At 43.4% G+C, this 281,711-nt stretch overlaps 16 protein-coding genes and 2 long non-coding RNA genes across 28 annotated transcripts; 16 read left to right on the forward strand and 2 right to left on the reverse strand.

The window, feature by feature from the left end:
- The first annotated feature begins 1,276 nt into the window (after positions 1 to 1,276).
- On the forward strand, positions 1,277 to 7,655 carry LOC128401062 (vomeronasal type-2 receptor 26-like). The gene is made up of 5 exons (XM_053363944.1): positions 1,277 to 1,588; positions 2,504 to 3,358; positions 4,356 to 4,583; positions 6,006 to 6,132; positions 6,757 to 7,655. The coding sequence occupies exons 1-5, from the start codon at positions 1,277 to 1,279 to the stop codon at positions 7,653 to 7,655; spliced, it is 2,421 nt and encodes an 806-aa protein (XP_053219919.1).
- Positions 7,656 to 11,049: 3,394 nt separating this feature from the next.
- LOC128401032 (vomeronasal type-2 receptor 26-like) lies at positions 11,050 to 17,868 on the forward strand. Its single transcript, XM_053363875.1, has 5 exons — positions 11,050 to 11,361; positions 12,721 to 13,575; positions 14,576 to 14,803; positions 16,225 to 16,351; positions 16,970 to 17,868. Exons 1-5 carry the CDS (start codon positions 11,050 to 11,052, stop codon positions 17,866 to 17,868), a joined length of 2,421 nt encoding a protein of 806 aa, XP_053219850.1.
- A 3,861-nt stretch (positions 17,869 to 21,729) lies between these two features.
- LOC128400277 (vomeronasal type-2 receptor 26-like) lies at positions 21,730 to 29,731 on the forward strand. Its single transcript, XM_053362436.1, has 5 exons — positions 21,730 to 22,041; positions 22,953 to 23,807; positions 25,681 to 25,908; positions 26,642 to 26,768; positions 28,728 to 29,731. The coding sequence occupies exons 1-5, from the start codon at positions 21,730 to 21,732 to the stop codon at positions 29,627 to 29,629; spliced, it is 2,424 nt and encodes an 807-aa protein (XP_053218411.1). The 3' UTR covers positions 29,630 to 29,731.
- A 3,339-nt stretch (positions 29,732 to 33,070) lies between these two features.
- On the forward strand, positions 33,071 to 41,359 carry LOC128400260 (vomeronasal type-2 receptor 26-like). The gene is made up of 4 exons (XM_053362419.1): positions 33,071 to 34,111; positions 39,220 to 39,447; positions 40,044 to 40,170; positions 40,457 to 41,359. The coding sequence occupies exons 1-4, from the start codon at positions 33,317 to 33,319 to the stop codon at positions 41,350 to 41,352; spliced, it is 2,046 nt and encodes a 681-aa protein (XP_053218394.1). The 5' UTR covers positions 33,071 to 33,316; the 3' UTR covers positions 41,353 to 41,359.
- A 7,828-nt stretch (positions 41,360 to 49,187) lies between these two features.
- LOC128399667 (vomeronasal type-2 receptor 26-like) lies at positions 49,188 to 58,471 on the forward strand (the record flags this gene model as incomplete). Its single annotated transcript, XM_053361328.1, has 5 exons — positions 49,188 to 49,472; positions 50,250 to 51,113; positions 52,546 to 52,773; positions 55,165 to 55,291; positions 57,432 to 58,471. Coding segments are annotated over 5 exons (2,406 nt in total), but the record flags the coding sequence as incomplete, so codon positions are not given.
- A 6,777-nt stretch (positions 58,472 to 65,248) lies between these two features.
- On the forward strand, positions 65,249 to 72,982 carry LOC128400300 (vomeronasal type-2 receptor 26-like). The gene is made up of 6 exons (XM_053362453.1): positions 65,249 to 65,382; positions 67,475 to 67,757; positions 68,567 to 69,424; positions 70,144 to 70,371; positions 70,754 to 70,880; positions 72,084 to 72,982. Exons 1-6 carry the CDS (start codon positions 65,249 to 65,251, stop codon positions 72,980 to 72,982), a joined length of 2,529 nt encoding a protein of 842 aa, XP_053218428.1.
- Positions 72,983 to 80,475: 7,493 nt separating this feature from the next.
- Positions 80,476 to 88,654, forward strand: LOC128399668 (vomeronasal type-2 receptor 26-like). Its single transcript, XM_053361330.1, has 6 exons — positions 80,476 to 80,582; positions 82,061 to 82,343; positions 82,595 to 83,458; positions 84,596 to 84,823; positions 87,122 to 87,248; positions 87,749 to 88,654. Exons 1-6 carry the CDS (start codon positions 80,491 to 80,493, stop codon positions 88,645 to 88,647), a joined length of 2,493 nt encoding a protein of 830 aa, XP_053217305.1. The 5' UTR covers positions 80,476 to 80,490; the 3' UTR covers positions 88,648 to 88,654.
- A 4,282-nt stretch (positions 88,655 to 92,936) lies between these two features.
- On the forward strand, positions 92,937 to 103,593 carry LOC128399659 (vomeronasal type-2 receptor 26-like). Its single transcript, XM_053361315.1, has 5 exons — positions 92,937 to 94,006; positions 94,886 to 95,168; positions 98,191 to 98,418; positions 99,702 to 99,828; positions 102,531 to 103,593. The coding sequence occupies exons 1-5, from the start codon at positions 93,792 to 93,794 to the stop codon at positions 103,427 to 103,429; spliced, it is 1,752 nt and encodes a 583-aa protein (XP_053217290.1). The 5' UTR covers positions 92,937 to 93,791; the 3' UTR covers positions 103,430 to 103,593.
- Positions 103,594 to 110,775: 7,182 nt separating this feature from the next.
- On the forward strand, positions 110,776 to 185,815 carry LOC128399653 (vomeronasal type-2 receptor 26-like). Of its 3 annotated transcripts, none has more exons than XM_053361298.1 (10): positions 110,776 to 110,907; positions 114,332 to 114,458; positions 119,383 to 119,665; positions 120,239 to 121,099; positions 155,862 to 156,089; positions 158,037 to 158,116; positions 163,898 to 164,180; positions 166,917 to 167,144; positions 171,221 to 171,347; positions 184,823 to 185,815. In XM_053361298.1, the coding sequence occupies exons 2-10, from the start codon at positions 114,427 to 114,429 to the stop codon at positions 185,719 to 185,721; spliced, it is 3,021 nt and encodes a 1,006-aa protein (XP_053217273.1). In that variant the 5' UTR covers positions 110,776 to 110,907; positions 114,332 to 114,426; the 3' UTR covers positions 185,722 to 185,815. The 3 variants fall into 3 exon arrangements, with proteins under 3 accessions (XP_053217273.1, XP_053217272.1, XP_053217274.1); XM_053361297.1 differs by lacking the exon at positions 184,823 to 185,815 and adding an exon at positions 172,277 to 173,246; XM_053361299.1 differs by lacking the exons at positions 163,898 to 164,180; positions 166,917 to 167,144; positions 171,221 to 171,347; positions 184,823 to 185,815 and adding an exon at positions 158,901 to 159,910 and having other exon boundaries at positions 157,990 to 158,116.
- On the forward strand, positions 120,344 to 136,928 carry LOC128399655 (vomeronasal type-2 receptor 26-like). The gene is made up of 7 exons (XM_053361302.1): positions 120,344 to 120,443; positions 123,388 to 123,514; positions 130,015 to 130,297; positions 131,068 to 131,916; positions 133,800 to 134,027; positions 135,130 to 135,256; positions 136,021 to 136,928. The coding sequence occupies exons 2-7, from the start codon at positions 123,483 to 123,485 to the stop codon at positions 136,920 to 136,922; spliced, it is 2,421 nt and encodes an 806-aa protein (XP_053217277.1). The 5' UTR covers positions 120,344 to 120,443; positions 123,388 to 123,482; the 3' UTR covers positions 136,923 to 136,928.
- Positions 143,136 to 147,136, reverse strand: LOC128399670 (uncharacterized). Its single transcript, XR_008327249.1, has 3 exons — positions 146,392 to 147,136; positions 145,202 to 145,347; positions 143,136 to 143,277 (listed from the first exon to the last, which is right to left on the reverse strand). It is a non-coding gene; the product is annotated as an uncharacterized LOC128399670 (long non-coding RNA).
- On the reverse strand, positions 161,084 to 162,558 carry LOC128399669 (uncharacterized). The gene is made up of 2 exons (XR_008327248.1): positions 162,407 to 162,558; positions 161,084 to 161,530 (listed from the first exon to the last, which is right to left on the reverse strand). It is a non-coding gene; the product is annotated as an uncharacterized LOC128399669 (long non-coding RNA).
- Positions 180,197 to 184,056, forward strand: LOC128399660 (vomeronasal type-2 receptor 26-like). Its single transcript, XM_053361316.1, has 3 exons — positions 180,197 to 181,159; positions 182,149 to 182,376; positions 183,787 to 184,056. Exons 1-3 carry the CDS (start codon positions 180,374 to 180,376, stop codon positions 183,955 to 183,957), a joined length of 1,185 nt encoding a protein of 394 aa, XP_053217291.1. The 5' UTR covers positions 180,197 to 180,373; the 3' UTR covers positions 183,958 to 184,056.
- Positions 185,816 to 186,101: 286 nt separating the features above from the next.
- Positions 186,102 to 219,011, forward strand: LOC128400301 (uncharacterized). Its single transcript, XM_053362454.1, has 7 exons — positions 186,102 to 186,191; positions 188,664 to 188,821; positions 189,987 to 190,269; positions 202,360 to 202,587; positions 210,241 to 210,320; positions 217,199 to 217,481; positions 218,832 to 219,011. The coding sequence occupies exons 1-7, from the start codon at positions 186,102 to 186,104 to the stop codon at positions 218,901 to 218,903; spliced, it is 1,194 nt and encodes a 397-aa protein (XP_053218429.1). The 3' UTR covers positions 218,904 to 219,011.
- A 1,409-nt stretch (positions 219,012 to 220,420) lies between these two features.
- On the forward strand, positions 220,421 to 224,718 carry LOC128399663 (vomeronasal type-2 receptor 26-like). Its single transcript, XM_053361320.1, has 4 exons — positions 220,421 to 220,510; positions 220,926 to 221,084; positions 222,814 to 222,940; positions 223,723 to 224,718. Exons 3-4 carry the CDS (start codon positions 222,814 to 222,816, stop codon positions 224,619 to 224,621), a joined length of 1,026 nt encoding a protein of 341 aa, XP_053217295.1. The 5' UTR covers positions 220,421 to 220,510; positions 220,926 to 221,084; the 3' UTR covers positions 224,622 to 224,718.
- Positions 224,719 to 233,622: 8,904 nt separating this feature from the next.
- LOC128399666 (vomeronasal type-2 receptor 26-like) lies at positions 233,623 to 235,630 on the forward strand. Its single transcript, XM_053361327.1, has 2 exons — positions 233,623 to 233,915; positions 235,528 to 235,630. Exons 1-2 carry the CDS (start codon positions 233,763 to 233,765, stop codon positions 235,597 to 235,599), a joined length of 225 nt encoding a protein of 74 aa, XP_053217302.1. The 5' UTR covers positions 233,623 to 233,762; the 3' UTR covers positions 235,600 to 235,630.
- Positions 235,631 to 238,223: 2,593 nt separating this feature from the next.
- LOC128399654 (vomeronasal type-2 receptor 26-like) lies at positions 238,224 to 250,284 on the forward strand. Of its 2 annotated transcripts, none has more exons than XM_053361301.1 (6): positions 238,224 to 238,632; positions 244,864 to 245,146; positions 246,540 to 247,403; positions 248,448 to 248,675; positions 248,944 to 249,070; positions 249,221 to 250,284. In XM_053361301.1, exons 1-6 carry the CDS (start codon positions 238,601 to 238,603, stop codon positions 250,114 to 250,116), a joined length of 2,430 nt encoding a protein of 809 aa, XP_053217276.1. In that variant the 5' UTR covers positions 238,224 to 238,600; the 3' UTR covers positions 250,117 to 250,284. The 2 variants fall into 2 exon arrangements, with proteins under 2 accessions (XP_053217276.1, XP_053217275.1); XM_053361300.1 differs by lacking the exon at positions 238,224 to 238,632 and adding an exon at positions 242,769 to 243,163.
- A 3,614-nt stretch (positions 250,285 to 253,898) lies between these two features.
- LOC128399657 (vomeronasal type-2 receptor 26-like) lies at positions 253,899 to 275,768 on the forward strand. Of its 8 annotated transcripts, none has more exons than XM_053361303.1 (6): positions 256,197 to 256,302; positions 257,941 to 258,020; positions 263,731 to 264,013; positions 267,002 to 267,865; positions 270,749 to 270,875; positions 271,346 to 275,768. In XM_053361303.1, exons 2-6 carry the CDS (start codon positions 257,989 to 257,991, stop codon positions 272,242 to 272,244), a joined length of 2,205 nt encoding a protein of 734 aa, XP_053217278.1. In that variant the 5' UTR covers positions 256,197 to 256,302; positions 257,941 to 257,988; the 3' UTR covers positions 272,245 to 275,768. The 8 variants fall into 8 exon arrangements, with proteins under 8 accessions (XP_053217281.1, XP_053217280.1, XP_053217283.1 ...); XM_053361311.1 differs by lacking the exon at positions 256,197 to 256,302 and adding an exon at positions 269,329 to 269,556 and having other exon boundaries at positions 257,834 to 258,020; XM_053361306.1 differs by lacking the exons at positions 263,731 to 264,013; positions 267,002 to 267,865; positions 270,749 to 270,875 and adding exons at positions 253,899 to 253,984; positions 254,192 to 255,498 and having other exon boundaries at positions 256,075 to 256,302; positions 257,894 to 258,020.
- Positions 275,769 to 281,711: the final 5,943 nt, after the last annotated feature.

Below are 281,711 nucleotides of genomic sequence, written 5' to 3' on the forward strand. Positions count from 1 at the left end.
TGCCCTTGCTTCTCACATCCTGTCCTCTGTTGACCATGAAACCTTCAAACAATGGCCATCCATCCATCAGATTCTTAATCCATTGTAAGTATTTCAAATTTTCAGTTTCCATGTCATATTAATTCCTAAGTCACCATGTGGGCTCATAAATACATCCTATTTATTTTCTCTATGGGGATTTATTACTTATAGGGATGGATGCAAAATATCCCCCCCCCCCCCGTATATAGGATCAGCCTTAGACTTAACCCTCCCCACCACCTGAATTTTCTAGTCAAGCTTATAGGAACAAGGTGGATTATCTAGGATCCAGCTTTGAAGCAAAGAAAGAGCAGTCTGCCAGTGAGATAGGAGATTGTATTCTGGGTGGTGTGTTTCTCTCTCACCCCCAAGATCCCCCACCTCATTTTCCAGAGCAGTGCTTAACGTAGTGGAGGAGCCGTGCCCACGACCAGTCACATGGGTGTCATAGTCTAGGGAGCCCAGCATTCTGATGTCAACAGGAAATGGGTGAATGGCCAGTAGGAACCATTGGTCTACTTAGCTCAGACCTGTCTACACAGAGTAGCAGTGGTTCTCCAGGATTTCAGAAAGGGGTCTGCCCCAGCCCCACCTGTATGCTAAGCAGATGCTCTACCATTGGGTTTTACAGAATCTTCAAAGAAAAAGTACACAGAGCAATTGTCAAAACGTTACAGGCAACAGAAGGTTGCCTGGTACCGGGGGCAATAGCTTCATTGATGCATGGGAAACTGAGGTGGGGTTCCAGAAACCTGCAAAAGGGCAACAAACTACAAGAAGAACGCAGCTGGAGAGAATGACTCCTAGTTTCAGTTGTCTCTAAACAAGGGCACAGAGTATGGAAAAAAGCAAGATGTATTGGAGCTTTTAATACAGGATAGCTAATATGACCTAGAAGGCGAGAAGGCATTGCCTCAGGGTTCAAGATTTCTTTAACAGATTGGAGGATTGGGTTAACAAATGAATTTGAATAGGGACAAATGTAAGGTACTGCACTTAGGCAGGAAGCACCAACTTCACAAATATAAGTTGAAGGACACCTGGCTTACTAGGATCTCGCCATCTTAGTGGAATTCAAGCTTCACTTGAGTGAACAGTGTGATGCAGTTTTCGGTGTCTGTGTTCAAACCAAATTCTTTATTGGTTTAATTAAATCTGCCTGTAAGCTGCCTTGTTGCTCCCTAGCACAGAAAGGCAGGGAACCTAAGTTTCCTTAAACAGATTCACAAAAAATGGTACACAACAAAACGCTTTGATGTCCAACTCTCATTGCAGTGTTGTACCAAAATACTATCAGCAAATTCTGGCCTTGGTGTTTGCAGTCAAGGAAATCAACAAGAATTCCAATCTATTACCTAATGTCACATTAGGATTCCACATCTTTGATAGTTACTTCAGTGAAAGGATGACCTACTGGGCCACTTTGGAGCTGCTCTCTACACACTATAGATTTGTACCCAACTACCAGTGTGACAAACAGAAATATCTGATGGCCGTCATTGGGGGACTTGACTTTGAGGTTTCCCTCCACATGGCAGCCATCTTAGGTGTCTACAAGATTCCCCAGGTAAGAGTCAAACATGGTGATTTCCCCTCATTCTTCTTTCCTCTGTCCTGTTGAGAAAAGTTTTCCATTCCATAATAGCCCTCTTGACAATTTCAGATTGTATTCAATAAAAGCTTTCATCCGTCTTCATCCATCTCCCAACGTGTGCATGTTCTTCAGAGGGTATGAATGGAGCAGTTTGCGTATACAGTTGTACACACCTATTCTATGTATGCGAACAGCTTGGTCTGCCGGCCTCAGGTAGACTCCAACCAGGATGAATTACGGAGGCTGCTCATCAGTCGCTTGCCCATTACCTTAATTAATTTGACCTGGACAATTTGGGGCTGTCAGGGGTGCCGTCAATAGCTCACTGGTTATCTACCTAGTGAAATCAGAGAGAGCTTTTCAATGGATTCATTTTAATTCACAGGAAGACACGAAAGTATGCTCTCACCCTTGAGCTAATGTTGCTCAGAGTATCACTCCAACCCCTGACAATTTCTGCCTAGAAACCAGACGCCTCCTGCTGCCTATGGTGGCTGCTCAGGACAATTCTCTTTTGGGTTCTGCAGAGCATGTCTGATCCTTGTGGAAGGAGGGGGCTCTGACAAACTCTCTTGAGAGAGAATGTCACTTTGCTACTGTATTGTTTCTAATGCATCTGACTGCTACCTTGCTCCTGTTTTTCATCACCTATTGTTTCCCAGGTCATTTTTCCTTCTCGGGTGTGACCCATCTCAAACCACCATATCATACTCTCCCCCCTTCCTTCTCTCTGGAATGTTATTGGGGTACCACTCCTTCTCATCTGCCCATTCCCTGACAGGCTTACTAAGACAGTGCGTCCAAAGCACAATGGTTTCGTCATTGCTATCCACACATAACCAATGTTTCTACTGCATTAATGGGAATTAAGTATCCGTTTCCTTCTAGCTCACTTATGGCTCCTTTGCGCCAGAGGATGCTGCTCAAAGCCAATCCACTCCCTTCTACCGGATGGTGCCCAATGAAGCCCATCAGTACACAGGGATTGTTGAATTACTTCTGCAGTTTGGATGGACGTGGGTTGGGTTGCTCGCTGCGGATAGTGAGAGTGGAGAGAAATTTATGGAAATCCTGCAAACTCTGCTTTTCCAGAGAGGCATTTGCTTGGCCTTTTCAGAGAGAATTTCAAAAGGCACATATTTTGAAGAGTATTATGACAGGATCTCCCAGTGGCTCCAAGCCTATCTTGCTATTGCGGAAAGCAAAGCCAATGCTGTCATTGTCTATGGAGAAGCCAAGTCCATGGGTTTTTTGCAACTATGGCTAGCGGCAGGGGGTGCAGAAAACGTGACATCTATGGAGAAGGTATGGATTATGACTGCTCAACTGGATTTCTCAGCAGTGGCCTTTCAAATGAGCCAGAGTATGCAACCATTTCATGGCTCCATCTGCTTCACAGTACACTCAAATGAGGTGCAAGGATTCAAGACCCTTCTTGACTCCCTCAATCCTTTCATGGCAGGTGAAGATGGTTTTCTTCAGCAGTTCTGGCTCCAGACATTCTATTGTTTCTTTTCAAAATCCAGTACTGAGTTCAGTGAACCCTGCACTGGACTGGAGAAGCTGGACAGCCTTCCCTCGTCTGGCTTTGAGATGAGCATGACTGGCCACAGCTACAGCATCTACAATGCTGTCTATGTTGTGGCACATGCCCTACATGATGCCATGTACAGATCCAGGGCAAAAGACAGAGGAATTGTGAGAAGATGGAGACTGCAGCGTCAGAAATTGCAGCCTTGGCAGGTAATGGCTCTTTTTTTGGGGTATATCTTTTAATAATTATTTCATTTTATATTGTTGATAAAGCAAAGATAATGCAATTTTAACAACAGACAAAAATTGAAAGAAGAATACCCAAACTGAAAAATAGGCAGGTAGGATGTGTAGTTGCATGTGAGTTAAATAAAGACTTTAAAGTCCAAATTAAGTCCAATTGTATCAGGTCACCAAGCATAGTTCCAGATTTGCCAGGTTTGGGGCGAGGGGGTTGTTTTGAAAACGTTGGTTCTGCTGTATATGCCAAATCATATGAAACGTGTCTAGTCATCAAAATCTCAAATTATTTGTGATTATCTTTGTTATAGCTATATTCCAGAGTGAGTGGTACAAAGTGTCCAGCATCAGATTTTTGGGCTGTGTTCTATTGAGTTGCAATTACTATGAATGCTGCCACTTTAATCTTGCCAAATTTTTTGGCAACATATTTACAATGGTATCATCAGAAATACACAGTGACATTCATTTTGGACAACAAACCATCTTTTTATAGTAATATTTATCATTTCTGATCATTTCTGAGAAAACCGGATACAACCCACTCACCTGAGCTTCAGCTCTTCAAAACAGCTAGGTGTGATATTGTCAATGGCAATTTGTATCTCAACTAGAGTCTTAACAGGAACATCTTTTTTGCTCCCTTAGTCTTACCCTCTCCCCATTTTCCTGTTCTTTCATTTATACCCTTTCTGCATTGAACTTCATGGATGTTTGCATGGTGATTTTGCAAGTCCTGTTTAAGTTTTGAAATACATATACAGTGTGGCTTAGTCCTATACGGAGGAATCTACAGAGGAAAGAGAGATCAAAATTTACTGTTATTATTGCTATTGTTATTATTTTGTGATTATATGAAATCTTGTCTACTGCCTTGGAAGAGGCAATGGCACATTAAAAGGTGATGCTGAACATAAGATACGTTTGAGTTTTAAACAATTGTTCTTTTCCTGCCATCTCGATGCAGCTCCACCCATTTCTTAGGAGTGTCTCATTTAACAACAGTGCGGGAGAAGAAGTGTCTTTTAGTGAGAAGAGGGAATCAGAAGCTGGGTTCAATATTACCAACTTGGTCACTTTCCCAAATAACTCCTTCATCAGAATGAAGGTTGGATGGATGAATTTGGATGCTCCCCCAGGAAAAGAGTTTTCCATCAATGAAGAAAAAATGGTGTGGCACAGGAGTTTTGACCAGGTGGGGCATGATTTCAGGAAATTGCAACTCCAGTGTGTCCTAAATGTGATACTTGCATCTTGGAAGCCTACCTGAGACATGGATCCTGTATTTTTTCTCACTTGTTGTTTATGAAAACCTCTATGAATGTTTTCAGGCTCTGATGCCTTGAAGCAGGCCAGGACATAGTTCATTATTATACACTTGTTTGTTTATTGCATTTTTATTCCACCTTTCCTTTGCTTACTTCCCATCTTATCCTAACAACCAACAGCCCTGTAAGGTAGTGTAGACTGAGAGCAGCAGTGACTGGCCCAAGGTCACCCAATGAGTTTCATTTGAACCCTGGTCTTCCACTCCCCTGTCTAGCACATTCTTTAAAGATTTCTAGGCCAGCAGAGTGTGACCTAAGCCTAACCTCCAACCAACTTCTTTGGGGAGAAAGAAAAGGCAGCTGAGCCTGGAGACAGACGAGGCAGACTTCTGCAGAGAATGCCTGGTTTGGAGGCTAGTAATTCTCAAGATATAGTAGCAGAAGTCTGGCAGAGTCCAGCACTATCCTTGTTTTTGAGGCTGCTTAAGTTGTGGAATGTGCGTGGCACTGTGGTCTAAACCACAGAGCCTAGGGCTGGCTGATCAGAAGGTTGGCGGTTCGAATCCCAGTGACAGGGTGAGCTCCCGTTGCTCGGTCTCTGCTCCTGCCAACCTAGCAGTTCAAAAGAATGTCAAAGTGCAAGTAGAAAAATAGGTACCACTCCAGTGGGAAGGTAAACAGCGTTTCCATGCGCTGCTCTGGTTTGCCAGAAGCGGCTTAGTCATGCTGGCCACATGACCCAGAAGTTGTACGCCGGCTCCCTCTGCCAATAAAGCGAGATGAGCGCCGCTACCCCAGAGTCATCCGTGACTGGACCTAACGGTCAGGGGTCCCTTTACCTTAACCTGTGTTACAATTGTCTCTTGGCCCAGTGTATTTAGTCTGGGGTTTTCAGTCCCCAACATCTGTGTTTTTTCAGGTGGAAAAACTGAAGGAACCTGACAGTGTATGTGGTAGCTGCTTATTTAAATCACTTAGAATGTCAAAACACCTTTTCAACTCTACTTTAAATCCTTTTGAGTTTTATAAGAAATGTATTTTTCCAAATAATAATATTACTGTACAGTTGGACTCCCTGCCTCCCTCCCTCCTTTTTATTTTTATTTTTTAAAAAACACATCGAAATGGCCATTACTTCACTTTCAGAGCCACAAAAACATCTTCTGTCTCATTCGATGCCATTAATGGCTGTTGACAGCTCATTGCTTTCAAAATTCTCTTAATATTCAGCAGGCCATTTCTCCCATCCACTTGATCCCTTGCAGCCCAGAAAATGGAGTTCAGCTTCTCCAAATGTCCATTATTCCCCCTGTGCTAAACATTTCCTAATGGTTAATTAAAATTCACAGGTGCCACCCCTCTCTCAATGCAACAAAAATTGCCCTTCTGGTACTAGGAGAAAAAAGAAGGAAGGGGAGAAATTCTGCTGCTATGACTGTGCTCCGTGTTCAGAAGGCAAGATTTCATACCAGAAAGGTAGGAGACATTAGGTAGCTTTCAGATATGTGCCATATTAGATTTCCTGCGAGGGATCTGTGGCAGTGTGAAAGGTGTCACAGTTGCTGCTAATGATGGAGTTCTGATTTCCATAGAGATTGAAGTTCACAGACTTGGAGCTCTTCATTGCAACTAGCTGATGGCCCAGCAACGAGGCCCAGCATTTTCAAAGAGGTGCTTTGCAAGCCCGAATGATCAGATGATGGTTGGGGTTTACAAAGCACACTGTTACCTGCCCTACACCTAACATTAGAGATGACATCAGATACAGGGCCGGTAGGTGTAACTTGCTAAAATGGCCCCATGGGCCAGAGGTTTTCTATCACTGGATTACCTGGGTGGTGATGGAGATGAGTTGCACCGGTGCACCTGCAGAGGACAGGCCTCCTGCTGTCCAGACCCACCACCTTACTGTCCAGGCAAGCGACTGTGAGATCATTGTCTGTGGGAGGGGCGTCCAAAGCCCTTTCTCCCCTTGCTAGTCACTCCTGTGTCTGAAAAGGATCGTCTCTTGCACATCCAACTGATAAGTCCCATACTGCCAGGAGGATGTATACCTACTCAGAAGTTGCACCCTTAAAGGGAATCCTTTCTTTTTTTCAGACATGGATGACTGTGTCGGATGCTCAGAAGATCACTATCCAAACAGGAACCAAACACAATGCATTCCAAAGTCCATCAGCTTCTTGACTTTGGAAGAACCGCTTGGGATGAGCTTAGCTTTTGGCTCCGTATTCTGCTCTTTGCTCACCATATTGTCCCTCGCCATCTTTATGAAGCATCAGGACACACCGATTGTCAGGGCCAATAATCGGGACCTCACCTACGTTCTCCTCCTGTCTCTCCTTCTCTGTTTTCTCTGCCCCCTCATCTTCCTCAGCCGACCAGACAGAGTGACCTGCCTTGTCCGACAAATGGCTTTTGGTGTGGTTTTCACAGTGACTGTTTCTTGTGTGTTGGCCAAAACCATTACCGTTGTTCTGGCATTCATGGCCACCAAACCAGGATCCAGAATGAGGAAATGGGTGGGGAAAAGACTGGCAAGCGCCATTGTGTTGACTTGTACGATTATCCAAGCTGGTATTTGCACTGTGTGGCTGGGAACCTCTCCCCCGTTCCCCCATTTTGACAAGCACTCTGTGACGGGAGAAATTATTCTGGAATGTAACGAAGGGTCAGCTGCCATGTTTTACTGTGTCCTGGGCTACATGGGCCTCCTGGCCATTGTCAGTTTTGTTGTAGCATTTTTAGCCAGGAAACTGCCTGACAGCTTTAATGAGGCCAAATTCATCACCTTCAGCATGTTGTTGTTTTGTAGTGTTTGGATCTCCTTTGTTCCGGTCTACCTGAGCTCCAAGGGAAAACACATGGTGGCTGTGGAGATCTTCTCCATCTTGGCCTCTAGTGCTGGGATACTGGGTTCCATCTTTTTCCCCAAATGCTACATTATCATATTGAAGCCTGATCTGAATGACAAACAGCAGTTAATAAAGAAGAAATAGCAAAGTACCCTGTTGTCACTATTTTCTGTTACCCTAGAATATGGGTAATGATTTTGCTGCGGTCTCCTTGATATAATTTCATTTTATTTGTTTGTTGAACTTCTTATGTGCATAAAAAAAAGAATCAGATGGTTCTCCCCCACCCCGAGATGTGGTCCCCACCTTTGGGAGCCCAAAGGCACAATTGGAAAACTAAGGAACTCTTGTGGACACAAAAAAATACCAATTTCATAGAAAAAGTGTGGTGGTACCCAGAAACTCCACCTCCACCCTTTCTTGTAACATGAATCCATTAGTTTGGGTCCTACTCTCTGTAGCAGGAGAAAAGCTTGCTGCATCTTCCATGTGACAGCCCTTGAGGTGTTAGAAGATGGGTATCATATCTCCTCTAAGTCTCCTTTTTCCAGGCTAAACATACCAGGCTCCCTCAACCGTTGCTCATAAGGCTTGGTTTCCCACCCATCGTGTTCCTGGCTGCCCTCCTCTGCACATGTACAGGACACATTTTACCTCATGAAAATAATATGGGGGACTTTGCCAAAAGCCTGACTGAACTCAAAATAGACTATGACCACAGTATTCCCCTGATCCACCACATTTGTAATGCCATAAAAAAGAAAATAAATGAGATTGGTCTGGTATGACAACAACAGGCCTGTGGTCTGAAGTCTAGTGCTGCATCCTTTGAATCCGAGAGTCGTGGCCGAGCTCACAATCCCTTTTGTGTATCAAACTCAGCTCTTGAATGCACTTGCCTCTTCACAAAGCAGCATGTGAGAAAAGAGGGTTTAGGTGAAATCACAAGGGTAGTCATTGCCCTGGGCACAGTTTTTTTCCAGGGCACGTTTTGCTCCTCACACCACCCATGCCAGCCCAGTTCTGCTTTGCAAGTCCGATCCCACATCCCAGCCCCTCAAAGCAGCGTGGGGTTTGTAGGGCGTCAGGAGGATGCAATGGGCATGTGCCCTTCCTACCGCGTCCTCCTCATGTCACCCACCCAGCCTGTCATGCATGCTTTAGTTGTTACCCCTGCATTCCAGGGGGTTGAGTTTGATGACTTTTGAGGGCTCCTTCCAATTCTACAATTTTTTGTGTATTTAGGGCCCAACGGACCATATGTCCATCATCACAGCCATGGCTTGAAGTCACTCAGTGTCTGCTCACAATTGTTCCTTTCCACTCTAATTCTACCAGTGGCTAGAATTCCTCTTGGCCCCATGGGCTTACCTGCCCCATGCCCGGCCTCACATAACATCAGCTGATGGACATGTAAATGTGGTTTGGTCCATGAGCCCAATGGAGAGGCTTGGTTGGCCTAAGTGTTGCAGGTCAGAGGTCCTTGTTGATTCCCTGCAAGGTGCCTTCTCTACCTGCGTTGACTCCCTTGAGTGATTGACAACTTTTAGGGTTCTGGATTGTGTAAGAAAGTACAGCAAGTAGAGAAAGCTGCAGAGGCTCTCTTCTGAGAACACAGTAGGTGATCAAACTGGCAGCAGGGATGCAATAGAGGGGAAGGGATAACAGGCTTGTTTCTGCTCCCCCCTCAGTACAATGCCTTGAAAACACTTGAAGGAGGCTGCGGAGGGATTATTCTGTGTGGATCATTGTCTCTGCTACTTCCAATGGACCAGCTGAGGCAAAGGGATCATTATTCTCTCCCCTGTTATTATCAATTACATGGTAATAATCTGCTTCTGATTAGACCTCCATAGACTTCCAGGAATCCAGTCTACAAAGAATTAAAACCCTCTCTGCCATCCCCAGCAAGTGCTAAGGTGCTGCCGACTCGTTTAGTGAGCTTTCCTCTGGAGTTGGATCCTAGGTCTTGGGAATTTAGCTGGTGCATTCGGAGAGTGCCATTTAAGGCAAGCTGCTGTACTGAGGCTGTTTCTAATGCCAATGCTGATTAGCTGTAAACAGGGAAATATCTGTCCAGGAAACTGTATTGTTCCTAGCATGGCAGTGTTGATGCTGTTAATTTTCTCGCTGCCTCAAATGGTGAATCTGTCAAATGTCAATCGGAGCATCAGTCACCTCCATATCCCACACAAGTACTATCAGCCAGGTGACCTTATCATTGGTGCACTTACTTCTCACATCCTGTCCTCTGTTGACTATGAAAACTTCATACAATGGCCATCCATCCATCAGATTCTTAATCCATTGTAAGTATTTCAATTTTTCAATTCCCATGTGATATTAACACCTAAGTTAGCATGTGACCTCAGAAATACTTCCTATTTATTTTCGCTATGGAGATTTATTACTTATAGGGAGGGGTGCAAAATATCCCCTCCTCTTACACAACATAGGATCAGTCTTAGACTTAACCCTCCCCTCCACCTGAATTTTAACATCTAAAATGATCAAGACAGACAATCAATTTTTCCTCAAGCCTGTAGGAACGAGGTGGATTATCTAGGATCCAGCTTTGAAGCAAAGAAAGAGCAGTCTTCCAGTGAGATATGACATGATGTTCTGGGTGGTGTATTTCTCTTCCACCCCAAAGCTCCCCCACCCCATTTTCCAGAGCAGTGCTTAAGAGAGAGGAGGAGCCATGGCCACAACCAGTAATATGGTTGTCATACTCTAGCGAGCCCAGCATTCTGATGTCAACAGGAAATGGGTGAATGGCCAGTAGGAACCATTGGTCTACTTAGCTCAGGCCTGTCTACACAGAGTAGCAGTAGCGCTCCAGGATTTCAGACAGGGGTCTGCCCCAGCCCCACCTAAGCAGATGCTCTACCATTGGGTTTTACAGAATCTTTAAAGAAAAAGTACACAGAGTAATTGTCAAAACATTACAGGGAGTAAAAGGTTGCCTGGTACCGGGGGCAGTAGCTTCATTGATGCATGGGAAACTGAGGTGGGGCTCCGGAAACCTGCAAAGGGCAACAAACTACAAGAAGGAAGCAGCTGGAGGGAATGACTCCTAGTTTCAGTTGTCTCTACAAAAAGGCACAGGGTATGGGAAACAAGCAAGATGAATTGGAGCTTTTAATACAGAATGGCAAATAAGACCTATGACCTAGAAGGCGAGTAGGCATTGCCTCAGGGTTCAAGATTTCTTTAACAGATTGGAGGATTGGGTTAACAAATGAATTTGAATAGGGACAAATGTAAGGTACTGCACTTAGGCAGGAAGTACCAAATTCACAAATATAAGTTGAAGGACACCTGGCTTCCTAGGATCTTGCCATCTTAGTGGAACTCAAGCTTCACTTGAGTGAACAGTGCGGTGCAGTTTTTGCTGTATGTGTATTTAAAACAAATTCTTTATTGGTTTAATTAAATCTGCCTGTAAGCTGCCTTGTTGCTCCCTAGCACAGAAAGGCAGGGAACCTAAGTCTCTTTAAACAGATTGACCAAAAATGGTACACAGCAATACGCTTTGATGTCCAACTCTCATTGCAGTGTTGTACCAAAATACTATCAGCAAATTCTGGCCTTGGTGTTTGCAGTCAAGGAAATCAACAAGAATTCCAATATATTACCTAATGTCACATTAGGATTCTACATCTTTGATAGTTACTTCAGTGAAAGGATGACCTACTGGGCCACTTTGGAGCTGCTCTCTACACACTACAGATTCGTACCCAACTACCAGTGTGACAAACAGAAATATCTGATGGCCGTCATTGGGGGACTTGACTTTGAGGTTTCCCTCCACATGGCAGCCATCTTAGGTGTCTACAAGATTCCCCAGGTAAGAGTCAAACATGGCGACTTCCCCTCATTCTTCTTTCCTCTGTCCTGTTGAGAAAAGTTTTGCATTCCATCATAGCCCTCTTGACAATTTCAAATTGTATTCAATAAAAGCTTTCATCCGTCTTCATCCATTTCCCAACGTGTGTATATTCTTCAGAAGGTAGGAATGGAACATTTTGCAGATACAGTTGTACACACCTACTCTATGTATGTGAACAGCTTGGTCTGCTGGCCTCAGGTAGACTGTAACCAGGATGAATTATGGAGGCTCATCAGTCGCTTGTACATTACCTTAATTGATTTGACCTAGATAATTTGGGGCTGTCAGGGGTGCCGTCAACAGGTCACCGGCTATCTACCTAGTGAAATCAGAGGAGCAGAGAGAGCTTTTCTTTTTTTAAAAAATAAATTTTTATTAAGTTTTCCTTTTGCCAATTCGTCACAACAATGTTTACATATTTTCGATTTTCGTACTTCCACCAGCTCCTCCGACAATCATCCATATACACTGTTTATACACATTTTCTATATTAAATATTGCCAATTGGTATTATCCTTTGCTTTCTGTTTCTTTTGACAATACATCTTTAACTATCACAAAGCCTCTTTAAATCCCACTAGCGTTATCTGTTCATCACATATGCTTTCCAGATAATCCATAAACTTCCCCCAGTCCTCGATGAACTTGTGGTCCCGTTGGTATCTGATTTTCCCGGTCATTTTATCCAGTTCTGCGTAATCCAAAAGTTTCATTCTCCACTCTTCAAGAGTCGGTAGTGCAGAGAGAGCTTTTCAATGGTTTCATTTTAATCCACAGGAAGACAGAAAGACATGAAAGTATGCTCTCACCCTTGAGCTAATATTGCTCACATTTCCACTCCACCATGCACCGACAATTTCTTCCTAGAAATCAGACGCCTCCTGCTGCCTATTGTGGCTGCTCAGGACAATTCTCTTTTGGGTTCTGCAGAGCGTGTCTTGACCTTGTGGAAGGAGGGGGCTCTGACAAACTCTCTTGAGAGAGAATGTCACTTGGCTGCTGTACTGTTTCTAAGAAATCTGACTCCTGTCTTTGTTCATTGCTACCTTGCTCTGGTTCTTCATCACTTATTATTTCCCAGGTCCTTTTTCCTTCTCGGGTGTGACCTGTCTCAAACCACCACACCATACTCTTCCCCCTTCCTTCTTTCTGGAAGGTTCTTAGGGTGCTGCTCTCCTCCACTCCTCCTCATCTGCCCATTCCCTGACGGGCTTACTAAGACAGTGGGTCTAAAGCACAATGGTTTTGTCATTGCTATCCACACATAACCAATGTTTCTACTGCATTAATGGGAATTAAGTATCCGTTTCCTTCTAGCTCACTTATGGCTCCTTTGCCCCAGAGGATGCAGGTCAAAGCCAATCCACTCCCTTCTACCGGATGGTGCCCAATGAAGCCCATCAGTACACTGGGATTGTTGAGTTACTTCTGCAGTTTGGATGGACGTGGGTTGGGTTGCTCGCGGTGGATAGTGAGAGTGGAGAGAAATTTATGGAAATCCTGCAAACTCGGCTTTTTCAGAGAGGTATTTGCTTGGCCTTTTCAGAGAGAACTCCAAAAGGCTCATATTTTGAAGAGTATTATCATATGATTCCCCAGTGGCTCCAAGCCTATCTTGCTATTGCGGAAAGCAAAGCCAATGCTGTTGTTGTCTATGGAGAAGCCAAGTCCTTCTGTTTTTTGCAACTATGGCTAGCAGCAGGGGGTGCAGAAAATGTGACATCTATGGAGAAGGTATGGATTATGAGTGCTGAATTGGATTTCTCAGCAGTGGCCTTTCAAATGAGCCAGAGTATGCAACCATTTCATGGCTCCATCTGCTTCACAGTGCACTCAAATGAGGTGCAAGGATTCAAGACCCTTCTTCGCTCCCTCAATCCTTTCATGGCAGGTGAAGATGGTTTTCTTCAGCAGTTCTGGCTTCAGACATTCTATTGTTTCTTTTCAAAATCCAGTACTGAGTTCAGTGAACCCTGCACTGGACTGGAGAAGCTGGACAGCCTCCCCTCGTCTGGCTTTGAGATGAGCATGACTGGCCACAGCTACAGCATCTACAATGCTGTCTATGTTGTGGCACATGCCCTACATGATGCCATGTACAGATCCAGGGCAAAAGACAGAGGAATTGTGAGAAGATGGAGACCGCAGCTTCAGAAATTGCAGCCTTGGCAGGTAATGGCTCTTTTGTTGTTGTTGTATATCTTTTTATTATTATTTCATTTTAGATTGTTGAGAAAGCAAAGATAATTCAATTTTAACAACAGACAAAAATTGAAAGAAGAATACCCAAACTGAAAAATAGGCAGGTAGGGTGTGTAGTTGCACGTGAGTTAAATAAAGACTTTAAAGTCCAAATTAAGTCCAATTGTATCAGGTCACCAAGCATAGTTCCAGATTTGCCAGGTTTGGGGCGAGGGGGTTGTTTTGAAAATGTTGGTTCTGCTGTATATGCCAAATCATATGAAACGTGTCTAGTCATCAAAATCTCAAATTATTTGTGATTATCTTTGTTATAGCTATATTCCAGAGTGAGTGGTACAAAGTGTCCAGCATCAGATTTTTGGGCTGTGTTCTATTGAGTTGCAATTACTATGAATGCTGCCACTTTAATCTTGCCAATTTTTTTGGCAACATATTTACAATGGTATCATCAGAAATACACAGTGACATTCATTTTGGACAACAAACCATCTTTTTATAGTAATATGTATCATTTCTGATCATTTCTGAGAAAACCGGATACAACCCACTCACCTGAGCTTCAGCTCTTCAAAACAGCTAGGTGTGATATTGTCAATGGCAATTTGTATCTCAACTAGAGTCTTAACAGGAACATCTTTTTTGCTCCCTCAGTCTTACCCTCTCCCCATTTTCCTGTTCTTTCATTTATACCCTTTCTGCATTGAACTTCATGGATGTTTGCATGATGATTTTGCAAGTCCTGTTTAAGTTTTGAAATACATATACAGTGTGCCTTAGTCCTATACGGAGGAATCTACAGAGGAAAGAGAGATCAAAATTTACTGTTATTATTGCTATTGTTATTATTTTGTGATTATATGAAATCTTGTCTACTGCCTTGGAAGAGGCAATGGCACATTAAAAGGTGATGCTGAACATAAGATACGTTTGAGTTTTAAACAATTGTTCTTTTCCTGCCATCTCGATGCAGCTCCACCCATTTCTTAGGAGTGTCTCATTTAACAACAGTGCAGGAGAAGAAGTGTCTTTTAGTGAGAACAGGGAATTTGAAGCTGGATTTGATATTACCAACTTGGTCACTTTCCCAAATAACTCTTTCATCAAAACCAAGGTTGGATGGATGAATTTGGATGCTCCCCCAGGAAAAGAGTTTTCCATCAATGAAGACAAAATGGTGTGGCACAGGAGTTTTGACCAGGTGGGGCATGATTTCAGCAAATTGCAACTCCAGTGTGTCCTAAATGTGATGCTTGCATCTTGGAAGCCTACCCGAGACATAGATCCTGTATTTTTCCCCTTTTATTGTTTATGAAAACCTCTATGAATGTTTTGAGGCTCTGATGCCTTGAAGCAGGCCACGACATAGTTCAATATTATACACTTGTTTGTTTATTGCATTTTTATTCCACCTTTCCTTTGCTTACTTCCCATCTTATCCTAACAACCAACAACCCTGTAAGGTAGTGTAGACTGAGAGCAGCAGTGACTGGCCCAAGGTCACCCAATGAGTTTCATTTGAACCCTGGTCTTCCACTTCCCTGTCTAGCACATTCTTTAAAGATTTCTAGGCCAGCAGAGTGTGACCTAAGCCTAACCTCCAACCAACTTCTTTGGGGAGAAAGAAAAGGGAGCTGAGCCTGGAGACGGACGAGGCAGACTTCTGCAGAGAATGCTTGTTTGGAGGCTAGTAATTCTCAAGATATAGTAGCAGAAGTCTGGCAGAGTCCAGCACTATCCTTGTTTTTGAGGCTGCTTAAGTTGTGGAATGTGGGTGGCGCTGTGGGTTAAACCACAGAGCCTAGGGCTGGCCGATCAGAAGGTTGGCGGTTCGAATCCCAGTGACAGGGTGAGCTCCCGTTGCTCGGTCTCTGCTCCTGCCAACCTAGCAGTTCAAAAGAATGTCAAAGTGCAAGTAGAAAAATAGGTACCACTCCAGTGGGAAGGTAAACAGCGTTTCCATGCGCTGCTCTGGTTTGCCAGAAGCGGCTTAGTCATGCTGGCCACATGACCCAGAAGTTGTACGCCGGCTCCCTCTGCCAATAAAGCGAGATGAGCGCCGCTACCCCAGAGTCATCCGTGACTGGACCTAACGGTCAGGGGTCCCTTTACCTTAACTTGTGTTACAATTGTCTCTTGGCCCAGTGTATTTAGTCTGGGGTTTTCAGTCCCCAACATCTGTGTTTTTTCAGGTGGAAAAACTGAAGGAACCTGACAGTGTATGTGGTAGCTGCTTATTTAAATCACTTAGAATGTCAAAACACCTTTTCAACTCTACTTTAAATCCTTTTGAGTTTTATACGAAATGTATTTTTCCAAATAATAATATTACTGTACAGTTGGACTCCCTGCCTCCCTCCCTCCTTTTGCTTTTTATTTTTTAAAAAACACATCGAAATGGCCATTACTTCACTTTCAGAGCCACAAAAACATCTTCTGTCTCATTCGATGCCATTAATGGCTGTTGACAGCTCATTGCTTTCAAAATTCTCTTAATATTCAGCAGGCCATTTCTCCCATCCACTTGATCCCTTGCAGCCCAGAAAATGGAGTTCAGCTTCTCCAAATGTCCATTATTTCCCCTGTGCTAAACATTTCCTAATGGTTAATTAAAATTCACAGGTGCCACCCCTCTCTCAATGCAACAAAAATTGCCCTTCTGGTACTAGGAGAAAAAAGAAGGAAGGGGAGAAATTCTGCTGCTATGACTGTGCTCCGTGTTCAGAAGGCAAGATTTCATACCAGAAAGGTAGGAGACATTAGGTAGCTTTCAGATATGTGCCATATTAGAATTCCTGTGAAGGGTCTGTGGCAGAGTGAAAGGTGTCACAGCTGCTGCTATTGATGTAGTTCTGACTTCCATGGACATTGAAGTTCACGGAGCTCTTCATTGCAACCAGCTGATGGCCCAGCAACGAGGCCCAGCATTTTCAAAGAGGTGCTTTGCAAGCCCGAATGATCAGATGATGGTTGGGGTTTACAAAGCAGACTGTTACCTGCCCTACACCTAACATCAGAGATGACATCAGATACAGGGCCGGTAGGTGTAACTTGCTAAAATGGCCCCATGGGCCAGAGGTTTTCTATCACTGGATTACCAGGGTGGTGATGGAGATGAGTTGCACCGGTGCACCTGCAGAGGACAGGCCTCCTGCTGTCCAGACCCACCACCTTAATGTCCAGGCAAGCGACTGTGAGATCATTGTCTGTGGGAGGGGCGTCCAAAGCCCTTTCTCCCCTTGCTAGTCACTCCTGTGTCTGAAAAGGATCGTCTCTTGCACATCCAACTGGTAAGTCCCATACTGCCAGGAGGATGTATACCTACTCAGAAGTTGCACCCTTAAAGGGAATCCTTTCTTCTTTTCAGACATGAATGACTGTGTCGGATGCTCAGAAGATCACTATCCAAACAGGAACCAAACACAATGCATTCCAAAGTTCATCAGCTTCTTGACTTTGGAAGAACCGCTTGGGATGAGCTTAGCTTTTGGCTCCGTATTCTGCTCTTTGCTCACCATATTGTCCCTCGCCATCTTTATGAAGCATCAGGACACACCGATTGTCAGGGCCAATAATCGGGACCTCACCTACGTTCTCCTCCTGTCTCTCCTTCTCTGTTTTCTCTGCCCCCTCATCTTCCTCAGCCGACCAGACAGAGTGACCTGCCTTGTCCGACAAATGGCTTTTGGTGTGGTTTTCACAGTGACTGTTTCTTGTGTGTTGGCCAAAACCATCACCGTTGTTCTGGCATTCATGGCCACCAAACCAGGATCCAGAATGAGGAAATGGGTGGGGAAAAGACTGGCAAGCGCCATTGTGTTGACTTGTACTATTATCCAAGCTGGTATTTGCACTGTGTGGCTGGGAACCTCTCCCCCGTTCCCCCATTTTGACAAGCACTCTGTGAAGGGAGAAATTATTCTGGAATGTAATGAAGGGTCAGCTGCCATGTTTTACTGTGTTCTGGGCTACATGGGCCTCCTGGCCACTGTCAGTTTTGTTGTAGCATTTTTAGCCAGGAAACTGCCTGACAGCTTTAATGAGGCCAAATTCATCACCTTCAGTATGTTGTTGTTTTGTAGTGTTTGGATCTCCTTTGTTCCGGTCTACCTGAGCTCCAAGGGAAAACACATGGTGGCTGTGGAGATCTTCTCCATCTTGGTCTCCAGTGCTGGTTTACTGGGTTCCATCTTTTTCCCCAAATGCTACATTATCATATTGAGGCCTGACCTGAATGACAAACAGCAATTAAAAAAGAAGAAATAGCAAAATAGCTCGTTGTCACTATTTTCTGTTACCCCAGAATATGGGTAAAGATTTTGCTCCTGGCTCCTTGATATAATGTTTGTTGAACTTCTTATGTGCATAAAAAAAAATCAGATGGTTCTCCCCCACCCTGAGATGTGGTCCCCATATTTGGGGGCCCAAAGGCACAATTGGAAAACTAAGGAACTCTTGTGCACACACACACACACACACACACACACACACACACAATAAAAACACACACCAATTTCACAGAAGATAGTGTGGTGATGCCCAGAAATTCCACCTCCATCCTTTCTTGCAACTTGAATCCATTGGTTTGGGTCCTACTCTCTGTAGCAAGAGAAAAGCTTGCTGCATCTTCCATCTGACAGCCCTTGAGGTATCTAGGTATCATATCTCCTCTCAGTCTCCTTTTTCCAGGCTAAACATACCCAGCTCCCTCAACCGTTGCTCATAAGGCTTGGTTTCCCACCTATCATCTTCCTTGCTGCCCTCCTCTGCACATGTGCAGGACACATTTTACCTCATGAAAATATCATTGGGGACTTTGCCAAAAGCCTGACTGAACTCAAAATAGACTATGACCACAGCATTCTCCTGATCCACCACATTTGTAATGCCATAAAAAAGAAAATAAATGAGATTGGTCTGGTATGACAACAACAGGCCCAGTACAGAACCCTTTGGCACATCTGTGGCATCAGGAGATAATATCCCTATGCTATGAGGAGAAAATGAAAAGGAGGTAAATACCCCTTTTTCCAGAGAGAGTGAGAGATGCCACATATACCTATTCTGAGCTTAGAATTGTACATGCTGCTCTCTGTGTGTATGAAGAAGTACTTGAAGAAGAGCCAGGACAGAAATTCCCTACCTCAAGTTTTGTTTTAAATTTTGCCTCCCTTACAGGCCTGTGGTCTGAAGTCTAGGGCTGCGTCCTTGTAATCCGAGAGTCATGGCCGAGCTCACAATACCCTTTGTGTCTCAAACTCTGCTCTTGAATGCACTTTCCTCTTCACAAAGCAGCATGTGAGAAAAGAGGGTTTAGGTGAAATCACAAGGGCAGTCTTTGCCCTGGGCACAGCTTTTTCCAGGGCATGTTTTGCTCCTCACACCACCCATGCCAGCCTGGTTCTGCTTAGCAAGTCCGATCCCACATCCCAGCCCCTCAAAGCAGCGTGGGGCTGGCAGGGCGTCAGGAGGGTGGAATGGGCATGTGCCCTTCCTGCTGCATCCTCCTCATGTCACCCACCCAGCCTGTCACGGATGCTTTAGTTGTGACCCCTGCATTCAAGGGGGTCGAGCTTGATGACCTTTGGGGGCTCCTTTCAATTCTACATTTTTTTTGTTTATTTAGGTGAATATATAGGCCCCCCCATGGGACGCGGGTGGCGCTGTGGGTAAAACCTCAGCGCCTAGGACTTGCCGATTGCATGATGACCTTTGGGGGCTCCTTTCAATTCTACATTTTTTTTTGTTTATTTAGGTGAATATATAGGGGCCCTAAAAAGGCCTGCAGACAGGGCCCAACGTACCCTTTGTCCATCATCACAGCCATGCGTTGAAGTCACTCAGAGTCTGCTCACAATTGTTCCTTTCCAGTCAAACTCTACCAGTGGCTAGAATTCATCTTGGCCCCATAGCTTTACCTGCCCCATGCCTGTCCTCATGTAACACCAGCTGATGGACATGTGAATGTGGTTCGGACCATGAGCCCAATGGAGAGGCTTGGTTGGCCTAACTGCTGCAGGTCAGAGGTCCTTGTTGATTCCCAACAAAGAGCTTTCTCTACCTGTGTAGACTCTCTTGAGTGATTGACAACTTTTAGGCTTCTGGATTGTGTAAGAAAATAATGTAAGGAGAAAAAGCTGCAGATGCTCTTTTCCGAGAACACAGTAGGTGATGAAACTCGCGGCAGGGGTGCAATAGAGGGGAAGAGGCAACAGGCTTATTCCTGCTCCCCCTCATTACAATGCCTTGAAAACACTTGAAGGAGGCTGCTGAGGGATTGTTCTGTGTGGATCATTGTCTCTGCTACTTCCAATGGACCAGCTGAGGCAAAGGGATCATTATTCCCTCCCCTGTTATTATCAATTACATGGTAATAATCTGCTTCTGATTAGACCTCCATAGACTTCCAGGAATCTAGTCTACAAAGAATTAAAACCCTCTCTGCCATCCCCAGCAAATGCTAAGGTGCTGCCGACTCGTTTAGTGAGCTTTCCTCTGGAGTTGGATCCTAGGTCTTGGGAATTTAGCTGGTGCATCAAGAGAGTGCCATTTAAGGCAAGTGCTTTACTGAGGCTGTTTCTAATGCCAATGCTGATTAGCTGTAAACAGGGAAATCTCTGTCTAGGAAAGTGTATTGTTCCTAGTATGGCAGTCTTAATTGTGTTAATCTTCTCGCTGCCTCAAATGGTGAATATGTCAAATGTCAATCGGAGCATCAGTCACCTCCATATCCCACACAAGTACTATCAGCCAGGTGACCTTATCATTGGTGCACTTACTTCTCACATCCTGTCCTCTGTTGACTATGAAAACTTCATACAATGGCCATCCATCCATCAGATTCTTAATCCATTGTAAGTATTTCAATTCCCATGTGATATTAATACCGAAGTTAGCATGTGGGCTATGAAATACTTCCTATTTATTTTTGCTATGGGGATTTATTACTTATAGGGAGGGGTGCAAAATATCTCCTCCTCTTACACAACATAGGATCAGTCTTAGACTTAACCCTACCCATCACCTGAATTTGAAGAACAGGAGTTTGGATTTGATAGCCTGCTTTACCACTAGCCTAAGGAGTCTCAAAGCGGCTCACAATCTCCTTTCCCTTCCTCCCCCATAACAAACACTCTGTGAGGTGAGTGAGGCTGAGAGACTTCAGAGAAGTGTGACTAGCCTAAAGTCACCCAGCAGCTGCATGTAGAGGAACGGAGAATCGAACCTGGTTCACCAGATTACGAGTCCACCGCTCTTAACACCACACTGGCTTAATGGAGAGGAGGAGCCATGGCCACGACCAGTCACATGGGTGTCATAATCAAGAGAGCCCAGCATTCTGATGTCAACAGGAAATGGGTGAATGGCCAGTAGGAACCATTGGTCTACCTAGCTCAGGCCTGTCTGCACAGAGTAGCAGTTGCTCTCTAGGATTTCAGAAAGGGGTCTGCCCCAGCCCCACCTGTATGCTAAGCAGATGCTCTACCATTGGGTTTTACAGAATCTTCAAAGAAAAAGTACACAGAGTAATTGTCAAAACATTATAGGCAACAGAAGGTTGCCTGGTACCAGGGGCAATAGCTTCATTGATGCATGGGAAAACGGGGGTGGTGCTCCAGAAACCTGCAACAGGGCAACAAACTACAAGAAGGAAGCAGCTGGAGGGAATGACTCCTAGTTTCATTTGTCTCTACAAAAAGGCACAGGGTATGGGAAACAAGCAAGATGAATTGGAGATTTTAATACAGGATGACAAATATGACCTAGAAGGCGAGTAGGGATTGCCTTGGAGTTCAAGATTTCTTTAAGAGATTTGAGAACTGGGTTAACAAAATGAATTTCAATAGGGACAAATGTAAGGTTCTGCACTTAGGAAGGAAGCAGAAACTTCACAAATATAAGCTGAAGGATACCTGGCTTACTAGGATCTAGCCATCTTAGTGGAACTCAAGCTTCACTTGAGTGAACAGCGTGATACAGTTTTTGGTGTGTGTGTTTAAACCAAATTCGTTATTGCTTTAATTAAATCTGTCTGTAAGCTGCCTTGTTGCTCCCTAGCACAGAAAACAGGGAACCTAAGTTTCCTTAAACAGATTGACAAAAAATGGTACACAGCAAAACACTTTGATGTCCAACTCTCATTGCAGTGTTGTACCAAAATATTATCAGCAAATTCTGGCCTTGGTGTTTGCAGTCAAGGAAATCAACAAGAATTCCAATCTATTACCTAATGTCACATTAGGATTCCACATCTTTGATAGTTACTTCAGTGAAAGGATGACCTACTGGGCCACTTTGGAGCTGCTCTCTACACACTACAGATTCGTACCCAACTACCAGTGTGACAAACAGAAAAACCTGAGGGCAGTCATTGGGGGTCTTGATTTTGAGATTTCCCTCCACATGGCAGCCATCTTAGGTGTCTACAAGATTCCCCAGGTAAGGGTCAAACATGGTGACTTCCCCTCATTCTTCTTTCCTCCGTCCTGTTGAGAAAAGTTTTGCATTCCATTATAGCCCCCTTGACAATTTCAGATTGTATTCAATAAAAGCTTTCATCCGCCTTCATCCATTTCCCAACCTTTGCATGTTCTTCAGAGGGTATGAATGCAGCATTTTGCGTATACAGTTGTACACACCTAGTCTATGTATTCGAACAGCTTGGTCTGCTGACCTCAGGTAGACTCCAACCAGGATGAATTGCGGAGCCTTCTCATCAGTCGCTTGCCCATTACCTTAATTAATTTGACCTGGAGAGTTTGGGGCTGTCACTGCTGCCGTCAACAGCTCACTGGTTATCTACCTAGTTAAATCAGAGACACACAGAGAGTTTTTATATTCGTTTACTTTAATTCACAGGAAGTACACTCTTGAGCTGCCACCAAACCAGCCATTGCTTCCTAGAAATCAGACGTCTCCTGCTGCCTATGGTGGCTGCTAAGAATAATTCTCTTTTGGGTTCTGCAGAGCGTGTCTTGACCTTGTGGAAGGAGGGGGCTCTGACAAACTCTCTTGAGAGAGAATGTCATTTGGCTGCTGTACTGTTTCTAAGAAATCTCACTCTTGTCTTTGTTCATTGCTACCTTGCTCTGGATCTTCAACACTTATTATTTCCCAGGTCCTTTTTCCTTCTTGGGTGTGACCCGTCTCAAACCACCACACCATACTCTCCCCCCTTCCTTCTCTCTGGAAGTTTCTTGGGGTGCTGCTCTCCACCACTCCTCCTCATCTGCCCATTCCCTGACGGGCTTACTAAGACAATGGGTCCAAAGCACAATGGTTTCATCATTGCTATCCACACATAATGTTTCTACTGCATTAATGGGAAATAAGTGTCTGTTTCCTTTTAGCTCACTTATGGCTCCTTTGCCCCAGAGGATGCTGGTCAAAGCCAATCCACTCCCTTCTACCGGATGGTGCCCAATGAAGCCCATCAGTACACAGGGATTGTTGAGTTACTTCTGCACTTTGGATGGACGTGGGTTGGGTTGTTCGCATTGGATAGTGAGAGTGGCGAGAAGTTTAAGGAAATCCTGCAAGCTCTGTTTTTCCAGAGAGGCATTTGCTTGGCCTTTTCAGAGAGAACTCCAAAAGGCTCATATTTTGAAGAGTATTATGACATGATTCCCCAGTGGCTCCATGCCTATCATGATATTGCAGAAAGCAAAGCCAATGCTGTCGTTGTCTATGGAGAAGCCAAGTCCTTCTGTTTTTTGCAACTATGGCTAGCAGCAGGGGGTGCAGAAAATGTGACATCTATGGAGAAGGTATGGATTATGAGTGCTCACCTGGATTTCTCAGCAGTGGCCTTTCAAATGAGCCAAGCTATGCAACCATTTCATGGTTCCATATGCTTCACAGTGCACTCAAATGAGGTGCAAGGATTCAAGACCCTTCTTCACTCCCTCAATCCTTTCATGGCAGGTGAAGATGGTTTTCTTCAGCAGTTCTGGCTGCAGACATTCTATTGTTTCTTTTCAAAATCCAGTACTGAGTTCAGTGAACCCTGCACTGGACTGGAGAAGCTGGACAGCCTCCCTTCGTCTGGCTTTGAGATGAGCATGACTGGCCACAGCTACAGCATCTACAATGCTGTCTATGTTGTGGCACATGCTCTACATGATGCCATGTACAGATCCAGCGAAAAAGACAGAGGAATTGTGAGAAGATGGAGACCGCAGCTTCAGAAATTGCAGCCTTGGCAGGTAATGGTTCTTTTGTTGTTGTTGTTATATCTTTTAATTATTATTTCATTTTATATTGTTGATAAAGCAAAGACAAACTGCCAGGGAACTGCCATCGGCTCAGGGGCGAGAGGGGAAAAGGCGAATGGATTACAGAGAGCCCCCAAGATTGTGGGAAGCAGCACTTCCTCAGCGGAGTAAAGTAGCCACGCCTCTAGTGGAGAGGAGATGCAGGGCTCGGAGGAGGCGAGGCAGTGCCAGGACACTTTGCCTGAGCAAAGCGGGGAGGAGAGAGGCCCCCCATTACCCACGCCTTCCTTGCGCAGTAGGCTTCCGCACAGAGAGGGGAGGCGCAGACTGGGCGTCAAGAAACTACTCTGCTGGGGAAGGTTTAAGGACCACCCACTCTCAGATTCTGCCAGTGAATGAGCAAGACACGGAATAGAGGCGCTCTTCTTTCCAAAGGTTTTTATCACCGATAAGAAAGCTTTAAAACAAACTATTGCAGCATATTGCCTGATTGCTCTCGAGCAACCAACCTATACCTCTAACAACATTTTTTAAATAATATTTTTTATTAATTTTTAGCATACAGATTTTTTTAAGACATACCACACAAATTATTATACATATGTCCTTGTTTGGACTTCCTTCAGCATCTCTGATAGTCTTCCGTCTTGATTATTTCTCCTGCAATTCTTAACTTAATATTGCCTTTACCTTTTCTAACAAATCATTTCTCACTTTCCATTTTTACAATATTTCTTAAATTACTCCTCACAGAACTTCTTGTAGTCCTACAAACGTAATCTGATCATCACAAATACTTTTCAAATACTCAGTAAATTTAGTCCAGTCTTCGGTAAACCTCTGGTCCCGCTGGTCTCGGATCCTTCCCGTTAGTGCTTAGTGCGTCAATTTCATCCTCCATTCTTCTAATGTTGGTAGTTCTTCTTGCTTCCATTTTTGGGCCAATAATATTCTTGCTGCTGTTACTAACAACAACATTTTTAACAACAGACAAAAATTGAAAGAGGAATAACCAAACTGTAAAATAGGTAGGTAGGATGTGTAGTTGCACGTTGAAGCTGCTGAAGAAAGCATATAGTGTTTTGCTAGAATGGGAAACAAAAGATGAGGAGGTCAAATCGGTCATGATCAAATGGGCACAAGATAGAGGACATAATATACAATTTGAGGACTGGGAAAAAATTGTGGAAAGTAAATTTGAAATTTACAGATTGTTCTCTTTTGAAAGAAAATTATATGAAAATAATGTATAGATGGTATATTACACCAGTACAGATAGCCAAAATGTATAAAACCAGGTCAAACATATGTTGGAAATGTAAAGAAAAAGAAGGGGCTTTTTATCATATGTGGTGGGAATGTAGAGAAGTTTTTAAAAAATGGGAAATGATATACAATGAATTGAAGAAAAATGTTTAAAATGACATTTGTAAAAAAAACCCAGAAGCATTTCTGTTAGGGATTGTAGGACAAGACCTGCCAAGAAAAACAAAGAATTTATTTATGTATGCTACAACAGTGGCAAGAGTCTTGATAGCACGAGGATGGAAGAATGAGGAAATCCCAATAAAAGAACAGTGGCAATAAAAATTGATGAGCTACACAGTGTTGGCTAAATTGACATACAAATTGCGGGACAAGGACAACTGTAACTTTAAGGAAGAATGGGAACTTTTTACAAATTATCTAAAAAGGCAACAAAACGAACTGGACCCCTTGGCAGGTTTTGAATAAACATACACAAATTTATTGGTTGATAACATGATAGATCTTGGAAGAGGCAATGGCACTTTAAAAGGCGATGCTGAACATAAGATAAGTTTGAGTTTTAAACAATTGTCCTTTTTCTGCCTTCTCGATGCAGCTCCACCCATTTCTTAGGAGTGTCTCATTTAACAACAGTGCGGGAGAAGAAGTGTCTTTTAGTGAGAACAGGGAATTTGAAGCTGGATTCGATATCACCAACTTGGTCACTTTCCCAAATAACTCTTTCATCAGAATGAAGGTTGGATGGATGAATTTGGATGCTCCCCCAGGAAAAGAGTTTTCCATCAATGAAGACAACATGGTGTGGCACAGGAGTTTTCAACAGGTGGGGCATGATTTCAGGAAATCACAACCTAGAAGTGTCCTAAATTAATGTCATTGTGGCATAGTTGGGGTTTGGATCCTGTATACTTTTGCAGGCTTGCACAAATGTAGTGAAGCTATCAACTATATAGGGACGTTATCTTTTGTTCCAGTACTAAAGAGAATTATTTAAAGTTTTGGAGATGAGCTGAGTGGTATCTAAGTCTAACCTGCAGAAAACCTCTTTAGAAAGCAGACAAGGGGAGCTGGGCCTGCCGATAGACAGGCTGACTTCAGGAGAAAACACTTGGCTGGTTAGGGATAATAATGTTAAAACATGAATGGATCAGAAATCGTACAGCTTCTTCCTTAAATTACACTTAGTCATCTAAAACTGTTCCTTTTAACTGCAGGTTAAAACTCTGGTAAGTTTGCAAAAATGTATTTTTCCAAGCAATTTGGTCATTAAAGTTACTATTCATATCTAATCTCTCCCTTTCAAAAAATCTTCTTCTTGAAATGGCCATAACTTCAACTGGGATATAAGGACATATTTAGTTACATTAGTAACAGATGCCATTATGGGTCTTAGTCTGCAGTAAAATGCATTTGCATTCAAAATATTCTTAGTATTCAGTGTGCCATTTCTCCAATTCACTTCATTGCTCGTAGCCCAGAAAATGGAATTCAGCTTTTCCAAAAGCCAATCATTTTCTGTGCACTTAACTGCTTTCATACTTAATTCAAATTGGCAGGTGCCGCCCCCCTCCCTTTGCAACAAAAAATGCCCTCCTGGTTCCAGCAGAAAGAAGAAGGAGGGGGAGAAATTCTGCTGCTATGACTGTGCCCAATGTCCTGAAGGCAAGATTTCATTTCAGAATGGTATGAGGCACTATATACATGTCGTACTTTTGCTCTCAGCTGTGCAGTTCCTCACCACAATCAGCCAGTGATCAGGTTTGCAAAGGGACACAGCACTTGGAAACAGACCCAACCATCAACTAATCACCAGGGCTTGCAAAGTGCAATTTTACCTGCCCTACTCCTAACATCCTAGGTGTGATTTGTCCTAAAAAGCATGATGGGCAAGAGGTTCCCTAGCACTAGATTGCCTGGACAGCGATGGGGGCGGGGGACTGGAGATTTGTTCTGCCAATGCACCTGTAGAGCACAGCGAAGGGAGCTCTAGGGCACTGCCTTCCCATGCAGCTCACTCCTGAGAAACAACTCTAGTACAGCCAGGTTGTGTATATATTATAAAAATAGAATAAATTGTGATGATATGCACTGTCCAAACTCCTTATGTTCAAAACAGTTTGACTTTCATAATCATATAACTGAGAAGAACATATCTACAATCTCATACTTATTTCACTTGTCAAAACAAAATTTTTTTTTCCTTCCAGTAGCACCTTAAAGACCAACTAAGTTAGTTCTTGGTATGAGCTTTCGTGTGCATGCACACTTCTTCAGATACACTGAAACAGAAGTTGCCAGATCCTTCTATATAGTGAGAAGGTGGGGAGGGGTATTACTCAGAAGGGTGGTGGGAATGGGTGATTGGCAGCTGTGATGAGCCTGTTGACGACTCTTAACGACTGCAATAGGTCTTACAGGAAAAAGCAATGGGTGAGAAGGTGAAAAATGGCTTTGTCATGTATAATGAGATAAGAATCCAATGTCTTTGTTCAGACCAGGTCTCTCCATGGTTTTAAGTTTGGTAATGAGTTGCAACTCAGCAGCTTCTCTTTCCAGCCTATTTCTGAAATTCCTTTGTAGTAAAACAAACTATTTCACTTGGTTCTATTTCACTTGGTTCCTTATAGTGAGTAAAAGTTTCTCCGTATTAACATCTTGGGATCCTCTTTTCAGCAGTCATTCTCTCTCTCTCTCTCTCTCTCTCTCTCTCTCTCTCTCACACACACACACGTGAAAAAACGACAGTTACTCGAATAGCAGTCACAACAGAATGGAATGCCTCTCTCATGTGATTCACAGTCAGCCAATCAAACGAGAGAGCTACTGCTAAAGGAAAACATACAAACAACAATTCAACATAAGCAAACATTCCCATTTCAGGAAATTAAACCATTACCCTTAATAGATGAGTCCCTTACTGCTTGTAGTATGAGTAGCTCTCATATGAGTAGCCCTCACCTGGATATCCCCCTCAGACAGACATGTCTCAGGAGGCCCTGACCCAGCTCACTGGATCCCTCCCTGGCATTTTCAGCTAGCAACTCCTCAGACCTCTCCCACCTTTCATCCTGATCCAACCACCCCTTCAGGACATGTTCCCAGTGCTCATGAAAGTAAGAAGCAGCAATACTCTGCTGTCAGGATGGGGCTGCAGAGCACCAACCTCCCACACTAACCACTCCTGTGTCTGGTTAGGGACACCTCTCATACATCCAAGTTGAGGTACTGCACAAGTAAAGGTAAAGGGACCCCTGACCATTAGGCCCAGTTGCGGCCGACTCTGGGGTTGCGGCGCTCATCTCACTTTATTGGCCGAGGGAGCCGGCGTACAGTTTCCGGGTCATGTGGCCAGCATGACTAAGCCACTTCTGGCGAACCAGAGCAGTGCACGGAAATGCCATTTACCTTCCTGCTGGAGCGGTACATATTTATCTACTTGCACTTTGACGTGCTTTCGAACTGCTAGGTTGGCAGGAGCAGGGACTGAGCAACAGGAGCTCACCCGTTGCGGGGATTCACACCGCCGACCTTCTGATCGGCAAGTCCTAGGCTCTGTGGTTTAACCCACAGCCCACGTCCCACTGTACAAGCAGCTGCCCTCAAATACACTTGACTGACATTCAATTCTTTGTTTTCCCCCAGACATGAATGACTGTGTCGGATGCTCAGAAGGTCACTATCCAAACAAAAAGCAAACACAGTGTATTCCAAAGACAATAAGCTTCTTGACGTTTGAAGAACCTTTGGGGATGAGCTTAGCTTTCCTCTCTGCCTTTTTCTCACTGCTCACAATATTGGTCCTAGTCATTTTCATTACACATCAGAACACACCACTCGTCAGGGCCAACAACCGGAATCTGACTTACATGCTCCTCACCTCTCTTCTGCTCTGCTTTCTTTGCCCCTTCATCTTCATCAGCCCCCCGAGCACAGTGACTTGCCTTCTTCGACAAGTGACTTTTGGTATCATTTTCACAGCGACTGTTTCTTGTGTGTTGGCCAAAACCATCACTGTGGTTCTAGCCTTTGGGGCCACCAAACCAGGATCCAGAATGAGGAAATGGGTGGGGAAAAGACTGGCAAGCACCACTGTACTTTCTTGTTCTCTTATCCAAATTGGTATTTGTGCTGTGTGGTTAGGAACATCTCCACCTTTCCCCAATTCTGACTCGCACTCTGTGATGGACAAAATAATACTAGACTGTAATGAAGGGTCGGTTGTCATGTTTTACTGTGTCCTGGGCTACATGGGATTCCTTGCCTTTGTCAGTTTTGTTGTAGCATTTTTAGCCCGGAAACTGCCTGACAGCTTTAATGAGGCCAAATTTATCACCTTCAGCATGTTGTTGTTTTGTAGTGTTTGGATCTCCTTTGTTCCGGTCTACCTGAGCACCAAGGGGAAATACATGGTGGCTGTGGAGATCTTCTCCATCTTGGCCTCCAGTGCTGGCTTATTAGGTTTCATCTTTTCTCCCAAATGCTACATCATTGTGTTGCGGCCTGATCTAAATGACAAACAGCAGTTAATAAGGAGGAAACAGTAGTATACCCCACTGCCAGTCTTTTCTTTCAGACTACTCTATAGTTAATATTCATATGCTCTCCATCATACAGTTATTTTGTATTAATTGCTTTGTACCATTTTTGTTGTCCTCTTTGAGATATTAGACCATTAAAGCCTAGGAATTATTCATGTACTGAAACTACAAATTGGCACTGCTACAGGTGCCACATAGTACCCATACATTTCATAGTAGATCCGCCCCTGTATAAACCTTCCTACTTTCAAACCAAACCTGCCTTCCCCTAGTTTGTTTTGGTGTAATAGTCAGTAAGCTAAAAAGGGAGGTTCATGCAGGAAGGTTTAGAGGACAGATGATGCATATTCTATGGTCACATGAAGCATCCCTTCTTTGAAAAAAGACAGGCTCACTGTTCTTTTCTTATTCTTTGTAGTTTACTTTGTGTGCCCTTTGTGTGTCGTCTCAGGAATTGACAGAGATGGCTTTTCATGAAACATCACAAAACATGTTTTTCTCCATTCTTCCGACCTTCCCAGCAATAACAGCACCTAGTTATTATCTCATTGGTAATTATCACACTTGTCATCACTGAATCTCCTTTGGATAAGGTCCTCATAGATTTTGAGAGAATACTAGTCAAAGTCTAGTAATAAAAAATCCCTTTCTGCCATTTCAAACAATGGGGAGGGCAGAGGAAGAGGCGGGATTTTCATTTTTCACTTGGAGAGTTGTAAGACAGTCTTTTAATCTGTGGATTGGACATGGCATTTGTGTGAGGGCAAAAGATTGTAGTGAGGTTGGTTCTGAAGCTAACAGGCATGTTCTCGATGGAAGTAAAGGTGTGTGACTAGACGGAACATTTTCCTCAGTATGCTGCTGATTATTGTGTCCATCCTCTCCTTTCTGCCACATGTGATGTGCAAACCTAACAAACGTTGCACCACCAATCATTCGCTCAGGATTCCACATGAATTCTATCAGCCTGGTGACTTTATAATTGGTGGACTTGCTTCTCATATCTTTGGCTCTTTTGCTAAAGAAGACTTCAGAGAAATCCTTATCACCCAACAAGTCCGTACTTTCTTGTAAGTAGTAATCAAGTACACATCAATGAATCATTTGATTCTGATTCCCCAATGCTAACCATAAATTTCGGTAGGATTCCACCCCCCCCCTTCAGAGGTATGAATAAGAGTTAGGTGCTAAACTGAGGAGTTAGCTTAGAGGAAGGGAAATGGTGATCTGAAACTGCTAGTAAGATGAGATAGCTTGGACTGCTGATCAGTTCTGTTCCCCCATTTCCCTTTCCTCTTCACAATTCTCTTCCAGGCAGTGCTTCATTAGAGGAGCAAAGGTTTAGTCTTACTTGGAAATCTGAGCTTCCGATGTGGAAGCCCTTCTTGAAATGAGGGGCTTCTGAATTCACTGAAGAGCCAAAGAAGTAAGAGAAACAGAGTCCCCAAACAGGTGCAAACACCAGAGTCACTTTCAGATGACTTGTTTATTTAGCATTCATCCATATTAGACAGTGTTGGCTTTTTAATGAGCACTTATTCTGATTTGTTTGTGTGGAGCTTAAATGATGTGTGAAGCTTGCATTGTCCCACACTTCGCACTGAATTTCCTCATAGGTGTTAGAATCACAACCCAAAACATTGGCAACCTGGAAGCACCCTCGGATAACTAATCAACATCCAAAAGTTGAAAACTTCCAGTACCCATCACCAGGCAGGAGGGGGGATATAGGGGATGGGGGAGGTGACAGGATACTCCCCAAAGTGCAAGTGGTAAAATAGCTCTCTGGCTTCACTTTGAGTTCTTGAGAGAGGCTTGCTTTGACCCCACAGTGTGTTATGGTGAGGGATGGGGAGAGAAATAGAAATTCCACCTGTTTCCATGCTCTGCACAGCTACATCCTGATTTCAGAGGTAAGGGTGCATGTTGGAGATAAAGTGAGGTGCCCTTCTCTGGTCTGAACATTAAACCAATCCTGAGAAGAGTTTTGGGTGAGGAATCTTACAAATGTAAACAAATTATGCATAGCTCTGATGAGGTAAAGAGTGGCAGCCAATTCAGTAGAAACTCTTGTAAGAGCAACCACACTACAGAATAGGAATAGGTTACCAAGGGGTAGGATGTTCTCTTCCAAGCCAGGCTATCACAAACTCACATAGCACCCCAGGTTGAAAATATGTCAAGTTGAAAATGTTTCACGGGTCTAGAAATGTTGATTACTATCCTACCTTTCTCTCCTCATTTTCAAACGGATCTGAACCAACAAAAGAGTTCTCTGCTAAGATGATACAAAGCTCTTAAGGAGTAAGGGGGGGGGGCATCCTAAGCAGCAGATAGTATTGGAGCAGCAGCAACATGATAGCCTAGGAGCAATTTTCCAATGGCTTGCATATTTCTCAGTTATACATCATAAAATTATCCGTTGCAGTATTATGCCTAAGAACTATCAGCATATTCTGGCTTTGGTGTTTGCGGTCAAGGAGATCAATGAGAACCCCACGATCTTGCCTAATATCACCTTGGGATTCCACATCTATGACAGTTACACCAATAATAGGATGACCTACCGGGCCATTCTGGACCTTATTTCCATGCATCCCAGATATGTACCCAACTACAGGTGCGGAATTGAAAAAAATCTGATGACTGTCATTGGGGGACTTGACTTTGGAACATCCCTCTATATAGCAACCATATTGGGTGTCTACAAGATTCCCCAGGTAAAATACTGATTTGGGCACTTCACAGCTCACTTATTATTATCTTTCCTAACCAGTGTTCACCATAGCTCAGCGCAGGCACCTCTCAGTTGGGCATCATTGCCATTCTATGAGAACAAGAGAGAAGTTCATGGTGGGCTCCAGCAGCTCTTTCTCTAGAAAAATAGCCCTGGGTTTTGAAAATGTAATTTAATGGTAAGTCACTTTAGGAGGATTTCTATATTTAAAGGATTTAGATATAAAAAATAGAAACAGCTTAATCGCCCCCCCCCAAAAAGTTCGCCTTGTATCAGAAAGAAAACGTTATTGGTGCCTGGTGAGCAACAAATGGGTTGCTGTGACCAAAAGGTTGTCTCTGATGTCACCTTTTACACTTTCCATGAGGAGGAAAGAGAGAATAGCCTCCGCCAGGGCCGTCCCTTCCATTGTATCAAGTGAACAACCATATCAGGCTGTTCTGATAGGGGTCACATATAAGTGGTGGTTGAGACAATACACATGACTCTAGTTCTGTAGGCTGCAGTTCAGCCATGGAAACGTCAGATGTTTCCAAACAAACCTCTCTCTATCCAGGCAAACAAGAGGCAGTATTACTGTTCAGAGACACATACTAGTCAAGTATATGAACTGTGTGACACAGGATGAGTGAGACATGTGTCCTGGAGACATCCTCTGTAGAGTATCCCGAGGGTAGCATAAGGCCCTGGGTGTGAGGTTACTCATCCTTCTACAATCCAGTGTCTATGACTCTTTCTTGGATGTTGGAGCTATGTATGCAACACAGCCTCTCCTGGTTCCTATCTCGGGAAATGCAGTTTTCTCTCCCAGTCTTTTTGACAGAACAGACACCACATGTGAGTTCCTTCTACTACACCCATGGACCAATTTATAATTCTTCATTTCCTTTCAGCTCAGTTATGGCTCCTTTGCTCCACAGAACACGGATCAAAGCCGACACACTCCCTTCTACCGGATGGTGCCCAGCGATGACCATCAGTACACTGGGATTGTTGAGTTACTTGTCCACTTTTCATGGACGTGGGTAGGATTACTTGCTGGCAATAATGAGAGTGGAGAGAAGTGTATGCAGACGCTGCAACCTCTGCTTTCCAGGAAACATATTTGCTCGGCCTTCTTAGAGAGAACTTCCCAAGCTAGTTATGAGTATAATAACATTCATTTACTGTATCTCCAAGTGAATCAAGTGATTGTGAAGAGCAAAGCCAGTGCTGTTATTTTCTGCGGGAATTCTGTATCCATACTTGCCTTACAACCAATGTTAGCACAATGGGAAAGGGAAAATGTGGCTGGGACACCGATGAGGAAAGTGTGGATTCTGACTGCTCAGCTTGATTTCATAGGAATCACTTATCCAACAAGATGGGATATGCAAGTCTTCCAAGGTTCCATCTCTTTTACAGTTCATTCCAATGAGGTGCAAAGATTCAGAGCCTTTCTTCAGCTCCTAAACCCCTTTGAGGAAAATGGAGATGACTTTCTCAAGCAGTTCTGGACCCTGGTTTTTCGCTGTTTATTTCCAAACTCCAACATGGAGGAGAAGCCCAGTGGAAGCTGCACTGGAGAGGAGAAGCTGGAGGAGCTCCCTTCATCTGATTTTGAGATGAGCATGACTGGCCACAGCTACAGTGTCTATAATGCTGTCTATGCCATGGCACATGCTTTACATAACACATTGTTGCACAGGTCCAAGCAAAGGGCAGCGATGGAAGGAGAGATGCAGGAGCTTCGGAAGCTGCAAGCTTGGCAGGTACTGGTTACCATTTGACATGGGCAGGATCATGATGTCCAGGGGTATGTGCAACAGTGCCCTGAAAATTAGTATAGATAACCATACAGCATTTCTCTCATTCAACTTCAATCTCGTCTATTATTATTTCCTTCCTTCTGTGCAATTAACACTCAAGTGTGTCTCCTGTTCATTTTCCCTATAGAGAATTTGAGAAATAAATTTGATGGTTTTTCCAAGAGGCAATATATTGGAAGTGACTGTAAGTCAGGCTTCCTCAACCTCGGCCCTCCAGACGTTTTTGGCCTACAACTCCCATGATCCCTAGCTAGCAGGACCAGTGGTTAGGGATCACAATTCACACAGAATTTTTGTTTAAGGTGTTTGGCATAATTTTGGCCACAACTTTATTAAAATACATAAATGTGGGTGGTTGCTTAGGCATTGGTTACGACTATCTGTCCCCGCCCAGGGGCAGAACTGACTTCCAGTTTCCAGTGAAAGCCAGTAAGGGTAAACAAAGAGAACAACAACTACCAGACTTTTAGAAGACATCTGAAGGCAGCCCTGTTTAGGGAAGCTTTTAATGTTTGATGTATCACAGTATTTTAATACTCTTTTGGAAGCCGCCCAGAGTGGCTGGGGAAACCCAGCCAGATGGGCGGGGTATAAATAATAAATTATTATTATTATTATTATTATTATTATTATTATTAACAACAATATTGGGGAGAAAATGGAGCTGGGCACCATACCCTCACCTCTCCCCGCATGCTCACAGGGCTGAATATATGCAATAATTTCAGAACTGTCTGGCAGAGAGACAGGTAGCCACTGTGCGCTTTTACAAGAAGTCTGGTTACCACCCACACCCCACACTGTAGGAGCAGATTCAAAGGGCCATGTGGGGTCCCAACAATTACTGGAAATGACAGAAACGTCAGCACCTGTGTCAATCAAGCCTTCTATAATTTTTCCATTGATTTTATACTTACGAAGAAGTTTTTGTCGTCCAATTCTCTGTGTCACAGCCAGTAGCTGTGGGGGAATAGAAGAAGAGAGCTCGTGCAAATTATTATCAATAGCTGATACGACATTAGGTGGAGAAAGAAGCATTACCAATTGTGCCAAAGACTCACCCTTAGTTAACTGCATTGGCATAAAGCTCCAGAATTGTATCATAATTGTACCTACATAATCACGATGTAAAACACCTGGAATAACCTGGATTCCTTGTTTTGCCGCAGAAAATTTAGGCAAAATTAAACCTGTGACTGTAGAAGGGAGTGGACCTGCCATTTGGCTAGGCATGATCACAATTTCACCAGGCAAGGCAGTGTCTTTGGTTTCTTGATTGATCAAATCAATAGCAAATTCAAAAGGCACAATTTTAGAAACTTTTGCAACAGCAGAAACTAAGGGTGGGGAACTCTCTAATTTTCCGGGCCTGAGAGTTGGGCCCCTAAAGAGTTTCCCTGAGACCTACATTGATTTGCCCAATGATACCCTTTTCCACACTTTGGACATTTTTTTGAAGGTCTGGTAGTAGTATTTGCAGTAGTATTTTTATTTGCACCTCCGCCAGGGGCCCTGCACTGCTTAGCAAAATGGCCAGGGCGCTTGCAATTGAAGCAATTACCTGTAGGCCTGTTATTAGTTTGGATTGCAGTGGCAAGTAAAGACATAGCATGAGATTGACTCCCTATTTCTGTACATGATTGTATCATATCTGCAAGACTATATTTTGAACGACTTATGACAGATTGTAACACTTTCCTAGAATCAGTATTAGCATTCTCAAAGGCTAATTTTTTCATCAACTCATTCTGAGCTGTTTCATTATCTATCTGTCTAGAGATTGATTCTTTTAATCTATCAATAAATTGATGGTAAGGCTCTGAGTGTTGCTGCTTAACATTTACAAAGGAGTTCAGAGGCTGCCCTGAGACAGGGACTTTCCGAATGGCGCGCTGGACACAGGTCGCAGTGCGGCTAAAATGCGAAGCTGACAATAATGCTTGTGCAGCCAAGCTATCGAATGGGGCAGATCCAAAAAGTTGACTAGCTGTATGCATTGGATCAGCCAGAGCTATCGCACCATGTTTAAATTCACTTTCAAAGACCACATATTGTGCAGGGGATAGAATCATATGCATAAGATCTTTCCAATCATTAGGACACATTACATAAGAAGTTGATATACTTTCCAACATTCCCATAACATACGAAGATTTCAGACCTGAATCAGAGATAGCCTTCCTGAATTCCTTCATTATGGAATATGGAAGTTTGTCATAAAATACCTGTTGTTGTGCAGTCCCTGGAATAGGCTGATAACTAAAGGGGAAAAGTGACGGCATTTCCCCAGACCAGGCAGACTGCTCCTCTAGAGACAAAAGACCTTCCTGTTTAGCTTGAGTAATCCCAGCACGGACAACCCCATAAACATTTGTAACATTGGAATGCACCGGGGGGAGAGAAGGAAAAACGACAGACTGAGACGCAGCTTCTGCAGATCTCACAGGCATAGGCAGAGGAGGGGCAGGCAGAGAAGGGGGAGAGAGGGGGATTGTAGTAATCTGACACGGAGCTGCTTCGAGATGAGAGGGGAAGGAGGGGGGTGAAGTCAAAGGAGGCAAGATTTGTGGGTACGGTGGAGGATTAGGTGCTGAAGCAAGGGGTGTAGAAAGTAAGGAAGACGACAATCCTAATTTACCAATAGCATTTGCACATTTTTGCCAAGTGAGCAGGCAATTGATCGGAGCCCTTGGCTCAGAAAAAAGCGTTTTTCCAATTTTTTGCCAGGTCTCTATGTCCAGAGACCCTTTGTCTACATAAAATGGGCATTGGAACGTTATTTCCATTAACATTTGTTCAATTTCTTTTAAGGAAATTTGAACACCATCCCCCTTTTGCTTGACTAATTTAAATAATTCATTTGCGTGAGCTTTTTGACCTTTAGTCAGATTCCCTCCCATACCTACGAAATAGCGCGCTGAGACTTTTTTCCAGTCGGGTAAGTATGAGGTTTCCTAGCTCTGCAAGGGACCTGGTACCTTACTTCGTCGAAATCACGTCGGGGTCACCAGATGTTGAATCGCGTTCGAATCAAGGCAAACAAGCGGATGGTGTTTTTGAGATCCTCATCTGAGCTCCAAGGCTGCTTTTTGAGAGAGCCTTGAAACCCATGTGTGTCTCTCTTTTATTGAATCTTACAAAAGCATGGCCACTCATATGTTAGTGGCTGATTGGTTAAAATACAAACAAAGAGGCTAGTTCCTTATTGGTTAACATAGGTATAAGGAGGGGTTACCCAAAATCCATTAATCTCCAATTCTTCAAAGGGTCTTTTGCTAATGGACCTTAGACAAGTATCTAAGCTTTTAATCCACCTAGATTTATGATTGATTATATTATGTCTAAATCAATTACTAATGTTATGATCAGAATATAAAAACAACTAATTAATTATACACTGAAGGAAAACAGATCATTGTAAACTTAATGTGACCTGAGTGAAAAAAGAGTGGAATGCAAAGAATGGAATTTGTGTGTGTCTGGCACATCTTTACACAGCGTGTATATGAGAGAGAGAAGCAGAGGAAGATTTTAAGGTTCAAAAGCTTAAGAAAGTAGCTAAGGAAAGTTTCCCAGAATGCCACAGAAAAGAACCAGTGTTTTACTATACTGGCACATAAAGAGAACATCTCTACACCTAACCACAACTTACAAGTTGTGACGATTTGCTATGCAGTTGGCAAAAACCAAATGGCACCAGCTAATCAGCCAAATGGACAAAATTCCTACCAGGCCCCTGCCCCAAAAGCAGACAACCCCATGACAGGAATAGCAAGGTCAAACGCAAGAGCCGTAAGTAAGGGAGGGTGGGCGGGTGATCTGGTGCATGCAGCGAAAGAGAACGCTCAATGCTGCGTGCCCTGTATATAAAACCTTTGGTCCATCCCACAACTTGGCAACTTCAAAATTTCCCCAGTAACCCAAACAGCCCATTCACTGCCAATGGCCATCTGAATGATCTCACCCAGCAACAGAGGGCTGGCCTGTCAGACCCCACGGCAACACGTGCTCTCCATGAAGGAGAACATGCTTTGCCAATCTTTGATCGTTTATATGGGAATTAAACACTAGTTCCTATTTACAGAGTTATGTGGAAGAGAACATGGGCTGTTTGACCCTTTAAGTAGTTCCCTTTCCCCTCCTATAAAAACTATGCAATGGACTCTCTTTTATATTTTAAATAGAGAATAACTTTTACTCAGTGTACTTGCACGGGTTAGATTAAATATACCAGACAGACAGGTGTTCCTTATGTTACCAATACATCTTACATAGATTTGAATCTAAGACAAAAACTGCTACAGACTGACTAACTCTGAGACAGGAAGCAGCATAACAGAACATAACTGCTGCTCTGTTAAGACTGTTCATAACTGCCATAATTGTACCAACTGAAATAAGTGCCTCCAGCACAGGACATCACAGAGTCCTCTAGCCCTTGTGAGCATTAAGCCTTTCCTTAGCATTTTGGATGCTTTCATCTCACAGTTTAGGGGCTGGGGGAGTGAGGTCCTCCACTGCTCTTTCCCTTTTACAAGCTCTCATCCCCTTACGCTGCTATTGGGGGCCTTTAAGACACTTATTGGTAAGCTGGAAAAGTCCTACCAAGCCAGCAATTCCGGTGGCTTCTCCAATTGCTTTGTGGTTCTTCCGACCAGGGAGAGGGGAGGAAGGAGAAAGTTTTAGCCACCAGTGTTTCTCGTAGTGAAGTGGGCAACAATGAATTCAGTGCCTTTGATGATGAATTTGTTGTGCAAGACGGGCCAGAGTGGAATGGCAAGATGTTATTGAGACTTTTTGGGGCTACTGCATCTGTAATCAAAAGCTTCCACCCTGTGGCTTCAGCCCTTGTCATTGTTTCTTGTTCAGCAGGGAACTATGTGCTTTAGCTTATTTAAAAGGTATATAAACCACCCTTCAAAAGATTTAAAGCTCTAGTCTGAGCTTTCAAATCCCTGCCATTTACAGGCAGACTCTGCCCCAAAGTGAGTTCAGTAAGGGGTGACATTCGGGCTTTAATTCAGTGCTCCTTTGTTTCTCTTTCAATGCAGCTTCATCCCTTTCTTAGGAGTGTCTCATTTAACAACAGTGCTGGAGAAAAAGTATCTTTTGGTGAAAACAGGGAATTAGAAACTGGATTTGATATTACGAACTTGGTCACTTTCCCAAATAACTCCTATGTGAGAGTCAAGGTTGGGGGGATAGATCTGGAGGCTCCCCCAGGAAAGCAATTTTCCATTCATGAGGACAAAATGGTGTGGCATAAAAGTTTTCTCCAGGTGAGGAATGACAGCAATGTCCATGAGATGTGGGTAAACAAAATATTATTGCATTGCAGATCATGAGTCTAGTGTGTTCCTAGCAAAGTGTGGTACATATCTTGAAGCACATGTGGAACATGGACTCCTTATTTTGCTTTTGTTTTCTTTTAATAGAAGGTTAGGACCTGTTACCTGTTTGTGTTCAGCATTGTTTTGATCAAATCATAATGAGAAATTTGCATGTTTTCTAGGTCTTCATACTACACCCCTGATTGCTCCTTGTCTTTGGCAGGAAGATATGAAGAAAGCTTTTAAAAGGAGTCAGCTGAAGCCTCTTTTCAGTTGGGAAACGTGATAATAACACAATGTTCCAAATCACAGAGAGGTTAAGCACTTCCCCACCCCCTCAATTGTGAATAGTGGTATTTTTCACCCTGAATTGGTTCTAAGGAGATCATTTGCACCTCCTAGTCAAGGCTAAAATCCCAGTGAGCATACAGTACTGAGAATGCTTGGCATGTCATGCGTTCCTAATTGTAGCTGAGATAATGGGAGGCAAAGATCCTATACATCTACATGTGCTAAACTGTTCCCATGCTTATTCCAATGGACAGGTTCCACCCTGTTCTGTGTGTAGCCCAAGTTGCCCTCCTGGATACAGAAAGAAAAAGAAGGAGGGGGAGAAATTCTGCTGCTATGATTGTGCTCCATGTCCCCAAGGAAGGATTGCTTCCCAGAAGGGTAAGAGACACAACTCTCCCCCCTTCCCCCCCTCACACACTACAGTGGCCAGGCCATCCCGATCCAAATACGCCCACAGTTGACATACCAGATGAAGATGGTAAGAGGCACCAGTAGCTACACATGCTAGTTGGCTTGGGGTTCAAACACATTGCATTGTATCTGGTTTGTTGGGAAATACCTAAGATATTTCCGATTTCATCCTAAGAGGTCCGTATTGGAGGAATTTGTATTTGCTCTTTAAGACATGATGAGTCTGCATCTAATCTTTTCTTTTTTACCTCAGACATGAATGACTGTATTGGCTGCTCAGAAGATCACTATCCAAACAAGGACCAAACACAATGCATTCCAAAGACAATCAGCTTCCTGACTTTTGGAGAACCACTTGGGATGTGCATAGCATTTCTCTCTCTCCTTTTCTTTCTGCTCACACTTTTGGTCCTAGTCATCTTTGCTAAGCATCAAGACACACCACTCGTCAGGGCCAACAATCGAGATCTGACCTACACTCTCCTCACGTCTCTCCTCCTTTGCTTTCTCTGCCCCTTCATCTTCCTCAGCCAACCAGAACGAGTGAGCTGCCTGCTCCGACAAATGACTTTTGGTGTCGTTTTCACTGTGACTGTTTCTTGTGTGTTGGCTAAAACCGTCACTGTTGTTTTGGCCTTTGTGGCCACCAAACCAGGATCCAGAATGAGGAAATGGGTGGGGAAAAGACTGGCAAGCGCCATTGTGTTGACTTGTACGATTATCCAAGCTGGTATATGCACTGTGTGGCTGGGAACCTCTCCCCCATTCCCCCATTTTGACAAGCATTATGTGACGGGAGAAATCATTCTGGAATGTAATGAAGGGTCAGTTGCCATGTTTTACTGTGTCCTGGGCTACATGGGCTTCCTGGCCATTGTCAGCTTTGCTGTAGCATTTTTAGCCAGGAAACTGCCTGACAGCTTTAATGAAGCCAAATTTATCACCTTCAGCATGCTGTTATTTTGTAGTGTTTGGATCTCCTTTGTTCCGGTCTACCTGAGCTCCAAGGGGAAACACATGGTGGCTGTGGAGATCTTCTCCATCTTGGCCTCCAGTGCTGGCTTAATGGGTTCCATCTTTGCTCCCAAATGCTACATTATTATGCTGAGGCCTGACCTGAACATCAGAGAGCAATTAATGAGAAACTGAATTGGAGATATTTTTTTTTTGGGGGGGGGCATTTAAAACCAACCAACCAAGCAACCCAGCAACAAACCAACCAACAAACCAACCCGTTTTCTTCCCTTTCTTGATGGTTCCCCAGGTTTGATGTGTCGTGGTTGGTGTTATGTACTGAAGTTCTCACCCTGGGCCAGCAGGGGGATACTGTAGATAGTTTTCACTCAGGTCCACATATGCAAATAAGGGATTGGAAGTGACGTTCAGTGATTGGATAGTTACAGAAAATGGTTAATGTTGCATTCTAGTGGAGCTCTATATAAGCAGGCTGGCTGAACCTTTCATTTCAGTTCTGCTCTGGCCTGTGAATAAACAAGAGCTCTTTGAAGAATCGCTGTGTCATCTGATACGCTCACCCACAACTTAACAGTTGATACTTCACAAATGGTACCGGAACATTGTTGTCCTTTCACAAACCATATCAGGCTACAGTTTTACAATTAATTGGCAATAATATCCATGGAAGTTACTGCAGTTCACTACATGTATATGGGATTGCAGATTTAATAAAATATTCTAGTATACATTTACTCACGACATATTTGTGCTACCCAACATTTAGCAAGAGGAGATTTATTTCGAAGTGACGTTCACAAATGTTTGTTCTATTTCCAAATCCTTTTCCTCAGCCTTGAGGCCAGGTCACTATGACAGCATAAAGACATAGTATGAGCTACATGAAAATGCTATCAACACATACATACCCCTTTTATTTTATTTAACCTATTTTACCATATTTTATTCTTATAATATATCTAGTCATATGGTGTACGCGTGATAAGAAATCAAAGGAACTGAGATCAACATTTTGGTTTGATCCGCCATGTGTTCAGAATATTTGTAATCACCATGGAATTTCCTTTTCCAAATACACAGAAGTATTTGTTAAATCACAACAATATATGCTGCATTCATGTTCCAAGTCTGCACTGATGCATGGGCATAGCCAGGATTTTTGTTGCGGGGGGGCTGGACTTTTGTTAGGAGGGCAGAACCAACATGATTGGTCAGTTCGTTAAGTATTTCTGTTGTTTTCCTTGATCTCTTGGCTACACCCATGCACTGATGCTGCACAATGTTCTCTCTCTCTCTCTCTCTCTCTCTCTCTCTCTCTCTCTCCTTTCTGATTTTACTTCTGTAAATTCCCCATTTTCTTATAATTTTAATTTTTAAATAAAAGTTATATAAAAAAATTAAAACGTGTGAACATGAACGGACAGCAGTTGAATACTCTCTCTCTCTCTCTCTCTCTCTCTCTCTCTCTCTCTGTCACACACACACACACACACATTCCAAAGTTTTTTTTCTGTTACTGTCAGTGCTCTATCCTGTTTTGAGCCTTGTAAATGGTGACTATTCCTCCTCCTGTGGTGCAGCATGATTCCAGAACCAACATCTTAGCAATCACACCTTTTTGGGAGACACATCTAAACTTCTATGTAGATGAATGTTAACAATCAATAGGGATGGGGAGAAATTCTATTCACGATCTATCATATTGGCATTGCCCAAAACAATATGGGGACTGAAACAGAGCGATCCTTCAAAATTCACCCTTATCTAAATCTGCAATTCCATTCCCCGACCACGCCATGTTTACAAAAATGTGTAGATTAGGGGGAAACATGCATAAAAATGACTGCAAGTGAAAATAACATATTAAAGCCATAATATTATGAGAAATTGCTTGAAAAACTGTGTATATTAGTCGAAACTGCATACAAAAATGTGTTTATTTTGGGAATTAGACTCTAGTTTCCATTTGCAGAGTTTATGCAAGACGTGCCTGAGTCATTTGACCCTTTAATTACCGTACTTTTCCGTGTATAAGATGAGGGTTTTTTTTTACTCAAAAGTAAGGTTAAAAATCGGGGGACTTCTTATACATGGACTGTGATGGGATGGTGAGCTGCTTGTGCGTAAAATCCTAGTCCCTCAGAGTTTGGCTAAGTCCACAAACCTCTGTCTCTGACGGAGCTCCTTAAGCATGGCTCCATCAGTCGCTCGTTGAATCGGACAGTGGGCGTTTACGGAACTTCTTCCAGCATAAAAGCTCCTTAACGGAAACGCGTCTTCTGGACTCTAGGCGTGACAGTTTCCGGTGAGGAGTGGGTGTCCCTACAGGAGGTCTTGAAACCTCCCCACTGTTTTCGCTCGAAGTGTCTCTGAGCCCTCCCTCCGACTCACTTTCCCTTGGAACTCCACTTCTCCCCCTGCTGGTCCCCTCCTCAGCTGAATGATCTCTCTCACCCTCCGTGAGCCCTTTCACCTCCTGCGTCTCAGATGGCAGTTCCCTGACATGGACAGTGCATATGCACGACGGGTGATTGGTTGCAACTGTGAGCAGGAGCTTGTCAGTTGCGATTGGGTGGGTGATTGGTGGCTGGTGCAAGGGCTGCTTAGGATTGGCTGTTGGTCCGGTGGTTGGGTGGGTGATTGGCGGTTGTTTGAAGGGCTGCTGAGGATTGCCTGCTGCTGCGGCAATTGTGTGTGAGATTGGCTGCCGCTGGCGGGCAGACGCTTGTTTTATTCTGCATTGTGCGTGATTGGCAGCATGGGGTGAGTGATCTTCAAGGCATTCCCCTCCAAAAAACAGCTCAACAACTCTGGCCCCCCATTTTCTTAATTTGGGGTCCCCAAAAGTAGGGGGTGTCTTATACACAGGGGCATCTTATACATGGAAAAATACAGTGGTTCTCTTTTCCCAAGACACCCTATATTAAAGTTTAAAGAACAAATAACTTTTACTTAGTGTGCTTGCAGTTGCAGGTTAAATATACAATGCAGGTTGGTGGTACTTAAATTGCTAATGCATCTTACATAGATTTGTATCCAAGACTGACTAACATTTACAGATTGATTAATATTCTGAGGCAGAAAGCAGCACAACGGTCCATACCTGCTGCTCTAACTGTTAAGGCTGTTCACTAACTTCCATAAGTGTTCCAACTGAAAATAACTGCTACAGAGTTTATGACATCACAGAGTTCTACAGCTTTTGCAGTCAACCCTTTAAATATGCATTCTGGGTGCTAACATCCCACATTTACCAGAAGTTGACACTAAAATGATGGGGGGTAGGGAATCATGATTTTTTAAAAAATAAAAATGGTTAAAAGGTAAAGGGACCCCTGACCATTAGGTCCAGTCGTGGCCGACTCTGGGGTTGCGGCGCTCAGTCTCGCTCTATTGGCCGAGGGAGCCGGCGTACAGCTTCCGGGTCATGTGGCTGGCATGACTAAGCGGCTTCTAAGCGAACCAGAGCAGCGCATGGAAACGCTGTTTACCTTCCCGCCGGAGCGGTAACTATTTATCTACTTGCACTTTGACGTGCTTTCGAACTGCTAGGTTGGCAGGAGCAGGGACCGAGCAACGGGAGCTCACCCCGTTGTGAGGATTCGAACTGTCAACCTTCTGATCGGCAAGTCCTAGGCTCTGTGGTTTAACCCACAGTGCCACCCGCTTCCCATAAAACAAAAATGTGGAGAATTTAAGATGTGAAATATGAAATTGTGAAAACTGAATTTAAGATGTGAAATATGAGAAAGCAAGTGAACTGAAATTGACAGATCCTTTCATCTCTGGTAGTCTTTCAGATTATTTATTTATTTATTTGATTTATATCATAACTTTGAACAAGCATTTCTGCTTTAAAAGCAGACTGACTCACTGATCTTTCCTTACTCCTTGTAGTTTACTCTGCGCGTACTTTTGTGGCCCCGTGAAGTGACCAAAATGGCTTTGGGTGAAACATCACAAACAAGTTTTCCTCCATTCTTGTTGGCAATAAAGTCACCCAGTTATTATCTCATCTATAATTATTACACTGTCGTGACTGTGGATAAGATCCCTATAGATCTCTAGAGAATACCAGCCAAAGTCTAAAAATGGGTATAAAAAAATCCCTTCCTGCCATTTCAATCAAGGGAGAGGGCAGAGGTAAACGCTGGATTTCCACTTTTCTCTGGAAGATTTGAACTCTGTTGAAGAGTTCTGAAGCTAATGATCATGTTGTCAATGATCTGACATAAGTGAGATTAAGGGAGTCTGACTAGAATTTTTTTTTTGCCTCAGTATGCTGGTGTTTATTGTGTCCATTCTCTTCCTTTTGCCTCATATGGTGTGCAAACACACCACTAGTTGTACTCTCAATTATCTGCTCAGGATCCCACATGAATACTACCAGCCTGGGGACCTCATCGTTGGTGCTCTTGCGTCTCACATCTTTGTTGCTCTGAACAAAGAAGACTTCCGTGGAATCTTAACTACCCATCAACTCCCTAATCTCTTGTAAGGACTCCGTACATCAAGTAGCCATAGGATTCTGACTCATTTCCCAATCCCATCCTTGGTCACTCAGAAGCAAGGATTTCAGCAGGAGATTACTTTCAGGCAGAGGTGGGAAAGACATCTGCAAAACTAAGGTGTAAGCGTGGAGTCATGGAGATGGAGAACAAACAGGCAAAAGTGTTCAGACAAAAGGCAAATAAGGGGGCCAGGAGAAAGCTGTTTAAAAGTATTCCTCGTGTGGAAAAAGTTGATCTGTCTCTGATTATACTAGAACTTGGGTCCTCCTATGTAGAATAATGGTAGATTCAGGAAGGACAAAAGAATGTTGTTCACACAGTATATAGTAAAACAATGGAATTTGTTCCCATAAAATGGGCAAAAAAATTGGATGGCTTTAAAAGAGGATTAGATTAAAAGAGGACACGGGTGGCACTGTGGTCTAAACCACTGAGCCTCTTGGGCTTGCCGATCAGAAGGTCAGCAGTTTAAATCCCCACGACAGGGTGAGCTCCTGTTGCTCTGCCCCAGCTACTGCCAACCTAGCAGTTCAAAAGCATGCCAGTGCGAGTAGATAAATAGGTACTGCTGCGGCTGGAAGGTAAACGGCATTTCCGTGCGCTCTGGCTTCCGTCATGGTGTCCTGTTGCACCAGAAGCGGTTTAGTCCTGCTGGCCACATGAGCCAGAAAGCTGTCTGCGGACAAATGGTGGCTCCCTCGGCCTGAAAAGTGAGATGAGCGCCGCAACCCCATAGTTGCCTTTGACTGGACTTAACTGTCCAGGGGTCCTTTATCTTTTACCATAGACATATTTGTGGAGGATATAGCTAGCAACGTAAGAATATCCTGCTGGATCAGGCCTATGGCTCATGTAGTCCAGCATCCTGTTCTCACAGAAAAGCTATTAATGGCTACTATCCTCTATGGCTTTGTTTTGCCTCTGCTTTTCAAGGCAGTATGCCTATGCCTCTGAATACCAGTTGCTGAGAACTGCAATTGGGGAGAACACTGTTGCCCCTCAGGTCTTGCAAGCAGGCTTCCTAGAGGCATCTGGTTTGCTGTTGGCAGGACAGGATGCTGAAGTCGATGGTTTTTGACTTGATTCAACAGGACTCTTCTCATCTCCCAGTTGTCTGGAAGCCCTAACCATCTCCACAGGGTTTCAGGGGGGGATCGGAAAGAGAAGAGAAAATCAACCAGTCTGTGCTCTTCTTTCAGCACTTCTACAGTGGTGTCCCCTTAATTTATTTTCCCCCACCCCTAAATATTTTAATAAAGTTTTCACAATAATAAAATATTAATAAACTTTTATTTATATCCCGCCCTCCCCAGCCGAAGCTGGGCTCAGAGTGGCCAACAACAGTAAAATAATGCAGGATATAAAATATAGTAAAATGCTATCTTGAACAAACAGAAATCAAAAGACAAAAAGGAAAGGCAAGAGAAAAGAAAAGAAAAACAAAAGATAGAGAAAGAGTAAGAAGAAGAAGAAGAAGAAGAAGAAGAAGAAGAAGAAGAAGAAGAGAGGAAGCAGAGAGATAAAGAACATTAAGAATAACACCAATACTAATCACAATAAAACACAAAATTCCCCAGCTCTCACCTGAAGAATCTTCCCCCTTCCTCAGCCCTATACCCTGAGGACAACTCACTGACCTTTCTTGATTTAAGAGTGAGTGAATGGGATAAAACATTGTAGATGAGGTGTAGGGCCCTTCTCTGTTTTGAATATTGAACTGCACCTCAGAATTGTTCAAGGTGAGGAGTCTTAAAAGCTCACCTCTCCATTGAGGTGGTAAACTAACAGCCTGAGGATAGGAGAAGCTGGCACAGCCAGCCTGATAATGATGCCGGCTTGAGAAGGTTGAGGACGACTCACTTAAGGTAGCCTACCCATTTGTCTTCATTTCAATACTGCTTTGAACCAATGAAAAAAGCTGCCTCTGTTGAGAAAGGTTTTGCATATGTCGGTTTGTGTTTTCTGTTTTGGGACTTAACTATCAGTTAGGAGAAATGATGAGGGAGGTGTAAGGCAAAGACCAGAGAAAGCTGAGGTGAATGTGGACAGCCAAGGCCTGAATATTAAACTGCTTAACCCCGGCGCGTTGACAATATTTTGTGTTGAAGATCAGAACGAGTGAGCCGGAGGCTATGGTCAGCTAAGTTGCTGTCCAGTGCTTACCAGGAGAAGGGTTAACTGGAGCAGTTTGTGGGTGAATTTGGCAGGGATGGAGGTTTAGAGAATTTGGTCTAAGATAGAAGACTTTTAGAGGCTAACATCAATAAGAGCATCACTTGAGTCTTTAGAAAGGGTCTCCAAGAGCCAGTGTGGTGTAGTGGTTAAGAGCGGTAGTCTCATAATCTGGGAAACCGGGTTCGCGTCTCCGCTCCTCCACATGCAGCTGCTGGGTGACCTTGGGCTCGTCACACTTCTTTGAAGTCTCTCAGCCTCACTCGCCTCACAGAGTGTTTGTTGTGGGGGAGGAAGGGAAAGGAGAATGTTAGCCGCTTTGAGACTCCTTAAAGAGAGTGAAAGGCGGGATATCAAATCCAAACTCTTCTTCTTCTTCTTCTTCCAACCACATGTACGACCCTAATGTAAATATCACTATAACCCTATTAGGGACTGGGGTGGGATTTGAATCAGTTCACATTTAAGGTAAACCTACTTAATCTGCATTTTCTGAAATAATATGAGAACAAAAACACAGCCATCTTTTGAAGCGAGCATTTCTCTAAATGCAGGTTTATACATGTATAAAAACCAGAGATTTTAAAAAATGCATATACTGTACTGGAATAAAGTCTCCAAAAGAAATGCATAATTAGTGAAGTAAAATACCAAATTGCATTATATTATGGGAAACCACTTTACAAAAATGGGTACATTAGGTAAATTGCATACAAACATGGATATTAGGAGACGTTCATGTTGGTGAATTTTCGTGACATTTTTTTTAAAAAAAATGCCAACTGATGTGGAAATGTGGAGAACTCAACTTTAGATTGGAAAAATAGAGAAACAGAGAGAAGCCCAAACTGAGAGATGTGGCCATTGGTATACCTGAAGTACAAAATAACATTTTAATAAATAATATTAGTTAATAATTGGTTCTATCTCCACTGTTGGTATCAATGCCATGCCCAGGTTTGCGATGCCAAACTCCTGGGAGGCTTGGAAGAATTCTTAGGGAAATGGGAGGCAGCGGAAAGGGGTCACATTTAAGACTTCTTGTGGCTCAGAGTTCCATAGACTTTGAAATATGAAGATTAAAGAAGCACAAATATCCATACTTGTGCTTCTACACAATGGGACTGAAGGAGCTGTTTCCCTATGGTGGTGGCAGCGAAGGGAATATTTCCCTACAGTTTCCTAGGTTATCAATATAATTTTGATGGGTAAAGGGTGTCATCCTATTCAGCAGATATTCTTGGAAGAGCAGCAGAATAGTGCGGAAATACTCTTATGAAGCATAGTGTATCCCTGATGAGGGATACACCATAACATTCTCATTGCAGTGTTGTGTCAAAGAACTACCAACACCTTTTGGCCTTGGTGTTTGCTGTCAAGGAGATAAATGAGAATCCCAAGATTTTGCCTAATATCACATTGGGATTCCACATCTATGACAGTTACTTCAATCGGAGGATGACTTACCAGGCCACTCTGGGCCTTCCTTCCACACACATACCCAACTACAAGTGTGGCATCCAGAAAAATCTGATGGCAGTGATTGGAGGGCTTGACTTTGATACCTCCGTCGACATGGCAACCATCTTGGACATCTACAAGATTCCCCAGGTAAGATACTGACTTGGGAGTGTTTCACCATTATTATATTTTCTTCCTCAAAAGGTTTTGTACAGATGGGAGAAATATGTGACTGGTGTGAAAGGATAATCCCAGAACATGGTCCTATCTGGTTTGTTTATTCCTGAGGTTGCCTTGGTTTTGACCTGGGGTGTGTGTGCTGTGGGTGGGTCCGCAATGCATTGCAAATTTGGGAGAAGTGTGAATTTCAAAGGATAGCTGTGTATCAGTTTACACTTTGTTTGGGAAATGTAACCTAGTTACATTTTCATGTGAACGGAATAAAATAATAATAATTCCCAACCTTATGTTGAGAATTTCCATTCCACCTTAAGGAGCAGACGTGTGGAACTGTTGCATGTCACATGTCTGTTTACATTCCAGCACAGCTTGCTGGGAACTTCCGTTGTGTGTATTGCTTTTGCTTTTCTCTGAGAAGATGAAGAGAGAGACGACATGTTTCTTTGTCCTGATTTATGATTATTAAATCTGTAGTTATAGTATGCTTTCACAAGCCTCACGCCTATTCTGTGTGCGTAGTTCAATCTGCTGATAGTGTGCCCTGGCTTTGAAGCCCGGGTCGCTGATTTACGTTGGAGCAGAGGGCCGATGGGTCTTTGCAGTGGGACAGCTGGAAGGAGACAGCCCAGCTGGGGCTAGCCAGCTGGCCCTCTGCATGTCGACACCTTGTTGCTGCCACTGCAACTCCAGATGCACATACCAGTTTCTTTTACTAGTTAAGGAACATGCCCCTTCCTTTCCTTTTAGCTCACTTATGGCTCCTTTGCTCCAGAGGATCCTGGTCAAAGCCAATCCACTTCCTTCTACTGGATGGTGCCAAATGAAGCCCACCAGTGCACTGGGATTATTGAGTTACTTCTCCACTTTGGTTGGACATGGGTTGGGTTGCTTGCTGGAGATAATGAGAGTGGAGAAAGATTTGTGCAGACCCTGCAACATCTGTTTTCCCAGAAAGGCATTTGCTTGGCCTTCTCAGAGAGAACTCAGAAAACTAGACATTTTGACGATTATTTTAACATGCACCACCACTGGATCCGACTCTATCAAGTGATTATGGAAAGTAAAGCCAAGGTCGTCATTGTCTATGGAGAAACAAAGTCCATGCTTGACTTTCGAACCATGGTAGCACTAGGTGAAATGGAAGATGTGAAAAAGACACCGGAAGGTAAAGTGTGGATTCTGACAGCACAGCTGGATTTCACAGCATTGAACTTCCAACTAATGTGGGACATGGAAGTCTTCCACGGTTCTCTCTCCTTTGCTGTTCATTCAAATGAGGTACAAGGATTCAAAAGCTTTCTTCAGCTCCAGAATCCTTTTGAGGCAAATGGAAATGGCTTTCTCAGGGAGTTCTGGGAAGAGGTATTTTTCTGTTTATTTCCAGGTTTTAATACAAGGGAGAAGGCCAGTGAAGCCTGCACTGGAGAGGAGAAGCTGGAAGATCTCCCTTCATCTGGTTTTGAGATGAGCATGACTGGCCACAGCTACAGTCTCTATAATGCTGTCTATGCCATAGCACATGCTCTACATGCCATGTTCTTGTCTAGGACCAAATACAGGGGAGTGATGGAAGGAGGGGTGCAGGAGCTTCAGAAGCTGCAGTCTTGGCAGGTAATGCCTTTGATGAGATACAATTTGTTTGACATGAGCAGGAAAATTACACCCAGCAGTGTGTAAAACATGCTCTGGAAATCACTGTTGATTATGATCCAGCACTTTTGTCAGTCAACTCCTTTCTGATTCCCTTCATTATTCAGTGCAACAAATGCTCATTTTAGCTCTTTGTTGTTAGCTCTTGTTGTTGTTGTCTTAATAAATTGCACTACAAAAAAAAATTAGACGCCACACACAAACACACACATACAGGAATGCAGCCGACATGAACACGAAGATTGCGTAGGGAAACAATGAGTGAACAAAGGATAGCAATTGCAGAATAAATGGTTAGTTTGGAAGCAGATTTGGAATCTATGAAGATTAGCGTCACTTGTGCAAGTTCTCTGTTGTTCACTTGTGTTTCTTTGGTGCTGAGAGAGGTTGGGATTGGCCCAGGGTGTGGTTGTTTGTTTGTGATTGGCTGTGGTCATCTTTGTTTTCATGTGTGAATGGGGTGTGTGTGTGTTTTGGAGCAGGTTAGCCATATTGATTTGTGTGCCGTTGGTGGATTTTTGTCATTGTCTTGTTGGGCTGTGTATGTGATAAAAGGAGCCATACGTCTTCTTCTATTTGTCCCCATGTCAGTTTCAGTTTATTGGTTAATTTTTCTAGTAAGGCTGTTTCCCATACTATTTGGTACCATTTGTCCATGCTTACTCCTGAAAGGTCTTTCCAATGTCTGGTTATGATGTTTCTGGCTGCTGAGAGCAGGTGGATTATGAGTTCTTTGTGTCAGTCAGTCAGTTTTATTGCACATAGCCAAAGGCTGCCGCAATGTACACAGAATCATTCAACAATTAAAAGAAAATACGCTGGATTAATACAAAAAACTTAAAACATTTATATTATCAAGACATTACCTACTCTAAACAGAGCTATAAAAGTACCTTAATATACAGGTTAAGACATTAAACAATAAAATTTATAGGCTAAAATCATCACATGACCACTAATATATTAAAAAAATAATGTTAATTAATACAATGTGCAATTATATTTGGAGTTTGGTGATAAAGATAGAATATAGCCTGATGTAGATAGGGTCAAATAAATTCATCTCCTTTACAGTTGGTGGTTATCTTGGCTATATAATTTGAGTTCTTTGTGGTGTAAATGGGCATTATTATCTTGGAAGATGTTTAGTAAGGCCAGTTCTGGGGTGATTTCCAATACTTGCTTAGTTATTTTACATATTTCTCATATGGCTGTTTATTTAATCTTATTTAAAAGATGTAGTAAGCAGTTGCTGGATGGCCACCTGTCATGGATGTTTTGGTTGAGATTCTTGCTTTGCAGGGGGTTGGACTAGATGACCCTCGGGTCCTTTCCAACTCTATGATTCTAATAGTAATTTGACAGAATTCTTTCTGCTTCTCTTTCAGTGCAGCTTCACCCCTTCCTAAAGAGGGTCTCATTTAACAACAGTGCTGGAGAAACAGTTTCTTTTGGCGAGAACAGGGAAGTTGAAGCTGGATTTGATATTACCAGCATGATTACTTTTCCAAATAACTCCTTCGTGAGACTCAAGGTTGGAAGGGTGGATCTGGAGGCTGCCCCAGGTCAGGAATTTTCCATTGATGGCGACAAAATAGTGTGGCACAGAAACTTTCCCCAGGTACAGCATAATTTCCACACCCACAATATACCGGAAAGCACTATATTATAGTATACTCAGATCATCAGCCCAGTGTGTCCAAAACAAAGTGTGGTACATCTTTGAAGCATGTGTAGAACATGGGTAGGCAAACTAAGGCCTGGGGGTCGGATCCGGCCCAATTGCCTTCTAAATCTGGCCCTCGGACCATCCGGGAATCAGCGTGTTTTTACATGACTAGAATGTGTCTTTTTATTTAAAATGCATCTCTGGGTTATTTGTGGGAACTGCCTGGTGTTTTTACATGAGTAGAATGTGTGCTTTTACAGTGGTACCTCAGCTTACATACGCTTCAGGTTACAGAAGCTTCAGGTTACAGACTTCGCTAACCCAGAAATAGTACCTCGGGATAAGAACTTTGCTTCAGGATGAGAACAGAAATCGTGCGGCAGCAGCAGGAGGCACCATTAGCTAAAGTGGTACCTCAGGTTAAGAACAGTTTCAGGTTAAGAACGGACCTCCAGAACGAATTAAGTTCTTAACCCAAGGTACCACTGTATTTAAAATGCATCCCCCCCCCAATATAGTCCGGCCCCCCACAAGGTCTGAGGGACAGTGGACTGGCCCCCTGCTGAAAAAGTTTGCTGACCCCTGTTGTAGAACTTGGAACCTATAGTTCACATTTTTGTTTTATGAGGACTCGGGGGCCTCTCACCCAGAAAGAGCAGAGCTGGAACAGGCACACTCAGCATGTATGAGGACATTGGGGGCAAGGCTAGTGAATACAAGCCCTTGACCCCCAATCTCCAATTTCAGCCCTCATGCTTAGAGCTCATTCATATTTGACTTTTCCCATGTCTAAAAAGCACGGGCCCAAGACATTTTCTGCATGTGCCATGCTTCCTAGGAATGGGTCTGAGAGGTTTTCCATTAGCTCTGCTGTTTTCCCCAGCAAAACACACTGAATTGGAGCAAGCATCAATCGGTGGAAAACTCAATTTATGCTTGCTCCAATTCAGCAATAGAGCAGGTTTTGGTGCTGATCTTTAAAGCCCTAAACGGCCTCAGCCCAGTATACCTGAAGGAGCGTCTCCACCCCCATCGTTCTGCCTGAGCACAGAGGTCCAGCTACAAGGGCCTTCTAGCGGTTCCCTCACTGCGAGAAGTGAGGTTACAGGGAACCAGGCAGAGGGCCTTCTCGGTAGTGGCGCCCGCTCTGTGGAATGCCCTCCCATCAGATGTCAAGGAAATAAACAACTGTCTGACTTTTAGAAGACATCTGAAAGCAGCCCTATTTAGGGAAGTTTTTAATGTTTAATCTTTTATCATGTTTTTAATATTCTGTTGGGAGCCACCCAGAGTGCCTGGGGAAGCCCAGCCAGATGGGTGGGGTATCAATCAATCAATCAATCCAGGGGAAAGCAGCAGGAGAAGAGGAATTGTGGGCAAGCCCTGACTCTCTGAAAGATCTCAAAAGTGTTGGGTGGTTTTGGAGGGTAGGATAGGATATTATTTATTAATTATCCTTCCTCTTACTCACCTGTGTGAGTTTAATTTCCAGTTAGAAGAGTTTGAAATTTACTATACCTTTGAAGCATAAAATGTGATAACTTCTGGGACAAAGGTTACTTAACCTTGCTAGCAATTATTCAGCAGACTGGTTCTTCCCTTTGTTATCCCTTGGAACAAAATAAGCACAGAAGTCTGAAATGGAAGAATAAAATTATTATTTGCCTACATAAAGCTTCAGACTTGATGGAGCAGTAATCAGCAATGAAAAACAAGGCAGCCAGAATCTGGAGAGCACAGAACTAGCAACCTTTCTCATCGGCTACGTGGCATAGAAAGAGACTGAGCTCTGAGCAGGAATTAGTAAGGATTATTTTCCTATCATAACTTTTCCCACCAGGGAAAGCCAGGAATATGACCCTACTGAGTGCCCTTTTCATGCATTTACAGGAAGACTCCACGTGTCTTAACACTGCTTATCTGGCAATGCATGGTATTTTATTTTGGCTGTGTCACTGCTTTGCACAAAAAGATGGACATTGTAAGAATGCTAAAAAAAAGGTGACTAGGAATGAGTCATTTGATCCTGAGTTTTGAATGAGTACAGTGGTACCTCAGGTTACAGACACTTCAGGTTACAGACTCTGCTAATCCAGAAATAGTACCTCAGGTCAAGAACTTTGCTTCAGGATGAGAACAGAAATTGCGCGGTAGCGGGAGGCCCCATTAGCTAAAGTGGTACCTCAGGTTAAGAACAGTTTCAGGTTAAGAATGGACCTTCAGAACGAATTAAGTTCTTAACCTGAGGTACCTCTGTAGTTTCATGTCTTCTGAATTCTGCCTGAAAAGAAACTGAAGTGAATGGCTGTGCGAAATTGTTTCTGTGTTTCCTCCAATGGGCAGGTTCCACCTTTATCTGTATGTAACCCCAGTTGTCCTCCAGGATCCCACAAGAAAAAGAAGGAAGGGGGAAAATTCTGCTGCTATGACTGTGCTCCATGTCCCCAAGACAAGATATCACCCCAGAAGGGTAAGTGACACAAGATATATACTTTGCAAATATTTGTCATATTAAATGGAGTGGAAGAAGTCAAAAGTACTTGTTATTTATTTATTTATCATTTGTACTTGTTATTTATTTATCATTAAATATATTTATTATTTAAATAAAGGCTATAATTTTTTCCAGTGTTAAATTCAATTTTACACATTTCTATAACAACTTGTGAATATATTTTAAAAAATATTCTCATGAATATTTGTCAGCATTTGTCAGTATAGCTCCCCCTCCCACTAAACCAATTTTTGTATTCAGTTTTAAGAACATAAGATGAGTCTGTTGAGTAAGGCCAATGGCCCATTTAGTCCAGCATGCTTCTGATAATATTTTATTCCTTGCTAATTACGCTGTTTTAAAATTGCATTTTATGTTTGACTTCTTTTAGTAATGTTTCCTTTAAGACAGTATTTTTGTTAACTTTGCTGAGTTAAATGTGCATTCTGTAGCTGACCTCCTTTGTAATATTTTATTTAGACATTTTCGTTTCCTGTTAATTATATTGCTTTGAATATATACTTTATATTGAACTTCTGTAATGTTTTCTTCTGGATTGTTTTACCTGATGTTTTCAAGGAGATTGCAAGCCACTTACATTCCCCCCCTTAAAATATAAAGTGGTATAGAAATTTGATGATGATGATGATGATGATGATGATAACATGCTGTCCACAAAGTGGCCAACTAGATGCCTGTGGCAACCCCATAAGTTGGCCATGAGCACAACATCGCTCTGCCAAGCTGTGATTTCCAGCAAATGGTATTTAGAGGCATGCCTCTGACAGTGGAATTAGTGGCTAGTAGCCTTGTCCATGAGTTTGTCTAATATACTTTTAAAGCTGTTCAAGTTGCTGGCCATCTTTGCTTCCTGTAGCAACAAGTTCCACTAAGCACTCCATGAGTAAGTACTTTATTTTATCCTTGAATCATCCAACCTTTGCTTCTTCCAACAATAGCTTTTGGATGTCCACAAATTTCTCCATGGCATGCATGGTTTTCCAAACTTTTACCATGTAACCCTTTTCTAGCCTTTTCTCTAAAAAGTCTCAAACGTTGCAAACATTTGACTAACATACACATTTTTGCTTTTTTAAAAAAAAAAGATATTTATTGGAATTTTCAAAAAAAACAAAGAAAAAAAACACAATTAAACACACATACAATTTACATTTCTTACTTTCAATAACAAATTTCCTTGACTTCCCCACACCTCCCCTTCTTGTATTCCAATTCCAATTTTTAGCTCAGCAAGTTCTTGTCCCCAAACTTTACCTTATTTTCTCTAATTCATTTTAATTAACCAATTTTAACTTATAAACCTCAATCTTTATACATCAATACTTATTTTTAAAAATCTTTTTCTAGGTTCACCCCATCAACTTAATTAACCACATTTTTGCAAGCAGCGTTCCCTTATATAATGCATTTTGTATATCATTTTAATTAACATTTGCCTGTGTATTGTGTGTATTTCCAATAATATATGTACCTTTGTATACATTGTTTTGTTGATCACAACAAAGTGTGAATTCTGAAGGGTAACTGGTTTGGTTCAAGTGTTCATATATGGTTCAAGTGTTTTGTTCATCACAAAAAGTATGAATTCTGAAGGGTAACTGGTTTGGTTCAAGTGTTCATATAACAAGCACAAATTAGGTCAAACAAAACCAAATCCCCTCTCCCCCTGCTCTACGGAAACACAGCCCCGAGATGCATACCAATAAAGGTACATGGTCCTTGAAGTAAAAATAATAATAATGCATCAATGGGTTGACTTGGTCTAAGACAATGTCCTTTGTTCCTGATGTGGACAATCAATACTAGGAAGATTGAAGATGTATTTGTTGCTGCCACCCCTGTCCATGTGATGTAAGCCTACAAGGTATGGGTCTTGCCCACCTACACCACACAACGTGATTTATGGGAAGTTAGCAAGCCAGCATAATGATTTTCTAATACCCCAACAAACGTTGCTGAGGTGGGGTTCACATGCATCACATTGTATCTGGTCTACCTGGGATACTTCCAATTTAATCCTAAGCGTTCCATAATGGCAGCATTAGAAGTTGCTCTCCAATGAATAACAAATCTGAATGTTTTATTTTCTCTGCAGACATGAATGACTGTGTCAAGTGCCCAGATGATTGTTATCCAAACAAGGACCAATCACAATGCATTCCAAAGAAAATAAGCTTCTTGTCTCTTAAAGAGCCTCTGGGGATGAGCTTGGCAGTTTTTGTTCTTTTCTTGTCTCTGCTAACAATATTGGTCACAGCTATTTTTATTAAGCACCAGGACACACCCATTGTCAGAGCAAACAATCGGGACCTCACCTACAGTCTCCTCACTTTCCTCCTGCTCTGCTTCCTCTGCCCATTGATTTTCCTCAGCCCTCCAGAAAGAGTGAGCTGCCTGCTCCGACAAATGGCTTTTGGTCTTGTTTTTACAGTGGTCATTTCTTGTGTGCTGGCCAAGACCATTACGGTAGTCCTTGCCTTTGTGGCCACCAAACCAGGATCCAGAATGAAGAAATGGGTGGGGAAAAGGCTGGCAAGCTCCATTGTGTTTTCTTGTTCCCTTATTCAGGTTGGTATTTGCAGTATGTGGTTAGGAGCTTCTCCACCATTCCCAGATACTGACATGCACTCTGTGATGGGAGAAACAATACTAGAATGTAACGAAGGGTCAGTTGTCATGTTTTACTGTGTCCTGGGCTACATGAGCTTTCTGGCCATTGTCAGCTTTGTTGTGGCCTTTTTTGCCAGGAAACTGCCTGACAGCTTTAATGAGGCCAAATTCATCACCTTCAGCATGTTGCTCTTTTGTAGTGTTTGGATCTCCTTTGTTCCGGTCTACCTGAGCACCAAGGGGAAATACATGGTGGCTGTGGAGATCTTCTCCATCTTGGCCTCCGGTGCTGGTTTACTGGGTTCCATCTTTGGCCCCAAATGCTACATTATTTTGTTGAGGCCCAATTTGAACAACAAAAAGCAGTTAATAAAGAGGAAACTGTAATATATTCTAGTGTGTCTGTCTTTTCTTTCATACCTTACTATAGTTAATATAGTATTTATTTCTCTGCTGTCTGTTATCATTTAGTTATTTTGTATTATTTGGTGGTAATTGTTTTGTGTCCTTTGTGTTGTTGTTGTTGTTTTTTGTTGTTGTTGTCCTCTCTTGAGGTGTAAGGCTGTCAAAGGCTAGGAATTATCCTATAAATTAAACTCTGCTAGTACATTAACTTTATATAGATTCCTTAAATCTCCCATATATTCCCAGAACAAAATTTTGATGTGGTCTTAAGATTAAACTATAATGATCCAAATATTTTGTTGTGTTCAAACTCAATCTTCTTTGGAAATGCGTATTTTGGTAAAGGGCCCTTTTCAACTGTTTTGGGGTTTTTTTTGGGGGGGGGGGAGGCAGTCTCCTCACTTCCCTCCTGCTCTGTTTCCTCTGCCCATTGATCTTCCTCAGCCCACCAGAAAGAGTGAGCTGCCTTGTCCGACAAATGGCTTTTGGCCTTGTTTTCACAGTGACCGTTTCTTGTGTTCTGGCCAAAACGATCACGGTGGTTCTGGCCTTTGTGGCCACCAAACCAGGATCTAGAATGAGGAAGTGGGTGGGGAAAAGACAGGCAAGCACCATTGTGATTTCTTGTTCTCTTATTCAAGCTGGCATTTGCACTGTGTGGTTAGGAACCTCTCCCCCACTCCCTGATTCCGACATGCACTCAATGATGAGGGAAATCATTCTAGGCTGCAACGAAGGGTCATAGAATCATAGAATCATAGAGTTGGAAGAGACCACAAGGGCCATCGAGTCCAACCCCCTGCCAAGCAGGAAACACCATCAGAGCACTCCTGACATATGGTTGTCATGTTTTGCTGTGTCCTGGGCTACATGGGCTTTTTGGCCATTGTTGTGGCATTTTTTTGCCAGGAAATTGCCTGAGTGCTTCAATGAGGCCAAATTCATCACCTTCAGCATGTTGTTGTTTTGTAGTGTTTGGGTCTCCTTTGTTCCGGTCTACCTGAGCACTAAGGGAAAATACATGGTGGCTGTGGAGATCTTCTCCATCTTGGCCTCTAGTGCTGGCTTACTGGGCTCCATCTTTGCTCCCAAATGCTACATTATTATGCTGAGACCTGACCAGAATATCAGAGAGCAATTAATTATAAAGTGAATGAAAGAAAGCAATATTTTTTAAAAAATAAATAAAGCTGTCTTCCAATCATCCCTTTCTAAGTAATTTTCTAGGTTTATTATGTCATAAACAGTATAGAAACATTCATGTCCAATCTTACACCTCCTATAGTTACAGAGCAGGAAGTGCTATAAAAAGAATGCTGCTGACATATCAGCAAGAATGGTATGTCAGCACAAGTATGAGGCCTATTGATTTCTCTCATGTAAAAAGAAGCAACTGTGATGGAAGTGAGACTGGATCTCTCTGCACACAGAAGTCTCGACACTCCAACAGTTTTATAATCTTTAGTTTATTAGGATTTATAGAAACCTTCCGAGAGCCCTCATAAATCAGTCCTCCCTGGAACTCTCAGTTGGCGCTACTGATCGCCGCTTCCTGCAAAAACACAGAAATCGAGGTGCTTTTATGACCCTCTTATGACGTTCCATTAATCTCCCGAAACGACTTGCGTGCGGAGACTTCTGGGCCCTCTCCGCCTCCAAGCCTGAACTTAACCCTTGCAGTTGTTCTGACTCTGCCTGTTCTGCTCCCTCCTCCTGCATTCTTTCCCAGACAAGGTCCCCCTCCCCCTCCGTGGGCTGGGAATGCAAACCTCTCCTGTTGTCTTCCTTTCCTCCTTCCTCTACAGAGTCTTCTTCTTCACTCTCAGCCTCCAGCCTTTCCTTCAGCTCAACATCACTGGTGGGGCTCATGGCAGGGACCTCAGAGTACTTTGAGGGCTCTCTGACAGCAGGGAACAAAAGGAAATCTAATGAATGAGATCATGAAGCTTGAAAGGAAGTGTAAACGCTTTCTCACAATAATAATGCACAATAAAAGTAATGAGAATTATGAGAAAAATTGAGACTATACTGATCAATGAACTTCAGCAAACAGGACACCTCACCCCTAAATCAGAAGGGATAATAGAATAAAATTTAAGGTATATATTTTTCTTTTTTAATTGTGGTTCGAGGACCCGACCCCCGCGATGCGAAATAAACAGACAAGGACACGTGATTTAGGTTAATGGGCAAGAAAAAGGCCACAACTTTATTGATTACAGCAGTGAAAAGGTATTGGCTTAGGCATTGGAGGTCACAAACAAGGTGGGTGTATTCACCAGTAGGTGGAGCCTGTTGATGCTCATCCAACTATAGGCTCACCCCTGATGTCACCGAGGGTCATGCCATGGCCTCCCGCCAAGCAGGCATCAGACAGAATACACGGCCGCCAGATTCCTTTAACGGAATACCCAAAAATTGAAGGCATAGGCGATGGCCACACCTAGCCCTTCGACACACCACAACACATTAATCCAATGCCTAACCGCCGCTCGCAATGGGACGACGAGGAAGAAGGCCGAGGAGGGGCTGGCCCTGCAATATAAAGGCTGGTTAACACGCCCCCCTGGAGGCACCTGGTTGGGTGCCCTCCGAGGGGGCGTGAGCGCCAGCCAGGTGAGCAAGGTAGCTCGGGCTCCCGCCCACAACCATTCCCTTCCTTCCAGGGAGGAGAGTGTTACGAAAAAGGAGCAATGCAGAAGCAAGCACCAGGTGGCTGGAATGGTAAACAGGATGTGGGTGTTTTTGGATTGTACCGTGGGAACCGGGGACAGTCTATTCACTGCTCTGAGAGCCGGATGTTACCTCAGAGCAGCACATGACCCTGTACTGGAAGTACATGGGTGGAGTTTATTCTCTCTCTGCATCTGGGAATCAAAGTGTACAGACATGTTTCTCTGTACTGCTGAAAGACAGAAATAAAGACATGTAGATATATTTCTGTCTGTCTCTTTCCCCCTCCCCTGGGAATGGAGGTGGGGGAGGGGTGGTGTGTTCTCCTTCACGTTGAGGAGAATCGCCGATTGGAGACCTCCTTTGATCTTGCCGGGAGTCGCAGACGGGAGGTCATAAGGAATCAAGCCGGGCACCTGGAGGGTGGCCAAATTCCTCTGGACTAAGAGCTAAGCTGGAGGCTCTTTTGGCTTGATCCCGACAACTGGTAGCAGACCGATGGATATCTGATCTATGAGAATCTGCATGAGAGGTGAGAGGTCGATGAATCGTTGCCATCCTCTGCACCTAAGGAGATAAAGAAAAGCGTCTGCCTGCAGCCAGAAAGCTGAAACAGACAGCTGGACACCGAGAGGAGTGTGTTTCAAGGCAACGGAGAAGGTATGCTGCATTTTGGGGTAGAGAAAAGTGAACGCAGAAAGGTTTATTTTCTGGTTCACAAGAAAGAGCTGCGTTTGAGAAAAACAGCTCTGAAAGAGCAAGCTTGCATACCAGGAATTCCTGTGGTTTAGATAAGGAGTTCCGTCCTGAGCAGGTTGCTAGGCAACGTCTGCCAGTTACTGAGTGGCCTAAAAAGAGCCTGGGAAATCGAAAGTGTATCTGCGCAGCTGTGCAAGGGTTTTGAAAACAAAACAGCCCAAGGGTTTGCCTGCCAGGAAAGCAGTAAACAAGCCGAGAGACTTTTGGAGTTTACTGGCTTGAGAAAGTGAAAGCTGGCTTGAGATTGAGTGTAAAGCTGACCCTTGGATTCAGCATGGATGCCAAGAAGGGGGGAGTGCCCCTGAATGCCGTGGTTCTAGATGAACACAGCCGGCATGCTGCACTGGAAGAAAAGGACAGGGGGAGGGAGGAACGGAGTTCTAATTCCCCCACCGATGAGGCTACTGGAAAGGATGCTGTAGCTTTGAACGTTGTCCAGTGGTACAATTGTGGACAGGCTGGGCATCTTCAGCGGAGCTGTAAGAAGCCACGTCAGCCAAAAGGAGCGAAGGGCCGCTCAGCAAAGCCTGAGGCGTCAGGCAAAGGTCATACCAAGCCTATGGTGGAACCTGCAAAGGCTTTGATGGCGAAAGGAACCACGCCAGATGTTGGGAACGCGTTTATAATTGACACGGGCTGCACGGTTCATATGTCCCCACACAGAGAACTCTTTTCAACGTTTAAGAAGCAAAGCTTCACTGTTACACAGGCCAATGGTCAGGAGCTAGAAGCGGCCGGCGTGGGGACTGTCTATCTTAAGAGTCTGAATTTGACAATAAACAATGTTTACTTGGTTCCTGAGTTGAAGTTCAATCTGCTGAGTGTTTCGCAGATTGCAAAGAGAGGACTGAAACTGTCCTACGATGCTGAGAGCTGCGAGATCTACAAAGATGGAGAGTTATATCTTTCTGCCAAACAGAAGGATGGACTATATTTGTTGACTTTTGCACAAAGTGATTACATGGAATGTAATTCATCTGTGTCTAACCTAGTTTCTCTTGCAGGTGTGAGCAAGAAGAAGACCGGGGTCAACAGGGCATTTCAGCGGGTGTATGCTGATGTGATTGGTCCTCTAGAACCATCTAGAGGCAATGCAAGATATTATCTTGTGTGTGTGGATCATTTCTCTAACTATGTCTGGGTTTATGTGTTGAGAAAGCCACAGGAAGCCTTGGAGAGGTTTCAGGAGTTTTGTGACAAAGTTAAGAGTATGCATGATGCTAACATTGATTGTCTATTCACAGACGAGAAGCAGATTTTTCTTTTACAGGATTTCCAGCGGTTCCTGCAAAAGAAGGGAATAAGACACAAGACTGCTGTTTCAGCAGAAGCGTGGAACAGGGGTGTCTGTGTACGGGTGAACAGAGAATTGCAAAAGGGGATGGAAGCGCAATTGCTTAGTTCACATCTGCCACATGAGTACTGGGCCGAGTCTCTAATGTCGTTCTGTTATACGAAAGTGAGAAAGGTTTCAAAAGACTTGGGAAGTTCTCCTTTTGAGAAACTGTTCCACAGAAAACCTTCTGTTGCCCATTTCAAGGTTTTTGGGTCTCATGTGAGAACAGAAGCTCCAGGTGGAGTAAAGAATGCCAGAGGCATTTTTGTGGGGTATGAAAAGGGTCTCTACAGAGTAATTTTGTCTGAATCTGGTCAGGTGATTCTCACAAAATTTCTAGAGAGTGCTCCTGAACAGGAGAGAGTGATAGTACACACATTTCCCACTGAGGATGATTCAGATGATGATGATTTCACTGATTTCAGCTGTAATGAAAGTGATGACACTGATAGCTCGGAGAGCTCAGTTGTCACAGTCATTGAGAGGAAGTCTCACACAATGGATAGGCCTTCACAACTGAAGGATGAACCACTGTTTACCATTGGAACTAGTTCTCCAAAGAGTCCTGAGACTGGACCAGTGAGCAGAGAGGATCAGCACCTCATACGTAGGTCTGAGAGAGTTACAAAGGGTCAACCACCCAAGAGGTACTCAAAAGAGTTTGTTAACTTAGCTGTTGCATGTGTTGCTGTTGTAAACAACCGAGGACAGGTTGGAGCTGTGTCTAAGTCAGAGACAAAGACACAACAGAGAGTTGCTAGCCAAGGTAATGCAGATGCACTCATTCCTTGGAAACCAGACAACCAGAGAGGTACACTGGGGAAACCAGTGGCGGGGAGTTCCAAGGGTGGAACTGAAACAACAGGGGAGTGTTATGTGTATAACAACTGTTTGTTTTCTTCTCTGGATCATGCTTTGCTTGCTGCAACACGCATTGATTCTTTTGGGGGAGGATGTTACGAAAAAGGAGCAATGCAGAAGCAAGCACCAGGTGGCTGGAATGGTAAACAGGATGTGGGTGTTTTTGGATTGTACCGTGGGAACCGGGGACAGTCTATTCACTGCTCTGAGAGCCGGATGTTACCTCAGAGCAGCACATGACCCTGTACTGGAAGTACATGGGTGGAGTTTATTCTCTCTCTGCATCTGGGAATCAAAGTGTACAGACATGTTTCTCTGTACTGCTGAAAGACAGAAATAAAGACATGTAGATATATTTCTGTCTGTCTCTTTCCCCCTCCCCTGGGAATGGAGGTGGGGGAGGGGTGGTGTGTTCTCCTTCACGTTGAGGAGAATCGCCGATTGGAGACCTCCTTTGATCTTGCCGGGAGTCGCAGACGGGAGGTCATAAGGAATCAAGCCGGGCACCTGGAGGGTGGCCAAATTCCTCTGGACTAAGAGCTAAGCTGGAGGCTCTTTTGGCTTGATCCCGACAGAGAGTCCTTGCTAAACCAGTGAGTACAATAATCAACACACACACACAAGGAAATTATGTAATGTGGTAAACCATGACAATATTGTCTGTTGCTTACTATAAAGAAATAGAATGCTGTATCTTATGATAGAGACTTAATGAGCAATTCCATAGCAAAGTCTTCTGGGATGAGCAGGGTTAGTATCCAGTGGCTCCACCTCTGATCTATCCAGTACAGGCTGCTTTTGATGAAATGTCACAAACATGCTTTACTCCATTCTGTTGTTGTTCCTCACACAAAAGGACCTAGTTATTACCTCATATGTAATTATCACACTTGTCATGACTGAATCTTGGATAAGGTCCCCATAGATTTTCAGAGAACACAAGCAAAAGTCTTTAACTGGGTAGAAAAACCCTCCCTGCCATTCCAAGCAAAGGGTGAGGGAAGAGTAAAAAACTAGATTTCTGCTTTTCTCTGGAAGAGTTGTAAGACAGGATTTTAATCTGTTTGTTGGTAGATAAGTGCTGTTTACGCCAAGGCAGAATATTGCAGTGAGGCTGGTTCTGAAGCAAATGGCCATTTTCCAGATGGAAATAAGGGTGTCAGAAAAGAGAAAACATTTGCCTCAGTATGCTGATGATTATTCTGCCCATTCTCTTCCTTTTGCCACATACAGTGTGCAAACATACGACTAGTTGCACCATCAGTTATATGCTTAGGATTCCACATGAATACTACTGGCCTGGTGACCTCATCATTGGTGGACTTACCTCTCACCTCTTTGTTGCTTTGGATAAAGAAGACTTCGATGAAATGCTAGCCACACATCAACTGCTTAATCTCCTGTAAGAACTTCAAATATCAAATCACCAGATGGTACAGAATCATTCCCCAACTCTAAGTATATTTACTCAGAAGCAAGTTCCACTGATTTAAGTGGGATTTACTTCCAGGCAGAGGTGTGTGTGTGGGAAAACATTTGCAGTAGTTGAGGGAGGAGCTGTCACTGGATGTTTTGTTGCTGTAGGAAAAACTGAAGTGTCCCTCAACCCCGACACCTTCCTGATTGAAGATCAATGCCCATTGCCCGCAAGCGCCAGAGAAAATGATAACAATGGTGGTGATGATGATAAAGTTAAAAAATATGGGGAGGGAGAGCAAAAAAAGTAGAATAAGGAAAATAAATTACATCCCCCTTCTGTGCAAAGCTACATGAAGCTTTATGTTAGGGTTGGCTGAGAGGAGGAAAGTGACAGAGATCTGTGAGTGGAGAGTGGGGAGAGGCATCAAGAGAAGAGTGAGAAGGGCTCATTCACACTTAATTTTGCCCTGAATTTTCTAAAGCTCCATGTCTGGAAAGAACAGCCAAAATAGTGAAGGGGTTGAAGGCACTCTACTATAAGGAAAGGTCGCAACATTTACGACTTTTTAGTGTAGACAAATGGCAAGTAAAAGGAGATGTGATAGAAGCGTATAAAATGATACCCACTGTGTAGAAAGTGGATAGAGGGATAGAGAGCCAGTGTGGTGTAGTGGTTAAGAGCGGTAGACTCGTAATCTGGGGAACCAGGTTCGTGTCTCCGCTCCTCCACGTGCAGCTGCTGGGTGACCTTGGGCCAGTCACACTTCTCTGAAGTCTCAGCCCCACTCACCTCACAGAGTGTTTGTTGTGGGGGAGGAAGGGAAAGGAGAATGTTAGCCACTTTGAGATTCCTTCGGGTAGTGATAATGCGGGATATCAAATCCAAACTCCACTTCTTCTGACTAGATTTTTTTTTTTTTGCCATTCCGTGAAGCTGAATGGTGAAATATTCAGGACATACAAAAGAAAGTGCTTCTTCACATAATGCACAGTTAAATTATGGGATGTGTTGATACCAGTTGTGGTGGTGGTGTCCAACTGGCGTGGCCCTAAAAGAGGATTAGGCAAAGCCATGCAGAATAGGACTATCAGTGGCTGCTAGTTATGATTACTGCATACTAGATCCATTGTTGGAGACTATGTGCATCTCTCTACAAGTTGTTAGAAATATGTGGGTAGAGTGCTGCTGCACTCAGGTCCACCTTTTGGGCTTCCCATAATTATCTGGTTGGTCACTTAGAGGACAGAATGCTGGACTAAATAGGCCAGCAGGATTCTTCTTGCTTTCACGTTCTCTGGAAGCCCTGACCTGCTCCACAGTGTGCTGGGGTGATAGGTAGGGGTGGAGAAGGAAACAGAAATCCTCCTGTCTCTGTGCTCTTCTTTAAGCCCTGCTACCATTTTCCCATCCTGATTCAAAAGGGTGTAAAGAAAAGAATGCATTAGCGATGAGATACGAAGCCCTTCTTTGCTCTGCATATTGAATTGCACCTCAAAAGTGTTTGAAATGAAGATTCTTAAAAGCCCACTTCTCTTCTGAGGTGGAGTTCTTTTTTAAATACCCCAGGTATTTAAGTCAGGCTTAGAACAAAGTCCTGGTTAAAAATATGTCACAAGTCTGAAAATGATGAGTTTTTAGACAGTGTCATCAAGCACATTAAAGACCCCAATGAAAATATCAGTATTGCCTTATAAGGGGTGGGAGAGAAATTATATTCAGCTCACATTTAAACATGAACCTGCCAAAATTTGCGTGCTCCAAAACAATGCAAGAACCAAAATACAGCCACCTTTCGGAATTCACACTTATCTAAATTTTGCAATGCAGTTCTCAAGCCAAGTAATGCATATAAAAATGCATATGCTGGGGTAAAGTGTCCACAAAATGCATATATTAGTGAAACAAAACCACAATATTTTTGTATAAATATGTAAATATGTGTATATTAGGCAAATTTGCATAAAATGTGTGTATTAGGAGAAAATTGCACTAAAATGCTGAAGAATTTTCATGAGGCCTGAAAAAAAATCTGTAGCATATCTCCCAAGGATATAGCATAACATTCTCCTTGCAGTGTGGTGCCAAAGAACTATCAGCATATTCTGGCCTTGGCCTTTGCTGTCAAGGAGATCAATGAGAACCAAAAGATCTTGCCTAACATCACATTGGGATTCCACATCTATGACAGTTACTTCAATCAAAGGATGACCTACTCGGCCGCTCTGAAATTTCCCTCAACAATTGTACCCAACTACAAGTGTAACACCCAGAAACATCTGATGGCAGTTATTGGGGGACTTGACTTTGATACCTCCATCTACTTGGCAGACATCTTGGGCGTCTACAAGATCCCACAGGTAAAATACGGCCTTGAGGATTTCACATTCATTCACCATGATCTTTTCTATCCAGAGGTTCTGCACAACAGGTTTGTGCAATAAAGAATTAGTTATGACTTACAAAGGAGGGCAGTTTGTTCAGTGTCTGGATTCCAAACCATTCAGGGCTTTAAAAGTCAATATCAGGACTCTGAACTGAATCTGGAATTTGGACCATATGTCAAAAGTGTGCCAGCTGTCTCTGTACCAAGTTAGGAGTCCCCTAACCGAACTGAAAACCAGCCTCGAGCAATTTAATACAACTCAGGGAGTACTGCATGGATTGGCGGAACATTTCTGCAACCTATCATTAATTGTGGTATACCCAGGCCACTTTCCCTCAGCTATGCGGTTCTCTGGCAGCACCCTCAGATGTACCTCAGTTCCCCTGTGCCACCTGCCCCATCTCTCTAAAGTGTGCAGCTCAGAACTGGGTTTCAGCAATACTCATTGGCTGGTTAGGCCTGCCCCCTGGGAAATCCCTGGACCCAGGCCTGCCTGCCATTGGGCCAATCTTCAGGTAGGCCTGCAATTCTCCACAGGCAGCCTCCAGGTTATTGATATGGGGCCATGGCCAGGCTGCAATGTATGTAAGTGGACTTGCCTAGCCACCTTGCAAATAAATTAGAATGAATGATAAATAAATAGCTGACGTCATCTAGCCGCCCCACAAACTTTGTGAAAACAAATCATGGTGAATATTTAATAACTGTCTTTGCCACGACACCCGCTAGAGATGCACATACCAATTCCTTGTACTATATTTATGTCCCTTTATTTCCTTCTAGCTCACTTATGGCTCCTTTGCTCTACAGTATGCTGAACAAACCCAGTCCACTCCCTTTTACTGGATGGTGCCAAACGAAGCCCATCAGTACACTGGGATTGTTGAGTTACTTTTGCACTTTGGTTGGATGTGGGTTGGGTTGCTCAGTGGAGAGAATGACAGTGGAGAGAGATTTGTTCAGACCCTGAAACCTCTGCTGTCCCAGAAAGGCATTTGCTTGGCCTTCTCAGAGAAAACCCTGAAAACCACATGTTTGGCTGAGTATTATGCCATGTATTCCCAGTGGATCCAAATCTATCATGTTGTTATGGAAAGTAAGGCCAAAGTTGTTGTTTTCTATGGAGAAACAAAGTGCATGCTTGGCTTGCGAATAATGGTAGCACTAGGTGAAATGGAAAGTGTGACCAAGACATCTGTGGGCAAGGTATGGATTCTGACAGCACAGCTGGATTTCACAGCATTGGCCTTTCAAATGTGCATGGATATGCAAGTCTTCCAGGGTTCCCTCTCCTTTGCAGTTCATTCAAATGCGGTACAAGGATTCAAAGCGTTTCTTCAGGTCCAAAATCCTTTTGAGGCAAATGGAAATGGCTTTGCCAAGCAGTTCTGGGCAGAAGTATTTCTCTGTTTATTTCCAAACTCCAATACAGAGGAGCAGGCCAGTGGAACCTGCACTGGAGAGGAGAAGCTGGAAGATCTCCCTTCATCTGGTTTTGAGATGAGCATGACTGGCCACAGCTACAGTCTCTATAATGCTGTCTATGCCACAGCACATGCTCTACATTCCATGTTGTTGCCCAAATACAGGGCAGCGGTGGAAGGAGGGATGCAGGATCTTCAAATGCTACAGCCTTGGCAGGTAATGCCTTCAATGAGATACAATTTACTTGACAAGGACAGTGACCTGGAAATTAGTGTAGATTACCATCCAGCACTGATTGGGTAAAATAAATGATAAAAAACGTAAACACCCCAGAATTGACATTTAATTTGTCCATTCATGCTGGATGTTGGTTTAAAAAAAGACATTGGATAGGAAAACATTATTTTAAGCTACCTTGCGCTCAACATTTGCTTTTGGAAAGTGACAAAACTAATATAATTATTAAATCAAAAGTAATTACCCCTTGCAACACAGGACTCATCCATACTGCCATTTAATGTAGATAGTAACCTTCCCACACCTCCATTAATTCTCCGCTACCCATATGACATTCTTCAAATCACTTCCCACACTTCCCTCCATCAGTCTGGACTTTCTCATTCTATGAATTCTTCAAAAAGAAAATGGCATGAGAAATTCTGGATTGAGGGAGGGAAAGCTGAAGTTGGTAGTGATTTTGAGGAGAGTAGCTTTGGGTACCTTTAGATTCTCACTTTTTCTGAAATTTTTTGCACAAAGCTTACATGGTGGTCACTTCCCCAACCATTTTCAAAACCACAAAACATGTGACTAAGCGCTTTTATTTCTGCAAACCTAATATTCTGGCATGTGCATGGTATGTGCAGAAATTCACGCCAGAAAGTACTGACCATTTGGAGGCATTACTTCATTGTTTCTGTTTTCTTCCAATGCAGCTCCATCCCTTCCTTAGGAGTGTCTCCTTTAACAACTCTGCTGGAGAAACAGTATCTTTTGCTGAGAACAAGGAAGTACAAGCTGGCTTTGATATTACCAACATGGTCACTTTTCCAAATAACTCCTTCGTGAGAGTCAAGGTTGGAAGGATGGATTTGGAGGCTGCCCCAGGTCAGAAATTCTCCATTGATGACAACCAAATGGTGTGGCACAGAAGTTTTCACCAGGTGGGGCATAATTCCAACATCCATGAGATATAGGCAAACAAAATATTACGCACTTATCGATCATCAGCCCAGCACATACCTGGTTTTCCAGCATGGTTCAAAACATTTTCTGCATTACATTCAATGAGCTTCCTGGATCAGGCCAACGGCTGTCTGTGGTAAACCCACAAGCAGGAACTGAGTACAAAAGCACTCTTTCCTCTTGTTGTTTTCCTCTTTTCTTGGGTGCCTGAAGGGGGCTCAAAGATGGTCAGTTTGGTCCTGCCTTTGGAATAAGTAGTTTAGTGTCTTCTTACTTCTAGCTGTGGCTTGGAAAGCAGAAGGCAAACATGCTATGAATTTCTGTAGGCTAAAATTTTAAAGCATTTGGTTAAATGGGCAGGTTCCACCCCTTTCTGTGTGCAACCCAAGTTGTCCTCCTGGTTCCAGCAAGGAGAAGAAGGAGGGGGAGCCATTCTGCTGCTATGATTGTGCTCCATGTCCTCAAGGCAAGATTTCATCCCAAAAGGGTAAGAGACACAAGAGGTATACCTATCAAACTATACGTCATGTTAGAAGTTGTTGAAAAGATTAAGCAAATAATTGGTACATATTATTTGATTGGAGAATGGCAGCACACATTTTTAGAGAACTACACATACTTTAGGGCAACAGTATTTGGGTTCTTATGTTGCTGAAAGGAGTGAAATTTAGATAACCTTCCCATTCAAAGGGCAACGAAATGAAATTTCTCCTCCATCCCTATTGGCAGACAGCCCCCATAAAGGAATATGGACCTTTCCTAACAAGAAAAGCTTTATAAACCAAGATCTCATCTTTGTCAGAGATTAAAATGCAGCAATCAATACTGAGGTACATGGAGCAATGAACTGACTATAAGACACTTAGCTCCCGTGCTGAACAATTCATAGAAGGATGGTTTCTATTTATTGTTAGCCCCATTGACCAAGTAAACTGCACAATGTAGGTTATGTTGGTGACAAGGAAAAAACAGGTATATAAAGGAGAATGCCAAGATCTAGATATGGGGCAAGTACTCTTTGGTTAGAGAATCCCAGCAGAGATTTAAAATAAAAAATATTAAGAAAAGTAAAACATGGCAATATAAGCTGTTAGAGCTTTAAAATATGCCCTTCTAAGTTCTTTCCAAAAGACCACACATTGGTAAGTTAAAAATTGGGTTACTACTATTAAAATATCAAGTTCATGTGCATTTCCACACATCAGTAAGAAAACCTGGGCGGTAAAACTTGGATTAGCTACAATAATAAAAGTACCTAAATTATTGATATAAGGAGCACAAGAATGGCTTGTAACAGCCATGCAGTCTGATCTTGGATCAAGCAGTTCAGACATCATCAAACTCTGAGCTTCTAAAGTACATTTTGGACTCGGAGGCTTCATTACCTAGTACCTCCCAAGATGAGCTAAGCTTGGCAGGATAGCTTACTCTATGGTCTTAACCCCTTCATTCATTAATTAGACTTACGCCTGACTGGTTATCCCACAGCTTCTAGGGAGTTAGCAAGCCAGTACAGAACACCCCACATAACCCATCACACAGCGCTGAGGTGGGGTTCTCGTGCATCACTTTAGTCTAGCCTGTTTGGAAACTTCTGTGATGCTCCTAATCTAACCTGAAGAGATACTGCCAACATTAGTAGCTGCTCTGCAACATATCTGAAATCTGAGTGTTTTTCCTCTCTCTTCAGACATGGATGAATGTGTTGCATGCTGTGAAGATCACTATCCACATAGGGACCAATCGCAATGCATTCCAAAGACAATCAACTTCCTGTCTTTTAAAACGCCTCTGGGGATAAGCTTAGCATGTTTTTCTCTTTTTCTCTCTTTCCTCACATTGGTGGTCCTGGACATCTTCATTAAACATCGGGACACACCCATTGTCAGAGCAAACAATCGGGACCTCACCTACGCTCTCCTCACTTTCCTCCTGCTCTGCTTCCTCTGCCCATTGATCTTCCTCAGCCCTCCAGAAAGAGTGAGCTGCCTGCTCCGACAAATGGCTTTTGGCCTTGTTTTCACAGTGACTGTTTCTTGTGTTCTGGCCAAAACAATCACAGTGGTTCTGGCCTTTGTGGCCACCAAACCAGGATCCAGAATGAGGAAGTGGGTGGGGAAAAGACTGGCAAGCTCCATTGTGATTTCTTGTTCCCTTATCCAATTGGGCATTTGCACTGTATGGTTAGGAACCTCTCCCCCATTCCCTGATTCTGACATGCACTCTGTTATGAAGGAAATCATTCTAGGCTGTAACGAAGGATCAGTTGTCATGTTTTACTGTGTCCTGAGCTACATGGGCTTTTTGGCCATTCTCAGCTTTGTTGTGGCCTTTTTTGCCAGGAAACTGCCTGATAGCTTTAATGAGGCCAAATTCATCACCTTCAGCATGTTGTTGTTTTGTAGTGTTTGGATCTCCTTTGTTCCAGTGTACCTGAGCACCAAGGGGAAATACATGGTGGCTGTGGAGATCTTCTCCATCTTGGCCTCCAGTGCTGGTTTACTTGGTTCCATCTTTTCCCCAAAATGCTACATAATTTTGTTGAGACCTGACCTGAACAGCAAGGAGAAGTTAATAAAGAGGAAATAATAAATTATCCTATCATCTCTGTTTTTATTCTACTAGAAAATGGGCAATATAATTTCTCATTATCCTTATTATATAACTATATTGTGAGTGTTTTTAGCTGCGATTGCTATGTGCAATTTCTTTAACAATTCTCTGTGGTCTCTGTGAGACAGGTTCCCTAATATTTTTGGACTCCGTGGTGCATTTGGAAAACAAGCTGTAATGGATACCACAAAATATTGAGGCCTGACTAGAATATGAGAGAATGATTGATTAGAAACCAAACAAGAGAAAACAATATATTGGGAGGCATTTTTTTATATATAAAAAATATTCGTCTCTTCGTTCCTTCCAAATCCTTTTTAAAGTAAGTAAGGTTTCAGTTGAGCTGCTAGTATCATGATAAACAAGTCTTATTTATCTCAGTAGTTGCAGATAATATTTGCTAGACCATTTTTGGGGTTCATTTTTACTTAACGTTTAGTAGATAACAAAGTTAGGGATTTAATGGCCTTATATTTATAAGATGGTAGGTTTCCGGCCATGCCCAAGCTCAATGGCGGTTGTTCGCAGGCTTCCAGGGGTTGTGAAGAAGTTCAGGCATGGGAGAGGTAGGAAATGAGGCATAAATCCTCTTGATGCTCTCCAGTGGGGTCTGGGGAGTTCACTGCATCCTGCAGTGTCATACAATTCTGTGTCTGCCAATTTAGAAGGCAGAACAGGAGTGATCTAGAAGTGTGTCCTTGCCATGGACAAGCCTCTGTTACCGGCATGCTTTGTGGAAGGTTCCTTCTTAATCTGGATAATTGGCATTAATTAAGAGGTGCTCCTGAAGCAACATATGCAAATGGGCTGCAATTAATCAGCTGCCTAAAGAATCAGGAAGGTATTTTGAATGGTTTTCGGAAGCTTGAGAATCTCTACAACAGCCGTGAAAGGAAAGGGGGAGGAAAAGGTGCTTTGCACTTTCTTATGGTTTTCTTTTTGTTCCGCTGTCCTCCTCTACACAATGAAGAGGTGTGTGTAGTTGCTACTTTGAAAAGAGGGGTGGGGGCTTCCAATTTATTCTCTACAAGGAATTTAATAAGGTTTTGCTGTGCTGCCCCCCTCAGCTGAGGGTGAATGGATTTTATTTACGACCACTTCTAAAGGGGGGTGTTGCTGGGGGAATGCAGTGGGGAAAAGAAAAAATGACCCAAAGCTGGGCAGTTGTTGAAGGGAGGCTGAATATGAGGAAAGATTTTGCTGTGTGTTGTCTGCCAATAAAGAATTGCAGAGGGGAATTTAATGGCGGAAGTCTGGAAAGTTCACTCTGCGAGTTATTTATGGCTGCGGTTCGCATGTTAGTTTAATAACAGCGGAATGGAATTGAATGTGACAAATACTGCAGAAAAGGAACAACAAGAGAAACAACTGAACTCTTTCAACACAGCAGGTCTGGAACAAAAATGAAGATGAAAGAGTACAAATGTGGAATGGATTATAAATATATAAGATGTAACCGAGGTTGCTGTTTGTAAGGTGAAAATTAGACAGCTGGAAGAACAGCTTAATGACAAGTGAAGGATGTCATGTCAACTGGAGACTAAATAAGAAAGGAAGCAGCTAAAGGGGAATATGGTTGCAACAGGAGCAGGAAACCTGATTTTAAGAAATTGTATTAAATTTAAATAATTTGGTTCCATTAGTAATATTTTAGAAAATTAATAAAAATATTATTTATTTATTTATTCCCTGATATTTTATATCATTTATGAATACAACCCACCTTCATATTACAGTATATTATGATATTTTAATTTTACCATTTTTGTTTTTATTCTGTTCGGGTGTATAACTGCATAATAAAGGACCTGTATTTTCAATCCTGCAAAGAGTGTGTAATTTGTCCCTCCCCTCTGGCTCTAGGCCGAAAATCGTGGAAATCACACCTTTTGGTGGTGTGCGTGCACACAAACACGCACGCGCGCGCACACACACACACACACACTTCTATGTGCGTTTGCGTGTGTGATTGAAGTGGTATATTAAAAAGTGTCTGCATTTGCAGTGAAGAGGGTTGGAAGAAGCTGTCAATTTTGACTTTACCAGTATCTCATTCTTTCCATCTTAAATTCAGTTCTGCACAGTTTTTGCAGCAATCTGTGATTCTTTTTATTTAAAAAATCCTCATGAAAACTCTTAATCATTTTAGTGTCAATTTCTCCTAGTAAACACATTTTTCAATAAAGTCACAACACTTTTGCAAGTGTTCACTATGCATTTTTTGACACTTTCCCCAATGATACCGGCTAACTCTATGGGGCTGAGGACAGCTCAGCCCCTCCTCCCCCAGTATGTGGGGACAGGGCTGAGCCCCCCAACCTTGAGGGGCTGAGCCCTGGCAGGCCTCTCCACCACGGTGTAGGTTCCCACCAAGCTCCCCTGCTGTGTCAAAGGCATAGCTGTCAACTTTTCCTTTTTTTAAAGGGAAATTCCCTTATTCCAAATTGTTGGCTTTTTGCAGTATGGTAACGCTGCAGAGAGCTTGCTGGGGAGACCATGCATTAAAAAGAAAGGACTCAAAAATAACTTAAATAAGGTTTTAATAAGAAAAACAAAAACTCCTTTTACACTAAGTACATTAACAACCAAACCAGACCCAACCACCAACCCATCCCCCAGGGTAATGGGAGAGCTAGGTGCTGCTCCTTATATACTACACCCAAATGCTGACACACCTTAATCAAATACAACTCAGCAGCACCTGCTATGCTTCACAGCTGTAAAGCTGGGTCTCGTTATCTTACTCTGGCCCTTGCTCTGGCCCCTTAAAGACATACACATCAGGTGGAACAATGATGAACCTTTACATTTAAATAAACCATTCAACATTTCCCCTGCGGTTCATCATTGTGGAACAAAAACATAAAGCATATTTTGTACATGTCTTTCATGTGTAACCTTTGGAAGTGCTTTAGTAAAAATGTCCGCAATTTGATTGTCACCTGGAACATATTCAAATACAATCATTTCGTCAGCAATTAGTTTCTTTACAAACTGTAAACGTAACCGTAAGGCTCTAGTGCGCTGCGTATTGGTTTCTGAACACAGGATAGCAAGTCCGCTCTGGGAATCAAGGTAAACTCTTACTGGTAGTGTTACTTGCATCTGTAGGTCTGCAAATACTTGCAGATACCATTCTACATCACGAGTGGCCTGAACGCATGCACATAATTCACTCTCTGTTGTGGAGAGACAAATAATGGTTTGTGTCTGGGACTTCCATTCAAATGGACAACCGTTATAACAAAACACCATACCAGACACACCCCTGCAATTATTTTGTTCCACTGCATGAGATGCATCGCAGAAATTTCAAAACCTTTGTCAATACATGTTGTAAACTGCAACCTATAATGTTTGGTGTGTTTAAGGTACATTACCACTCTCTTAAGAGCAGAGAAACATTGCTTAGTGGGCTTTTCCACATTGTGATGCATCTTTTAACAAAAGCTTAACTGTTTCCTATTTTACGCTTGGTGAATAACACAAATCATAATCTTCGCCTGGAATTTGTTGAAAACCCCTAGCAACTAGTCTTGCTTTGTACCTTACAACTTCATTTTTGTCATTCATTTTAACTCTATAAACCCATTTTGAATCAATAAGTCTCATATCTGGGGTTTGTGGTACAAGAGACCAAGTGTTATGCTCTTTTAAAGAAGCTATCTCAGAGTTCATAGCTTTATACCAATTTGCAGCTTGTTGCTTAGGTAATTTCTGAACATCATTGTAGCTTTTTGGCTCAAAAACTGCCTTATTGGCATACACAGTATTAAAATGTTCATCTGCAAAACGTTGTGGCTTCTGTCTCTTTCTATCTGAACGTCTCAGTCCGGAAGGAGAGTCAGACTCCTCAGACTTAATGGGACTAAGTGAACCACTAGTTTCAGGTTGTAAATCATTGTCAGATTGAAGAGATGCCTGTAGGCTAAGCTCACGGTCAGAAAACTCAAGAGAATCTAACCTCCCCTTGGGTGCCTGTGACTTTAAATCATCAAACAAATCAGATTCAACAGACTTTTTGTCTTTTTCCATTAATTCAGAAGCACCATTTCCTGCTGCTGCTGCTGCTTCCTCTTCTTCCTCAGTATTATCTATACCGTTAGTATCTTGGAAAACAGCAACGCCATTCCAATTTACAGTTTGTATCATACTTCTGGTAATATGAAATTTGCCAGTTGCTGGTATGTAAATTCTGTACGCCCCCTGCTGGTAGCCCATTAATTTTCCCTGGACACTACGTTCACCCAATTTCTGCTTAGCGGGATAATGCATAATTACATCTGAACCCCAAATGCGTAGGTATTTCAGATTAGGGCATTTTTTAAACAGCTTCTCATAGGGGGTGACATCTAAACCAGAATGATAACTGCGATTTCTTACATAACAAAACGCATTAAGCGCTTCAGCCCAAAAGTCTTTGGGCAGATTAGCATCGTGCAGATACGTTTTAACCCCTGCCTGTAGGTCACGCTGCACAACTTCAACAAGCCCATTTTGCCAGGGACTTCGGGGGCAAGATAACTCATGAGTAGTCCCCTGCGCTTCCAGGAATTTCTCAAAATCCTCAGAAACAAATTCCCCGCCCCGGTCAGAAAATAGGTTCTTAATTGGTTTGTTAAAGTGCGTTTTTACCCAGTTGCAAAAAACTTTGTACTTCTCAAATGCTTGGGACTTCTCAGCTATTGCATAAGTCCAACAATATCTACTATACTGGTCTATCAGAGTAAGCCAGTACTTAGAACCTCCTAATGATGGTGGGAGTGGCCCAACTAAATCACAATGTACACGCTCAAATGGCTCATTTACTTTCCTATCTGAGCACCTACCCTTGCGTGCAACCTTAATCTTATTCTTGCAACAGGATAGACATTGCATAAAGAATTTACATGGTTTTAAGTTGAGGCCATTAACAATATTCTTTGTCTTAATTACATCAGCAAAATTCAGGTGTCCCAGAATTCTGTGCGCCTCATGGACACACCCGGAATGTGGCCTTACATTCCTCAACCCCTGGCTTGACTGTGCTGCTCTGCAATTTATAGGCGATTGGGAGTAGGTGCGAAAATACAGTCTATATAAACCATCAGATTCCCGGGCATATAATAGACGTTTGTTCCCATCGAAAAACTCACACATTGACTTTAAGAAACGCACAGTTATGCCTTGACGAGCAAAGCACCTTACTGACAATAAATTGTCCACTGACGGGCAGTAAATGCAGTTCACTATTGTAATGTTTAAAGAGTCAAGTTTAACAGTACCCCTGCCAAGCGACTGCAAGACTGTCCCACATTTCTTTGGCAGTTTTCTTATTTCTTATATAGACTACTTGCTGGTCGCTGACTGCCAAATTAATTATCGCCCTGGCTTTTGCATCTCCTTTCGACCAAGCATTAGTCACAGGGTCAGGAGGGTCGTCAGTTACATAGGTCCATACTTCTCTAGAGGTCAAAAGCGCCTCCACCCGAAAAGACCATAAACTATAGTTCTCATCTGTTAGCTGTGGGAAGACCAGAGCCTTCTCAGCTTCAGGAACCCGGTCAACCATTCTGGAACTCTTCCAGACCCACAGAACTACGCTAACAGGAGAAGGAGTTTTCAAACCTTTCTCAGAGTCCAAAAATATGCAGTCATCCACTCAGCAGCTGGGCCCATAACCAAAGATGTTGGCTGTTTGCAGTTTAGTAGCGCAGAGAGCTTGCTGGGGAGACCATGCATTAAAAAATAAAGGACTCAAAAATAACTTAAACTAGGTTTTAATAAGAAAAACAAAAACTCCTTTTACACTAAGTACATTAACAACCAAACCAGACCCAACCACCAACCCATCCCCCAGGGTAATGGGAGAGCTAGGTGCTGCTCCTTATATACTACACCCAAATGCTGACACACCTTAATCAAATACAACTCAGCAGCACCTGCTATGCTTCACAGCTGTAAAGCTGGGTCTCGTTATCTTACTCTGGCCCTTGCTCTGGCCCCTTAAAGACATACACATCAGGTGGAACAATGATGAACCTTTACATTTAAATAAACCATTCAACACAAATAGGATTCCTCGCAAGAAAAGGGAAATGTTGACAGCTATGGAAAGGCCCCGCTGGGCAGAGGGCCCCTTCCCAGGCCTTGCGGCCTCCTCATGACACCCGTGATGTCGGTGCCTCTACCCATAAAATATGCATTTTTATAAACATTGGTTGAAGAACAGCATCATAATTTTTTGATAAGTGTAGATTTCTAAGGAGGGTTGTGTTTCGATTCTCATATTGTTACAGAAAGTACAAATCAGATCATTTTGGTTTTAAATGCTGAGTTGAATGCCCCCTGCCAAGTAAATAGTCAAGTAACCTATTTATTTACTTCTCTTCTTTATATGATACTTTAAGGAAGCATATTAACGGGAATCTTTAAAATATACATCCAGGTGTTCGATTCATTCTCCTGATCTCAATATACATTGGTTGAGAATAAGTGAGGCAATTTCCCCTTCTCCCTACAAAACCAGATATTCAGTTGGACTGGCCCAAGGCATTTTGGCACCCGAAGTGAACTACAAAATGCCTCCCCCAATGCCAGAGAAGAAGGGGCACCTTTTTTGTCCTGTAAATGGACAGAAACCACTTTGAATGAAACATCACAAACATGTTTTTCCCCGTCATTTGTTTGATGCTCCTGATGTAAAGAGAGCTAGTTATTGCCTCACCTGTAATTATCACTCTGGTCATGACTAAGTCTCCCTTGGATAATGTCTCAATAGATTTCCACAGAATACCAGCCGAAGTCTAAACATGAAAATATAAAAAAAACCCTTCTTGTGATTCTAAACAAGGGAGAGGGCAGAGGAAGAGGAAGGATTTCTGCTGTTGTCTTTGTCAAGTTGTAGGATAGGATCTTGTTGTCTTTGTCCATGGCGTTTGTCCATGGAAATCAGCCCTGAGTGCTCACTGGAAGGACAGATCCTGAAGCTGAGGCTCCAATACTTTGGCCACCTCATGAGAAGAGAAGACTCCCTGGAAAAGACCCTGATGTCGGGAAAGATTGAGGGCACAAGGAGAAGGGGATGACAGAGGACGAGATGGTTGGACAGTGTTCTTGAAGCTACCAACATGAGTCTCACCAAGCTACACGAGACAGTGGAAGACAGGAGTCCCCCGCGTGCTCTGGTCCATGGGGTCACGAAGAGTTGGACATGACTAAATGACTAAACAACAACAACAGGATAGGATCTAATCTGTGAATTGGTAGGGAAGTGCTGTTCCTGTCAAGGCAAAATATTCTACTGAGGGTGGTTCTGAAGCTAAGGTTCATGTTCTAGACAGAAATAAGGGTGTCTGATGACGAAGAATATTTGCCTCAGTATGCTGTTGTTTATTGTGTCCGTTCTCTTTCATCTGCCGCATTTGGTGTGCAAACATACCATGAGTTGCACCATTGATGATCTGTCCAGAATTCCACATGAATACTACCAGCCTGGTGATCTTATGATTGGCGGAGTTGCTTCCCATCTCTTTACTGCTTTTGACAAAGAAGACTTCACAGAAAGGCTAACTACCCATCAGCTTCTTAATACCTTGTAAGGACATGTCAAAGAATCAGCTGGTACAGAAACATCCCCCAACCCTGAACATGCTTACATTTACCTAGTTTAAGATGGAAAGCCCCTCTCTATTCTGAATATTGAGCTTTACCTTAGAAAGTTTGGGGGGAGGGATCTTGAAAGCTCACCTCTCCTTTGAGGTGGAGATCTAAGAGCCCTAGATGTTCTCATCAAACTCAGACAAGATTTATAGGATACTCCTAGTTAAAAATGTGTCACAGGTCAGAAAATTATGAGAACTACTCCATTAAGCTAGGCTACCTACTTCTCAGCATTTCAGCACAGCTTTTTGTTAGATCAAATCAGTACCTGCAGATAAATGTTTTGTATATGTTTGTACTTTGTGCTTTTAAAATGTTTAATGGCCTCTGTTGATGTCAGTGTGTGAGTGTCAAAGTTTGATGCCTTGTGCTCTTAATGTGGTGCAGACCTGTTCAGCTACTTAGTGAGAGGAAGACAGGAAGGGGGAAAAGATTCAATTGTGTTTAATATTTATAGACAGGGCCTGGTTCAGGTACATTCATTTTGTTTGGCTTTGGGAACAACAGACAGTGATTAGCTGAAGGTTCTGAGCAGTGAAGAAACGGCAGTTAACTGTCAGTTGGAAGAAGTAATGAGACAGGTGTGAGGCAAAGACAAGAGAAAGCTGAGGTGAAAGCAGACAAATAAGACTTAAGCTCCCTAAACCCAGTTTGTTAACAATATTTTTTGGCGAAGATTAGAACAAGTGAGCTGGTGTGTATTTTAGGCTAAGAAGCTGCCCAGTTCTTAGCAGAAAAATGCCATAAAAGCAGATTTCTTAAATGAGCTCAACTGTCCAATCAGCCAGAAATAGGGTCTGTGGAGCTTTGCAGGCCAAAAGCAGATGTTACCTAGCAGTTGAATCAATTTGTGAGTGAACTGGGCAGGTGGCTGTTTAGGGAATTTGGTCTGGGGTAAAAGCCTTGTAGAGGTTGGTGTCAGCATCAGTATCTCTTAAATCTTTAAGTGTTGTCAAGTACATGCAGGACTCCAAAATAAATATAAGTATTGCCTCATTAGGGATTGGGGCGGGATTGAAATCAGTTCACATTTAAACGTGAACCTCCCAAAATTGGCTTGCTCAAAAGAAATAGGAAAAGCAAAACGGAGTCATTATTTGAAATTCACACTTCTCCAAATTTTGCAGTGCACTTCTCCAGCCAAGCAATGTATTAAAAAAATCATATACTGGGGTAAAGTATTTATTAAAAAATGCATATATTAGTGAATATGGTATAGAAGTCGACAAGTGGACTACAATGCATTCTTTTAGGAGAAATTGGTTTCCAGATATCTGTATAATAGGGCACACTGTGCACAAAAACGCTGAAGAATAATCACGAGGTGCTTGAAAAATTGCACAGCATATCATTTAAATAATAATAATTGCATAGCCTATCTCCCAAGAAATCAGCAGAAAATTCTCATTGCAGTGTTGTGCCAAAGAACTACCAGCATATTCCAGCCTTGGTATTTGCTGTCAAGGAGATCAATGAGAACCCCAAGATCTTGCCTAATATCACAATGGGATTCCATATCTATGACAGTTACTTCAATCAAAGGATGACCTACCGGGCTGCTCTGAATCTTCCAGCAACACTTATACCCAACTACAAGTGTGACACTCAGAAACATCTGATGGCAGTTATTGGGGGACTTGACATGGATTCCTCCCTTCAAATGGCAGACATAGTGGGCGTCTACAAGATTCCTCAGGTAAGATGCCTTGGAGATTTCACATTCATTCACCATGAATGAATCCTTTCCCCTCCCTAGCATGCAGCTATGTCACTGCCTCATGGGCCAGAGAGTCTAGAGAAGATGCTTTTGTTTGACTCCCTTGTCCATGAGAGAGTGAGGTAAAGAGAACTGCCTACTGTCATTACAACTGTCTTTGCCACAACAGCTGCTAGAGATGCACATACCAATTCCTTCTACTATATTTATGTCCCTTTATTTCCTTCTAGCTCACTTATGGTTCCTTTGCTCTAGAGTATACCGATGAAAACCAGTCCATTCCCTTTTACCGGATGGTGCCAAACGAAGCCCATCAGTACACTGGGATTGTTGAGTTACTTTTGCACTTTGCTTGGACGTGGGTTGGGTTGCTCAGTGGAGATAATCACAGTGGAGAGAGATTTGTTCAGACCCTGAAACCTCTGCTGTTCCAGAAAGGTATTTGCTTGGCCTTCTCAGAGAAAACCCTGAAAACCACATATTTGGCTGAGTATTATGCCATGTATTCCCAATGGATCCAAAGCTATCATGTTGTTATGGAAAGTAAAGCCAAAGTTGTTGTTTTCTATGGAGAAACAAAGTCCATGCTTGGCTTGCGAACAATGGTAGCACTAGGCGAATTGGAAAATGTGACCAAGACATCTGTGGGCAAGGTATGGATTCTGACAGCACAGCTGGATTTCACAGCATTGGCCTTTCAAATGAGCATGGATATGCAAGTCTTCCAGGGTTCCGTCTCCTTTGCCGTTCATTCAAATGTGGTACAAGGATTCAAAGCCTTTCTTCGGGTCCAAAATCCTTTTGAGGAAAATGGAAATGGCTTTGTCAAGCAGTTCTGGGCAGAAGTCTTTCTCTGTTTATTTCCAAACTCCAATACAGAGGAGCAGGCCAGTGGAACCTGCACTGGAGAGGAGAAGCTGGAAGAACTAATTTCATCTGCTTTTGAGATGAACATGTCTGGTCACAGCTACAGTGTCTATAATGCCGTCTATGCCATAGCACATGCTCTACATGGAATGCTCTTGCCCAGGACAAAATATAGGAGAGTGGTGGAAGGAGGGATGCGGGATCTTCAAATGCTGCAGTCTTGGCAGGTAATGCCTTTTCATGAAATATAATTTATTTAACATGAACTGTGCCCTGGAAATTAGTGTAGATTGTCTCCCAGCAGTCCTCTTAGTAGTCTTCTGAACTCCTTTCTCATGCCTTTACTCCTTCATTGCTATAATTTAATAAATTCATAAAACAAAAGACAACCCAGAATTGCCATTTAATTTGTCCATTCATGCTGCATGGCAGTAAAAAGGACATTGAAGAGTTTGGATTTGATATCCCGCTTTATCACTACCCGAAGGAGTCTCAAAGCGGCTAACATTCTCCTTTCCCTTCCTCCCCCACAACAAACACTCTGTGAGGTGAGTGAGGCTGAGAGACTTCAGAGAAGTGTGACTAGCCCAAGGTCACCCAGCAGCTGCATGTGGAGGAGTGGAGACGCGAACCCGGTTCCCCAGATTACGAGTCCACTGCTCTTAACCACTACACCACCCTGGCTCGGAAAACATTATTGGATCGGAAAACATTATTTTATGCTACCTTGAGCTCAACACTTGTTTTTTGGGAGTTGGAATACATATATTAAATCAAATCAAAAGTAATCACTCCCTACAGCACAGAACTCACCCACACTGCCCATATGACGTTCTCCTCCAAATCACTCTCTTCCCATACTTCTCTCTCCCTCAATCTGAACTTTCTTATTCTATGGACACTCCAAAAAGGGGAGGGCATGAGAAATTATGGATTGAGGGAGGGAAAGTTTGAGAAGGAATTGAGAAAAATGGATTTGTTGCAATAGTGTGAGCGCTTTAACCCCACTTTATTTGTGCAAACCTAATACAGTGGTACCTCGGGTTAAGTACTTAATTCGTTCCAAAGGTCCGTACTTAACCTGAAACTGTTCTTAACCTGAAGCACCACTTTAGCTAATGGGGCCTCCAGCTGCCACTGTGCCGCTGGAGCACGATTTCTGTTCTCATCCTGAAGCAAAGTTCTTAACCTGAAGCACGATTTCTGGGTTAGCGGAGTCTGTAACCTGAAGTGTAACCTGAAGCGTATGTAACCCGAGGTACCACTGTATTCTGGCATGTGCATAGTATGTGCAGAATTTCACCCCAGAAAATACTGACCATTTGGAGGCATTACTTCATCATTTCTCTTTTCTTTCAGTGCAGCTCCATCCCTTCCTTAGGACTGTCTCCTTCAACAACTCTGCTGGAGAAACGGTATCTTTTGGTGAGAACAGGGAAGTAGAAGCTGGCTTTGATATTACTAACATGGTCACTTTTCCAAATCACTCCTTCATGAGAGTCAAGATTGGAAGGATCGATTTGGAGGCTGCCCCAGGTCAGAAATTCTCCATTGATGACAACCAAATGGTGTGGCACAGAAATTTTCACCAGGTGGGGCGTAATTCCAACACCCATGAGATATAGGAAAACAAAATATTACGCACTTATCGATCATCAGCCCAGCACATACCTGGTTTTCTAGCCTCATTCAAAACATTTTCTTCTGCATTACATTAGATGTGCTTGCTGGATCAGGCCAATGGCCTACCTTCTGCACCATTTTTTCCTCAGATTGGCAAACCAGATGTTTGTGGAAAATTCACAAGCAGGAACTGGGCCCAAGAGCGCTCTCTACTCTTGTGGTTTCCATAAGATAGTGTTCAACTATTGTGATGCGTCCAAGGAAACGGGGGCAATTGGCAGGCCCCCAGATGGCTCCAGCCCACCGGCCAGTTGCCAGTCGAACTCCAGTCCTTGGTCTTGCATCAATCTGCGACTCAGAGCTTCAGAAGCCTTTCAGAAGTTGAGCACTCAAGCCAACAGAGATAACAAACCCTTCGCGATGGAAGGGCAGACAAAGGCATATGTAAAGCATATTTACAAGCAATTTATTCAGCATAGAACAGGACAAAGAAAACATGTCTGCTCTCCTTCATGTCCAAGAGCTAGAAGCAATAAAGCAAAAACTATACACACAACGTAAGTTCCCAGCAAGCTGTGCTGGAACGTAAACAGACATGTGACATACAACAACTCCACACATCTGTTAAGGTGGAACGGAACATCAATATCCTAATAGTGTCTCTGACCGTGAAGACAGAGCATAACCTCCCTCATGGCTAATAGCCACTAATAGACCTATCCTCCATGAATTTTTCAAATCCTCTTTTAAAACCATCCCAGTTGGTGGCTATCACAGTCTCCTGTGGGAATGAGTTCCATAGTTTAATTATACTGCATGAAGAGCTGTAAATGGACTAGACACTTTGCCGCAAATTACAACAGAGCTTTTAGCAGTTTAATACCCTTTCAAATCTTGCAGGCAATACATCCCCCCCAAAAAATCCCGCCCCCAATTTTTTTGTGTATTTTTAAAAAAATTGTTCTCTAATGTTCAATTTCAGTTCTTCTACTTGGGGTGGGGGGAATCACACCTAAGTTACCATAGTTTTGGCTTCAGAATCCTTAGAATTTAACTGAGACACCAAAGTCGCTACCCACCTGTATCCTAAGGAAAAAGAAACTGTGGGCTAGGGATGGAGGATAATTTCATATGGTTTACAGTTTTATGGAAACTGACAGAATCAGGTCAGAACACCATTATCTTTTAAGTTTCACATTTCTCTGAATTTTGTGATACAAAAGGACCAACATGGTTTGAAAAATACATATTGTAAGATAAAAGAAACTTACAAATGCAAATATTAAGATAGACATTTAAATGTGAATTTAGTTGTGGATTAATGTGGAAATGGGATGTAGTAAATTTATGATTAAACACAGTGCTTTTTTTTCTTAAAAAATGTTTAGGGGTACTCTCATTTTGACTCAAAATCACCATTTTATAGTTCAAATCGGGGAAAATAAATACAGTAAATGGACAAAGGTACAAAGATTCACAAAATGTTTAGAGGTACAGGTATGCGTACTCCTTCATCCCCCCCAGAAAAAAGGACTGATTAAACATATGAAATTTATATAGACAGGAAATATACTGATTTGTCCTTTCCAAAATGCCGCACCCTGCACCTCTAAATAAAAGAAGTACCACAATTTCCTGCCAGTCCTCTACCCCATATACTATTTGCCCTTTAAGGTTTTGTTTATAGAAAACAGCATCTTTAGAGACAAATAGCAGCCATCTTTAAGCAGCAACCCAGCCTGGGCCCCCAGGACAGATCAGGAGCATGCTTTATCTTAAAAATAAAAGCCCTTCTCAAGTATTCCCAAAAGAACTTGTGAGGGTTCAAACTAAGAAAGGCTGTGCATGCTCAGTGCATAAACTCCACCCACAATGCCTTCCTGTGCATGGCAGCAAGTGTGAAGGGGACTTCTAACTGCATTTGGCTAAGTCCTTTAGAATCCTCCTCCTCATATTTGGGAACCATGATAATAACACAAAGTTACAAATCACAAGGAGACTTCTAAGCATGTTCAGTGTTTCAGACCTTCCCATTCAGTATGGTAAAATTGTTGGTGCTAGAGGTAGTCTCTTTATGTATGGAGACAAAATGGGCAGGGCTACTTTTTGAATGCCTGAAGGGGGCTCAAAGATGGTCAGTTTGGTCCTGCCTTTGGAATAAGTAGTTTAGTGTCTTCTTACTTCTAGCTGTGGGTTGGAAAACAGAAGGCAAACATGCTATGAATTTCTGTGTGCTAAAATTTTAAAGTATTTGGTTAAATGGGCAGGTTCCACCTTTTTCTGTGTGCAACCCAAGTTGTCCTCCTGGTTCCAGCAAGGAGAAGAAGGAGGGGGAGCCATTCTGCTGCTATGATTGTGCTCCATGTCCTCAAGGCAAGATTTCATCCCAAAAGGGTAAGAGACACAAGAAGTATACTTTGCAAACTATACGTCGTGTTAGAAGTTGTTGAAAAGATCAGGCAAATAATTGGTACGCATTGTTAGATTGGAGAATGGCATCACAAATTTTTAGAGAAGTACTTATTTTTCAGGGCAACTGTATTTTGGTTCATGTGTTGGTGAAAGGAGTGCAATTTGGGTAATCTTTCCATACAAAGGGCAACAAAACCAAAGTTCTCCATTCTTATTGGCAGACATAAAGGAATATGGACCTTTCCTCGCAAGAAAAGGTTTATAACCCATGATTCATCTTTGTCAGGTTAAAATACATCAGGCAATACTGAGCTAAATGGACCAGTGACTTGGTATAAGATACATTCCTTAGTTCCTGTTCTGAACAATTGATACAAGGATGATTTCTATTTGTAGTTACCACCATTGTCCAACCAAATTGCAGAATGTGGTTCCATATTGGCAACATATCTGAAATCTGAGTGTATTTTCTCTCTCTCCAGACATGGATGAATGTGTTGCATGCCCTGAAGATCATTATCCAAACAGGGACCAATCACAATGCATTCCAAAGACCATCAGCTTCCTGTCTTTTAAAGAGCCACTGGGGATAAGCTTAGCACTTTTTTCTTTTTCTCTCTCTCTCCTCACAGTGGTGGTCCAAGCCATCTTCATTAAACTTCAGGACACACCCATTGTCAGAGCAAACAATCGGGACCTCACCTACACTCTCCTCACTTTCCTCCTGCTTTGCTTCCTCTGCCCGTTGATCTTCCTCAGCCCTCCAGAAAGAGTGAGCTGCCTGCTCCGACAAATGGCTTTTGGCCTTGTTTTCACAGTGACTGTTTCTTGTGTTCTGGCCAAAACAATCACGGTGGTTCTGGCCTTTGTGGCCACCAAACCAGGATCCCGAATGAGGAAGTGGGTGGGGAAAAGACTGGCAAGCGCTATTGTGTTTCCTTGTTCCCTTATCCAAATGGGCATTTGCACTGTGTGGTTAGGAACCTCTCCCCCATTTCCTGATTCCGACATGCACTCTGTTATGAAGGAAATCATTCTAGGCTGCAACGAAGGGTCAGTTGCCCTGTTTTACTGTGTCCTGGGCTACATGGGCTTTTTGGCCATTCTCAGCTTTGTTGTGGCCTTTTTTGCCAGGAAACTGCCTGAGAACTTCAATGAGGCCAAATTCATCACCTTCAGCATGTTCTTGTTTTGTAGTGTTTGGATCTCGTTTGTTCCAGTCTACCTGAGCACCAAGGGGAAATACATGGTGGCTGTGGAGATCTTCTCCATCTTGGCCTCCAGTGCTGGCTTGCTGGGCTCCATCTTTTTCCCAAAGTGCTACATCATTGTGTTGAGACCTGATCTGAACAGCAAGGAGAAGTTAATAAAGAGAAAATAATAAATTATCCTATCATCTTTGTTTTTTGTTTTAGTAGAATGTGGGCAATATAATCTCTCATGATCCTTATTGTATGATTATATATTTTTTTGTTTAGTTACAATTGCTATGTGCAATTTATTTGAGAATTCTCTGTGGTCACTGTGAGACAGTTTTCCACAATCTTTTTGGACTTCATGGTGCATTTGGAAAACAAAGAAGCTGTAATGGATACCACAAAATATTGAGGCCTGTTTCATAGGATTCCCCTCACCCCGTCTTTCTGCTATCCCTCTTGTTTTCCTTTGGCCTGCTTTTACAATGAAGGTGTGTGAACACCCTTTTGCCTTGGAGATGGGGACAGGGGAGGAGGTATTTGGTAAGGCTAGCTAAGAGTCCTTTTTATTTGTGTGTGCGCTATGTTCTGTATTCTAAACGCTTTTAAAATGTTGATTGATTTTATTTGTCAACTTATAAGACTACTGGGTCTTAGGATCTATATTGCTTTAAATCATTGGTGTAGGTCTTGGGAAGGAAGTCCAATTCCATTGCTGGTCATGGAGCAAACTGGAAGAGACATTTGTTCTGTTTTCTTTTCACTAAGGAAGCCGTAGGTATAGAGACCCGTGCTTAGGCACATGTGAATGTCTGAACTTCCCTGGGAGTTAGTATGTTGTTCCTTTATTCTCACTACCTGGTAAAAGCAGCAGGAGGTGGTATTGTAGCCAAGTGGGTCTTTAATTGACTTAGACATTCATCTCTGATGATGTCCTCTAACCAAACGATACCCAGGGAAAACCAACCCTGCCAGCACCCCTGCGAAGCCGCCCAAAATTCTGAGTCAGGGTACTCAAGTTTTTTCCTGGACATCCAATGACTTTCCCCAAGACAAAAAGCAAAGGTCCACTCTTTGTCGTCTCAGCCACAAGCTGACAAGTTACTCAGTAGCCATAAGCAAGCTGCCAGGCACCAGATTCAGAGCAAAAGCTTACAATGTTGTTGTTGTTTAGTCGTTTAGTCGTGTCCGACTCTTCGTGACCTTATGGACCAGAGCACGCCAGGCACTTCTGTCTTCCACTGCCTCGCGCAGTTTGGGCAAACTCATGCTGGTAGCTTCGAGAAACTATCAAACCATCAAGCTTACAATAAGAAGCCACAAAAGCAAATAGAAGCAAATACTTTATTAGGAGATTACAGTACAAAACAGAACAATTTTACCTTAAAATTACAGTTAAAAAAAGGTACAAAGACACCTTTGGTACCTGAGTACAGACTGAAAATAACAGGAGCTGGCTTGTCTCGCCCTAATCCCAACAATTAGAGGCACAGGCCCCACCAGCAAGCTTTATCCAAGCATACATGGCTGTTCTAAATGGGGACCATTAGACCTAGATCAAAGACCATTGTCAAGACAGAAAGGCCTGGATGCAAGAAGGTAGATTTTTGTTTAGCCCAGGGTGGTCCAACTTTTTATACCAAGTTGGCTGCAAGAGTACTTCGACATGGAACCCGCAGGCCTCACACAGCCTTGTCTCACCGTGTGTGTGTGTGTGTGTGTGTGTGTGTGTGTAAGCACAACATTCTTCCCAGCAACCCTTGCTTGTGACTCCCTATCACCTCACATCCAGTTACCCTGGCAACCTTTCAAACCCTTGTCTCTGTTCACACCTTGGGGCAAGGGGGAAGGACAGTTCTTTTGCATTGCCAATGGCCCTCAGTGACCTTGTATTGTTTCTTAATGGCCCTAGTTTGGCCTGGGAGTTTTGCAGAGGCTAGTCCAGGAATTCCTTTGCGGCTTGTATTTTCTCCCTTCACATTCAAAATAATCAAAATCATACCATTTATTAATTTCTACAGTTTTGCAAGTGGTCCCCCTCCCAATTCCATGACAATATAAACACACATTCTAGAGTCAGTTTTCTGTTGCTGTGAGTGCTCTATTCCTATTTTCAAGCCTACGAAATTTCCTCCGATTAAACCTATCCTGCCTGGAAGCTGGTATCATACTTTACATTATTTGTTTGGAGAAAAGTTTATTGAATTTTTGTAGAAGTACATTAGATGATTTCAGTGAACAAGACAGAACAAATCTACATAAAACCTAACCAGCTGCTGGTATCATGCACGTCTGCTGAATAAAATAAATTATCCATGAACATAGAAAAGTTCTTCTGTAGTGATTCCCATTATTAGAGGTAGCCCGGCCAGATTGCTGTCTGGGATGCAGGTTGCCTAGGAGGACAACAATATTAATTAGTATAACTAATGAATAGGGACTTCTGGTTTCTGTGAATGGTGACAAGGAGTGCTAGTCTGATCATCTGAGGGACTAGAGCCCTGCGGAGATACAGGGGGAAGCGCCAAGGCAAGGCACCCCCCCTAAAAAGCCTTGAGAGGGTTCTCAAGGTGTCAAGAGGTCCAGCAGTCTGCAAAAGGGTTCTCCTGTGACCCTCAAACCCCTGTTCCGAGAGGAATGGGGAGTGGGCGGTGGGAACCAAAGAGTGAGCCTGCGGACATGGCAGTATCGCAACTCCATGGGAGCGAAGCCTCAAACTCCTACCTGCAGCAGAGATCTTCCAAAAACTAAATTTAAGCCGATGGAAAGAAGATTAATTATTAGATCTATTTCGGCTGAATTCAGTGCTAGACGGAGGAGTAAAAAGGAAGTCCATCCCCGTTTTCTGGTTAATCACTGCATGGAAACAACTTTCAAGTGAGAGTGGTATCAATTTTACGTGACTCTATTAGATATATGTCTGCCAATGGGAAAGATCGATTAAAAGCAACTGAAGCCCATTCTTTACTACCTTTTATTGGATTTATAATGGAGAATTGTGGAGAGGACCTTGCAGTAAAGCCGTGGGTGAATTTGAGCCCAGCAGAGAACGCTTGAAACAAGACTATTGAAGTACTCTGTGGGGTGAGTGTATGGAAGCAACTATGGGCTTTGCAAGGCACATTTTGGTTGGAGTGATTTAAAGAAGACTGAGCTTGCTTCTAAAGTTTTTTGTTTTGTTAAAAGATAAATTGGATCTTTAAAGCTTGAAACTGGCCATAGAGGCTGAATATTGATAGGGAATGCAGTGCCAGAAATCGGAACACCTGAGAGCCACTACGCTGCCTATCTAGAGCTGGAAGCCTGGTAAAGGGCATTTGGACTCTGCAAAAAAAGAGGAATTATAATGATCTTCAATTGTCTGTAACTCTTTATCTTACTTCAAGACATTTTTAGAGAACTGGATCAGTGAGTCTTTTACTCTCCTCTGGATTATTACGTTGTGATTTTGTGTGGACAAACTGCTTTTGTTTTCTTTTTAAAGTAGATATCTGTTTAATTTGAATGTTAATTTGAAATCTGGATTTTATTTTGAATTGTATATGTGTATATACAATCGTGTTGGAGGGATGGAAAAGTACAAAAGACCGTGTTTCTTGGGAAAATGTTACTTGGTGGCCTTGACGAAACTGATAAGGTATGGCTGGAAAATTGGTTGTTTTGAGAACAAGGGAAAGAGAATATTGGCAAGGGCAGAGTGAATCGAGTAGAAGGAGTATTGGATATTTTAACTCTGTTTGGACCTTTTTTTATTGTTTTAATAGTAACTTATTGAACATAGCAATTAAAAAGCAACCAACCCCAAGTTTGGACAGAAGGACACAGGGAATAAGCCTTATGGTGAATGGGTGGAATTCTTTTATGAATTGAGAAATGAGTTGATGAAGGAGATAAAGGAAAATTTCGATAAGACAGCAGATAAACTTATAGCCCAAATGGACAAAAATACTGAAATGGTGACAGAACTGATTATTAAGAGAGAACCAGGGACAAAGAAAACAGAAGCGGTGGAGGTCTTGATGCTGGAGGAACTTTTTAGAAAAATGGAAACTGTGATTGAAATGAAGAAATACCAGGAGATACTCAGGGCAGATATGGATAGCATGGGGGGTAGGCAGGAAATATTTGGGAATGCCTTGGTGGCTGAAATAAGGCAAAAATTACAGCCTCTGAGAGTAAGAGGAGACTGTGAGGAAGGTGAGCAGGATTTTAAATCTGACTTAACTGATAGTCACCTTCCTGTGAAATTTAAATATGCCAAAGTTAGGAAAAAGAATGGAAAACACTTGTTGTATATGTGCAAAATAATGTAAATAAATTGATACATTGGCAAGCTCAGACTACACAGTTGCAATCAGCAAAAATTAGATAATATTAGAAGAAGAAGAGTTGATGAAGTATGCGTATGGAAATGCAGAAGAATTTTGTTAAAATTAGAAGAAGAATTGATGAAATATGCGTATGGAAATGTTAATATAAGGAACCAGAAGAGGTAATGGAAGTCATGAGGTCTAAAGAACCTCAAGATAAGGTATTGAAATGTTTTTGTGAATGGGGACAAGGGGAAGAATTTGTGGGGGGGGGGGGTTGGTAGTTAGTTGTAGAAATTAATTGTGAAAATAAAAATAAAAATTTGAGTCAAATGTTCAGATAATCCAGTGTCCCACCAAAATTGTACCATCCCTTTATTGTGGGATATTGAATTCCATTATCATTACCACTTCTGACTGAGTGTTAGAATCAGATCTAAGCAGAGAATTTGGCTGGTAATTTTTATTCTTGTTATGTTATTCCCCAGCCCACCAACTCATTCATAACTTCAGCATTTCAACATATCACGTTGTATATCTTAGCTTAAAATATTTTAAATATTCCTGATATTTTATATACTTTCTTTATTACAACCCACCTTACTGTGTATATTATAATATTTTACTTGTATCGTTTTTGTTTTTATTCTGTTCAGGTCTATAACAACATGTTTTTTGCCAGTTGTTCGATTTTCCTGATGTAATGAGACCTAGTTATTACCTCATCAGTAATTACCAGTCTTGTCATAAATAAATCTCCCTTTGATAGTGTCTCAATGGATTTCCAGAGAATACCAGCCAAAGTCTAAACAAGGGTATAAAAACCCCTTCCTGATATTCTAAGCAAGGAGGAGGTCAGAGGCAGAGGAAGGATTTCTGCTTTTCTATTTGTCGAGTTGCAAAACAGGATTTTAATCTGTGAATTGTTAGAGAAGTGCTGTTTGTGGCAAGGCAGAATATTGAAAATATGTTCTAGATGGAAATGAGTGTTTCTGAAAAGAAATAGTATTTGCCTCAGAATGCTGTTGTTTATTGTGCCTCTTCTCTTTCATTTGCCACATATGGTGTGCAAACATACCACTAGTTGCGCCATCCAAGATCTGTCCAGAATTCCACATGAATACTACCAACCTGGTCATCTTATTATTGGCGGACTTGCTTCTCACCTCTTTACTTCTTTTGGTGAAGAAGACTTCACAGAAAGGCTACCTATCCATCAACTTCTTGATATCTTGTAAATACTTCATGTGTTAAGTAATCAGATGATACAAAAACATTCCCCAGCTCTAACCGGGCTTACTCAAAAGCAAGTTCCACTGATTTCAGCGGGATTTCCTTCTAGGCATAAATGGTGGTGGTGGGGGGACTTTTGCATAGCTGAGGCGTTGGCTTGGAAGGAGGGAAATGGAGATCTGAATGTGTCAGTGAGAAGAGGCTGCCCCTTGGTGTGCTCTCTGCTCCCCACATCCCACCAAATTTCTTCCAAGTAGAGTTTAACAATCAGACCCACAGCTTAAACTTGCTTAGTTTGAGATAGAAAGTCCTCTGTTTTGAATACTGAACTTCACCTCAGAAAGCCTGGTGTGAGGGGTCTGAAAGCTCACTTCTCCTCTGAGGTAGAGTTCTAAGAGTCCCAGGTGTTCTCATCCCAACCAGGCTAGACTTTTATGATGCTCCTAGTTATAAATGTGTCACAGCTCTGAAAGTGATGAGAACTACTCCATTAAGTTAGAGTATCTACTTCTCTGCATTTCGATGCAGCTCATTTGATCAGTACCTGTAGATGAATGTATGTGTATGTTTTGTGCTTTCACATTTCACCAAATGTTGCAGTGCAGTGTTCCAGTCAAGCAATGTATACAAAATGCATATACTGGGGTAAAATGTAAATATATATATATATATATATGTGTGTGTGTGTGTGTATATTAATGAAAGTGGTATACAAGTGGAATGCAATGAATTCTTTAAGGGGAAATTGCTTTGCAGATACGTGCATGTCAGAGCATAATTTGCATGAAAATGTTGAAGAATTGTCATGAGGTCCTAATTTCTATAAATGAAAATTGCATAGCATATATCCCAAGTATACAGCATAAAATTCTCATTGCAGTATTTTGCCAAAGAACTATCAGCATATCCTGGCCTTGGCATTTGCTGTCAAGGAGGTCAATGAGAACCCCAAGATCTTACGTAATATCACCTTAGGATTCCACATCTATGACAGTTACTTCAATGAAAGGATGACCTACCGGGCTGCTCTGAATCTTCCCTCCACGCTTATGCCCAACTACAAGTGCAACATCCAGAAACACCTGGTGGCAGTTATTGGGGGACTGGACTTTGATTCCTCTCTCCAAATGGCAAACATCTTGGGCATCTACAAGATCCCTCAGGTAAGATACTGCCTTGGGGACTTCACACTCATTCCCCATGATCATCTGACGATTTTATCTCCCCCTCAAGTATTATTAGTATTCATCCTAATACTTTCCTCCAAAAATCCGTAAGTGTTGGACATCACATAAACATGTGTTTCAAAGAAGCATTATCCTTATTTATTCTCCAGCACGATGGCATTGTAGATACAGAATTCCCTTCTGTACAAATGTAGTGGGGTTCAGTATATTCTAAATTTTATTTTTTGGTGTATAAGAAATAGTATATAATCTAAAGACACATTTGTTACAGAACCCAAAATGTTGTCCCACTGTTCAGGTAAAATAGGAACCCCTAATTCATTATATCATTAATTTCTCAGTGCATGTCAAGGTGATTATTTGAAACCAAATACCTATATCTATAACCAATTGTTCTAGTAAAGCAAGGGGGATGTAATGGGGAAGGAAGATGAGGGGAAAGGAAAGGGAAGCTGCATTGCAGGATTGTAGGAAAACTGGCATGCAGCGGTAGAAGAGAAGGAGGGGGACGGCCTACAAGCACAGAGGGCACTCTGTGGAGGCTAGATCTGTGACTGCCCCCAGCTTTTTGGAGCCCCCCTCCTTGAGGCTACCACCTCATCTCACTTCTGGGCAGGCTGGCCCTGGAAGCACATACCTAGTCCTTCTACATTTATGGATTTTGCTCCTTTATTTTCCTTTAGCTCACTTATGGCTCCTTTGCTCCAGAGGATGCAGGTCAAAGCCAATCCACTTCCTTCTATAGGATGTCGCCCAATGAAGTCCATCAATACAGTGGGATTGTTGAGTTACTTCTGCATTTTGGTTGGACGTGGGTTGGGTTGCTTGCTGCAGGTAACGTCAGTGGAGAGAGATTTATTCACACCCTGAAAACTCTGCTTTCCCAGAAAGGCATTTGCCTGGCCTTCTCAGAGAGAACCGTGAAAACGGCATATTTGACTGAGTATTACGCCATGTATTCCCAATGGATCCAAATTTATCAAGTTATTATGGAGAACAAAGCCAAGGTTATTGTTGTCTATGGAGAAACAGAGTCCATGCTTAGCTTGCGAATAATGGTAGCACTTGGTGCAGTGGACAATGGAACCAAGACATCTGAGGGCAAGGTGTGGATTCTGACAGCACAACTGGACTTCAAAGCACTGACCTTTCAAATGAACTGGGATATGCAACTCTTCCAGGGTTCCCTCTTCTTTAGAGTTCATTCAAATGTTGTACAAGGATTCAAAGCCTTTCTTCAGGTCCAAAATCCATTTGAGGCAAATGGAAATGGCTTTCTCAAGCAGTTCTGGGCACAAGTCTTTCTCTGTTTATTTCCAAGCTCCAGTACAGAGGAGCAGGCCAGTGAAACTTGCACTGGAGAGGAGAAGCTGGAAAATCTCCCTTCATCTGGCTTTGAGATGAGCATAACAAGCCACAGCTATAGTGTCTATAATGCTGTCTATGCCGTAGCACATGCTCTAGATGCCATGTTCTTGCCCAGGACCAAATTCAAGGCAATGGTGGAAGGAGGGATTCAAGAGTTTCAGAAGCTAAAACCTTGGCAGGTAATGCCTACCATGCGGTACAGTTTATTAGACCTGGGCAGTGATATGTAGCACAGTGCCCTGAACATTTTTGAGCACTCAGTGAGGGTTCATATCCCCTCCGTAACTTGTGTGCAGGGAAGCAGGAGGATATAATCCTGCACTGTGCCGCTCCTTCCCACGCAGCTTCTCTGCACACAAGTTAAGAGGCAGATCTGATCCCACACTGAGAGGAGAAGTGAGAGCTGGCAGAGAGTGGCAGACAAAGCTGAAAAAAATGTAGCTGTGGCTGAGGAAAGGAGGTGGGAAAGACTGGGCACAGCCCCTAAAATGCCTGTCCATGACCAGCAAAAAAAGTGGGGAGAGTTTTAAACATTTATTTATGTACGTACGTGCTTACTTACTGAAATTGTTAATTGAAGTCATCTTTGTTAGAAATCCTGGGAAGCCAAGACCCAGTTTTTTGGCAAGTACTCTTTGTTGAGAGAACTCCAGCAGAGATTTAACATGGCAAAATAAAAGTGTGGAAATCTAGATTGTAAAACCATAAATGTGTCCTTTCCACTAAATCCCCAAACTCTCCACTTCCCTAGCACAAAGATGGACCACACATTTAGTAAGTCACAACAATCAAAGATCAGATTCATGTGCTTTTCTATATAGCAGTCACAAAATGGTAAAATTTCCTAAACTATTGGTATAGAAACACTAAATTTATACTGCATTCTTGTTAGAAACAAAGGAGGTTGGTTAAAATATGTGGCTAGAGGGAGTAGTTCACACACAGAATTCACATGTAGACTGAATAGAACAAAAGGCTTTGTTACCCATTTCCTCCCGAGGTGAAGGAAAGTGACTTAGGCTAAGTTTGGTAGGACAGCTTACTCTATGGCATTAACCACTTTGTGCATTAATCAGACTCAAGCATACTGGTTACATGAGGCTGGTTACCCTAGAATTCCTTTGGGAGGGGATATAGTAATACCTCTGCAAATGTCTGCCTCGTCTAGCGTCCATTCCGGTGAATGTCCACAGCAAACCAGTAAGTACCATAACGGATTACTTCCGGGTTTGCTGCTTGCGTATGTGCAGAAGCGCTAAATCGCGCTTTGTGCATGCGTAGAAGCGCAAACCGCTCCGCACACGTGCGCAGACGTGGCGCTTTGCCCTGCGTCCTTTTTGGCTGGGGCTCCAGAATGCATCCTGGTCGCAAAACAAGGTACGACTGTATACAAGCAGTGGTACCTAAAAAGCATGGATTTCTTTTTCTCATTTCCTCTTTTTGGGGAATACATTGGGATTTTCCCCATAGAAAACAATGGAAATCGTCAGCTTGCTATGTGAACACTCTCAGGAATGGATTATGTTTGCATAGCACTACCTGCATATACTGACAGTCTGGAGGCATCCTGAGTGCCAATAAGGAGAGACATTAACATTACTTTATGATTTCTATTTTCCTTTCAATGCAGCTCCATCCCTTCCTTAGGAGTGTCTCCTTTAACAACTCTGCTGGGGAAACGGTATCTTTCAGTGAGAGCAGGGAAGTAGAAGCTGGCTTTGATATTACCAACCTGGTCACTTTTCCAAATAACTCCTTCATGAGAGTCAAGGTTGGAAGACTGGGTGGGGAGGCTGTTCCAGGCCAGGAATTCACCCTTGATGAGAACAGAATGGTGTGGCACAGAAGCTTTCACCAGGTGAGGCATAATTCCTACATCTATGAGAGAAAGGGAAACAGAATGTTATTGTGCTTACAGATCACCAGTCCAGCACATACCTGCCTTTCCAGCCAGAATCAAACATTTTCCTCTACACTGCTTGAGAATAGTAGAATCATAGAGTTGGAAGTCATCCCGGGAGTTATGTAGCCCAACCCAATTTGTGCCAGGAGGACCAGTTTTAGTTCCTTCCACACCGAAAAAAAAAATCCCACCTAAGTTACCATCGGTAAAGGTAAAGGGACCCCTGACCGTTAGGTCCAGTCACAGAACACTCTGGGGTTGCGGCGCTTATCTCACTTTATTGGCCAAGGGAGCCGGCGTACAGCTTCTGGGTCATGTGGCCAGCATGACTAAGCTGCTTCTGGAGAACCAGAGCAGCGCACGGAAACAGAGCACTATCTATTTATCTACTTGCACTTTGACATGCTTTTGAACTGCTAGGTTGGCAGGAGGAGGGACCGAATAACAGGAGCTCACCCCGTCACGGAGATTCGAACCACGACCTTCTGAAATTAATTATCCTTCAGGTTTCACATTTCTCTGAATTTTGTGGTCTAGTTCTCAGCTCAAAAATGGACCAAAATCATTTGAAAAATACACATTGAAGTACAAAATACGTTTGAAGATGCATCAATTAAGACAAAAAGCATGGCAGGAAGTGTGAAGGTGCATCAATTAAGACAAAAAGCATGGCAGGAAGTGTGAAGGGGGCTTCTAAGAGCATTTGGTTGAACTCCTTTACAGTTTCATATTTGGGGACCAAGATAACAACACAAAGTTCCAAATTCATCATCATCAAGCCTTTTATTGGCATCACATACAAACATCCAAAACAAATCAATACAGAATTATCACTTCCCCAGTGGCACAAAACATTTGCTAAAAGAAAGGAGGCAGAGCAGTATATTGTCACAAAAGTTCCAAATTATAGGGAGGCTTCTAAGCATGTCCAGCCTTTTTAATACTTTCTGCTCCGTATGGGAAGGCTGGTGGTGAACAAGTATTCATTTTATGTATGGGGGGAGGGCTGGTGAAAATGAACTCCCAGTTCCCTTCCCAGTTTAAGCCTTCAGGCATTCTTTTCACAGATGGTCAGTTTCAGCATTCTTTTTTAAAATGACAAATAGCAAAACAAATAGTTTGGTCCTCAGTAATTTAGCGTCTTCCTACTGCTGGCTTCGGGGGGGGGGGGGAATGAAGCCGAAAGCATTAATAATTTATGTGTGCTAAAATGTTTATGTGTTTCTTTAAATGGGCAGGTTCCACCCCTTTCTGAGTGTAACCCAAATTGCCCTCCTGGTTCCAGCAAGAAAAAGAAGGAGGGGGAGCCATTCTGCTGCTATGATTGCGTTCCATGTCCTCAAGGCAAGATTTCGACCCAGAAGGGTAAGAGACACGAGATACGTACTTTTCAAACATATGTCATGTTAGAAGTTGTTGCAAAGGTTAAGTAAATAGGTAAATAATTGCTAATATGGCAGACCCTCCAAGTTTCCCTATTTTCCAGGGACGTCCCTGAGTTAGAGAAGTCAGAAGCCGTCCTGGTTTCTGATTTGATCCCAGAACGTCCCACTTTCCCCTCAGATGTCTCTATTTTCATTGGAGAAATGTTGAAGGGTATGAAGTTATCTGACCCCCGAGCTGTCTGAAGGCAATCCTATATAGGGAAGGTTTTTTAATGTTTTATTATTATTATTATTATTATTATTATTATTATTATTATTATTGAATCATAGAATCATAGAGTTGGAAGAGACCACAAGGGCCATCGGGTCCAACCCCCTGCCAAGCAGGAAGCACCATCAGAGCACTCCTGACATATGGTTGTCAAGCCTTTGCTTAAAGACCTCCAAAGAAGGAGACTCCACCACACTCCTTGGCAGCAAATTCCACTGTCGAACAGCTCTTACTGTCAGGAAGTTCTTCCTAATGTTTAGGTGGAATCTTCTTTCTTGTAGTTTGGATCCATTGCTCCGTGTCCGCTTCTCTGGAGCAGCAGAAAACAACCTTTCTCCCTCCTCTATGTGACATCCTTTTATATATTTGAACATGGCTATCATATCACCCCTTAACCTCCTCTTCTCCAGGCTAAACATGCCCAGCTCCCTTAGCCGTTCCTCATAAGGCATCGTTTCCAGGCCTTTGACCATTTTGGTTGCCCTCCTCTGGACACGTTCCAGTTTGTCAGTGTCCTTCTTGAACTGTGGTGCCCAGAACTGGACACAGTACTCCAGGTGAGGTCTGACCAGAGCAGAATACAGTGGCACTATTACTTCCCTTGATCTAGATGCTATACTCCTATTGATGCAGCCCAGAATTGCATTGGGTTTTTTAGCTGCCGCGTCACACTGTTGGCTCATGTCTAGTTTGTGGTCAACCAAGACTCCTAGATCCTTTTCACATGTAGTGCTCTCAAGCCAGGTGTCATCCATCTTGTATTTGTGCCTCTCATTTTTTTTTGCCCAAGTGCAATACTTTACATTTCTCCCTGTTAAAATTCATCTTGTTTGTTTTGGCCCAGTTCTCTAATCTGTCAAGGTCATTTTGAAGTGTGATCCTGTCCTCTGGGGTGTTAGCCACCCCTCCCAGTTTGGTGTCATCTGCAAATTATTACTATTATTATTATTATTATTATTATTATTATTATTATTATTATTAATGTTGGAAGCTACCCAAAATGGCTGGGGCAACCCAGTAAGATGTGTGGGGTATAAATAGTAAAATCATCATTATGGAATGGGACATCCCTATTTTCATCAGAGACATATTGGAGGGTATGATATGGTAAGAATTTACTTCTAAACCACTAGTTCTTGCCGAGGTGAGGGAACAACCTTTAAATAAACCCCAACAAAGAGAATATGCAAGCAAAGTGTCCAGTAGGGACCTGGTTTATTAGAGAAGCTATTGCAATGAGGCAGCCTTGCTAAATCAGTTGTTCAGCTAACCACCAGTTAGACAAACTGCCTGAAAGCACTTTTTAACAAAGATTTTATTGGGTTTTCCCACACATAAACATACATCATATAACATCATTATAGAATGCGTACCACAAGAAAGGTTACATGTTAAGGGGTGAAAAAGTCCCTGTTTTATGTTTCCCCTCATTTATCTTGATTACCCAAACTCTGGAGCTTCAGGTATAAGCTTTTACTCACTTATTGTACACCTCCTTTGACAACTAGGCCTTCAGAAAGTGCCATAATCCATTCCTGTATCTTCCCAAAGCTTAAGGAATCTCAAGGAATTGACAGGGATTGTAATATAAAACATCCTAGCCACTTGTGCCCTCTAGCTAAACGTACAATCCTTCAGGGGCAGATGAGCAAGGAATGCAGTGATTCGGCAGTTTATCTGGTATAGGGGAGCAGCATAAAAGAGTTACAAAAATGCAGGAATACATGAATCAAATTCATTCTTTGATACATACGTTCTATATAGAAAATAAATGTAATTACTATGGGATATACAAAAAAGTATTGACTGTATAAAGTAAAAACTCTACATTGGTAATATAGGCATTTTTGTACATATTGTTTAATTGGAGGTCTGCATCAAAAGTTTTTAGAGAAGCATACATTTTGCAGGGTAACTGTGTTTTGGTTAATGTGTTGGTCAAAACAGTGCAATTTAGATGACTTTCCCAGTCAAATTTCAATAAAACCAAATTTCTCCTCCATCTCTATTGGTAGACAGCCCCAATAAATGAATATGTACCTTATTCTAAAAAGAAAAGGTTTATCACCAATGATCTAATCTTTGTTTGAGGTTAAAATAAGGCAGGCACTACTAAGCTAAAAGGAACTAGTGATTTGTCTTGGTATAAGACACCTTCCTAAGTTCCTGTACTGAACAATTACTACAAGGAAGAATTGTATTTGTGGTTACCATTCTTTTCCATCTAAACTGCACAATATATCTTATGGGGACACCCCAAATAACATAGCACACAAAGCTGAGGTGGAGTTCTCATACATCGCTTGCAATCTGGTTTGTCTGGAAACATCTTTAACCCTAACAGTTCCATACTAGCAGCACTGGAAACTCTCCAACACATCTGAACTCTGAAATGATTATTTCCTCTCCAGATATGGATGACTGTGTTGGGTGCCCCGAAGATCACTATCCAAACATGGAACAATCGCAATGCATTCCAAAGACCATCAGCTTCTTGTCTTTCAAAGAGCCTCTGGGGATGAGCTTAGCATTGTTTGCTCTTTCTCTCTCTCTCCTCACAGTGGTGGTCCAAGCCATCTTCATTAAACATCGGGACACACCCATTGTCAGAGCAAACAATCGGGACCTCACCTACACTCTCCTCATTTCACTCCTGCTCTGCTTTCTCTGCCCATTGATCTTCCTCAGCCCACCAGAAAAAGTGAGCTGCCTGCTCCGACAAATGGCTTTTGGCCTTGTATTCACAGTGACCGTTTCTTGTGTGCTGGCCAAGACTATCATGGTGGTTCTGGCCTTTGTGGCCACCAAACCAGGATCCCGAATGAGAAAATGGGTGGGGAAAAGACTTGGAAGCACCATTGTGTTGTCATGTACCATTATCCAGGTGGGCATTTGCACAGTGTGGTTAGGAACCTCTCCCCCATTTCCTGATTCTGACATGCACTCTGTGATGAGGGAAATCATTCTAGGCTGCAGCGAAGGGTCTGTTGCCCTGTTTTACTGTGTCCTGGGCTACATGGGCTTTTTGGCCATTCTCAGCTTTGTTGTGGCCTTTTTTGCCAGGAAACTGCCTGAGAGCTTCAATGAGGCCAAATTCATCACCTTCAGCATGTTCTTGTTTTGTAGTGTTTGGATCTCCTTTGTTCCGGTCTACCTGAGCACCAAGGGGAAATACATGGTGGCTGTGGAGATCTTCTCCATCTTGGCCTCCAGTGCTGGCTTAATGGGTTCCATCTTTTCCCCAAAATGCTACATCATTGTGTTAAGACCGGATCTGAACAGCAAGGAGCAATTAATAAAAAGGAAGTAGTAAATTATCCTATCATCTCTGTTTTTTGTTTTATCAGAATATGGACAATATATTCTCTTTCTCCACATCATATCATGTTGTATTTTATGTTTGTTATTGCCTGGTATTTTCTGCAAATCTTCAAACATTTTAATTTATGTCCTTTGTTACAACTGAAACAAGTAACTGTTATGGATTGAGCTTTGGTTTTGGTCTTTGAGCAGGACATATAGCTTGAACCATTGGTTTTTCAGTACTGGTTACAGACTGCTCTCTTTTCAACACATTGTAAAAAGGGGAAAACTCCAGAGAGAATTAAAATATGGCAGGAAAGATGCCGAAAATAAGAGATTGTCTTCAAAAATCTTCAACAGAAAAAGCTTTTTGTTCTTATGGTTTGGGAAGGGGTGGAAGAAGGCTAGTGGGGCCACACGTTGGACTACCGTGCTTAAGCCAACCAGGCCTTAGGGCCTATTTCCCACAGCACAAGACCATGTTCATCCTTGAACCCATGCAGCTAAGTACGTGGATTTCTGTACAGTCACTGTGACCTTGATGCAAACATGCACCAGACACTCAGGTGGTAAGCAGCACTAATTGATGGCATGCAGGTATATCTATGAACACAAATGAATGGGAGATGGATCTAGTAAAGCTTTAGGCTGTGTCTATGTGTATAATAAATAAAAGCATATTCAGCTGCTGTGAGTACTCCATTCCTATTTTCAATCCTGGGAAATATTCCCTGATTAAACCTATCTTGTCTGACTGTTCTCATTATCTATAAACATAAAAAGAGTTATTTTGAAGTGATTCTCAATATTGGAGGTAGCCCCACCAGACTGCTGTTTGGGATATAGGTGGCAGAGGAGGACAATGGGATTTAGTAATACAAGTAACAGATGGATACCATGTAACATAAAAACTATCCCATTTCTCTATACCCTCAATTATTTACGTAAGTTAGGTCAGATGCTTAGATAACACTAAGCTCCAAAAGATGTTCTACCTTCGCTCCTTTGTGTGCACAGAACCACCACTTTCAAATACTAGCTAGTTCCAGCCATACTGTAGCCAGTAAGACAACTAATAATCCTCTATAGTGAATTCCACAATTATTGCCAGGTCTGACTGAGCAATAATCTCACTTATATCTAGAATCAGATATAAGTAAAGAATTTGGCTGGTAATTTTTATTCTTGTTATATTATTCCCTCCCATCCCACCAACTGTTTTTGTTTTTACTCTGTTTAGGTCCATAACTTCACAATAAAGGATCTGTATTTTCAATTCTGTGAAGGGGGTGTAATCTCATTTTCCTCCACACTGCCCCCCACAGCTCCAGGTGCAAAACCTTGGAAATTACACCTCTTCTGGTGGCACATATATTCTTTATGTGCATTTGCATGTGTGTGTTAAGAGGTAAATTGAAGTGTCTCCCTTAGAAGTCAATAGAACCTGTTAATTTCTATTTTACCAGTTTCTCATTTTGCCTATCTTAAATTTAGTTCTCCACATTTCCTTGTCACCAACACAAACCATCTACAAAACTCAGTGCCCTTCACCATCCTTTTGTCTTGGTATAATTGTCAGTAAACTAATAAACAAATGGTCAGGTGGAAAATTTAAGGACGTTAGATTAATCATTTGCACTGGTCAGATGAAGCATTTCAGCATTGATAACAGACTGACCCACTCTTATTTTCTTCCTCATTGCAGTTAATTCTGCATGCACTTTGTTGTCCCATAAAGGGACAGAAACCACTTCAAATGAAACCCCACAAACTTTTTTTTTGTCATCCGTTTGATTTTCTTGATGCAAAGAGAGCTAGTTATTAGCTCATCTGTAATTATTACTCTCATAATTACTAACTGTCTCTTGGATAATGTCTCAATAGATTTGCAGAGAATATCAGCCAAAGTCTAAACATGAGAATATAAAAAACCCTACTTGTGATTCTAAGCAAGGGAGAGGGCAGAGGAAGAGGCAGGATTTTTGCTTTTCACATTGTCAAGTTGTAAGATAGAATTTTAATCTGTGAATTGGTAGTCAAGTTCTGTTTCTGTCAAGGTAGAATATTTTACTGAAGCTAAGGTTCATGTTCTAGATGGAAATGAGGGTGTCTGATTAGAAAGAATATTTGCCCCAGTATGTTGTTGTTTTTTCTTGTGCCAATTCTCTTTCATCTGCCACATTTGGTGTGCAAACATACCACGAGTTGCACCATTGATGATCTTTCCAGAATCCCACATGAATACTACCAACCTGGTGATCTTATTGTTGGCGGACTTGCTTCTCACTTCTTTTCTGCTTTTGACAAAGAAGACTTCAAAGAAAGGCTAAGCACCCATCAACTTCTTAATACCATGTAAATATTGTGTATCTCAAATAATCATCTGGAACAGAAACATTCCCCAGCTTTAACCTTGCTTACGCAGAAGCAAGCTCCATTGATTTTAGTGGGATTTACTTCCAGGCAGGGTTTTTATGTGTGTGTGTGTGTGTGTGTGTGTGTGTGTGTAAATTGGTAATCTAGTTCTGAATATTGAACTTCACCTCAGAAAGTTTGGAATGAGGGCTCTTAAAATCTTGCCTCCCCTTCTGAGGTGGATTTCTAAGAGCCCCAGATGTTCTTATCCATGTCAGGCAAGATTTACAGGATACTTCTAGTTGAAAAATGTGTCACAGGTCTGAAAATGATGAGAACTACTCCATTAGGTTAGGCTACCTGCTTCTCAGCATTTCAATACAGCTTTTCTGTTGGATCAAATTAGTAACTGTATATAAATGTTGCATATATGTCTATGCTATGCGCTTTCAAAAGATTTTAAAGGTCTCTATTGATGTCAGTGTGTGGCTGTCAAAGTTGTGCTGTTACTGTGGTGCGGGCCTGTTTGGTGATTGATACTTGGGGACAGGGGAAGAGAGAAAGGGGGGGGGAGAGAATTGTGTTTCATATTTATAGAAAGGGCCTGGATCAGGTACATTCATTCTCAATAGCCTGAGCAACAACAGACTGTAATAGGCTGAAGGTTCTGATCCGTGAATAATGACAGTTAACTGTCAGTTGGTACAAGTAATGAGTGAGGTTTGAGGGAAAGATCAGAGAAAGCTGAGGTGAAAGTTGACAAAGAAGGTATCAATATTAAGCCAATTATCCCCAGTGTGTTAATAATATCTTGTGGTGAAGATTAGAACAAGTGAGCTGGTGTCTATTTTAGGCTGTCCAGTTCTCACCAGATGAATGTCATAAAAGCAGATTTTTTAAATGAGCTCAACTGTCCAAGCAGCCAGAAATACAACTGGATGAACTTTGAGGTCAGAGACAGATTAGTTCAGCTGCTAGTTACAATTTGTGATTGAATTGGGCAGGAGTGGCGGAATAGGGAATCTGGTCTGAGGTAAAAGCCTTCAGAGACTGGCGTCAGCAACAGCATCTCTGGAATCTTTAGAAAGTGTCATCAAGTACCTGTACTTACTTACTTACCCAAAGTAAGTATCAGTATTCCCTTATTGGAGAAAGGGAGGGAATTCAAATCAGTTCATATTTAAACATGCACCTGCTAAAATCTGCCTAAAGAGATGACGAAACACAGCTATCATTTGCCATTCACACTTCTCCAAATTTTGCAGTGCAGTTCTCCAGTCATGAAATGTATCCAAAAATACATACAGTGGGATAAAGTGTCCAAAAAAATGCATATATTAGTGAAAGTGGTATAGAAGTATACAAGTGGAATACAATGCACTCTTTTAGGGGAAATTGTTTTGTAGATTTGTGTTAAATTGTGTTAGAGCACAATTTGCATGAAAATGTTGAAGAATTGTCATGAGGTCCTAATTTTTAAAAAATAAAATTGCATAGCATATCTCCCAAGAAATCAGCATAAAATTCTCATTGCAGTGTTGTGCCAAAGAACTATCAGCATATCCTGGCCTTGGCATTTGCTGTCAAGGAGATCAATGAGAACCCCAAGATCTTACCTAATATCACCTTAGGATTCCACATCTATGACAGTTACTTCAATGAAAGGATGACCTACCAGGCTGCTCTGAACCTTCCCTCCACATTTATGCCCAACTACAAGTGCAACACCCAGAAACACCTGGTGGCAGTTATTGGGGGACTGGACTTTGATACCTCTCTCCAAATGGCAAACATCTTGGGCATCTACAAGATCCCTCAGGTAAGATTCTGCTTTGGAGACTTCATACTCATTCAACATGATCTTTTCTATGCAGAAAGGTTTTGTACTATAGAGAAATAGTTGTGAATGACAAAGGAGGGTGGCCCTGCCTTTCACAAAAAGTGTCCGGTATGCTTTGCACAATTTATTAAAGTGTGTAGCATAAAATTGTCAGGTAGTATTTTTTTTAACCAACAACCAAAACACAAACAGTGAAAAGAAACAGTGAAGAACCCCAGGTGCCTGATGCATTGGGTATACATAATCAATAATAACATATTCAAATCAACCATATGTACAATTCTCTATACCTTAACACTCCTCCCTCCACAAGGTTTATTTAACTTTTAACATTTTAATTGCCCCAAATTGTTCAAACCTGCCCAAATAATTCAATATTTTCTCAAACCAATCCTCCTCCTTCTCACTGACCTTAAACCCTTTCATTTTATGTATCTTCACAGTTACATATTATAAGATTATAATATTTTTCATTTTTTCCCTCCATTGGTTCACCCCTAGCTCTTCTGCATTTTCCCAACTACTCACTGTAACCTGTCTGGCTGCAATTACCATCAATTTTACCCATTTACATTCCTCTTTTGTTTCTACGGTGCTACTCAGGCTAATAAAAACCATTAATTTAGATATTTCCACTTTCCTACCCACAATTCACGATATTTCTATACCAATCTGTTTCCAGAATTCATTAACTAATGGACAATCCCAAATTGTCAGGTAGTAATGAGCCATCAGGAGCATTTAAATATCTCTGCTCTAGGTGGGCTTTCCTCTCCCCCCTTATTAAGCACATTGGCAATTTTTCTCTGTTGGAGGAATGAGTAGTGCATGTTCCATGCCTCCCCTGACCCCTCTAACTAGACTGGTGTCTCAAGTGCAGTGGATGATATACTTGAGTTGGTTTCTATCTCAGGCAGCAGAATGTCTTTGACTGGGCTTGGCCTCACCCAATGATCCAAAAAGTGTGAATGGTATGGGAGAAGGTAGTCCTTTATATAAATGAGTTCCTGAAAATTCAGGGCTTTTAAAGGCCAATGCTAGGGATGCGGGTGGCACTGTGGGTTAAACCACAGAGCCTAGGACTTGCTGATCAGAAGGTTGGCAGTTCAGATCTCCACGACGGGGTGAGCTCCCGTTGCTTGGTCCCTGCTCCTGCCAACTTAGCAGTTTGAAAGCACGTCAAAGTGCAAGTAGGTAAATAGGAACCCCTCTGGCAGGAAGGTAAACGGTGTTTCCATGTGCTGCTCTGGTTCACCAGAAGCGGCTTAGTCATGCTGGCCACATGACCTGGAAGCTGTCTGCGGACAAACGCTGGCTCCCTGGGCCCATAGAGCGAGATGAGCGCTGCAACCCCAGAGTCGGTCACGACTGGACCTAATGGTCATGGGTACCTTTACCTAAAGGTCAATACTAGGACTTTAAATTGAGATTGGAAGCAATCTCACAAAATCCTGACAGCTGTTTTCTGTACCAGCTGAAGCTTTCCGCCCCTCCTCCCAATACAGGCTCAAAACATTTAATTCACCTGCAGGAGATACTGATAGACTTGTGGGACCTCTCCGCAACCCACTGTAAATTGGGGTGCATATCAAGAAAATATTAAAAGGGAACCATCAATAATCTTGTGGTGAATTTCTTTTGAATGAATGGGTGCCTGTCACGTGCCAGAAAATAGCATTCTCCTATTCATTCTTACTCAATGGCAAATCACCACACCACTGAAAGGACTATAGAGCACCTGCAATGAATGGAGAAGATCCTGGGCTAAATCCCTGACATCTCTAGGTAGGTCATTGAATGTGTCTTTCCACTCAGTGTTAACAAAGTTGAGCTACATCGATCAATGTTCTGACGTAGTTGTAGGCACCATGCTGTGTTCTGTCTTGTCCTCCACTTTTGGAGAATGAACCAACTGACAGTCAATTTCCTGAAACAGGGGAGGTTGTCCTGCCTCCATCTGAGGTATTTAGCTGTGGGATGCTTTCATACCCAGCAGTAGGAGGAGAAGGTAGCAGCCATAGTATGCGGGGAGAGGACAGCACCATCCACTGAGTGCCTGAGCTACAATCAAGATCTTTGTAGATCTCAGGATACTTTCCAGACTGTCACTATTTCAATTGCATATCAGCAAATTCACGTTCTGCGGTTAAAGGTGATTCAGAATTTGTGAGCCAAACTACTCCCCCCCCCAAAAAAAGATGGGAAAATCAGCAGGAAATTTGCTTGATGCAACATTGTCTAAGCACCTCACAAGAAAATCATGATGTCAGCTATTTATTGAGTATTCATTATCCAAAGTGGCTAAATGTGCCACCACTCCCAGCTTTCTGGAGCCTGCCTCCCTGAGGAAACGGTCTGATCTTGCCTTCTAGATGAGCAGGCAATGAATGCACATTTACAAACTCTGCCCCCTTATTTCCTTTTAGTTCACTTATGGCTCCTTTGCTCCAGAGGATGCTGGTCAAAGCCAATCCACTCCCTTCTACAAGATGGTGCCCAATGAAGCCCATCAGTACACTGGGATTGTTAAGTTACTTCTGCATTTTGGTTGGACGTGGGTTGGGTTGCTTGCTGGAGATAATGACAGTGGAGAGAGATTTATCCGGGACCTGAAACCTCTGCTCTCCCAAAAAGGCATTTGTTTGGCCTTCTGTGAGAAAACCCCAAAAACCACATATTTGGCAGACTTTTATGATGTGCAATCTGACTTCATCCAAATCTATCAAGTTATTATGAAAAGTAAAGCAAAGGCTGTTGTTTTCTATGGAGAAACAAAGTCTATGATTGACTTGAGAGAAATAGTAGCACTTGGTGAATTGGAAAATGTGACCATGACACCTGAGGGCAAGGTGTGGATTCTGACAGCACAGCTGGATTTTGCAGCATTAACCTATCAAATGAGCTGGGATATGCAAGTCTTCCAGGGTTCCCTCTCCTTTGCAGTTCATTCAAATGTGGTGCAAGGTTTCAAAGCCTTTCTTCAGGCACAAAATCCTTTTGAGGAAGATGGAAATGGCTTTCTCAAGAAGTTCTGGGCACAGGTATTTCTCTGTTTATTTCCAAACTCCAATACAGAGGAGCAGGACAGTGAAACCTGCACCGGAGATGAAAAGCTGGAAGATCTCCCTTCGTCTGGTTTTGAGATGAGCATAACTGGCCACAGCTACAGTCTCTATAATGCTGTCTATGCCGCAGCACATGCTCTACATGCCTTGTTTTTGTCCAGGACCAAATATAGGGGAGTGATGGAAGGAGGGTTGCAGGAGCTTCAGATGCTGCAGTCTTGGCAGGTAATTCCTTTCATGAGATACATTTTATTAGACCTGGGCAGTGATATGTAGAACAGTACCCTGAAAATTTCTGAGCACTTAGTATAGGACCCTTGTGTGCAGAGAAGGTGCTCATGAAGGAGGATTTGATCCTCCACTGAAAGGCAGGCCTGTGCAGAGTGCTGGGCAGCCAGGTATACCTGCCCTGGGAATAGGACTTCTAAGGTGGTTGTGTGGCCCCATCAGGGGCCTGCTGGACTCAAGCTATCATGCCAAGAATGCCCTGTGCCTCTCAACTGCCCTGGGCCTCAGAGAAACATTGCACAGGTCTGCTAAGAGCAGAAAGGGGGACTTGGCAGGAGGAGGCAGCTGGAGCTGGGACAAAATGTGTCTGGAGCTGAGGAATTGAGCTGGGGAACAGCAAGTGCAGCACTCACGATGGTTGTCCCTGACCAGTAAACAACAAACAAGAGGACTTCGTTGTTGCTGTTGTTTAGTCATTCAGTCGTGTCCGACTCTTTGTGACCCCATGGACCAGAGCATGCAAGTGTCTTCCACTGCCTCCCGCAGTTTGGTCAAACTCAGGTTGGTAGCTTTGAGAACACTGTCCAACCATCTCGTTCTCTGTCGTCCGCTTCTCCTTGTGCCCTCAATCTTTCCCAACATCAGGGTCTTTTCCAGGGAGTCTTCTCTTCTCATGAAGTGGCCAGAGTATTGGAGCCTCAGCTTCAGGATCTGTCCTTCCAGTGAGCACTCAGGGCTGATTTCCTTAAGAATGGATAGGTCCATTGCAGTCCATTGGACTCTCAAGAATTTAGCTCTCTCTCTTTTTTCTTGTTGCAAGAAGTTTGGGCAAATTACCCTAGCAGGCATTTAACAATGGCAGTGAATCCCAAGATATCCCACTTTCCTAATACACAGGTTCCAGTGAATCCCAAGATATCTCACTTTCCTAATACACAGGTTCAGTAAGCTATCAAGTGGTTTACTTGCAATCTTCTTGAAAGGTCAGATTTGTGTGCTTTTCTGCACAGCAGTCGGAAAAAAGCTGAACAGGCAGTATGACATAGTATGGTTACCACACGGCAAAAGTTCCTAAATTGGACAAATCTTTGTGGCGGAAGGGAGCAGCTCAGAGCTCCACACACAGAGAATTCTGAGCAGAACAGAAGACTCTGTTGCCGCTTTCCTCACTAGGTGAGCAGAAGTGACATAGGCCAAGCCAGTCCGGATAGACTTAAAGCATTAATCAGACTCAAGCATGTTGGTTAAATATAAAATAAAATAACAAATAGCTTTATTGGCATCACAGTATAGAATCACTGGGATAATTAAAAGGACAAGTATGAAGTTGTCGAAGGTCATAAGGTCACACTGTGATCGTGTGCAGTTATATAGTCTGTTTCGCCCGGTCTGTTCCCTGAAGGGATGGTTCATTAGGAAACCCTTCAGGTAAGCATGCTGGTTACAGGGGGCTGGTTACCCTACAATTCTCTTTTTAAGATGCAAACGTTGGACTTGAAAGCCATGGGGGTTGGACTTGAAAGCCATGGGGGTTTTCTTCTTGGTAAGGAATGCATTGGGATTTTCTCCATGGGAAATAATGGAAGTCATCGGCTCACTAGGCAAATCCCTTCTGAACCATTTCTCAGGAATGGATTATGTTCGCATAGCATGTATTGACAGCCTGGAGGCATCCTTTGCAGGGGCGTAGCGATGCTTGCTGGTGCCCAGGGCAGGTGAACGGATGCCAAGTGTGGGTGGAGCATGCTTTCCTAGCCCTCCCCCCCACTGGGTGGGCGTTCACATGATGGGCGGCGGGGGCAGGGCATGGAGGGTGCTCTTCACCTTGAACTCTCACCAAGCCCCCCGCCCCGAGCCAGGCAGGTGCAGGGATCTTTGTAGGGGGATGGGGGCCTGGTTCACATACACCCCAAGATTCTGCACCCGGGGCCATAGCCCCTCTGCTCCCTGCCAATGATCCTGAGTGCTAGTAAGGAGAGACATTTTCATTACTTCATAGTGACTATTTTTCTTCCAATGCAGCTCCATCCCTGCCTTAGGACTGTCTCCTTTAACAACTCTGCTGGAGAAACTGTCTCTTTTAGTGAGAATGGAGAAGTGGATGCTGGCTTTGATATTACCAACACGGTCGCTTTTCTAAATGATTCCTTTGTGAGAGTCAAGGTTGGAAGGGTGGGTGTGGAGGCTACCCCAGGCCAGAAATTCTCCATTGATGACAACAGAATGGTGTGGCACAGAAGCTTTCACCAGGTGGGCCATAATTCCTACATCCATGAGATATTAGAAAATAGAATGTTGTTGCACATTCTGAAGGCAGCCTTGTAATGGGAGGTTTTAAATGTTTGACGTTTTGCTGTGTTTTTATTAAGTTTGAAGTTGCCCAGAGTTGCTGGGGTGACCCAGTCAGATGGACAGGATATAAACAAACAAACAAACAAACAAACAATTTTTCTTCTGCTTATTATTACTAGGCTCTTACCATGGGCCAATTAGAGGAGGGCAGGAGGCATTGAGTGTGGAATTATACACCCTACCACCTTACTGTGTTAGTCGTCTTACCTGAAGTTGAGCGGGATAGCATGCGATAAGACTTCGCCTGGGAATTCTCTGTAACTGTATTTGGGGCCAGGGATGAATTTTTCCCGCTGACTTACTGGACCGCCTGCGGGTTTTCACCTGCCTCATATTGTCACAAGCATTATTTTTTTACATGTGCTATGATAGGAAAATGGAGGCTGGAATAGGTATTCCCTTATGAATGGAGACAATGGGGGCAGGGCTTGTGAAGATTACCCCCTCCCCTTCCTAATTTGAGCCCTCATGCAATTTTTCTGAATGCCTGAAGCGGGCTCAAAGATGATGAGTTTCAGCATTGTTTTTAAAAACCACAAATAGCAAAGTACCGTATTTTTCCGTCTATAAGACGCCCCAGCGTAATGACCGCTCCCCGCTTAAAACAAGGGGCGCCCTTTGCGTGGACGCGCGCAGCCCCTAGATCTGGAGCGGCTCCATCAGCATAGGCTTGGCTTTGCCTTCCCTCAGGTGGGATACCTGGAGGTCTCCGCCTACCTCAGTCAGTTGTCCAATCCCACCTGGGGGAAGCGTTGCCAAGGAGACCAGGCCAGGTAGGGGAGGGATTACATGCCCACACAATAGAGGGAGGAAGACACCTCCTGTTTTGGGGGACTCCGATTTACGAAAATGGGGGGAGATGGCCCCCATGTATAAGATGCCCCCAAATTCCAGACATTATTTTTTAGGGGGGGAAACCTAGCCTTATACACAGAAAAATACAGTAGGTAGTTTGTCTTTGAGTTTGGAATAAGTAGTTTAGTATTTTCCTACTGAGGGGGGAAAGGAAGTCAAAAGCGCTACTAATTTTTGTGAGTTAAACTGTTTGTGTGTTCATTTAAATGGGCAGGTTCCACCCCTTTCTGAGTGTAACCCAAATTGCCCTCCTGGTTCTAGCAAGGAGAAGAAGGAGGGGGAGCCATTCTGCTGCTATGATTGTGCTCCATGTCCTCAAGGCAAGATTTCGTCCCAGAAAGGTAGGCGACACAAGATATATGCTTTTCAAACATAAGTCATGTTAGATGTTGTGGAAAAGGTTAAGTGAATAATTGGTAACATATTGTTTGTTTGGAGAACTGCACCACATTTTTTTTAGAACAGTATACTTTTTTGGAGGGGCAACTGTATTTTGGTTCATGTGTTGGTTCAAGGATTGCAGTTTGGATAACTTTCCCATTCGAATGTCAACAAAAGCAAATTTCTCCTCCATCCCTATTGGCACACAGCCCCCATAAAGGAATATAGACATTGTCCTAAAAAGACAAAGTTTGTTACCCATGAGATAAATGGTCCATTGATCTGATTGAGTATAAGATGCCTTCCTTAATTCTTATTCTGAACAATTATAAGGATGATTTTTATTTGTAGTTGCCACTCTTGTCCGTCTAAACTGCAACCCAAAAAGCCTAACACACAGTGCTGAGGTAGGGTTCTTAGGCATCACTTTGAATCTGGTTTATCTGGAAATATCTGTGATACTTCTAATTTAACATTATGAGTTCCATACTTGCAGTATTAGTTGTTGCACTCCAACACATCCAAAATCTGAATGTATTATTTTCTTTCCAGACATGGTTGACTGTGTTGCATGCCCAAAGGACCACTATCCACACAGGAACCAATCACAATGCATTCCAAAGACCATCAGCTTCCTGTCCGTTAAAGAGCCTCTGGGGATGAGCTTAGCATTGATTGCTCTTTATCTCTCTCTCCTCACAGTGGTGGTCCTAGTCATCTTCATTAAACATCAGGACACACCCATTGTCAGAGCAAACAATCGGGACCTCACCTACACTCTCCTCACTTCCCTCCTGCTCTGCTTCCTCTGCCCATTGATCTTCCTCAGCCCTCCAGAAAGAGTGAGCTGCCTGCTCCGACAAATGGCTTTTGGCCTTGTTTTCACAGTGACCGTTTCTTGTGTTCTGGCCAAAACGATCACGGTGGTTCTGGCCTTTGTGGCCACCAAACCAGGATCCAGAATGAGAAAATGGGTGGGGAAAAGACTGGCAAACGCCATTGTGATTTCTTGTTCTCTTATTCAAGCTGGCATTTGCAGTGTGTGGTTAGGAACCTCTCCCCCATTTCCTGATTCTGACATGCACTCAATGATGAGAGAAATCATTCTAGGCTGCAACGAAGGGTCAGTTGCCCTGTTTTACTGTGTCCTGGGCTACATGGGCTTTTTGGCCATTGTCAGCTTTATAGTGGCCTTTTTTGCCAGGAAATTGCCTGAGAGCTTCAATGAGGCCAAATTCATCACCTTCAGCATGTTCTTGTTTTGTAGTGTTTGGATCTCCTTTGTTCCTGTGTACCTGGGCACCAAGGGGAAATACATGGTGGCTGTGGAGATCTTCTCCATCTTGGCCTCCAGTGCTGGCTTACTGGGCTCCATCTTTGCTCCCAAATGTTACATCATTTTATTGAGGCCTGATCTGAACAGCAAGGATCAGTTAATAAAGAGGAAATAGCAAATATAATCTCTCTTTATTTACATCATATAATTATGCTGTATTCTATCTCTTACAACTGTTATGGGCAATTCTTTTAAATATCCACTACTGGACTCTTTACAACAGGTGTCTCCAATCTCTTTTCTCCCTAAGATTCATTTGGAATACTATGAAGCTATCATGATTAGCACAAAATATTGATGCCTGACATGAATGTTAGAGGGTAATTGATTAGGAAGTGGCCAAGGAAAAACAATATATTGTGAGGCAATTAAAAAACAAACAAATACGTGTCATTCCTTTCTAGGTTATTTTCCACCCAGTAAGGTTTCAGTAGAGTTGCTGCCGTCATGATTAACCAGTGCCAGTGATTTCAGTACAGCCACTCCACACTTAATTGGGGGTTGTGTTCCGAACATCAATGAACATCTGCTGCTCTTTCTCCATTCCAGATCAAAAATACTGCACCAAAAATAAACACATCTAAAATTTTTGGGGCTGGATCGAGGCCGGAGGCTTTGGAAAACTAAAAAAGTCTAATAGGTACCACAAAATGTGCAGGCCTGACTAGAACTTCCAAGGGTGATTGATTAGAAACTGAATGAGATTCGCCAAGAAAATCTCACCCCATTCTTTAGCCTGTTTTAGTATAAATGTCATTAAATTAATGAACAGATGTTCAGGTGTGAAATTTTAGGTCAGATTAATCATTTCCATGGTCAAGTGAGGCATTTCAGCATTGATAACAGACAGACCCACTTTCTTATGGCAGTTTATTCTACATGCCCTTCTGTTGTCCCATAATGGGACAGAAGCCACTTTGAATGAAAAATCACAAACATGGGGTTTGTGTTTTTTGTCATCTGTTTCATTTTCCTGATGTAAAGAGAGCTAGTTATTAGCTCATCTGTAATTATTACTCTCATAATTACTAACTGTCTCTTGGATAATGTCTCAATAGATTTCCAGAGAATAACAATCAAAGTCTAAACATTAGAATATAAAAACCCTTCTTGTGATTCTATGCAAGGGAGAGGGCAGAGGAAGGGGAAGGAGTTCTGCTGTTGTCTATGTTGAGTTGTAAGATAGGATCTTGATCTGTGAATTGGTAGTGTAGTGTGATTCCTGTCAAGGTGGAATATTGTGCTGAGGGTTGTATTGAAACTAAGGTCCATGTTTCACATGGAAGTAAGGGTGTTTGAGATTGAGAAATAATATTTGCCTCAGCATGCTATTGTTTATTGTGCCCCTTCTCTTTCATCTGCCACATTTGGTGTGCAAACGTACCAGGAGTTGCATCATCCATGATCTGTCCAGAATTCCACATGAATACTACCAACCTGGTGATCTTATTGTTGGCGGACTTGCTTCTCACCTCTTTTCTGCTTTTGACAAAGAAGACTTCAAAGAAAGGCTAACTACCCGTCAACTTCTTAATACCTTGTAAAGACTTCATATGTCAGATAATACAGAAACATTCCTAAGCTCTAACCAGGCTTACTCAGAAGCAAGTTCCACTGGTTTCAGTGGGATTTACTTCCAGGCAGAGGTGGTGGTGGTGGGGAACTATTGCTAAGCTGAAGAATTACCTAGTTAAGATGGAAAGCCCTTCTCTGGTCTGAATATTGAACTTCACCTCAGGAAGTTTGGGCCGAGAGCTCTTAAGAGGTGGGGTCCAAGACCCCCAGATATTCACATCCAAGTAGGATACTCCTAGTTAAAAATATGTCACAGGTTTGGAAATTATGAGAACTACTCCATTAAACTAGGCTACCTACTTCTCTGCATTTTGATACACGTTTTTAATTAGATCAAATCAGTACCTGTATATAAATGTTTTGTATAGTTCTGTGCTTTGTGGTTTAAAAATGCTTTATATCCTCTGTTAAAGGTCTCTGTTTATGTCAGTGTGTGAGTGTCAAAGTTTGATGCTTTGTGCTCTTAATGTTGTGCAAACCTGTTCAGTTATAGCTACTTGGTGATAGGAAGACAGGAAGGGGAAAGAGATTCAATTGCATTTAATATTTATAGGCAGGGCCTGGAACAGGTACATTCATTCTGATTGGCCTTGGGAACAACAGACAGTGATTGGCTGAAGGTTCTGAACAGTGAAGAAATGGCAGTTAACTGTCAGTTGGGAGAAGTAATGAGTGAGGTGTGAGGCAAAGACAAGAGAAAGCTGAGGTGAAAGTGGACAACTGAGACTTAAATAGTTAGGTATTTATCCCCAGTGTGTCAAGATTTGTTGTAGTGAAGATCAGAACAAGTGAGCTGGTATCTCTTTTAGGCTAGGAAGGTTCCCATTTCTTACCAGAAGAATGCCATAAAAGCAGGTTTCTTAAGAGCTCAACTGTTCAAGCAGCCAGAAATACAATTGGCTAAATGCTGAGGTCAGAGGCAGATTGGTTCAGCTGCTAGGTACAACCTGTTAGTGAATTGGGCAAAAGTAGTGGTTCAGGGAATTTGGTCTGAGGTAATAATTTTCAGAGACTGCTGTCAGCAACAGCATCTCTTGAATCTTTAGAAGGTGAGGTGTGCCAATGCCATGTGACCTTATCACTCCTTATTGGTCAATAACCAGACAAGACAGCACCATATAAATTGGGTTCCAATAGGCCAGCACCTTATTGATGACAAATGTGAATGGTTTGGCTATAGGCATTGGATATAGCCGTTTCCCATCCCAGGCCATCTGCTGGGAGTGAATCTAATGGTAACCACATCTGGGCACTTGGAGGAGTGCTATTGCCCTAGCCCCCACCTGGGCAACTTGCAGATCCCTTTAACAAGATGCCCTTAAACCAGGAAGAGACTACAACCAGCCCACCAGCCAAGATTACCATTTACCCAAACTTCAGAAGCTGGTGTAAGCTTCTCACTGCGAGAAGTGAGGATACAGGGAACCAGGCAGAGGACCTTCTCGGTAGTGGCTCCTGCCCTGTGGAACGTCCTCCCAGCGGATGTCAAGGCAATAAGCAACTATCTTACTTTTAAAAGACATCTGAAGGCAGCCCTGTTTAGGGAAGTTTTCAATGTTTAATGCTGTATTGTGTTTTTAAAGAGTGGCTGGGGAACCCCAGCCACATAGGAAGGGTATAAATAATAAATTATTATTATTAACAGCATCTCTTGAATCTTTAGATAGCGTTGTCAAGTATATGTAGGACCCGAAAGTATCAGTATTCCCTTATTAGAGATAGAGGCAGGATTCAAATCAGTTCACATTTAAATGTGAACCTACCAAAATTAGCATGCTCTAAAAAGATAACAAAACCAAAAAACAACTATCATTTGAAATTTATACAATGCATTCTTTTAGGGAAAATTGCTTTGCAGATATGTGTATACTAGGGAACTATTTGCAGTGAAATACAGAAGAATAATTCTGAAGCCCTTTTTAAAAATTGCATAGCATATTTTCCAAGGGTGCAGCTTCAAATTCTCTTTGCAGTGTGGTGGCAAGGAACTACCAGCATATTCTAGCTTTGGTGTTTGCTGTCAAGGAGATCAATGAGAACCCCAAGATCTTACCTAATATCACCCTGGGATTCCACATCTATGACAGTTACTTCAGTGAAAGGATGACTTACAGGGCCGCTCTGAACCTTCCCTCCACACTTGTCCCCAACTACAAGTGCCACACCCAGAAATATCTGATGACAGCTATTGGGGGACTGGACTTTGATACCTCCCTCCAAATGGCAGACATTTTGGACATTTACAAGATTCCCCAGGTAAGATACCACCTTGGTGACTTCATACTTATTTACCATCCTATTTTCTATCCAGAAAGGTTTTGTACAGTAGAGAAGGAAGCTGCTATCCTCAAAGCTGCTATCCTCAGAACTGGGACTCAGACCATCAGGAGGCAGTTGTGCACACATTGTGGCACTTGAGTGGGATTCTGTGCATTAGTGGTTTGATAGATGTATGGAAAGGAAGTTAAGACACCATGAAATGAGAAGCTGAAATGGAGTGATGAAGAAAAAGGGATGAAATGGAGAAAGAAAATGGAGGAGAGGAAATTAGCAGTGCAGGAAACCAAGGACTACAAACTTAAGAGGGAAAGGGGGGGGGGAGAGAAGAGGTAAAAGGGAATGCAAGGAAATGGGCATGCGGGGGTGGCAGAGGATGAGGCAGAAGCTGAGAAGCTCCATGGAGGCAAGATCTGCTGCCCTTCCCAACTTTCTGGAACCTGCCTTCTTAAGGCAACTGGCTCATTTCACCTTCTGTGTGGTCAGGCCCTCAATGGACATATGCAGCCTGTCTTCCACCTTTACAGATTATGCTTCTTTATTTCCTTCTAGCTCACTTATGGCTCCTTTGCTCCAGAGGATGCTGATCAAAGCCAATCCGCTTCCTTCTACAGGATGGTGTCAAATGAAGCCCATCAGTACACTGGGATTGTTGAGTTACTTCTGCACTTTGGTTGGACATGGGTTGGATTGCTTGCTAGTGGAGACAGTGGAGAGAGATTTATTCAGACGCTGAAACCTCTGCTCTACCAGAAAGGTATTTGCTTGGCCTTCTCAGAGACAACCCTGAAAACGACATATTTGGCTGAGTACTATGTCATGTATTTCCACTGGGTCCAAATTTATCAAGCTATTATGGAAAGTAAAGCCAAGGTGGTGGTTGTCTATGGAGGAACAAGGTCCATGCTTGCCTTGCGATCAATGGTAGCACTAGGTTTACTGGAAAATGTGACCAAAACCTCTGAGGGCAAGCTGTGGATTCTGACAGCACAGCTGGATTTCGCAGCATTAACCTATCAAATGAGCTGGGATATGCAAGTCTTTCATGGTTCCCTCTCCTTTACAGTTCATTCAAATGTGGTGCAAGGTTTCAAAGCCTTTCTTCAGGCACAAAATCCTTTTGAGGAAGATGGAAATGGCTTTGTCAAGCAGTTCTGGGCACAAGTATTTCTCTGTTTATTTCCAAACTCCAATACACAAGAGCAGGCCAGTGGAACCTGCACTGGAGAGGAGAAACTGGAAGATCTCCCTTCACCTGCATTTGTGATGAGCATAACTGGCCACAGCTACAATCTCTATAATGCTGTCTATGCCACAGCACATGCTCTACATGCCATGTTCTTGTCCAGGACCAAATACAGGGCAGCAGTAGAAGGAGGGATGCAGGAGCTTCAGAAATTCCAGCCTTGGCAGGTAATTCTTTCCATGAGATACATTTTATTTGACCTGGGCAGTGATACATAAAACAGTACAGTGGTACCTCAGGTTAAGTACTTAATTCGTTCCGGAGGTCCGTACTTAACCTGAAACTGTTCTTAACCTGAAGCACCACTTTAGCTAATGGGGCCTTCTGCTGCTGCCGCGCCGCCAGAGCATGATTTCTGTTCTCATCCTGAAGCAAAGTTCTTAACCCGAGGTAATATTTCTGGGTTAGCAGAGTCTGTAACCTGAAGCGCATGTAACCCGACGTACCACTGTACCCTGAAAAAAATCAAGCTTCAGTGTAAGACCATATTCTCCCCTTGTGTGCAGAGAAGCTGCTCATTAAGGATTAGCATAGTGAAATATCAGGCCACATTGCTTACAGCTGTTAAGCAGGAGGACCCAATCCTGCACTATCCTGCTTTTTTGTGAGCAACTTCCTTTGTGTGCATGGCAAAACATGCAGCAACCAGAAGCATTGAAAGACACACTGTAAGACCTTAAAATATGCCATTTCCAGTGAATTCCAGAATATCCCACTTCATTAGCACAAAAATAGATCACATGCTTAGCAGGTCCTACATGGTTTACTTACAAAACTCTTCAAAGTTCAAAGGTTTTTTGGAACACAGCACTCAGAAAAAAGTTGCAGAAGCAGAAGACATAGCTTGGTTACAAAATGGCAAAAGTTCCTAAACTTTTTATTGGTATAGAAAATGGTAGTTTCAGACTACGTTCTTGTCTGAAAGAAGCGGCTTCTTAAATCCATCTGGCTGTAAGGAACAGCTCAGAACTCCATTCAAACCAAATTCAAACACAGAGTAAGCAGAACAGAAGGCTTTGTTGCCCATTTCTTCCCAAGCTAAGGGGAAGTGACATAGGCCAAGCCTCTCAGGACACTTTACAGCATTAAACCTTTTAGGTATGTATTACAAGACATTTGCATTACTTCAAAGTTACTCTATTTCTTTCAGTGCAGCTCCACCCCTTTCTTAGGAGTGTCTCCTTTAACAACTCTGCTGGGGAAACGGTATCTTTTAGTGTGAACAGGGAAGTAGAAGCTGGCTTTGATATCACCAACCTGGTCACTTTTCCAAATAACTCCTTCATGAGAGTCAAGGTTGGAAGGGTAAGTGGGGAGGCTGCCGCAGGCCAGGAATTCACCCTTGATGACAACGGAATGGTATGGCACAGAAGCTTTCAGCAGGTGAGGCATAATTCCTACAGCAATGAAACATAGGAAAAGAGAACGTTATTCTACTTACATATCATCAGTCCAGCACATACATGCCTTTCTAGCCAGATTCGAAACTTTTTCCTCTGCACTGCTTAAGAATAATAGAATCTTAGAGTTGGAAGTCATCCTGAAGGTCATGTGGTCCGGGATACAGGAACCTCAACGTAAGATGACCTTGCTGGCTCAGATCAATGCCCAACTAGTGCAGAATAATGCCATTGGCCAGTCTTGTCCAGCATCTGGATATGGCATGTGGCTTTTGGTTGGGGCTCTTTTCATCCAAGTGCGTTTCATGAGTTTCTTGGGAAGAAGATGCAGGTGTTTGCTGCTTGCAGTTCAAATGCATGATGGTTGAGAAGGAAGTAGGGGCTGTGAAGGTTTGTGGGTAGCTATTCTTTGTCACCAAGTGTAGAATGAAGAAAGGGACTTCTTAGATCGGAGAAGAATCAGCCCTCCCCAAGAAGGCTTGCCTGGCACCTACCTACATATCTATAGGCACCAGGGGAAAACATTCCCAAGCCATTGGTGACTTAAACTATTTATGGTCTTTCAAACTGGGATGTTACTGTTTCTGTTTGTCATGCTTTTCCTTTTTATGTTTTTATAATGTAAACTGCCCTGTGGCATGGTAAAATAAATAAATAAATAAATAAATAAATAAATAAATAAGGTTCTGAAAGTGGCCAACCAGATGTTTGTAGGACATGATCATAAGACCTCTCTCCCCTTTTGTGGTTTCTGACAACTGGTATTCAGCACCGTACTGCCTCTGACCATAGAGTAAATGCATACCCTCCACCAAGGATGGTAGCCTCTAATAGGTTTCTCTTCCATTAGTTTTTCCAATCATCTTTTAAAGTCAGCCAAGTTGATGCCCATCACTGTCTCTTGTAGAATTGAATCTCATCGTTTTAGCTATACTGCGTGAAAAAGTGCCCCAATCAATCAAAAATTAACTTCATTGGATATCTTTGAGTTCTAGTATTATGAGAGAGGGAGAAAAGCTTTTTCTTACCCTCTTCCCCATTATCTACATGGGCAGGTTTCACCCCTTTCTGAGTGTAACCCAAGTTGTCCTCCTGGTTCCAGCAAGGAGAAGAAGGAGGGGGAGCCATTCTGCTGCTATGATTGTGTTCCATGTCCTCAAGGCAAGATTTCATCCCAGAAGGGTAAGAGACGCAGGATATATAATTTTCCAACCGTATGTCATGTTAGAAGTTGAGGAAAAGGATAAATCAATCAATGGTGATATGTGTGTTTTTGTACATATTGTTTGAATGGAGAACTGCATTACAAATGTTTAGAGAAGTACACATTTTTAAGGGCATCTGTACTTTGGTCAGTGTGTTGGTTCAAGGAGTGCAATGTAGATAGCGTTCTCATTCAAGTGGCATAAAAACCAAATTTCTCCTCCATCCATATTGGCACATAGCCCCCACAAAGAAATATGGACCTTCTCCCCCCCCAAAAAAAAGAAAGAAAGAAATGGTTTGATACCCATTATCTAATTTTTGTTATAGGTTAAGGTACAGCAGACAATTTTGACCAATTTTGACCAGTGATATGACTGGGCAGGAGAAACCTATCTTAATTCAGGCAATAAAAAATAAACATGCGTATGGCTGATGCGTGATCGCACACCTGGGTGGGGTGGAATGGGGTCTGCATAGGGCATGGGTGTGGAACGGGCTGGGAATGGAACCCCTGTGTAAAATGGTCATGGACTGTACCTGTTCTGAACAATAACAATGTGGTTTATGGGAATTTACCAAGCCATCACAGGATCACCCCACATTACCCAACACAAAGGTTGAAGTAGGGTTCTTAGGCATCACTTTCAGTTTGGTTACTATGGAAATATCTGTGATAACTCTAACCTTAAGTGTTCCATACTCACAGCATGTAGTTACTATTCTAACATCTGAAATCTGAACGCATTACTTTCTTTCCAGACATGGAAGATTGCGTTGGGTGCCCCAAAGACCACTATCCAAACATGGAACAATCGCAATGCATTCCAAAGACCATCAGCTTCCTGTCTTTTAAAGAGCCTCTGGGGATGAGCTTAGCATTGATTGCTCTTTTTCTCTCTATCCTCACAGTGGTGGTCCTAGTCATCTTCATTAAACATCGGGACACACCCATTGTCAGAGCAAACAATCGGGACCTCACCTACACTCTCCTCACTTTCCTCCTGCTCTGCTTCCTCTGCCCATTGATCTTCCTCAGCCCTCCAGAAAGAGTGAGCTGCCTGCTCCGACAAATGGCTTTTGGCCTTGTTTTCACAGTGACCGTTTCTTGTGTTCTGGCCAAAACTGTCATGGTGGTTCTGGCCTTTGTGGCCACCAAACCAGGATCCAGAATGAGGAAGTGGGTGGGGAAAAGATTTGGAAGTGCCATTGTGATTTCTTGTTCTCTTATTCAAGTGGGCATTTGCACTGTGTGGTTAGGAATCTTTCCCCCATTTCCTGATTCTGACATGCACTCAATGAGGAGAGAAATCATTCTAGGCTGCAACGAAGGGTCAGTTGCCCTGTTTTACTGTGTCCTGGGCTACATGGGCTTTTTGGCCATTATCAGCTTTGTTGTGGCATTTTTTGCCAGGAAACTGCCTGAGAGTTTCAATGAGGCCAAATTCATCACCTTCAGCATGTTTTTGTTTTGTAGTGTTTGGATTTCCTTTGTTCCGGTCTACCTGAGCACCAAGGGGAAATACATGGTGGCTGTGGAGATCTTCTCCATCTTAGCCTCCAGTGCTGGCTTACTGGGCTCCATCTTTGCTCCCAAATGCTACACCATTGTGTTGAGGCCGGATCTGAACAGCAAGGAGCAGTTAATAAAGAGGAAATAAGAAATTATCCTATCATCTTTGTGGGGTTTTTCCTACCAAAATATGAGCAATGTAATCTCTCTTTATCCACACCATTCAATTATCTTGTGCCAGGTATAGCTCACTTTGGGAGGGAATTGGTAATCAGGCCTCTTGCTTTCCTTTTCTTTACCTGAGAAGCACATTTTAGGTCTGAGCTGGTTTCCTCTTACTCAGACCACCTGGTTCTTAGAAGCCTCCCTTGCATTCCTATACCAAGAATTTGGAACTTTCAGCATTGTAAATAAGCCTTGTTTTGCTGCCTGTGTTTTCTGACTGTTGTGTGGGAAAGCACATGAACCTTGCCTTTGAAGAGTTTATAATTATTACCAGTTCTTAACTTAACAAATGTGTGGTCTTATTCTATGCTAAGGGAAGATGGAGGTCATATTTTAAAGGTCTAGCAAACTATATTTCCCCACTTTAATTTGCTGCATATTTAGATGGTATATAACTCCAGTGAAACTTGGAAAGATGTTTAAAGTTAGTAATAAATGTTGGAAATGTCAAGAGAAAGAAGGAACATTTTATCACATGTGGTGGGAATGTAAGAAAGTGAAAAGTTTTTGGGAAATGATTTATAACGAGATGAAAAAAATGCTGAGATATACTTTTGTTAAGAAACCAGAAGCATTGTTACTAGGCATATTAGGTAACGATATTGAAAAGACAGATGTGAAGTTATTTAGATATGCAGTTACAGCAGCCAGAATCTTGATGGCCCAAAAATGGAAACAGGAAGAAATGCCAACGAGGGAAGAATGGAGAATGAAATTGATGGAATATGCAGAAATGGACAAATTAACGTGTAAAATTCGAAACCAACGCGATCAGAGATTCACCGAGGACTGGAACAAATTTACAGAGTATATCAAAACTGTGTGTGATCAGGAAATAACACTTGTTGGATTTCAGGAAGCTCTGTGAAAAGAATAGTTAGGAATGCTGCTTAAAGGAAAAGATAAAATAAGGATTGTTAAAGTGCAACATAAATTTAAGGAATGTGAAAAGTTGTGATAAATATGGAAATTGTCAGATAGGCTGATGGAAGTCTACAAGATGTATAAGTTAAATTGGATGTTAAATTGTAATTGGAATGGTTATTGGAAATTTGAATAAAAATTAATTATAAAAAAAAATAATTTGCTGCATATTTTGTGATTTAAAATCTCGGGTGGAAATCTCTCACCAAAGAATTTGTGCCCCAAACCTGGATCTTGGCATCCAGAGCATTCTCCTTTGTTGATACCTATTTTTCCTTCCTTCCAATGCAAACCACGTACAAAACTCAGCCCTTTTCACCATTCTTTTGTCTTGGCATAATTGTCTTTTTTTTTTTTTAAATAAATTTTTTATTAATTTTCCAACACATATTAAAAGACAATACAAAACAATACAAAAACAAACAAACATATAAACATGTATGATTTCTTAACCTTCTTTTCCTTAAGCCTTCTTTCAACGACTTCCCCATACCTCCTTTTTCTGCATCCCTGTTTTAAATTTTTCCAGCAACCCCTAGTTTTAATTACTTATGGCACTTCCTTTAAATCTTTTTTTCTCATGTCCAATTGTTTATCGCTGCAATTCTATTTTGCATTACTCAAAACATTTTAACACTCATTAATTTTACAACAGTTCTTAAGATAAACTTTAAATTTCTTCCAATCTTCTTCCACCGTCTCTTTCCCTTGGTCGCGGATTCTGCCGGTCATCTCAGCCAGTCCCATGTAGTCAATCACCTTTGTCTGCCATTCTTCCAGTGTGGGTAAATCTTGTGTCTTCCAGTACTTTGCTAAAAGTACTCTTGCTGCTGTTGTCGCATACATAAAAAACGTCCTGTCTTTCTTTGACACCAATTGGCCTACCATGCCCAAGAGGAAGGCTTCTGGTTTCTTCACAAAAGTGCATTTAAGCACCTTTTTCATTTCATTATAAATCCTTTCCCAGAAAGCCTTAATCTTTGGGCATGTCCACCAAAGGTGATAAAAGGTACCTTCAGTTTCATTACATTTCCAGCATTTGTTATTGGGCAAATGATAAATTTTTGCAAGCTTGACTGGAGTCATGTACCACCTATAAATCATTTTCATAGTATTCTCTCTTAAGGCATTACATGCCGTGAACTTTATACTGGTGGTCCATAACTGTTCCCAGTCAGCCAACATAATGTCGTGTCCAATGTCTTGTGCCCATTTAATCATAGCTGATTTAACCATCTCATCCTGTGTGTTCCATTTCAACAGCAAGTTATACATTCTTGACAAATTCTTAGTACTGGGTTCCAAAAGCTCTGTTTCTAACTTCGACCTCTCCACCTGAAAGCCAATTTTCCTGTCCTGTTTAAAAACTTCATTTATCTGGTAATAATGAAGCCAGTCTCTTACTTTGGACTTCAATTTCTCATAACTCTGCAATTTAACTTTTCCCTCCTCATACTCTATGATTTCCCAATATTTCGGCCATTTGGATTCCATATTTAATTTTTTCACTTCCTTAGCTTCCATCGGTGACAACCACCTGGGTGTTTTGTTTTCCAACAAATCTTTATACCTAATCCATACATTATATAGGGCTTTTCTAACAATATGGTTTTTGAAACCTTGGTGGATCTTAACCTTGTCATACCATATATATGCATGCCAGCCAAATCTATTATTGAACCCTTCCAAATCCAAAATATCTGTATTTTCAAGAAGCAGCCAGTTTTTCAGCCGTCTTGGCATAATTGTCAGAAAACTAATGAACTGGTGTTCAGATGGGAAATTTTGGGAGGTCAGATTTATTAATGCTGACCAGTGCAAATAATTAGAGACTGGCTAACTGTTCTTCTCTTCCTCATTGCTGTTAATTCTGCATGCCCTTTTGTTGTCCCATAAATAGACAGAAACCACTTTGGATGAAAAATCAGAAGCAGGGGATTTTTTTTGCTCATTTTCTGAGAGCTTGTTATTACCTCACCTGTAATTATCACTTTCATCATGACTTAGTCTCCCTTGGATAATGTCTCAGTAGATTTCCAGGGAATACTAACCAATGTCAAAACATGGGTATTATAACCTCTTCCTGACATTCTAAGCAAGGGAGAGGACAGAGGAAGAGGAAGGATTTTCACTTTTCTTTTAATCAACTTGTAAAATAGGATTTTAATTTGTGAATTGTTAGAGAAGTGCTGTTCACGACAGGGCAGAATATTGTACCGAGTGGTTGTTAAGCAAGGTTCATGTGCTGGATGGAAATAAGGGTGTTGATTAGAAAGAATATTTGCTTCAGTATGCTGCTGTTTATTGTGCCCCTTCTCTTTCATCTGCCACATTTGGTGTTCTATCATACCTCGAGTTGCACCGTCCATGATCTGTCCAGAATTCCACATGAATACCACCTACCTGGTGATCTTATTGTTGGTGGACTTGCTTCCCACCTCCTTACTGCTTTTGATGAAGAAAACTTCGAAGAGAGGCTAACTATCCATCAACTTCTTAATAACTTGTAAAGAATTCAAATGTCAAATAATCAGCTGATACTGACATATCCCCCAGCTCTAACCAGGCCTATTTAGAAGCTGGTTCCACTGATTTCAGTGGGATTTACAACCAGGCAGATGGTGGGGGGGGGTATTTACAAAGCTGAGGAGTTGGCTTGGAAGAAGGGAGATGCAGATCTGAATGTGACAGTGAGATGAGAGAGCCTGGTCTTGTTGATGTGTTCTCTCCTCCCCACATCCCACCAAACCTCTTCGAAGTAGAGGTTAACAAGAGAACTCACAGATTAAACCTCCCTAGTTTAAGATAGAAAGCCCTTCTCTGTTCTTAATGCTCACCTCAGAAAGTCTCATGTGAGGGGTATTAAAGGCTCACTTCTCCTTTGAGGTGGCACTCAAAGAGCCACTGATGTTCTCATCTAAATCAAGCTAGACAATTGTGTTTATAATTTATAGAAAGGGCCTGGATCAGATATATTCAGACTGTATTCAGCTGAAGGTAGTGATCAGTGAAGAAATGTCAGTTAACTGTTAGTTGGGAGAAGTTCTGAGGGAGGTGTGAGTTCCAATTGAGCAGTAAAGATCAGGTTTTCCTGGAGGAAAATGGCAGGACTAGGGGAAGTCTGAATGAGCCCTACATTAAGCTAAAATGCTGCTCAGTTCATACCAGAAGAACATTATAAAAGCAGATTTCTTAAATGATCTCAGCTGTCCAAGCAGGCAGGAACATAATCTGATGAGTTTGCCAGTCAGAGGCAGATTGTACCTAGCTGCTAAACCAATTTGTGAGTGAATTGGACAGGAGGGGAGGCTTAGGGATGTTGGTATGAGAAAAAGATTTAGATGCTGGTGTCAGCAAGAATATCTCTTCGATCTTCAAGAAGTGTTGTCAAGTATATGATGGACCCCAAAGTAAACATCAATATTTCATTATTGGAATGGGGGGAGGGAATTCTAATCAGTTCATATTCAAATGTGAAACTACAAAAAAAGAGATGTTCTAAAAATATATCAGAAATAAAACACAGCCATCATTTGAAATTCACACTTCTCCGAATTGTTCAATGCAGTTCTCCAGCTAAACAATATAAACAAAAATGAATATTTGGAGGTCCCTAAAGTATCCCTTAAAATGATAGATTAGTGTAAGTGGAATACAAGCGGAATACAATGCATTCCTGTGGGGAAATTCTTCTGCAGATATGCAGATATTAGGGTACAATTTGCACTAAGATACTGAAGATTCATACAGAAGCCCATTTTAAAAGAATAATGCATAGGATATCCCCCAATGATATAGCATAAAATTCTCATTGCAGTATTATTCCAAAGAACTACCAGCATATTCTGGCCTTGGTATTTGCTGTCAAGGAGATCAACGAGAACCCCAAGATCTTACCCAATATTACACTGGGATTCCACATCTATGACAATTACTTTGATGAAAGGATGACCTACTGGGCTGCTCTGAACTTTCCCTCGACACTTATACCCAACTACAAGTGCAACATCCAGAGACACCTGGTGGCAGTTATTGGGGGACTGGACTTTGATACCTCTGTCTACCTGGCAAACATCTTGGGCGTCTACAAGATTCCCCAGGTAAGATAGTGCCTTGGGCATTTCACACTCAGTCACCATGATATTTTCTATCCAGAAAGGATTTGTATAATAGAGAAATAGTTGTGAGAGACAAAGGAGAGTGATTCTGCCCTTCACAAAAAGTGTTCCCAGTGTGCTTTGCACAGTTAAATAGAATGCATAGCATCAAATTGTCAGTGTCTATGGATGAAGAGAAGGTAATGGGATGGTGAAAGAGTTCTCATCTCACCCCACTTCCTTATCCACACACACCTAAAAACATGTATCCAAATTCCATTCTGCCGACTGACACCCTCTCACCTTTGCTCCATGGCCTACTGGTTGGAGACGGAAGTTGCTCATTTGCAAAGGTGGAAGCCTGCCAATCAGGAGTCAGCTGCCCACACATTGTGGCACTTGATGGGGATTCTGTGTCTTAGTGATTTGAGAGAAGAAGGGAAGACACCATGAAATCAGGAGCTGAAATGCGGTGAAGCAAAGAGAAAGAAACAGGGGAGAAGAAAGCAGCAACACAGGAAGGCATAGAGGAAAAAGCGGAGAAAGAAAAGGAGGAGGGAGGAGAGGAAAGCAGGAGACTGGGCGTGCAGGGGTGGCAGAGAAGGAGGTGGAGGCTGAGAAACACAGAGTGCAATCTGCCACCCCCCTCCCAGCTTTCTGGAACCTGCCTTCTTAAGGCAACTGGCTCATTTTGCCTCCTAGGTGGGAAGGCCCTGGATGCACATACCCAGTCCATTTGCAATAATAGATGATGCTCCTTTATTTCCCTTTAGCTCACTTATGGCTCCTTTGCTCCAGAAGATCCTGGTCAAAGCCAATCTACTTCCTTCTACAGGATGGTGCCCAATGAAGCCCATCAGCACACTGGGATTGTTGAGTTACTTCTGCACTTTGGTTGGACATGGGTTGGGTTGCTTGCTGCAGAAAGTGGAGAGAGATTTATTCAGACCCTGAAACCTCTGCTCTCCCAGAAAGGCATTTGCTTGGCCTTTGCAGAAACAAACCTGAAAACGACACATTTGGCTGCGTACTATGCCATGTATTTCCAGCTGGTCCAAATTTATCAAGCTATTCTGGAAAGTAAAGCCAAGGTGGTGGTTGTCTATGGAGGAACAAAGTCCATGCTTACATTGCGAACAATGGTAGCACTAGGTGAAATGGAAATCGTGACCAAGATATCTGTTGGCAAGGTGTGGATTCTGACGGCACAACTGGATTTCACAGCATTGAGCCATCAAATGAACTGGGATATGCAAGCCTTCCAGGGTTCCCTCTCCTTTGCAGTTCATTCAAATGTGGTACAAGGATTCAAATTCTTTCTTGGGGCACAAAATCCTTTTGAGGCAAATGGAAATGGCTTTGTCAAGCAGATCTGGGCACAAGTATTTCTCTGTTCATTTCCAAACTCCAGTACAGAGGAGCAGGCCAGTGGAACCTGCACTGGAGAGGAGAAGCTGGAGAATCTCCCTTCATCTGGTTTTGAGATGAGCATAACTGGCCACAGCTACAGTATCTATACTGCTGTCTATGCCATAGCACATGCTCTACATGCCATGTTCCTGCCTGGAGCCAAATACAGGAGAATGGTGGAAGGAGAGATGCAGGAGCTTCAGCCTTGGCAGGTAATGCCTATCATGGGATATACTTTATTAGACGTAGGCAGTGATATGTAAATAGTACCCTGAAAAAATTCAAACTCCACATTCTCCGCTTCTGTGCAGAGAAGCTGCTCATTAAGGACTAGCACAGTGAAGTATCAGACCATCTTGCTTTAAAAAAAAACAATTTATTTTTTTTTACAAATTCATTCACATGCATAGTATTATTACAGATATTAAAACTTGCACATGATTCTTCTGAATCTCAAGATTTCCCTCCTCCCCTCCATGGGTTCTTTAAATAACTTTTTAAATTGTATATTATAAATCCATCTAATTTATCATCCTTCGTTGTATCCAAGTCCAATGTATCATTGCAAGAGTTATTTAAAATCTGCCAATGAGTTCAAGCGTTTACAGTGGTCTTTCAAGTATAATATACCGTATTTGCGCACTGGCCCATAGGGCACACTTATTTTTTTGCATCTATAAATATTAATGCTGCTTGCTTATCATTCCTGGCCTCCAGATATTCTATCACATCAATTATATTTCTCATGTTATCCTTCATCTGCCAACCAAGAAGAAAGCTGGCTTAATCTTGATGGATGAAATCCTTTTCATTCTATTTGCCAAATATTGGCGAATAGTTTGTAGTCATTATTTCACAAAGAGATTGGCCTGCAATTTTTAACTGACAATAAATCTGTATCTTATTTCGGAATCAATGTAATATATGCCTCTTTCCGAGATTCTGGCAGTTTCTCTGTATTTAATATTCCATTCATTATATCCTTAAGTGGTTGTGCCAGAAAATCCTGTACTGTATTGGCTGCACCCAAATATAAGCTGCACCTTTAAGATTCGAGGGGGGGGGAGAGAAAAAGAAAAAATACCTGAATATAAGCCGCTTCATTCCTCACTGCTCCTGGCTGCATACTGGGGGGGTGTGATCTGCATTGCTGGCAGCCTTATCCCTTCCCGGCCTTGGGGGAGAAGACGTGGGACTATGCACGGGGCAGGCACTGCTTTGCCACGCTCCTGGCACTGTTTGCCCAACGCTCCTGGCTACATATCATAAGGTTGCGAATATAAGCCGCACATTAACTTTTCACTGTCTGAATTTGGGAAATCTGCTCCACTTCTTAGTGGGGAGGAGTTGCGGTGGACCGCGCGACCTCCCACTCTCCTCCTGGAGGTGGGGGATGAAGTCCGGCATTGCCAAGGGGATCCCGGTCATGTCATCAGCCAGCCGGCCAATCCGGCGGCTGGTGGGGGTGTGGTGGAGCTTATATTCAGGCCAATACGGTAATTTCTTATAATACTTAGCTGATAGTCCATCCGGTCCTGACGATTTACCAGCTTTAGCCTGGCCTATTCCCTGTTGCATCTCCATCATTGTTACTGGTCCATTCAAAGAACTGATCTTCTCCTTTGGAATTTTTGGTCAATTGTTCTGCTTTAAATAACCTTCTATTTTTTCTCTGTGTTCCTCACCAGCTCAATATAGCTCTGTGTAATAACTGTTTCCTTATATCTTTTGGATTGTCTACTATTTTCCCTTCTGCTTTCAGTTTATTTATTAAATGTTCACTCTCTTTTTTCTTTAACTGCCATGCCAGCAATTTCCCTGGTTTGGGTTATGGTCCAAAAGTGTCCTAAGTTGTATCTCTGTTTTTTTCTTAAATCCATGTGGCTGTAGGGAGCAGGTCAGAACTCCACACACACCAAATTCACATTTAGAGTGAGCAGAACAAATGGCTTTGTTGCCTATTTCCTCCCAAGGTAAGAGGAAGTGACATAGGCCAAGCCTGCCAGGACACCTTACTCTACAGCATTAAACCCTTTATGTATGTATTACAAGACATTTGCAGTACTTCAAAGCTACTGATTTCCTTTCCATGCAGCTCCACCCCTTTCTTAGGAGTGTCTCCTTTAACAACTCTGCTGGGGAAACGGTATCTTTTAGTGTGAACAGGGAAGTAGAAGCTGGCTTTGATATCACCAACCTGGTCACTTTTCCAAATAACTCCTTCATGAGAGTCAAAGTTGGAAGGGTAAGTGGGGAGGCTGCCACAGGCCAGGAATTCACCCTTGATGACAACAGAATGGTGTGGCACAGAAGCTTTCAGCAGGTGAGGCACAATTCCGACAGCTATGAGAGATAGGAAAAGAGAATGTTATTCTACTTACATATCATCAGTCCAGCACATACCTGCCTTTCCAGCCAGATGCTAAACATTTTCCTCTGCACTGCTTAAGAATAATAGAATCATAGAGTTGGAAGACATCCTGAAGGTCATGTGGTCCGGGATACAGGAATCTCAATATAAGATGATCTTGCTGGCTCAGATCAATGCCCAACTAGTGCAGAATAATGCCATTGGCCAATCTTGTCCAGCATCTGGATATGGCATGTGGCTTTTGGCTTGGGGCTCTTTTTGTCCAAGTGCATTTCATGAGTCTCTTGGGAAGAAGAAGGTGTTTGCTGCTTGCAGTTCAAATGCATGATGGCTGAGAAGGAAGTAGGGGCTGTGAAAGTTTGTGGGTAGCTATTCTTTGACACCAAGTGTAGAATGAGGAAAGGGGCTTCTTAGATCGGAGAAGAATCAGCCCTCCCCAAGAAGGCTTGCCTGGCACCTCCCTACATATCTATAGGCACCAGGCGAAAACATTCCCAAGCCATTGGCGACTTAAACTATTTATGGTCTTTCAAACTGGGATGCTACTGATTGTGTTTGTCATGCTTTTCCTTTTTATGTTTTTATAATGTAAACTGCCCTGTGGCATGGTATAATTAATAAATAAATAAATAAATAGATAAATAAATAAATAAATAAATAAATAAGGTTCTGAAAGTGGCCAACCAGATGCTTGTAGGAAACCCACAAAGAGGACATGATCATAAGACCTCTCTCCCCTTTTGTGGTTTCCGACAACTGGTATTCAGCACCGTACTGCCTCTGACCATTGAGTAAATGCATTCCCTCCACCAAGGATGGTAGCCTCTGATAGGTTTCTCTTCCATTAGTTTTTCCAATCATCTTTTAAAGTCAGCCAAGTTGATGCCCATCACTGTCTCTTGTAGAATTGAATCTCATAGTTTTAGCTATACTGCGTGAAAAAGTGCCCCAATCAATCAAAAATTAACTTCATTTTTTATCTCTGAGTTCTAGTATTATGACAGAGGGAGAAAAAGCTTTTCCTTACCCTCTTCCCCATTATCTACATGAGCAGGTTTCACCCCTTTCGCTATGTAACCCAAGTTGCCCTCCTGGTTCCAGGAAGGAGAAGAAGGAGGGGGAGCCATTCTGCTGCTATGATTGTGCTCCATGTCCTCAAGGCAAGATTTCATCCCAGAAGGGTAAGAGAGACAGGATATATAATTTTCCAACCGTATGTCATGTCAGAAGTTGAGGAGAAGGATAAATCAATCAGTGGTGATATGTGCATTTTTTTATGTATTGTTTGAATGGAGAACTGCATTACTAATGTTTAGAGAAGTTCGCATTTTAAGGGCATATGTACTTTGGTCAATTTTTTGGTTCAAGGAGGGCAATGTAGATAGCGTTCTCATTCATAAAAACCAATTTTCTCCTCCATACCTATTGACAGATAGTCCCCATAAAGGAATATGGACCATCTCCTAAAAAGAATCGGTTTGTGAACCATGATCTAATCTTCGTTACAGGTTAAAATATAGCAGGGAATTTTGAACTCAATGCACCAGTATTATGACTTCTTATGAGACACCTTCTTTAATTCAGGCAATAACAAATAAACATGTCTATGAATGATACGTGATCATACACCCGGGCGCGGTGGAATGCGTTCAACCTAGTATGGGGGGGTGGAACGGGGCTGGGAATGGAACCCCTGTGTAAAATGGTCATGGACTGTACCTGTTCTGGACAATAACAATGTGGTTTATGGGAAGTTAGCAAGCCATCACAGGACACCCCACATTACCCAACACAAAGGTTGAGGTGGGATTCTAATGCATCACTTTCAGTTTGGTTACTATAGAAATATCTGTGATGACTCTAACTTAACCTTATGTGTTCCATACTCACAGCATGTTGTTACCATCCTAACATCTGAAATCTGAACACATTACTTTCTTTCCAGATATGGATGACTGTGTTGGGTGCCCCAAAGACCACTATCCAAACATGGAACAATCGCAATGCATTCCAAAGACCATCAGCTTCCTGTCTTTTAAAGAGCCTCTGGGGATGAGCTTAGCATTGTTTGCTCTTTCTCTCTGTCTCCTCACAGTGGTGGTCCTAGTCATCTTCATTAAACATCAGGACACACCCATTGTCAGAGCAAACAATCGAGACCTCACCTACGCTCTCCTCACTTTCCTCCTGCTCTGCTTCCTCTGCCCATTGATCTTCCTCAGGCCTCCAGAAAGAGTGAGCTGCCTGCTCCGACAAATGGCTTTTGGCCTTGTTTTCACAGTGACCGTTTCTTGTGTGCTGGCCAAGACTATCACGGTGGTTCTGGCCTTTGTGGCCACCAAACCAGGATCCAGAATGAGGAAGTGGGTGGGGAAAAGTCTGGCAAGCTCTATTGTGATTTCTTGTTCCCTTATCCAAGCAGGCATTTGTTCTGTGTGGTTAGGAACCTCTCCCCCATTCCCTGATTCTGACATGCACTCTGTGATGAGAGAAATCATTCTAGGCTGCAATGAAGGGTCAGTTGCCCTGTTTTACTGTGTCCTGGGCTACATGGGCTTTTTGGCCATTGTCAGCTTTGTAGTGGCCTTTTTTGCCAGGAAACTGCCTGAGAGCTTCAATGAGGCCAAATTCATCACCTTTAGCATGTTCTTGTTTTGTAGTGTTTGGATCTCCTTTGTTCCAGTGTACCTGAGCACCAAGGGGAAATACATGGTGGCTGTGGAGATCTTCTCCATCTTGGCCTCCAGTGCTGGGATACTGGGCTCCATCTTTGCTCCCAAATGCTACATCATTGTGTTGAGGCCTGATCTGAATAGCAAGGAACAGTTAATAAAAAGGAAGTTGTAAATTATATCATCATCTTTGTTTTGTTTTTTGTACCATTATATAAATCAAAATAATCTCTCTTCATTCTTATCATATAATTATGTTGCATTTCATCTGTTACAATTCCTACCTGCAGGTCCTTTAAAAATCCTTTGGAGTCTCTGAGACAGGGGTCCCCAACCTAGTCATTGATACCACATAATATTGAGGCCTAACTAGAACACCAAAGTGTAATTAATTAGAAATTAAATAAAATACCGTTTATTGGGAGTCTTGTATATTTATTTAGTTATAGCTGGCTTCTCATTCTTTTCTGGGTGATTCTCTAGTAAGTAAAGTTTCAGTTGAGCTGCTATATATTGTCAGCCAGAATTCACGAGAACTCAGTTCTGGCATCTTACACAAAGGCACTATTGCCATTATAATAGAATGGGAAGGTATTCATGATGTGTTCTGGCACATCTTTTTCTAGAAAAATAACACTTGCTTCTGTCATGTCAATAGTTGTGGGCAATATTTGCTATTTCAGGGATTAGTGTTTACTTAAAACTCAATGTGTAACAATTGTGGTATTTTTAATGGGCATATTGTTATAAGATATCAGTATTTTCAGCCCTCCCATTGCAAGGATCACCTGATCCTATTGTTTTACTTTCATACTGTGAGAAAGGAGGGGACAGAAGCTACTCTTCAAGACTTCCATCTCTGGTACTGTTGTTCTTTTTCTTTGATCTGTCTTGCGAAGAGAAAGGATGACTGTATGAGTGCTGCTCCTCTCATACATAATTATGTTCTTTTATTTGATTAATTGGTAGAAATAAATTAGGTATGCTGCAATACCTCCACAGCTTTGCTTCTGTTTACTCTGCTGAGTTTGGGTGCTCACATGAGCAGATGAGTCCACAGCACCAGGACCTGCTCCTCGGGAATGCTGCGTTGGTGTTCCTGTGTTCCTGTGATCGGAAGGTCAGAGAAGGTGCTCTGGCAGCCCAGCCCATGCAGGCGCTGAAGATGTGGGCTGATTGTGGGCGTACTGAAAGTAGGCCCACCATATTGCTCTATGGGATACAGGTTGCTAGGAGGACTACAAGATTTATTAATATCACTAATGAATGGAAACTATGCGACATAAAAATAACGGGTGTGTAATCTGCACCACCCCATTGGTTCTAGGCCCCAAATCTTGGAAATCAGAACTCATTAGGTGTAACATACACATGTCATTTGTGTATGTAATTGACGAGGTAAATTAAAAGTACAGTGGTACCTCCGGTTGCGGACGGAATCCATTCCAGAGCTCCGGTCAGATCCCGAGGTTTTCACAACCAGAGGTGCCTTTTCTGCACATGCGTGTGGTGCAGTAGGGCGCTTCTGCGCATGCATGCATGCATGGCAAAACCTGGAAAAATATTTCCGGGTTTGCTGCATGTGTATTCCGAAGGATACATAACCAGAGGTGCTCGTAAGTAGAGGTACTATCTGAATTAGTAGACAATAGGGATGGAAGATCCTGCCAATTTTGATTTTACCAGATTCTCATTTTGTTCATGTTAAATTCAGATCTCCATATTTCTGCATGTTTTTTTATTTAAAAATATCCTCATGAAAATTCTTAAGCATTGTTGTGTCAATTTCTACCAATAAGCACATTTTTCTTTACTTTTTAAATATACATTTTTATTAGTTTTTACATATATTTTCCAAATAGAACATCTCATCTCATCTTATACAACATTTTGGCAATTTTAGCCTGAGACTCCCATCAACCGCGTCTAATGATTTTCCAACCTCATCTCTTAATCTTACATTTATTATCCTACCTATTACTTTTAATAACCCATAACTTAAAATCCATTCTCATAAATCTTTTCTGCATATTTCATATAGGTCTCCTTACAAAACTTCTTGTAGTCCTACAAGCATAGTCAGTTGGTTACAATTGTCTTTCAAATAACTTGCATATTTACTCCAGTCTTTCAAGAATTTCTGGTCCCGCTGGTTTCGAATTCTCCCTGTCATCTTATCCAATTCTGCGTAGTCCATCAATTTTATCTGCCATTCCTCTTTTGTCGGTAGTTCTTCAATAAACACATTTTTCTATGCTGTGTCGGCATTTTTGCAAGCTGTGTGGTAATGTTGTTTTCACTATGCACTATTTGTTTGCTTCTGATATTCAGAAAGAACAAACATGATTGTTTCCATTTTAAACAGGAACTGAATTGAATGTCTCCCCCATCCCAGCAGAAATCTTTGTTTCTCCTCCTTATATGATACCTTCAGCAGGCTTCAAAAAGGGGGTCCCTAAAATACACAAGCAGACCTGTGATCCATCTTGTGGAGAAAATCCTCCCAATCTCAGTCTCCATTGGCTCAGAAAAAGCCAAGCAATTTCCATTTTCTCCTACAAAAGCAGGACATAGCTCAGCTGATTCCAAGTCAATTGAAACCAGTCAAAACGAAAACATGGTCTTCACCATTTACTGGAATATCTCCAAGGCCACCTCCCACATTTAAGCCTGCTCTTCCAACTAGTCTCATGGAACCAGTCTCATCTAACCAACATGCTTCAGTCTGAGTTAATGCATGATGGGGTTAAGACCACAGAGTAAGCTGTTGTGCCAGGCTTAGCTCGCCTTAGGAGTGACTAGATCTGTGCTGGTTCCTCCAAGCACAGACCGCATGATTCTAACAAGTCTCTCATATATTCCTGTACCAATAATATGGAACTTCCTCCACTGTAACTAAGCCAAGTTTTACTGCCTGTGTTTTCTGGATGATGTGTGTCCTTTTTCTATGCTAGGGGAAGAGGGATGTTTTGGACTCAAGAGAATATATTTTAAACTTCTAAAAGCTTAATACAAACACAAGCCACCTTTCATCATTCTTTAATCTGTCTTGGTATAATTGTCAGTAAACTAATGAACTAGTGTTCAGGTATGAAATTTTAGGAGATTAGATTAATCAGATAAAGCATTTCAGGATAACAGATTGGCTCACTGTTGTTTTCTTCCTCGTCCTGAATGTCCTTCTGTTCTCTCATAAAGAGAAAGTTTTTGTTTTGTCATTTTCTGATGTTCCTGGTGTAAAGAGAGCTAGTTACTATCTCATCTGTAATAATCATTCTTGTAATTACTAAGTGTCCCTTGGGTAATGTCTCAATAGATTTCCAGAGAATACAATCCAAAGTCTAAACATGGGTATAAAAAACCCTTCGTGCCATTCTAAGCATAGGAAAGCACAGAGGTAGAGGAATGATTTCTGCCGTTGAGTTGTAGGATAGGATCTTAATCTGTGAGTTGGTAGGGAAGTGTTGTTCATGTCAAAACAGAATATAGAATGGAGGATGGTTCTGAAGCTAAGGTTCATTTTCTAGATAGAAATGAGGGTGTCTGATAGGGAAGAATATTTGCTTCAGTATGCTGCTGTTTATTGTGCCCCTTCTCTTTCATCTGCCACTTATGGTGTGCAAACATGCCACGAGTTGCACCGTCCATGATCTGTCCAGAATTCCACACGAATACTACCAACCTGGTGATCTTATTGTTGGAGGACTTGCTTCTCACCTTCATTCTGCTTTTGACAAAGAGGACTTCAAAGAAAGACTAGCTACCCATCAACTTCTTAATATCTTGTAAAGACTTCATTTGTCAAGTAATAATAATAATAATAATAATAATAATAATAATAATAATTTATTTATACCCCGCCCATCTGGCTGAGTCCCCCCAGCCACTCTGTAATCAGATGATACCAAAACATTGCCAAGTGCTAAACATGCTTACTGATGAAGCCAGTTCCACTTATTTACTTCCAGGCAGAGGTGGAGGGGCAAGCTCGAGTTGGCTTGGGAAGAGAGAGATAGGGATCTGAATGTGTCACTGAGATGAGAGAGTCTTGTTTTGCTGATGTGCTCTCTGCCCCCCCCATATTTCTTTCAAGAATAGTTTAAAAAGAAGACACATCTTAAACTTGCCTAGTTTAAGAGGCAAAGGTCTTTCTGTTCTGAATATTGAAGTTCACCTCTGAAAGTTTGGGGTGAGGGGTCTTAAAAGCTCACCTCTTAGAATGTGGAGTTCTAAGAGACCCAGGTGTTCGCATCCATGTCAGGCCTGACTCAAATAACACTCCTAGTTAACAGGTCTGAAAACGATGAGACCTGTCACAGGTCTGAAAATGATGAGAAGTTATCCATTAAGCTAGGCTACCTACTTCTCTGTATTCTGATGCAGGTTTTTTGTTGCATCAGATCAGTACCAGTAGATAAATGTATGTATGTCTATGTTTTGTGCTTTCAAAATATTTTCATCGTCTCTGTTGATATTTGTGTGTTACTGTCAAAGTTTGAAACCCTGTGCTGTGGTGCATGCCTCTTTGGTGAAAGCTGCTTGGTGATGGGGGGGGGGAGAGAATTGCGTTTAATATTTATAGACAGCCCTGGATAATGCATATTCATTTTCATTAGTCTGGGCAAGAACAGATTGTGATCAGTGGAAGGTTCTGATCAGTGAAGAAATTGCAGTTAACAGTCACTTGGGAGAAGTAAATAGGGCGGTGGGTGGTAAAGTCCAGAGAAAGTGGACAGCTAAGGTTAAGCTATTTAACCCACTGTGTTAACAATATAGTAGTAGTAATGGTAGTAATAGTAGTAATAATACCACGCCCACTCTGGGTGGTTTCCAGCATATACAAAAACATAATAAAACATTAAACCTTACGAACTTAATGCTGAATTTTGTGCTGAATATCAGAACCAGTGGGCTGGTGTCTTTTTTAGGCTAAGAATCTGCCCAGTTTTTATCAGAAGAGTGTCATAAAAACAGATTTCTTAAATGACATGAATTATCCAAGCAGCCTGAAATATAATTGAGTAATGTAAGTATCAGTGAAAGTGGTATAGTATACAAGTAGAAAAAGGCATCCTTTAAGAGGAAATTGATTTGCAGATACCTGTATCTTAAAGCACAATTTGCAATAAGACACTGAAGAATTCTCGTGAGGTCCTAATTTTTTAAAAAGAATATTGCATAATGTATCTCCCTAGTATACATCATGAAATTCTCATTGCAGTGTTGTGCCAAAGAACTACCAGCATATTCTGGCTTTGGCCTTTGCTGTCAAGGAGATCAATGAGAACCCCAAGATCTTGCCTAATAACACATTGGGATTCCACATCTATGACAGTTACTTCAATGAAAGGATGACCTACCGGGTCACTCTGAACCTTCCTTCCACACTTCTACCTAACTACAAGTGCGACACCCAGAAACATCTGATGACAGCTGTTGGGGGACTGGACTTTGATACCTCCCTCCAAATGGCAGACATCTTGGACATCTACAAGATCCCCCAGGTAAGATACCACCTTGGGGACTTCAGACTCATTTACCATCATATTTTGTATCCAGAAAGGTTTTGTATAGTAGAAAAATAGTTGTGATTGACAGAGAGTAGTCCTTCCCTCCACAAAAAGTGTTTCCAGTGAAATGCAATGGAGAAGGAAGGGGAGAGTGAAATAAAGATAGAGAGTATTGGGATGGACAGAAGGTACAGAAGATAGAGAGCACTAACTCATCCCTGCTTCCTCACCACTCCAAAACACGCTTCCACTTTATATTCTGCTAACTGGTGTCTCTCTTAACTTTGACCCATACCTTAATGACTGGAGACTGAAGCTGCTCTCCTGCAAAGCTGGGAGCCTGCAAAGCTGGTAGCTGCCCATGCATTGTGGCACTTGAGCGAGATTCTGTGCAATAGTGGTTTGATAGAGATGTGGGAAGGAAGGGAAGTTAAGACACCATGAAATGAGGAGCTGAAATGCTGTGGTGAAGCAAGGTTGATGCAGGAGAGGAAAGCAGCAGAGTAGGAAAGCAAGGGGTTCAAGCTCAAGAAATATAAGGAGGGGGGAAAGAAGGCATTCAGGGGTTTCAGCGCAGGAAACTGGGCATGCAGGGATGGCAGAGAAGGTAGTCAACAAACATGGGGTGGACTTAATGGAGGTCAGATCTGCCACTCCTCCCAGCTTTCTGTAGTCTGCCTTCCCGAGGCAACTGGCTCATCAGGCCTTCTGTGTTGGCAGGCCCTCAAAGGACATATACAGCTTATCTACTCTTACTGAATATGTTCCTTTATTTCCTTTTAGCTCACTTATGGCTCCTTTGCCCCAGAGGATGCTGGTCAAAAGCAATCTACTTCATTCTATAGGATGGTGCCCAATGAAGCCCATCAGTACACTGAGATTGTTAAGTTACTTCTTCACTTTGGTTGGACGTGGGTTGGGTTGCTTGCTGGAGATAATGACAGTGGAGAGAGATTTATTCAGGCCCTGAAACCTCTGCTCTCCCAGAAAGGCATATGCTTGGCCTTCTCAGACACAAACCTGAAAACGACATATTTGACTGAGTATTATATCATGTATTCTGACTGGATCAAAATCTATCAAGTTATTATGGAAAGTAAAGCCAATGTTATTGTTGTCTATGGAGGAACAAAGTCCATGCTTATCTTGCGATCAATGGTAGCACTAGGTGAATTGGAAAATGTGACCAAGACAACTGTGGGCAAAGTGTGGATTCTGACAGCACAGCTGGATTTCACAGCAATGACCTATCAAATGAGCATGGATATGCAAGTCTTTCATGGTTCCCTTTCCTTTACAGTTCATTCAAATGTGGTGCAAGGATTCAAAGCCTTTCTTCAGGCACAAAATCCCTTTGAAGTGAATGGAAATGGCTTTCTCAAGCAGTTCTGGGCACAAGCCTTTCTCTGTTTATTTACAAACTCCAATACAGAGAAACAAGCCAGTGGAACCTGCACCGGAGATGAAAAGCTGGAAGATCTCCCTTCGTCTGGTTTTGAGATGAGCATAACTGGCCACAGCTACAGTCTCTATAATGCTGTCTATGCAACGGCACATGCTTTACATGCCATGTTTTTGTCCAGGACCAAATACGGAGCAGTGGTGCAAGGAGGGATGCAGGAGCTTCTAATGCTACAGCCTTGGCAGGTAATGCCTACACACACACACACACACACACACACACACACACACCTGGGCAGTGATATGTAGGACAGTATGATCAGATTCTCTCTTGCTGTGTAGAGAAGCTGCTTGTGGAGGAGTTGCACAGTGCAGGTTCAGACCGCCTTGCTTACAGCCGTTAAGCAGAATGAATCCTGCACTGTGCTGGTCCTTCACAAGCAGCTTCTCTGCACTCAAGTTAAAAGAAGGATCCAAGCCTACACTAAGAGGAGAAAGGGAGAGCTGGCAGGGAGAGGCAGCCAGAGCTGGAGAAGAATGTAGCTGAGGCTGAGGAACGGGGATTGGGAACAGTGAGCAGAGCTAGGGAAGTACTCTTTGGTGCAAGAACCCCACCAGAGGTTTAACGCAGCAAAGCATGCAGCAAACAAAAGCATGGAAATATAGGTTGTTTCATACTCTTGTCTGTAACAAAAGAGACTGGGTAAATCCATATGGCTGGAGGGAACAGCTCAGAGCTCCGCATGCACCAAATTAAGATGTGGACTGAGTAGAACAAAAGGCTTTGCTGCCATTTTCTCCCAAGGTGAGGGGAAGTGAGCCTGGCAAGGTAGCTTACTCTATGGCATTAACCTCTGTGTGAATTAATTAGACTCAAGTATGGTGAGCTCCCGTTGCTCAGTCCCTGCTCCTGCCAACCTAGCAGTTCGAAAGCACGTCAAAGTGCAAGTAGATAAATAGGTACCGCTCCGGTGGGAAGGTAAACGGCGTTTCCGTGCGCTGCTCTGGTTTGCCAGAAGCGGCTTAGACATGCTGGCCTCATGAGCCGGAAGCTGTACACCGACTCCCTTGGCCAATAAAGCGAGATGAGCGCCGCAAGCCCAGAGTCAGCCATGACTGGACCTAATGGTCAGGGGTCCCTTTACCTTTACCTATGCTGTTTATATGAGGCTGGTTACCCTACCATTCTCTTGAAAGAGGGGAGATATCCAGGCAATGAGACCTGAAAGCCTTGGATTTTTTTCTCATTGTTTCTTGGTTGGGAATGCATTGAGATTTCCCCCCAGGAAATAATGGAAAGCATTAGCTCCCTATGAAAATGCTCACCTTGTGAATTATTTCTAAGGAATGCATTATGTTTGCATTGCACGACCTGCATCCTGGGTGCCAGTACGGAGAGAGATTTACATTATTCATAATTACTGTTTTTATTTCAATGCAGCTCCATCCCTTCCTTAGAAGTGTCTCGTTTAACAACTCTGCTGGAGAAACTTTATCTTTTAGTGAGAATGGGGAAGTAGATACTGGCTTTGATATTACCAACCTGGTCACTTTTCCAAATAATTCCTTTGTGAGGGTCAAGGTTGGAAGGGTGGATGTGGAAGCTGCCCCGGGAAAGAAAACATCCATTGATGACAACAGAATGGTGTGGCACAGTAGCTTTTACCAGGTGGGGCATAATTCCTATACCTACGAGAGATAGGAAAACAGAATGTTCTTGCACTTATAGATCATCAGTCCAGCACATATGTGGCTCTCCAGCCATATTCAAAACATTTTCTTCTACACTACATGGGAACATAAGATGAGCTTGCTGGGTCACACCCACGGCCCATCTAGTCCAGGGTAACACCAATGGCCAGTCTTGTCCAGCATCTGGATATGGCATGCATGGAGCTTGGGGCTCTTTCTGTATCAATGTACTTCATGACTTTGTTGGCAAGAAGAAGGTTCCTTGGAGATCAAATGCTAATGGTTGACTAGGAAGCAGGGGCCACAGAAATTTGTGCACAACTGTTCTTTGTCCCCAACTGTGGAATGAGGAAAGGGGCTTCTTAGATTGGGGAAGAATCAAACAATAAATGAGGGCAAAGGTATAGAAAATCAACTCTCCCAAGGAAGGCTCGTTTGGCCCTTTCCCCTACATATCTTTAGGTGTGAGATGAAAATATTCTTCTTCACCTAGGCCATTTGCAGATTAAACTGTCTATGGCCTTTTAAACCAGGGGTGGAGGCGGAGGCAGGTATTGCTTTGTTTGTTACTGTGTTCTGCATTTTCGTATATTTTATACAGTCGTCCCTTGGTTGACGAACGTATTGCAAGTCGAATGTTTTGACTCCTGAACGCCGCAAACCTGGAAGTGAGTGTTCCGGTTTGCGAATGTTCTTTGGAACCTGAACAGCCAACGCAGTTTACGCAGCTTCTGATTGGCTGCGGCCAATCAGAAGCCACTCCTTGGTTTCCAAATGTTTTGGAAGTCGAACGGACTTCCTGAACTGAATCCGTTTGACTTCCGAGGTACGACTGTGCTGTAAACTGTCCTGCAATCTTCCGATGAAAGGAGGTATAGAAAACAAATAAATAATAAACCTGGTTCTCAAACTGGTCAACCAGATGTCTGTAGGAAACCTGCAAGCAGGATCTGACCACAAGACCACATTCCACACATTCTCCACATTTTTAGATCATTATTGGCACTACAGTCCCATGGACTGCAAGAAGATCAAGCCTACCCATTCTTAAGGAAATCAGCCCTGAGTGTTCACTGGAAGGACAGATCGTGAAGCTGAGACTCCAATACTTTGGCCACCTCATGAGAAGAGAAGACTCCCTGGAAAAGACCCTGATGTTGGGAAAGATTGAGGGCACAAGGAGAAGGGGAAAACAGAGGATGAGATGGGTGGACAGTGTTCTTGAAGCTGCCAACATGAGTCTCACCAAGCTGAGGGAGGCAGTGGAAGACAGGAGTGCCTGGCGTGCTCTGGTCCATGCGGTAACGAAGAGTTGGACACGACTAAATGACTAAACAACAATTGGCACTACACTACTGTCCTCTCCTGAAGGCATAAACTTTTACATGTGCTAAGAATGAAAAATTGGGGGTGGAACAGGTATTCCTTTTGTATATGGGGATAATGGGGGCAGAGCTTATGAAGATAAGCCCCCAATCCTCTTCCCAAATTGAGTCCTCATGCATTCTGTGCAGAACGGGGCTCAAAGATGGTCAGTTTCAGCATTCTGTTTTAAAACCATGGAAAGCAGAAAGGGTAATTTGACCCTGATTTTGGAATATGTTGTTCAGTGCTTGCTAGTTCTAGCTAATTTCTGTGTGCTAAACTGTTTATGTGTTTATTTAAATGGGCAGGTTCCACCCCTTTCTGTATGTAACCCAAGTTGCCCTCCTGGTTCCAGTAAGGAGAAGAAGGAGGGGGAGCCATTCTGCTGCTATGATTGTGCCCCATGTCCTCAAGGCAAGATTTCATCCCAGAAAGGTAGGAGACACTATATATATATGAGATCTTCGGATGAAGGGTAGTATACAAACTTAGTAAATAAGAAAAATAAGGAAAATGAAATGAAATGTCATGTTAAAAATGTCAGGTGTTCCATTTCCTCAATGCAAGATTTCATCCCAGACTGACCCAGGATATATACCTTTCAAACTTAAGTCATATTAGCAGTTGTGGGGAAAGTTAAGTAAATACAATGGAACCTTAGTTTTCGGTTGTAATCCATTCCAGAAGACCATTTGACTTCCAAAACCTTCAAAAACTGTGGCACAAATGGCGGTCTGCAAATTTACAGAGAAAATTGAGAAAAATACAGTGGTATCTCAACAGAAGCCATTTACTTTTGCGTTTTCGGCATTCGAGTTCCAAAACCTTTGTCAATTGAGAAATTTTAAAACCCAGGTTCCACTTTAATTAGTAATATGTGCATTTTTGTACATATTGTTTGTTCAGAAAACTGTATTGCAAGCTTTGAAGATAAGCACATATCTTTCGGGACAACTATCTTTTGGTTTATGTGTTAGTTCAAGGAGTGCAATTTAAATCTTTCCCATTCAAATGGCAACAAAACCAAATTTCTCCTCCATCCTTATTGGAAGACAGCCCCATTAAAAAAAAAAATATGGACTTTGTCCTAAAAAGAAATGTTTTGTCACCTATGTTCTATTATTTGTCAGAGTTTATAATACAGCAGGCAATACTGAGCTAAGTGGGCCAGTGATGTTACTTTTGGGTGAAAGGTGGTATGCAAATTTAATAAATAGATAGATGAATAAATAAAATGTCATGTTAGAAACCGTGGAAGAAGATAAATAAATAAATAAATAAATAAATAAATGGGAATATGTTGCATTTCTGTACATACCACTTGATTAGAAAACTGCATCACTAATTTTGGAGATGTACACATTTTGCAGGGTAACAATACTTTGGTTCATGTGTTGGATCAAAGAGTGCCATTTTGGTAACTTTCCCACTGAAATATCAACAAAAGTAATTTTCACCTTGATCCATATTGGCAGAGAGCCCCCCCCCCAAGGAATGAACCTTGTCTTAAAAAGGAAAGGTTAGTTACCCATGATCTAATCTTTGTCAGAGGCTAAAGTACGGCAGGCGATACTGAACTAGCTGGGCCAGTGATCCTACTTGCCATAAGACACCTTCCTTAGTTCCTGTTCTGAACGTAGGACTAGAATTAGCTACAAGGAGAGGATATATAATTTAATCATTATAATCCCTTGCTCACAGGAGTGAGATCAGGAGGGTATCACCCTTTGCAACTTTAAACTTGGAAGCTAAAATAACATTGATTTAACCTTCTAGAAATAATCCAGGATGCTTGGTGGCAAACTGGATTTTCCCTCATATTACCCCTTTTCTCCTCCTTAAAAAGAACAATCATGTACACTTTGTTTTGTAAAGAAATAAAAGTAGTATTTACATAATCTAGTTTTCGAAGCAGCAGTTACAGTAGCAAAATGAAGGCAGGTTTCTAACTGATAAATTACAAAAGTACAAAATCTGAGGCATGACGAAGAAAAAGAGGGAGATGCCCAAGCAGGAAGGAGTAGCGTTATAGCTGCCTGCCAAGGCAAACAAAGGAAGTGATCTCACAGAGTCCTCTGCAGCAAAATTTACAGGAAAGTTCTGTGACCTTAGCCACTTCGTGTGCCTGTCTAGCAAAACATGATTTGATGGATTGATTCCAATAATGTACCACACTTGAGTAATTAAGACAAGCATGATATTTATTTGTAGTTACCACCCTTATCCATCTAAACTGGGGGGTTAGTGTGACAACACAGGGTATGCTGAATGGCCCAGAACAGAGTGCTAAGCTGGGATTCTCATTCATTCACACTTACACTCAGGTTTGTCTGGAAATACCTGCAAAAATTGTAATTTAACCTTATGAGTTCCATACTGACACCATTAGTAGTTGCTCTCCAACACATCTGAAATCTGAAAGTATTGTTTTCTTTCCAGACATGGAAGATTGTGTTGGGTGCCCTGAAGACCACTATCCAAACAGAGATCAAACACAATGTATTCCAAAGACCACCAGCTTCCTGTCTTTTAAAGAGCCTCTGGGGATGAGCTTAGCAATGTTTGCTCTTTCCCTCTCTCTCCTCACAGTGGTGGTCCTAGCCATCTTCATTAAACATCAGGACACACCACTTGTCAGAGCAAACAATCGGGACCTCACCTACACTCTCCTCACTTCCCTCCTGCTCTGCTTCCTCTGCCCATTGATCTTCCTCAGCCCTCCAGAAAGAGTGAGCTGCCTGCTCCGACAAATGGCTTTTGGCCTTGTTTTCACAGTGACCGTTTCTTGTGTGCTTGCCAAAACGATCACGGTGGTTCTGGCCTTTGTGGCCACCAAACCAGGATCCAGAATGAGGAAGTGGGTGGGGAAAAGACTGGCAAGCGCCATTGTGATTTCTTGTTCCCTTATCCAATTGGGCATTTGTGCTGTGTGGTTAGGAACCTCTCCCCCATTCCCTGATTCTGACATGCACTCTGTGATGAGGGAAATCATTCTTGGCTGTAACGAAGGGTCATTCACCCTGTTTTACTGTGTCCTGGGCTACATGGGCTTTTTGGCCATTTTCAGCTTTGTTGTGGCCTTTTTTGCCAGGAAACTGCCTGACAGCTTTAATGAGGCCAAATTCATCACCTTCAGCATGTTGTTGTTTTGTAGTGTTTGGATCTCCTTTGTTCCGGTCTACCTGAGCACCAAGGGGAAATACATGGTGGCTGTGGAGATCTTCTCCATCTTGGCCTCCAGTGCTGGCATATTGGGTTCTATCTTTTTCCCAAAATGCTACATCATTGTGTTGAGGCCTGATCTGAACAGCAAGGAGCAATTAATAAAGAGGCAATAAAAATCCTATCATTTTCGTGGGTTTTTTCTACCAAAATATGAGCAATATAGCGCTGGCCCCCGGCCTCTTGAGTGAGATGGGTGCACAACCCTAGAGTCTGTCAAGACTGGCCCGTACGGGCAGGGGTACCTTTACCTTTACCTTTATGAGCAATATAATTCTCTTTATCGACATCATTAAATTATCTTGTATTTTATGTGTTGCAATTGCTATGTGCAATTTCTTTAACAAAATTCACTGTGGTCCCTCTGAGATAGGAGCCCCTGATCTTGTTTTAAACCTAAGGCTTATCTGGAAAACCAAGAAACTGTTATGAGTACCACAAAATATTGGGGCCTGACTAGAACCTCAAAGGGTAATTGATTAGAAACTGAACAAAAAAACCAATACACTGAGAGGCATTTTTTTTTAAGCTTGATCCTTTCTAGGTTATTTTCCTCTCAGTAAGGTTTCAGTAGAGTTGCTACTGTATCAGAGATTTCAGAACAGTGAGTGCCCACTTACTTGGGGTTATGTTCAACTGCCCACCCATAAATGAAAATTTGATAAGTGGGAAGCACCATCTAAATCCTTTGAATGTCTTCTATACTTCTCTCTCTCCATCCCAGATCAAGAATAGTGCACCTAAAATACCCACATCTGTTATTTTGGGAGCTGACTGGAGGATGTGTGGAAATGTTGCTGCTTCTGCTGCTCTTCTATGCACATTAGCTGTCAGGTGGGGGGGCTGAGTAGTGTAAACAACCCCCTGCTGCACCTCCAGTCTCTGCCCTCACAAGCCATGAGAACTCTCCAGCTCTCTCCCTCCTTATCTGGGTATTAATTAAGTATTTAGTTATTATTCGTGTGCAGTGGGGGATGCCCATGGTTATGGGCAATATATGCTAGACCATTCCTGGAGGGGTTTTTAAACTTAGAATTCAATGAATAACAATTTTGGTATTTTTAATGGGTTTATAGTTATAAGATAGGGCAGAATGCTTCTGAATGAATATTCTGAAGTAAAAGCATTTTGAACATGAGTGAAATTAAGCTCCATTTTATTAGAAAATATAATACCACCATTCACTACTTTTTAGTTATTACTTCTATATATTTCTCTCTCCAACTAGTAGTGAGGGGCTTTTCTATCAGGAACATAAATAGTTGTTTGTGAGAATCTCTCAACCAAGAGTTTGTGCCCCCAACCCAGATCTTGGCATCCAGAGCATTCTCCTTTTTTGATTCCTATTTTTTCGTGCTTCCAACGAAACCACCTACAAAACTCTGTCCTTTTCACCGTTATTTCATCTCAGTATAATTGTTAGAAAACTAATGAAGTGGTGTTCAGGTGGGAAATTTTAGGAGGTCAGATTAATCTTTTCCACTGGTTGACACTGATAAGAGACTGGCCCACTGTTCTTCTCTTTTCATTGCTGTTAATTCTGCATGCCCTATTGTTGAGCCATAAAACAGTCAGAAAGAACTTTGAATGAAACATCAGAAACAGGGTTATTATTATTATTACTGGGCATTTTCAGATGTTCCTGATGTAAAGAGAGCTTGTTATTATCTCACCTATAATTATCACTCTCAGCATGTCTATGTCTCCCTTGGATAATGTCTCAGTAGATTTCCAGAGAATACTAACCAGTGTCAAAACATGGGTATTATAACCTCTTCTTGCCATTCTTTACAAGGGAGAGGAAGGATTTTAACTATTTTCTTAATCAAGTTGTAAACTAGGATTTAAATCTGTGAATTGTTAGAGAAGCGCTGTTCGTGATAAGGCAGAATATTGTACTGAGGTTGGTTGTGAAGGAAGGTTCATTTGCTGGATGGAAATAAGATTGTTTGATGAGAAGAATATTTGCTTCAGTATGCTGCTGTTTATTGTGCCCCTTCTCTTTCATCTGCCACTTATGGTGTGCAAACATACCACGAATTGTACCGTCCATGATCTGTCCAGAATTCCACATGAATACTACCAACCTGGTCATCTAATTGTTGGTGGACTTGCTTCTCATCTCTTTGCTGCTTTTGACAAAGAAGACTTCAAAGAAAGGCTAACTATCCACCAGCGCCTTAATACCCAGTAAAGACATCAAATGTCAAATGATACTGAAATATCCCCCAGCTCTAACCAGGCCTACTCAGAAGCTAGTTCCCCTGATTTCAGTGGGATTTACTTCCACTGAAGGGAAATGCAGATCTGAATGTGTCACTGAGATGAGCGAGCCTGGTCTTGTTGATGTGTTCTCTCCTCCCCACATCCCAGCAAATCTCTTTCATGGAGAGTTTAACGAGAGGACTCACAGGTTGAACCTCCCTAGTTTAAGATGGAAAGCCCTTCTCTGTTCTCAATCTTCACCTCAGAAACTCTTTTGTGAAGTGTCTTAAAGTCTCACCTCTCCTTTGAATAACCCCTGATGCTCGAATAACGCCTGATGTTCTCGTCCAAGTCAGGCTAGACAATTGCGTTTAATATTTATAGGCAGGGCCTGGATCAGATACATTCAGGCTGTATTCAGCTGAAGGTAGTGATCAGTGAATAAATGTCAGTTAACTGCCAGTTAGGAGAAGTTCTGAGGGAGGTGTCAGTTCCAATTGAGCAGTAAAGATCAGGTATTCCCTGAGGGAAATGGCAGGACTAGGGGAAGTTTGAATGAACCCTACATTAAGCCAAAATTCTGCTCAGTTCATACCAGAAGAACATTAGAAACACAGATTTCTTAAAGGAGCTTGGATTTCCAAGCAGCCAAGAATATAACCTGAGGAGTTTGCCAGTCAGAGGCAGACTGTACCTAGCTGCTCAACTAATCTGTGAGTGAACTGAACAGGAGTGGAGGCTTAGGGAAGTTGGTATGAGATAAAAGGCTTTAGATGCTTCTGTCAGCCGCAGCATCTCTTGGGTCTTCAAAAAGTGTTGTCAAGTATATGATGGACCCCAAAGTAAACATCAGTATTCCATTCTTGGGAAGGAGGCAATTCAAATCAGTTCATATTTGAAGGTGAACCTACCAAACTTTCTTTGCTCTAAATAGTTATAAAAAACAAAACACAGCCATCATTTGAAATTCACATTTCTCCAAATTGTTCAAAACAGTTCTCCAGCCAAACAATGTAAACAAAAATGAATATATGTAGGCAAAGTGTGCATAAAAATTCATATATTAGTGTAACTGGAATAGAATTGGAATACAATGCATTATTTCAGTGGGAAATGTTCTGTAGATATGAGTATATTTGCGCACAATTTGCACTAAAATATTAAAGAATCATTAAGAAGCATATTAAAAAACAACAACATAGGATATTTCCCACTGATACAGCATAAAATTCTTGTTGCAGTATTGTGCCAAAGAACTACCAGCATATTCTGGCCTTGGTATTTGCTGTCAAGGAGATTAATGAGAACCCCAAGATCTTACCTAATATCACCTTAGGATTCCACATCTATGACAGTTACTTCGATGAAAGGATGACCTACTGGGCTGCTCTGAACCTTCTCTCCACCCTTCTACCAAACTACAAGTGCAATATCCAGAAACACCTGGTGGCAGTTATTGGGGGACTGGACTTGGATATCTCTGTCTACCTGGCAAACATCTTGGGCATCTACAAGATTCCCCAGGTAAGATACAGTCTTGGGGCTTCCACACTCATTCACCATGATGTTTTCTATTCAGAAAGGATTTGTTTAATATAGAAATAGTTGTGAGAGACAAAGGAGAGTGATTCTGCCTTTCACAAAAAGTGTTCCCAGTGTGCTTTGCACAGTTAAATCAGAAATCAGCTGCCCACACATTCTGGGACTTGATGGGGATTTTGTGTGTTAGTGGCTTGAGAGAGGAAGGGAAGGGAAGGGAAGGGAAGACGCCATGAAATCAGGAGCTGAAATGTTGTGGTGAAGCAACATGAAAGAAACAGGGGAGAGAAAAGCAGCAGTAGAGAAAAAGCTTAGGGATCACAGTGGATAAAGAAAAGGAGGGCAGAGGAGCTTTGTGGAACCTGCCTTCTTAAGGCAACTGGCTCATTTTGCCCCCTGGGTTCAAATACCCAGTCCTTCTGCATTTATAAATAATGCTCCTTTATTTCCCTTTAGATCACTTATGGCTCCTTTGCCGCAGAGCATGCTGGTGAAAGCCAATCCACTTCCTTCTACAAGATGGTGCCCAATGAAGCCCATCAGTACACTGGGATTGTTGAGTTACTTTTGCACTTTGGCTGGACGTGGGTTGGGTTGCTTGCTAGTGGAGACAGTGGAGAGAGGTTTATTCAGACCCTGAAACCTCTGCTCTCCCAGAAAGGCATTTGCTTGGCCTTCTCAGAGACAACCCTGAAAACGACATATATGGCTGAGTATTATGACATGTATCCCCACTGGATTCAAATTTATCAAGTTATTATGGAAAGTAAAGCCAAGGTGGTGGTTTTCTATGGAGAAACAAAGTACATGCTTGCCATGAGAGACATAGTAGCTCTTGGTGAATTGGAAAATGTGACCAAGACGTCTGTAGGCAAGGTGTGGATTCTGACGGCACAGCTGGATTTCAAAGCGTTGACCTATCAAATGAACGTGGATATGCAAGTCTTCCAGGGTTCCCTCTCCTTTAAAGTTCATTCAAATGTGGTACAAGGATTCAAAGCCTTTCTTCAGGCACAAAGTCCTTTTGAGGCAAATGGAAATGGCTTTGTCAAGCAGTTCTGGGCAGAGGTATTTCTCTGTTTATTTCCAAACTCCAATACAGAGGAGCAGGCCAGTGGAACCTGTACTGGAGAAGAGAAGCTGGAAGATCTCCCTTCATCTGCATTTGTGATGAGCATGGCTGGCCACAGCTACAGTCTTTATAATGCTGTTTATGCCACAGCACATGCTTTACATGCCATGTTCCTGCCCAGAACCAAATACAGGGCAGCGGTGGAAGGAGGGATGCAGGAGGTTTGGCCTTGGCAGGTAATGCCTCATGAGTTATAATTTGACATAGGCAATGATATGCAAAACAGAACCCTGAAAAATTGCAAGCTCTCACTACTAGACCACATTCTCCCCTTGTGTGCAGAGAAGCTGCTCATTAAGGACTAGCACAGGGAAGTATCAGGCCGTTCTGCTTACAGCTCTTAAGCAGGAGGACCCAATCCTGCACTATCCTGCTTTTTTGTGAGCAACTTCCTGTGCGTGCAGAGAACCTGTTAGTGAAGGCGGATCCAATCCTGCACTGTGCTGCTACTTCCAAAGCAGCTTCACTGCACACAAGTTACAGGGAGGATCCGAGCCTAGACTGAGACGAGTAGGAGAGAGCTGGCAGGGAGAGGCAGGTGGAGCTGGAGAAAAATGTAGCTGTGGCTAGGGAAATGAGATGGGGAACAGCAAGGAAGAGGACTTTCAACCTTTTTATTTTGTAGTTTTAGCTGAGCTTGCTAAGCAATATCATTCTTGTTGGACTCTTTGGTGAGAGAACCCCAGAAGAGAATTAAAATGGCAACTCACGCAGCAAATAAAGGCATGAAATGTAGGCGTTTAAACCTTAAAATGTACCCCTTCTAGCTGATCCCAAAATATCCCACTTGCTTACCACAAAGACAGGTCACATAATTAATAGGTTATACATTGTTTGCTTGCAGTGCACTTCAAAGGTCAGATTCATGTGCTTTTCCATACAGCAGTCAGTTGTGCAGGCAGTCAAACATAGCTTGGTTACAATAATGGCTACAGTTACTAAAATATTGGTATGGAAAACACTGTACAGACAGACTGGAGGCATCGTGAGTGCCAAAAAGTAGAGAAATATCCATTACCTCACAGTTATTATTTTTATTTCAATGCAGCTCCATCCCTTCCTTAGGACTGTCTCCTTCAACAACTCTGCTGGAGAAACTGTATCTTTTGGTGAGAGCTGGGAAGTAGAAGCTGGCTTTGATATTACCAACATGGTCACTTTCCCAAATAACTCCTTCGTGAGGGTCAAGGTTGGAAGGGTGGATGTGGAGGCTACACCTGACCAGCCATTCACCCTTGATGACAACAGAATGGTGTGGCACAGAAGCTTTCACCAGGTGAGGCATAGTTCCTACATCTATGAGAGATAGGAAAAGATAATGTTATTTTACTTACAGATAATCAGTCCAGCACATACCTGCCTTTCTAGCCAGATTCTAAACATTTTTTCTCCGCACTGTGTAAGAATAATAGAATCTTAGAGTTGGAAGTCATGTGGTCCGCAATGCAGGAATCACAACATAAGATGATCTTGCTGGCTCAGATCAATGCCCAACTAGTGCAGAATATTGCCATTGGCCAGTCTTGTCCAGCATCTGGATATGGCATGTGGCTTTTGGCTTGGGGCTCTTTTTATCCCAGTGTGTTTCATGAGTCTCTTGGGAAGAAGAAGAGGCACCAGCCGAAAACCTCTAATGAATTTCTTAGACATAATGGGTGTGTGTGTGTGTGTGTGTGTGTGTGTGAATCACACCTTTCAATTATACTAGGGTTGACCTATTACAGGACCCCCTGAATCTCCCTCGACAAACATGCCAAAATCCCACGATTTTTGTTTTACTTGCCAAAGATCCAGGACAAACCTCCACCATCCAGAACTTTCCCCAGGACGCCGCTTCCGCCTTTGAAATCCCGGACATATGGCAGCCCTAATTTTATTGAGACACCTAAAACAAACCACAGGACGTGGGTGGCGCTGTGGGTTAAACCACAGAGCCTAGGGCTTGCCGATCAGAAGGTCGGCGGTTCGAATCCCCGTGACGGGGTGAGCTCCCGTTGCTTGGTCCCTGCTCCTGCCAACCTAGCAGTTTGAAAGCACGTCAAAGTGCAAATAGAAAATAGGTACCGCTTCGGCGGGAAGGTAAACACTGTTTCTGTGCGCTGCTCTGGTTCGCCAAAAGCGGCTTAGTCATGCTGGCCACATGACCCGGAAGCTGTACGCCGGCTCACTTGGCCAATAAAGTGAGATGAGCGCCACAACCCGAGAGTCAGTCACGACTGCTCCTAATGGTCAGGGGTCCCTTTACCTTTAAGACAAACCACACATTCCATTATTCATGTTCCTTTTTAAAAAAACAACAAGAAGTGTGCTTATGCTAGCCACTTGTATCCTAAGGAAAAAGGAACTGTAGGCATGGGTGGAGGAGAATTTCATATTGTCTACAATTTTATACCTCTCAGACTAGTACACATATTGGAATAGGTTTCAAATTTCTGTGGATCTTGTGGTATAGTCTCACCTCAAAAAAGTACCAATATTGTTTGAACAATACATCTGGTAGGATTAAATACACTTGAAAATGCATCTGTTAAATACACTTGAAGATGCATGGCTGTGAAGGGGGCTTCTAAGAACATTTGGCTGAACTTGTTTAGACGACTCCTCATATTTGGGGACTGAGATAAGAACAGAAAATTCCAAATAACAGGGAGGCTTCTCAGTGTGTTCAGCCTGTCAGAGCTTTCTGCTTAGTATGCAGAGATGATTGGTGGAACAGCTATGGGAACAATTTGGGCAGAGCTGGTGAGACCACACTCTACAAGGTCTCCACATTAGTAGATCATTTTTGGCACTACGCTTCTGTCATCTTCACAAAGCATGATTATTATTTTTTACACTTGCTGCGATTGGAAAATTGGAGGTGTAAAAGGTGTTACTTTATATATGGGGACAAAAGGGGGCAGGGCTGGCAAAGATGAACCCCCAATCCCCTTCCCTATTTCAGCTATCATGCATTCTTTCTGAATGCCAGAAAGGGGCTCAAACATGGTCAGTTTCAGCATTATTTTGGTTTATTATTTTTTAAAAAAACCATGAAGAACCAAATGAGTAGCCTGGCACTGTGTTTCGAATAAGTAGTTTGGTGTCTTCCTACTGCCAGCTGGAAGAAAAAAGAAACCAAAAGTGCTACTTACTTCTCTGTGCTAAATGGTTTATCTGTTTATTTAAATGAGCAGGTTCCACCTATTTCTGTATGTAACCCAAATTGCCCTCCTGGTTCCAGGAAGGAGAAGAAGGAGGGGGAGCCATTCTGCTGCTATGGTTGTGCTCCATGTCCTCAAGGCAAGATTTCGTCCCAGAAGGGTAAGAGACACAGGATATACGATTTTCAAAAATAAGGCATGTTAGAAGTTGCGGAAAAGGATAAATAAAGAATTGGTAAACTTTGCATTTTTGTACATATTGTTTGATTGGAGAACTGCATCACAAATGTTTAGAGAAGTACAAATTTTAAGGAAAAATTTACTTTGGTTTACGTGTTGATTCAAGGAGTGCAATTTAGATATCTTTCTCATTCAAGTGGCATAAAAACCAAATTGTCTCCATACCAATTGGTAGATAGCCCCCATAAAGGATTAGGGACCCACTCCTAAAAAGAATTGGTTTGTCACCCATGATGTAATCTTTGTCACAGGTGAAAATACAGCAGACAATTTTGAATTAAATGCACCAGTGATATCACATGGTTTGAGACACCTATCTTAATTAAGGCAATAACAAACAAACATGTGTCTGATTGATTCGCGATCGCACACCTGGGCAGGGTGGAATGGGGTCAGCAAAGGGTGTGGAACAGGGCTGGGAATGGAACCTCTGAGCAAAATGGTCATGGACCGTGCCTGTTCTGGACAATAAAAATGTGGTTTATGAGAAGTTAGCAAGCCATCACAGGGCACCCCACATAACCGAACACAAAGGCTGAGGTGGGATTCTCATGCATCGCTTTCAATCTGGTTATTCTGGAAATATCTGTGATACCTCTAATTTAAAATTATGAGTTCCATACTTGCAGCATTAGCAGTTGCTCTAATCTAAAATCTATAAAGTATCTAAAATGTAAAATCTGAATGTATTACTTTCTTTCCAGACATGGTTGACTGTGCTGCATGCCCAAAGGACCACTATCCACACAGAGACCAATCACAATGTATTCCAAAGACCATCAGCTTCCTGTCTTTTAAAGAGCCTCTGGGGATGAGCTTAGCATTGTTTGCTCTTTCTCTCTCTCTCCTCACAGTGGTGGTCCTAGCCATCTTCATTAAACATCAGGACACACCCATTGTCAGAGCAAACAATCGGGACCTCACCTACACTCTCCTCACTTCTCTCCTGCTCTGCTTTCTCTGCCCATTGATCTTCCTCAGCCCTCCAGAAAGAGTGAGCTGCCTGCTCCGACAAATGGCTTTTGGCCTTGTTTTCACAGTGACTGTTTCTTGTATTCTCGCCAAAACGATCACGGTGGTTCTGGCCTTTGTGGCCACCAAACCAGGATCCAGAATGAGGAAGTGGGTGGGGAAAAGACTGGCAAGCTCCATTGTGATTTCTTGTTCCCTTATCCAATTGGGCATTTGCACTGTATGGTTAGGAACCTCTCCTCCATTCCCTGATTCTGACATGCACTCTGTGATGAGGGAAATCATTCTTGGCTGCAACGAAGGGTCTGTTGCCCTGTTTTACTGTGTCCTGGGCTACATGGGCTTTTTGGCCATTGTCAGCTTTGTTGTGGCCTTTTTTGCCAGGAAATTGCCTGAGAGCTTCAATGAGGCCAAATTCATCACCTTCAGCATGTTCTTGTTTTGTAGTGTTTGGATCTCCTTTGTTCCGGTCTACCTGAGCACCAAGGGGAAATACATGGTGGCTGTGGAGATCTTCTCCATCTTGGCCTCCAGTGCTGGCTTAATGGGTTCTATCTTTGCTCCCAAATGCTACATCATTGTGTTGAGACCTGATCTGAACAGCAAGGAGCAGTTAATAAAGAGGAAATAATAAATTATCCTTTCATCCTTTGGTTTTTTTCCACCAAACTATGAACAATTTAATCTCTATTTATCCACACCATTCAATTAGGTTGTATTTTACATGTTGCGATTCCTATGTGCACTTTCTTCTAAAATCCCCTGTGGTCTCTCGGAGACAGGAGCCCCTCATCTTGTTTTAACCCTAAGGCTTATTTGGAAACCAAAAAACTGTGATGAGTACCATAAAAGATTGAGACCTGACTACAACCACAAAGGGTAATTGATTAGAAACTGAACAGGAAAAAATAATACATTGAGAGGCAATTTCTTTTTTTAAAAAAAGTCTCATTCCTTTCTAGGTTATTTTCCTCTCAGTAAGGTTTCAGTAGAGTTGCTACTGTCATGATGAACCAGTCTCACAGATTTCAGTACAGTGAGTCCCCACTTACTTGGGGGTTGTGTTCAAGTGCCCCCACACATAAATGAAGATTGGATAAGTGGGTAGCACCCTCTAAAACCTTTTGAATGTCTTCTCTACTTCTCTCTCTCCTTTCCAGATCAGGAATACTGCACCTAAAATACCCACATCTGGAATTTGGGGGGCTGACTGGAGGATGTGTGGGGAAAGTTGCTGCTTCTGCTGCTCTTCTATGCACATTAGCTGTCAGGTGGGGGGGCTGAGTAGCGTTAAACAACCCCCTGCTGCACCTCCAGTCTCTGCCCTCACAAGCCATGAGAACTCTCCAGCGCTCTTCCTCCATAACTATTTAGTGTAGATTCCGGCGTATTAGGGGACTGGGCGTATAAGGCGACCCCCAACTTTTGCTGTTAAATTTTAGAATTTAAGAGTTATCGAGTTTGAGCGCCGTGAGGGGCAGAGCGTGCACCCCTTCGCTGCCTCTGCCATCGCAGCAGCAGCAGCCTGAGGCGAGGCGTTTGGCAGGCGGGCGTGCACCTTGCTCAGAAGGACTTTCTGCACCCCCTTGTGTGGGGAGGGAGGAGGAGCGACGGCAGAAGGGGCGCCTCTACTCACCGTCTCCCTCTCTTCCTTCCCAATGCGTATACCCAGCGTATAAGACGACCCCCGACATTTGGGGTGATTTTCCAGGGATAAAAAGTCATCTTGTACGCCACAACATACGGTAGTTATTATTCGTGTGCAGTGGGGGATGCCCGTGGTTATGGGCAATATATGCTAGACCATTCCTGGTGGGGTGGGGGGTTTAAAACTTAAAATTAAATGAATAACGTTATTTTTAACGTTCTAAGATGGAGCAGAATGCATCTGAATGAATATTTTGAAGTTAAAGCATTTTGAACCTGAGTGAAATTAAGCTTCATTTTATTAGAAAATATAATACCACCATTCACTACGTTTTATTTATTACTTCTATATATTTCTCTCTCCAACTAGAGGTGCTTTCCTATCAGGAACATAGTTGTTTGTGAGAATCTCTCAAGAAAGAGTTTGTGTCCCCAACCTGGATCTTGGCATCCAGGGCATTCTTCTTTTTTGATTCCTATTTTTCCTTGCTACCATTGCAAGCCACCTACGGAACTCAGTCCTTTCCACCATTCTTTGGTCCTGGTATAATGATCCAAAAACTAATGAACTGGTGTTCAGGTGGTATTTTTAGGAGGTCGGGTTAATCATTTGCACTGGTCAGCACTGATAAGAGACTGGCCCACTGTTCTTCTCTTCCTCGTTGCTCTTAATTCTGCATGCCCTTTTGTTGTCCCATAAACAGTCAGAAACCACCTTGAATGAAACATCAGAAACAGAGTTATTATTATTATGTTTGGGTATTTTCTGATGTTTCTGATGTAAAGAGAGCTTGTTATTATCTCACCTATAATTATCACTCTCAGCATGTCTAAGTCTCCCTTGGATAATGTCTCAGTAGATTTCCAGAGAATACTAACCAATGTCAAAACATGGGTATTAAAATCTCTTCTTGCCATTCTCAGCAAGGGAGAGGACAGAGGAAGAGGAAGGAGTTTAACTATTTTCTTAATCAAGTTATAAAATAGGATTTTAATCTGTGAATTGTTAGAGAAGTGCTGTTTGTGATAAGGCAGAATATTGTACTGAGGTTGGTTGTGAAGCAAGGTTCATGTGCTGGATGGAAATACGATTGTTTGATGAGAAAGAATATTTGCTTCAATATGCTGCTGTTTATTGTGCCTCTTCTCTTTCATCTGCCACATTTGGTGTGCAAACATACCACAAGTTGCACCGTCCATGATCTGTCCAGAATTCCACATGAATACTACCAACCTGGTCATCTTATTGTTGGCGGACTTGCTTCCCATCTCCTTAATGCTTTTGATGAAGAAGACTTCACAGAAAGACTAACTACCTATCAACTTCTTAATACCTTGTAAATAATTGAAATGTCAAATAATCAAATGATACTGAAATATCTCGCAGCTCTAACCTGGTCTATTCAGAAGTTAGTTCCACTGATTTCAGGGGGATTTACATCCTGGCAGATGGTGTGTCAGTGAGATGAGAGAGCCTGGTCTTGCTGATGTGTTCTCTCCTCCCCACATCCCACCCAATTTCTTCCAAGGACTCACAGATTAAACCTCCCTAATTTAAGATGGAAAGCCCTTCTCTATTCCTAATCTTCACCTCAAAAACTCTCTTGTGAGGGGTCTTAAAGGCTTATCTCCACTTTGGGGTTGTGCTCGAAGATCCAAGTCAGGCTAGATGAATGTAATATTTGTAGACAGGGCCTGTATCAAATACATTCTGACTTTATTCAGCTGAAGGTAGTGATCACTGAAGAAATAATAATAATAATAAAAAATTTTATTTATATCCCGCCCTCCCCAGCCGAAGCCAGGCTCAGGGTGGCTAACAACAATCAAATAATCAAACAATCAAATAAACCAACATTCTAAAAATATTTCATTATAAAAATTAATTAAAATCAAGTTAATGGCAGCCATTAAGCAAAACTCTGTGCAGGTTGCCAGAGGAGGGAGTCAGGCTGCGCCCTGACCAAAGGCCTGGTGGAACAACTCTGTCTTGCAGGCCCTACGGAAAGATGTCAGTTAACTGTCAGCTGGGAGAAGTTCTGAGGGAGGTGTCAGTTCCAATTGAGCAGTAAAGATCAGGTTTTCCAGGAGGAAAATGGCAGGACTAGGGGAAGTCTGAATGAGCCCTACATTAGCTAAAATTCTGTTCAGTTCTTACCAGAAGAATATTATAAAAGCAGATTTCTTAAAGGAGCTCAGCTGTCCAAGCAGTCAGGAATATAATCTGAGGAGTTTGACAGTCAGAGGTAGATTGTTTCTAGTTGCTAAACCAATCTGTGTGTGAACTGGACAGGAGCGAGGCTTAGGGAAGTTGGTATGAGATAAAAGTATTTAGATGCTGGTGTCAGCAACAGGATCTTTTGGATCTGCAAAAAGTGTTGTCAAGTACAGGATGAGTCCTTTAAAAGAGGCCCTGTGGATACAGAGCACACATGCTCCATGGGGCCTCTTTTAAAAGACTCACCCTGTATATGATGGATCCCAAAGTTAATATCAATATTTTTTATTGGGAAGTGGGGAATTCAAATCAATTCATATTTAAATGTAATTTGTTTGCTTTAAAAATATATCAAAACTAAAACATAGCTATCATTTGAAATTCACTCTTCTCTAAATTGTTCAATGCAGTTCTCCAACCAAACAATGTAAACAAAAATGAATATGTGGAGCTAAAGTGTCCATAAAAATGCATACATTAGTGCAAGTGGAATAGAAATGGAATACAATGCATTCTTTTAGGGGAAATTGTTCTTCAGAGATGAGTACAGTGTTACCTCGGTTTACAGATGCTTCAGGTTACCGACATGTTAGGTTACAGACTCTGCTAACCCAGAAATAGTACCTCTGGTTCAGAACTTTGCTTCAGGATGAGAACAGAAATCGCGCAGCAGCAGCGGGAGGCCCCATTAGCTAAAGTGTTTCAGGTTAAGAATGGACCTCCAGAAGAATTAAGTTCTTAACCAGAGGTACCACTGTATATAAGGGCACTATTTCCACTAAAATACTGAGGAATCATAAAGAGGCCCCTTAAAAACATGCATAGCATATCTCCCAATGATACAGCATAAAATTCTTGTTGCAGTGTGGTGCCAAAGAACTACCAGCATATTCTGGCCTTGGTATTTGCTGTCAAGGAGATAAATGAGAACCCCAAGATCTTACCTAATATCACATTGGGAATTCACATCTACGACAATTATTTTGATGAAAGGATGACCTACTGGGCTAGTCTGAACCTTCCCTCCACACTTATGCCCAACTACAAGTGCAGCCTCCGGAAACACCTGATGGCAGTTATTGGGGGACTGGACTTTGATACCTCCGTCTACCTAGCAAACATCTTGAACATCTACAATATTCCCCAGGTAAGATACTTCCTTAAGGGACGCCACGCTGTGGGTTAAACCACAGAGCCTAGGGCTTGCCGATCAAAAGGTCAGTGGTTCGAATCTCCGTGATGAGGTGAGCTCCCGTTGCTCGGTCCCTGCTCCTGCCAAGCTAGCAGTTCAAAAGCACGTCTAAGTGCAAGTAGATAAATAGGTACTGTTCCTGCGGGAAGGTAACCGGTGTTTCCGTGCGCTGCTCTGGTTCGCCAGAAGCGGCTTAGCCATGCTGGCCACATGACCCGGAAGCTGTACGCTGGCTCCCTTGGCCAATAAAGCGAGATGAGTGCCGCAACCCCAAAGTCGGCCATGACTGGACCTAATAGTCAGGGGTCCCTTTACCTTTAAGATACTGCCTTGGGGATTTCACACAAATTCACCATGATCTTTTCTATCCAGTAAGGATCTGTTTAATATAGAAATAGATGTGAGAGACAAAGGAGAGTGGTTCTGCCCTTCACAAAAAGTGTTCCCAGTGTGCTTTGCACAGTTAAATGGAGTGTATAGCATCAAACTGCCAGTGTCTATGTATGAAGAGAAGGTAATGGGATGGTGGAAGAGTGCTCATCTCACCCCACTTCCTTATCCACACACACCTAAAAACATGTATCCAAATTCCTTTCTGCCGACTGACACCCTCTCACCTTTGCTCCATGGCCTAGTGGTTGGAGACTGAAGCTGCTCTGTTGCAAAGCTGGAAGCCTGCCAATCAGGAGTCAGCTGCCCACACATTGTGGCACTTGATGGGAATTCTGTGTGTTTGTAGTTTGAGAGAGGAAGGGAAGACACCATGAAATCAGGAGCTGAAATGCTGTGGTGAAGCAAAAGAGGAGGGGAAAGCAGGAGCACAGGAAACTGGGCATGCAGGGGTGGCAGAAAAGGAGCTGGAGGCAGGGAAACACAGTGTGCAATCTGCCACCCCTCCCAGCTTTCTGGAAACGACCTTCTTCAGGCAACTGGCTCATTCTGCCTCCTATGTGGATATATCTTTGATGCACATACCCAGTCCTTCTGCAATAATACATGATGCTACTGTATTTCCTTTTAGCTCACTTATGGCTCCTTTGCCCCAGAGGATGCTGGTCAAAGCCAATCTACTTCCTTCTATAGGATGGTGCCCAATGAAACCCATCAGCACTTTGGTATTGTTGAGCTACTTCTGCACTTTGGTTGGACCTGGGTTGGATTACTTGCTAGAGAAAGTGACAGTGGAGAGAGATTTATTCAGGCCCTGAAACCTCTGCTCTCCCAGAAAGGCATTTGCTTGGCCTTCACAGAGACAAATCTGAAAACGACATATTTGGCTGAGTATTATGACATGTTTCCCCACTGGATCCAAATTTATCAAGCTATTATGGAAAGTAAAGCCAAGGTGGTGGTTGTCTATGGAGGAACAAAGTCCATGCTTGGCTTGAGAGAAATAGTAGCTCTTGGTGAATTGGAAAATGTGACCAAGACCTCTGTGGGCAAGGTGTGGATTCTGACGGCACAACTGGATTTCACGGCATTGACCTATCAAATGAACTTGGATATGCAAGTCTTCCATGGTTCCCTCTGCTTTACAGTTCATTCAAATGTGGTACAAGGATTCAAAGCCTTTCTTCAGGCACAAAATCCTTTTGAGGGAAATGGCTTTGTCAAGCAGTTCTGGGCACAGGTATTTCTCTGTTTATTTCCAAACTCCAGTACAGAGGAGCAGGCCAGTGAAACCTGCACTGGAGAGGAGAAGCTGGAGAATCTCCCTTCATCTGGCTTTGAGATGACCATGTCTGGCCACAGCTACAGTCTCTATAATGCTGTCTATGCCACTGCACATGCTCTAAATGCCATGTTCCTGCCTGGACCCAAATATAGGGTGGTGGTGGAAGGAGAGATGCAGGAGCTTTGGCCTTGGCAGGTAATGCCTCTCATAAGATATAATTTATTTGACATAGGGAGTGATATGCAAAACAGTACCCTGAAAAATTTCAAGCTCCAGTGTAAGAGCACATTCTCCCCTTGTGGGCATAAAAGCTACTCATGGAGTAAGACAGTGAAGTACCAGACCTGTCCCATTTTTTGTATGAGAAACTTCCTTTGCATGCAGAGAACCTGTTAGTCAAGGCGGATCCAATCCTGCACTGTGCTGCTTCTTCCAAAGCAGCTTCACTGCACACAAGTTACAGGGAGTATCCGAGCCTAGACTGAGAGGAGAAGGAGAGACCTGGCAAGGAAAGGCAGGTGGTGCCGGAGAAAAATGTAGCTTTGGCTGGGGAAATGAGATGGGGAACAGCAAGGAAGAGGACTTTAAACCTTTTTTTTTTTTTTTTAGTTTTTGCTGAGCTTGCTAAACAATATCTTTCTTGTTGGACTCTTTGGTGAGAGAACCCCAGAAGAGATTTAATATGGCAACTCACGCAGCAAATAATGGCATGAAATGCAGGTGTTGAAACCTTAGAATGTACCCCTTCTAGTTGATCCCAAAACATCCCACTTCCTTAGCACAAAGACAGGTCACATAATTAATAGGTTATACATTGTTTACTTGCAAAGCTCTTCAAAGGTCAGATTCATGTACTTTTCCATACAGCAGTCAGTTGTGCAGGTAGTCAAACATAGCGTGGCTACAAAAATGGCTACAGTTACTACAATATTGGTATGGAAACAGAGTGCATTGTGAGTGCCAAAAAGAAGAAACATATGCATTACCTCACAGTTACTATTTTTATTTCAATGCAGCTCCATCCCTTCCTTAGGACTGTCTCCTTCAACAACTCTGCTGGAGAAACAGTATCTTTTGGTGAGAACAGGGAAGTAGAAGTTGGCTTTGATATTACCAACCTGATTACTTTCCCAAATAACTCCTTCGTGAGTGTCAAGGTTGGAAGGGTAGGTGGGGAGGCTACACCTGACCAGCCATTCACCCTTGATGACAACAGAATGGTGTGGCACAGAAGCTTTCACCAGGTGGGCCATAATTTCTACTTCCATGAAATATAGGAAAACAATGTTTTTGCACTTTTATATTTTCCTCTGCACTACATAAGAACATAACATGAGCTTGCTGGATCAGTCCAATGGCCCATCTTGTCCAGGATAACACCCATGGCCAGTCTTGTCCTGCATCTGGATATGGTGTACAAGTGACTGTTACCTTGTGTGTCTCTCTATCCCAGGGTATTTCATGAGTCTCTTGTGAAGAATGAGGTGTTTGTTGTTCTGATTAGAAGGAAGCAGGGACTATGGAGTTTGTGGGCAGCTGGTTTTCTCACCAACAGTGGAATGAGAAAATAGACTTCTTAGATTGAGGAAGACTCAAACAATGGGGGCCAAATGTTTTTTTTTAAATCAGTCCCCTCCAAGGAGGCTCTCTTCCCTACATATCTTTAGGCACTAGGTGAAAACATACCTCTTCTCCCAGTTTGTTGTCTGATTAAAGTATCTCTGGCCTTTTGATCTGGGGTTGATATTGTTTTGGTTGTTACCATGTAAGGTACAGGTAGGTAGCCGTGTTGGTCTGCAGTAGTAAATAAAATAATAATAAAAAATCCTTCCAGTAGCACCTTAGAGACCAACTATGTTTTTTATTGGTATGAGCTTTGGTGTGCATGCACACTTCTTCAGATATATAGGAACTGCTGGCGGAGATCAAAACGAAGCAGGGCAAAGGCTAATAGAGTTCTGTCAAGAGAACAAGCTGGTCATCACAAACACTCTTTTCCAACAACACAAGAGATGACTCTACACATGGACATCACCAGATGGGCAGCATCGAAATTAAACAAGCAATGCAAAGAAATAGAGGAAAACAATAGAATGGGGAAAACCAGAGATCTGTTCAAGAAAATTAAAGGTATGAAAGGAACCTTTCATACAAAGATTACTATAATAAAGGGCAAAAGTGGTAAGGACCTAACAGAAGCAGAAGACATCAAGAAGAGGTGGCAAGATTACACAGAGGAAATATACCAGAAAGATATGGATGTCTCGTACACCCCAGGTAGTGTGGTTGCTGACCTTGAGCCAGACATCCTGGAGATTGAAGTCAAATGGGCCTTAGAAAGCACTGCTAATAACAAGGCCAGTGAAAGTGATGATATTCCAGCTGAACTATTTAAAATTTTAAAAAATGATGCTGTTACACTCAATATGCCAGCAAGTTTGGAAAACTCAGCAGTGGCCAGAGGATTGGAGAAGATCAGTCTACATAACAATCCCAAAGAAGGGCAGTGCCAAAGAATGCTCCAACTACCACACAATTGCGCTCATTCACATGCTAGCAAGGTTATGCTTAAAATTCTACAAGGCAGGTTTAAACAGTATGTGGACCGAGAACTCCCAGAAGTGCAAGCTGGATTTCAAAGGGGCAGAGGAACCAGAGACCAAATTGCAAACATGTGCTGGATTATGGAGAAAGCTAGAGAGTTCCAGAAAAACATAAACATCTGTTTCATTGACTATGCAAAAGCATTTGACTGTGTTGACCACAGCAAACTATGGCAAGTTCTTGAAGAAATGGGAGTGCCTGATCACCTCATCTGTCTCCTGAGAAATCTCTATGTGGGACAAGAAGCTGCAGTTAGACTGGATATGGAACAACTGATTGGTTCAAAATTGGGAAAGGAGTACGGCAAGGCTGTATATTGTCTCCCTGCTTATTTAACTCATATGCAGAATTCATCATGCGAAAGGCTGGGCTGGATGAATCCCAAACTGGAATTGAGATTGCCAGAAGAAATATCAACAACCTCAGAGATGCAGATAACACAACCTTGATGGAGAAAGTGAGGAGGAATTAAAGAACCTTTTAATGAAGGTGAAAGAGGAGAATGCAAAATATGGTCTGAAGCTCAACTTCAAAAAAAACTAAGCTCATGGCCACTGGTCCCATCACCTTCTGGCAAATAGAAGGGGAAGAAATGGAGGCAGTGAGAGATTTTACTTTCTTGGGTTCCATGATCACTGCAAATGGTGACAGCAGTCACGAAACTTAAAGATTCCTGCTTCTTGGGAGAAAAGCAATGACAAACCTAGACAGCATCTTAAAAAGCAGAGACATCACCTTGCCGACAAAGGTCCGTATAGTTAAAGCTATGGTTTTCCCAGAAGTGATGTATGGAAGTGAGAGCTGGACCATAAAGAAGGCTGATCGCCGAAGAATTGATGCTTTTGAATTATGGTGCTGGAGGAGACTCTTGAGAGTCCCATGGACTGCAAGAAGATCAAACCGATCCATTCTGAAGGAAATCAGCCCTGAGTGCTCACTGGAAGGGCAGATCATGAAGCTGAGGCTCCAATACTTTGGCCACCTCATGAAAAGAGAAGACTCCCTGGAAAAGACCTTGATGTTGGGAAAGATTGAGGGCACAAGGAGAAGGGGACAACAGAGGATGAGATGGTTGGAAAGTGTTCTCAAAGCTACCAGCATGAGTTTGACCAAACTGTGGGAGGAAGTGGAAGACAGGAGTGCCTGGCGTGCTCTGGTCCATGGGGTCATGAAGAGTCGGACATGACTAAATCACTAAACAACAACATGGGGACAATAGGGGCTGTGCTGGTAAAGATGAATCCTTAATCCTCTTTGCCATTTGCACCCTCATGCATTCTTCCTGAATGCCTGAAAGGGGCTCAAACATGGTAAGTTTCAGCATTATTATTTTTTTGTGTATTTTTCTTAATTAAATTTTGTTTAGCAATTTAAAATACTCATTTTAACACACTTATAATATCAATGACTTCCCTTCTTCTCTTTCCATGGTTTCTTTTACATATCATAAATCCCTGCATATTTTATATTTATTAATTTATAGACTCTGCATCCCACCTCAATACTTTTAATTTCCCTATTTGTCCTTATATTCTGAAGCAATATTTCTAATGTCAAAATAAACAGCAATGGAGATAGGGGACACCCTTGTCTTGTTCCTTTTTCTATTTTGCATTTGTATGAAGGAATATTATTTATTAAAATATTTGCGGATTGATCGGTATAGATTGCTTTAATTGCAGCCAGGCAAGAATTACCTACTTCCATTTACTCTAAGACCTTAATCAAAAATGACATTAAATATAACCAAAGGCTTTCTCTGCATCTAAAAATATTAATGTGACCTGTTGTTCAGTTCTCACTTCCAAATACATCCTTCCTTTAAGCAGGAATTACTCCAATCACCCAAATTGTATTCATGGTGCCCTTAAGTGGTTCAATAAGTTCATCCAGAAACTTTTTATAATAAATTGCCGTAAGTCTATCTGGCCCGGGTGTTTTTCCCATCTTCATTCTATTTATTGCTGTCAGATGTGCAGGTGGTTGCTCGTGAGTAACCAGGCAAGACTCCTACCTGTCTTTTTCAGGTTTTATTGGTGCAAACTATTTACAGTGCACAACTCAAAAGTTCATGTCTGTCTTAGTCACTTGCAGATTCCGGGAGTGCCCCTTTCCGGTTTCTCCCCCAGCATAAGAACTTAGACACCTCAAATCTCTACCTCCCCTCCTTACGTTTCACCCATCTGTGTAAGCAGGGCGACAGAAGCAGCGTGTATGCCTCCTGGCCAGCTGAGCTAGGTGAGGTGCTTGGGCTCTCTGTAGCATCTTTGAGCCCTCCCTTCACCCGGCTACTCCCCTCCCCCTCAGCTCCGCTGGAGTTGTGATTTTCTCCACTGCCAGACGAGGAGCTGCTTCTCAGAATCACTGGAGGCTCTCTGTATCCCCCTGCCTCCCTCCCGCTTTCCGATGGCAGTCCCTTGACAATTGCCATTTGTAATTCAAATATCAATACAGGTGCATTCAAACCTGGCCAATTTTCTTTGGGTACTCGGGGTATGTAACAATCACTCAAATAAGATTCCATTTTCTCACAGTCCTCTTTTCCACAGTGATATAATGAAGTATAATTTTTTTCAAACACAAAATGAGTAGTTTCGCACTGAGTTTTGAATAAGTAGTTTAGTGTCTTCCTACTGCTGGCTGGAAGAAAAGGGACACAAAAAGTGCTAATGATTTCTGTGTGCAAAAATGTTTAAGTGTTCATTTAAATGGGCAGGTTCCACCCCTTTCTGTGTGTAACCCAAGTTGTCCTCCTGGTTCCAGCAAGGAGAAGAAGGAGGGGGAGCCATTCTGCTGCTATGATTGTGCTCCATGTCCTCAAGGAAAGATTTCATCCGAGAAAGGTGAGAAACAAAAGAGATATACTTTTCAAACATAAGTAATCTTAGAAATTATGGAAAAGTTATGGAAATATGCATTTTGTACATTTTGTTTGATTGGAGAACTGTGCCATTTTTCGGGGAAACTCTATTATGCTTTGTGTTGGTTCAAGAAGTACAATTTACATAACTTTTCCATCCAAATGTCAACAAAATCAAATTTCTCCTCCACCCCTATTGGCCCACAGCCCCCATAAAGGAATATGGACGTTGTCCTCGCCCCCCCAAAAAAAGATTTGTCACCCATGATGAATGTTAAAATACAGCAGGCCATGCTGAGCTGAATGTACCAGAGATCTGAGTTGGTATGACACATTCCTGAGTTCCTGTTCTGAACAATTATAATCCGAAGCTGATTTCGATTTGTACTTACCAACTTTGTCCATCTAAACTGCACAACATGGTTTATGGGGAGTTAGTAAGTCATCACAGGACACCCCACACAACCACTGGCAGAGGAAGGAGGATGCGGGGTGTGTGGACCGCCCTGGGTGTAATCCCTGAGGGAGCTGACATCACCACGCCACCCTCCCCCCAACGCTCACTGCTCTGGCAGCGCCCTTGGACGCTTGCTGCATGGGCAGCTAGCAGCGCCCCTCACGCTTGATGCTTCGGCGGAGGGCGTCTAGGGACGCTTGCCATGTAGGCTGCTAGCCCTGCCCCTGTGGGCTAGTCCCGCCCACATGCCGCTCTGCGTGTCAGAGCAAGTGGTTCCACCTCTGCACATGACCCAACACAAAGTATTGAGGTGAGGTTCTCAGGCATCACTCTCAATCTGGTTATTCTGGAAATATCTGTGATATATCTAATTTAAGCTTATGAGTTCCATACTGACACCATTAGTAGTTGCTTTGCAACACATCTGAAATCTGAAAGTATTATGTTCTCTCCAGATATGGATGACTGTGTTGCGTGCCCTGAAGATCATTATCCCAACATGGAACAATCGCAATGCATTCCAAAGACCATCAGCTTCCTGTCTTTTAAAGAGCCTCTGGGGATGAGCTTAGCATTGTTGGCTCTTTCTCTCTCTCTCCTCACAGTGGTGGTCCTAGTCATCTTCATTAAACATCAGGACACACCCATTGTCAGAGCAAACAATCGGGACCTCACCTACGCTCTCCTCACTTTCCTCCTGCTCTGCTTCCTCTGCCCATTGATCTTCCTCAGCCCTCCAGAAAGAGTGAGCTGCCTGCTCCGACAAATGGCTTTTGGCCTTGTTTTCACAGTGACTGTTTCTTGTGTGCTTGCCAAAACGATCACGGTGGTTCTGGCCTTTGTGGCCACCAAACCAGGATCCAGAATGAGGAAATGGGTGGGGAAAAGACTGGCAAGCGCCATTGTGATTTCTTGTTCTCTTATTCAAGTGGGAATTTGCACTGTATGGTTAGGAACCTCTCCCCCATTTCCTGATTCCGACATGCACTCTGTTATGAAGGAAATCATTTTAGGCTGCAACGAAGGGTTTGTTGGCCTGTTTTACTGTGTCCTGGGCTACATGGGCTTTTTGGCCATTGTCAGCTTTGTTGTGGCCTTTTTTGCCAGGAAACTGCCTGAGAGCTTCAATGAGGCCAAATTCATCACCTTCAGCATGTTCTTGTTTTGTAGTGTTTGGATCTCCTTTGTTCCAGTGTACCTGAGCACCAAGGGGAAATACATGGTGGCTGTGGAGATCTTCTCCATCTTGGCCTCCAGTGCTGGCTTATTGGGCTCCATCTTTGCTCCCAAATGCTACACCATTGTGTTGAGGCCGGATCTGAACAGCAAGGAGCAGTTAATAAAGAGGAAATAATAAATTATACCACCATCTTTTGGTTTTTTGCCACCAAACTATGAGCAATATAATCTCTCTTTATCATTAAATTGTGTTGTATTTTATGTGTCACAATTGCTATGTTAAAAACCCCTATGGTTTCTCTGAGACAGTAGCCCCTCATCTTGTTTTAACCCTAAGGTTTATTTGGAAACCAAAAAACTTTTATGAGTACCACAAAATATTGAGGCCTGACTAGAACCTCAGAGGATAATTGATTAGAAACTGAACAAGAAAAAACAATACACTAAGAGGCTTTTTTTAAAAAAAAATAAGGCTTGTTCAATTTCTGGGTCCCCCCCCCCTCTCGGTAAGGTTTCTGTAGAGTTGCTACTGTTATGATTAACCAGTCTCAGAGATTTCAATACAGCGAGTCCCACTTACTTGGGGGTTATGTTCAAGTGCCCCCACACATAAATGAAGATTGGGTAAGTGGGGAGCACCCTCTAAAACCCTTTGAATGTCTTCTCTGCTGCTCTTTCTCCCTTCCAGATAAAAAATACTGCACCTAAAATACCCACACCTGGAATTTTGGGGGCTGACTGGGGGATGTGTGGAAATGTTGCTGCTTCTGCTGCTCTTCTATGCACATTAGCTGTCAGGTGGGGGGGGGGCTGAGTAGCGTAAACAACCCCCTGCTGCACCTCCAGTCTCTGCCCTCACAAGCCATGGGAACTCTCCAGCTCTCTCCCTCCATAACTGGATATTAATTAAATTATTTTGATATGCTGGACTGTTCCTGGTGGGTTTATTTAAACTCACCGTTCCAGTCACGAACGACTCGGGGGTTGCACGCTCATCTCGCTCTATAGGCCTGCGTTTGTCTGCAGACAGCTTCCGGGTCATGTGGCCAGTCATGACTAAGCCACTTATGGTGGACCAGAGCAGCACACGGAAATGCCGTTTACCTTTCCGCTGGAGCCTATTGATCTTCTTGCACTTTGATGTGCTTTTCAACTGCTAGGTGGGCAGGAGCTGAGACCGAACAACAGGAGCTCACCCCTCACGGGCGACCTTCTGATTGGCAAGGGCAGAATGCTTCTAAATGAATATTTTGGAGTAAAAGCATTTTGAACATGAGTGAAATTCCTATTTTTCCTTTCTACCAATGCAAACCACCTACAAAACTCTCTTTTTTTGCTTTTAAATTATGCTTTATTATACTTACTTACATCTGTACAACATAAACTTAAATTCATTGTCAATAAACTGAATAATCAAAAATTAGATAAAATACAAACACTTTAACAATAAATTTTCTTCCAAAGCGCCTGACCTCCTGTCCTTTCCATATTTCATTCATTTTAAACCTTTTGCATAAGCTTGCCTACTTGTTTAGTAATAAAGTAAAAATATCTATGTCTTTTTCCTTTTGCATGAATTTTTCACAGAGGTTGTTCAAAGGCTGCTACCGAGTTTAAATTACAGCAACTGTTCTTGAGGTAAATGTTGAAAACTAATGAACTGGTGTTCATTTGGGAAATTTTGGGAGGCCAGATTAATTATTTGCACTGGTCAGCATTGATAAGAGACTAGCGCACTGTTCTTCTCTTCCTCATTGCTGTTAATTCTGCATGCTCTTTTGTCGTCCCATAAACAGACAGAAACCACTTTGGATGAAAAATCAGAAGCAGGGGTTTGTTTGTTTTTTAGTCATTTTCTGATGTTCCTGATGTAAAGAGACCTTGTTATCATCACAGCTGTAATTATCACTCTCCGCATAGCTAAGTCTCCCTTGGATAATGTCTCAGTAGATTTCCAGAGAATACTAACCAATGTCAAAACATGGGTATTATAACATCTTCTCGCCATTTTAAGCAAGAGATAGCAGAGAAAGGATTTTCACTTTTCTCTTCATCAAGTTGTAAAATAGGATTTTATTCTGTGAATTGTTAGAGAAGTGATGTTCTTGATAAGGCAGAATATTGTACTGAGGGTGGTTGTGAAGCAAGGTTCATGTGCTGGATGGAAATAAGACTGTTTGATGAGAAAGAATATTTGCTTCAGCATGCTGGTGTTTATTGTGCCCCTTCTCTTTCATCTGCCACATTTGGTGTGCAAACATACCACAAGTTGCACCGTCCATGATCTGTCCAGAATTCCACATGAATGCTACCAACCTGGTCATCTTATTGTTGGCGGACTTGCTTCCCACCTCCTTACTGCTTTTGACAAAGAAGACTTCAAAGAAAGGCTAACTACCCATCAGCTTCTAAATACCTTGTAAACACTTCAAATGTTGAATAATCAGATGATACTGAAATATCCCCTAGCTCTAACCAGGCATACTCAGTTCCATGGATTTAAGTAGGATTTCTATCTAGGCAGATGGAGGGGGGCATTTCAAAAGCTGAAGAATCGGCTTGGAAGAAGGGAGATGCAGATCTGAATGTGTCAGTGAGATGAGAGAGCCTGGTCTTGTTGATGTGTGCTCTCCTCCTCTCATCCCACCAAATCTCTTCCAAGGATAGTTTAACTAGGGGAGGACTCACAGATCAAACCTCCGTAGTTTAAAATGGAAAGCCCTTCTCTGTTCTTAATCTTCACCACAGAAACTCTCCTGTGAGTGGTTTTAATGATTCACCTTTCCATTGAGGTGGTGCTCCTAGAGCCCCTGATGTTCTCATCTAAGTTGGGCTAGTCGACTGCATTTAATATTTCTAGAGAGGGCCTGGGTTTGATACATTCTGACTGTATTCAGCTGAAGGTAGTGATCAGTGAAGAAATGTCAGTTAACAGTCAGTTGGGAGAAGTTCTGAGGGAGGTGTAAGTTCCAATACAGCGGTAAAGATCACGTTTTCCTGGAGGAAAATGGCAGTACTTGGGGAAGTCTGAATGAGCCCTAGATGAAGCTAAAATTCTGCTCACTTCTTATTAGAAGAACATTATAAAAGCACATTTCTTAAATGAGCTCATCTGTCCAAGCAGCCAAGAATTTAATCTGAGGAGTTTGACAGTCAGTGGCAGATTGTACCTAGCTGCTAAACTTATCTGTGTGTGAACTGGACAGGAGTGGAGGCTTAGGGAAGTTGGTATGAGAGAAAAGGCGTTAGAGGCTGGTGTCAGCAAGAGCATCTCTTGGATGTTCGAAAAGTGCTGTCAAGTATATAATGAACCCCAAAGTAAATATCAATATTCTGTCATTGGGAAGGGGGGAATTCAATTTAGTTCATATTTACTGCAAATACTCTTAAAAATATATCAAAACCAAAACACATTTGAAATTCAAACCTCTCCAACTTGAAGACTCATAAAGAGATCCCTTGGGGGGGGGGGAATGCATAGCCTGTCTCCCAATGATACAGCATAAAATTCTCATTGCAGTATTGTGCCAAAGAACTACCAGCATATTCTGGCCTTGGTATTTGCTGTCAAGGAGATCAATGAGAACCCCAAGATCTTACCTAATATTACACTGGGATTCCACATCTACGACAATTATTTTGATGAAAGGATGACGTACCGGGCAGCTCTGAACCTTCCCTCTACCCTTATACCCAACTACAAGTGCAATATCCAGAAACACCTGGTGGCAGTTATTGGGGGACTGGACTTGGATACCTCCATCTACCTGGCAAACATCTTGGGCATCTACAAGATTCCCCAGGTAAGATACTGCCATGGAGGTTTCCACACTCATTCATCACAATCTTTTCTATCTAGAAAGGATTTGCATAATAGAGAAAAAGTTGTGAGAGACAAAGGAGAGTGATTCTGCCCTTCACAAAAAGTGTTCCCAGTGTGCTTTGCACAATTAAATAGAATGCGTAGCATCAAGCTGTCAGGTGACATTAAGCTATCAGCATAATAAAAACATGTCTGCTGTAGGTGGCCATTCCTTTCCCCCATTCTTAGGCACACTGGCCATTTCTCTCTGCTGGAGGTCTGAGAAGTGAATCTTCTATCTAGCTTGGTGTCTCAGGTTCAGCTGATGATGCAACCCCTCCATAGGGATATCCTATTCCATAATAATAATGTTACTGTTTATACCCCACCCATTTTACTGGGTTGTCCCACCCATATTGAGCGGCTTTCATCGTATGTAAAAACATAATAAAATATTAAACATTTAAAAAACTTCCCTATATGGGACTGTCTTCAGATGGCTCGGGGATTGGATAACGCCATACCCTCCAACATTTCTCTGATGAAAAGAAGGACACCCTAAGGAAAAATGGGGCATTGTGGGATCAAATCAGAAACTGGGACTGCTTCTGTAAATCTGGGACTGTCCTTGGAAAATAGGGACACTAGGAGGGTCTGCCACTGTATTGCATGCCAGAGAGCTGCAGGAATGTGGTTTTTCTCAAGTGCTTTTTCCACAGGAGAGTGCTGTAGCAGCACACCAAATGCCATGGAGAAGGGGAGAGTGAAGTGAAGATATCTCCCTCCCTCCCACCCACCCTGCCAACATATTTATTTTTACCACCACAGCCATTAGAGATGCACACAGGGTCAGCCCAAGACCCTTTGCTGCCTGAGGTGAACCAGAAAATGGTACCCCTGGGGAACTGTAGTTTGCTAACGCTGCTGAGTTAGAGCATGGATTAGGAATATCCGATTCAGGGACAAAATGCAGCCCTCGAAACACTCCCCAGTCCTGCTCTCCCGACCCCTTGAGTGAGTTTGGTAGTTTGGTTTTTTACTAACTGAAAAGTGTCTTTCGATGGAGAGAAGGTAATGTGATGAAGGAAGAGTGCTCATCTCACCTCACTTCCTTATCCACACACACCTAAGAACTTGTATCAAAATTCCATGCTGCCGACTGACACCCTCTCACCTTTGCTTCATGGCCTACTGGTTGGAGATTGAAGCTGCTCTCTTGCAAAGCTGGAAGCCTGCCTATCAGGAGTCAGCTGCCCACACATTGTGGCACTTGATGGGGATTCTGTGTCTTAGAGGTTTGAGAGAGGAAGGGAAGGGAAGACACCATGAAATCAGGAGCTGAAATGCTGAAGTGAAACAACGTGAAAGAAACAGGGGAGAAGAAAGCAGCAACAGAGGAAAGCATAGAGGAAAAAGTGGAGAAAGAAAAGGAGAGGGGAAGAGAGGAAAGCAGGAGTGCAGGGGTGCAGGAAACTGGGCATGCAGGGGTGGCAGAGAAGGACCTGGAGGCTGAGAAATACAGGGTGTAATCTGCCACCCTGTGGTACAAAAATGCCCCAGGGATCTTCCCCGGAGATATTCAGATTTCTCTGTGAGAAAAGGAGTCTTACACCAAGGATCAGGGCTAACCAGAATTATTGTCGAACAGCGCTGTATGGACAAAAAACCCCAGCTCATGCTATAAAGAGGGAGTGCAAGGCTGTTGTGTACACATAGATAATTTATATCCTAACCCAGGGGTCAGCAAACTTTTTCAGCAAGGGGATGGTCCACTGTCCCTCAGACCATGTGGTGGGCCGGACTATATTTTGAAGGGGGAAAAATGAACGAACTCCTATGCTCCACAAATAACCCAGAGATGCATTTTAAATAAAAGGACACATTCTACTCATGTAAAAACACGCTGATTCCCGGACCGTCCGTGGGCCTGATTTAGAAGGTGATTGGGCCACATCTGACCCCCAGGCCTTAGGTTGCCTACCCCACTCCTAACCAGTCCAAAATTACTTCCTGCAGTATCCTATTGGTCAGGAAACTGTAGTTACATACTTTTCTGATATGCCTTCTTCATGTCTTCTTCTTGATATGTGCCCCCAACTGTTACATACATCCCATGTCCATTTACATACACCCCATGTTCATGTAAATTGAGTGTTCAGACCCAGAAACCACCTCCCTAAATAAATTCACACTTGACTCAAATTTTGATTTTGGTTTTGGGCAGAATTTAGGTCTCAACTTTATAGATTACAGAAAGTGAGTGGTTGCATAGGCTCTGGTTGGACTAGCTCCCTGCCATTCAGGTAGTGTTGACCCAGGGTTCCAGTATAGGTCAGGCAAGGGTGAACACCTGGAAAAGTCAGGAATGGACAATGTCCGCCATCAAGCTGTCCTTCTGGACTCAGGCATGGGCACAACCCCCTCACAGGGGTTGATCAAACCATTTGAGTCCCTGGATTCCTTTAACAGAATATCCTTCACATAGGAATGGTGAGAGCGTTCCTCCACCCCATCACCCGAACCAGAGCCTACCCACAATCTTACAAGTTGTGACAATTTGCTATGTGGCAGGCGAAACCCAAATGACAACAGCCAATCAGCCAAGTGGGGGAAATTCCTGCCGTGCCCCTGTCCGAATGACAGACGACACACAGCATAGCAAGGTCAAGTGCAACAAGCCCTAAAGTAGGAAGAGGTGGGCGGGTGTTCCGAATGCATGCGCCCAAAGAGGAAGCTCTGGGTCATGTGCATAGGCATATATAGGTCCCTCGATCTGTTTGGACTGCGCCCCATTGGCCAAATTGAACCCAGCATCGAGGGACCTACCAACTGGGTGCTGTGGCTGACCAATCTAACCCACCCACAACACAGGGGATTGGATTCCAGGTCTCACTGAAACACATGCCCTCTTTAAGGGAGGACACGATTAAGCTGTATCTCCGCCTGGGGCGTGCTTACTAATATTCATGAAGCTTTTAAGCATGCACAATGCTCTCTTAACTATTCTCTGCCATTCTGAGTCACCCAGACCCTATACATCTATCAACTCTCCAGGGTCAGTGTGGGCTTCTAATACATTCTTTCATAGATAACGCTGTTCCTAGCCATCTAATGGCAACTTTAACAAGGAAAGGAGCCTCTTTGGGAGGATTATCCAATTCAGCTAGCCCATTTACTCCTCACAGCTGCTATGTCTCCTTTTTAGTGTCTCCAGCAATTAAACTCAGGTTGTAATACATTATTTTGCACAGATAAGAAGTTCTATAGGGGGGCCCTTTGTGAATCTCTTGTGGGCAAAGAGTTTAAAAACAGAACCTCAGTGTCTCATGGCAGGCATGGTCGTTCCTGCTCTTATTTATTTATTTATTATTCCACACACCCCTCCCTGCTTTCTGGAAACTGCTTCTATGAGGCAACTTGCTCATATTGCCTCCAGGGTGGGCAGGCCCTGGATGCATGTGCCCAGTCCTTCTGCAATTATAGATGATGCTCCTTTATTTCCCTTTAGCTCACTTATGGCTCCTTTGCCCCAGAGGATGCTGGTCAAAGACAATCCTCTTCCTTCTACAAAATGGTGCCCAATGAAGCCCATCAGTACACTGGGATTGTTGAGTTACTTCTGCACTTTGGTTGGACGTGGGTTGGGTTGCTTGCTGCAGAAAGTGGAGAGAGATTTATTCAGACGCTGAAACCTCTGCTCTCCCAGAAAGGTATTTGCTTGGCCTTCGCAGAGACAAACCTGAAAAAAACACATTTGGCTGAGTACTATATCATGTATTTCCACTGGATCCAAATTTATCAAGCTATTATGGGAAGTAAAGCCAAGGTAGTGGTTGTCTATGGAGGAACAAGGTCCATGCTTGTATTGCAGACAATGATAGCATTAGGTGAAATGGAAAATGTGACCAAGACCTCTGATGGCAAGGTGTGGATTTTGACGGCACAACTGGATTTCACAGCACCGCCCTTGCAAATGAGCCTGGATATGCAAATCTTCCAGGGTTCCCTCTCCTTTGCAGTTCATTCAAATGTGGTACAAGGATTCAAAGCCTTTCTTCAGGCACAAAATCGTTTTGAAGCAAATGGAAATGGCTTTGTCAAGCAGTTTTGGGCACAAGTCTTTCTCTGTTTATTTCCAAATTCCAGTACAGAGGAGCAGGCCAGTGGAGCCTGCACTGGAGAGGAGAAGCTGGAGAATCTCCCTTCGTCTGTTTTTGAGATGACCATGTCTGGCCACAGCTACAGTCTCTATACTGCTGTCTATGCCATAGCACATGCTCTACATGCCATGTTCCTGCCTGGAGCCAAATATAGGAGAATGGTGGAAGGAGAGATGCAGGAGTTTTGGCCTTGGCAGGTAATTCCTATTATGAGATATAATTTATTTGACATAGGCAGTGATATGCAAAACAGTACCCTGAAAAATTTTAATCTCCACATTCTCCATTTGTGTGCGGAGAAGCTGTTCATTCAGGACCAGCTCAGTGAAGAATCAGACTGTTCTGCTTACAGCGTTAAGCAGGAGGACCCAATCCTGCACTCTCCAGTTTTTTTGTGGGCAACTTCCTTTGTGTGCATGGGAAAACATGCAGCAAACAGAAGCATGGAAATACAGGATGTAAAACCGTAAAATATGCCCTTTCCAGTGAATTCCAGAAAATCCCACTTTCCTAGCACAAAAATAGATCACAAGCTTAGCAGGTCGTAATGTGGTTTACTTACAAAACTCTTCTAAGTTCAAAAGTTTTATGGAACACAACACTCAGAAAAAATGTTGCAGAAGTAGAAGACAAAATGGTAAAAGTTCGAGAACTTTTTACTGGTATAGAAATTGATAGTTTCAGATTACATTCTTATATGGAAAACAGGCTTCTTAATTCCATGTGGCTGCAGGGAGCAGTTCAGAACTCCCCACAAACGAAATTCACATATAGAGTGAGCAGAACAATAGGCTTTTTTGCCCATTTCTTCTCCCAAGGTAAAGGGAAGGGACATTGGCCAAGTCTGTCAGAACACCTTATCTACGACATTAAACCCTTTATGTATTTATTAGACTCAAGCATGCTGGTTATATGAGGCTAGTTGGGCTGTGTGTGTGTGTGTGTGTGTGTGTGTGTGTGTGTAGATATCCAAACATGATCAGACATGCATTGGAATTTTCCCCATAGGAAGCAATGGAGATCATTGGCTCAATGTGTGAATGCTCATCCTACAAACCATTTCTCAGAAAACAGATTATATTTACATGTCACCACCTCTCTGTGTTGACAGTCTGGAGGCATCCTGAATGTGAGAAAGGAGAGACATTTGCATTGCTTCAAAGTTACTCTTTTTCTTTCCATGCAGCTCCACCCCTTTTTAAGGAGTGTCTCCTTTAACAACTCTGCTGGGGAAACAGTATCTTTTAGTATGAACAGAGAAGTAGAAGCCGGCTTTGATATTACCAACATGGTCACTTTCCCAAATAACTCCTTCAAGAGAGTCAAGGTTGGAAGGGTAGGTTTGGAGGCTGCCGCAGGCCAGGAATTCACCCTTGAGGACAACAGAATGGTGTGGCACAGAAGCTTTCACCAGGTGAGGCTTAGTTCCTACAGTTATGAGAGATAGGAAAAGAGAATGTTATTCTACTTACAGATCATCAGTCCAGCACATACCTGCCTTTCCAGCCAGATTCTAAACACTTTTTCTCTACACTGTGTAAGAATCATAGAATCTTGGAGTTGGAAGTCATGTGGTCTGCGATGCAGGAATCACAACATAAGATCTCGCTGGCTCAGATCAATACCTAACTAGTGCAGAATTGGCCATCCCAGTGTATTTCATGAGTCTCTTGGGAAGAAGAAGGGATTTGCTGTTTGCAGTTGAAATGCTGTTGGTTGAGAAGGAAGTAGGGGCTGTGGAAGTTTGTGGGTAGCTGTTCTTTGTCACCAAGTGTAGAATGAGGAAGGGGGCTTATTAGATTGGGGAAGAATTACCTCTCCCCAAGATGGCTTGCCAGGCACCCCCCTTTGTATCTTTAGGCACCAGCCAAAAACATTCCTCTAATGCATTTCTTAGACTTAATGGGGGGGGGTGAATCACACCCAAGCTACCACACTTTTCAATTATACTAGGGCTGACATATTGCAGGACCCCCTTGAAGGAATGGGTTTCTCAAATCTAAAACCTGACTGTGCAGTCAGTCTGAAATGGGCCCCAAGCCTCCCAAACTTATTCTTCCAAGATCCATTAGCTAAAATCCATTAGCCTGAGCTGTTTAGCACAAACCCAGCTTTATAAACAAAGTCCTCTCCTTTATCAGTACGTGACGTTTTAATGGATGGCCTTGTCAGTTCCAAAGTGGAGACAGGATGGCAGAGCTGGGGCTTATCCTATCTTGTGGGTTGTAAATATCCTGACACACTGACACACAGACCTTGCAAGACACCCCCGCACTCGGGGATGGCGCCAGGAGTGCTCTTAGAGTTAGTGACCTTCTTACCCCAAGATTTAGAATACAGGAACAGGAACATCCTTTTATGGTCAAGAGTACAGGAACAGGAACATCTGTTTGTGATCATGGATTTCAACGTACGTGTATAAGCTGACGTGGCTGGATTCCTGGGGAGGGGGCAAGGGGACCAGAAAGGGTATATAAGCTGTGTGTAACCGCTCTTTAAGTGCTCTTGCTGTGAACTGACCACGCAAGTGCCTTTCTGCTGCTCCAGAGAGCAGAAATAAAGAACTCTTTCTCTGAAGCAACCTCGGTGTCTTTTGACACTTTCCACCCTCTCCGGGAGCAACGCTCACCCAACCAGTCGGTAAAGTCTAATAAGGCTACACCCTGAACGTTGTTGAACCATGAAGAGCCAAATGAGTAGCCTGGCACTGTGTTTTGAATAAGTAGTTTGGTGTCTTCCTACTGCCAGCTGGAAGAAAAAAGAAACCAAAAGTGCTACTTACTTCTTTGTGCTAAACAGTTTATCTGTTTCTTTAAATGAGCAGGTGCCACCCCTTTCAGTATGTAACCCAAATTGCCCTCCTGGTTCCAGGAAGGAGAAAAAGGAGGGGGAGCCATTCTGCTGCTATGGTTGTGCTCCATGTCCTCAAGGCAAGATTTCATCCGAAAAGGGTAAGAGACACAGGATATATAATGATTCAAGGAGTGCAATTTAGATATCTTTCTCATTCAAGTGGAATAAAAACCAAATTTCTCCTCCATACCTATTGACAGGTAGCCCCCATAAAGGATTAGGGACCCACTCCTAAAAAGAATCGTTTTGTCACCCATGATGTAATCTTTGTCACAGGTTAAAATACAGCAGGCAATTCTGAATTAAATGCACCAGTGGTATGACTTAGTATGAGACACCTTCCTTAATTCAGGACTTCCTTAATTCACAAATAAACATGCATCTGATTGATGCACAATTGTGCACCCGAGGAAGTTGCAATGGGTTCAGCATTGGGGGTGCTGGTGGAAGGGGCTGAGAATGGAACCCCTGTGGAAAATGGTCATGGAGTGTTCCTGTTTTGATCAATAACAATGTATTTATGTGGAGTTAGCAAGCCATTACAGGACACCCCACATAACCATACCTGTCAACTTTCACATTTGAAAATAAGGGATCAGCAGCCTCGAAAATAACAGATCAGCAGCCTCACCTGTCCCGGGAACAGTCTACGGGATATCTGACAATCCAGGGAAGCAGCGGGAAGCAGTGCTGGAATAAGGGAATTTACCGCAAAAAAAGGGAAGGTTGACAGCCATGCACATAACCCAACACAAACTTCGGAGGCATAGCTGTCAACTTGCCCCTTTTCTTGCGAGGAATCCTATTTGGAATAAGGGAATTTCCCTTTAAAAAAGCGAAACGTTGACAGCTTTGTTCTGAGGTGGGGTTCTCATGCATGACTTTCAATCAGGTTACTCTGGAAATATGTGTGATACCTCTAATTTAACATTATCAGTTCCATACTGGCAGTGTTAGCAGTTGCTCTGCAACACATCCAAAATCTGAATGTATTATTTTCTTTCCAGACATGGTTGACTGTGTTGCATGCCCAAAAGACCACTATCCAGACAGGAACCAATCCCAATGCATTCCAAAGACCATCAGCTTCCTGTCTTTTAAAGAGCCTCTGGGGATGAGCTTAGCATTGTTTGCTCTTTCTCTCTCTCTCCTCACACTGGTGGTCCTAGCCATCTTCATTAAACATCAGGACACACCACTTGTCAGAGCAAACAATCGGGACCTCACCTACACTCTCCTCACTTTCCTCCTGCTCTGCTTCCTCTGCCCATTGATCTTCCTCAGCCCTCCAGAAAGAGTGAGCTGCCTGCTCCGACAAATGGCTTTTGGCCTTGTTTTCACAGTGACCGTTTCTTGTGTGCTGGCCAAGACTATCACGGTGGTTCTGGCCTTTGTGGCCACCAAGCCAGGATCCAGAATGAGGAAGTGGGTGGGGAAAAGCCTGGCAAGCTCCATTGTGATTTCTTGTTCCCTTATCCAAGCGGGCATTTGTGCTGTGTGGTTAGGAACCTCTCCCCCATTCCCTGATTCTGACATGCAGTCTGTGATGAGGGAAATCATTCTAGGCTGCAACGAAGGGTCAGTTGCCCTGTTTTACTGTGTCCTGGGCTACATGGGCTTTTTGGCCATTGTCAGCTTTGTTGAGGCCTTTTTTGCCAGGAAACTGCCTGAGAGCTTCAATGAGGCCAAATTCATCACCTTCAGCATGTTCTTGTTTTGTAGTGTTTGGATCTCCTTTGTTCCGGTCTACCTGAGCACCAAGGGGAAATACATGGTGGCTGTGGAGATCTTCTCCATCTTGGCCTCCAGTGCTGGCTTACTGGGCTCCATCTTTGCTCCCAAATGCTACATCATTGTGTTGAGGCCTGAACTGAACAGCAAGGAGCAGTTAATAAAGAGAAAATAATGAATTATCTTTTCATCTTTGTGGGGGTTTTCCTACCAAAATATGAGCAATGTAATCTCTCTTTATCTGCACCATTAAATTGTGTTATATTTTACATGTTACAATTGTTATGTGCAATTTCTTTTAAAACCAAAATATGGTCTCTCTGAAACAGGAGCCCCTTATCTTGTTTTAACCTTAAGCATTATTTGGAAACCAAAAAACTGCCATCAGTACCATAAAATATTGAGACCTGACTAGAACCTCAGAGGGTAATTGATTAGAAACTGAACAGAAAAATAATACATTGAGAGGCATTAATATTATTATTATTATTTAAAAGTCTTATTCCTTTCTAGGTTTTTTCCTCTCATTAAAGTTTCTGTAGAGTTGCTACCGTCATGATTAGCCAGTCTCAGAGATTTCAGTACAGTGAGTCCCACTTACTTGGGGGTTATGTTCAAGTGCCCCCACACATAAATGAAGATTGGGTAAGTGGGGAGCACCCTCTAAAACCCTTTGAATGTCTTCTCTGCTGCTCTCTCTCCATTCCAGATCAAGAATACTGCACCTAAAATACCCACATCTGGAATTTTGGGGGCTGACTGGAGGATGTGTGGGGAAAGTTGCTGCTTCTGCTGCTCTTCTATGCACATTACCTGTCAGGTGGGGGTGGGGGCTGAGCAGCATAAAAAAAAACCCTGCTGCACCTCCAGTCTCTGCCCTCACAAGCCATGAGAACTCTCCAGCTCTCTCGATCCATTTCTGGCTATTAATTAAATTATTTGGTTATTTATCGTGTGCAGTGAGGGATGCCTGTGGTCATGGGCAATATACACTAGACTGTTCCTCATGGGGATTTAAAAACTTAAAATTCAATGAAATTTTTAAACTTAAAATTCAATAAATGGGTTTATTGTTATAAGATGGGGCAGAATGCTTCTGAATGAATATTTTGGAGTAAAAGCATTTTGAATATGAGTGAAATTAAGCTCCATTTTATTAGTAAATATAATACCACCACACACTACTTTTTATTTATTACTTCTATATACCCTCCCACCAACCAGTTGTGAGGTGCTTTTCCTCCAAGGATGTGGACAGGCTGTTTAGACGAGTGAAACCGACCACCTGTCTCCTTGATCCTTGCCCATCTTGGCTTATAAAAGCTAGGTGGGAAGGGCTGGGTGATGGGCTTTGCAGGATGGTGAATGCTTCTCTCTGTGAGGGAGCCTTCCCAGACCCGCTGAAAAAGGCTGTCATTAAACCGTTTCTTAAAAAAACGTATTTAGACCTGGCCAATATGGTCAACTATCGCTCAGTCTCAAATCTTCCATTCTTGGGCAAGGTGATTGAGCGAGTGGTTGCTGAACAACTCCAGGCATGCCTGGAAGAAGCGGACCATTTGGATCCCTTCCAGTTGGGATTCAAGCCTCATCATGGGACTGAAACTGCCTTGGGCGCACTGGTCGATGATCTTCAGTGGGCTAGGGACAAAGGTGAGAGCTGTTTCCTAGTTCTGCTGGATCTCTCAGTGGCTTTTGACACCATCAACCATAACATCCCTCTGGACCATCTAGAGGGGCTGGGAGCTGGGTGCACTGTTATACAGTGGTTCCGCTCCTTCCTCCTGGGCCATGTTCAGAAAGTGATGGGGGAGGTGAGTGTTCCGACCCCTGGGCTCACACTTGTGGGGTGCCTCAGGGTTCTGTCCTCTTCCCCATGAATTTATGGTGACCTGGAAACTACAACTAATCCAGAATGCAGCAGCTAGACTGGTGACTGGGAGCGGCCGCCAAGACCACATAACACCATTCTTGAAAGACCTAAACTGGCTCCCAGTACGTTTCCGACCACAATTCAAAGTGTTGGTGTTGACCTTAAAATCTTAAATGGCATCCATCCAATATACCTGAAGAAGCGTCTCCACTCCCATCGTTTTGCCCGGACACTGAGGTCCAGCTCTGAGGGCCTTCTGGCGGTTCCCCCAGTGTGAGAAGCAAAGCTACAGGGAACCAGGCAGAGAGCCTTCTCGGTAGTGGTACCCGCCCTGTGGAATGCCCTCCCACCAGATGTCAACGAGAAAAACAACTACCAGACTTTTAGAAGACATCTGAAGGCAGGCCTGTTTAGGGAAGCTTTTAATGTTTAATAGATTATTGTATTTTAATATTCTGTTGGAAGCCACCCAGAGTGGCTGGGGAAACCCAGCCAGATGGGCGGGCTATAAATAATAAATTGTTGTTGTTGTTGTTGTTGTTGTTGTTGTTGTTGTTGTTATTTCTGTCAGGAACACAAATAGTTGTCCTTTTCACCATTCTTTCATCTTGGTATTATTGTCAGCAGACTAATGAAGTGGTGCTCAGGTGGGAAACTTTAGTTCAGATGAATCATTTCCACTGGTCAGCACTGATAATGGACTGGCCCACTATTTTTCTCTTCATCGTGGCTCTTAATTCTGCATGCCCTTTTGTTGTCCCATAAACAGTCAGAAAGAACTTTGAATGAACCATCAGAAACAGGGTTATTATTATTATGTTTGGGCATTTTCTGATGTTCCTGATGTAAAGGGAGCTTGTTATTATCTCACCTATAATTATCACTCTCAGCATGTTTGTGTCTCCCTTGGATAATGTCTCAGTAGATTTCCAGAGAATACTAACCAATGTCAAAACATGGGTATTATAACCTCTTCCTGCCATTCTAAGCAAGGGAGAGGACAGAGAAAGAGGAAGGATTTTCACCTTTCTCTTAATCAAGTTATAAAATAGGATTTTAATCTGTGAATATTTAGAGAAGTGTTTTTGGTGACAAGGCAGAATATTGTATTAAGATTGGTTGTGAAGCAAAGTTTGTGTGCTGGATGGAAATAAGGCTGTTTGATGGCAAAGAATATGTGCTTCAGTATGCTGCTGTTTATTCTGCAACTTCTCTTTCATCTGCCACATTTGGTGTGCAATCAGACCACAAGTTGCACTGTCCATGATCTGTCCAGCATTCCACATGAATACTACCAACCTGGTCATCTTATTGTTGGCGGACTTGCTTCTCATCTCTTTGCTGTTTTTGACAAAGAAGACTTCAAAGAAAGGCTAACTATCCATCAGCGTCTTAATACACAGTAAAGACATCAAATGTCAAATAATCAGATGATACTGAAATATCCCCCAGCTCTAACCAGGCCTCCTCAGAAGCTAGTTCCCCTGATTTCAGTGGGATTTACTTCCACTGAAGGGAAATGCAGATCTGAATGTGTCTGTGAGATGAGAGAGCCTGGTCTTGTTGATGTGTTCTCTCCTCCCCACATTCCACCAAATCTCTTCCAAGGAGAGTTTAACAAGAGGAGGACTTACAGATTAAACCTCCCTAGTTTAAGATGGAAAGCCCTTCTCTGTTCTTAATCTTCACCACAGAAACTTTCGTTTGAAGTGTCTTACACAAGGCTCACCTCTCCTTTGAGGTGATGCTTGAATAACCCCTGATGTTCTCATCCAAGTCAGGCTAGACGATTGTCTTTAACAGTTATAGGCAGGGCATGGATTAGAGACATTATGACTATATTCAGCTGAAGGTAGTGATCTGTGAATAAATGTCAGTTAACTGTCAGTTGGGAGATGTTATGAGGGAGGTGTGAGTTGTAGTTCAGCGGTAAAGATCTGATTTTCCTGGAGGAAAATGGCAGGAGTGGGAAAGTCTGAATGAGCCCTACATTAAGTTAAAATTCTACTCTTTTAGTTGAAATTGTTCTGCAGATATGTGTAATTTAGGGCAAAATTATCAAGAGCCCCCTGAACAACATGCATAGACCCTCGTACCTACGGGACCGCCTCTCCTGGTATGCCCCACAGAGGAACTTACGGTCTTCAAATAAAAACATCTTGAAGGTCCCAGGCCACAGAGAGGTTAGGCTGGCCTCAACTAGAGCCAGGGCTTTTTCGGCTGCGGCTCCAACCTGGTGGAACGCTCTGTCACAAGAGACAAGGGCCCTGCAGGACTTGACATCTTTCCGCAGGGCCTGCAAGACAGAGCTGTTCCACCAGGCCTTTGGTCAGGGCGCAGCCTGACTCCCTCCTTTGGCAATCTTTACAAAACTTTAGTTTATGGCTGCCATCAATTCTGATTTTAATTAATTTTTATAATGTTTTTATAATGTTGCACTGTTTTAGTGTTGTTAGCCGCCCTGAGCCTGGGTTCGGCTGGGGAGGGCGGGATATAAATAAAATTTATTAATATTATTATTATTATAGTATATCTCTCAATGATACAGCATAAAATTCTCGTTGCAGTATTGTGCCAAAGAACTATCAGCATATTCTGGCCTTGGTATTTGCTGTCCAGGAGATCAATGAGAACCCCAAGATCTTGCCTAATATTACACTGGGATTCCACATCTATGATAGTTACTTCGATGAAAGGATGACCTACTGGGCTGCTCTGAACCTTCCCTCCACACTTGTCCCCAACTACAAGTGCAACAACCAGAAACACCTGGCGGCAGTTATTGGGGGACTGGACTTGGATATCTCCGTCTACCTGGCAAACATCTTGGGCATCTACAAGATTCCCCAGGTAAGATGCTGCGTAGGGGATTTCACACATCCACCATGATGTCTTCTATCAAGAAAGGATTTGTATAATATAGAAATAGTTGTGAGAGACGAAGAAGAGTGATCCTGCCCTTCACAAGGTAAGGTGATGATAGAAAAGTTCTCATCTCACCCCACTTCCTTGTCCATACACACCTAAAAACATGTATCCCAATTCCATTCTGCCAACTGACACCCTCTCACCTTTGCTACATGGCCTACCGGTTGGAGTCAAAAGCTGCTCTCTTGCAAAGCTGGAAGCCTGCTGTGATGGGATGATGAGCTGCTTGTGCGTAAAATCCTAATCCCTCAGAGTTTGGCTAAATCCCCAAACCTCTGTCTGTGATGGAGCTCCTTAAACATGACTCCATCAATCGCTCGTTGGATCGGACAGTGGGCGTTTACGGAACTTCTTCCAGCATAAAAGCTCCTTAACGGAAACGCGTCTTCTGGACTCTCGGCGTGACAGTTTCCGCCGAGGAGTGGGTGTCCCTACAGGAGGTCCTGAAATCTCCCCGCTGCTCCCGCTTGAAGTGTCTCTGAGCCCTCCCTCCGACTCACTTTCCCTTGGAACTCCACTTCTCCCCCTGCTGGTCCCCTCCTCCGCTGAATGGTCTCTCTCACCCTCCATGAGCCCTTTCACCTCCTTAGTCTCAGATGGCAGTTCCCTGACATCCACCTCCCCTCCAGGGCCCCCTTCACCCCCTTCCCTCCCCTCCTCTGCGGGAGGCGAGGGAGCAAAACCCCTGAAGGAACCTCCCTCATCTTCCGAAGTTTCGAACACTTCCCTCCACCTTTTGCTGTCTCCGGTTTCCAAGTACTCCTCCTCATCGGAGTCTGTTCCTCCTTCCAACTCCGATTCCCTGAATCCCTCCAGTTCCTCCTCATCGTCGGTGGTGCCAAAGTACTCCCTCCGAAACCTCGCTACTGGCTGAGGTTTCCTGGGGAACCTTTGGTGGAACGTTTCGATCAAGATCTCGTCACGGACCTCCTCTGCCTTCACCCAGGTGTTTTCCGACTCCGGTTCCCCTTCCCACGTGACCAAATACTCCACCTGATTACCCTTCCACCTGGAGTCGATGATTTCCGCCACATGGTTGCGGCTTTCCCTTTCTTCTATGGCTGGCCCCCGTGTGGATACCCCTTCACCTTCCCCCCTGTATGGTGACAGTAATGACCTGTGGAATACTGGGTGCAGTTTCATGTGGTTCGGTAACCGGAGTCTGAACGCCACTGGGTTGACCTGTTGGATGACCTCAAATGGTCCCAATCTTTTGGGTCTCAATTTCTTGCAACCCCCCTTGAACGGCAACCCTTGGGTTGATAGCCAGACCCGACTCCCCACCCTAATTGTTTCACCTTCCCTTCTGCTCTTGTCTGCCTGCCTCTTATATTCTTCCTTGGCCCTTTCTAAGTTGAGTTGGAGTTGACGATGGATCGCTTCCATTTCTTCTACAAAAAGTTCCGCGGCCGGAACACTCCATCTTTCCCCTCCTTCCCCTGGAAACGCCCTGGGGTGGCACCCATAATTAGCCAAAAAGGGGCTCATCCCGGTGGACACATTCTCAGCATTATTGTAAGCAAATTCCGCTAGTGCCAACTTTTCGACCCAATCGTTCTCTCTGTCATTGACATAACACCTCAGGTATTGTTGGAGAATACCGTTTGCTCTCTCCGCCTGCCCATTGGTCTCAGGGTGCCTGGCAGTCGAAAAGTTGACCTCTACGTGCAATAAGCTCATAAGTTTCCTCCAGAATCTGGACGTGAACTGTTTCCCTCTGTCGGAAACCACCCTCAAGGGGGCGCCATGCAGTCTGAAAATATGTTCTACAAACAATTTCGCTGTTTCTTCCGCCGTGACTGCATGTGAGCAAGCTACAAAGTGACCCATCTTAGTTAACAGGTCTACTACGACTAGTATGGCGGTTTTCCCCTGGGATTTGGGCAGATCAGTCATAAAATCTATCGACACCGCCTCCCACGGTCGTTCTGGTGTGGGTAACGGTTCTAATAACCCCGCTGGTGCCCGCCTTTCTCCTTTGGCTCTCTGGCATTGGTCACACCTTCTCACATACTCCCGTACATCCTCCCTCACCTTGGGCCACCAAAACTCCCTGGTCACCAACCACATGGTCTTGTGTTGCCCAAAATGCCCCGCTGTGGGATTGTCGTGCAGCTGTTTGAGTACTCTCCCCCTCAATTCCCCTTCGGGTATATATAGCGCCCCTCTGTAATACAATGCCCCGTTTCTTTCTTCAAAACCCCCGGGGTCTTCTCCCTCTCTCCTTAGACCTCTGAGCTTGTCCTGGGCGTACTCATCATTTACCGTTCCCTCTACCAGTTCTCTTTGCCCCACCCAGGCCGCACCACACACCCAGTGGTCCTCTGGGATAATATGTCTCTCTTCCGGCGCTCCCTCCCCCTCCAAATATTCAGGTTTGCGAGAGAGAGCGTCCGCTCTGATGTTTTCTGGACCTGGCACATAGCAAATTTCAAAATGGAATCTGGAGAACTCCTGGGCCCATCTCACTTGTCGTTGGTTGAGCACCCGTGCCGTTCTCCAATACTCCAAATTCTTGTGGTCCGTACACACTTGCACCTTATGTTGTGCGCCAATTAGTAAGTGTCTCCATCTCCGGAACGCTTCGTGAATGGCGAGTAGTTCTCGGTCATATACCGTGTAGTTCCTCTCGGATTTGTTCAGCTTACGCGAAAAGAAGGCACACGGTCTCCATTCCGACTTATTGCTCCCTGGCTGAAGCAGCACCGCCCCCACCGCCCGGTCTGAGGCATCAGTTTCCACTCTCATGGGTTTTTGTAAATCCACATGCAGGAGCTGTTCTTCCGAAGCGAATGCCCTTTTCAATTCCTCAAAAGCATGCTCCGCCTCCGCCGTCCAAACGAATTTCTTCTTGCTGCTTAGACAGTCCGTGATGGGAGCCGTTAAGTGGGCAAAGTTCTTGATGAATTTACGGTAAAAGTTCCCAAACCCTAAGAACCTTTGCACATCTTTTTTCGTTTTCGGTGTCTTCCATTCCAGCACCGCCTGGACCTTCCCTGGATCCATGGCTAATCCCTTGTCTGATAAGCGGTACCCCAGGAATTCCACCTCCTTGGTGTGGAACTGACACTTCTCCAATTTCACCCACAACTGGTTTGCTTGCAGCTGGCTCAGCACTTCCCTGACATCCTTTACATGCTGCTCCTCATTCTCTGAATATATCAGCACATCATCGAGGAAGGCCACGCAATTCTTGTAGAGCAAAGGTCCCACCCCAATCTATGTATCAACATTGTAAACTCAGTCCAGTACTCACGAACCGATCGGCTCCCCTGTTTGCACGCCATCAATTGTCTGCGCACCAGCCCCTGTTCAATCTCGCTGGAAAACATCAAATCCATGGCGCGAAAAAACTTCCTCGCGTCCTTCAGCATGTCACTATTCCCTGCCATCAGGGGTCTGACCCAATCTCTCGCCCCTCCTTCGAGATGGCCAATCACAAACGCCACTCTCGATGCCTCGTCGGGAAAGTCATTAAACTGCAGTTCAAGAGCATACTGCATCTCTGTCCTAAAGGCTTGGTAGTTCCTGGGGTCCCCCCCAAACTTCTGCACCATTCCTGGCATCTTTCTTGCTAGTGTAGCGCCTTTTGCCTTTTCTGCATCCTGCGCCCTCCTTTCTTCTAGCCTCGCCGTTTGCATTGCTAGCTGGAGTTCCAACACTCTGTACCTTTCTTCCAGGCTTGGACCCTCTCCAGCTCCTGCTGCTCCTCCGGCTCCGGCTGGGTTACTCATGATGCCTCTCTGCACAAGCTGCTTTCAGGGACTGTCCGATTGCTGTGATGGGATGATGAGCTGCTTGTGCGTAAAATCCTAATCCCTCAGAGTTTGGCTAAGTCCCCAAACCTCTGTCTGTGATGGAGCTCCTTAAACATGACTCCATCAATCGCTCGTTGGATCGGACAGTGGGCGTTTACGGAACTTCTTCCAGCATAAAAGCTCCTTAACGGAAACGCGTCTTCTGGACTCTCGGCGTGACAGTTTCCGCCGAGGAGTGGGTGTCCCTACAGGAGGTCCTGAAATCTCCCCGCTGCTCCCGCTTGAAGTGTCTCTGAGCCCTCCCTCCGACTCACTTTCCCTTGGAACTCCACTTCTCCCCCTGCTGGTCCCCTCCTCCGCTGAATGGTCTCTCTCACCCTCCATGAGCCCTTTCACCTCCTTAGTCTCAGATGGCAGTTCCCTGACACCTGCCTATCAGGAGTCAGCTGCACACACATTGTGGCACTTGATGGGGATTCTGTGTGTTAGTGGCTTGAGAGATGAAGAGAAGGGAAGGGAAGACGCCATGAAATCAGGAGCTGAAATGCTGTGGTGAAGCAAAGTGGAAAATACGGGGGAGAGGAAAGAAGCAACACAGGAAGGCATAGAAGAAAAAGTGTAGAAAGAAAAGGCAGATGTTGGAGAGGAAAGCAGGAGTGCAGGAAACTGGGCATGGAGGAATGGCAGAGAAGGAGGTGGAAGCTGAGAAACACAGGGTGCAATCTGCCACTCCTCCCAGCTTTGTGGAACCTGCCTTCTTAAGGCAACTGGCTCATTTTGCCTCCTGGGTGGGCAGGTCCTGGGTGCACATACCCAGTCCTTCTGCAATTATAGATTATATATGCTCCTTTATTTCCTTTTAGCTCACTTATGGCTCCTTTTATCCAGAGGATGGTGGTCAAAGCCAATCCACTTCCTTCTACAAAATGGTGCCCAATGAAGCCCATCAGTACACTGGGATTGTTGAGTTACTTCTGCACTTTGGTTGGACGTGGGTTGGATTGCTTGCTAGAGAAAGTGAAGGTGGAGAGAGATTTATTCAGATGCTGAAACCTCTACTCTCCCAGAAAGGCATTTGCTTGGCTTTCTCAGAGACAACCCTGAACATGGCATATTTGGCTGAGTATTATGACATGTTTCCCCACTGGATCCAAATTTATCAAGCTATTATGGAAAGTAAAGCCAAGGTGGTGGTTGTCTATGGAGGAACAAAGTCCATACTTGCCTTGCAGACAATGATAGTACTAGGTGAAATGGAAAATGTGACTAAGACATCTGATGGCAAAGTGTGGATTTTGACGGCACAACTGGATTTCACAGCACCGCCCTTGCGAATGAGCCTGGATATGCAAACTTCCCAGGGTTCCCTCTCCTTTGCAGTTCATTCAAATGTGGTACAAGGATTCAAAGCCTTTCTTCAGGCACAAAATCCTTTTGAGGCAAATGGAAATGGCTTTGTCAAGCAGTTCTGGGCACAAGTCTTTCTCTGTTTATTTCCATACTCTAGTACAAAGGAGCAGGCCAGTGAAACCTGCACTGGAGAGGAGAAGCTGGAGAATCTCCCTTCGTCTGCTTTTGAGATGACCATGTCTGGCCACAGCTACAGTCTCTATACTGCTGTCTATGCCATAGCACATGCTCTACATGCCATGTTCCTGCCTGGAGCCAAATATAGGAGAATGGTGGAAGGAGAGATGCAGGAGTTTCGGCCTTGGCAGGTAATTCCTATTATGAGATATAATTTATTTGACATAGGCAGTGATATTGTCAGGGAACTGCCATCAGAGACTAAGGAGGTGAAAGGGCTCAAGGAGGGTGAGAGAGACCATTCAGCGGAGGAGGGGACCAGCAGGGGGAGAAGTGGAGTTCCAAGGGAAAGTGAGTCGGAGGGAGGGCTCAGAGACACTTCAAGCGGGAGCAGCGGGGAGATTTCTGGACCTCCTGTAGGGACACCCACTCCTCGGCGGAAACTGTCACGCCGAGAGTCCAGAAGACGCGTTTCCGTTAAGGAGCTTTTATGCTGGAAGAAGTTCCGTAAACGCCCACTGTCCGATTCAACGAGCGATTGATGGAGTCATGTTTAAGGAGCTCCATCACAGACAGAGGTTTGGGGACTTGGCCAAACTCTGAGGGATTAGGATTTTACGCACAAGCAGCTCATCATCCCATCACAGCAATCGGACAGTCCCTGAAAGCAGCTTGTGCAGAGAGGCATCATGAGTAACCCAGCCGGAGCCGGAGGAGCAGCAGGAGCTGGAGAGGGTCCAAGCCTGGAAGAAAGGTACAGAGTGTTGGAACTCCAGCTAGCAATGCAAACGGCGAGGCTAGAAGAAAGGAGGGCGCAGGATGCAGAAAAGGCAAAAGGCGCTACACTAGCAAGAAAGATGCCAGGAATGGTGCAGAAGTTTGGGGGGGACCCCAGGAACTACCAAGCCTTTAGGACAGAGATGCAGTATGCTCTTGAACTGCAGTTTAATGACTTTCCCGACGAGGCATCGAGAGTGGCGTTTGTGATTGGCCATCTCGAAGGAGGGGCGAGAGATTGGGTCAGACCCCTGATGGCAGGGAATAGTGACATGCTGAAGGACGCGAGGAAGTTTTTTCGCGCCATGGATTTGATGTTTTCCAGCGAGATTGAACAGGGGCTGGTGCGCAGACAATTGATGGCGTGCAAACAGGGGAGCCGATCGGTTCGTGAGTACTGGACTGAGTTTACAATGTTGATACATAGATTGGGGTGGGACCTTTCGGCGGAACCCATTCAAATGCTCTTTGAAGAGGGGCTTTCTTCGGCGGTGAAAGATGAACTTTCCCGGGCGCCCAGGGCGGAGTCTATGGACCAGCTGACCAAATCAGCGCTGACCATTGGAGCACGCCAGGAGGCAAGAGCCTTGGAGAAGCGGGAGGGGAAAGGAGAGCGTTGGAGGGATTTCCGCATTCCAGAGATTCCAGAACCAAGTTTCCCGCCAGGAGAGCCGATGGAAGTTGGAACAGCGCGCGCGCGCGCAGTTTCAAATCCCAGTGAAGGGAGGAAGAAGGAGGGAAAGAGCGCCAAGAAATGTTATCTCTGCCAGCAGCCAGGTCACTTTGCCAGAGTCTGCCCGCAAAGAAAGGAATGGCAAGGGATGGCTGGAGCTGTTGGGGGGAAGGAGGAGGAAGTCCAGGAGCCAGTAAAAGCCAACGCCTGTCTGCCTCTGTCAGGGCACTGCAGACAGGCCAAGGAGCAGTAAAAGTGCCCACTCCGGAACCTCCAAGACCAGCCCTAGTAATAGAGGTGTTGCTAGAGCTGGCAAACGGATACCCACTAAAGACTAAGGCGCTGCTGGACTCAGGCAGCTCCTGTAATTTTATGAGCAAGGAGTTTGCAGCTGAACACCAGATACAGACACTCCCTTTAAGCAACCCCCTGCAGGTCACCACGATCGATGGGAGGGAGCTGCTGGGAGGAGAAGTCAGCCTACAAACCGTCCCAATGGTTATGAGGGTGGCCAGGCACACTGAGAGGATAGCGTTCAATGTAGCCACCCTGGGAGGGGCTCCAGTCATTTTGGGAATGAGCTGGCTAGCGTTGCATGACCCGCTAGTGGGCTGGCATCAGAGAGTGGTCTCCTTTGGGTCAGCACATTGTCTGGAACACTGCAGAGAGGGAAAGGTGCCAGAAGGGGCAAAAGCCTCTCTAGCAGGGACGGAAGTGGCGGACAAAGGGAAGGTGCCCAAACAATACGCTGACCTGAGCAAGGTCTTCAGTGAAAGGGAAGCAGATAAATTACCACCGCACAGAGACTTTGACTGCCAAATTAATCTGGTCCCTGGGGCCCAGCTCCCCGTGGGCAAGCTGTACGCCATGTCAGACAGGGAAATGCAGGAGTTAAGGGAGTTTATTGATAAAAACCTGAAGAGGGGCTTCATCAGAGAGTCCAGAGCGGTGGGGGGGAGCCCAGTGTTTTTTGTGGACAAAAAACACACGGATAAACCGAGATTGGTCGTGGACTACCGGGCCCTAAATGCCGTGTCAGAACCAGTGACTTTCCCCATGCCCAGGATTGATGACATTTTGACCAGGGTGAGGAAGGGAAAGATATTCACGAAACTGGACCTGAGAGGAGCATACAACCTGATACGAATAAAGAAGGGGGATGAATGGAAAACCACCATGTTCACCCCTTTGGGGGCGTTTGAATATCTCGTTATGCCATTCGGATTACAATCAGGCTCCGCCTGTTTTCAATCGCTCATGAACCACGTACTGGGACCTTTGCTCTACAAGAATTGCGTGGCCTTCCTCGATGACGTGCTGATATATTCAGAGAATGAGGAGCAGCATGTAAAGGATGTCAGGGAAGTGCTGAGCCAGCTGCAAGCAAACCAGTTGTGGGTGAAATTGGAGAAGTGTCAGTTCCACACCAAGGAGGTGGAATTCCTGGGGTACCGCTTATCAGACAAGGGATTAGCCATGGATCCAGGGAAGGTCCAGGCGGTGCTGGAATGGAAGACACCGAAAACGAAAAAAGATGTGCAAAGGTTCTTAGGGTTTGGGAACTTTTACCGTAAATTCATCAAGAACTTTGCCCACTTAACGGCTCCCATCACGGACTGTCTAAGCAGCAAGAAGAAATTCGTTTGGACGGCGGAGGCGGAGCATGCTTTTGAGGAATTGAAAAGGGCATTCGCTTCGGAAGAACAGCTCCTGCATGTGGATTTACAAAAACCCATGAGAGTGGAAACTGATGCCTCAGACCGAGCGGTGGGGGCAGTGCTGCTTCAGCCAGGGAGCAATAAGTCGGAATGGAGACCGTGTGCCTTCTTTTCGCGTAAGCTGAACAAATCCGAGAGGAACTACACGGTATATGACCGAGAACTACTCGCCATTCACGAAGCGTTCCGGAGATGGAGACACTTACTAATTGGCGCACAACATAAGGTGCAAGTGTGTACGGACCACAAGAATTTGGAGTATTGGAGAACGGCACGGGTGCTCAACCAACGACAAGTGAGATGGGCCCAGGAGTTCTCCAGATTCCATTTTGAAATTTGCTATGTGCCAGGTCCAGAAAACATCAGAGCGGACGCTCTCTCTCGCAAACCTGAATATTTGGAGGGGGAGGGAGCGCCGGAAGAGAGACATATTATCCCAGAGGACCACTGGGTGTGTGGTGCGGCCTGGGTGGGGCAAAGAGAACTGGTAGAGGGAACGGTAAATGATGAGTACGCCCAGGACAAGCTCAGAGGTCTAAGGAGAGAGGGAGAAGACCCCGGGGGTTTTGAAGAAAGAAACGGGGCATTGTATTACAGAGGGGCGCTATATATACCCGAAGGGGAATTGAGGGGGAGAGTACTCAAACAGCTGCACGACAATCCCACAGCGGGGCATTTTGGGCAACACAAGACCATGTGGTTGGTGACCAGGGAGTTTTGGTGGCCCAAGGTGAGGGAGGATGTACGGGAGTATGTGAGAAGGTGTGACCAATGCCAGAGAGCCAAAGGAGAAAGGCGGGCACCAGCGGGGTTATTAGAACCGTTACCCACACCAGAACGACCGTGGGAGGCGGTGTCGATAGATTTTATGACTGATCTGCCCAAATCCCAGGGGAAAACCGCCATACTAGTCGTAGTAGACCTGTTAACTAAGATGGGTCACTTTGTAGCTTGCTCACATGCAGTCACGGCGGAAGAAACAGCGAAATTGTTTGTAGAACATATTTTCAGACTGCATGGCGCCCCCTTGAGGGTGGTTTCCGACAGAGGGAAACAGTTCACGTCCAGATTCTGGAGGAAACTTATGAGCTTATTGCACGTAGAGGTCAACTTTTCGACTGCCAGGCACCCTGAGACCAATGGGCAGGCGGAGAGAGCAAACGGTATTCTCCAACAATACCTGAGGTGTTATGTCAATGACAGAGAGAACGATTGGGTCGAAAAGTTGGCACTAGCGGAATTTGCTTACAATAATGCTGAGAATGTGTCCACCGGGATGAGCCCCTTTTTGGCTAATTATGGGTGCCACCCCAGGGCGTTTCCAGGGGAAGGAGGGGAAAGATGGAGTGTTCCGGCCGCGGAACTTTTTGTAGAAGAAATGGAAGCGATCCATCGTCAACTCCAACTCAACTTAGAAAGGGCCAAGGAAGAATATAAGAGGCAGGCAGACAAGAGCAGAAGGGAAGGTGAAACAATTAGGGTGGGGAGTCGGGTCTGGCTATCAACCCAAGGGTTGCCGTTCAAGGGGGGTTGCAAGAAATTGAGACCCAAAAGATTGGGACCATTTGAGGTCATCCAACAGGTCAACCCAGTGGCGTTCAGACTCCGGTTACCGAACCACATGAAACTGCACCCAGTATTCCACAGGTCATTACTGTCACCATACAGGGGGGAAGGTGAAGGGGTATCCACACGGGGGCCAGCCATAGAAGAAAGGGAAAGCCGCAACCATGTGGCGGAAATCATCGACTCCAGGTGGAAGGGTAATCAGGTGGAGTATTTGGTCGCGTGGGAAGGGGAACCGGAGTCGGAAAACACCTGGGTGAAGGCAGAGGAGGTCCGTGACGAGATCTTGATCGAAACGTTTCACCAAAGGTTCCCCAGAAAACCTCAGCCAGTAGCGAGGTTTCGGAGGGAGTACTTTGGCACCACCGACGATGAGGAGGAACTGGAGGGATTCAGGGAATCGGAGTTGGAAGGAGGAACAGACTCCGATGAGGAGGAGTACTTGGAAACCGGAGACAGCAAAAGGTGGAGGGAAGTGTTCGAAACTTCGGAAGATGAGGGAGGTTCCTTCAGGGGTTTTGCTCCCTCGCCTCCCGCAGAGGAGGGGAGGGAAGGGGGTGAAGGGGGCCCTGGAGGGGAGGTGGATGTCAGGGAACTGCCATCAGAGACTAAGGAGGTGAAAGGGCTCAAGGAGGGTGAGAGAGACCATTCAGCGGAGGAGGGGACCAGCAGGGGGAGAAGTGGAGTTCCAAGGGAAAGTGAGTCGGAGGGAGGGCTCAGAGACACTTCAAGCGGGAGCAGCGGGGAGATTTCTGGACCTCCTGTAGGGACACCCACTCCTCGGCGGAAACTGTCACGCCGAGAGTCCAGAAGACGCGTTTCCGTTAAGGAGCTTTTATGCTGGAAGAAGTTCCGTAAACGCCCACTGTCCGATTCAACGAGCGATTGATGGAGTCATGTTTAAGGAGCTCCATCACAGACAGAGGTTTGGGGACTTAGCCAAACTCTGAGGGATTAGGATTTTACGCACAAGCAGCTCATCATCCCATCACAGATATGCAAAACAGTACCCTGAAAAATTTTAATCTCCACATTCTCCATTTGTGTGCGGAGAAGCTGTTCATTCAGGACCAGCTCAGTGAAGAATCAGACTGTTCTGCTTACAGCATTAAGCAGGAGGACCCAATCCTGCACTCTCCAGTTTTTTTGTGGGCAACTTCCTTTGTGTGCATGGGAAAACATTCAGCAAACAGAAGCATGGAGATACAGGATGTAAAACCTTAAAATATGCCCTTTCCGGTGAATTCCAGAAGATCCCACTTTCCAAGCACATAAATAGATCACATGCTTAGCAGGTCATAATGTGGTTTACTTACAAAACTCTTCCAAGTTCAAAGGTTTTTTGGAACACAGCACTCATAGAAATGTTGCAGAAGTAGAAGACAAAATGGTAAAAGTTCATAAACTTTTTACTGGTATAGAAATTGATAGTTTCAGATTACATTCTTATATGAAAAACAGGCTTCTTAATTCCATGTGGTTGTAGGGAGCAGCTCAGAACTCCACACAAACGAAATTCACATATAGAGTGAGCAGAACAATAGGCTTTGTTGCCCATTTCTTCCCAAGATAAGGAGCTGGGACATAGGCCAAGTCTGTCAGAACACCTTTTTCAAACGACATTAAACCCTTTATGTCTTTATTAGACTTAAGCATGCTGGTTATATCAGGCTAGTTGGGCAGTGTGTGTGTGTGTGTGTGTGTGTGTGTGTGTGTGTGTGTGTGTGTCTGTGTGTGTGTGTGTGTGTGTGTGTGTGTGTGTGTGTGTGTAGATATCCAAGCATGGTCAGTCATGCCTTGGGATTTTCCCCATAGGAAACAATGGAGATCATTGGCTCAATATGTGAATGCTCGCCCTACAAACCAGTTCTCAGAAAATTGATTATATTTGCATGGCACTACCTCCCTGTTTTGACAGTCTGGAGGCATCCTGAATGTGAGAAAGGAGAGATATTTGCATTACTTCAAAGTTACTCTTTTTCTTTCAATGCAGCTCCATCCCTTTCTTAGGACTGTCTCCTTCAACAACTCTGCTGGGGAAACAGTATCTTTTAGTGAGAACAGGGAAGTAGAAGCTGGCTTTGATATCACCAACCTGGTCACTTTCCCAAATAACTCCTTCATGAGAGTCAAGGTTGGAAGGGTTGGTGTGGAGGCTACACCTGACCAGCCATTCACCCTTGATGACAACAGAATAGTGTGGCACAGAAGCTTTCACCAGGTGAGGCATAATTCCTACATCCATGAGAGATGGGAAAAGAGAATGTTATTCTACTTACAGATCATCAGTCCAGCACATACCTGCCTTTCTGCCAGATTCTAAACATTTTTTTCTCTGCACTGTTTAAGAATACAGTGGTACCTCGGGTTAAGTACCGTATTTTTCACCCTATAGGACGCACTTTTTCCCCTCCAAAAATGAAGGGGAAATCTGTGTGTCCTATGGGGTGAATGCAGGCTTTTGCGCAGCGACCCCTCTCACTCTCCAGGCTTCAGGAAGCTATCAGCAAGCCTGGGGAGCCCGCGGGAGTTCCCGCAGGGCTCCCTAGGCTTCAGATAGCAGCCTGCTGCCCGGAGTGCGGGGTGCGTTGAAGCTGCGGCTGGGGGGTGGGAATATTTTTTTTTTCTTTATTCCCCCCCCCAAAAAAACCCTAGGTGCGTCCTATGGGCCGGTGCGTCCTATAGGGCGAAAAATACGGTGCTTAATTCATTCTGGAGGTCCGTTCTGAACCTGAAACTGTTCTTAACCTGAAGCACCACTTTAGCCAATGGGGCCTCCTGCTGCTGCCGCGCCGTGGGAGCACGATTTCTGTTCTCATTCTGAAGCAAAGTTCTTAACCTGAAGCACTATTTCTGGGTTAGTGGAGTCTGTAACCTGAAGCATATGTAACCTGAAGCGTATGTAACCCGAGGTACCACTGTAATAGAATCTTAGAGTTGCAAACCATGTGGTCCACGATGCAGGAATCACAACATAAGATCTTGCTGGCTCAGATCAACGCCCAACCAGTGTAGAATCTCACCATTTGCCAATCTTGTCCAGCATCTGGATATGGCATGTGGCTTTTGACTTGGGGTTCTTTTCATCCAAGTGCTTTTCATGAGTCTCTTGGGAAGAAGAAGGGGTTTGCTGCTTGCAGTTGAAATGCTGGTGTTTGAGAAGGAAGTAAAATCCCACATTTTTTTGTTTTACTTGCCAAAGATCCAGAACAAACCTCCACTCTCCAGAACTTTCCCCAGGATGCCGCTTCCGCCTTTGAAATTCCAGACACATGGCAGCCCTAATTTTACTGAGACACCTAAGACCATTATTCATGTTCTTTTAAAACAACAACAACAACAACAACAACAACAACAACAACAACAACAACAACAAGTGTGCTTATGCTAGTCACTTGTATCCTAAGGAAAAAGGAACTGTAGGCAAGTGTGGAGGAGTCTACAATTTTATGGAAACTGGCTAAATTTATACCTCTCAGACTAGTACACATATAGGAACATCATTGCTTATCCTTCAGGTTTCACATTTCTGTCGATCTTGTGGTATAGTCTCAGCTCAAAAAAAGGACCAAAATGGTTTGAAAAATGCACCTGGTAGCATAAAATACACTTGAAAATGCATCTGTTAAGATAAAATGCATGGCAGGGAGTGTGAAGGGGGCTTCTAAGAACATTAGGTTGAACCCCTTTCTGAAGACTCATATTTGGGGACTGAGATAAGAACAGAAAATTCGAAATCACAGGGAGGCTTCTCAGTGTGTTCAGCCTGTCAGAGCTTTCTGCTTAGTATGCAAAGATCATTGGTGGAACAGCTATGGGAACAAGATGGGCAGAGCTGGTGAGACTACACTCCACAAGGTCTCCACATTTGTAGATCATTTTCGGCACTACGTGTAATGGGAATTGGGGTTGCTTATGCGTAAACTCCAAACTGCTCCAAGCGAGTTGTATAGCTAAACCTTTCCCTGGTTTGACAGCCTCTTACAACGCGACTGTCTCAATCACTGGCAGAATCCGTCAGTGGGCGTTTCCTGAACTTCTTCCAACATAAAAATTCCTTGACAGCCAGTCTCCTCCTAGCTTCTCTGCGCGGAAGCCTTCTGCGCAGAGTAGGCGTGCCAAGCGGAGGTCCTGCACTCTCCCCACTGATCTCACTGGAAGAGTCTCAGAGCCTTCCCTCCGAAGTACTCTCAGCCTCCCCTTTCTTCCTGGTGTCACCTTGGTTTCCTTCCCCAGCGGAAGCTCTCTCTCTCTCCTTGCTAGTTCCCTCCCCTGCATCATTGGGGCGACTTCCCTCTCCCCTAGTCTCTGATGTCGGTTCCCTGACATCCACCTCCCTCCCAGGCCCCTCCCCCTACCCCGTCCGTCCCTGAGACGGTGAAGCGGGAAAACCCTGGAAGGAGCTATCCTCTTCCTCAGATGATTCCAACACCGTTCTCCACCTGCTGCTGTCTCTTTCCGCTGCCCAATCTCCCCAGTCGGATTCCTCTCCCTCGGATCTCTCCCCTTCCTCCTCTTCGGAGGCGGGAAATCCCACAAACTCTTCTTCATCCTCCATGTTGCCAAATTGCTCCTCCCAGAACCTCCCTAATGGCTTGGGCTTCCTTGGGAACCTGCGATGAAACTCCTCCTGCAGATACTCATTCCCGATCTCTTCTGCAGGAACCCAAGTGTTCTCCGATTCGGGCTCCCCCTCCCACGCCACCAAATATTCCACCCGCCTCCCTCTCCACCTTGAATCGAGAATTTCAGCTGCATGACCACTGAGTTCCCTTTCCTCCACCCGTGGATGCCTGGTTGTTTCTCCTTCTTGTCCCAGAAATTCCCTCCCTTCCCTATACGGTGAGAGTAAGGACCTGTGGAACACCGGGTGCAGTTTCATGTTGGTGGGCAATTTGAGTCTAAAGGTCACAGGATTCACCTGTTGTGTTACCTCGAAAGGTCCCAATCGCCTTGGCCGTAGTTTCTTACACCCCCCTTTGAACGGTAACCCTTGGGTAGACAACCACACCTGGTCCCCCACTCTTATAATTTCCCCTTCTCTGCGGTGCTTGTCTGCCTGCCTCTTGTACGCTTCCTTCGCCCTCTCCAGGTTAACCTTAAGTTGTTGGTGTAAAGCCTCCATTCCTTCCACAAATTGTTCGGCCACTGGTACACTTCACCTTCCCTCCCCCTCCCCTGGGAAGGCCCTGGGATGACACCCGTAATTGGCCATGAATGGACTCATCCCTGTGGACACATGTTCCGCGTTATTGTATGCAAATTCAGCCAGCGCTAGTTTGTCCACCCAATCGTTCTCCCTTTCGTTGACGTAGCAGCGTAGGTACTGTTGAAGTATGCTATTAGCTCTTTCTACTTGTCCGTTGGTCTCTGGGTGTCTGGCCGTCGAGAAGCTAACCTCCACATCTAGCAGGCTCATGAGCTTCCTCCAGAATCTGGAAGTAAATTGCCGGCCTCTGTCGGACAAAACCCTCAAGGGGGCGCCATGCAACCTGAAGACATGATCTACAAACAGCCTAGCTGTTTCCTCTGCTGTCACTGCATGCGAGCAAGCAATAAAATGGCGCATTTTGGTCATCAAGTCAACTACCACCATGACTGCTGTTTTCCCCCTGGACTTGGGTAAATCGGTCATAAAATCAATTGATACCCCTTCCCATGGTCTTTCTGGTGTGGGTAAGGGTTCCAGTAACCCCGCGGGTGCTGCCCTCTCCCCTTTAGCTCGTTGGCAGCACTCGCATCCCCGTACGTATTCCCGCACATCCTCCCTCACCCTTGGCCACCAGAACTGCCTGGTGACAAGCAACATGGTTTTGTGTTGACCGAAATGTCCCGCCGTGGGGTTGTCATGAAGTTGTTTGAGTATCCTTCTTCTCAAGTCCCCTTCCGGTATGTACAACGCACCCTTATAGTACAAAGCCCCCTCCTTAACCTCAACCCCCCCCTGATTTTCTGCATCTCGGATCTCCCTGATTTTGGTTTGGGCGTACTGGTCATCCCTCGTCAAACCGGCTAGTTCTTGTCTCCCTACCAACACTCCCACACACACCCATCGGTCCTCGGGTATTACATGACGTACTTCCGGCACTTCCTCTCCTTCTAAGTACTCCGGTTTGCGAGAGAGAGCGTCTGCTCTGACGTTTTCCTTCCCCGGCACTACCTAATCTCAAAAAAAAAACTTGGAAAACTCCTGTGCCCATCGCACCTGTCTTTGGTTCAGGACTCGCGCAGTCCTCCAATATTCCAGGTTCTTATGGTCCGTGCACACCTGGATTTTGTGCTGTGCACCTATTAGAAAATGTCTCCAGCGGCGAAAAGCCTCATGAATTGCCAGCAGTTCCCGGTCATACACCGTGTAGTTTTGTTCTGACTTGTTCAGCTTCCTTGAGAAAAAGGCGCACGGCTTCCACTCTCCCCGATTTCCCGGCTGGAGCAATACGGCTCCCACTGCTCTGTCTGACGCGTCTGTCTCCAGCCTCATCGGCTTCTGCAGATCCACGTGTAAGAGTTGCTCTTCCGAAGCGAACACCCTCTAGCTTTTCAAAGGACTGCTGAGCCTCTTCCGTCCATTCAAACTTCTTCTTGCTGCTGAGGCAATCGGTTATGGGTGCCGTTAAGTGGGCGAAGTTCTTGATGAACTTCCTATAGAAGTTTCCAAACCCCAGGAACCTCTGCACGTCCTTCCGGTTCTTGGGAGTCTTCCATTCTAGCACTGCTTGCACCTTGCCTGGGTCCATGGCTAAGCCTTTGTCCGACAACCTGTAACCCAGGAACTCCACCTCTCGGGCGTGGAATTGGCATTTCTCCAGTTTGACCCACAGCTGGTGCTCCTGCAGCCTTTTCAGCACTTCCCTGACGTCCTTTACATGCTGCTCTTCGTTCTCCGAGTAGATTAGCAAGTCGTCCAAGAAAGCCACGCAATTCTTGTACAGCAGGGACCCCAGCACGTGGTGCATGAAAGCTTGAAATGTGCTTGAGCCTGATTGTAATCCGAAGGGCATAACTAAGTATTCAAAAGCCCCCAGAGGGGTGAACATGGTGGTTTTCCATTCATCCCCCTCCCTCATCCTTATCAAATTGTACACCCCCCGAAGGTCCAACTTGGTAAAGACCTTCCCTTTCCTTACCCTGGCCAAAATGTCGTCAATTCTGGGCATTGGGAAGGTCACTGGTTCCGACACCAGGTTCAAAGCCCGGTAATCTACGACCAATCTGGGCTCTTTAGAGTCTCTCTTGTCCACAAAGAACACTGGACTGCCCCCCACTGCCCTTGATTCTCGTATGAAACCCCTCTTCAGGTTCTTGTCAATAAAGTTCCGCAACTCCTACATCTCCCTGTCCGACATGGCGTACAGCTTACCCACGGGCAGCTGAGCCCCTGGGAGTAGGTTGATCTGACAGTCAAAGGGCCTGTGAGGGGGTAGTTTATCAGCCTCCTTCTCACTGAAGACTTCTTCCAGGTCTGCGTACTGAGATGGTATTCTCCCCCTTTCTCCTACCGCCATCCCTGCCACCCTGGCTACTGCCATCCTCGGGGTCTCCCCCCCATGGCAGTGCTCTACGCAATGAGCTGACCCAAAGGTGACTGTCCGCTGGTGCCATCCCACCACTGGATCGTGCAGTGCCAGCCAACTCATTCCCAGTATGATTGGTGGTCCTGCTAGTGTGGCTACGTGAAAGGCAATTGTCTCAGTGTGTCTGGAGACCCTCATTTTCATGGGAGGGGTCTGGTGGGTCACTTCCCCTCCCAGGAGTTCTCTCCCATCAATGGTCGTTACTTGCAAGGGGTGTTCTAGAGGCACTACTTGGAGCTTGTGTTCTAGTGCAAAATCCCTGCTAAAAAAGTTGCAAGAGCTGCCTGAATCCAGCAACGCCTTCACCTTAATTGGGTGTCCGTTAGGGAGTTCTAGTATCACCTCTATGGCTATGGCCGCTCGGGGAGGGTCTGGTTTGGGCACCTTTACTGGTTGCTCGCCTGGCTGCTGTGCCCGCTCTCTGGCAGCCAAGCATTGCCGTTTCCCTGTTCTTTATTTCTTTCCTCCTCACCCTCAACTGCCCCCACCATTCCTTGCCATGCCTTTTTCTGAGGGCAGACTCTGGCAAAATGTCCCGGCTGCTGGCAGAGAAAGCACTTCTTTGTCGTTTTCCCCTCCTTCTTGCGAACCTCGCTGGAGTTTGAAACCCCGCGCGCGCGCACTCCTCCAATCTCCATTGGTTCCGCGGGCGGCGCGGGTTGCTCCGGCACGTCTGGAATGCGGTTGTCATACCAACGCTCTTCTCTCCCTTCCCGCCTTTCTAGAGCACGCGCCTCTTGACGTACTCCCACAGCAAGCGCCATTTTGGTCAGCTGGTCCATCGATTCCGGACGGGGCGCACGCAAAAGTTCATCTTTTACCCAAGGGGATAAGCCTTCCTCAAATAACATTTGCACTGGTGCAGAACCCAGTTCCCACCCAAGTCTATGGATCAGCATAGCAAATCGCGACCAGTACTCTCTCACTGATTGGTTCCCTTGTTTGCACCCCATCAGTTCTTTGCGGGTCACGCTCTGCTCCACATCACTCAAGAACATATGGTCCATGGCGCTAAATTTTTTTCTCAAATCCTTCAAGGCAGCATTCTCCGACGCCATCAAGGGTCTGATCCAATCTCTGGCGCGCCCTTCCAGATGCCCTACCACAAAAGCCACCCTTCCCCCATCGTCTACAAAGTCATCATACTGCAGGTCCAGCGCGTACTGCACTTCTGTCTTAAATGCATTATAGTCTCTGGGATTGCCCCCAAACTTCTGCACTAGTCCCGGTACCTTCCTTGCGATGGGGGTGGGCTTCCCCTGGGCATCCTGAGTCCGCCTTTCATCCAGCCGCGCCGCGAGTAGGGCCAGTTGCTGCTCCAACTCTCTGTTTCTCTCCTCCAGAGTGGGTCCTCCTCTGCCCCCCTCTCCGGCGCCGGCTCCTCCGGTTTGACTCATGATGCTGCCCCTGCTTCTCTGCGCACAAGCAACTTAGGGGACTGACGGATTGCTGTAATGGGAATTGGGGTTGCTTATGCGTAAACTCCAAACTGCTCCAAGCGAGTTGTATAGCTAAACCTTTCCCTGGTTTGACAGCCTCTTACAACACGACTGTCTCAATCACTGGCAGAATCCGTCAGTGGGTGTTTCCTGAACTTCTTCCAACATAAAAATTCCTTGACAGCCAGTCTCCTCCTAGCTTCTCTGCGCGGAAGCCTTCTGCGCAGAGTAGGCGTGCCAAGCGGAGGTCCTGCACTCTCCCCACTGATCTCACTGGAAGAGTCTCAGAGCCTTCCCTCCGAAGTACTCTCAGCCTCCCCTTTCTTCCTGGTGTCACCTTGGTTTCCTTCCCCAGCGGAAGCTCTCTCTCTCTCCTTGCTAGTTCCCTCCCCTGCATCATTGGGGCGACTTCCCTCTCCGCTAGTCTCTGATGTCGGTTCCCTGACATTACGCTTCTGTCATCTTCACAAAGCATGATTGCTGCAATTGGAAAATTGGAGGTGTAAAAGCTATTACTTTATATATGGGGAGAAAAGGGGGCAGGACTGGCAAAGATGAAGCCCCAATCCCCTTCCCTATTTCAGCTGTCATGCATTCTTTCTGAATGCCAGAAAGGGGCTCAAACATGGTCAGTTTCCACATTATTTATGTTTATTTTTTTAAAAAAACCATGAAGAGCCAAATGAGTAGCCTGGCACTGTGTTTCGAATAAGTAGTTTGGTGTCTTCCTACTGCCAGCTGGAAGAAAAAAGAAACCAAAAGCGCTACTTACTTCTGTGTGCTAAACGGTTAATCTGTTTATTTAAATGGGCAGGTGCCACCCCTTTCTGTGTGTAACCCAAGTTGTCCTCCTGGTTCCAGGAAGGAGAAGAAGGAGGGGGAGCCATTCTGCTGCTATGGTTGTGCTCCATGTCCTCAAGGCAAGATTTCATCCAAAAAGGGTAAGAGACACAGGATATATAACACTGGGTAACAATTTTTTACTTTTTGAATGTTGTCTAGATTTCTACAACTGATTTAGGGTATTTTTGCACTGCTGAATCAGGAAATGGCATCCGTTTCTCTCCATCAGGTCAGGTTTACTGTAAACTGAATGGTGGGCATTGATAAAGGTAAGTACAGGTAAATTGCATGTTGCTTCACCATTTTTCAAACTTCAGGGCTTGAACTTCCATTTCTTGGAACTCCTGGAATGCTCAGCAGCAGGGAGGTCTCTCTTCAGAGTCCAACAGTAGTCAGCCATCATGACTGCGTCCCAGCGACCTTGATACCTGGTCTCCATCTCTTTCATGTCCTGATGGAATCTCTCCCCCTGCTCGTCATTCATTGAACCCAGGTTCTCAGGAAACCGGTCCATATGTGAAAATAGGTAGTGCATCTTGACACTCATGTTGCAGCCCAGGTTTCTAAAAGCAGTCAGCATGTTGTTGACAAGTTCTGCGTAGTTTCTGGCCTTATTGTTGCCAAGAAAGTTCTTAACTACCAGAACAAATGCCTTCCACGCTTCCAGTTCCACTTCGTTCATTGACTTTCCAAACTCTGGATCTCTGATGAGCTGACAGATCTGAGGACCGTCAAAGATGCCAGCTTTCAACTTCTCCATGGTCAATCCTGGAAAAGCCTGGCACAAGTAAGTGAAGCAGTCACCATCCTTGTCCAGAGCCTTGGTGAATTGCTTGATTAAGCCGAGCTTGATGTGCAGCGGTGGGAAGAGTATTCTGTCGCTGTCCACCAGAGGGTCGTTGATGATGTTCCTTTCTCTGCAAGGCACCAATTCCTCCCACACAGGCCAGTCCTTCTTCGTGTAATGCTGACACGGTCCCTACTATCCCACATGCACAGAAAACATGGGTACTTGGTGAAGCCAGACTGTTGTCCCAACAAAAAGTTCACCATCTTCAGGTCAACACAAATAAACCACTTATGCTGATCATAACCAATTTTCTCCAGCATATACTTCACCGCTTCATAGTTCTCCTTCAGTGTACTCGAGTGAGCCGGGGTATAGAGGCAAACTGGTTGCCGTTGTGTAGCAGAACACATTTCAGTGATTGCTTGCTGCTGTCAATGAACAGTCTCCAATCTTTGGGTTCATACTGTGGCACTCCAAGCTTGAGCAGAAGCTGCGCAATATCTGCACAGTACACCAAGTCCTTCTCTTCCGAGAAAAAACGGAGGTACTCTTGATGCCTGTTGCAGAGGAAGCTGATGCGAGCACTGTCAGAGAGGAGGTTTTTTTCCCTTCAATCTGGATGCCAACAGTTCGGCAGAGTCCTTTGACAAGCTGAGGTCGTGAACTAGATCATTCAACTCATTTTGGGAAAATGGATGTGGAGCATCATCTTCAAGAACCACTTCTTCTTCATGTCCTTCAACACTGGAGGCATCTTCGTCACCAATGTCAGGAAGTTCTCCGAAGATAGGCACTGGAATTTCATCACAATGAGCTACAGGACGACGTGCTGATTGAAGATCAGGATACTTGAGGCTGCTCCGGTTCTTTCTGTTGATCCCACCAATTTATGGAGCCGCACCAATTTATGGAAGATTTCAAGGTTTTATGACTTCAAACTGATCCCTTTTCGACATAATCACCCAGAACTATCGGACCTGAATACTTCTTGTCATTAAAATAATCATTTCCAATCAAAATAATTATTCGACATGGCATTTTACCCCCACCAACTTCTTCTAAAATGCTCCACACAAGCGTACATGTGAACAAAAACGTAAAAAATGACATGTGGCCATAGCTCAAAAACTTGACCTGATTGAGCAAAACCAATGTCTAAATCAACTGAAAAAACGCAGACAACAAATTTGTTGTTGACCAGTGTAATGATTCAGGGAGTGAGATTTAGATATCTTTCTCATTCAAGTGGAATAAAAACCAAATTTCTCCTCCATACCTGTTGGCAGATAGACCCCATAAAGGATTAGGGACCCACTCCTAAAAAGAATTGGTTTGTCATCATCATGTAATCTTTGTCACAGGTTAAAATACAGGAGGCAATTTTGAATTCAATGCACCAGTGATATGACTTGGTAGGAGACACCTGTCTTAGTTCAGGCAATAGCAAATAATCATACGTCTGATTGATGCACGATCGCACACCAGGGTGGGGAGGAATGGGGTCAGCAGAGGGTGTGGGGGTGGAACGGGCTGAGAATGGAACCCCTGTGCAAAATGGTCATGGACTGTACCTGTTCTGAACAATAAAAAAGTGGTTTATGTGGAGTTAGCAAGCCATCACAGGGCACCCCACATAACCCAACAAAAGTTCTGAGGCATAGCTGTCAATTTTTCCCTTTTCTTGTGAAGAATCCTATTTGGAATAAGGGAATTTCCCTTTAAAAAAGGGAAACGTTGACAGCTATGTTCTGAGGTGGGGTTCTCATGCATCACTTTCAATCTGGTTACTCTGGAAATAACTCTAATAACTCTCATTTAACATTATGAGTTCCATACTCGCAGTATTAATAGTTGCTCTCCAACACATCCAAAATGTGAATGTATTATTTTCTTTCCAGACATGGTTGACTGTGCTGCATGCCCAAAGGACCACTATCCAGACAGGAACCAATCACAATGCATTCCAAAGATCATCAGCTTCCTGTCTTTTAAAGAGCCTCTGGGGATGAGCTTAGCATTGATTGCTCTTTCTCTTTCTCTCCTCACACTGGTGGTCCTAGCCATCTTCATTAAACATCAGGACACACCCATTGTCAGAGCAAACAATCGGGACCTCACCTACACTCTCCTCACTTTCCTCCTGCTCTGCTTCCTCTGCCCATTGATTTTCCTCAGCCCTCCAGAAAGAGTGAGCTGCCTGCTCCGACAAATGGCTTTTGGCCTTGTTTTCACAGTGACCGTTTCTTGTATTCTGGCCAAAACGATCACGGTGGTTCTGGCCTTTGTGGCCACCAAACCAGGATCCAGAATGAGGAAGTGGGTGGGGAAAAGACTGGCAAGCTCCATTGTGATTTCTTGTTCTCTTATTCAAGTGGGCATTTGCACTGTGTGGTTAGGAACATCTCCCCCATTCCCTGATTCTGACATGCACTCAATGATGAGAGAAATTATTCTAGGCTGCAACGAAGGGTCAGTTGCCCTGTTTTACTGTGTCCTGGGTTACATGGGCTTTTTGGCCATGATCAGCTTTGTTGTGGCCTTTTTTGCCAGGAAACTGCCTGAGAGCTTCAATGAGGCCAAATTCATCACCTTCAGCATGTTCTTGTTTTGTAGTGTTTGGATCTCCTTTGTTCCAGTGTACCTGAGCACCAAGGGGAAATACATGGTGGCTGTGGAGATCTTCTCCATCTTGGCCTCCAGTGCTGGCTTACTGGGCTCCATCTTTGCCCCCAAATGCTACATCATTGTGTTGAGGCCTGATTTGAACAGCAAGGAGCAGTTAATAAAGAGGAAATAATTAATTATCCTTTCATTCTTTGGATTAATTATCCTTTCATTCCACCAAACTATGAGCAATTTAATCTCTCTTTATCCACACCATCCACTTAGGTTGTATTTTACATGTTGTAGTTCCTATGTGCAATTTCTTTTAAAATCCCCTGTGGTCTCTCGGAGACAGGAGCCCCTCATCTTGTTTTAACCCTAAGGCTTATTTGGAAACCAAAAAACTGTCATGAGTACCATAAAATATTGAGACTGACTAAAAATTCAGAGCGTAATTGATTAGAGACTGAACAAGAAAAAACAATATACTGAGAGGCATTTTTTTAAAAGGCTTGTTCCTTTCTAGGTTTTTCCCTCTCACTAAGGTTTCAGTAGAGTTGCGTGGTGAGATCCCGCCTCCCACCAGTAGAAATAAAGACACAGGACACAGTAATTTAGGTTAATAGGCTATAATTAGGTCACAACTTTATTGGCTACAGATGATGAGTGGTATTGGCTTAGGCATTGGTCCTATTGACTATCCGGCTTCAGCCTGATTGCTTGAAGACCGGGAAGGGTTAACATCAGCAGGGGAGCCCTGCTGATGCACATCAGCTAGGCACTCCCCCGAGGACACCGCTTGGGGGCGTGCCTTGGGCCTGGCCTCCATAGGCTTCGGACGGGGACACGCCCCCCGGAATCCTTTACTGGACTACCCTTCAGTATCCGGGGGAGGTGATGGTGCTCCCCCCCATACATCTGCATAACAATACCCATACCAGTGCCTAACCGCCAAAGCCTAGAAAGTTGTGATGATTTGTTACGAGGTAGGCGAAAAACCAAATGGCTGGTGCCAATTTGCCAAGTGGAAAAAAATCCTACCAGGCCCCTTAACGGCGACCAACCGAGGTTCATAGCAAGGTCAAAAGAGGAACCTTGAAGGGTGGGTGGGTGGGAAACCAACGCAGCTGAGCAGCCAAAGAGGGAGATTCCTGGCCTTCGCTTGCCTTAAATGAGGCAAGGCACACCCCCTGGGCCAGGTGATTGGCTGGCCCGGGGATGACGCGGCCGAGGATTTCCCAGATCGCATGGGGCTGGAAGCCAGCCTCTGCGCATGTGTTGGGGGTGTGATGCCCGCAACAACACCTCCTCCAGAGGTTGGAAGTGGCTATGCTACTGTCATGATGAGCCAGTCTCAGAGATTTCAGTACAGCGAGTCCCACTTACTTTGAGGTTGTGCTCAAGTGGCCCACATACATAAATGAAGATTGAATAAGTCAGGAGCACCCTCTAAAACTCTTTGAATGTCTTCTCTGCTGCTCTCTGTCCATTCCAGATCAAAAATGCTACACCTAAAATACACACATCTGGAATTTTGGGGGCTGACTGGAGGATTTGTGGGGAAAGTTACTGCTTCTGCTGCTCTTCTATGCACATTAACTGTCCGGTGGGGGGGGGGGTTGAGTAGCATAAACAACTCCCTGCTGCACCTCCAGTCTCTGCCCTCACAAGCCATGAGAACTCTCCAGCTCTCTCCCTCCATTTCTGGGTATTAATTAAATTATTTGTTTATTTATTGTGTGCAGTGGGGGGTGCCTGTGGTCATGGGCAATATATGCTAGACCATTCCTGGTGTGGGGGTTTTAAACTTAAAATTCAATGAATAACGATTTTGGTATTTTTAATGGGTTTATTGTTATACAATGGGCAGAATGCTTCTGAATGAATATTTTGGAGTAAAAGCATTTTGAACGTAAGTGAAATTAAGTACCATTTTATTAGAAAATATAATATCACCATTCACTACTTATTACTTCTATATATTACTCCCACCAAAGAGTTGTGAGGTGCTTTTCTATCAGGAAAACAAATAGTTGTCCTTTTCACCATTCCTTCGTCTCAGTATAATTGTCAGAAAACTAATCAACTGGTGTTCAGGTGGGAAATTTTAGGAGGTCAGAGAAATTTTAGGAGGCTCAGATAAGAGACTGGCCCACTATTTTTCTTTTCCTTGTTGCTCTTAATTCTGCATGCCCTTTTGTTGTCCCATAAACAGTCAGAAACCACTTTGAATGAAACACCAGTAACAGGGTTATTATTATTTTTGGGGGACATTTTCTGATTTTCCTGATGTAAAGAGAGCTTGTTATTACCTTACCTATAATTATCACTCTCAACATGGCTAAGTATCCCTTGGATAATGTCTCAGTAGATTTCCAGAGAATACTAACCAATGTCAAAACATGGGTATTATAACCTCTTCCTGCCATTCTTTGCAAGGGAGAGGACAGAGGAAGGGGAAGGAGTTTAACTATTTTCTTAATCAAGTTATAAAATAGGATTTTAATCTGTGAATTGTTAGAGAAGCGCTGTTCATCATAAGGCAGAATATTGTACTGAGGTTGGTTGTGAAGCAAGGTTCATTTGCTGGATGGAAATAAGATTGTTTGATGAGAAAGAACATTTGCTTCAATATGCTGCTGTTTATTGTGCCCCTTCTCTTTCATCTGCCACATCTGGTGTGCAAACATACCACGAGTTGCACCGTCCATGATCTGTCCAGAATTCCACATGAATACTACCAACCTGGTCATCTAATTGTTGGCGGACTTGCTTCTCACCTCTTTGCTGCTTTTGACAAAGAAGACTTCAAAGAAAGGCTAACTATCCACCAGCGCCTTAATACCCAGTAAAGACATCAAATGTCAAATGATACTGAAATATCCCCCAGCTCTAACCAGGCCTCCTCAGAAGCTAGTTCCCCTGATTTCAGTGGGATTTACTTCCACTGAAGGGAAATGCAGATCTGAATGTGTCAGTGAGATGAGAGAGCCTGGTCTTGTTGATGTGTTCTCTCCTCCCCACATCCCACCAAATCTCTTCCAAGGAGAGTTTAACAAGAGGAGGACTCACAGATCAAACCTCCGTAGTTTAAAATGGAAAGCCCTTCTCTGTTCTTAATCTTCACCTCAGAAACTCTTGTGTGAGGGGTATTAAAGGCTCACCTCTCCTTTGAGGTGATTCTCGAATAACCCCTGATGTTCTCATCCAAGTCAGGCTAGACAATTGTCTTTAATAGTTATAGACAGGGCCTGGATTAAATACATTCTGACCATATTCAGCTGAAGGTAGTGATCAGTGAAGAAATGTCAGTTAACTGTTAGTTGGGAGAGGTTATGAGGGAGGTGTGAGTTCCAGTTCAGCAGTAAAGATCAGATTTTCGTGGGGGAAAATGGCAGGATTGGGAAAGTCTGAATGAACCCTACATTAAGCTAAAATTCTGCTCTTTTAGGGGAAATTGTTCTGCAGATATGTGTATATTAGGGCAAAATTTACACTAAAATACTCAAGAATCATAAAGAGCCCACTGAAAAACATGCATAGCACATCTCTCAATGATACAGCATAAAATTCTTGTTGCAGTATTGTGCCAAAGAACTACCAGCATATTCTGGCCTTGGTATTTGCTGTCCAGGAGATCAATGAGAACCCCAAGATCTTGCCTAATATTACACTGGGATTCCACATCTATGACAGTTACTTCGATGAAAGGATGACCTACTGGGCTGCTCTGAACCTTCCCTCCACACTTGTCCCCAACTACAAGTGCAACAACCAGAAACACCTGGTGGCAGTTATTGGAGGACTGGACTTGGATATCTCTGTCTACCTGGCAAACATCTTGGGCATCTACAAGATTCCGCAGGTAAGATGCTGCCTAGGGGATTTCACACATTCACCATGATTTCTTCTATCCAGAAAGGATTTGTGTAATATAGAAACAGTTGTGAGAGACGAAAGAGAGTGATTCTGCCCTTCACAAGGTAATGTGATGGTAGAAGAGTTCTCATCTCACCCCAGTTCCTTATCCAAACACACCTAAAAACATGTATCCAAATTCCATGCTACCAGCTGACACCCTCTCACCTTTGCTCCATGGCCTACTGGTTGGAGACAAAAGCTGCTCTCTTGCAAAGCTGGAAGCCTGCCTATCAGGAGTCACCTGCCCACACATTGTGGCACTTGATGGGGATTCTGTGTGTTAGTGGCTTGAGAGAGGAAGGAAAGACACCATGAAATCAGGAGTTGAAATTTTGTGGTGAAGCAACATGAAAGAAACAGGGGAGAGAAAAGCAGCAGTACAGAAAAAACCTAGAGATCACAGTGGATAAAGAAAAGGAGGGCAGAGGAGAGGAAAGCAGGAGTTCAGGAAACTGAGATTGGAGGTATGGCAAAGAAGGAGGTGGAGGCTGAGAAACACAGGGTGCAACCTGCCACCCTTCCCAGCTTTCTGGAACCTGCCTTCTTAAGGCAACTGGCTCATTTTGCCTCCTGGGTAGGCAGGTCCTAGGTGCACATACCCAGTCCTTCTGCAATTGTAGATGATGCTCCTTTATTTCCTTTTAGCTCACTTATGGGTCCTTTTCTCCAGAGGATGCTGGTCAAAGCCAAACCACTTATTTCTACAAGATGGTGCCCAATGAAGCCCATCAGTACACTGGGATTGTTGAATTACTTCTGCACTTTGGCTGGACGTGGGTTGGGTTGCTTGCTAGAGAAAGTGAAGGTGGAGAGAGATTTATTCAGACCCTGAAACCTCTGCTCTCCCAGAAAGGCATTTGCTTGGCCTTCTCAGAGACAATCCTGAAAATGATACATTTGGCTGAGTATTATGACATGTTTCCAGACTTGATCCAAATTTATCAAGCTATTATGGAAAGTAAAGCCAAGGTGGTGGTTTTCTATGGGGGAATAAAGTCCATGCTTACCTTGAGAGAAATCGTAGCAATTGGTGAATTGGAAAATGTGACCAAGACATCTGTGGGCAAGGTGTGGATTCTGACAGCACAGCAGGATTTCACAGCAAGGACCTATCAAATGAACCTGGATATGCAAGTCTTCCAGGGTTCCCTCTGCTTTACAGTTCATTCAAATGTGGTGCAAGGATTCAAAGCATTTCTTGAGGCACAAAATCCTTTTGCGGCAAATGGAAATGGCTTTGTCAAGGAGCTCTGGGAACAAGTCTTTCTCTGTTTATTTCCAAACTCCAATACAGAGGAGCAGGCCAGTGGAACCTGCACTGGTGAGGAGAAGCTGGAGAATCTCCCTTCATCTGGTTTTGAGATGAGCATGACTGGCCACAGCTACAGTCTCTATAATGCTGTCTATGCAACAGCACATGCTTTACATGCCATGTTCTTGTCTAGGACCAAAAACAAATTAGCGGTGGAAGGAGAGATGCGGGAGCTTTGGCCTTGGCAGGTAATGCCTATCATGAGATATAATTTATTTGACATAGGCTGTGATATGCAAAACAGTACCCTGAAAAATTTCAGGCTCCAGTGAAAGAGCACATTCTCCCCTTGTGTGCAGAAAAGCTACTCATGGAGTAAGACAGTGAAGTACCAGACCTGTCCCACTTTTTTGTGAGCAACTTCCTTTGTGTGCAGAGAAACTGTTAGTGAAGGCGGATCCAATCCTGCACTGTGCTGCTTCTTCCAAAGCAGCTTCACTGCACACAAGTTACAGGGAGGATCCCAGCCTAGACTGAGACGAGTAGGAGAGACCTGGCAAGGAAATGCAGGTGGAGCTGGAGAAAAAAGTATCTTTGGCTATGGAAATGAGATGGGGAACAGCAAGGAAGAGGACTTTAAACCTGTTTTTTTTTTACTTTTTACTTAGCTTGCTAAACTATCATTCTTGTTGGACTCCTTCGTGAGAGAACCCAGAAGAGATTTAATATTGCAACTCATGCAGCAAATAAAGGCATGAAATTTAGGTGTTAAAATCTTAAAATGTGCCCTTTAAGTCAATCCCAAAGCATCCCACTTACTTAGCACAAGGATAGACCACACAATTAGTAAGTTATACATTGTTTACATACAAAACTCTTCAAAGGCCAGATTCATGTGCTTTTTCATATGGCTGTCAGTTTTGCAGGCAGTCAAACATAGCTGGGTTACAAAATGGTTAAAGGTCCAAAAATATTGGTATAGAAAATACTGGTTTCAGACTCCATTCTTGTCTGAAACATAGGAAACTGGTTTGAGGGAGCAGCTCAGAGCTCCACAGGAACATCATTCAAATGTAGACTGAGTGGAACCAAAGGTTTTGTTGACCATTTCCTCCAAGCTGAGGGGAAGTGACATTGGCCAAGCCTGGCAGGACAACCTCCTCTGTGGCATCAAGCACCTTGTGCATTAATTAGGCTCAAGCGTGCTGATTACCCTACCATTTCCTTAGAAGCAGGAGATATCCAACCAGTGGGAACAGAAAGGATGCTGTTTTTTTTTTATTTTAGTGAGGAATGTATTGGGATTTCCCCCACAAGAAACGATAGAAATCGTCACCCGAGAAGGCAAATGCTCGCCTTACGAATTATTTCTCCGGAACAGATTAGGTTTTTATAGCAATTCCTGCAAGTATAGACAAACTGGAGGCATCCTGAGTGTCAGTAAGGAGAGACATATGCATTACTTCACAGTTACTATTTTTCTTCCAATGCAGCTCCATCCCTTCCTTAGGACTGTCTCCTTCAACAACTCTGCTGGAGAAACTGTATCTTTTGGTGAGAGCAGGGAAGTAGAATCTGGCTTTGACATTACCAACCTGGTCACTTTTCCAAATAACTCCTTCATGAGGGTCAAGGTTGGAAGGGTGGATGTGGAAGCCATTCCAGGCCAGCAAATTTCCATTGATGACAACAGAATGGTTTGGCACAGAAGCTTTCACCAGGTGGGGCAGTATTCCTACATCCATGAGATATAGGAAAAGAGAATGTTATTCTACTTACAGATCATCAGTCCAGCACATACCTGCCTTTCCAGCCAGATTCTAAACATTTTTTTCTCTGCACTGTGTAAGAATACAGTGGTACCTCAGGTTAAGTACGGTACTTAATTCGTTCTGGAGATCTGTTCTGAACCTGAAACTTTCACCAGGTGGGGCATACTTCCTACATCCATGAGATATAGGAAAACAATGGTATTGCACTTTTAGATTTTCCTCTGCACTACATAAGAACGTAAGATGAGCTTGCTGGATCAGGCCAATGACCCATCTTCTCCAGGATAACACCCATGGCCAGTCTTGTCCTGCATCTGGATATGGTGTACAAGTGACTGTTACCTTGTGTGTCTCTCTATCCCAGGGTATTTCATGAGTCTCTTGTCAAGAATGAGGTGTTGGTTGCTCTGATGGGAAGGAAGCAGGGACTATGGAGTTTGTGGGCAGCTGTTTTTCTCACCAACAGTGCAATGAGGAAATTGATTTCTTAGATTGAGGAAGACTCAAACCTAAATTTCTTTAGGTGCCAGGTGAAAACATTCCTCTTCCCCCAGTTTTTTGTCAGATTAAAGTATCTCTGGCCTTTTGAACTGGCGGTGATATTGTTTCAGTTGTTACTGTATAAGGTAGATATTTGTGGTTTTATACAGAAAATGATCCTGTGGGAAACCTACAAGTTAGACCTGAGCACAAGATCACTCTCCACACAGTCTCCAAGTTTGTAGCTCATTCTTTGGAGTACTGTATTTTTCGCTCCATTGGACGCAGTTTTTCCCCTCCAATAATTGAGGGGAAATGTGTGTGCGTCCTATGGAGCGAATGCAGGCTTGTGCCATAGCCGCGCGCAACCCCTACGGCAGGGAGAGGCTGCACAGGGCTATGGTTTCTTTAGCTCCACACAGCCTCTCCCAGCAGGGAGAGATTGCGCGGGGCTAAAGAGGAAGCCAAAGCAGCCAGCGGGATCCATCCCGCTCACTGCCTTGGCTTGTTCCATAGCCGCGCGCAACCCCTCCGGCAGGGAGAGATTGCGCGGGGCTAAAGAGGAAGCCAAAGCAGCCAGCGGGATCCATCCCGCTCACTGCCTTGGCTTGTTCCATAGCCGCGCGCAACCCCTCCGGCAGGGAGAGGCTGCACGGGGCTATGGCTTCTTTAGCCCTGCGCAGCCTCTCCTGGCAGGGAGAGATTGCACGGGGCTAAAGAGGAAGCCAAGGCAGCCAGCAGGATCCATCCCGCTCATTGCCTTGGCTTGTTCCATAGCCGCGCGCAATCCCTCCGGCAGGGAGAGATTGCGTGGGGCTAAAGAGGAAGCCAAGGCAGCCAGCAGGATCCATCCCGCTAGCTGCCTTGGCTTGTTCCATAGCCGCGCGCAATCCTTCCGGCAGGGAGAGGTTGTGCGCAGCCTGTAAGCTGCTCTTTGGGGCTGGGGGGGGTATTTTTTTAATTGATTTCCCCGTCAAAAAACTAGGTGCGCCCTATGGTGCGAAAAATACAGTATGTTTCTGTCCTCTCCAAGAAGCACAATTGTTTTATACATGCTATGATTGGAAAATAGGGGGTGGAGCAGGTAATATATTTTGTATGGGGACAATAGGGGCAGTGCTGGTGAAAGTGAATCTCCAATCCTCTTCCCCTTTGCATCCTCATGCATTCTTCTTGAATGCCTGAAAGGGACTCCAACATGGTAAGTTTCAGCATTACTATTTTTTTATTTTTATTTTAAACCAATGAAAAAGAAATCAGTAGCTGGCACTGAGTCGGGAATAAGTACAGTAGTTTAGTGTCTTCCTACTGTTGGTTGGACAGGGATGCAGGTGGCGCTGTGGGTAAAAGCCTCAGTGCCTAGGGCTTGCCGATTGAAAGGTCGGCGGTTCGAATCCCCGCGGTGGGGTGCGCTCCCGTTGCTCGGTCCCAGCGCCTGCCAACCTAGCAGTTCGAAAGCACCCCCGGGTGCAAGTAGATAAATAGGGACCGCTTACTGGCGGGAAGGTAAACGGTGTTTCCGTGTGCTGCGCTGGCTCGCCAGAGTAGCTTTGTCACGCTGGCCACATGACCCGGAAGTGTCTCCGGACAGCGCTGGCCCCCGGCCTCTTGAGTGAGATGGGCGCACAACCCTAGAGTCTGTCAAGACTGGCCCGTACGGGCAGGGGTACCTTTACCTTTACCTTTTTACTGTTGGTTGGAAGAAAAAGGAAACAAAAAGTGCTAATAATTTCTGGGTGCTAAAATGTTTATGTGTTTATTTCAATGGGGAGATGCCACCCCTTTCTGTGTGCAACCCAAGTTGTCCCCCTGGTTCCAGGAAGGAAAAGAAGGAGGGGGAGCCATTCTGCTGCTATAATTGTGCTCCATGTCCTCAAGGCAAGATTTCGACCCAGAAGGGTAAGAGAATCAGGATATATGTTTTTCAGAAATAAGTCATGTTAGAAGTTGAGGAAAAGGATAAATAAATCTGGGGTAACGTGTGCATTTTTGTATGTATTGTTTGAATGGAGAACTACATCACAAATGTTTAAAGAAGTAAACATTTTTGAGGGCATCTGTACTTTGATTAACGTGTTGTTACAAGGAGTTCAATTTAGATAACTTTCCCATTCAAGTGGCATAAAAACCAAATTTCTCCTCCATACCTATTGGCAGACAGCCCCCATAAAGGATTATGGACCTAAAAAGAATCTGTTTGTCACCCATGATCTAATCTTTGTCACAGGTTAAAATACAGTAGATATAAAGACACAGGCAATTTTGAATCCAATGCACCAGTGATATGACTTGGTAGGAGACACCTGTCTTAGTTCACGCAATAACAAACAAACATGCGTCTGATTGATGCGTGATCACATACCTGGGCGGGGTGGAATGGGGTCAGCATAGGGCGTGGGGGTGGAACGGGCTGGGAATGGAACCCCTGTGCAGAAAGGACATGGCCTGTACCTGTTCTGAACAACAAAAATGTGGTTTATGTGGAGTTAGCAAGCTATCATAGGACACTCCACCTAAACCAACACAAAGTGTTGAGGTGGAGTTCTCATGCATCATGTTCATTCTGGTTATTCTGGAAATATGTGAGATACCTCTAATTTAACATTATCCATTCCATACTCGCACCGTTAGCAGTTGCTCTCCAATACATCCAAAATCTGAATGTATTATTTTCTTTCCAGACATGGTTGACTGTGTTGCGTGCCCAGAAGATCATTATACCAACATGAAACAATCACAATGCATTCCAAAGACCATCAGCTTCCTGTCTTTTAAAGAGCCTCTGGGGATGAGCTTAGCATTGTTGGCTCTTTCTCTCTCTCTCCTCACACTGGTGGTCCTAGTCATCTTCATTAAACATCAGGACACACCCATTGTGAGAGCAAACAATCGGGACCTCACCTACACTCTCCTCACTTTCCTCCTGCTCTGCTTCCTCTGCCCATTGATCTTCCTCAGCCATCCAGAAAGAGTGAGCTGCCTTCTCCGACAAATGGCTTTTGGCCTTGTTTTCACAGTGACTGTTTCTTGTGTGCTGGCCAAGACTATCATGGTGGTTCTGGCCTTTGTGGCCACCAAACCAGGATCCAGAATGAGGAAGTGGGTGGGGAAAAGACTGGCAAGCGCCATTGTGTTTTCTTGTTTTCTTATTCAAGCTGCCATTTGCACTGTGTGGTTAGGAATCTTTCCCCCATTTCCTGATTCTGACATGCACTCAATGATGAGAGAAATCATTCTAGGCTGCAACGAAGGGTCAGTTGCCCTGTTTTACTGTGTCCTGGGCTACATGGGCTTTTTGGCCATTATCAGCTTTGTTGTAGCATTTTTTGCCAGGAAACTGCCTGAGAGCTTCAATGAGGCCAAATTCATCACCTTCAGCATGTTCTTGTTTTGTAGTGTTTGGATCTCCTTTGTTCCGGTCTACCTGAGCACCAAGGGGAAATACATGGTGGCTGTGGAGATCTTCTCCATCTTGGCCTCCAGTGCTGGTTTACTGGGCTCCATCTTTGCTCCCAAATGCTACATCATTGTGTTGAGGCCTGATCTGAACAGCAAGGAGAAGTTAATAAAGAGGAAATAGTAAATTATCCTTTCATCCTTTGGTTTTTTCCCACCAAACTATGAGCAATGTAATCTCTCCGTATCCACACCATTAAATTCTGTTATATTTTACATGTTGCGATTCCTATGTGCACTTTCTTCTAAACTCCCCTGTCGTCTCTCGGAGACAGGAGCCCCTCATCTTGTTTTAACCCTAAGCATTATTTTGGAAACCATCAGTACCATAAAATATTGAGACCTGACTAGAAATTCAGAGGGTAATTGATTAGAAACTGAACAAGAAAAAACAATACACTGAGCGGCATTTTTTTTTTAAGTCTCATTCCTTTCTATATTTTTTCCTCTCAGTGAGGTTTCAGTAGAGTTGCTACTGTCATGATGAACCAGTCTCAGAGATTTCAGTACAGTGAGTCCCACTTACTTGGGGGTTATGTTCAAGTGGCTCACATACATAAATAAAAAATTGGGTAAGTGGGGAGTACTCTCTGCTGCTCTCCCTCCATTCCAGATAAAAAATTCTGCACCTAAAATACACACATCTGGAATTTTGGGGGCTGACTGGAGGATGTGTGGGGAAAGTTGCTGCTTCTGCTGCTCTTCTATGCACATTAACTGTCCGGTGGGGGGGGGGTTGAGTAGCATAAACAACCCCCTGCTGCACCTCCAGTCTCTGCCCTCACAAGCCATGAGAACTCTCCAGCTCTCTCCCTCCATTTCTGGGTATTAATTAAATTATTTGTTTATTTATTGTGTGCAGTGGGGGGTGCTTGTGGTTATGGGCAATATATATTAGACCATTCCTGGTGTGGGGGTTTTAAACTTAAAATTCAATGAATAACGATTTTGGTATTTTTAATGGGTTAGAATCATAGAATCATAGAATCATAGAGTTGGAATAGACCACAAGGGCCATCGAGTCCAACCCCCTGCCAAGCAGGAAACACCATCAGAGCACTCCTGACATATGGTTGTCAAGCCTCTGCTTAAAGACCTCCAAAGAAGGAGACTCCACCACACTCCTTGGCAGCAAATTCCACTGTCAAACAGCTCTTACTGTCAGGAAGTTCTTCCTAATGTTTAGGTGGAATCTTCTTTCTTGTAGTTTGGATCCATTGCTCCGTGTCCGCTTCTCTGGAGCAGCAGAAAACAACCTTTCTCCCTCCTCTATATGACATCCTTTTATATATTTGAACATGGCTATCATATCACCCCTTAACCTCCTCTTCTCCAAGCTAAACATGCCCAGCTCCCTTAGCCGTTCCTCATAAGGCATCGTTTCCAGGCTTTTGACCATTTTGGTTGCCCTCCTCTGGACACGTTCCAGTTTGTCAGTGTCCTTCTTGAACTGTGGTGCCCAGAACTGGACACAGTACTCCAGGTGAGGTCTGACCAGAGCAGAATACAGTGGCACTATTACTATACTATACTCCTATTGATGCAGCCCAGAATTGCATTGGCTTTTTTAGCTGCCGCGTCACCCTGTTGGCTCATGTCAAGTTTGTGGTCAACCAAGACTCCTAGATCCTTTTCACATGTACTGCTCTCAAGCCAGGTGTCACCCATCTTGTATTTGTGCCTCTAATTTTTTTTGCCCAAGTGCAATACTTTACATTTCTCCCTGTTAAAGTTCATCTTGTTTGTTTTGGCCCAGTTCTCTAATCTGTCAAGGTCGTTTATTGTTATACGATGGGCAGAATGCTTCTGAATGAATATTTTGGAGTAAAAGTATTTTGAACATGAGTAAAATTAAGTTCTACTTTATTAGAAAATATAATACCACCATTCACTACTTTTTATTTATTAATTCTATATAGTGTCCCACTGACTAGTTGTGAGGTGCTTTTCTGTCAGGAACACAAATAGTTGTCCTTTTCACCATTCCTTCATCCCAGTATAATTGTCAGAAAACTAATGAGCTGGTGTTCAGCTGGGAAATTTTAGGAGGTCAGATTAATCATTTCCACTGGTCAACACTGATAAGAGACTGGCCCACTGTTTTTTTCTTCCTCGTTGCTGTTAATTCTGCGTGCCCTTTTGTCGTCCCATAAACAGTCAGAAAGAACTTTGAATGAAACATCAGAAACAGGGTTATTATTATTATGTTTGGGCATTTTCTGATGTTCCTGATGTAAAGGGAGCTTGTTATTATCTCACTTATAATTATCACTCTCAGCATGGCTAAGTATCCCTTGAATAATGTCTCAGTAGATTTCCAGAGAATACTAACCAATGTCAAAACATGGGTATTATAATCTCTTCTTGCCATTGTCAGGAAGGGAGAGGACAGAGAAAGAGGAAGGATCTTTACCTTTCTCTTAATCAAGTTATAAAATAGGTTTTTAATCTGTGAATTGTTAGAGAAGTGATATTCGTGATAAAACAGAATATTATACTAAGGTTGGTTGTGAAGCAAGGTTCATTTGCTGGATGGAAATAAGATTGTTTGATGAGAAGAATATTTGCTTCAGTATGCTGCTGTTTATTGTGCCCCTTCTCTTTCATCTGCCACTTATGGTGTGCAAACATACCACAAATTGTACCGTCCATGATCTGTCCAGAATTCCACACGAATACTACCAACCTGGTCATCTTATTGTTGGCGGACTTGCTTCTCATCTCTTTGCTGCTTTTGACAAAGAAGATTTCAAAGAAAGGCTAACTATCCACCAGCGCCTTAATACCCAGTAAAGACATCAAATGTCAAATGATACTGAAATATCCCCCAGCTCTAACCAGGCCTCCTCAGAAGCTAGTTCCCCTGATTTCAGTGGGATTTACTTCCACTGAAGGGAAATGCAGATCTGAATGTGTCACTGAGATGAGAGAGCCTGGTCTTGTTGATGTGTTCTCTCCTCCCCACATCCCAGCAAATCTCTTCTAAGGAGAGTTTAACAAGAGGAGGACTCAAAGATTAAACATCCCTAGTTTAGGATGGAAAGCCCTTCTCTGTTCTTAATCTTCACCTCAGAAACTCTTGTGTGAAGTGTCTTAAAGGCTCGCCTCTCCTTTGAGGTGATGCTTGAATAACCTCTGATGTTCTCATCCAAGTCAGGCTAGACAATTGTCTTTAATAGTTATAGACAGGGCCTGGATTAAATACATTCTGACTATATTCAGCTGAAGGTAGTGATCTGTGATTAAAAGTCAGTTAACTGTCAGTTGGGAGACGTAATGAGGGGGTGTGAGTTCCAGTTCAGCAGTAAAGATCAGATTTTCGTGGAGGAAAATGGCAGGATTGGGAAAGTCTGAATGAACCCTACATTAAGCTAAAATTCTGCTCTTTTAGGGGAAATTGTTCTGCAGATATGTGTATATTAGGGCAAAATTTACACTAAAATACTCAAGAATCATAAAGAGCCCACTGAAAAACATGCATAGCACATCTCTCAATGATACAGCATAAAATTCTTGTTGCAGTATTGTGCCAAAGAACTACCAGCATATTCTGGCCTTGGTATTTGCTGTCAAGGAGATCAATGAGAACCCCAAGATCTTGCCTAATATTACACTGGGATTCCACATCTATGACAGTTACTTCGATGAAAGGATGACCTACTGGGCTGCTCTGAACCTTCCCTCCACACTTGTCCCCAACTACAAGTGCAACAACCAGAAACACCTGGTGGCAGTTATTGGAGGACTGGACTTGGATACCTCCGTCTACCTGGCAAACATCTTGGGCATCTACAAGATCCCTCAGGTAAGATGCTGCCTTGGGGATTTCAAACATTCACCATCATATCTTCTATTCAGAAAGGATTTCTTTAATATAGTGAGAGACAAAGGAGAGTGATTCTGCCCTTCACAATGTAATGTGATGGTAGAAGAGTTCTCCTCTCACCCCACTTCCTTGTCCACACAAACCTAAAAACACCGTTATCTCCATGGGCTACTGGTTGGAGACAAAAGCTGCTCTCTTGCAAAGCTGGAAGCCTGCCAATCATGAGTCAGCTGCCCACACATTGTGGCACTTGATGGGGATTCTGTGTGTTGGTGGTTTGAGAGAGGACGGGAAGATGCCATGAAATGAGGAGCTGAAATGCTGTGGTGAAACAAAGTGAAAAAACAGGGGAGAGGAAAGCAGCAGCTTGGGAAGGCATAGAGTAGAAAGTGGAGAAAGAAAAGGCGGAGGTTGGAGAGGAAAGCAGGAGAGCAGGAAACTGGGCATGGAGGAATGGCAGAGAAGGAGGTGGAAGCTGAGAAACACAGGGTGCAACCTGCCACTCCTCCCAGCTTTCTGGAACCTGCCTTCTTTAGGCAACTGGTTCATTTTGCCTCCTGGATGCACATACCCAGACCTTCTGCAATTGTAGATGATGCTCCTTTATTTCCCTTTAGCTCACTTATGGGTCCTTTTCTCCAGAGGATGGTAATCAAAGCCAATCCACTTCCTTCTACAAAATGGTGCCCAATGAAGCCCATCAGTACACTGGGATTGTTGAGTTACTTCTGCACTTTGGTTGGACGTGGGTTGGATTGCTTGCTAGAGAAAGTGAAGGTGGAGAGAGATTTATTCAGGCCCTGAAACCTCTGCTCTCCCAGAAAGGCATTTGCTTGGCTTTCTCAGAGACAACCCTGAAAACGACATATTTGGCTGAGTATTATGACCTTTATCCGCACTGGTTTCAAATTTATCAAGTTATTATGGAAAGTAAAGCCAAGGTGGTGGTTTTCTATGGAGAAACAAAGTCTATGCTTGCCTTGAGAGACATAGTAGCTCTTGGTGAATTGGAAAATGTGACCAAGACATCTGTGGGCAAGGTGTGGATTCTGACAGCACTGGTGGATTTCCCAGCACTGACCTTTCAAATGAGCATGGGCATACAAGTCTTCCAGGGTTCCCTCTGCTTTACAGTTCATTTCCTGCAGGGAAAAGTTAATAAAGAAGAAATAATAAATTAACCTATCAACTCTGTCTATTTGTTCTGTCAGAATATGGGTAAATTAATCTCCCCTTTTCTACGTCCTATAACTATGTAATATTTTATCTGTTACAATTCATTTGTGAGATTCCTTTAAAAATCCTCTGTGGTCTCTCTGAGATAGGGGTCCTCAACCTTTTTCAACATTTTGGTGCATTTGGAAATCTAAGAAACTGTCACGGGTACTGCAAAGCATTAAGACCTGACTAGAACACCAGATAAAGGTTAATTAGAAGCTGAATGAGAGAAAGCAGATATTGGGATGCTTAAAAAGCTTCTGCTTATTCCTTTCTACGTGATTATCTGGTAAATAAGGTTTTAGTGGAACGGCTACTGTCATGATTAAATCAGTCTCATTGGGCGATACTATATCAGGTTCCAGAAAAGGGTATAAACCGCCATCTACCTCATGCTTCACTCACAACTAGGCTTTCAGTTTTCCCTCTTGTTTTTGCCTGCCTTATAATGAACATGCATAAACCAGCATAAACCAGGGGGTGTGGCATGGCTTGTGAGCAGGTATTTCTTAGGGCTAAGCAAGAGTCTTTAAAAATCTGTAAATGTACTTTTTATGTACACCAAATACTTTTGAACTGTTGATTTATTTGTCAACTTATATTGGACCTTTGGATCCCTTTTGCTTCAAATGATTGGTATAGGTTCTTGAGAGGGAAGTTCTATGTTACTGCTGGTCATGGAGCAAGCTTTGGGGACATTTGTTCTGCTTTGTGCTAATGTGGATATCCTAGCTTCCCTGGGTAGTTAATACCTTGTTCCTTTATTCTTGCTAGCTGGTAAAAGCATTGAGATGTGTTATTGCACCTCATTCCTGACAACACCCTTTAACCAAAGGATAACCAGGGAAAACCAACCCTGACACCCCAGCAAAATCACCCAAAATTCTGAGTCATGGAACTCAGGTTGGATGCTGGATATTCTTGGGATTCACTAAGACAAAAAGTTTGTCTGCTGAACCACAAGCCCACAAGTTATAGCCATAACCAAGCAGCTACATACCAGATTCAGATGAATTCCTACAATAAGAAGTGAAAGCAGCAAATAGACGCAAATACATTATTGAGAGATTGCAGCACCAAACAGAACCATTTTACCTTAGAATTACATTTAAGGAAGATACCAAGACACACTTGGAATTTGAGCAGAGCCCCAAAATAGCAAAACCCAGCTTACTTCACTCTAATTACCAGCCTTTAGAATCATAGGCCCCACCAGCAGGCTTTATCCAGACATAAATGGCCTAAGGCTCTCTATCGCTCTACCCAAGAAGCGCAACATTTAAGGTCTTAGCTGGTTGCTACAAGCTCAGAACTCATGGCTCTAAGAAGCCTCTCTTGGACTCCGTTACCAATAATTTGGAGCTTTCACCATTGTAACTAAGCCAAGTGTTACTGCCTGTGTTTTCTGACTGATGTATGGAGAAACACATGAACCTCACCTTTGAAGAGTTTGTGAGTAAACTAGTTTTTCACTTACCAGATGTGTGCCCTGTTCAACAGTAAGGGGAGAGGAAAGTTTTGCAACTCATGGGGGTATATTTTTAAGATCTAACAACCCATATTTTCACACTTTACTTTGCTGAATATTTTGTGATTGAAAATATCTGTTGGGGTTCTCTCACCAAAGAGTACTTGCCCCAAACCTGGATCTTGGCATCCAGGGTATTCTGCTTTTTTATACTTAATTTTCCTTGCCACCTACACAAATCATCTGTCATAACTCAATCCCTTTCACAATTTTTCAGTTTTAGTAGAATTGTCAGTAAATTAATGAACAGATGTTCAGGGGGAATTTTTAGAGGTCAGACTGATCATTTCCACTGTTCAGATAAAGCTTTCCAGCACTGATAGCAGACTGGACCACTGTTCTGTTCTTTTCTTCCTCCTTGTAGTTATTTTTGCATGCTCTTTTGTTGTCCCATAAAGAGACAGAAACCACTTTTGATGAAATAACACAAGCATGTGCTGGTGTTTTTTCTGGTCATTTTGTTGTTTTTGATGTAGAGAGACCTAGCTATCATCACAGGTGTAATTATCAATCTCGTCATGACTAAGTCTCTCTTGAATAATGTCTCAATAGATTTCCAGACAATACCAGCCAGAGTCTAAACATGGGCATAAAACGCCTTCCTGCCATTCTAAGCAAGGGAGAGGTAAGAGGAAGAGGGAGGATTTCTGCTTTTCTCTTTGTTGAGGTGTAAAATAGGATTTTAATCTGTGAATTGGTAGGGAAGTGCTGTTCCTGGCAGAATATTGTACTGAGCGTGGTTCTGAAGCTGAGGTTCATTTTCCAGATGGAAATGAGGGTGTCGGATGAGAAAGAATATTTGCCTCAGTATGTTGCTGTTTGTTGTGCCCATTCTCTTTCATCTGCCTCATATGGTGTGCAAACATACACGTTGCACCATCCATGATCTGTCCAGAATTCCACATGAATACTACCAACCTGGTGATCTTATTGTTGGCGGACTTGCTTCTCACCTCTTTACCTCTTTTGACAAAGCAGACTTCACAGAAAGGCTAACCACCCATCAACTTCTTAATACCTTGTAAATACTTCATGTACCAAGTAATCAGGTGGTACAGAAACATTCCCCAGTGCATTCCCCAGCATGTTCCACTGATTTTAGAGGGATTTCCTTCCAAGCAGAGGTGTCGGGGATGGGGACCATTTCAGAGCTTTTGAGCTGGCTTGGAGGGAGGGAAATGGAGATCCCACCAAATTTCCCACCAAATTTCTTCCAAGATGAGTTTCACAAGAGGAGCCACAACTTAAACTTACCTAGTTTAAGATGGAAAGCCCTTCTCTGTTCTGAATATTGAACTTCTGCTTTGAAAGTTTGGGGTGAAGTTCACCTCTCCTTTGAGGTGAAATTCTCATTCAGATGTTCTCATCTAAGTCAGGCTAGTCTTATATGACCCTCCCAGTTTAAAATGTGTCACAGGTTAGAATATGATGAGAATAACTCCATTAAGCCTGGCTACCTACTTCTCTGCATTTCAATACACCTTTTGTTCTGGGATCAGATCAATACCTGTAAATAAACAATTTGTATATGTCTAAGCCCAAAGGGCAACCTGTACACTATATTTTTATCTTGTGAGATCTTCGGATGAAAGGGGGTTTAGTAGTAGTAGTAGTAGTAGTAGTAGTAGTAGTAGTAGTATAATTAATCAGCTTCATGGTTTCACAATATTTTATGGCTTCTGTTGATGTCTCTGTGTGACTGTCAATGTCTGTAGCCTTGTAGTGTAACTATGGTGCAGGCTTGTTCGATGACAAAGGACTTGTGACAGGGGAAGGGAGGGAATTCCATATGTAGACATAGGCTGGATCAGGTCCATTCATTCCAATTGGCCTGGGCAACAACAGACTAATTGGCTGAAGGTTCTGATCAGCCAAGAAATGGCAGTTAACTGTCAGTTGGGAGAAGTAAGGACGGGGGTGTGAGGGAAAAACCAAAGAAAGCTGTGAAAGTGGACAGCTGAGGTTTAAATATTCAGCTACTTATCCCCAGTGTGTTAACCATATTTTGTGTTGAAGATCAGAACAGGTGAGCTGGTGTCTATTTCAAGGTAGGAAGCTGCCCAGTCCTTACAAATCAATTCACATTTGAACATGAAACTACCAAAATTTGCTTGCTCTAAAAAGTTATCTAAACCAAAAGAGAGCCATCATTTGAAATTTATACTTCTCCAGATTTTGCAGTGCAATCTTCTAGCCAAGTCATGTATACAAAAATGCAAATACGGATGTAAAGTATCCATCAAAATGCATGGAAATGTTGGCACACGATTTCTGTTCTCATCCTGAAGCAAAGTACTTAACCTGAGGTACTATTTCTGGATTAACGGAGTCTGTAAACTGAAGCGTTTGTAACCTGAAGGGTCTCTAACCTGAGGTACCACTGTTTTAATAAAAGTGAGCTACAAGTATAAAAGTGGGATACAATGTATTCCTTCAGGGGAAACTCCTTTCCATATATAATTGGACACAATTTCAACTAAAATGCTGAAGAATTGTCAAGCCCCCCCCTTTTTTAAATGCATAGCATATATTTCAAATATATAGCATAAAATTCTCATTGCAGTGTTGTGCCAAAGAACTACCAGCATATCCTGGCCTTGGCATTTGCTGTCAAGGAGATCAATGAGAACCCCAAGATCTTACCAAATATCACCTTAGGATTCCACATCTATGACAGTTACTTCAATGAAAGGATGACCTACCGGGCTGCTCTGAACCTTCCCTCCACATTTATACCCAACTACAAGTGCGACACCCAGAAACACCTGGTGGCAGTTATTGGGGGACTGGACTTTGATACCTCCCTCTACATGGCAGACATATTGAGCATCTACAAGATTCCCCAGGTAAAATACTGCCTTGGAATCTTCACACTCAATCACCATGATCTTTTCTATCAAAAAAACGTTTTGTAGAGTTGTGGCAGAAAAAGGAGGGTGGTCCTGCTCTTCACAAAATGTGTTTCCTGTGAGTTTTGCAAATTAAATAACCTGTGTAGCACAAAACAGATAGTAGTGAGCCATCAGAAGCATTTAAAGATGTCTGCTCTACGTGGGCAGCCTTCCCTCCCCTTCTTAGGCACACTTGCCTTTTCTCTCTGCTCTAGGTCTGAGCAGTGCCTGCCCTGACTCCTCTAACTAGTCTGGTGTCCCAAGTGCAGTGGATGTTGTGGTCATATTGGTATATTGAAGGAGGATTCAATGGCAGGACCAGTTGGTTTCTATCTCAGACAGAATGTATTAGGTGTGACCTGGCCTCACCCAATAAATCAAGAAGTGTGGGTGGTATGGGAGAAGGTGGCCCTCTAGATATATGAGTTTCCAACAAATTAGAACTTTCAAAGGTCAATACTAGGATTTTCAATAGGTGACTTTCTCTTTATGTTTGGAAATGGTCCTGTACAGAGCTTCTACTGAGGCATGCAGAGAATGGTCTGGATTGACTTTGCACTTTGGCTCATGTGTTAGCAGAAAGGTGCCCTATTTCACCGGAGGTGAAGGAGGCATGACCTACACAAGATTGGCAACAGCAGCTTACTACTCTATGGCCTTTACACCCTCATGCATTAACTAGGGTGGGGGACAGCAGCAGTGCAGGAAAGCAAGGAGGATGAACTGGAGACAGAAGATGAGGAGAAAGGAGAGCAAAGCAGGGCAGCACTCCATGGAGACCAAATCGGCCACCATCCCAACTTTCTGGAGTCTCCTTCCTGAGGCAACTGGCTCATCATGTCTCCATGGCAGGCAGTCCTTAATACACATACAATCCTTCTTCTGCATTTATGAATTATGCCTCTTTATTCCCTTTAGCTCACTTATGGTTCCTTTGCTCCAGAAGATCCTGGTCAAAGCCATTCTACTTCCTTCTATAGGATGGTGCCCAATGAAGCCCATCAGTACACTGGGATTGTTGAGTTACTTCTGCACTTTGGTTGGAAGTGGGTTGGGTTGCTCGCTGTGAATGATGACAGTGGAGAGAGATTTATTCAGACCCTGAAACCTCTGCTCTCCCAGAAAGGCATTTGCTTGGCCTTCTCAGAGACAACCCTCAAAACCACATATTTGGCAGACTTTTATTATGTGCAGTCTGACTTCATCCAAATCTGTCATGTAATTATGGAAAGTGAAGCCAAGGTTGTTGTTTTCTATGGAGGAACAACGCCCATGATTCGCTTGCGAACAATGCTAGTGCTAGGTGAAATGGAAAATATTAACAAAACATCTGAAGGCAAGGTGTGGATTCTGACAGCACAGGTGGATTTCACAGCATTGACCTATCAAATAAACTGGGATATGCAAGCCTTCCACGGTTCCCTCTGCTTTGCAGTTTATACAAATGTGGTACAAGGATTCAAAGCCTTTCTTCAGGTACAAAATCCTTTTGAGGAGAATGGAAATGGCTTTGTCAAGCAGTTCTGGGCACAGGTATTTCTCTGTTTATTTCCAAACTCCAATACAGAGGAGCAGGCCAGTGGAACCTGCACTGGAGAGGAGAAACTGGAAAATCTCCCTTCGTCTGGCTTTGAGATGAGCATAACAAGCCACAGCTACAGCATCTATAATGCTGTTTATGCCACAGCACATGCTCTACATGCCATGTTCTTGCCCAGGACCAAATACAGGGCAGCGGTGGAAGGAGGGATGCAGAGGCTTCAGAAACTGCAGCCTTGGCAGGTAATGCCGATCATAACATACAAGTTATTTGACATGGGCAGTGAAATGATCTCTTTCAGCTTTTGCCTTCTGGAAGAAGGTACAGGGTTATAAAGACTAGGACTAGCTGCCTGAGAAAGCAATTTTGGTTTTAAACTCAGTGTAAGGTAGTCTCTATGGGAGTATATTGTATTTAAATAAGGAGTACCAGAGTTTTTGGGGAGCTAACCAGGCTGAAATAGCAGGGATAGCAGGCTTGATGGTTTCTGTATGTCTGATGTAGATTTTCAATTTCGTTGTTCTGTATGGGACAATGACAATAAAGATTATCGTATTGCATTGTATCGTATCGAAATGTAGAAGACTACACTGAAAATTTTCAAGTACTGGGGGGGCCACTAGGGGCGCATTGGAAGATGGCCGACAATAAAATCTCTCCGACCCACACGAGGTAATTAAGAGGCTGTGATGGGAGTAAGCAGCCTCCCGCCCCCCCAAGCGAGTGGGGGGGACTGCCCTTGCCTGCTGTGCCCTATACCACCCCCAATTTGAGGGGGTCGGGGCACTAGGCAGTAAGCCCTTGTGTGGACTTCGGCACTCCTGGACGCTGTCTCTGATTCGCGCCTCTAGCTGCAGCAACTTCAAAAGAAACAATTAGGAGGAAGCTAATGCACATATTTCAAGGAAGAATGGGGAGTAAAGACTGCTAATTGAAGAGATCTCTGAGAAAGAAGACGGGTCGGATAAACAGGAATATATCATGAGAAGACACACCAAGGCTCAGTAGGTCGGCAACGGGACTGGATGGGGGGGAACTTCCCTTTCTTTTCTCTCTGTGATTAACCAAGAATCCCCCCCCCCCACAAGTCAGAAATGCCGCTTAAATGACCTAAGCTGATGATTTAAGACTGTGTGGAGATAATTTTCTAACCAAAAGCATGTTTTAAGGAGATCATGGAGAGTATAAGAGCTTTGGGATGACACAGTAAAAAATAGCGTCACCATTTTGGCAAGTTCTGTCAAAAGACTTATGTCTGGGAGGAGGAATGGATCTGTTTTCATATTGTGGGTGAGCCTCCTCAGAGGGACTAAAGAAGGCGACAGATTTGCGAAGATTAATGATGGAAAGAGTGCTCTTATTTATGGAAGTGATGATATATGGAAACCATCTCGATATGGTGATTGGACGAACGGAAAAATCCACACAGGATTATAACTGGTGTTTACTTGCTTAAGGAGATTATCAGAAGAGATCATAAAGAAAAAAGAAAAATATATGAATAAGATGAGATGTGGGAACAGCAAGATAAGACTGGATAGAATTATGAATATTATTTGCACAGATTTGTGGATATTAACGCAGCAGCAAGATGATGATTGGAATCACCTTCGGAACTTGAAATATGGGTCCCCCCAACAAAAAATTTAAAATTCAGCTTTCTAATTCGGAATTTATGTGATGTGATTCGATTTGTTTTGATTGGTCGGTTAATAAAAATTATTTTTTTAAAAAAATGAAAATTTTCAAGTACTGACTAGACTAGGATCCTCCGCTTAACATATGCAGATAAGCTGCTCCTCCAGTTGTTAAGCAGTAGCTGCGAATCCTGCACTGTGCTGCTCCTTTGTTAATAGGTACCTATGTTTGCAGAGAAAATGTAAGTGAAGGAGGAGCTGATTTTTCTCTGCCTGCTCCTTTACAAGCAGTTTCTCTGCACACAAGTTGAGGGGAGGATCCAAGCCTACAATGAAAGAAGGTGAGAGCACTTCAGAGAATTCATATGTAGGCTGAGTTTCCCCAATGCCAAAAGCCTTTGTTGCCCATTTGCTCCCAAAGTGAAGGGAAGTGACATAGACGAAGCCTGGTAGGACAGCTTACCCCATGGCATTATCCCGCTTTGTGTGTTGATTAGATGTCTGCATGATGGTTATATGAGGCTGGTTACCCTACAATTCTCTTCCATGGGGTGGGAGATATCCAAGGGGTGGGAACTGAAATCCATGGACTTTTTCCTCGTTTCTTCTTGGTCGGGAATGCATTAGGATTTTCCCTATAGGAGAGAAAGGAAATCATTGGCTCTCTCTGTGAATGCTTGCCTTACGTACCATTTGAAATGAGTGGATTTACCACTTGAAATGAGTGGATTCTGCTTGCATAGCAGTTCCTGCCAGTACTGAATGCTGGAGGCATCCTGAGTGTCAGTAAGGAGAGACATATGCATTACTTCATAGTTCCTATTTTTCTTCCAATGCAGCTCCATCCCTTCCTTAGCAGTGTCTCCTTTAACAACTCTGCTGGAGAAACGGTATCTTTCAGTGAGATCAGGGAAGTAGAAGCTGGCTTTGATATTGCCAACATAGTCACTTTTCCAAATAACTCCTTCATGAGAGTCAAGGTCGGAAGACTGGGTGGGGAGGCTGCACCAGGCCAACGGATTTCCATTGTTGACAACAGAATGGTGTGGCACCAAAGCTTTCACCAGGTGAGGCATAATTCCTACATCCATGAGAGACGGGAAAAGAGAATATCTTTAACATATAGAGATAGGAAAAGAGAATATATTTAATATTACATTCCAACAGATCACGCTCCATTTGAGATATTTGTTGCCCAGATTTGTCAGGTTGAGTACACTTTTTGTAAAGCATGAATAGAAAAATGAGTAGTTTGGCTCTGAGTTTGGAATAAGTATTTTAGTGTCTTCCTATTTCTAGTTGGGGGTAGGTTGAAATACTACTAATTTCTGTGTGCTAAAATGTTTATGTGTTTATTTAAATGGGCAGGTTTCACCCCTTTCGTTATGTAACCCAAGTTGCCCTCCTGGTTCCAGGAAGGAAAAGAAGGAGGGGGAGCCATTCTGCTGCTATGATTGTGCTCCATGTCCTCAAGGCAAGATTTCATCACAGAAAGGTAGGAGACACAATATATACATGGTACTTTTCAAATGTATAAAGGAGACATCTGTGATATTTCTATTTTAACCTTAAGAGTTTCACACTGGTAGCATTTGTAGTTGCTATCCAGAACATCTCAAATCTGAATATATTATTTTCTCTCCAGATATGGATGATTGTGTTGGGTGCCCCGAAGACCACTTTCCACACAGGAACCAATCGCAATGCATTCCAAAGACCATCAGCTTCCTGTCTTTTAAAGAGCCTCTGGGGATGAGCTTAGCATTGTTGGCTCTTTCTCTCTCTCTCCTCACAGTGGTGGTCCTAGTCATCTTCATTAAACACCAAGACACACCCATTGTCAGAGCAAACAATCGGGACCTCACCTACACTCTCCTCACTTCCCTCCTGCTCTGCTTCCTCTGCCCATTGATCTTCCTCAGCCCTCCAGAAAGAGTGAGCTGCCTGCTCCGACAAATGGCTTTTGGCCTTGTTTTCACAGTGACCGTTTCTTGTGTTCTGGCCAAGACGATTACGGTGGTTCTAGCCTTTGTGGCCACCAAACCAGGATCCCGAATGAGGAAGTGGGTGGGGAAAAGACTGGCAAGCATCATTGTGTTTTCTTGTTCCCTTATCCAAGCAGGCATTTGTGCTGTGTGGTTAGGAACCTCTCCCCCATTCCCTGATTCTGACATGCAGTCTGTGATGAGGGAAATCATTCTAGGCTGTAACGAAGGGTCAGTTGTCATGTTTTACTGTGTCCTGGGCTACATGGGCTTTTTGGCCATTCTCAGCTTTGTTGTGGCCTTTTTTGCCAGGAAACTGCCTGACAGCTTTAATGAGGCTAAATTCATCACCTTCAGCATGTTGCTCTTTTGTAGTGTTTGGATCTCCTTTGTTCCGGTCTACCTGAGCACCAAGGGGAAATACATGGTGGCTGTGGAGATCTTCTCCATCTTGGCCTCCAGTGCTAGCTTACTGGGCTCCATCTTTGCTCCCAAATGCTACATCATTGTGTTAAGGCCTGATTTGAACTGCAAGGAGAAGTTAATAAAGAATAAATAACAAATTAACCTAACATCTCTGTTTTTTGTTCTATCAGAATATGGGCAAATTAATCTCTCTTTTTCTACATCATATAACCATGTTGTATTTTATCTGTTACAATTCCTATGTGATTCTCCAGTAAGTAAGGTTTCAGTGGAACTGCTACCGTCAGGATTAATCAGTAGCATTGATTTCAGTAGTTACAGGCAATATTTGCTGCACAATTTCTGGTTTTTTATTTTTTTATTTATTTAGCTACTTTTCAATTTCTATACTACTTTATATTTTTAATAAAAATCTCTAAGTGGTGTACAGCATATCAAAACAAATAAAACAATAATGCAATAGCTGGGTGATGTTGCTCCGGCCTCATTGGTCTTACTTATAACAAGGGTGGTATTGCTAAAGGGCTTTGGTTCAGAAGATGGGACTGGTTGGTTCTGAATGAATATTTTGAAGGAAAACCGTTTTGAACATGAGTGCAATAAAAATCCTTTTAATTAGAAAATACAATATTATCACACATTCTTTGAAAAATGGTGGAACAAGAAATTTGGTAAATAAAAAGACCATTTTATTCCATAACCCACTATGAATACTGAATACATCTGGGCAATTGTAAAGCTAATTCTATCTTACATCTTGATATCTCAAATACGTTAATTAACCATTCCTTTTATATTTGCTCATCCTTTTTTCTTTATTACATCTATATACCACCCCTCCAAATAGTTCTTTGTTTCACATCTTCACATTTTTTGGGGCAGTCTATATGTTTCCATATCTGAGGTGTTTTGTCTATTAGGAGCACAAATAGCTGCTTCTGCTTATAATAATAATATAATAATAATTTATTATTAAAACCCAACTCATCTGGCTGTTTTCTCCCAGCCATTCTGGGCAGCTTCCAGCACAATATTAAAATACAATGATTCATCAAATATTAAAAGCTTCTCTAAACAGGGCAGCCTTCTAAAAGTCTGATTGTTGTTTATATCTTTGACATCTGATGGGAGGGCGTTCTACGGGGTGGGCGCCACTACCAAGAAGACCCTCTGCCTGCTTCCCTGTAACCTCACTTTTCGCAGTGAGGGAACCACCAGAAGGCCCTTGGCGCTGGACCTCTGTGTCTAGGCTGAAAAATGGGGATGGAGACACTCCTTCATGTATACTGGGCCGAGGCCATTTAGGGCTTTAAAGGTCAGCACCAACACTTTGAATTGTGCCCAGAAAATTACTGGGAGCCAATGTAGGTCTTTCAGGACAGGTGTGAGGTGGTCTCGGCGGCCTCTCCCAGTCACCAGTCTAACTGCCGCATTCTGAATTAGTTGTAGTTTCTGGGTTACTTTCAAAGGTAGCCCTACACAGAGCCCATTGCAGTAGTCCAAGCAGGAGATAACCAGAGCATGCACCACTCTGGCAAGACAGTCCAAGGACAGGTCGGGTCTCAGCCTGCGTAGCAGATGGAGCTGGTAGACAGCTGCCCAGGACACAGAATTGACCTGCGCCTCCATGGACAGCTGTGAGTCCAAAATGACTCCCAGGTTGCACATCTGGTCCTTCAGGGGCACAGTTACCTCATTCTGGACCAGGGAGTCCTCCACACCAGCCCACCCCCTGTCCCCCAGAAACAGTACTTCTGTCTTGTCAGGATTCAACCTCAATCTGTTAGCTGCAATCCATCCTCCAACCGCCTCCAGACACTCACACAGAACTTGCAAAGAATGTGTGGTTTCTGAACACCTTCTCAGGGTTAATTTCCCAATGCTGCAGGACATGTAAAGGAGACGAGAGAGATGGAGTGGGGTTTTCTAGTTCTAGTTTAACCATAGGGGCCCAGCCTATGGTCCTCCATGTGCAAACAAGTAAAAGAGATGGGTTATACCTGTCAGAGTTAGGTAAGTTGAGGGTTATGGAAAGATGAGCTGGGCCCTTTGGGAAAACCAGCCCTGACAGCAGCCCTACATACCACATTCAGATGAAATCCTACAATAAGAAGTGAAAGCAGCAAATAGAAGCAAATACGTTATTGAGAGACTGCAGGACCAAACAGAACCATTTTACCTTAAAATTACATTTAAGGAAGATACCAAGACACTCTTGGAATTTGAGCAGGGCCCCAAAACAGCAGAAACTAGCTTACCTCACCCTAATTACAACCTTTAGAATCATAGGCCCCACCAGCAGGCTTTATCCAGAAATATATGGCCTATTGCTCTCTATCAGTCTACCGAAGAAGCGCAACATTTAAGGTCTTAGCTGGTTGCTACAAATTCAGAAACCATGGCTCTCTTGGACTCCTATACCAATAATTTGGAGCTTTCACCACTGTAACTAAGCCAAGTATTACTGCCTGTGTTTTCTGACTGATGTATGGAGAAACACATGAACCTGACCTTTGAAGCGTTTGTAAGTAAGCCAGTTTTCACTGACCAGATGTGTGGTCCTTTTCAATGGTAAGAGGAGAGGGAAGTTTTGGAACTCATGGGAGTATATTTTTAAGATCCAACAACCTATATTTCCACGCTTTACTTTGCTGAATATTTTGTGATTTGAAATATCTGCTGGGGTTCTCTCACCAAAGAGTACTTGCCCCAAACCTGGATCTTGGCATCCAGGGAATTCTCCCTTTTTATACTTAATTTTCCTTGCAACCTACACAAATCATCTGTCATAACTCAATCTCTTTCACAATTTTTCAGTCTTAGTATGATTGTCAGTAAATTAATGAACAGATGTTCAGGGGGAATTTTTGGAGGTCAGACTTATCATTTCCACTCTTCAGATGAAGCTTTTCAGCACTGATAGCAGACTGGGCCACTGTTCTTTTCTTACTCCTTGTAGTTATTTTTGCATGCTTTTTTGTCGTCCCATAAATAGACAGAAACCATTTTGATGAAATAACACAAGCATGTGCTGGTGTTTTTTCATTTTGTTGTTTTTGATGTAGAGAGACCTAGTTATCATCACAGCTGTAATTATCAATCTTGCCATGACTAAGTCTCTCTTGAATAATGTCTCCATAGATTTCCAGACAATATTAGCCAGAGTCTAAACATGGGCATAAAACACCTTCCTGCTATTCTAAGCAAGGGAGAAGGAAGAGGAAGAGAAAGGATTTCTGCTTTTCTCTTTTTTGAGATGTAAAATAGGATTTTAATCTGTGAATTGGTAGGGAAGTGCTGTTCCTGTCAAGGCAGAGTATTGTACTGAGCGTGGTTCTGAAGCTAAGGTTCATTTTCCAGCTGGAAATGAGGGTGTCGGATGAGAAAGAATATTTGCCTCAGTATGTTGCTGTTTGTTGTGCCCATTCTCTTTCATCTGCCACATATGGTGTGCAAACATACATGTTGCACCATCCATGATCTGTCCAGAATTCCACATGAATACTACCAACCTGGTGATCTTATTGTTGGCGGACTTGCTTCTCACCTCTTTACCTCTTTTGACAAAGTAGACTTCAAAGAAAGGCTAACCACCCATCAACTTCTTAATACCTTGTAAATACTTCATGTATCAAATAATCAGGTGATACAGAAACATTCCCCAGCGCTAACCAGGCTTACTGAGAAGCATGTTCCACTGATTTTAGAGGGATTTCCTTCCAGGCAGAGGTGTCGGGGAGGGGGGACCGTTTCAAAGCTGAAGAGTTGGCTTGGAGGGAGGGAAATGGAGATCTGAATGTGTCATCAGTGAGATGAGAGAGTCTTTCTTTCATTCATGTGTTCTCTCCTCCCCACACCCCACCAAATTTCTTCCAAGACGAGTTTCACAAGAGGAGCCACAACTTAAACTTACCTAGTTTAATATGGAAAGCCCTTCTCTGTTCTGACTATTGAACTTCTGCTCTGAAAGTTTGGGGTGGAGCTCACCTCTCCTTTGAGGTGAACTTCTCATTCAGATGTTCTCATCCAAGTCAGGCTAGTCTTATATGACCCTCCCTATTTAAAATGTGTCACAGGTTAGAATATGATGAGAATAACTCCATTAAGCCTGGCTACCTACTTCTCTGCATTTCAATACACCTTTTATTCTGGGATCAGATCAATACCTGTAAATAAACAATTTGTATATGGCTAAGCCCAAAGGGCAACCTGTACACTATATTTTTATCTTGTGAGATCTTCAGATGAAGGGTGGTATATTATTAATATTATTTTATCATTATTATTATTAATCAGCTTTGTGGTTTCAAAATATTTCATGGCTTCTGTTGATGTCTCTGTGTGACTGTCAGTGTCTGTAGCCTTCTGCTGTCACTATGGTGCAGGCTTGTTCGATGACAGAGGACTGGTGACAGGGGAAGAGAGGGAATTTCATTTATAGACAGGGCTGGATCAGGTCCATTTATTCCAATTGGACCGGGCAACAACAGATAATTGGCCAAAGGTTCTGATCAACAAAGAAATGGCAGTTAACTGTCAGTTGGGGCAGTTGGGTAATGGCAGTTAACTGGAGGGAGGTGTGAGGGGAAAACCAAAGAAAGCTGAGGTGAAAGTGGACAGCTGAGGCTTAAATATTAAGCTATATTTTGTGTTGAAGATCAGAACAAGTGAGCTGGTGTCTACTTTAAGGTAAGAAGCTGCTCAGTTCTTACAAATCAGTTCACATTTAAATATGAACCTACCAAAATTTGCTTGCTCTAAAAAGGTATCTAAACCAAAACAGCCTTCATTTGAAATTTATATTTCTCCAGATTTTGCAGTGCAATCTTCTAGCCAAGTCATGTATGCAAAAATGCCTATACGGATGTAAAGTTTCCATCAAAATGCATATACAGTGGTACCTCGGGTTAAGAGCGGAATTCATTCTGGAGATCCGTTCTTAACCTGAAACTGTTTGTAACCTGAGCTATCACTTTAGCTAATGGGGCCATCCGCTGCCACCGCACCGCTAGAGCATGATTTCTGGTCTCATCCTGAAGCCAAGTACTTAACCCGAGGTACTGTTTCTGGGTTAGCGGAGTCTGTAAACTGAAGCGTCTGTAACCTAAAGCGTCTGTAACCTGAGGTACCACTGTATTAATAAAAGTGAGCTACAAGTATAAAAGTGGGATACAATGTATTCCTTCAGGGGAAAGACCTTTGCATATATAATAGGGCACGATTTGCACTAAAATCCTGAAGAATTGTCAAGCCATCCCCCTTTTTAATTTGCATAGCATATATTTCAAAAATAAAGCATGAAATTCTCATTGCAGTGTTGTGCCAAAGAACTACCAGCATATTCTGGCCTTGATATTTGCTGTCAAGGAGATCAATGAGAACCCCAAGATCTTACCAAATATCACCTTAGGATTCCACATCTATGAAAGTTACTTCAATGAAAGGATGACCTACCAGGCTGCTCTGAACCTTCCCTCCACATTTATACCCAACTACAAGTGCGACACCCAGAAACACCTGGTGGCAGTTATTGGAGGACTGGACTTTGATACCTCCCTCTACATGGCAGACATATTGAGCATCTACAAGATTCCCCAGGTAAGATACTGCCTAGGACTTTTCACACTCAATCACCATGATATTTTCTTTCCAAAAATGTTTTGTAGAGTTGTGGCTGAAAAAGGAGGGTGGTCCTGCTCTTCACAAAATGTATTTCCTGTTTGCTTTGCAAATTAAATAACCTGTGTAGCACAAAACAGATAGTAGTGAGCCATCAGCAGCATTTTAACAAGTCCGCTCTAGGTGGGCAGTCCTATTTCCCCTTCTTAAGCACACTTGCCTTTTCTCTCTGCTCTAGGTCTGAGCAGTGCCTCCCCTGACTCCTCTAACCAGTCTGGTGTCCCAAGTGCAGTGGATGATGTGGTCCTATTGGTATATTGAAGGAGGATTCAATGGCAGGACCAGTTGGTTTCTATCTCAGGCAGCAGAATGTATTAGGTGTGACCTGGCCTCACCCAATAAACCAAGAAGTGTAGGTGGTATGGGAGAAGGTGGCCCTCTAGATATATGAGGTTCAGACAAATTAGAGCTTTCAAAGGTCAATACTAGGATTTTCAATAGGTGACTTTCTCTTTATGTTTGGAAATGGTCCTGCACAGAGCTTCTACTGAGGCATGCAGAGAATGGTCTGGATTGGCCAACAAATGTTGCACTTTGGCTCATGTGTTGCCAGAAAGGTCCCCTCTTTTCACCGGAGTTGAAGGAGGCATGACCTACACAAGATTGGCAACAGCAGCTTACTACTCTATGGCCTTTACACCCTCATGCATTAACTAGAGCTAAACATCCTAATTATATAAGGCTCCAACATATACCATTGTTGGGGCTCAGGAAACACCACCCCCACCCCAGCCCTGCTTTCCGCCCTCCTGACTGAGAAGGTACTGTGTTTGTGGGAGACAGCTCATCTCACCTTACTTCCTTACTCCAGTTCCTCAGAAAACACACCTCCACATTCCATTCTGCAAATTGACATTTCTTCCAACTTTGCCTATGGCTTACTGGCTGGAGACTGAAGCTGCCCTTTTGCAAATCTGGAAGCCTGCCTGTCAGGAGGCAGCTGTGCACACATTCTGGCATTTGTGAGTGATTCTGTGTGTCTGTAGTACAATAGAGGTTTGGAAAGGAAGGGAAGGTGGGACGTCATAAAATGTTGTGATGAAACAAAGCGAATGAAATGGAGAAGGAAAATTAGGGAGAGGGACAACAGCAGTGCAGGAAAGCAAGGAGAATGAACTGGAGACAGAAGATGAGGAGAAAGGAGAGCAAAGCAGGGCAGCACTCCAGGGAGGCCAAATCGGCCACCCTCCCAACTTTCTGGAGTCTCCTTACTGAGGCAACTGGCTCATCTTGTCTCCATGGCAGGCAGGCCCTGAATACACATACAATCCTTCTTCTGCATTTATGAATTATGCCTCTTTATTCCTTTTAGCTCACTTATGGTTCCTTTGCTCCAGAAGATCCTGGTCAAAGCCAATCTACTTCCTTCTATAGGATGGTGCCCAATGAAGCCCATCAGTACACTGGGATTGTTGAGTTACTTCTCCACTTTGGTTGGACGTGGGTTGGGCTGCTCGCAGTGGATAATGACAGTGGAGAGAGATTTATTCAGATCCTGAAACCTCTGCTCTCCCAGAAAGGCATTTGCTTGGCTTTCTCAGAGACAACCCTGAAAACCACATATTTGGCAGAGTTTTATGATTTGCAGTCTGACTTGATCCAAATCTATCATGTTATTATGGAAAGTGAAGCCAAGATAGTTGTTTTCTATGGAGGAACAACGTCCATGATTCGCTTGCGAATAATGCTAGTGCTAGGTGAAATGGAAAATATCAACAAAACATCTGTGGGCAAGGTGTGGATACTGACAGCACAGGTGGATTTCACAACATTGACCTATCAAATGAGCCTGGATATGCAAGTCTTCCATGGTTCCCTCTCCTTTGCAGTTCATTCAAATGTGGTAAAAGGATTCAAATTCTTTCTTGAGGCACAAAATCCTTTTGAGGCAAATGGAAATGGCTTTGTCAAGCAGTTCTGGGAACAAGCATTTCTCTGTTTATTTCCAAACTCCAATACAGAGGAGCAGGCCAGTGAAACTTGCACTGGCGAGGAGAAGCTGGAAAATCTCCCTTCGTCTGGCTTTGAGATGAGCATAACAAGCCACAGCTACAGCATCTATAATGCTGTTTATGCCACAGCACATGCTCTACATGCCATGTTCTTGCCCAGGACCAAATACAGGGCAGCGGTGGAAGGAGGGATGCAGAAGCTTCAGAAACTGCAGCCTTGGCAGGTAATGCTATCATAACATACAAGTTATTTGACATGGGCAGTGAAATGATCTCTTTCAGCTTTTGCCTTCTGGAAGAAGGTACAGGATTATAAAGACTAGGACTAGCCACCTGAGAAACAGTTTTTATTCAATTGTGATTTTGGTTTTAAACACATTGTAAGGTAGTCTCTATGGGAGTCTATTGTATTTAATTAAGGGGTATCAGAGTTTTTGGGGAACTAGCCAGGCTGGGATAGCAGGCTTGTTGGTTTCTGAATGCCTGCTGTAGATTTTCAATTTCGTTGTTCTGTATGGGACAATGAAAATAAAGATTATCGTATTGTATCGTATCATACCGAAATGTAGAAGACTACACTGAAAATTTTGAAGTACTGACTGTAGACTAGGATCCTCCGCTTAATGTATGCAGATAAGCTCCTCCTGCAGTTGTTAAGCAGTAGCTGCAAATTCTGCACTGTGCTTCTTCTTTGTTAGTAGGTATCTATGTTTGTAGAGAAACTGTAAGTGAAGCAGGATCTGATCTTGCTCTGTCCTGCTCCTTTACAAGCAGTTTCTCTGAACACAAGTTAAGGGGAGGATCCAAGCCTACAATGAAAGAAGGTGAGAGCAGTTCAGAGAATTCACATATAGGCTGAGTTTCCCCAGAGCCAAAAGGCTTTGTTGCCCATTTCCTCCCAAAGTGAAGCGAAGTGACATGGACAAAGCCTGGTAGGACAGCTTGCTCCATGGCATTAACCCCCTTCATGCATTGATTAGACGTCTGCATGATGGTTACATGTGGTCGATTACCCTACGATTCTCTTCCGTGGGATGTGACATATCCAAGCAATGGGTACTGGTCGGGAATACATTAGGATTTTCCGTATAGGAGAGAAAGGAAATCATTGGCTCTCTCTGTGAATGCTCACCTTACGAACCAATTCCAGTGAGTGGATTCTGTTTGCATAGCAGTCCCTGCCAGTACTGAATGCTGGAGGCATCCTGAGTGTCAATAAGGAGAGACATATGCATTACTTCATAGTTCCTATTTTTCTTCCAATGCAGCTCCATCCCTTCCTTAGGAGTGTCTCCTTTAACAACTCTGCTGGAGAAACGGTATCTTTCAGTGAGAGCAGGGAAGTAGAAGCTGGCTTTGATATTATCAACATAGTCACTTTTCCAAATAACTCCTTCAGGAGAGTCAAGGTTGGAAGACTGGGTGGGGAGGCTGTCCCAGGCCAGCGGATTTCCATTGATGACAACAGAATGGTGTGGCACCAGAGCTTTCACCAGGTGAGGCATAATTCCTACATCCATGAGAGAGAGGGAAAGAGAATATCTTTAACAATGCATTCCAACAGATCACGCTCCATTTGAGATATTTGTTCCCCAGATGGTCAGGTTGAGCACACTTTTTATAAAGCATGAATAGAAAAATGAGTAGTTTGGCTCTGAGTTTGGAATTCGTATTTTAGTGTCTTCCTATTTCGAGTTCTGGGTGGGGGAAAATAATACTAATTTCTGTGTGGTAAAATGTTTATGTGTTTATTTAAATGGGCAGGTTCCACCCCTTTCACTATGTAACTCAAATTGCCCTCCTGGTTCCAGGAAGGAAAAGAAGGAGGGGGAGCCATTCTGCTGCTATAATTGTGCTCCATGTCCTCAAGGCAAGATTTCATCACAGAAAGGTAGGAGACACAATATATACATGGTACTTTTCAAATGTATAAAGGAGACATCTGTGATATTTCTATTTTAACCTTAAGAGTTCCACACCGGTAGCATTTGTAGTTGCTATCCAGAACATCTGAAATCTGAATATATTGTTTTATCTCCAGATATGGATGACTGTGTTGGGTGCCCCGAAGACCACTATCCACACAGAGATCAATCGCAATGCATTCCAAAGACCATCAGCTTCTTGTCTTTTAAAGAGCCTCTGGGGATGAGCTTAGCATTGTTGGCTGTTTCTCTCTTTCTCCTCACAATATGTGTCTTTGCCATCTTCATTAAACACCAGGACACACCACTTGTCAGAGCAAACAATCGGGACCTCACCTACACTCTCCTCACTTTCCTCCTGCTCTGCTTCCTCTGCCCATTGATCTTCCTCAGCCCTCCAGAAAGAGTGAGCTGCCTGCTCCGACAAATGGCTTTTGGCCTTGTTTTCACAGTGACTGTTTCTTGTGTTCTGGCCAAAACGATCACGGTGGTTCTGGCCTTTGTGGCCACCAAACCAGGATCCCGAATGAGGAAGTGGGTGGGGAAAAGACTGGCAAGCGCCATTGTGTTTTCTTGTTCCCTTATCCAAGCAGGCCTTTGCACTGTGTGGTTAGGAAGCTCTCCCCCATTCCCTGATTCCGACATGCAGTCTGTGATGAGGGAAATCATACTAGGCTGCAACGAAGGGTCAGTCGCCCTGTTTTACTGTGTCCTGGGCTACATGGGTTTTTTGGCCATTTTCAGCTTTGTTGTGGCCTTTTTTGCCAGGAAACTGCCTGACAGCTTTAATGAAGCCAAATTCATCACCTTCAGCATGTTGTTGTTTTGTAGTGTTTGGATCTCCTTTGTTCCAGTGTACCTGGGCACCAAGGGGAAATACATGGTGGCTGTGGAGATCTTCTCTATCTTGGCCTCCAGTGCTGGCTTATTGGGCTCCATCTTTTTCCCAAAATGCTACATCATTGTATTGAGGCCTGATTTGAACTGCAAGGAGAAGTTAATAAAGAAGTAATAACAAATTAACCTATCATCTCTGTTTATTTGTTCTATCAGAATGTGGGCAAATTAATCTCTCTTTTTCTACATCGTATAACCATGCTGTATTTTAACTGTTACAATTCCTATGTGCAATTCCTTTTAAAATCCTCTGTGGTCTTTATGAAATAGGGGTCAAAAACCGTTTTCATCGTTTGGGAAACTAAGAAACTGTCATGGGTACTGGAAAGTATGAAGGCCTGACTAGAACACCAGATGGTGGTTAATTATACACTGAAAAAGAGAAAACAATACATTGGGAGGCTTAGAAAGCTTCTCCTTATTCTTTTCTATGTGATTCTCCAGTAAGTAAGGTTTCAGTGGAACTGCTACTGTCAGGATTAATCAGTATCACTGATTTCAGTAGTTACAGGCAATATTTGCTACACAATTTCTGGTTTTTTATTTTTTTATTTATTTAGCTACTTTTCAATTTCAATAAAGCTTTAAATTTTTAATAAAAATCTCAAACTGGTGTACAGCATATTAAAACAAATAAAACAATAAAACAATAGCTGGGCGATGTTCTTCCAGCCTCATGAGGAGCCTCTTCAGTAGGGCTGGTGAGTCTGGGCCTCGCCCCCTAGGCCAGTTGGAAAAGGTCTTGAGGAGAGCGACCTTCACGCCTCACAGCTGGGTGATGTTCCTCTGGCCTCATTCTTCTTACTTATAACAATGGTGGTATTGCTAATGGGCTTTGGTTCAGAAGATGGGACTGGTTAGTTCTGAATGAATATTTTGGAGAAAAAGCATTTTGAGCATGAGTACAATAAAAGTCCTTTTAATTGGAAAATACAATATTATCTCACATTCTTTGAAAAATGGTGGAACAAGAAGATTGGTAAATAAAAAGACCATTTTATTCCATGACCCACTATGAATACTGAATACTTCTGGGCAATTGTAAAGTTAATTCTCTCTTACATCTTGATATCTCAAATACATTAATTAACCATTCTTTTTGTATTTGCTAATCATTTTTTCTTTATTACATCTATATATCGCCCCTTAGAATTGCCTTAGAATTACATTTAAGGAAGATACCAAGATGCTCTTGGAATTTTAGCAGTCCCCAAAACAGCAAAAACTAGCTTACCTCACCCTAATTACATAACATACATGGCCTATTGCTCTCTATCAGTCTACCCAAGAAGCGCAACATTTAAGGTCTTAGCTGGTTGCTACAAGTTCAGAACTCATGGCTCTAAGAAGCCTCTCTTGGACTCCTATTCCAATAATTTGGAGCTTTCACCACTATAACTAAGCCAAGTGTTACTGCCTGTGTTTTCTGACTGGTGTATGGAGAAACACATGAACCTGACCTTTGAAGAATTTGTATGTAAACCAGTTTTTCACAGACCAGATGTGTGGTCCTTTTCAATGGTAAGGGGAGAGGGAAGTTTTGGAACTCATGAGGGTATATTTTTAAGATCTAACAACCCATATTTTCACACTTTACTTTGCTGAATTTTGTGATTTGAAATCTCTGCTAGGGTTCTCTCACCAAAGAGTACTTGCCCCAAACCTGGATCTTGGCGTCCAGGAAATTCTCCCTGTTTATACTTAATTTTCCTTGCTACCTACACAAATTATCTGCCATAACTCAATCTCTTTCACAATTTTTCAGTTTTAGTAGAATTGTCAGTAAATTAATGAACAGATGTTCAGGGGGAATTTTTAGAGGTCAGACTGATCATTTCCACTGTTCAGATAAAGCTTTCCAGCACTGATAGGAGACTGGGCCACTGTTCTGTCCTTTTCTTCCTCCTTGTAGTTATTTTTGCATGTTCTTTTGTTGTCCCATAAATGGACAGAAACTACTTTTGATGAAATAACAGAAGCATGTGCTGGTGTTTTTTCTAGTCATTTTGTTGTTTTTGATGTAGAGAGACCTAGTTATCATCACAGCTGTAATTATCAATCTGTTGGGTCTCTGGACCGTAATAAAGATTGATTGAATTATCAGTCTCGTCATGACTAAGTCTCTCTTGAATAATGTCTCAATAGATTTCCAGACAATACCAGCCAGAGTCTAAACATGGGCATAAAACCCCTTCCTGCCATTCTAAGCAAGGGAGAGGTAAGAGGAAGAGGGAGGATTTCTGCTTTTCTCTTTGTTGAGGTGTAAAATAGGATTTGAATCTGTGAATTGGTAGGGAAGTGCTGTTCCTGGCAGAATATTGTACTGAGCGTGGTTCTGAAGCTGAGGTTCATTTTCCAGCTAGAAATGAGGGTGTCGGATGAGAAAGAATATTTGCCTCAGTATGTTGCTGTTTGTTGTGCCCATTCTCTTTCATCTGCCTCATATGGTGTGCAAACATACATGTTGCACCATCCATGATCTGTCCAGAATTCCACATGAATACTACCAACCTGGTGATCTTATTGTTGGCGGACTTGCTTCTCACCTCTTTACCTCTTTTGACAAAGCAGACTTCAAAGAAAGGCTAACCACCCATCAACTTCTTAATACCTTGTAAATACTTCATGTATCAAGTAATCAGGTGGTACAGAAACATTCCGCAGCGCTAACCAGGCTTACTGAGAAGCATGTTCCACTGATTTTAGAGGGATTTCCTTCCAGGCAGAGGTGTCGGGAAGGGGGGACCATTTCAGAGCTTTTGAGTTGGCTTGGAGGAGTCAGTGAGATGAGAAAGTCTTTCTTTCATTCATGTGTTCTCTCCTCCTCACATCCCACCAAATTTCTTCCAAGAAGAGTTTCACAAGAGGAGCCACAACTTAAATTTACCTACTATAAGATGGAAAGCCCTTCTCTGTTCTGAATATTGAAGTTCATCTCTGAAAGTTTAGGGTGAAGAGTCTTAAAAGCTCACCTCTCCTTTGAGGTGAAATTCTCATTCAGATCTTCTCATCCAAGTCAGGCTAGTCTTATATGACCATCCCAGTTTAAAATGTGTCACAGGTTTGAATATGATGAGAATAACTCCATAAAGCCTGGCTACCTACTTCTCTGCATTTCGATACAGCTTTTTTGTAGGATCAGATCAGTACCTGTAAATAACCGATTTGTATATCTCTAAACCCAAAGGGCAGCCCGTACACTTTATTTTTATCTTGTGAGATATATTATTATTATTAATCAGCTTCGTGGTTTCAAAATATTTCAAAATATTTCATGGCTTCTGTTGATGTCTCTGTGTGACTGTCAATGTCTGTAGCCTTCTGCTGTAACTATGGTGCAGGCTTGTTCAATGCCAGAGGACTGGTGACAGGGGAAGAGAGGGAATTTCATTTATAGACAGGGACTGGATCAGGTCCATTCATTCCAATTGGCCTGGGCAACAACAGACTAATTGGCTGAAGGTTCTGATCAGCCAAGAAATGCCAGTTAAGCGTCTGTAATTTGAGGTACCACTGTATTAATAAAAGTGAGCTACAAGTATAAAAGTGGGATACAATGTATTCCTTCAGGGGAAACTCCTTTGCATATATAATAGGACACAATTTCAACTAAAATGCTGAAGAATTGTCAAGCCTCCCCCCCCTTTTTTTAAATGCATAGCATATATTTCAAATATATAGCATAAAATTCTCATTGCAGTGTTGTGCCAAAGAACTACCAGCATATTCTGGCCTTGATATTTGCTGTCAAGGAGATCAATGAGAACCCCAAGATCTTACCTAATATCACCTTAGGATTCCACATCTATGACAGTTACTTCAATGAAAGGATGACCTATCGGGCTGCTCTGAACCTTCCCTCCACACTTTTACCCAACTACAAATGCGACACCCAGAAACACCTGGTTGCAGTTATTGGGGGACTGGACTTTGATACCTCCCTCTACATGGCAGACATATTGAGCATCTACAAGATTCCCCAGGTAAGATACTGCCTTGGACTCTTCACACTCAATCACCATGATCTTTTCTCTCCAAAAACGTTTTGTAGAATTGTGACTAAAAAAGGAGGATGGTCCTGCTCTTCACAAAATGTGTTTCCTGTGGGCTTTGCAATTAAAGATGTCTGCTCTAGGTGGGCAGTCCTATTTCCCCTTCTTAAGCACACTTGCCTTTTCTCTCTGTTCTAGGTCTGAGGAGTGCCTCCCCTGACTCCTCTAACTAGTCTGGTGTCCCAAGTGCAGTGGATGATACAGTACTATTGGTATATTGAAGGAGGATTCAATGGCAGGACCAGTTGGTTTCTATCTCAGGCAGCAGAATGTATTAGGTGTGACCTGGCCTCACCCAATAAACCAGGAAGTGTGGGTGGTGTAGGAGAAGGTGGCCCTCTAGATATATGAGGTTCAGACAAATTAGAGCTTTCAAAGGTCAATACTAGGATTTTCAATAGGTGACTTTCTCTTTATGTTTGGAAATGGTCCTGTTTCCTGGGCCAGTTAGAAACAAAGATCAGTAGCTTTGTCTTCCACAGCACAAAGCTTCTACTGCGGCATGCAGAGAATGGTCTGGATTGGCCAACAAAATTGCACTTCTTCAACATTTATGAATTATGCCTCTTTATTCCTTTTAGCTCACTTATGGTTCCTTTGCTCCAGAAGATCCTGGTCAAAGCCAGTCTACTTCCTTCTATAGGATGGTGCCCAATGAAGCCCATCAGTACACTGGGATTGTTGAGTTACTGCTGCACTTTGGTTGGACGTGGATTGGGCTGCTCGCTGGAGTTAATGATAGCGGAGAGAGATTTATTCAGACCCTGAAAACTCTGCTCTCCCAGAAAGGCATTTGCTTGGCCTTCTCAGAGACAACCCTGAAAATGACACATTTGACTGAGTATTATGTCTTGTATTCCCACTTGATCCAAATCTATCATGTTATTATGGAAAGTGAAGCCAAGGTTGTTGTTTTCTATGGAGGAACAACGTCCATGGTTCGCTTGCGAACAATGCTAGCGCTAGGTGAAATGGAAAATATCAACAAAACATCTGTGGGCAAGGTGTGGATACTGACAGCACAGGTGGATTGCACAACATTGACCTATCAAATGAGTTGGGATATGCATGTCTTCCATGGTTCCCTCTCCTTTGCAGTTCATTCAAATGTGGTAAAAGGATTTAAAGCCTTTCTTCAGGTACAGAATCCTTTTGAGGCAAATGGAAATGGCTTTGTCAAGCAGTTCTGGGCACAGGTATTTCTCTGTTTATTTCCAAACTCCAACGCAGAGGAGCAGGTCAGTGGAACCTGCACTGGCGAGGAGAAGCTGGAAAACCTCCCTTCGTCTGGCTTTGAAATGAGCATAACAAGCCACAGCTATAGCATCTATAATGCAGTTTATGCCACAGCACATGCTCTACATTCCATGTTTTGGCCCTGGACCAAATACAGGGCAGCGGTGGAAGGAGGGATGCAGGAGCTTCAGAAACTGCAGCCTTGGCAGGTAATGCCTATTATAACATACAAGTTATTTGACATGGGCAATGAAATGTTGAAGAGTACACTGAAAATTTTCAAGTACTGAGTGTAGACTAGGATCCTCCGCTTAACGTAAGCATAGAATTCACATGTAGGCTGAGTTTCCCCAGAGCCAAAAGGCTTTGTTGTCCATTTCCTCCAAAAGTGAATGAAAGTGACATGGACGAAGCCTGGTAGAACAGCTTACTCCATGGCATTAACCCCCTTCATGCGTTGATTAAATGTCTGCATAATGGTTATATGAGGCCGGTTACCCTATGATTCTCTTCCGTGGAGTGTGACATATCCAAGCAGTGGGAACTGAAATCCATGGACTTTTTCCTCGTTTCTTCTTGGTCAGGAATGCATTAGGATTTTCCCTATAGGAGAGAAAGGAAATCATTGGCTCTCTCTGTGAATGCTCGCTTTACGAACCAATTCCAGTGAGTGGATTCTGTTTGCATAGCAGTCCCTGCCAGTACTGAATGTTGGAGGCATCCTGAGTGTCAGTAAGGAGAGACATGTGCATTACTTCATAGTTCCTATTTTTCTTCCAATGCAGCTCCATCCCTTCCTTAGGAGTGTCTCCTTTAACAACTCTGCTGGAGAAACGGTATCTTTCAGTGAGAGCAGGGAAGTAGAAACTGGCTTTGATATTACCAACATAGTCACTTTTCCAAATAACTCCTTCAGGAGAGTCAAGGTTGGAAGACTGGGTGGGGAGGCTGTCCCAGGCCAGCTGATTTCCATTGATGACAACAGAGTGGTGTGGCATCAAAGCTTTCACCAGGTCAGGCATAATTCCTACATTCATGAAAGATAGGAAAAGAGAATATCTTTAACATTACATTCCAACAGATCACTCTCCATTTGGGATATCTGTTCCCCAGATGGTCAGGTTGAGTACATTTTTTTTAAAAGCATGAATAGAAAAATGAGTAGTTTGGCTCTGAGTTTCGAATAAGTATTTTAGTGTCTTCCTATTTCTTGTTGGGGTTGGGGGGAAATACTACTAATCCCTTCCAGTCGGGATTCAGGCCTCATCATGGGACTGAAACTGCCTTGGTCACACTGGTTCATGATCTCCGGCGGGCTAGGGACAAAGGTGAGAGCTGTTTCCTAGTTCTGCTGGATCTCTCAGCGGCGTTTGATACCATCGACCATAACATCCTTCTGGACCGTCTTGAGGGGCTGGGAGCTGGGGGCACTGTCATACGGTGGTTCTGCTCCTTCCTCCTGGGCCGTGTTCAGAAAGTGGTGGTGGGGGATGAGTGTTCAGACCCCTGGGCTCTCACTTGTGGGGTGCCTCAGGGTTCTGTCCTCTCCCCCATGCTTTTCAACATTTACATGCAGCCACTGGGAGAGATCATCAGGAGGTTTGGGCTGGGTGTTCATCAGTATGCAGATGATACCCAGCTCTACCTCTCTTTTAAATCAGAAACAGTGAAGGCGGTGAAGGTCCTGTGTGAGTGTCTGGAAGCGGTTGGAGGATGGATGGCGGCTAACAGATTGAGGTTGAATCCTGACAAGACAGAAGTACTGTTTTTGGGGGACAGGAGGCGGGCAGGTGTGGAGGATTCCCTGGTCCTGAATGGGGTAACTGTGCCCCTGAAGGACCAGGTGCGCAGCCTGGGAGTCATTTTGGACTCACAGCTGTCCATGGAGGCACAGGTCAAATCTGTGTCCAGGGCAGCTGTTTACCAGCTCCATCTGGTACGTAGGCTGAGACCCTATCTGCCTGCGGACTGTCTCGCCAGAGTGGTGCATGCTCTGGTTATCTCCCGCTTGGACTACTGCAATGTGCTCTACGTGGGGCTACCTTTGAAGGTGACCCGGAAACTACAACTAATCCAGAATGCGGCAGCTAGACTGGTGACTGGGAGCGCCCGCCAAGACCATATAACACTGGTCTTGAAAGACCTACATTGGCTCCCAGTACGTTTCCAAGCACAATTCAAAGTGTTGGTGCTGACCTTTAAAGCCCTAAACGGCCTCGGTCCAGTATATCTGAAGGAGTGTCTCCTCCCCCATCGTTCTGCCCGGACACTGAGGTCCAGCTCTGAGGGCCTTCTGGCGGTTCCCTCACTGCGAGAGGCCAAGTTACAGGGAACCAGGCAGAGGGCCTTCTCGGTAGTGGCGCCCGCCCTGTGGAACGCCCTCCCATCAGATGTCAAAGCGATAAACATCTACCTGACAATCAGAAGACATCTGAAGGCAGCCCTTTCATCTTTGTTGGAAGCCGCCCAGAGTGGCTTGGGAAACCCAGCCAGATGGGCGGGGTACAAATAAATTATTATTATTATTATTATTATTATTATTATTATTATTATTATTATTATTTCTGTGTGCTAAAATCTTTATGTGTTTATTTAAATGGGCAGGTTCCACCGCTTTCACTATGTAACTCAAATTGCCCTCCTGGTTCCAGGAAGGAAAAGAAGGAGGGGGAGCCATTCTGCTGCTATGATTGTGCTCCATGTCCTCAAGGCAAGATTTCATCACAGAAAGGTAGGGGACACAATATATACATGGTACTTTTCAAATGTATAAAGGAGACATCTGTGATATTTCTATTTTAACCTCGAGTTTTACAGTGGTAGCATTGGAGTTGCTATCCAGATAATCTGAAATCTGAATATATTATTTTCTCTCCAGATATGGATGACTGTGTTGGGTGCCCTGAAGATCAGTATCCACACAGAGATCAATCGCAATGCATTCCAAAGACCATCAGCTTCCTGTCTGTTAAAGAGCCTCTGGGGATGAGCTTAGCATTGTTGGCTCTTTCTCTCTCTCTCCTCACAGTGGTGGTCCTAGCCATCTTCGTTAAACATCAGGACACACCACTTGTCAGAGCAAACAATCGGGACCTCACCTACACTCTCCTCACTTTCCTCCTGCTCTGCTTCCTCTGCCCATTGATCTTCCTCAGCCCTCCAGAAAGAGTGAGCTGCCTGCTCCGACAAATGGCTTTTGGCCTTCTTTTCACAGTGACTGTTTCTTGTGTTCTGGCCAAAACGATCACGGTGGTTCTGGCCTTTGTGGCCACCAAACCAGGATCCCGAATGAGGAAGTGGGTGGGGAAAAGACTGGCAAGCTCTATTGTGTTGTCATGTACCATTATCCAAGTGGGCCTTTGCAGTGTGTGGTTAGGAATCTTTCCCCCATTCCCTGATTCTGACATGCAGTCTGCGATGAGGGAAATCATTCTAGGCTGCAACGAAGGGTCAGTTGCCCTGTTTTACTGTGTCCTGGGCTACATGGGCTTTTTGGCCATTCTCAGCTTTGTTGTGGCCTTTTTTGCCAGGAAACTGCCTGACAGCTTTAATGAGGCCAAATTCATCACCTTCAGCATGTTGTTGTTTTGTAGTGTTTGGATCTCCTTTGTTCCTGTGTACCTGAGCACCAAGGGGAAATACATGGTGGCTGTGGAGATCTTCTCCATCTTGGCCTCCAGTGCTGGCTTAATGGGCTCCATCTTTGCTCCCAAATGCTACATCATTGTGTTGAGACCAGATCTGAACAGTAAGGAGAAGTTAATAAAGAAGAAATAAGAAATTAACCTATCATCTCTGTTTATTTTTCTATCAGAATATGGGCAAATTAATCTCTCTTTTTCTACATTGTATAACTATGTTGTATCTTATCTCTTATAATTCCTATGTGCAATTCCTTTAAAAATCCTCTGTGGTCTCTCTGACAAAGGGATTCCCAATGCTTTTTTGACCTTATGGTGCATTTGAAAAACTAAGAAGCTGGCAGGAATATTTCATCTGTTTTTTGCTAGCTAAGGAAGCTGCAAGCATTCAGACCCATGCTTAATCAATTGCGAATGTTTGAGGCTTCCTCAAGAGTTAGTGCATCTTTTGTTTATTCTCGCTACCTATTTAAAGCAGTGGGAGACGTTAAGTGACCCAGAGGCCCTTGAAGTAACTTTGATATCCCAGCAATGTGCTGTCTGAAATGTATAAGTTATTATTCGACTTCGAAACAAAGTATGAACAAGTAAAATCCTCAATGATACACTGGGCAATAGATATTGGTCATAATATAGACATGGAAGCATGGGAATGATTGTGGAATATGGATATAAAATTTATAGCATGTTACGGTCTAAGTGAAAATTATATGAAAATGATATATTTATAGTATCTAACATTTAGTAAATTGGCAAAAATGTATATATCTAAATCAAATAAGTGTTGGAAATGTAAAGAGAAGGAAGGTACTTTTTAACATATGTGGGGTGGTCTTACTGGGAAATGATATATAAAGAATTGAAAAGGATGTTTAAAATAACATTTGTAAAAAAACAAAAACAAAAACAGAAGCTTTTCTTTTGGGAATTATAGGGACAGAACTTATTCATGTATGGGATTACAGCGGCAAGAATGTTACTTGCCCAAAACTGGAAAGAAGGAGGAGTCCCAGCAAAGGAAGAATGGATTCAAAAACTTATGGAATATGTAGAAATGGCAAAACTTAGAAGAAAAATAAGAAATCAAGATAACAAACTTTTTATAAAATAATGGAAATGGTTCATTGAATATTTACAGATAAATTGTAAACAGATAAGAACACTGGCATGATTATTGTAATTCACCTCTGTGAATGGTGATGGCATTAAAATATCCTGTTCAATAAAAAAGAAAAAAAGGGAAACCAGGGCTGGGTCTAGACAAAGCAAAAAAGCACTTCAGGAAAACATGTTGTAAACTTTATACAGTGGTACCTTGGAAGTCGAATGGAGTCCATTCCGGAAGTCCTTTCGACTTCCAAAAGGTTCAGAAACCAAGGCACAGCTTCCAGTTGGCTGCAGCCAATCAGAAGCTACGGAAGTCACATCAAAGAACATTCGAAAACCAGAACAATCACTTCTGGTTTTCAATCATTCGCAAGCCAAAACGCTTTACTCCCAAAGCATTTGAAAACCAAGGTATGTCTGTAATGGCAAATCATGTTGGCGAAAGATGGAACTCCACAGCGCCATCTGGTGTCACAGTGTTCTAATGCATATAAAACACCTTTTCTTCTGGCTGAGTCCCAGATCAAGTCAAAGGTATCTTATTTGGAGGTGCCTTTCATTAGTCACCGATGGTATGTGAGGCGTTCTGATATGGCAATGCTCCGGATGTTATTAACCCAAGCCTCTATTGGTATATTAGAGGTTTCCTCCCTTGGGCAATAACTAGTCTAGTTGCTGTGAACAGGAGGGAAATTTATTCTTTAGATTTAAGGGGAGAATTTGGAGTCAAAACTATTGATAAACAAAGGGAAGAGGGTTTTTTTTGAACTAACAAGGTCTTTTTCAAAAGATTTAAAAGCCTAAACTTCCATGTTTACTTTAATGGATATTTTGTGATTTAAAATCTCTGCTGGGATTGTCTCATCAAAGAGTATTTAATTGCCCCAAACCTGGATCCTGGCATTCAGAGAATTCTCATTTAATACCTATTCTTCTTTGTCACCAACACAAACCACCTGATAAACTCAGTCCCTTTCACCATTCTTTTGCCTGTCTTGGTAGGATTCTCAGTAAATTAATGAACAGAGGTTCGAGTGGAAAAATTTAGGAGGTCTGATAAATTATTCCACTAGTCAGCATTAATAACAGACCCACTCTTATGTTCTTTCTCATTGGTTAATATAACATGTACTTTTGTTGGCCCAAAGATGGACAGAACGGAACATTACGAGCAGGTTTTCGTGCCATCTGTTTGATGTACCTGATGTGAAGAGCCCTAGTTATTAGCTCATCTGTAATTACCACTCTTGTCATTATCCCTTGGATAATGTCTCAATAGATTTCCAGACAATACCAGCCAAAGTCTAAATATAGGTATAAAAAACCCCTTTCTGCCAATTTAGGTAAGGGAGAGGGCAGAGGAAGAGGAAGGATTTCTGCTTTTCTCTTTGTCAAGTTGCAATAAAGGATTTTAATCTGTGAATTGGTGTGAGGCAGAATATTGTACTGAGCGTGGTTCTGAAGCTAAGGTTCATTTTCTAGATGTAACTGAGGGTGTGTGATCAGGAAGAATAATTGCCTCAGTATGTTGCTGTTTATTGTGCCCCTTCTCTTTCATCTGCCACATATGGTATGCAAACATACAAGTTGCACCATCCATGATTGGTCCAGAATTCCACATGAATACTACCAACCTGGTGATCTTATTCTTGGCGGACTTGCTTCTCACCTCCTTACTGCTTCTGACAAAGAAGAATTCAAGGAAAGGCTAACGACCACTCAACTTCTTAATACCTTGTAAAGACTTCATATGACACGTAATCAGATGTCACAAAAACATCCCCCAGCTCTGACCAGGCTTACTCAGAAACAAATTCCACTGATTTCACTGGATTTACTTCCAGGCAGAGGTGGGGGTGGATGGGGAAATTGTTGCAAAGCTGAAGAGTTGGCTTGGAAAGGGGGAGGTGGAGACCCTAAATCTATGCTTTTTTAGGCAGCAACCCTAAGCAGGGGTGTAGGAAGGGGGGCAGGGGGGGTGGTCTGCCATGGGTTCCATCACGGAGGGGGGTGTCAAAAAGGAACAATTACTGCCCTACTAGGATGGTTCATGAATTATTATTTTTTTAAAAAAAATGCCTGCTCTAAAGGTCTTATCTTTCTACACTAGGGATTATATAGCTATATCTGAAATTTCATGCATATCAGTTAATATCTTGACCCTCCTCTGCGAAAATAGCTGTTTACTTGGCCATTTTCATATGTCGTGAAGGCTGAAATTTCAATTCAGTGGAGCCAAAACACAATCCATCCTGTAGATTTAAGTACCTGTCCACAGTTACCTACTTGTTATCAGAGGGCCATAATCCACATTCTTTTGTAAGAAAATATGAAATAACATAAAACTATTTTTGCAGGCCAATTTTTTTAAAAAAAATCAATGTGTGGGAGGGTGGTGACAAGAAATTTTCTGCACCAGGTACCACCTGACCTTCCTACGCCTCTGACCCTAAATATGCTTTCTGCATGGCCTCTGTTGATGTCCGGGTGTGACTATCAAAGTTTGAGGCCTTGTGCTCTTAATGTGGTGTAGGGCTATTTGGTGATGGCTTCTTGGTGAGAGGGGAAGAGAAGAAGGGGGGAAAGAGACAATTACATCTAATATTTATAGGCAGGGCCTGGTTCAGTTACATTCACTCCAATTGGCCCGGGCAACAAATGAAGGTTCTGATCAGTGAAGAAATGGCAGTTAACAGTCAGTTGTGAGAAGGAATATGTGGCAAAGACCAGAGAAAGCTGAGGTGAAAGTAAACAGATAAGGCTGTTTATCCTCAGTGTGTTGATAATATTTTGAGGTGAGCATCAGAACAAATGAGCTGGTGGAAATTTCAGGTTAGGAAGCAGATTTCTTAAACCAATTCAACTGTCCAACCAGCCAGAAATACAATTGGAGGGTTAAGTGGCAATTTGTATCTAGCAGTTGTTTAACCAATCTGTGAGTGAATTGGGCAGGAGTGGAGGTTTAGGGAATCTGGTCAGAGGATGGTGTCAGCAACAGCATCACTTGAATCTCGTTCAGGTACATGTAGGACCCCTAAGTAAATATATGTACGGTGGTACCTCAGGTTAAGTACTTAATTCGTTCGAGAGGTCCGTCCTTAACCTGAAACTGTTCTTAACCTGAAGCACCACTTTAGCTAATGGGGCCTCCTGCTGCTGCTGCGTCGCCGGAGCACAATTTCTGTTCTCATCCTGACGCAAAGTTCTTAACCTGAGGTACTATTTCTGGGTTAGCGGAGTCTGTAACCTGAAGCGTATGTAACCTGAAGTGTACATAACCTGAGGTACCACTGTATTTCCTTATTAGAGAAGGGGGGGGGATTCAAATCAGTTCACATTTAAATGTGAACCTACCAGATTTCTCATGCTCTAAAAAGATGTTGAAATCAAAAGAGAGGCATCATTTGAAATTCACCCTTCTCCAAATTTTAGTGTACTTCTCCAGCCAAACAATGTATACAAAAATGCGTATCCTGGGGTAAAATGACCCCAAAATGCATGTATTAGTGAAAGTGTTATACAAGTGGACTACAATGCATTCTTTTAACAAAACTTGTTTTGCAGATATTTGGATATTAGGGCACAATTTGCATTGAAATTCTGAAGAATCATCTTGTGGCCCTTAAAAAATGTATAGCATGCATTTGATACAATTGCATGATACAATGATACAGCATAAAATTCTCTGTGCAGTGTGTTGCCAAAGAACTACCAGCATATCCTGGCCTTGGTGTTTGCTGTCAAGGAGATCAATGAAAACCCCAAGATCTTACCTAATATTACGTTGGGATTCCACATCTATGACAGTTACTTCAATGAAAGGATGACCTACGCGGCTACTCTGAACCTCCCATCCACACTTGTACCCAACTACAAGTGTGACACTCAGAAACTTCAGATGGCAGTTATTGGAGGACTTGACTTTGAAACCTCCCTTCTAATGGCAAACATCTTGAGCATCTACAAGATCCCCCAGGTAAGACCTCCCACTGGAGACTTCTCACTCATTCACCATGATCTTTTCTATCCAGAAAGGTTTTGTATAGTAAAAAATAGTTGTGACTGACAAAGGAGAGTGATCCTGCCCTCCACAAAAAGTGTTTCCAGTGTGCCTCACACAATTAGTATAAAGCTGTCAGATAGTATTTTCCCCCCTCATATATAATTTTTAATAAGTTTTACAATTTTATATTCAACACAATAATCAATGCTACAAAAAGGAACATATGGATTCCCATCTCCCCCACCCTTCTCCCATGACTTCCCTCAATTTCTTCTTCTGGTTCTTTAAATATTTCCTTATCCTGCCTGTCTTCTTCTACCTTGATTTTGTAATCTTTTAATTAAATATTGTTATATTATTGTTGTTTTGTACCATGTTTTTTCCAGTTACCATATTTTTCGCCCTATAGGATGCACTTTCCCCCCTCCAAGAATGAAGGGGAAATGTGTGTGCGTCCTATGGGGCGAATGCAGGCTTTCGCACCGACCCCTCTCGCTCTCCAGGCTTCAGGAGAGCCCCACCACCAGCCCCACAAGCTCGTGGGACAGCGGGGAGGCGGAACGCTGCCATTCCACTGTCCCCTGACCTGGTTTGGAGGCTGACGGGGAGAAGTGTGCTTCTCCCTGCCGCCAGCAGCCCTGCAAGCTCGGGGGACAGCGGGGAGGCGCAGCACGCCATCCCCCTGTCTCCCAATGTGGTTTGGAGGCTGGCGGTGGGGAGAAGCGTGCTTCTCCCTGCCGCCAGCAGCCCCGCAAGCTCGGGGGACAGCGCGGAGGCGCAGCACGCCCAGGCTTAGCTTCGTGCAGCTCTCCGCAAGCCATGGGAGCCCGGCACTGGGCTCCCACGCTTGCGGAGAGCTGCATGTTCTGGGGGTTGGGGTCGGGGGAAGCTCGGGCTTCCCCTGCCCCAGCCCCGTGCCTGGGGAAAAAAATAATCCCCCCCTTTATTTCCCCCCCCAAAAATTAGGTGCGTCCTATGGGCCGGTGCGTCCTATATGGCGAAAACTACGGTACATCTTACACTTTGCTATTTTCCCATTATTACGTCTTCATTTTTATGCTTGTTTTCCTAGTTGTAAGTTGTACTCAAACCCTGCTAGTGAGTCCACTTCTTTACAATGTTTCTGTAAATACAACATAAATGGTTCCCAGTCCTTGTTAATGTGTCTATTCTCCTTGTCTCTTAGTTTCCCAGTTAGCTTCACCCTTTCAGCATATTCCATCAGTTTTTGTTGCCATTCTTCTTCCGTTGGTATCTTGTCATCTTTCCATCTTTGGGCTAGTAGCATCCTAGCCACTGCTGTAGCATACATAAATAATTTCTTCCACTCTTTTGGCAAGTCTTGGCCTGTAATGCCTAACAAAAACGCTTCTGGTCTTTTAACAAAGGTTGTCTTAAACATTTTTTTCTTTTCATTATAAATCATTTCCCAATAACTTTTGATTATTTTACGGTTCCACCACATGTGATAAAATGTGCCTTCACCTGTCATATAGTATTGACCCTTCAGCAACATTTAAACATGTTTGCTGTACGTAGGCATTCCTCATCTCCTTTCTTAAGCCTTTTCTCTCTGCTGGGTGTCTGAGCAGTGTATGCTACATGCCTCCCCTGACTCCTCTAGTTAGTCTGGTGTCTCAAGCGCAGTGGATGATGTGATCCTATTTGTTGCATTGAAGTAAGATTCAGTGGCAGCAGAATGTCTGGTGGAACCTTTCTGCAACCCACTGCGAATTGGGGTGCATACCTGAAAATATTAGAAGGAAACCCAGATTGCAATCCAGAATCTTGTGGTGAGCTTCTGCTCCTGTTTATTCTGGCAAGTCATCACACTACTGGAAGGATTAGTAGAGCACCCGCAGTGAATGTAGAAGGTCCTAGGCTCAGTCCGTGGCATCTTTGATTAGGTCTCCTACCACTCCACATAATCAGTGGCGAGCTAGATGGATCCATGGTCTGACACAGCAGTAGGCAACTTCCTGTATTCATCTGAGGCATTTAGCTGTGGGATGCTTTAATTCACAGCAGTAGCAGTAGCAGGAGGGGGTAGCAGTCATAGTAGGGTGGGTGGGAGGGAGAGACAGCACTATGCACTAAGTGCCTGAGCTAGAATTCATCTCAGGATGCTTCCAGGCTGTTCCTATGTTTGAATAAGATTCAGTCACATACCAGCAAATTCAGGTTATGCAGTTAAAGGTGATCTGGAGGTTTTGTGAGCAAACCCCCCCCCCAAGTGATGCCAACTTGAAAAAATATGGGGGGGCAGACAAGACCCCTCCTGCAAAATGACACAGTGCGCACACACCATTTGAATGGTAATGCCCATCACCTGTGGGAGGGGAGGGCAGCCCCCTCAAATGTTTTATTGGGGAGTCCAAGGGACCTCAGGCCCAAGGCGTTGGCCCCTATAGTGTGGCATAACAGTTGCATGATGCCGCGTTGTTCAACCACCTCCTGCATTTCTGTGGGTTCAACTAGATGACCCTTGTGTTCCCTTCCAACACTACAATTCTAGGATTCTTTGAAACTGCCCCACACATTGTGGCCCTTGAGCGGGACTCTGTGGGTTAGGGGTTTGACAAAGGTAGGGAAGGGAAATTAAGACACCATGAAATGAGAAGGTGAAATGCTGTGGTGAAGCTAGGGTGCAGGAAAGTAGCAGTGCAGGAAAACAAGGAGAACAAACTGGAAAGGGAAAGGGAGTAGGTGGGAGAGGAAAGCAGGACTGCACGGAAACAAAGAGAAGGAACTGGAGAAGGAAAAATGGGGTGGGGAGAGGAGAGGGAAAGAGGGTATGCAAGGAGGCAGAGGCTGACAAGCACTCCATGCAGAAAAGATCTGCCACCCTCCCAGTTTTCCAGTGCCTTCTTTCCTGGGGCAACTGTCTCAACTCACCTTATAATTAGTCAGGAAACGCATGCCCAATCAATTTATGGATTATGCCCCTTTATTTCCTTTTAGCTCACTTATGGCTCTTTTGCCCCAGAGGATGCCGGTCAAAGCCAATCTACCTCCTTCTACAAGATGGTGCCCAATGAAGCCCATCAATACACTGGGATCGTTGAGTTACTGCTGCACTTTGGTTGGACGTGGGTTGGGCTGCTCGCTGTGGATAATGACAGTGGAGAGAGATTTATTCAGACCCTGAAACCTCTGCTTTCCCAGAAAGGCATTTGCTTGGCCTTCTCAAAGAAAACCCCAAAAACCACATATCTGGCAGAGTATTATGATCTGCAGTCCTACTCAATCCAAATTTATCAAGCTATGATGGAAAGTAAAGCCAAAGTTGTTGTTTTCTATGGAGAAACAATCTCCATGACTGACTTGAAAGAAATGGTAACACTTGGTGAATTGGAAAATGTGACCAAGACCTCTGAGGGCAAGGTGTGGATTCTGACAGCACAGCTGGATTTCACAGCATTGACCTATCAAATGAGCTGGGATATGCAAGACTTCCATGGTTCCCTCTCCTTTGCGGTTCATTCAAATGTGGTACAAGGATTCAAAGCCTTTCTTGAGGTCCAAAATCCTTTTGAGGCAAATGGAAATGGCTTTGTCAAGCAGTTCTGGGAACAAGCATTTCTCTGTTTATTTCCAAACTCTGGTACAGAGGAGCAGGCCAGTGGAACCTGCACTGGAGAGGAGAAGCTGGAGAATCTCCCTTCGTCTGCTTTTGAGATGACCATGTCTGGCCACAGCTACAGTCTTTACAATGCTGTCTATGCAACGGCACATGCTCTACATGCCATGTTCTTGTCCAGGACCAAATACAGGGCAGCGGTGGAAGGAGGGATTCAGGAGCTTCAGAAATTCCAGCCTTGGCAGGTAATTCCTTTCATGAGATATATTTTATTTGACATGGGCAATGATGTGTAAATCAGCATTCTAAAAATGTTTGAGCACTTTGTGTAGGATCAGATTCTCCCCTTGTTTGCAGAGAAGTTACTCATGAAGGAGTAGCACAGTGTAGGATCAGAGCGTCCCGCTTACAGCTGTTAAGCAGGAGGATCCAATCCTGCAGGGCGCTGTTTTTTCGTGAGCAGCTGTCTTTGCAGAGAAATTGTTAGTGCAGGGTGATCCGATCTCGCACTGTTCTGCTCCTTCACAAACAGCCTCTCTGCATACAAGTTAATCGGAAGATCTGATCCTACACTGAAAGGCAGGCCCATGCAGAGAGTGGAGCAGCTGGGTACACTTGCCCTGTTCATCAAAAAGCTAAGCTGGTCACGGGGCCCTGCCAGGGCTTGTTGAACTTACACTATCATGCCAAGAACACCATGTGCATCCCAGCTGCCCCATGCCTCAGACAAGCTCCACATGGGCCTCCTGATCAGAAAAGGGGAGAGTTGGCAAGGCATGTTCTGCAGCTGAGGAAAAATCTAGAGAAGAGCAAGCACAGCACCCAAAGAGGTTGTCCCTGACCAGCAAAAAACAAACAAGTAATGAAGAGGACTTAGTGGATTTCTTTAAAGCTGTTTTTTGTATCTTAGCTGAGATCATTAAGGTATGTCATTCTTGTTGGAAATCCCAGGAAGCCAAGACCCAAGTTTTGGGTAAGGAAACGGTAGCAGAGGTTTAACATGGGAAAACATGCACCGATCAAAGAACAGAAATATAGGCTGCGAAACTTTCAGATGCGCTCTTTCCAGTGAATCCCACTGAAGGTTATAACATAGTTTACTTACAAAACTCTTCAAAGGTAACATTCGTGTGCTTTTCCATATAGCAGTCAGAAAAAATCTGCACAGGCAGTAAAACATAACTTGATTACAAAAGGGTAATAGTTCCTAAAGAATTGGTATAGAAAACACTAGTTTCATATTCCATTCTTTTCTGAAACAAAACAGGCAGATTAAATCCATGTGACTGGAGGGAGCAGAGAATTCACACATAGGCCGAGTAGAAAACAAGCTTTGTCGCCCATTTCTTCCCAAAGCGAGGGAGCCTCGCAGGACAGCTTACTCCATGGTATTAACCCCTTCATGATGAGTATATGAGGCTACTTGCCCTCTTGCAACAGCAGCAGATATCCAAGCAGTGTGTCCTAAAAGCCATGGATTTTTTTCCTCATTTCTTTTTGTTCCGGAAAACATTGAGGTTTTCCCCATAGGAAACAATAGAAATCATCAACTCACTAGGCAAATTCTCAGCTTACTAACCATTTATCAGGGATGGCTTACTTTCGCATAGCAGTATCTATGTGTACTGGCAGTCTGGAGACATCCTGAGTGCCAGTAAGGAAAGACATTTACATGACTTCATAGTTCCTATTTTTTCTTTCAATGCAGCTCTATCCCTTCCTTAGCAGTGTCTTCTTTAACAACTCTGCTGGAGAAACATTATCTTTTGGTGAGAACAGGGAAGTAGAAGATGGCTTTGATATTACCAACATGGTCACTTTTCCAAATAACTCCTTCGTGAGGGTCAAGGTTGGAAGGGTGGGTGTGGAATCTGCCCCAGGCCAGCAAATTTCCATTGATGACAACCATATGGTGTGGCACAGAAGCTTTCACCAGGTGCGGCATAACTCCTACATCCATGAGATACAGGAAAACAGAGCGTTATTGCACTTAGAGATCATCTGGCCCATCTTGTCCAGCATCTGCATATGGCATAAACATGGCTGTTGGGCTGGGGCTTTCTCTACCCCAGGGTTTTTACATGAGCCTTTTGTCAAGAATAAGGTGTTTGTTGCTCAGGTGGGAAGGAAGCAGGGGCCATGGAGACTTGTTGGTAGCTGCCCTGTGTCAACAACCATAGAATGAGGAAAGGGGCTTCTTAGATTGTGGAAAACTCAAAACAATAAATAAGGGCAAAGGAATAAATAAAATCAGCTGTCCCCCAAGAAGACTCGCTTGGCACCTTCTCTACATACGTATCTTTAGGTACCATGTAAAAACATCCCTATTCTCTCAGGTGGTTATTGTATTGAACTATGTATGGCCAGGGGACTCGGGTGGCGCTGTGGGTTAAACCACAGAGCCTAGGACTTGCCGATCAGAAAGTCGGCGGTTCGAATTCCCGCAACGGGGTGAGCTCCTGTTGCTCGGTCCCTGCTCCTGCCAACCAAGCAGTTCGAAAGCACGTCAAAGTACAAGTAGATAAATAGGTACCGCTCCGGCGTTTCCGTGCACTGCTCTGGTTCACCAGAAGCGGCTTAGTCATGCCGGCTACATGACCCAGAAGCTGTACGCCGGCTCCCTCGGCCAATAAAGCGAGATGAGCGCCACAAGCCCAGAGTCAGTCACGACTGGACCTAACGGTCAGGGGTCCCTTTACCTATGTATGGCCAACCAGATGCCTGCTGGTAACCCACAAGTTGAACATGAATGAGCACAAGACCACTCTTAGACTTGTAGATCATTCTTGGCAGTACGTCTCAGTCCTCTCCAAGATCCATGAGTTTTTACATATCCTATGACTGGAGAATTGGGGGTGGAGCATGTGTTACATTATGTATGGAGACAATGGGGGCAGGGCTGGTGAGGATGAGCCCCCAATCCACTTCCCACCTTGAGCCCTCATGCATTCTTTCTGAATGCCAAAAGGGGGCTCAAAGAGAGTCAGTTTCGGCATTATTTTTTTAAACCATGAATAGCAGAATAAGTAGTTTAGTGTCTTCCTGCTTCTAGCTGGAAGGAATAGGAAGCCAAAAGTGCTGCTAATTTCTGTGTGCTAAACTGTTTGTGTGTTTCTTTAAATGGGCAGGTTCCACCCCTTTCTGTGTGTAACCCAAATTGCGCTCCTGGTTCCAGCAAGAAAAAGAAGGAGGGGGAGCCATTCTGCTGCTATGATTGTGTTCCTTGTCCTCAAGGCAAGATTTCGTCCCAGAAGGGTAAGAGACATGAGATAAATACTTTTCAAACATAAGTTTATTAGAAGTTGTGGAGAAAGTTAATTAAATAATTTTTGTATATATTATTTGTTTAAAGAGTCTATCATATTTTTTTAGAGAATTACACATTTTGCAGGGTAACAATACTTTCGTTCGTGTGTTGTTTCAAGGAGTGCAATTTAGATAACTTTCCCATTCAAACAGCAACAAAACCAAATTTCTCCTCCATCCCTATGTATAGAAAGCCCCCATAATGCACATTGTCCTAAAAGGAAAATGTTTGTTACACATGACCTAAGCTCTTCCCATCAAAAGGTTCTTTTTGATGTTTAGTCAGAATCTCATTTCTTGTAATGTGAAAAAAGGAGACATCTGTGAAATTTCTAATTTAACCTTAAGAGTACCATACTAGCAGCTTAGTAGTTGCTCACCAGCACATCTGAAATAAGAATGCATTACTTTCTTTCCAGATATGGATGACTGTGTTGGGTGCCCCGAAGACCACTATCCACACAGAGACCAATCGCAATGCATTCCAAAGACCATCAGCTTCTTGTCTTTCAAAGAGCCTCTGGGGATGAGCTTAGCATTGTTGGCTCTTTCTCTCTGTCTCCTCACAGTGGTGGTCCTGGCCATCTTCATTAAACATCAGGACACACCCATTGTCAGAGCAAACAATCGGGACCTCACCTACACTCTCCTCACTTTCCTCCTGCTCTGCTTCCTCTGCCCATTGATCTTCCTCAGCCCTCCAGAAAGAGTGAGCTGCCTGCTCCGACAAATGGCTTTTGGCCTTGTTTTCACAGTGACTGTTTCTTGTGTTCTGGCCAAAACGATCACGGTGGTTCTGGCCTTTGTGGCCACCAAACCAGGATCCAGAATGAGGAAGTGGGTGGGGAAAAGACTGGCAAGCTCCATTGTGTTTTCTTGTTCCCTTATCCAAGCAGGCATTTGTGCTGTGTGGTTAGGAACCTCTCCCCCATTTCCTGATTCCGACATGCACTCTGTGATGAGGGAAATCATTCTAGGCTGCAACGAAGGGTCTGTTGCCCTGTTTTACTGTGTCCTGGGCTACATGGGCTTTTTGGCCATTTTCAGCTTTGTTGTGGCCTTTTTTGCCAGGAAACTGCCTGAGAGCTTCAATGAGGCCAAATTCATCACCTTCAGCATGTTCTTGTTTTGTAGTGTTTGGGTCTCCTTTGTTCCTGTGTACCTGAGCACCAAGGGGAAATACATGGTGGCTGTGGAGATCTTCTCCATCTTGGCCTCCAGTGCTGGCTTACTGGGCTCCATCTTTGCCCCCAAATGCTACATCATTGTGTTGAGGCCTGATCTGAACAGCAAGGAGTGCTTAATAAAGAGGAAATAGTAAATGAGCATATCCTCTCTGTTTTTTGTTCTATGATAATATGGGCACCTGCATCATATAATTACCTTGCATTTTATGGCAGGTATCCTTTGGAAATCTATATTTAAAAATTTGGCTATGTGCCCTTAGTTACATCTGAATCAATAAACTCTTTTGGATATAGTTTTTGTTCTGGACTTTGAGTGGGACATATAGCTTGAGTCACTGGATTCTCCTTTCACCACATTGTATAAAGAGGAGAACATCAATATATTTATATGTAATGATGGAAGAAAAATGCCCAAAATAATAAATTGTCTTCAAAAATCGCCAACAGAAGAAAATGCCTGCTCACTTTGAGAAGGGGTAGAAGGAGTGGTTATCCTCCATGAACTTAGAATAACAAAATGAACACTAGACGATAAGAATTTCTAGCTTGTTTGTATAGAATCACAAGGATTGCTTGCTCAAGCTATAAGGCCCAAGTTTAGAAGCTTGGAACATCCAGCTCAGACATACTTTCTTGTTGGGGGGAAAATAATGAGTTTGTTAACCCTTCCTTTCCTGGAACAGGCAATCTTGCCCTGATTCTGAAGCATTTGTCTGCAGAATGCTTTCATTCCCAGCAGTAGCTGGAGGAGGCAGCAGCTGTAGTGGAATGGGGAAAGAAAGCATCATGCATCAAGTGCTTGTTCTAGAATCAAGGTGACCTCTGTAAATCTCAGGATTCTCCTGGACTGTCAGTATTTTTGAGCTGAATACAATCACATATCAGCTAATTCAGGTTCTGCAGTTAAAGGTGACTTGGAAAGGTGACTTGAAAATGTTTGCAACACCCTCTAACCACCTGACAAATGAATCAGAATGAATACTAAATGAACAGCTGGCATTGTCTAACCACCCCACAAACTTTGTAGAAACGAATTTGAGTGAATATTCAAATAGACTATCTTGAGATGCCCTCAAAGCAATATTGGGCTGCTGGCTTCTCATTCTTTTGTACTGTTAACAAAAAGATCAAGTAAACAGTGAATTGTGTACATTTTATGCAGTGAAATTGTTCACTATTTGTAACGGTTAATGCACCATGGGCATAATCTAGGAAGAGTTAGTCTTGGCTAAAGCTCATTTAAAGTTATGGAGTATGACCCGGGCTACAATTCTGAGACTGCTTTCTTGGAAGTAAGTTGCACTGAAATAACTTTTGAATAAGTAAGTTTTCAGCTGAGCTGCTGCTTTTATTAATAGCCAGTCTTATTGATTTCTGGTATGTGTGTTTACCTAAAATTCAGTGGATAACAACATTGGTCTTTCTACCAGGCTTGTTTTTATAAGATGGGATGGGATGCGTCCGAATGAACAGTTTGGAGAAAGAACATTTTGAACATGAGTGAAATTCAGCTCCATTTTATTAGGAAATACAATACCACCACACTTTATTTGAAAAAAATGTCAAACAATAAGATTGGTAAATAAAAATTAGAATTATATTCCATAACCTGCTTTGGATACTGAATACACCTGGGCAATTGTAAAGTTTCATCTTGATACCTCAAGGATGTTAATTTATCATTTTCTGGCTATTTGCTATTTAATTTTTATTTACTACATTTATATATTGCCTCCCCAATGAGTTCTCTGTATGATTTACATAGATACAGTCCTCCAGGCAGTCTACATATCTCCAACACTGAGGTTCTATCAGAAACATGAATAGTGCAATTTGCAACACGATCCTTCATTTTGGCAGGAAAAACCAGAAAATTATTTTGGGGTGGGTGGGTGGAAATACCTGGATATTCTCATACGAACCATAGGATGAACACTGCACTTTAATTAAGTGCCAATATGGTGCAATGGACAGACTATTGGATTTGAAGCAGGGAGTTCTGTGTTAAAATCACTGTTTTTTTTAAAAAAAAGAATGCAGAGGGAAAACAAAGAAGGCCGCAACCAATATAATGAAATAGGTGGCATATATTGCTTGGATATTTTGATCTTTCAGCCATCATTTGGCAAGAGGGCTGTGTCTCCAAGTGAAGCTCACAGCTGTTTGTTCTATTTCCAGAACCTTTGCTCAGCCATGAAGCTTAAAGGATGGTTTTAGACAGGTCACTGAGCACAAATGAGTGAAACCTTTCTGCTATGATGGTTCAAGCTTTCCTCCCCTTGCCTTCACTCCTCACAGGGCACACACAACCATTCCCAAATTTAAATCTATCTTTGGTGCTTTAATTTTTCGACATTTTTGTACTTGCTTTTGTTTGTTTTTTACTGTCAAAAAATTGTTCCAAAAGGTGTGGGTGGCGGCAAGAGCTGCTTTTGTGACAGACACAATCTGCACTGTGCAATCCAGTTTCTGCTGAAAACCAGAATATCTATCTGGTGGCGGGTGAGGAGTATGGCAGAGGTGCTCAAATTGTAGTATGCGTATTTCCATATTGGAGTTTACTTTTAAATTATGGTCTGTACACACCTTCATTCTCGCCTAAGCTTGGCTCACAGAATTCTCAGGAGAGGGGGGATAAAATGGGATAGATCCAGGAATGTCACTATGAGCTCATTGTAGGGAATGAAGCAATGCAGATCTGATCAGAGCAGGAGAAGGATCGTTTGATCACTTGGCCTTTTTCATATGAACGAGTCTGCCACTGCTCATATGAAAGAGCTACTGTGGGGTAATTTTCTTTATTGTTGCATTAAGTATTTGTGACATTGTTTAATAATCACATAGAGGTAGAACAGGCAAATTAAAGGGGGGGTGGATGAGACAGATCACAAAAGCATGTAAGCAAAGAGAGGGGAAGCTAGATCAACAGGAAGAAAACGGAAGAGTAAAAACAAGACGTGAAATAGTGAGATTGTAAAGCCAATTCACACATTCCTGGGATGGCTGCTTGAAGTGTGTTGTGCTCAGTATCTCCCTGCTTGTGGGGAGTAAGTAGTTTACACACAGTCCACAAACTAAACCCAGCAACCACATTTACATTGCTGGGCTAAGGCACTGAAAACAAAACCCCATAGTCTTTGTGGTCTGTGCAGTGTTTTCAAGCAGGTTTCCAGTAGCTAACACACACCTGAGTCCATTGGCCCAGAGAATGGGAGAGGGAGGGAGAGAGAGAGAGAGAGAGAGAAGAAAGAAAGAAAGAAAGAAAGAAAGAAAGAAAGAAAGAAAGAAAGAGTGTGTGAGGTTGTGCACATGCCAGGACTGAGAAGTTGAAGAAACAGACAATAGGCCAACCCGGCACAGGGGTTAAAAATAAGAGAAATATAGGGACTCCACAAAGTGACAACTGAGCAACTGAAAAGAATGGCCAGGAAGGAAGAGTCAGCAAGAAATAAAAGAACAGAGATAAGCATGTGCGGTTGAAGTGAGAGTTGACAAGCATGCATAAAGGGAGAAGAAAGGAGTGCATGAGAGAAAGGAAGTCAGCAGCAAAGCAAAAAGCATGGGAGAGCAAGAAATGGAGTGACCCAAAGTTTCTCATTTCAATGAACTGGTCCTTACTCCAGAATATAAGATAACCACAACAGTATTCACAAAACAGCTTTACAGAACCTTAAAAGATTAACAGATTTGGCAGATGCATGAAGACACATGAGTTTGTCCTTGTTCATGGATAGCCTCCCAATCTAACCTGGCTATTCAGCACCAGGATATTTGCCAAACGCATAAATCTAGGCCCTGCCACAAACTCACTTGCTGCCTTTGCTCCCAAATCCACCCAGGCAACATTATAAAGCTGCCAGTCCATGGGATGCTATTAGATTCCCTTTTTGTTGGTCCTGTTAAACAGACCAACATGGATACTCGCTCACAGAAATAGGCACATTTTCCTCATGTTCCTACACTGTACTGCGCCTTTGCTAACGGCTTGAGGAAGCATCACAAGTCAAGCTGGATGAAAAGCAGGGATGGAAACAAATTGGATGTGTGGTTGTACAGCCCTATGGTAGAGGAAGGAAGGAAGAGAAGCTCAGCAGGAAACAAGGGTAATAGGCAGCAGGCAGAAATGAAAGCAGCCAAAGAGGAGGCAGTCGAGCAAAAAGCAAGCAAATAAAACAGAGCAGTTAAAAGCAGTAAGAAGGTAAGCAAGGAGAAATGGCAAAGGATAGAAAACAGGATGGGATGCAAGAATTAGAGGCAGGGTGATGGGGGAACAGATGAGCAAAGGAAACTATGTGCTGGTCTCCAACTGGCAGGTTAGGATTCACAGCTGGGTACCACCTCAGTCTAACAATGGGTTCTACCAGTGGCACACTCACAATTTTTGCTTTGCTTAAAAGGGGTTGTTGCCTTTTAAGAGGGGAGTGAGAGGTTGAGAAAAGCAGAAGGAGATAGCAAAAAATAAAGGAGTGAACAAGAGGAGAGAAGGAAAAAGACGGCAAGATCGGCAGTAAGAAATGTGAAAGTGGGTCCCCTGTTGCAGCTCAAGGCCAAGTACCCACTCTGGAAAAGGTGGTTGAAACAGAGGATGCGCAGACTAGGCAAGTTAAGCAGAAAACAGCAAGGTACATGTCAGCCCCTCTCATATTTTGGCATCAGGTGTGAATGCTGTTAATGTGGGAGAAGAATTCAGAAGAAATAAAAGAGACATATCAGTCAGTGCTAGTTTTACAGATGTGAATGCAACAGGTTTAAAGCTGAAAGCGATTTTTAGCATCATGTGTGGAATGCTCACCCCAGGGAGGCTGGCTGGGCACCTTCCTTTAGGCACCAAACAAAACTATCCCTCTTCTCATAATTAGCCTTTGGCTAAGTAAACAATCTACAGTCTCTAAAAGTGTGGGAGGGTATTGTTTTCGTTTGTTTCCATGTATTTTTGTGTTTTTATGTTGTTAACTGCCCTGTGATTCTTGGATGAAGGGTGGTATAGAAATTTAATAAATAAATAAATAGATGTGTGAAGACATCTTGGGTAAAGGATCAATTTGCTGAGCAAGCAAGATCTGGAAGCAAAGTGAAGGTGAGGAGAAGGCAGGCAAAGGAGAGAAAGAGGTGTTGCATAGAGAGGATCATTCTGCAGAACAATAGTAGCAACGTTCCCTTTACTGCTACCCAGGCATGAGTCCTGATTCAGCACCAGGCAATTGTTAACTGCTCAAACCATGGACAGCCGGCAATAGCAGGTGCATTGCTGCAGGAGCTGGAGAGAGCCTGAACAGGTCATTTTCTCAACTAATTTTATCCCTAGTGAAGCATTTAAAAAGCAAGTGATTGAAAGAGAAGCAAGCAACTTGAAAAAGAAAGAGAAAGAGAGAGAGAGAGAGAGAGAGAGAGAGAGAGAGAGAGGAAGAGAGGAAGGAAAGTAGGAGTAGTGAGTAAGCAAGCAAGATACTGTGCAAAGAAACAAAGTGAGTATGAAAAATTGCAAATGTAAGTAATTGCATATACAGTGGTACCTTGGTACTCGAACGACTTGGCTCCCGAACAAATTTGCTCCCAAACGCCGCAAACCCAGAAGTGTTCCGGTTTGTGAACGTTTTTCGGAAGTCGAACATCCGAGGTGGCTTCTGCAGGAAGCTCCTGCAGCCAATCGGAAGCCACACCTTGGTTTTTGAATGGTTTCGGGAGTCAAACAGATTCCCGGAATGGATTAAGTTCAAGAACCAAGGTACCACTGTACAAGTAAGAGGTAACTAGCTCAAGAGGGAAAGAGTGAGCGAAACATGAAATGTGATGGGAAAGGGACACAAAGGAAAGTGTGAAGCAACAGGAGGCCATATAAGCAGCAGAAGGAAGATCAAGCAGCCAAAAGTAAGATAAAGATCAGTGGCAGAGCAGAAGATTTGGGCAAAAGAAAAAGATTGAGGCAAAGGAGGCAAAGGATTAGAGGATAGCGTGGTTGTTTCCAGATGACCTGTTTCCTGAACATTCATCCTGTTTGGTTTGCATGGAGGTTAGGTGACTTTGCATCTGCTACACTTTTCTTACTGTAATATAGCACAATATTTTTGGAGAAGCCAGTTTGTCGCACATGGGCTCCAAATCCATTTTAATTGTGCAACCTGAATTCACTGGTGTTTGAATCCCACCCCAAAATAGGGACAGTCTGGAATTGCCCAGTAAGAAACCATGTGAATAGACACAGTAAGAATGAACTGAGTGAGATGTAAGGCCTTCAGTTACCAATTTAAAGAAGGATCTTAACACCCAAGTGGCACTTCTCAGAATCCACTATATTTCCCTTTCGCCATATAAGGTAGTCTTGCTATGGTGGGACTATTTGATAGCATTTTTGTGGCCCTTTGCAATCTTGCTTATTTGCGGCTTTTTCTCTCAGCTTTGCTTCAGAGGATTAGATGTGCACTGCTTGCTTTTGCAGCACAGCGAGAGGTCACTCAGCTTCTAGGAATCTTTTTACAGAAAGACCTCCAAACCAGGTTTCAAGAAGATGACAAAAACACTTGCTATCATGACATCACAGGCACCAGCCAATAGGTGCTTGTGTCCCTTCCAGCTGCCGCTACACTTACTACTCTAATACAGGTATTTGTTTTGGTGAAATTAGTAGTTCCCGAGCAACTCATCACTCTGCTTTGGGTGCCAGAAGAATGCAACTCCAAACATTCAATGCACCAGCAAGGCAAATCCCATTCAGGAGCCCCTACAATAAGCAAGCAGTTTTGTACAACCTGTGCTATTGTCTGGAAAGTAGAACAGGGGGTCACTTCGCTTAGCACGAGCATGCAAAAAATATACTGGCCTCAGCCCTTTCATTTAAGTGGACATTCAATCATACTTAACTCTGTGGGATGTGCAGTGCTTAAAAACATAAGGGCACATATGTTACATAGAGGGATTTAATAATGACACTCAGTAGCTACAACTCATTTAAGCATCCATCTGCCTGTTTCAGGAGAGAAGCAGCCTTTCTGATGCATTACATGAAGTGTTCCTAGGTTAAGGTGAGCCCTTTATGGTTGCATACAGACCATAGACACCCCGGCATTTGGGCTTGCTTGAAAGTGGGTCTGTGTGCCGCCTTTAACACTAAATCTGAGTGTCTAAAGTGCTCTTTTGCTCTTTTCTTTGCCTATTTGCTCACTACCCTTTCATTGTGGCAGAAGAAGAAGGGGAAGGAGAAGGAGAAGAAGAGGAGGAGGAGGAGGAGGAGGAGGAGTTTGGATTTGATATCCCGCTTTATCACTACCCAAAGGAGTCTCAAAGCGGCTAATATTCTCCTTTTCCCTTCCTCCCCCACAACAAACACTCTGTGAGGTGAGTGAGGCTGAGAGACTTCAAAGAAGTGTGACTGGCCCAAGGTCACCCAGCAGCTGCATGTGGAGGAGCGGAGATGCGAACCCGGTTCACCAGATTACAAGACTACCACTCTTAACCACTACACCACACTGAGGGTGTTCTCAGATCATCTGAAAGAGGCAGAGAAAGCAGAGAAAGCAAAAGTCAGAGTGAGAAAGCAGCATGCAAGTGAGAGAGGAGAGAAGGAAACCTAACACAGCAATCAAGCTCCAAATCAGGCACCTACATGTTTAACACACACTCACCAGTTTGGCCATAAAGTGGAGCTGCCTACTTTTCTCACCAAACAGCAGGGCCGGCCCAAGACCTGTTGTTGGTTGATGAGAAAATGTACTGTTCCACATATAGAGCTTGTTGAATCTTACTTCAGCACTGGCAATTGGACAGTGCTCTCCACCACTCGTGAGAGCAGCGAGCTAGCTTAGGCAGCACCCACAGTTCAGTCCTCCAATAGAAGGAAATTGATGGAGGACTGAAGGGGCTGCTTCACTCTGCCTAATGGTAGAGCCGGGCCTATGAAATGCAAGCGCAAGGCAGGGGATATGGTATTGAAACCTGTCCCTTCCTTCACATTTCCTCCCTATACCCTGGTGCTTGATTTCTTGCCACGCTTCCTGTTTTTAACTGCTCTATTGTTGAAATGGGACGCGGGTGGCACTGTGGGTTAAACCACAGATCCTAGGACTTGCCGATCAGAAGGTCAGCGGTTCGAATCCCCGCGACAGGGTGAGCTCCCGTTGCTCGGTCCCTGCTCTTGCCAACCTAGCAGTTCAAAAGCATGTCAAAGTGCAAGGAGATAAATAGGTACCGCTCCGGCGGGAAGGTAAACGGCGTTTCCATGCGCTGCTCTGGTTCACCAGAAGCGGCTTAGTCATGCTGGCCACATGACCCGGAAGCTGTACACCGGCTCCCTCGGCCAATAAAGCGAGATGAGTGCTGCAACCCCAGAGTCGGCCACGACTGGACCTAATGGTCAGGGGTCCCTTTACCTTTACATTTACCTATTGTTGGAAAGGTACTGCCTTACTGTGTATTTTAATTATGACATATTTTAATGATATGCAGAACTTCAATTTTATATTTTGTAAACTGCACAGAAGCTGACTTTGACACTAAGGGGTAGAAAAATAAATACTTGGAGATATCCATTCCCCCGTGGCACACTTTCAGTATTGGAGCCAAGCAAGGGGAGGTGGAATTAAAGTAGGGGAAGCACAGGGAGGGAAGGGGGTAGAGAAGACAAGTCTAGTTATTGTCCCCACTTTCTAGTTATGGACAAAAGTAGGCAACCCTCCCCTTCACCTTTATAGCCAAATTGCTAAGCATGCGTTTGGCAACAGACGTGCAGGCCTGGCTCAGCTCCAAGTGAGCAATCAGAAAGCATGAGAGTAAAGAAAGGAAATGGAGAGCAGGTATGAAAGAGGCAAAGGGATGGCGAGTGCATGAGATGCATGGAGATGGCAAAGAAAAGGGAGCTGGAGGGCAGAAGATGACAGAGACCCAGCCAAGGCAAGGGTGAAGCTAGAAAGAAGAGGGAGCTGGAGGGCAGAAGAAGACAGAGACCCAGCCAAGGCAAGGGTGAAGCTGGAAAGAAGAGGGAGCTGGAGGGCAGAAGAAGACAGAGACCCAGGCAAGGCAAGGGTGAAGCTGGAAAGAAGAGGGAGCTGGAGGGCAGAAGAAGGCAGAGACCCAGCCAAGGCAAGGGTGAAGCTGGAAAGAAGAGGGAGCTGGAGGGCAGAAGAAGACAGAGACCCAGGCAAGGCAAGACTGAAGCTAGAGAGAAGAGGGAGCTGGAGGGCAGAAGAAGACAGAGACCCAGCCAAGGCAAGGGTGAAGCTAGAGAGAAGAGGGAGCTGGAGGGCAGAAGAAGACAGAGACCCAGCCAAGGCAAGGGTGAAGCTAGAAAGAAGAGGGAGCTGGAGGGCAGAAGAAGACAGAGACCCAGCCAAGGCAAGGGTGAAGCTAGAAAGAAGAGGGAGCTGGAGGGCAGAAGAAGACAGAGACCCAGGCAAGGCAAGACTGAAGCTAGAAAGAAGAGGGAGCTGGAGGGCAGAAGAAGACAGAGACCCAGGCAAGGCAAGACTGAAGCTAGAAAGAAGAGGGAGCTGGAGGGCAGAAGAAGACAGAGACCCAGCCAAGGCAAGGGCGAAGCTAGAAAGAAGAGGGAGCTGGAGGGCAGAAGAAGACAGAGACCCAGTCAAGGCAAGGGTGAAGCTAGAAAGAA

This window comes from Podarcis raffonei, chromosome 13, assembly GCF_027172205.1.
Source record: "Podarcis raffonei isolate rPodRaf1 chromosome 13, rPodRaf1.pri, whole genome shotgun sequence".
NCBI classification, from domain to species: domain Eukaryota; kingdom Metazoa; phylum Chordata; class Lepidosauria; order Squamata; family Lacertidae; genus Podarcis; species Podarcis raffonei.

Excerpts from the sequence above, each read along its gene's own strand:
- LOC128401062 (XM_053363944.1), top strand. The coding sequence starts at position 1,277 with ATGTCCAACTCTCATTGCAGTGTTGTACCAAAATACTATCAGCAAATT. Across the intron at positions 1,589-2,503 it reads GTGTCTACAAGATTCCCCAG|CTCACTTATGGCTCCTTTGC; the intron begins GTAAGAGTCAAA and ends GTTTCCTTCTAG. Across the intron at positions 3,359-4,355 it reads AGAAATTGCAGCCTTGGCAG|CTCCACCCATTTCTTAGGAG; the intron begins GTAATGGCTCTT and ends ATCTCGATGCAG.
- LOC128401032 (XM_053363875.1), top strand. The coding sequence starts at position 11,050 with ATGTCCAACTCTCATTGCAGTGTTGTACCAAAATACTATCAGCAAATT. Across the intron at positions 11,362-12,720 it reads GTGTCTACAAGATTCCCCAG|CTCACTTATGGCTCCTTTGC; the intron begins GTAAGAGTCAAA and ends GTTTCCTTCTAG. Across the intron at positions 14,804-16,224 it reads GGCACAGGAGTTTTGACCAG|GTGCCACCCCTCTCTCAATG; the intron begins GTGGGGCATGAT and ends TAAAATTCACAG.
- LOC128400277 (XM_053362436.1), top strand. The coding sequence starts at position 21,730 with ATGTCCAACTCTCATTGCAGTGTTGTACCAAAATATTATCAGCAAATT. Across the intron at positions 22,042-22,952 it reads GTGTCTACAAGATTCCCCAG|CTCACTTATGGCTCCTTTGC; the intron begins GTAAGGGTCAAA and ends GTTTCCTTTTAG. Across the intron at positions 26,769-28,727 it reads CAAGATTTCATTTCAGAATG|ACATGAATGACTGTGTCGGA; the intron begins GTATGAGGCACT and ends GTTTTCCCCCAG.
- LOC128400260 (XM_053362419.1), top strand. The coding sequence starts at position 33,317 with ATGGTGCCCAGCGATGACCATCAGTACACTGGGATTGTTGAGTTACTT. Across the intron at positions 39,448-40,043 it reads GGCATAAAAGTTTTCTCCAG|GTTCCACCCTGTTCTGTGTG; the intron begins GTGAGGAATGAC and ends TCCAATGGACAG. Across the intron at positions 40,171-40,456 it reads AAGGATTGCTTCCCAGAAGG|ACATGAATGACTGTATTGGC; the intron begins GTAAGAGACACA and ends TTTTTACCTCAG.
- LOC128400300 (XM_053362453.1), top strand. The coding sequence starts at position 65,249 with ATGCTTAGGATTCCACATGAATACTACTGGCCTGGTGACCTCATCATT. Across the intron at positions 67,758-68,566 it reads GCGTCTACAAGATCCCACAG|CTCACTTATGGCTCCTTTGC; the intron begins GTAAAATACGGC and ends ATTTCCTTCTAG. Across the intron at positions 70,372-70,753 it reads GGCACAGAAGTTTTCACCAG|GTTCCACCCCTTTCTGTGTG; the intron begins GTGGGGCATAAT and ends TTAAATGGGCAG.
- LOC128399668 (XM_053361330.1), top strand. The coding sequence starts at position 80,491 with ATGATTGGCGGAGTTGCTTCCCATCTCTTTACTGCTTTTGACAAAGAA. Across the intron at positions 80,583-82,060 it reads CATCAGCTTCTTAATACCTT|TGTTGTGCCAAAGAACTACC; the intron begins GTAAGGACATGT and ends TTCTCATTGCAG. Across the intron at positions 84,824-87,121 it reads GGCACAGAAATTTTCACCAG|GTTCCACCTTTTTCTGTGTG; the intron begins GTGGGGCGTAAT and ends TTAAATGGGCAG.
- LOC128399659 (XM_053361315.1), top strand. The coding sequence starts at position 93,792 with ATGCTGTTGTTTATTGTGCCTCTTCTCTTTCATTTGCCACATATGGTG. Across the intron at positions 98,419-99,701 it reads GGCACAGAAGCTTTCACCAG|GTTCCACCCCTTTCTGAGTG; the intron begins GTGAGGCATAAT and ends TTAAATGGGCAG. Across the intron at positions 99,829-102,530 it reads CAAGATTTCGACCCAGAAGG|ATATGGATGACTGTGTTGGG; the intron begins GTAAGAGACACG and ends TTTCCTCTCCAG.
- LOC128399653 (XM_053361298.1), top strand. The coding sequence starts at position 114,427 with ATGTCCTCAAGGCAAGATTTCGTCCCAGAAAG. Across the intron at positions 114,459-119,382 it reads CAAGATTTCGTCCCAGAAAG|TGTGGTGGCAAGGAACTACC; the intron begins GTAGGCGACACA and ends TTCTCTTTGCAG. Across the intron at positions 164,181-166,916 it reads ACATCTACAATATTCCCCAG|CTCCATCCCTTCCTTAGGAC; the intron begins GTAAGATACTTC and ends ATTTCAATGCAG.
- LOC128399655 (XM_053361302.1), top strand. The coding sequence starts at position 123,483 with ATGTCCTCAAGGCAAGATTTCATCCCAGAAGG. Across the intron at positions 123,515-130,014 it reads CAAGATTTCATCCCAGAAGG|TATTATTCCAAAGAACTACC; the intron begins GTAAGAGACGCA and ends TTCTCATTGCAG. Across the intron at positions 135,257-136,020 it reads CAAGATTTCATCCCAGAAGG|ATATGGATGACTGTGTTGGG; the intron begins GTAAGAGAGACA and ends CTTTCTTTCCAG.
- LOC128399660 (XM_053361316.1), top strand. The coding sequence starts at position 180,374 with ATGGTGCCCAATGAAGCCCATCAGTACACTGGGATTGTTGAGTTACTT. Across the intron at positions 181,160-182,148 it reads AGGAGTTTTGGCCTTGGCAG|CTCCACCCCTTTTTAAGGAG; the intron begins GTAATTCCTATT and ends CTTTCCATGCAG. Across the intron at positions 182,377-183,786 it reads GGCACAGAAGCTTTCACCAG|GTGCCACCCCTTTCAGTATG; the intron begins GTGAGGCTTAGT and ends TTAAATGAGCAG.
- LOC128400301 (XM_053362454.1), top strand. The coding sequence starts at position 186,102 with ATGATTAGCCAGTCTCAGAGATTTCAGTACAGTGAGTCCCACTTACTT. Across the intron at positions 186,192-188,663 it reads CACACATAAATGAAGATTGG|ACCACAAGTTGCACTGTCCA; the intron begins GTAAGTGGGGAG and ends GTGTGCAATCAG. Across the intron at positions 210,321-217,198 it reads CAAGATTTCATCCAAAAAGG|TATTGTGCCAAAGAACTACC; the intron begins GTAAGAGACACA and ends TTCTTGTTGCAG.
- LOC128399663 (XM_053361320.1), top strand. The coding sequence starts at position 222,814 with ATGCCACCCCTTTCTGTGTGCAACCCAAGTTGTCCCCCTGGTTCCAGG. Across the intron at positions 222,941-223,722 it reads CAAGATTTCGACCCAGAAGG|ACATGGTTGACTGTGTTGCG; the intron begins GTAAGAGAATCA and ends TTTTCTTTCCAG.
- LOC128399666 (XM_053361327.1), top strand. The coding sequence starts at position 233,763 with ATGACCTACCGGGCTGCTCTGAACCTTCCCTCCACATTTATACCCAAC. Across the intron at positions 233,916-235,527 it reads GCATCTACAAGATTCCCCAG|AGGAGCAGGCCAGTGGAACC; the intron begins GTAAAATACTGC and ends ACTCCAATACAG.
- LOC128399654 (XM_053361300.1), top strand. The coding sequence starts at position 242,928 with ATGAGAAAGAATATTTGCCTCAGTATGTTGCTGTTTGTTGTGCCCATT. Across the intron at positions 247,404-248,447 it reads AGAAACTGCAGCCTTGGCAG|CTCCATCCCTTCCTTAGGAG; the intron begins GTAATGCTATCA and ends CTTCCAATGCAG. Across the intron at positions 248,676-248,943 it reads GGCACCAGAGCTTTCACCAG|GTTCCACCCCTTTCACTATG; the intron begins GTGAGGCATAAT and ends TTAAATGGGCAG.
- LOC128399657 (XM_053361311.1), top strand. The coding sequence starts at position 257,989 with ATGTCCTCAAGGCAAGATTTCATCACAGAAAG. Across the intron at positions 264,014-267,001 it reads GCATCTACAAGATCCCCCAG|CTCACTTATGGCTCTTTTGC; the intron begins GTAAGACCTCCC and ends ATTTCCTTTTAG. Across the intron at positions 267,866-269,328 it reads AGAAATTCCAGCCTTGGCAG|CTCTATCCCTTCCTTAGCAG; the intron begins GTAATTCCTTTC and ends CTTTCAATGCAG.